At 39.6% G+C, this 258973-nt stretch overlaps 2 protein-coding genes and 2 long non-coding RNA genes across 9 annotated transcripts; 2 read left to right on the forward strand and 2 right to left on the reverse strand.

The window, feature by feature from the left end:
- Positions 1 to 77788: 77788 nt before the first annotated feature.
- On the forward strand, positions 77789 to 108902 carry SERPINE3 (serpin family E member 3). The gene is made up of 8 exons (XM_059143990.1): positions 77789 to 78131; positions 80176 to 80454; positions 85948 to 86181; positions 87815 to 88015; positions 89528 to 89726; positions 97260 to 97360; positions 108027 to 108113; positions 108664 to 108902. The coding sequence occupies exons 2-8, from the start codon at positions 80199 to 80201 to the stop codon at positions 108900 to 108902; spliced, it is 1317 nt and encodes a 438-aa protein (XP_058999973.1). The 5' UTR covers positions 77789 to 78131; positions 80176 to 80198.
- INTS6 (integrator complex subunit 6) lies at positions 90303 to 199560 on the reverse strand. Of its 6 annotated transcripts, XR_009346836.1 has the most exons (21): positions 198916 to 199560; positions 198450 to 198527; positions 197491 to 197640; positions 177101 to 177190; positions 144186 to 144369; positions 138415 to 138540; positions 136871 to 137025; positions 130750 to 130902; positions 130491 to 130623; positions 129256 to 129350; positions 126462 to 126572; positions 125246 to 125461; positions 123024 to 123150; positions 122046 to 122188; positions 121620 to 121851; positions 115540 to 115908; positions 114374 to 114467; positions 112655 to 112797; positions 106824 to 106902; positions 96530 to 96687; positions 90303 to 90594 (listed from the first exon to the last, which is right to left on the reverse strand). XR_009346836.1 is itself a non-coding variant. In XM_059143767.1 (18 exons), exons 1-18 carry the CDS (start codon positions 199024 to 199026, stop codon positions 112704 to 112706), a joined length of 2661 nt encoding a protein of 886 aa, XP_058999750.1. In that variant the 5' UTR covers positions 199027 to 199560; the 3' UTR covers positions 109543 to 112703. The 6 variants fall into 6 exon arrangements, 3 of the variants coding, with proteins under 3 accessions (XP_058999750.1, XP_058999751.1, XP_058999752.1); XR_009346835.1 differs by lacking the exon at positions 106824 to 106902; XR_009346837.1 differs by lacking the exon at positions 106824 to 106902 and having other exon boundaries at positions 96526 to 96687.
- A 975-nt stretch (positions 199561 to 200535) lies between these two features.
- Positions 200536 to 234880, forward strand: LOC131813483 (uncharacterized). Its single transcript, XR_009346842.1, has 2 exons — positions 200536 to 200629; positions 234395 to 234880. It is a non-coding gene; the product is annotated as an uncharacterized LOC131813483 (long non-coding RNA).
- On the reverse strand, positions 212152 to 225854 carry LOC131813485 (uncharacterized). Its single transcript, XR_009346843.1, has 3 exons — positions 225744 to 225854; positions 215617 to 215686; positions 212152 to 212722 (listed from the first exon to the last, which is right to left on the reverse strand). It is a non-coding gene; the product is annotated as an uncharacterized LOC131813485 (long non-coding RNA).
- Positions 234881 to 258973: the final 24093 nt, after the last annotated feature.

The raw sequence follows: 258973 nt of genomic DNA on the forward strand, positions 1-258973 counted from the left end.
AGGCCCCTTCTCTGTGCCCTTATGACATGCTCCCTAATCTCTCCATCTGTAATGAGGGTCCCACCTCCTGTTGCCTAAGATGTCATAGAAAAAAATGTTTCTACACATGGGGAACAGCCCCTAACTGGCGTGGTCTGGGTTAGAATCACCGCAACCACCCCATCTGACACATTTGTCTTATAAGTCGAATGTCTGAACGAAGCCAGCCAGGCTTCCTTAGGTCAGCCCTGCCCAATTTCCAGAACAAAACCCAGAGCCTTTTGGACAGGAACAGCTCTACATGTTCGTGGCACTGTCCAAAAAGGGGCCTGATGAATAGAATACTTCGGGGCCAAGTCACGCGCAGGCCTGCTGTGGGGAAGCTTTGGTGCCACCTGGTGGCCGCCCTAGCCAGGAGGGTCAAGCAGCCCCCCCTTTTCCCGAAGAGGGCTCCACCCAGAAGAACAAAAAGGAACCATTTCTCTTCCATTTATTACTCTGCATTTAAATATTTCTACAAGGTACTGAGGCAACTGAAATCACAAGGACTTAAGACAATGCAGATAGAAGCAGAAAATCTGGGCTAGGGAGAAAAGAGTCCATAAATACACCAACGATAAAGAAAAACATAACTGCTGGGGAAGACCTTCCCAAGAGCCAAAGCAAAAAGGGAAACATGAATAACGCAGTTCCCCGGTGGGATTTGAAGATCTAGCGATATTGTCTTATCCTCATTGTTAACGTTGTCTCAAGGTTATTTCTCAATGGGAACCACATTTTTCTTAGCACAGTTTCTAAAATTACTTTCTCAGAAGGGGATTTCCATGAGGGATTTTGTCTCAAAGGTTACTGGGTTTGGTCCAAGAGGATAGCTTTCTTGATGGAAGGCTGGAATTTATAAGACCTAGAGGAGCGGGCACGGCTCAGGCTTCAGGTGAACCTCCCTAGACACCTCCAGCCACATTGTGGGGAGACAGAAATTTGGCCCTCGTTGGAAAGTCTAAAGGCTGTCTTCCTCCAGTCTCTTGAGACCCAATCTGTAGTTTAGCAAGTGGAGGGCGGGGGTGAGGCCAACGTCCTCCTGAGAGACCAGAGGCCCCCACCCCCAGTTTCAGCCTACAAGCCTAGAGTCTCCCCATCTCCTGAGCCCCTCTACAACCTCACCCTTGCCCTGTGGTCCCAAAATCCACTCCATTCCCTAACCACCCCCTGTTAAGAAAGGCTTCCAGTACAGAGAAGCCCTTCCACATAACTTAGAAATCCCCTCAGCACCCCTTCCTGAGCTTCTGGAGAACCCATAGGGATTCAGGTCCCCGCACCTCCTTCGTTGCTCTGCGCAGTTCGGCTTGTCATGCAGTAAGCACTTACTGAGTTCCACGGCGCGTCAGGCTGGTGCTGGAGACCCAGGACTGAATGGCTTCACTCTCTCTGTGAACCAAGGGCAAGTTATTTCACTTCCCTGGGCCCCCATTAGATCATCTGTAAGACACGGACAAGAATATCTACCTTGGAAGATAATGAGACTTAAACTGTGTCATTTGCATGAAAGCCTCCTGGGCTACCTACGAAATAGCCACGCACAAGGGCCGCCTTCCAGGTGCTTCTCACAACACAGGTTCTCCTTGTGCCTCTGGACACCACGTCTCTGGACAGAATTCCACCCGATGGGAAACCGTCTTTCTATCATCACATGCTCAGCCTCCTGGCTCTTCTCCTTCCTCCATTTCAAGCCACTGCCACAAAGCCAGACCTTGTGCCTTTACCACCCAACTCCCTTCCCTAAACCCCTGTCCCTCAAGCCTGTGATACCCATTCTGCCTTCCCGCCTCCTCTCTGCTTGGGGTTCCAGACTGGCTGGTCCACAGCTGACCACTGCACCCTGGGCCTGTGTGGTATCTACACACTCCACTGTCCCCTCGCCGCAGTCCTAGCCACCCCGTGGTTGCTGCCTCACCCCTCTATGGAGGCTCACCCCTTTCACTCCACCATCCTTGCCACTTGGCCAACCTCCATGCAACTTACACACCTGCTCTGACTTCCCAAATGCCCTTACCCCACCTGAGTCTGCACTACTTTCAGCAGCGAGCTCACCCCCGCCATCCAGCCGGGACCAGAGCCACCCGCCACCCCCTCAGACTCCCTCCGTATCCCATAAGATGTGTCCAACTCCAAGGAGGGAAGACACAAGACGACACTAACAGGTAGAATGGATCGACTGTCAGGTCCTCTGCCCTTGGAAGTTGTCTGAGGGCTGAAACGCAGCCCAGCACAACGGAGGAAGTTGATCTGTACAGCGGGGACTGTCCTCATCTTATTTCCACTCCAAGAGTTATGTTCCACTTCCTGCAAAATGAGCCTCCTGTGCCCAATACAAGTAAATCACCCCACACCGGCGGTTCTGGAATCCTCCTTGGCCATAAAGCTCAGCAGCAGTCTGGGCCCTAGGATTATCACCTGAGCTGGCTAAGCAGACCTGCAGGGACCCCTCTGCTCCTTTGGTCCATGTCCGAGCTCACAGCCCTGCTGCAGACCTCCTGGGAGTGATCCCCTGTCTAGCTTTGCCTTCGTGCTTCTGCTAGACACAGTGAAATGGCTGTAGCAACGGAGGGGGGCACTCGGGGCACCTGGCAGCAAGCTCAGGAGTGTGACCCAAGCACATGCGGTCATCCCGGGGAACCCTGCCTGGTCCAAGTCCTGCTCTGCCAAACCTTGCCTCTCTCGATCATTCAGTCACACGCTTCCCTAGGGGCCGGACTTAACCTTCAGCTACCTGCATACCCCACACGCACGCATCTGGTTCCCAAATCAGTGTGACCCACGCCAAACTGGCACACCCAATGGACACACCAGGCAAGACCAGCTCCCTCTGCCCCGCGGTTCTTCAGTTCTGTGAATGGTTTTTTCTCTCTCCTCATCATTCACATCCAAAAACCCAGATTTGAAAGTCATCCCTGAGACTTACTGGCTGTGTGACCCTGATCAAAATACTTCATTTCTCACCCTTGGTTTCTTTAATTGGCAAAGTGGAGCAGATCAGAGATGGCTGCAGGGCGCTCGCCTCAGAGGCAAAATGAAGAGGATATGGAAATAGTGAGCAAGGTTAATGATATTTTAAGAAAGGGGACCTTGTTCATAGGGCCGTTCTAAGGAACAAATGACTTCAAGAGGCAAAGTGTGGCACGGCAAGAGGTCATTTCCGCCTTTCACGTTAGCAAAGGTCTTAAAATAATACTCGGTTTAAGTTATATGTGGCTCTTAGCAGTCATTGGTACAACCTTTTTAGAGAGAAGTGTGGCAATAGATCTATCAAATACTTATACCCTGTCATTCAACTTCCAGGCTCTATCCCTGGAGAGATGAGGAAATTATCCGAAACAGAGGTAAAGCCTTATGCATCTGTTTGCCACAGTACACTTTTGAATAGTAAACCACTAGGAAGCAGAACACGCCAGAATACGTGTACATACTGCCCTTGACCACACGAAACAGCGCAGGGAAAAACAGACTGTAAAGGAGTAGGTCAAAATATTACAGCTTTTGCCTCCAGGTAGTGCAATCATGGGTGGTATTTTTTTTCTACTTCATTTTCCTTTTGGTACTTGACATATTTTCTTTGATAAGCACTTACTAACTATATAATTAAAAAAACAGGGATAATAATAAAACTAGGAAAACCCCGCCACCGTTGAATGTTCTCAATGTTCCCATCAAATCTCTCCCCATGCCTGCTTATTCATCCTCCGCGGGCCGGACAGACTTCTGCTCCTTTCCCTGCAGCCCCAGCTGCACAGGTGGAGGTAGTCTAGTGATTACAACAAGGGTCTTCTAATGCTGGCCCCTTCCTCACAAGCTGTGAAATCTTGGACAAGGTCTATGATCTTCTGTGACTCCATTTCCCCATCTGTGAAGCGAGTGCATTCAAATACTTCCTCTCTCAAAAAATTAGTCTTATGATACCGAAATCGGCTTCATGGACCCCCCGGCCAGGATGGCAAGGTTCCTAGTAGGACCACAAGAGACAAGAAGCCCTTCCCCCATTTCACCTACCATGTAACCCTCTTGGAATCTGATATGTCCCCATTTGGGGGGAGGGGAGCCCTCAATTATAACTATAATGGAATTTCCCTAGGACATACAGTATGATGGCTTTAAGTCAGAATGAATTTGATTTAAGGAAGTAGTATTTCTGCATCCCTGATTTTGTTGTCTGAGAGCCACGCCCACTATCCAGTGTCTTTATAACCATGTTATCCCCTTCCTAGGCTATGGCCATAGACTCCCAACTTGTTTCTGTGGTTCTAACATCTGCCCGCTCTTACCATTTTTTTTTTTTTTAAATGCTTTGCACACACTCCGGCTCAAGGCCCTGCCATGGCTCCCTTTGCCCACCGAGCAAAAGTACTCTCTCCCCAGAGACCCCCCTCAAGACTTTCAGCACTTGCTATTCTATGCTCCAGCCAAACAGGCTTTTGGGTCTCCGCCAAATATATCCTGTGCTTTCCCATCCACAGGCCAAAGCTCAGGTTATTCCTCTAACTCGGCCCCTCCAAATCCTACCACCCACCAAAGCCCAGTGCAAAGGGCTCCTCCTTCAGGAAGGCTGTCTGGATCTCACTGCCAGAGCACATTGCCTGGTGCCAGGATGGGCAAGTTCTCAGTTGTCCCTAACTTGGGACAAATCACAGGGTGCTCCGTCTTGCGGTTGTTGAGCCACAAAGCTGATTACCCAGGCGAATGATATATGAGTCCTTGGTCCAAAGCAGTACCTCAGAAAATAAGATTCAACCGAGCGAGCATGTGAGTGAGGTCTTCACGTTGGACACAGTTCCGCAGTGCGCCCAGCTGGTGTTCCTTTCATGATAAACCCCCATGCTCACACTCCCAAGTCAGGGACCCTGACCCTGATCATGATTAGTCAATCCAAATGCCCTACAGGGTCGAGAGGGAGAAACTGTATGCAGCGAGCAAACTCAGGACGACGTGCTGAGCAGGTCCAGATTTACCCAAACCTCAGCCATTGACTCTGGCTTTTGTTTTCAACCCCATCAGCCTTTATGCCTCCGGACTAAAAGCTCCTGAATTGTCCATCTGTTGTATGGACTTCTCCCCATCCCCCCTCACCTCTTTTTCTATTTTAATTATTTTTTTCTGGGCCCTTCCTTCTCCCCATTACGTATTTCTGAGTCATTCTATGCACACCCACGTTTAGATCCAGACACACCCTGATTTGGACCAAGAGTACGAGTTGTTACTCTGACCTCTAAAATGTTTCTTGTCTTTACAAACATTGAGGGCTAAACCCTGAGGGCACTTGCTCAGAGAACCTTTTTCCAACCTAGCATTTACCCACCATTTCCCTACAGACGTCCTATGTGTACATAGTTATTTTTAAACTCTACGCCCACTAAACTCTTGGCAAAAACACAAACTGAACGGATTTCAAACCCAACTGGCTTAAACCCACATGTTTGAAGAAGAACATTGAAATGGCACGAACGCACTTTCTTGCTCTCTTTGATGTTTGTCAGGTTAGAATTAGAGCCTTTCAAGGGAAGGCCGGGGGTTATGTATTTGACCTATTTCTTTGCCTCAGACTGAAAATCATTTCCATTGTCGCCTTCCAAGATTTCCCTCAGGGTAGACCAACCAAGGCCCCTGGAGGCTTTGTACCTTCAAAGCCGCATATGTAACATACAACAGCTCATGGGGTGCCCTTGGATGGGACGGTGCATCGAGAACCTCATTCAGAGCCACGGCCGCTCCCTGGAGCTGCGGGTCCCATTTGCTTTGCTTTGTCACCACACCATCTACTTACTACGCAATGATTCACTTATTTCTGAAATCTGGCGGACAGCCAGCGGACTCTCCAACGCTAGGTTACTGGGCACTGTGGTACCACAACCCAGCAGTGGGAGACCAACAATGATCATAGGGAAGGGAGCCACTAATCTCTTTCAAGCAGTGTGGCTCAGAGCATTGGTCTTCCACATAGCGCATGAGCAGCTTGGAAGCCACCTTTCTCAGAGATGGGTCAGACCTCAGAAGCACTGCCATGTCCCAACCAATCCTGGGAGAAAAGGCAGCAGAGAACACCTGAGAGCCTGCAGTCAAGAACGTCTCTGCATAAGCCCCTGCAGGAGCTGGTGGTACATTCGCAGCCCAGGAGAAGGAGAGAGGAGAAAGGGATAGAATCTGCGTGCTGGACCACATCACTGTCCTATTCCAAGTCCTTCAGTGGCTTTTCCTTGCCTTCGGACTAAAAATCCAAGGGCCTGTCCCCAGGCCACAAACGCCTACCTGATCTGGCCCCTCATCTCTCTCTCTCAGCCTTCACTCCCAGCCCTCTCCCTGTCCAGCTCCCACTCTGCTGACCGGACATGCTTCCTGCAGTTCACCACCCAACACTCACATGACCTGCACATGCGGTCTCCTCTGCCCGGGACGCCCCTCCCCTTCCACGTTGCTCCCTGATTGCCTTACTCTTTCGGGCTCAATTTAAATGCCCTCTCTTCTACATGAACAGACATTTCTGCAAAGACATCCAGATGGCCAACAGATACATGAAAAAGTGCTCCACGTCACTCAGCATCAAAGAAATACAAATCAAAACCACAATGAGATACCATCTCACACCAGTCAGAATGACTAAATTTAACAAGTCAGGAAACGATAGATATTGGTGAGGATGTGGAGCAAGGGGAAGCCTCCTACACTGTTGGTGGGAATGCAAGCTGGTGCAGCCACTCTGGAAAACAGCATGGAGGTTCCTCAAAAAGTTTAAAATAGAGCTACCCTATGACCCAGCAATCACACTACTGGGTATTTACCCCAAAGATACAAATGTAGTGATCTGAAGGGGCATGTGTACCCTAATGTTTATAGCAGCAATGTCCACAATAGCCAAACTATGGAAAGAACCTAGCTTTCCATGAATAGAATGGATCAAGAAGATGTGGTATACATATACAATGGAATACTGTGCAGCCATAAAAAGAAAAACCACGAAATCTTGCCATTTGTAACGACGTGAATGGAACTAAAGGGTATTACACTAAGCAAAAGAAGTCAATCAGAGAAACAATTATCATATGATCTCTCTCACAGGAGGAATTTGAGAATCAAGGTGAGGGGGTGTGGGGGGAAGGGAGGGAAAAAATGAAACAAGAGGGGACTGGGGAGGGAGACAAACCATAAGAGACTCTTAATCTCAGGAAACAAACAGGGTTGCTGGGGGATGGGGGAGGAAGGATAGGGTGGTTTGGTTATGGACACTGGGGAGGGTATATGCTATGGTGAGTGCTGTGAAGTGTGTAAGCCTGATGATTCAACAGACCTGTACCCTTGAAGCAAATAATACATTATGTGTTAATAAAAATTAAAAATTAAATAAATAAAATAAAAATAAAAATAATGCCCTCTCCTCTAAAAGGGCTTCCTTGACCATTTGTCTCTGTCTCCCTGTCACCTCATTATCAACACACACACACATTCCCTTCCCCTCCATTCCTTTTCTTCTCCAATCAGCCTCTGGTCTTTTTTTCTGATAGGGATCACAATGTTTAAGTGTCTTTTTCTGTATATGGCATTATTTTTCATTTGGCACCCTGACTAGAATACCCTCCATGATGGCAAAAGCGACCCCTAACTTCTATATCATTGTCCTTCAAGGTCTAGCATCGGGCAGGCGCTCAATAAATATTTGTCAAAAGGATAAATGAGTGATTTCCACATGAAGGATGGGCATTGCCGTGTATTTGCATGATTTTAGTCCACAAGCCTAGAGTATGCGATCTATCAGTTTCCCTTGTTTGTATACATCAAATGTTATCTCCTGAAGCCCTGACCTACTGTCCCCATGTCACCACAGGAAATGTGATCATTGCCTTCGCTGGGGCTCCCAGCCCCTGTCCAGGAATGATGTAATAATGTGGGCTTCTCCAGTGCTGGGAAGTCAGGGGAGGGACTGGGGCTTGTCCCTGGTAGTGGCCATCGTGACCACTAGAGTAGCACTCTGGTCTCAAGTATGACAGGAACTTTGCACCAGGCAGGCTCGAAGGAAACCTCATAACTGTCTATCTCACTGTCCCCAAACCATCCTGTTATAATGTAGAGATAGAAACAAACCCATACTTTTTAGGGGCTCATAGTCTACCAGTAGAAGCAAACATTTAAATACACACTGGTCCTACAGTGAGATCATGGCAATGACACAAGAAAGAACCACTGTGCTGCCCAGAGGCAGGATGAATAACTCTTCCTGGGGAACAAGGAATGCTTCCTGGAGGAGGTAAATGTTTGCATTCGGTCTGGGAAGATGAGTGAAAGCCCATGGTGCCAGAGAAAAGGCATGCAGAGTAGCTGTGCTGTAATTGGGAAAGTTGGAGAACATGAAGGAAAGGAATGCTGGATCTAGCTCCTCATTGAAAAACAGAAGCTTGTGAAAAACTGCCTCAACCTCATCGTCCAGGGATATTGGCCAAACCTAGCCTGGCTGTTGAGCTGATGGGCACAGACAGCAAAGGTCTCTGCTTGCCATAGAAAAATGAATGCAGAGAGAAATAAAGCATTAATTTAACCTTCCTTGGAGAGTCCTGTTAAAAGGGCAGGGGACTCAAAATACCACCAAAGGTACAGGCATCACAGGGAGACCAGCATTATATGCACTCACCTGATAATGGATATGATTATCTTGGCTGTAGATCAAATTTATGATGAGATTGAGTTGTATTTTTATGTGCTCAATGCTTGAGGGTGCATTGGGCCCTTCTGGAAACCTGCCCATTACTGTATAGAGAATTTGGAGCATCATCTTACCGGTTGAAATTACTCGAGTCTATTACTGTTGCTTTGCTTTTATGAGCTACTGCTGATCATATCTAGCCTTCATTTAGCACTGCGCCCTTGGTCAGCCAAGAAACCACCTTATCTCAAGGTGCCCACTGAAGAATACGTTCTATGCTAATGATGCTAAAACAAACAGCTGACATGTATTGAGAATTCAGTGTCTTGTGCTAAGTCCTTTCTACACATGATCTCGTTCACTCTTAGATAGATGAGGTCATGGTTTCCACCATTTTCCTCATGAGGAAACAAGCACAGAGATGACAGGAAATTGCCTTTGATCACACAACGAGCCAGTAATGCATTCTCACCATTCACTCATTCACTCATTCTGCTGAAGAGAGACACTGAGCGTTGTTAAGTTACACCAGCACATGTAAAGCCAAATGTAATATGAGCTCTCCCTGTACAGCGTTGTTAAGTTACACCAGCACATGTAAAGCCAAATGTAATGTGAGCTCTCCCTGTACAGCAGGGAAAGGCAAACAACACAGACAACCTAGAAGGAAGAGGGAGGTGCCTAGAAAGTGACAGGAGCATTCTGTTCTCGTAACGAAAGGAGGAAACACTCCTGTGAAAGCAAGTAGCAACTCTACTGGGGTTTGACGAAGGGTAAAATCTTAGGGATAAGATGGGAGAACGTCCTTCAAAGCAGAAGCATTTAAGCTGAGATTCCCCAAAACGAGAGTAATTAAGCCAGAAACATCTAATGTAGCATACGTTATCATTACTTTATAAACAAAATATTGATGCATTCCATCTGCTTATTCGGGTATTTAATTGTAAGCAGAATTCACAGTGTGGTTCTTCGACATGACTCCTGATGGTAAAAACCTGGCAGGAGTAGCACATGGTTGTCCGAGGCTAAATTCAAGGTTTCAAAGGTTCTAAACAGATTCTATTAAAATTCTATCCCCAAGACCTAATGATGGTCATTAACACATTAACTCTAGAGAAAAATCATCTCCTTTTAAATGGGAAGGCCATGCTTATCCTGGATAAAAGTAGAATGTGCCTGGTTTAGAGTCTGACCCTGCCTCTGGAAAGGCCCTCAGGACTATCCAGGTATAATACATGAAAGATCTGGTTCAATGAAAGTCGAATATACAAAATTTCAGGCCCATCTACAGTCAGTGCATGGAGGACCACACAGTCACATTGAACTGTCTGCAACATTTGTGATTTGACAGGAAGACCAGCTTTCCCCTCTGAAATTGGGGGTGGGGGTGCAGGGGTGGGGCCTGGGAAGGGGGATGTGTCTCTGCCTTCCCTCCACCAAGCAAAGCCAAATCCTTCCCGCGACTTTGATGCTTGGTACAGAAGAGAAGAGAGGGAAGTAACTCGAGAGTAAGAAGAACAAGAAGGAAGGAAGAAATGAAAGCTTACTTACTGCCGTGGTCTTGGGTGTCAGGGAGGTGGGGAGGCCTTAGAAGGTGCCCGGGTGTTCCTAGGAGGCCCTGACTCAACCCTGTCCACCAGCACCATTAAAGCTGTTGGCACCCTCTTCCCTTCAAAGGGTGGGGAGCAAAAATTTGCCTCTCTCCAGTGCCCTGTGGCAGCCATGGAGGAGAGGTGTTTTAAGAGGTTATCCCAAATGAGGACAATCAGGCACAGAAAGGCATAATAATGTATGCAAGATCACATAGTTTATAAAACTCAGATCTGTGATATTTTCCATTAGGTCAATAGAGGCCACAAAATTTTCAAAACAAACTTCATGTTAATTCACTCTACTTTGGGAAGTTGTGATAACACCTCTAGAATTAGGAGGGGAGTAGAGGGCCGGGAGGGCGCCTTTGGGCCCAGGGGGCATCAGAACAAATGAAGCCACAAGGTGGCGGTGTCTGGAGCTGGTAAATGTAGCCCACGATCCCACGCCCAGTTTTCATTCTTGAACGAGGGCCATTTGCACAGTCAAAGCCTGTCACAGGTTCCCTCAAATCATCAGAGTTTATCCCTCAAATCATCAGAGTTTCCCCAGCGAAGTACAATCAATTCGGGATGTATTTGATTTTCATATAACAAATATAGGGTCTTCAAAGCAACCATCCTGCCTGTCTCGATTTTTGTCTGTTCATTTAATTACGCTGTCTAAAATTCCTGCAGCAGAAAGATGGCACCGTAGTTAAGACCATTCTGCTGAATTGCAAATGTCTTCCATTGCATTTGGCAGCTTCCACCCCTACCACATATCTTTAGCAAGGCACCATAAATCAGCATGTTCTAAACAACTGAACCAGAAATAACCGAAGAGGATGTTTGGACCAAATGGAGAGGGAGGCCAGGATGAAAGATTTAAACACTAAGGGAAAAAATGCACGATGAAGGAACAAAGAGATAGGAATTAAGCAGAAGCTGTTTTTACAGTACATGAATAAAATGATATCTTTGCAAAAAGCTTGATGAAGTCATGACTGATACTAATTTGTTTGTTCTCCCCCCTCTGACTCACCCAAATTACTATCCTCAGGGTCGCTGTAGCATTAGCCTAATTAGAGTCAGTGACAAAACCGATGTCTAGTGTAGAAAGGCCAGGCCACATTCTAGAGACCTAGTGCCTGATTCCATTGCTGGCTTCAAGAGGACTCTAAATGTCCCATGGAACAGAATGGGGGGAAATTGCCTCTGCAGGGGACAAAAGGAAGAGCTCTTGCTTCTAGCCATTTCCAACCTTTTGCTTTTCATTGTTATGACTAAAAAAATTCTAAAAGCATCTAATAGGTTTAAAGAGAAAATATATGCATCGTTCACTTGAACAGCTACCCTTTCATTCACTGAGCATCAACTACCTGCCGGGCACTGGGCTAAAAGCTTTGTAACCATTCTGTTTTTAATCCTCAGAACAACCTGGTGTGGTAGGTTTTATTTTATCTGTGAGAGGACAGAGATTCAGTGAGATCTGGTCAGCTGTCCAATGGCCTACAGTTAACCACTGGGTCAAGTCTCAGACCCAGGTCAGTCTGATCCCAAAGACCAGGCTTTTCATCACTACCTTGTGCTTCCTCCTCACCACGTGGTTAGAAGTAGTTCTTAGCTGTACACAACAGAATCCAGCCTCCCAGTTGAATCTGGAAAGAAATGTCTTGAAGGATGCCCAGCGGAACTGAAAGTCTCTGGAAGGGGCAGAGCCCCAGGTTTGAATGCCACACAGTCAGGAATAATGCAGCCGGGATGGATGCCGTGCTGAGCTCTGTGGAATTCTTCCAGCAGAAACACCACTGCTGCTCTGACCCGTGACTGACACAGATCATACCTGGGACTGGACACCAGATTCTCAACTAAAACTGCCCCAGAAGAGACAGAGGCCTCTGCCACCAAGCTTGCCAAGAGATCAGTCTCCTGTGTTGCCTGCCATCACCCACTTCCCATTCATGTCTTCTGTGAGCACTTCTAACTAACAGACTTTGAATCATGTGGCCACACCAACGTGGAAAAGGGGAGTCTGAGAGATGTAGTCTGGGGGTGTTTTTCTGGGAAGGAGAGACTCACAATATGGAAACTAGGAAAATAAGAGGGTAAACTAAAAGATACAGGTCCACTAAAAATAACCTTAAATAAACAGTTACTGAGGGCCTACTATGTGCAGAACAGGACACTAGACTCAAGGCTTTCAAGGATGAAGAAATCTGGTCCAAAATCTGGTCCTTGGAGGAATAGAATCTGTTCGGTTAATGTAAGTGACCAACCACCCAAGGCAGCCACCCATGGAAGAGCCAAATAGGCAGAGAGCTGTGTGCAATTTCTGTGAGCTGGGGCATTAAGATGTAATGGATGAAAAGAAATCTCCAGAGGATTTTAATTTGAAAGGACAGATGTCATCCACAAAGAGGAGGAATGGGTACAGATACTGGCCCTCTTCTCCATGCTAGGCTCAAGGTGTATGGGGCCGGGAAGAATGACCACAACCCCTGTAAGGGTAGGGGGATCTAAGGTCTCACTTTGGTTAGACAGGGGTGGATCCACGAGTGCAGGAGCTCACTTATCGTGGCATAGTGTTTCTTTAGGGATCACTGAGCTGGGTGGTGAGGGGAGAAGGAGACCACCAATGGGGAGAAAACACACAGGACACTGTGATCATGCAAGCATGGAAGAGGACAGAGGTCCAAAGGGTCCTGCATTTTGGACAGTCACTTAAGGATGGTAGACTGTAAATCTACACCAGGCAGGGTTATGAATGACAAACAACAGTGCCCACTCCGGCTTGTTTAAATGGCCAGGATTTGTGCAAGAAATTAGTTTGCTCACCGAATCTCTGGGAATACGGAAGGGTCAGGTTGGAGGTTATGCAGCCAGGAGCCAAGCCCAGACTCCAAACCTGAGACAATTTCAGCAAAGACTCTCTGTTGCTGAGAGATAGCCTCATAGCCCCTCAATGTTTACAGTGCTATCTTCACAGCCAGACCACCTTTCTTTCCAGAAAATGGATTCCACAAGTACCATCTTCCTCACATGCTCTGATATTGGCACATCTCTCTGTGGGTGCCATTTTCACATTCCTACGCCCGCATTTTCAGGCTGGGGAAAGGAATTCACCCTTCTCCCTTGGAGAAGAATATTATTCAAGGATATGGGAGGCCACATTTATAACAAATGTTTGTGGCAGAGGCACAGTGTGAGCTGACCTCTTGTGTCAGCTGAGGACCTCACTAGAGGTTTGCATCTCCTGACCAGAAGGGAGTATCTCCTGCAGCCACAGAGAGAGTTCAAGGGTCTTGGGCTCTACATGGGGTACTTCTGGGCAACCAGACATTGAGGGAAACTAAAAATCTATAAGTTTTCTCACCCTGAAATATAAATGTCCAAGAACACTTATATGCTACCTTCCCAAGGATTCTGTTTTTTTTTTTTAACAGAAAATAATACTTTAAGTAAAAAGGACAATATAATAATTGGGCCAATTTTTGAGAGCAGGCAGCCAGTGGAGCAACTATTTTCTAGTTAGCAAGAGAGGAGGTCGTGGTGAACAGTTGCATTAGGCGATAGACATTGGATTGTCTATCTAATATCCAATCTCATTTTTTTCTTGTTAACAGCATTGCAGTTTTGGGAGAAGGGGCTCTTTAAAATTAGTCACCACCACTAACAAATCATCTAACAAGGAAATCAGTAAAACAATCCCATTTACAATAGCATCAAAAATAATAAAATGCTTAGGAACAAATTTGGCCAAAGAGTTAAAAAATCTCTCTACTGAAAACCATTAGATACTGATGAAAAAAACTGAAGACACAAATAAATGGAAAGATATCCCATGTTCATGAATTGGAAGAAATAGTATTGTTTAAATGTCCATGTGTTCCAAAGCCATCTATAGATTCAATGTAATCCCAGCAAGAGTCCAATGTCATTTTTACAGAAGTAGTATAAACAGTCCAAAAAGGTGGGGGGCACAAAAGACCTTGAATAGCCAAAGAAATCCTGAAAAAGAAGAAGAAATGGTGGCATCACACATCTGTTTTCAAATGATAACAGTGCATTTATCAAAACAGTATGTTCCTGGCATAAAAACAAACATACCAACTGAACAGACTCAAGAGCTTAGAAATAAATCCATGCATATATGGTCAACTAATATTTGACAAGGGAGCCATGCATACACAAATGGAGAAAAGATAGTCTCTTCAATAAATGATGCTGGGGGAAAAATGATTATTTAAATGTAAAAAAATAAAGCTAGATCCAGATCCCTATTTTAAACCACTCACAAAAATTAACTTGGAATGGATTAAAGACTTAAATATAAGACCTGAAACCATTAAAACCCCTAGAAGAAAACATAGGGGAAAAGCTTCTTGACATGAGTTTTGGCAATGATTTTTTTTTTCAGCTAGAATACCTAAATCATGAGCAACAAAATCAAAAATAAGCAAGTGAGACCCCAGAACTTCTACACAGCAAAAGAAATGATAACAAAATGAAAAGACAACCTTGAATGAAATAAAATATTTGCAAATCATATATCTGGTAAAGGGTTACTATCTAAAATATATAAGGAACTTCTACAACTCAGTAGCAAACAAACAAACAAAAAATGAAACAAATAACTCAATTTAAAAATGGGCAAAAGATCTGAAAAGACATTTTTCCAAAGAAGACATTCAAATGTCCAAAAGGTACATGAAAAGGAGCTCAACATTGCTAATCAAGGAAATGAAAATCAAAAATCACAATGAGATCACCTCATACATGTTAGAGTGACTATTATCAAAAAGACAAGAAATAACAAATACTGGTAAGGATGCAGAGAAATGAACTCTTGTACCCTACTGATGGGAATGTAAATCAGTCCAACCACTATGGAAAACAGAATGAAGGTTCCACAGAAATAAAAAATGAAACTACCATATGATCTAGAAATTCTACTTCTGGTTATATATCCAAAGGAAATGAGATCACTATGCCAAAGAGATATCTGAATCCCTAGGTTTATATAGCCAATACATGGAAACATCCAAAGTATCCATTACCTGATGAATGGATGAAGATATTATATATATATGTATATATATACACATATATATGTATATATACATACACATACATATATATTATATAAAAATCTACAGTGGAATATTAGTCAGCCATAAAAAGGAAGGAAATTCTGCTATTAGCCACAACACTGACAGACCTCAAGGATATTATGCTAAGTGAAATAAGTGAGAGAAAGAAATACTGTAGGATCTCACTTATATGTGAAATCTTTTAAAAATTTTTATTTATTTTTGAACCATTTTTAATTTTTAAATTCTTTTTAAAAATTTTTTATTATTAACATATGCCATTCATTTCAGAGGTACAGGTCTGTGATTCATCAGCCTTACACAACTCCATGCACACCACAACACATACCCTTCCCAAGGTCCATTACCCTGCCTCCCCATCCCCCCACTCACTCCCTTCCCCTCCAGCAACCCTCAGTTTGGTTCCTGAGATTAAGTGAAATCTTAAAAACAAAAACAAAAGGAAGTCAGAAAAAGAGGTCAGATTTATGGTTACCAGAGGTGGTGGGGAAAGGGGTGGGGGTAGAAAGTTGAAAGAAAGTGATCCAAAGGTACAAATTTCTAGTAAATATGTACTGGGAATATAATATACATGAAGACTATAATTAACACTGCTGTATGGCATGTGTGAAAGCTGTTAAGAGTGTAAATACCAAAGTTTCTCATCACTAGGAAAAAAATTACCCCATGAGGAGATGAGTGTTAACTGAACATAATGTATTCATTTATAACATTTATATTAAGTCATTATGCAGTATACCTTGAACTCATACAGAATTGTAGGTCAATTACATCTCAATAAAACTGGAAGGAGAAAAACGTACACTAACGAATTAACTAATTATAAAATAGTCGCTCCCTGGCAACCTGGGGTAGTCATGTGACCCAGTCTGGGCCAATGAGAGACAAACAGAAGTCTCCTAGGTGGGGTTTCTAAAGAAGTTATTACTTTGCTGATGTGAAGGGACAGACTCAACTGGCCTTTTTTTTTTTTTTTTTCAAGTAGATTTTTAGAGCAATTTTAGCTTCACAGCAAATTGAGCAGAAAGTACAGAGTTGCCACACACCCCCGGCCCTTGCTCATGAACGTGTGCCAGAATATGGTACATTTCTTACGACTGGTGAAGGTACACAGATACATCATTAGCATCTGAAGTCTGTAGTTTAAACATCCTGTAGATTTTGGCAAATATACAATGACACGTATTCACCATTATCGGATCACACGGCATAGTTTCACTGCCCTAAAACTCCTATCATCTGCCTATACATCCTTCTCGCCCCTCTGTCCTCTGGCAACCTCTGACCTTCTTACTGTCTCCATAGTCTTGCCTCTTCCAGAATATCATATAGCAGAATCATACAGTATATGTAGCCTTCTCAGACCAACATCTTTCACTTGGCAATATGCATTTAAAGTTCCTCCGTGTCTTTTCATGTCTTGATGGCTCACTTCTTATCACTGAATAATATTTCATCCTCTGGATGTATCACCGTCCGTTTACCCAATCACCTGCTAAAGGGCATCTTGGTTGCTTCCAGTGGCAACTATGAATAAAGCTGCCACAAAAATCTGGGTGCAGGTTTTTGTGTGAATGTAACTTTGTAACTCATCTGTGTAAATAGCAAGAAACATAAAACCTGGATCATGACCCGTCACTTTTGGACTTTGCCTGTTGCCCTTCTTCTGGTCTGCAACTCGAAGGCAATGCCCAGAGGAAGGGCAGCCATTTGGCTACACATGTTCCAAGTAGAGTAGAGGCAGGCCATGCTAAAGAAGGAGCTGGAAACTAGATGGGATCTGGGTCCACGGTAGCTTTGCTGAGTAGCTAGATCAGCCCTGGAATGTCTACACCATAAATTTCTTTACTTGAGGAAAAACAGATCCCATTTGGTTATGCTACTGTATCAGCCAAGCTCAGTCCTCACCAGTACAGAAGACTTCCCGGTGTTCCTGAAATCACCTGGAATTGGCAGCTTACAGACAATAGGCTTGGTTATTAAAATATTGTCAGCTGGGAAACAACTATGCAGCTTCCTTCCCAGCCAGCACCCCCCCATCTAAATTCCATCTAAATCTCGAATCTTTTACCTTTGTTTAAAATAGAGTTTTCTCCTTCCAGTGAATCTCCAAGAACAGAGGAAGTGCATTGCCAGTGTCAATGGCAGGGAGAGGGGAGGAAAGCTAGACCCCTTTCCTTCTTCATTAAATACCCAGTTGGGAATGTAAAACACCATCTGCAAGTCAGTCCCTGCTGGGCAGAAGATGTGCATTCTGAGCAGAGAATCCATTTGCTTTTATGAGAGGGTTTCTTCTTCTCCTGTGAAAGTCCTATTATAAAAACAATTAGTCTCGTTAAAGGATTCTGTTCTGCAAAAGAACTAATTCTCTGCACAGCTGCTCATCCTTAGAAACGGCCAAGCCTAAGTACTAGAGGGAGGGGGATCCTGACACTGCGGTAGAATCTGCTTCTGGAGCCAGAACCAGCTTAGTCAAGCAGGAGTCTGCCCCCGGCCCGAGTCCAGCCAAGGCCTCTAAGCCCATCAGCACAGCTTCGTGGTCGAGAGGCCACAGCAGCTAAATCTAAGGGGTGAAAAGGACTTGAGGCCAACTAGATCATGCTGGGGAACAATTCTCGAAGACCTTAACACTTTATCATGTTCAACAGCTCTTGATTTAAAGGGTCCTTTTTAAAACCTATCATTGTGCTGAGATCTACAACTTGATGGTGGGGCTTCAATTTATGAAATGCAGACATGACACACATTGTTTTTCTAATATACCATTATTCTTTGCCAAAATCTACTCTTCTACTGGGTAGTTGTCTCTCTGAGGACCTTTCAGACCCATTCACAGCTGTTCAATCACTTTCTGTTATTAACATAGTCTCATTTGGGTCACTCCACCTTAGCCTGGTCCATTTTTAAATCAGAATTTCATTTTTGCCTTACCTGCTTCCCTGCCACCCCATGTAAGGTTCCTGGTCCCAGAGACTTGGTGTTGGTAATATGCTGCTTGGTATTAGATACCCTAACACCCATCTCAACTTGGAAGAAAGGGAAGAATCATTGATTCTTTGCTTTTGCTGTTCTGGTGGTGTAAACAGTTCCACCAGGTAGGCAGATGTGAAATTACCAAGGTGAGATCACTGAACACACAGTCATTACAAGTTAAACAGCCCTGTGTAGAGTTAACAAAGGGATTTATGTGGCCCCCATGCCATTCCCCTTTGCTGGGCCTGCTTTCTTGGTGTTGGAGTAGGAAGGAGCGTAAGAGGTCCAAAGGACATTGCCAACCTTAGCAATTGCTGGTGGTAGGACTGAAGTCACTCTCCACCTTTTATTGGTCATTATCACCCATCTAATTTGTGGTCTCCAAACCTTGCTGGCCAGGGACACATCCCCGGGCAGCTCCGCACAACTATACACAGCAACATGACCCAGGAGCCTGGTTGCCCCTAGTTCGTGACTACATACCATCAGGTGAGCCTCTTTGCCCCACGCTGCTGCCTGGCAAACATACAGACCCCAGTTTTGTCTGGCTTCCTAGGTCAGAACACCGGGGCAGGTGACATCTTCTATATGCCCAAGAACGGGGACATCAAGAGGGTACCAGTGGCGCCCTCCAAGCCTCCTCCCTCTGTCACATAGACTGGACCTAGTCAGCAGGTGACATGGAAGAGCAGATACCCAACCAGGCAACAAGGGGATACCTTCTCCCATGCACCTCCCTCATCCTCCCCCACCTGCTCCAACCACACTCAGCAGCCCCAGAAAAGGTGATCTCTCACTCCCTTCTTCCAAGCTTTTTCTATCCTGGGGGTTGTTCTGGGTGGTTCTTTGCAATCCCAGTGGGGGAGCTGGCTTGCCTGATGGTGGGAGGCTTTCGAGACTTAGAACATAAGGTACTCAGAGCCTTTTTTCCTTTGTGGGTTGTAGCCACAATTTTGGAATAACAAAGCATACAAGAGGGAATATCTTATTATTAATGTCACCTGTAACACTCTTTATAGCACATAAGGCTTTCATGTGCATTATCTCACTTGAAACTAGAGTACATGTATCACTGGGGGATCTCCAAGGACTTTCCAAGAGGAACACTGAGCACAGATGATTTTAAGAGACTCAATTTTTAGCTCTCAACTTTCTCTGACCTCTTCCAATAACTGATCTGCTGATCTTTGATCTCCCTTTTGTGGTGGTGTTAGGAGGAACCACTTGCCACCTATCTTTCTTCTGTGTGCCTCGCAGCCATCTGGAACCTTGTGTTTAATTTTTATTATAAATCTCCAAGTGGATTTTTAGCACAGAACTCAGAAAGGTCCAAAGAACCACTTGAGCTTGCAGTTATAAAATGCTTTCCATTTCCATCAACTTATTTAATGAGCGAGGTTACTCAACACCTAAATCCACAAAAACACGAAAATTAGAAAGCAGTTGGATCTAAACTCTCTCTCATTCCAGAAATAAAAGACACTCTTCTGCTCTGTGTGTTTTAATAGCATTAAAAAATACATTGCCGATAAAACGAAATCTATTTATCTCATTATTTACCAAACTTTGTACTATATGTTGTTTTGGTCAGTTGTGTTCTGGCCAGTAAATCTTTACAATTCAAAAGAAATGTTTGTAACCAGACTTATGCTAAAAGAAATAAATTTTTTATATTTCAAGTTACAGTCATATTTTTGCTTCAAGAAAGTACATGAGGCTCTTGGATCAAACATTCAACTGCCTGCCTCCAGTCATGCCTGCTCCCCACTTTGGTAGCATAGAGTTTCTCTTCCACAACAGAGTCTCATGTTCCCAGACAACTTACAGCTAAGGCATAGGCATGTAATTCAGTCAGGCCAAAGAGACATGAGGAAAGTCTGCCAAGAGGTTCTAAGAAAGATTTTCCTTCTTGGTTTAAAAAAAAAAAAGATACCTCTTCCCTTCTCACATTTGGATAGATGAGAGGATATGAAGACTATAACTATAGGGGACAAGCCAAGAATTAAAGCAAAGGCAAGCCAGAATCTTGACACTGTTGAACTGCTAAACTCACCTGGAAACACCTTCCTCCAGATTTCCTGTTATGAGAGAATACCAAAGGCCTAAATTTACTTTTTTTAATTTTTAAATTATTTTAAATTATTTTTAGTCAGGAATTCGATTTTCAGCCAAAACAAATACTGATATAACTTCTACCCTATGCTAAGGGTTTGGGATTTTTAAGTGTCTAGAAGCTAGCAGATTTTAAGATTTGAAACAGCAGAATGACCTTTCAATGACAGCCATTTGAAGAATGGATTGGTAAAAAGAGAGAATGAAGACAAGGGACCATTTACAATCACTTGTCACTGTAATTTAATCCTGGTCCTCATTTTTAACATTTTTATTAAAGATCAGTCCAAGCTTCATAGGAAACACTACAGTCCACTGGTGAGTGGTCTGGGGGAATTAGAAAGGGGCATATGGAGTAGTTCACAGCCCTTGGTATATGGCTTACAAGGTTACTCCTATCTTTGCCCTTTCTCGAGTGGTAGGAAGAGGAAAGAGAAGCTAGAGCAGACTTTTTAAATAGAAACCCGGAAGCCGTATACATTATTCCCAGTCATATCCCTATGGCCTATCACTGCAAAGAGGCTGACAATTACAGTTTAGAGCTGGAGGGTATCTAGTGTAGGACCTGCACCAAAATTCACCTAGCTCCATTACCAAAAGAAGGCAGCAAAATGGATATCAAAGGACGTTTTATTTTAAGACTATCCACAAGTATAATTTAAAGTGTTTCTTGAGATTGGGCATCAGATTTCCTTAAAGCTAATCGATCTTTTAAGAACAGGTGAACTAAGCCTTTAAGTACTTATTTGAAGTAATTCTCAATTCATTGAATAATTACTAGTATCACTAATTCAACAACATATCGCTTGAATTGGCCTCTGAATGTAAGGCCAGGGGTCAAGAATAGAAACAAAGTGTGGTTCAGGGTCAGGACCCAAAATAAGAGACAAGAAACATGAGCAGACCCAGCAACTGATGGTGCTTTCAATCTCTACTAAACCATGAGGACATTTAAAAAAAAAAAAAAAAAAAAGTCAGAAAAAGATGTAACTTAACAGTAAGGAAAACAGAGTTCCCCAAATGCAATGAAATTCAGAAATGGTGGCTGTGAAAGTCGGATATCCTATGGCAGGCACATCCTTCCAGCAGGCATTTGACTTACTATGCTCTCATATGTATCTGAAGTGAAAAGCCATTTACCTGAGGCTTCAAAATGAAAAAAAGAATAAGAAATTGAGGCAGGAAATCCCAAAGACAGAGAAAGGGCAGCTTGTGAAAGAGCTATCGCTTTAAGCTCTGTTCTTCTAGCTGCAAGAAATCATGAGCATATCAAGGGAAAACTTTGAAAGAGCCCATGAGTTGTCTTCTATTAGCAAAATAATGCTGTGCTTCCCAGCATGAATCAGTGGTCCTCCTTGAAGCTAAAAGTCTGCTGGTGTCCAGGTTTAAAGTAAAGGATCCAATTTAACAGAGGAAGCAATCCTGGTGCTATTAAACCCAATTTAATATTTATTTATACCCCCCAGGGAGCACTAAGTAGTTTCCTCTCCTTGAGAGGATATATTTGTAAGAGTGTTTTGTAAATTATAAATCATTCAAATGCTATAGAGAAGTATGCATACATACCACATACATATTAATGTGTATTAATACTCCCCAGGAGCACTGAGTAGTTTCCTCTACTTAAAGGGTCTCTTGGAGATATTATATATAATGGTGCTTTGTAAATGCTAAAACCCAACATACATGTAACCAACTGGTAGTCTTCTTTTTGATTTTTTTTTTTTTAATCAAGAAAGACAGTATATCCTACCTCTGGTCTCTGCACCCAGACCTGCCAATCAGAGGCACCATGCAAGAAAGGGACAAACCAATGGAAACCAATGTCCACATACCAAGGACTCTGAGATCCTGATGAAAACCAGGATCTTTAACTATTTGATAAATAAGACTCTTATATATCCTAAGAAGCTATGATTTGCTCGTTTTTGTGCTCTGACAGGCACATGGATAGTAAGGCTTTCTTCTCTGTTTAATGAGGTATTACATTTACCTCCAAATTTAAGTGAACAATTAAAGCATTTAGCATCTTAGACTCCTGGAGATCAATGGTGAATTAAATAATCCAAGATAATCACACTTGATTAAACTGACTTACTGTTTCTAAGTCCAGGGGCATCCTACCCTGCTACCAAAGCTGTGAAATATAAGAGAAGGGAAAAAGCTAGGAGACACATAATGAAGCACTCAAAGCACACTGTCACTAGACTGTCTCAGAAGTGACAGATACTGCAATGAAAAAAGGAGTATAGGTTCAAAGCATCCTTGTAAACAGTCTTTCCCATAAAAATAATTACAGTGAAAATTTATGAGTAGCCAAAAATGTCAACACCAGCCAGCAGTCCACTCATGTCAATCAATATTAAATGCAACCTGGTTCAGGTGTAACCAAAAGTACAAACCACCCATTGATATTTGCTGGGATAGCCCTTGACCCTGAACTCTATCACACTTCACAGTGGCAGGCCTTATTTTTAAGGGCTGCACAAGGGCAGCTCCCTTGGGCGGCTCACTGAAGCCAGCTGTCCCTTCGGGTTATGAGAGTATATGTGGCCAAGTCACCATATAAAGGGTCTGGCCCCTCAGCCATCCCTCCGGGATCACTGAGGCCCTGCCAGGCCCTCAAATTCTATATGTTTAACTCTTATCCAAGTCAAACTTTTTCACACTCTAATCTGAGACTCCTAAGCCCAATTCCTAGGCCTGATTTGGCCTTTGAGTCATTCTTGGAGCTTGTACCAGCAGTTCTAAGCCACAACCATTCAATCCAGCCAAACATCACCTTGGAACTCAAAAGATTGCGTAATTATTGGACATGTCATTGCATTCTGCTTTTATCTTATATAAGTTACTGGAACGTAAGAATTTAAATGTTGATATTGGTGCCATAGGAATGACCTTCACCAATATTGATGCTGGGGACTTTTCCTTTAACACTGCTTCCTCTGCTCCCCCTCCCCATGTCATTTCTTTTATTGAGGGGTCCTGACAGTATCCTGGGTCATTAGAAAAGCTGTGGCCACATATGGAAGTCAAAATAGAATATGGCTCTCAGGGCCAGAGCAGATGTAACTTAACAGCAAAGGAATCACATCTACCTCATCACTAATGGGAAGGACAATCATTACCTCTCCCTCAGCACAGGAGCCATGTCTCCCTCAAAAGTTGGTGGAGACCTACATGTATGGGAATAAATGTGAATTCTCTGTACTTTCTGTCCAGAGTTTTGCATAAATCTAAGATGCTTCAAGGAAATAAAGTTGGTTAATTTTTTTAAATGTCACCAGAGGTTCTATAGGCACTGGCTTGGCTCATATGGCTTCCCAGTGTGCACATTGTGCCAGCCTGGGATCATCCCTCAATGCTAGCCACCTTCTCTGCTCCTCACATGGCTCCCTCAGTTTTGGTTCTCTCCATTTAGACTCCATAGACCTGTAAAATTATGCCACTGATGTTAGGCTGAAAAATGATCCCCAAAGATGCCCTAATCTCTGGACCCACTGAATATGCTGGTTACATGCAAAAGGGAATTAAGGTTGCAGCTGGAGGTAAGGTTGAAAACCAAATGATTTTAATACTGGGATGGGCCCAATGTAGTCATGATAGGCCTTAAAAGTGGAAGAAGGAGGCAGAGAACCAGAGGAAAAGTTGATGGCAGAAACAAGGTCAGAGATATGCTATGTTACTGGCATTGAAGATGAAGGAAGAGGACCCATGAGTCAAAAAGGGGCAAAGAGACAGCTGGAAAGAAAACAGATTCTCTCCTAGAGCGTTCAGAGAGGAATACGGTCCTGACAACACAACACCTTGACTTTAGCCCAGTGAGACCTATGTCAGACTCCTGAATTACAAAACTGTAAGAAAATAAGTTTATTGTTTCAAGCTGCTAAGTCTGTGATGTTACAGCAACAATAGGACACTAACACGCCATCATTCAATCATTCCTCTGCTCCTTTGCAACCATCACTTTCACTTTGATAATAATCCTTCTGAGTAATATGCATGCTTCTGACCAACTGGTTGGGAGAGGCAGGTGGGTCACAGTGAGTAATACATAAAGGGATTCTCTTGGTTCTCTAGCAATATAAAGTAGAGGCATCATAAGTTTAATACACCTGGAAGGTTTGCCATGTCAAAACTGGTAAATGAAGAATTGATTCAAATCATATGTCTCAGTCAAATGTTTAGTCACTCTAATACACAGCCAGGCTGTATATTTTGTCAGTGCTTACTATTGATATAAAACCTTCATTACTTAAAGAAATAGATATACACTTCTTTAAGGTAATAAAAGAACCCCTTCTTCTCTTTCCCTTTCCACTTTCTCCCTCCCTCCCTGGGTCTAAAAGCCAGCTTAATTAGTAAATACTAGAAGAATGCTCATAAAGATCAGAAACAAAACAACAAGATTATCCACTATAAACTTAATTATTTATCTAACATTATTCTGGCGCACTAGCTAATACAATCAACTAGTAGAAGAAAAATTAGAGGTATTAAAATTGAAATGGAGAAAATAACTATTGACGGATTATAAGATTGTTCACATGAGAAAAACTAAAAGAACCAAAACTGTTATAAACAAAAAGATTTCAGAGGTTCCAGTCCAAGATGGCAACAGAGAAAGCTCCTGAACTCACCTCTTCCCATGGACACATCAAATCTACAGCTACACATTGAACAATTCCATCTGTAAGAATCCAGAATAAAGAAACTAGCTGAGTGACTCCTACACATTCAGTGAACAAGAAAAACCCAGACTGTCAGGAGTAGGGAACACGGAGACACACTTTCACCATAAATCCCACTCTTGGCACAACAACATATAATTAGGAGGAAACCCACAACTCCAAACTTCTTCCTGAGCAAAGGATTTGGACTCACATTTAGTCCCTTAGTCTTAAAAAGACTTCTACCTGAGGGATGGAGCCCCAAAACCTCTAGTCCTGAAAACCAACACAATTTGCATCCATAGACTGCAGCAAACAAACAGTTAATAAGCTTGAAAGAACTTGCCATGCTTATCCCACACCCCAGGGCTCAGGGCAGTGACAGTAGACAGAAATGCCCATCTCTCAGTATTGCCCTGAAATAAGACTACTTTTTTACTTTAAAAGCTGCTGACTGAGGGTCAGGCATATATCCAGTGACAGTCTGCAATTCTCTCTGGAAATTGAGGAGGCTGGCAGAAACCATCTTCATATACTCTCTCTGCCCAGTTCTAGATTGCTGGTGTCATCCTGAAAGGAACTTGTAAAAACACTTGCTAGCCCTTTTGTGGCCACTGCCCAGAAAATGCATCTCTTTATAGCTTGGCTCTGGTGGCCAGTGGGACCAGAGTTCCAGGTCCAACAAAATAGTAACACGCAAACAAAGAAATAATTTTTAATCAGCTACACAATGCTCAGTACAGAGGGAACAGACAGATATACCCAACCTGCCTTTCCCTAAAAGAGGTCTATTTGCACACCTTAAAAGTTGCTGCCTGGAGGTCTGGCTTCCAATCAAACTGCCTCTAACTGTTAAGTGAGATCCTCCTCTTGGAATACCAGCCAACCTTGGAATAGCCTCAACTATTGGGAACCACTATGAACAAAGAGGCAGCTTGGATAATCACAAAGTTTTGAGGGGAAAAAAAAGACAAGACATAAATCCAGTTCATCTCCCACACAAGACATAGTTCATCTTGGTCTTCCCCCTTGGAGGAAGGGAATGAAACTTTTAAGACATCAAGACACCATCAATTGAAAGCATCCCTAATGTCTTATTTTTCCACTTCCCTTTATTCCTCATATAACCCGAAGAGCATTGTGTTAATCTGATTTTTAAGGATTTTTTTATGTGTTATATGTTAAGAGTTTGTTTAGTATCTCACTGAAATGTACAATGCAGACGAAACTCTGCTTATGTCAGGAGGATGGGAACATTGCATCATTAGCCATTGTCAAAAAATACGTGGAGTGGTAATTTAAAATGTAAAGTTGTAACATATGTATATTTAAAATAAATGCAAACCGAAAAGCTGTGAAATGTCTTGTGTCTTTCGTTCTCTGTATTTATGCAGTTGTTTTATCAGTCTGTTACTGAAGCGTGGGTTCAAGGACTCATCTCCAGCCTATTGGCATCTGTAATCCACCAAGACTCTGTATCTGCCACCTCCCTCTTCTCTGTATTATCAGTTTGGTTTCAATAAACTATCCAGTAACAATGAAGACCAAAAAAAAAAAAAAAAAGTCTCAAGACTGAGAAAAGTGACTGTTTTATGTAATGCACAGAAGCCAAGAGTGAGAGTTAAGAAAAATGAAGAAACAGAAGAATAGGTTACAAACAAACAAACAAACAAAACCCTCAATAAACAGACTTTAATGAAATGGAGACAAGTGATTTACCTGATGAAGAATTCAAAATAATGATAAGAGTGAGCTCAAGAGAACAATGAGCAAAGTGAAAATTTCAACAAAGAAATAGAAAAGGTAAGTAATATCAATATCAATGGAAAATAAGGAGATGAAGAGTATAACAGCTGAACTGAAAAATTCAATGGAGAGGTTCAACAGCAGACTAGATCAAGTAGAAAAAAGAATCAGTAAACTCGAAGATAGGATGTGTAATCCATCCAATCAGAGGAGCAAAAAGAAAAAAGAATGAAAAAGAATGAAGATATGTTAAGAGACTAGGGACACCATCAAGCAGACCAATATTCTCATTACAGGGATCCCAAAAAGAGGGAGAAAGGAAAGAGCAAAAACATTATCTGAAGAAATAATGGCTACATCATTCCTGACCTGGGGAAAGAAAGAGACACCAGATATGAGAAAGCTCTAAATAAGAGGAAGCTTAAAACATCCACAAGAAACATTATAATTCAACTGTCAAAAGTTAAAGACAAAGAATCTTAAAAGGTGTGAGAGAAAAACAATTTGTTACCTACAATGGAACCCCATAAAATTATCAGCAGCAGATTTTTCAGCAGAAACTTTGCATGCCAGAAGAGAGTGGTACAATGTGTTCAAAATGTTGAAAGAAAAACCCTGTCAATCAGCAATACTCCACCCAGCCGAACTATTCACCAGAATTGAAGGAGAGTTTCAAGACAAGCAGAAGTTGAAGGAGTTTGTCACCACTATGCCAGTCTTGCTAGAAATGTTAAAGGGACTTCAAGCAAATACAAAAGAATGCTATATTAGTAACCAAAAAAAAATATGAAAGTATAAATCTCACCAGCAAAGGTAAATATATAGTTAAATTCATAATACCCTAAGGTTGTAATGGTGGTGGGTAAATCTCTTATAAAACTAGTTTGAAGGATAAAAGACAAGAGTAGTTAAAGAAGTATAATTACAATATTGAAAGTATACACAAGATAAAACAATATAAATTGTGACAATAACATAAGACATGAGGGGAGAGTGAATATATATGCTTTAGTATGCATTTGAACTTAAGTTGTTAATCACCTTAACATACACCATTATAAATATGCTAAATGTAAGCTTTATGACAACCACAAAGCAAAATCCTATGATAGATACACAAAAGAGAAAGAGAAAAGAAGTTAAGCACACCACTACAGAAAATAATAAAATCACAAAAGAAGATACAAAAGAATAGAGGAGAAATGAAGAAATTATAAAATGGCCAGAAAGCAATTAACAAAATGGCAAGAGTAAATCCATACCTATCAATAATTACTTTAATTGTAAAATAAACTAAATTCTCCAGCCAAAAGATGCAGATTGGCTGACCTAATCTTTAAGAAAACAAAAACAAAAACAAAAAAATCAAACAAACAAAACAACAACAAAAACCAAACAGGTAACCATACATTGCTTATAAGAGACTCACTTCAGTTTTAAGGTCACATATAGACTGAAAGTGAAGGGATGGAAAAAGATATTCCATGCATATAGAAACCAAAAGAAAGCAGGGTTGGGCATACTTATATCAGACAAAATAGACTTTAAGACAGAGTATAATAAGAGACAAAGGTCATTATACAATGATATTATATATCATTATACAATTATACAATGATATAATTATACAATTATAAAATGATATACAATATATATATCCTTATACAATGATAAAGAGGTCAAAACAATGGGAGGACAACATTAGTAAATATTTAACATTCAAAAGAAGAACACCTAAATACAAAAAGCCAATAGTAACAGACCAGAAGGGAGAAATAAACAGCTGTACAATAATAGAGGACTTTGATACCTCATTTTCGACAATAGACAAATCATCCAGACAAAGAAATTAATAAGTAAACATAGGAATTAAACTATACTTTAGACCAGATGGACCTAACAAATGTTTATGAAACATTCCATCCAATAGCAACAGAGTAATTCATTCTTCTCAAGCGCACATGAAATATTCTCTAGGATAGATCATATGTTAGGCCACAAAACAAGTCCCAATAAATTTAGAAGACTGAAATCATTTTAAGCATTTTTCTCCAACCACAATGGTATGAAACTAGAAATCAATTACAAGAAGATTGAAAAATTCACAAATTAGTGAAGATTAAAAAGCATGCTACTGAACAACCAATAAATCAAAGAAGTATTCAAACAGATAATTTAAAAAAATACCTTGAGACAAATGAAAATGGAAATATAACAAATCAAAACTATGGAAGACTGCAAAAGCAGTTCTAAGAGGAAAGTTCATAGCAATAAATACCTACCTTAAGTTAAAAAAAAAAAAAGCTCAGGACACCTGGGTGGCTCAGTCAGTTAAGCATCTGCCTTAGGCTCAGGTCATGATCCCAGAGTCCTGGGATCAAGTCCCCCATCAGGCTCCCTGCTTGGCAGGTGGGCTGCTTCTCCCTCTACCTGCTGCTCCTCCTGCTTCTGCACTCTCTCTCTCTCTGGCAAATAAATAAATAAATAAAATCTTGAAAGTAAATAAAAGGAAAGGGAAGAAAAGAAAAGAGGAAGAGCAAGCTCAAACAAGAAACTGAATTTTATAACTTTACACCTAACTTTATACCTAGTCACACCTTTACAAGGACAAACTAACAACAAAATTAGAAGGAAGGAAATAACAAAAATCAGAGCACAAATAAATAAGATATAGACTGAAAGACAAAAAACAAATCACTGAAACTAAGAGCTTGTTTTTTAAAAGATAAGAAAAGGGACAAATCTTTAAATAAATTTAAAAAATGAAAAGACTAAAACTCAAATTAGAGAAGAAACATTACAACTGATACATAGATACAAAGGATGCAAAGTTACATAAGAGACAAGGAAAAAAGTATATGCCAACAATTAGTACAACCTAGAAGAAAGGGATAAATTCCAAGAAATATAAAGTCTACCAAGACTGTACCAGAAAGAAACAGAAAATATAAACAGACTGATTACTAGTAAAGTGATTGAATCAGTCATCAAAAACCTCCCAACAAATAAAAGTCCAGGACAAGGTCGTTTTTGTTAAAATGTCAATACTACCAAAAGTCATCTACAGATTTAGATGAAATCCTTATTAGGTTTCCAAAGGCATTATTTATAGAAGTAGAAAAAAAATCATAAAATTTGCTTGGAACCACAAAATAACCCAAACAGCCAAAACAATCCTGAGAAACAAGAACAAACCCAGAGGCACCACACTTCATTTCAAGCTAAACTATAAAGCTACAGTAATCAAAACAGTACTCTCTTGGCATAAAACATATACCCAATACACGTAGACCAGTAGAAGAAAACAGAGAGCCCAGAAATTAGTTCAAGCATATATAGTTAACTAGCATTTGCCAAGGAAGCCAAGAATACTTTATGAATAAAGGACAGTCTCTTCTTCATGGTGCTGGAAAAAACTGGATAACCACATATAAAAGAATGATACTAGACTCCTACCTTACACTGCTCAAAAAAAAAAAAAAAAAAAAAAAAAAAGACTCAAATTGTATTAAATTAAATAACTTAAGTGGTAAGACCTAAAATCATGAAACTCCTAAAAGAAAACATAAGGGAAAAAAGCTACTTGACATGGCTGTTGGCACTGATTTTTTTTTTCTGGATATGAAAATTAAACTACAAGCAACAGAAACAAAAATAAAGGAGTAGTGGGGTGCCTGGGTGGCTCAGTTGGTTAAAGGTCTGTCTTTAGCTTAGGTCATGATCACAGCATTCATGGATTGAGCCCTGCATTAGGAATCCCTGCTCACCAGGGAGTCTGTTTCTCCCTCTGCCTCTCTCCCTGGCTTGTGTTCCCTCCCTGTCAAATAAATAAATAATTTTTTAAAAAATAAAATAAAATAAACAAGTGGGGCCACATCACACTAAAAAGCTTCTGTGCAACAAAAGAAATGGCCAATAAAAATGAAAGACAACCTATAGAATGGGAAAAAAAAAAAATACTTGGAAGCCATTTATCTGATAAGGGGTTAGTATCCAAAGTACACAGAAAACTCCTACAATTCAATGACAAAAAAAAAAAAAGGGACAAAAAACTCAAATAATGCAATTTTAAAACAGGCAAAGGGCCTAAATTGATTATCTGTCCAAAGAGGATAGATGAATAGCTAACAGGCACATGAAAAGATGCTCAAAATCACTGTTCACACAAATGCAAGTCAAAACCACAATAAGACACCATCTCTCACCTGTTAGTATGGCCGTCATCAAAAAAACAAGAGATAACAAATCCTGGTGTGGATGTGGAGGAAAGAGAACCCATGTGCACCACTGGTTGGATTTTAAATTTGTACAGTCACTATGGAAAACCATATTGAGATTACTCAAAAAATTAAAGAAAACTACCATATGATCCAACAATCCCACTTAAAAGAATATATTCAAAGGAAATGAAAGCACTCTATCAGAGATAACTGTACCTCCATGTTCACAGCAGCATTATTTACAATAGTCAAGGCATGTAAGCAAACAAAGGGCTCATCAACAGAAGGGACCACAAAGTTGTGGTATATACTAATACATACACACAATGGACTATTATTTCACCATTTCAAAAAAAGGAAATTCTGCCTTGGCGACAATATAGATGGATCCTAAGGGTAATATGCTTAATGAAATAAGCCATACAGAGAAGCCAAAAACTATATGATCTCATTTATACATGGAATCTGAATTAAAAATATAACAAAGCAAAATCCATAGAGATGAGACTTTTGGTTACCAGAGGCAGAGGGTGTAGGGAGGGAAAAGTGAGTGAAGGTGGTCAAAATTTGCATAGTTACAGTTATAAGTACTTGGGATGTAATATACAACGTGATGGCTATATTAATGCTGTTTGTAGTATATGTGAAAGTTAAGAGAGTGGATCCTAAAAAATATAAAATAAAAAAATAAAAATAAACAAATAAAATTTAAAAAAGAGAGTGGATCCTAAGAGTTCTATCATAAGGTTTTTTTTCTTTTTCTTTAATTCATATCTGAATAAGATAGAGGTTAATTAAACTTATTATGATAATCATTTCAGGATATATGTAAATCAAATCAGTATTCAGTATTCCTGTATTCCTTAAACTTCTGCTATATGTCAATTATATCTCATTAAAACTGGGGGGGGAGGGAACCACAGTGAGATATCACCTTATACCTGTTAGAATAACTATCTTCAAAAAAGACAGTAGATAACAAGTGCCAGCAAGGACATGGAGAAATGGGAACCATTGTGCATTATCAGTAGGAATATAAATTGATGCAGCTACTATGAGAATTATTTGATGGCTGCTTAAAAAATTAAAAATGGGTTCTGGGTTGAGATGGTGAGGTAGGAAGACTGTAAATGCACTAGCTCCACAGACACACCATATCTATAACTATTCATAGAGTAATTCCTTCTGAAAAACTGAAGGCTGACTGAACAGCTTCTACACACCAATAGACTACATAGAGAGCAGTAAGAGAGTCAGAGACACAGTAATGAAGGGAACCTCTGCCCCAAGGCTGGATACTGAGGGACCATAAACAGATTATCTGCTTGGGGCACAGAATCTGCCATGGGGCACAGAAGAAAAGCTACAGTTTAAAAGAGCAAATATAGAGGCACCTGGGTGGCTCAGTGGATTAAGCCACTGCCTTTGGCTCAGGTCATGATCTCAGAGTCCTGGGATCAAGCCCCATGTCAGGCTCTCTGCTTGCCAGAGAGCCTGCTTCCCCTTCTGTCTCTACCTGCCTCTCTGCCTACTTGTGATCTCCGTCAAATAAATAAAATCTTTAAAAGAGCAAATATAGGGCACCTGGGTGGCTAAGTCAGTTAAGGTCCAACTCTTGATTTTGGCTCAGGTCATGATCTCAGTGTTGTGAGATCAAGCTCTGGGCTGGGCCCCGCACTCAGCAGGGAATCTGCTCGAGATTCTCTCTCCCCCTCTGCCCCTCCTTTCTCTTATGCACTCATGCATTCTCTCTCTCTCTAATAAATTATATATTATATCTACATATATGGACAATTAGACTATAAAAGATTCAGCCTAAGAACCCAGTCAAATGGAGGGGAGCTGTTTGTGCTCTCTCCAGATGTGAGGAGCTGGTGAATGTCATAATTTATGTCTTCCCTCCACCTTGATAAAATTCACAGGAGGAGGGTCTGGGTGCCCTAGAGGGTCAAACACCTCAGTGAGCCCCAGACCCATAGCCCAAACCAATTCCAGACATCCTACCAGGGTGGCCCCAGTATAGTGCACACCAGGGCACCCTTGGTCAGCACTAATTACAGCTCCAGCCGTCTTGCCAACATGATACAGGTGCAAAGCAGCTTGCAACACTCCAAGCCCATACATTTCAGCTTCAGATGACTTGTCAGGGCACCCCCAGTAGAGAATGCCCAAGACCTCATGGCTCCCATCTTGGCTCCAGGTGCCCCACCAAGGTGCCCTCTGCATGGAGTCCCCTGGGACCTCCGGGCCTGCACCCACTTCAGCTTCAGCTGTCCAGCCAGGGTGTCCTCTATATGGCTAATCCCAGGAACTCCTCAGTCTATCCCACTTCAGCTTCAGCAGCCTGCTAGGCCACCCTCTGCATAGAGAGCCCGAGGATTCCCTGGCTTGCAGCTACTTCAGCTTCAGCTGTCCTGCCAGGGTACTCTCTGTGCAGAGAGCTCTGAGACCACCCTGGGCCACACCTACTTCCCCTCCAGCCATTCCACCAGGGCAGCCCCAGCACACAATACCCCAAAGCCCCCAGTCCACATCACCCACAGCTCCAACTCCCCAATCAAAGCAACCAGATACACATAGCTTACATAGGAGATGATTATAGACAAGACTATTTCTTCCAGTTTAGGAGAAGTAGTTGTTCTCCTTAATTCATAGGAACAAACACAAAAATCAAGCAAAATGAGACACAGGAATATAGTCCAAATGAAGGAATAAGAAAAGAACCTCACAAAAAGAACAAAATGTGGAGTGCCTGGGTGGCTCAGTGGATTAAGTCGCTGCCTTTGGCTCAGGGCATGATCTCAGTGTCCTGGGATTGAGCCCCGCATCGGGCTCTCTGCTCAGCAAGGAGCCTGCTTCCCCTTCTCTCTCTGCCTGACTCTCCGCCTACTTGTGATCTCTTTCTCTGTCAAATAAATAAATAAAACCTAAAAAAAAAAAAAAGAACAAAATGAAACAGATAAGCAATATATCTGATAAAGAACTCAATGTAATGGTCATAAAGATGCTTACTAGCCTGTAGAGAACAGTGGATGAATCCCATGAGAATTTTAATAATGAGATAGAATATATAGAAAGGAACAAAATGAAGTTGAAGAATATAATAATTGAAATGAAAATACACTAGAAGGAATCATAGTAGATTAGAAGCCACAGAACAGATTAGCAATTTATAAGATAGGAAAATGGAAAGTACCCAGTCTGAACAACAAAAATAAAAGACCTTTAAAAATTAGGAGGGACACCTGGGTGGTTCAATGGGTAAAGCCTCTGCCTCTGGCTCAGGTCATGATCTCAGGGTCCTGGGATCAAGCCCCACATCTGGCTTTCTGCTCAGCAGGGCGCCTTCCGCCTCTCTCTCCCTGCCTGCTTCTCTGCCTCCTTGTGATCTCTCTCTCTCATTCTCTCTCTGTCAAATAAATAAATAAAATCTTTTTAAAAATTTATGAGTAAGGGTAAGTTAAGGGATCTTTGAACATCAAGCAGACATTCACATTATAGGGGGTCCCAAAAGGAGAAGAGAGAAAGAAGAGGGCAGAAAACTTATATGAAGAAATAATACCTGAAAACTTTCCTAACCTGGGAAAGGAATCAGACATGTAGGTTCAAAACACCAAGTTTCAAACAAGATAAACCCAAGGAGGTCCACACCATAACACACAATAAGTAAAATATCAAAAACTTAAAGATAGAGAATTTTGAAAGCAACAGGAGAGAAGCAATTAGTTACATACAAGGGAAACCCATAAGGCTCTCAGCTACTTTCAGCAGAAAATTTGTAAGCCAGAAGACAGTGGTATGCTACACTCAAAGTGCTGAAAGGAAAAAGCCTACAACCAAGAACAATTTATCCAGCAAGAGCATCATTCAGAATTGAAGATAAAGAATCTCCCAGACAAACAGAAGTTAAAGGAGTTCATCACCACCAAACAGGCCTTATGAAAAATCATAAAAGGACTCCTTTAAGTGCAAAAGAAATAGCCATACTTAGAAGAAAATTATGAAAAGAAAAAAATTACATGAGTAAAAGCAAATAGATAAAAAAACAAAAAGGTAGTAGAGAAATCACTTATTAAGCTAGTGTGAAAGTTAAAGACCAAAGTAGTAAAATCAATTATATATAAAAAAAATTATTAAGCAACTCACAAAATAAAAGATGTAAAATATGATGGCATACACACAAAATGTAGAGTGGGGAGTAAAATGAAGTGGTTTCAAAATGTATTAGAACCTAATACCATCACCTTATTTTGACCATCAACTTATTTTAGACTGCTATATACTTAAAATGTTATATATGAATCTCATAGCCATACACATACTACACAAAAAAATGTATAGCAGATACACAAAAATAAAGAGAAAGGCAAGCATAACACTACAGAAATGCAAGCGTAAGGAAAGAGACCAAGAAGAAAAAACAAAAACAGAGAACTATATAAACAATTAGCAAATTAGCAATAAGTACATACCTTCAATAATCACTTCGTATGTAAATGGTCTAAAGGCTCCAATTAAAATCACAAGGTGGCAGAATGGATTAAAAAAAAAAAAGACCCATATATATATTGTCTATATATTGCCTACAACAGACCCACTTCAGACTTAAAGACATACATAGACTGAAAGTGAGAGGATGGAAAAAGATATTCCATGCATATGTAAGTGGGAAAAAAAAGCCAATACTTATATCAGACAAAAAAGGAGTTTAAAACAAAAACTAAAATAAGAGACAAAGTAGGACATTACATAATGATAAAGGAATCAATCCAACAAGAGGATATAAGAATTATAAATATCTATGCACCCAAAGTGGAAACACTTAAATAAATAATGCAAATATTAACAGACATAAATGGATGAATTGATAGTAGCAGATTAATAGCAAGGAACTTTAACACCCCACTTATATCAATAAATAGATCATCCAGGCAGAAAATCCATAACAAAACAGTGTGTTTGAATGACATGTTAGACCAGATGCTCTTAATAGATACACACAGAACAAAAAAATCAAAGGGAATTTTTTCAAAAATATAAGGAGACAAATGAAAATGAAAACCCAGTGGTACAAAATATTTGCGACACAGCAAAAGCCATTCTAAGAGGGAAGCTCACAGCAATACAGGCTTATCTCAAGAAACAAAGAACCCAATCTAAGTTTATACCTAAATGAACTAGATAAAGAACAAAACCCAAAGTTAGAAAGAAATAAGATCAGAGCAGAAATTTAAAAAAGAGTCTTTAAAAAAATAGAAAAGTTAAATAAATGTAAGATCTGGTTCTTTGAAAAGATAAAGAAAATTGTTAAACTTTTACCAAACTCTTCAAGAAAAAAAGAGAAAGGACTCAAATAATAGCAGAAATGAAAGACAAGAGGCAACAACAAATACCACAGAAATACAAAGCATATGAACAAATGATATGTCAACAAGTTGGACAACCTAGAAGAAATGAATAAATTCCTAAAAACATATAACCTTCCAAAACTGAATCAGGAAGAAACAGAAAACCTGAACAGACCAATTAGTAACAAAAGGGAAACTGTAATCAAAACTCACAACAAGCAAAAATCCAGGACAGGGTCTATCAAACATTAAAGGAAAAGTTAATACCCGTCTTCTCAAACTATTCCCAAAAAATAGAAGAGGAAAAAAACCTTCCAAATACATTCTACAAGGCAGCATTACCCTGATATCAACACCAAAAACTACAAAAAAGAAAACAAAAGACGAATATCCCTGATGAACAGAATATAAAAATCCTCAACAAAGTATTAGCAAACTGCATTCAGCAATATATTAAAAGGATTATTTGCCATGATCAAGTGGGATTTACTCCAGGGATGCAAGGACAGCTCAGTATCCACAAACTCAATTGGCATGATTTACTACATTAACAAAACTAAGGATAAAAATAATGATTATCTCAATAGATGCAGAAAAAACATTTGACAAAGAACATCCATTCATGACAACAACTCTCAACACAATAGCTTAGAAAGAATATACCACAATATAATAACGGCCATATATGACAAACCCACAGCTAACATCATACTTAATGGTGAAAAACTATGTGCTTTACCCTGGAGATCAGGAACAAGATAAGGATGTCAAACTCTATGACTTTTATTCAACATAATACTGGAAGTCCCAGCCATAGCAGTCAGATTTTTTTTTTTTTAAGTGTATCCACATTGGTAAGGAAGAAGTAAAACTGTCACTATTTATAGATGACCTGATACTATCCATAGAAAACTCTAAAGGTTTCAAAAAAAAAAAAAGAAAAAAGAAAAGAAAAGAAAGAAAGGAATAACAAATGGAGTGCCTGTGTGGCTCAGTCAGCTAACTGTCTGACTTCAGCTCAGGTCATGGTCTCTGGGTCCTGGGATCAAGACGGTAGAGGTTCCAGGTCAGCAGGGAGTCTGCTTCTTTCTCTCCCTCTGCCCCTTCCCCCATTCGTGCACACACTCTCACTCTTGCTCTCTCAAATAAAATCTTCCCAAAAAAGAATAAATGAATTCAGTAAAGTTGCAGAATAAAAAATTAATATACAGAAGTTGGTTGTGTTTCTGTACGCTAATAACAAAACAGCAGAAAGAGATTAAGGTGAAAACTGTACCAAAATGAATAAAATACGTAGGAATAACCTTAACCAAGGAGGTAAAGGATGTTACTCTGAAAACTATAAAATACTGATGAAAGAAATTGACGAGGACACAAAACAAATAGAAGGCCATTCCATGCTCATGGAATAGAAGGTTAAAATTTCTAAAATGTCCATACTGGGACACCTGGGTGGCTCAGTCAGTTAAGCTTCTGCCTTCAGCTCAGTTCACGATCCCAGGATCCTGGGATCCCCACATCAGGCTCCCTGCTTAGCCAGGGAGCCTGCTTCTCCCTCTCCCTCTGTCCCTGCTTGTGCTCGCTCATGGGCTCAAATAAATAAATAAAATCTTTTTTTATTTATTTAAGAGAGAGAAAGAATGAGAGAAAGTGAGCATGATTGGGGAAGGTAAGAGGGAGAAGCAGACCCCCTGCTGAGCAGGGAGCTCAATGCCGGACTCAGTCCCAGGACTCCAGACCATGACCTGAGCCAAAGGCAGTCACTCTAAAATCTTTTAAATCTTTAAAATCTTTAAAAACAAAGATTTAAAATCACCCTAAAATCTTTAAAAATGAATAAATAAAATGTCCATACTACCCATTTCAATCTACAGATTCAACGTAATCCCTGTCAAAATAACAACAGCATTATTCACAGAACTAGAATACTAAAATTTGTATGGAACCACAAAAGACCCTGAGTAGCCAAAGCAACTTGAGAAAGAGCAACAAAGCTGGAGGTATCACAATTTCAGATTTCAAGATATATGACAAAGCTGTGGTAATCAAAACAGTTTGGTTCTGGCACAAAAACAGACACACAGATCAGTGGAACTGAATAGCCAATGCAGAAATAAACCCATGCCTATCTGGTCAATTAATCTATGACAAAGAAAAAAACAAGACTCTATAATGGGGAAAAGACCATCTTTTCAACAAATGATGCTTGGACAGCTACAGGCAAAAGAATGAAACAGGACCACTTCTTACACCATATGCAAAAATAAACTCAAAATGGGTTAAGAACCTAAATGTGAGACCTGAAACCATAAAACTCCTAGAAGAAAATTTAGGCAGTAATATCCTGGGCATGGGCCTCAGCAACATTTTTCTAGAAATGTCTTCTCAGGCAAGGGAAACATAAGCTAAGCAAAGCAAAACAAAACAAACAAACAAACAAAAAACTATTGGGACTACACCAAAATACCAAATACAAAGCTTTTGCACAAGGAAATCATCAACAAAATGAAGGAGCAACACACCAAATGGGAGAAGACATCTGCAAATGATAAATCCAATAAGGAGATAATAACCACAATATATAAAAAGAACTGAATATACACACAGACACACACACACACACACCCCAAATTATCTGCTTAAAATAGGGGCAGAGAACCTGAATAGACAAAGACGACATCCAGATGGCCAACAGACACAGGAAAAAATGTTCAACATGACTAGTCGTCAGGGACATGCAAATCAAAGCTATGGGAGATACCACCTCACACCTGACACACCGAATCGCTACTATCAAAAAGGTCAGAGGGGCGCCTGGGTGGCTCAGTGGGTTAAGCCTCTGCCTTTGGCTCAGGTCATGATCTTGGGGTCCTAGCATCGAGCCACGAGTCGGGCTCTCTGCTCTGAAGGAGCCTGCTTCCACCTCTCTCTCTGCCTGCCTCTCTGCCTGCTTGTGATCTCTGTCAAATAGATAAATAAAATCTTTAAAAAAAAAAAAAAAGTCAGAAATAACAAGTGTGAGCAAGAATGTGGAGAAAAATGAACCCTTGTGCGCTGTCGATAAATGTAAACTTGTGTAGCCACAATGGAAAACAGTATTGAAGTGCCTCAAAAAATTAAAAATGGAAATAGCACATGATCTAGAAATTGCACTACTGGGTATTTCTCTAAGGAAAACAAAAACACTAATTCAAAAAGAAATATGCACCCTTATGTTTAATGTACCACTATTTAGCCAAGGTATGAAAGCCAAGTGAATGTGCAAAAAAGAAATGGATAAGAGGTCTTTCTCATGCTCCATCCTCTCTCCCTCCCTGCCTCTCTCTCTCTCTTTCTTTCTCTTTCTCTCACACACACACACACAAACACACACACGAATATTACTCAGCCATAAAAATGAAAGAGATCTTGTCATTTACAACAACAGGGATGGACCCAGCATAAGAAAATTATGCTAAAAATATAGCATAAAAATATTATGCTAAATGAAATAAGACAGAAAGACAAATACCATATAATTTCATTTATATATGGAATCTACAAAACAAATCAACACACAGGCCAAAAAAAAAAAAAAAGCAGAAACAGGCCCATAACTACAGAGAATAAACTTGCAGTTGTGGGGGCAGGGTGGGGTGATGGGCAAAAGAGGTGAAAGGAAGTGGGAGATACAGGCTTCCAGTTATGGAACGAATAAGTCATGGAGATCAAAGGTAGAGCATAGGGAATGTAGTCAATGGTCCTGGAATAGCCTTGTATGGTGATGGGGGGGGAGGTACACCTATGGTGAGCATAACATACAGAGGTGTCAGATCACTACACTGTACACCTGAAACTAATGTAACACTGTACATCAACTATACTGCAATAAAGTGAAAACTTGAACTACCGTGTGGTCCAGCCATACCATTTCTGGAGATTCGTGTGTATATATGGAAATGAAATTACTATCTCAAAGAGTTATCTATACCCCCAAGTTCAGTAGAGCATTATTTAAAATAGCCAAGACAGGGGCGCCTGGGTGGCTCAGTCTGTTAAGTGACTGCCTTCGGCTTGGGTCATGATCCCAGGGTCCTGGGATCGAGCCCCACATCAGACTCCCTGCTCAGCGGGGAGTCTGCTTCTCCCTCTGCCTACTGCTCTGCCTACTTGTACTATGTGTCAAATAAATAAATAAATTTAAAAAAAAATAAAATAGCCAAGACACTAAAAAATCCTCAGCTTCCAAACTCACAGAAACTAAGACTAGTTCAGTGGCTGCCATAGTGGCTGGAAGTGCAGGCGGGGGGTTAGGGGACAACAGGTAGAGGGCTAGGTGAAGGTGGTCAAAGGTACAAACTAGGGGCACCTGTGTGGCTCAGTTGGTTAAGTATCTGCTGCCTTCAGCCCAGGTCATAATCCCAGAGTCCTGGGATTGAGCTCCATGTAGGTCTCCCCACTCAGCAAATAGCCTGCTTCCCCCTCCCCTTCTGACCCACACCCTACCTACACCACCACCACCCCACCCCCTCTCTTGCTGTCTCAAATGAATAAATGCAAAAAAAAAAAAAAAAAAAAAAAAACTTTTAAAAAATAATTAAAAAGGTACAAACTTCTAGTTATTAGAGAAATAATTTCCTGGGACATCATGTAAAGCATGGTAATAATAGTTAAAAATACTGTACTGTATATTGAAAGTTGCTAAGAAGAATAGATCTTAAAAGTTAATACATGAAAAAATTTTAACTACGTGAGGTGATAATCTTATTCTGGTGATCATTTCACAATATATACATATATCAAATCATCATGCTCTATACCTTAATACAATGTTTTATGTCAATCATAGCTCAATAAAACCAGAAAAAAAGAATTCAGTAATGTGACTGGCTTAATATTTATATATAGGAATTTCTATCTATAATGTAGATACAGTAATCAGCAATATTTATAGGTAGGCTTCATGTATACAACCAACAATGAGAAGGTAAAAATGGAAGAAAAATCCTATCTCCAACAGCAACAAAAATTCCTAGAAATAAGTTTAACAGAATTGTAAGATATAAAAAAAAAAAACTTTAAATCACAGAAAAGACTTGAACAGATGGAAAAGCCTAATATGTTCTTGGAGAGGAAATCTCTATATCATAAGGATATCATAAGTAAGTTCTCCTGGTGTTAGTCCATAAATTTAACATGATTTCAGTTAAATTAGCAGTAGTATTTTTTAAGTGAACAGCCAATTCTAAAATTTATATGGAAAAGCAAACAAGAATGACCAGGAAAATAATGAGGGGAAGTCATCCCTATTAGATATTTGAACGTAAGGCTACTAAATAGTGTGATATTAGTGCATAAACAACCAACAGATCAAGACACTAAACTGAAATTAACCCATATACATAGAATTATTTTATAACAACAAAAATGAATCTCAAATCAATGTGGAAAAGATAATGGCAAATTAACTGCGTGGTCATCTGGGGAAAAAAAAAAGTTGGAGCCATTTATTCTTTTTACACCAAAAAAATTCTAGGTGGTTAAAGTACTTCAATGTAGAAATAAAATAAACTATCATAAAAGCAGAAGAAATCACAGGAGAATTCTTTTGTAACCTCAGAACAAGGACAGACGGAGTATGGCCAAACAACAACAACAACAACAACAAAAACCCAGAGCCAAAAAGAAAAAGCAAATAAATCCTATCATCTAAATTTAAGAGTTTCCAAGACAAGAGTAAGGGAAGTCAAATGACAAGCTATGGGAAGGGCAAGAACCATCGGTAATTCATACCTCAAACAAAGGGCTGATTTTCCTAATACACAAAGAACTCCTACATGTCAATAACAAAAAATCACTAGAGCAAATGTAACAATGTAACATATGAGAAGGAGCCCAAATCACAACAGAACTGAAGTTGCTTATCAGCTGACCTTAAAATTCGGGTGGGCCCAGCCAATCACAAGGATCTTTAAAGGTGGAAGGAGGAGGCAGAAGAGAAAGTGACAATAAAAAACAGGGTCAAAAGGATACATTCATAATAAAATAGCTGCAGTCATAATAAAAGAAATGCATACCAAAAACCACACTCCTAAATTATTTTTATCAGATTGGTAAAGATCAAAAAGTTTTAAGACGGTTTTTGCTGGCAAGGAAGGGAGCAAAGAGGCTTCATCGTATCCAGAAGGCAAGGGGACTAGTACAACTTCTGGGAATGACAGCTTGGGGATGACATTTCATAAAGTCTTCCTGTATTTAATGCTATTAAATAGCAATTCTGATTCAAAGAAGTTATCCTATAGGCATTTTTGCACATAGGAGAAATAATGTATGCATTGAAACATTGTTTATAACAGAAAAAAAACGAATCGAGCGTCCATTAATTGGGTAGGAGTTAAATGAATTCTGACAGTGTAATATTCTGCAGCTGTAAAAAGGTATAAGGAAGATTTTACTGATATGGAACAATTTGTGAGATACTGTCTTAAATGAAAAAGCATGGGACAAAATAGGGCCAGTGGTAGGTTTGCATTTATTTTTTTTAAAGGGGGAAGGGGCACCTGGGTGGCTCAGTCTGTTACTAGTCTTGCCTTTAGCCCAGGTCAAGATCCTGGGGTCCTGGGATCCCTCACGGTGGGCTCCCTGCTCAGTAGGGAGCCTGCTTCTCCCTCTTCCTCTGCCCTTCCCCCCACTCATGCTCTTCCAGAAAATAAAATCTTTTTTAAAAAGGGGCAGGGGAGATGACTATAATATACATACATGTAAAGTAAAAAATTTAAAAATATGAGTATGATTACATATACATATAATTGTTGGCTAACTAGAACTGAAACACTAGAGACCAGTACTATCTTGCCTCAGGAAAAATCTACCTCAGGAAAGCAGATTTGGGTGTTGGGGACACAGGAATGGGACTGTATTTTGCATATATTAACTTTTGTGATTTTGCAACCTTATAATACCTTTTCTAAAAATAAAATATAAAATTAAATATTGTGCCTAAAAAGAGAATATATCACTCAAGATTTTATTATTCTTGAGTCTAAAATCAGAATACCTCCTCTGCCCTTAGATCTCCAAGGACTGCCGTTAATTTTCTCACATTCAATATTTTAGCAAGATTAACAAAGGAACATCTTCTATGAATGGGGCATAGCCCACGCATTAGTTTCTCAGATTTGAGTCTCATTTCAAAAACACAGGCATTTCCCCTTTGACAGAGAAATTTCCCTAAGCCCTTCCCAAAGACAGATTGACGGAAAAGCACTCCTCATTTATATGGGCCCTTTGCCAGCAACATGGGCACCGGTCAGAAACTTGGATATATTTGTCAAAATAAGTGATTTTAACCACAAGTTGTTAATTAACATGAATGTCTCCTTCAACAGCAATTTCCCCCTCATTCATTCCCCTGACTGGGCAACTGAAAAGGCTATAAGCATTTCTGGGGATAACTCTCCTGGGGAGTTAAACTGAGGGCACATTTCATTTGGGATTCATAGGATGGACTCCAGTGGTGTTTCTCCATCCCTTCCGTGTCTAGTTAGGTCCTGGTTGCTGGTAACAGTGGGGAGAATGGCTTCCAGAAAGGCCCCCATCAACCCACAGGGCCAGGGGTCATATTGGCATTGGAATTTTCTTTGGTACCCAATACCACAAACATTTGTGGGGTGGGGAGGAAACAAGATTTGAAAGGTTTCCTAGCCAGAAGCTTGTCAGGGGGGAAATTCTTCCAATCCCCAGACATGGAAATTCTCTGGAAGCAGAGAATTCTGTTCGCAGATGCTTCATCAATAGAGAAGTTCTCTCATAAGGCTTATACTCAATAACACTATATATGTGTATATATATGTAAAATTATGACTATACCACACTCTTCTTACCTATGGGAATTCTAGGAAAAAGAATTCATTAGAATGTCTGTCTGTAACACACACACTTATAGAAATAACACAAATACTTCGTACTTTAATATAGGAGGCCACGTTTTATACATCCCAATCATCAATTAAAATTGAATTTTATAGGTCGACATCAATAAAACTGCGGGAAAAATGTTTTGATCAAGCATGCTAGGGGAAAGTCTAAATTATCTTTTTTAAGTATAAAGGATAATATGATTTAGCAAGATCTTACAAAATCACTGTTATAAGAGCTGGACTAAAGTATGCAACCAAAAAACATGGGATAAATTATTACAGAAAAAAATGTAGAATAAAGTCTTCTAGAGGGTGCGTCAAGTACTTAGCTCATTAAAACATTACTTTTCTGGATTTTGTAATTTGTCCAATATTTCCCTTTTAGAATTTGTTGTCATTCCTTTATCCTAAGTATTCATTTGCTCACCTCATTTCTTTCCAATATTTTCTATCCTTTTTCTAAAAGGGGTCCCTACAGATTATGTAAGCTTCAGGCCCCAGAAAACCTGGACTCACACCTGGTATTCACAGTAATTTAAAATTTTAATTTGCCCATCTGCCGCTGAATGGTTAGAATAGCGGGACGGCTCCCGTTTTTATCCCAGAGACTCTCACATCCAGATCAGAAAATACTGGAAACAAATCCCAGGTCTTTAAATCCTCCATTAACTCCCTTCTCCGCCTTTGTCTCTTTGGGGCATAGGAAACAAAATAGGTTTCCCCCCAAATCGGCATCCCCCTCCCTGTTAATCGTCGAGTGCGATCATTCTCCCAACATGCCCGAGGCCTCCCTGCACTCCTCATTGCATATCTTAAAAGTGGAGAATTAATTATAAGACTTAATTCTCTCAGTGATAGAACTTCAGCAAAGTGACACACTTTGCAGTCTCAACTGTAGGACTTGACATTAACCCAGCTTCTGCCAGGCAGCCTCCTATTCCCAGGCCGCTGTGCTGCCTTAAATGTTTTCACACGAGAGGCTTTTTCTACCTACTGGCTAGTATGCAAAATCTAATCTTTCTTAGCAGGACGTTCCATCGGTTTGTCCTATTCAGCTACTGAAGGTTTGGTTCTAGCGATAACCTGAAATCTGTGAGAGGCCCTCAACAAATTTGTTTTTTTGTTTTTTTCCCTGTGCATTTGGAGGGAATGGGGATTCTCTATATGGCTGACAATTACGGGAATGCACCATTCAGTTCCCCCTTCCAGAGAGCTGCTGCCACAGCAGGCAACATAGTTGGCTGTCAGCTGCTGGTTCAGGATACAAAGCAGTTCACATGAAGCTAGGCTGCTCTCAGACAAAGCCCGGGACCCCCCCCTCCCCATCACAGGATCTTCTATTGGGCAATCACTGCTCTGGGGCTCCCTGTTGACTGGCAAAGACTTTCTTAGAGCTGCTGCAAACTGTAAAGCTCTCATCTGCTCTGTTCTTCTCGCAGGTGTCAGACCAGCATCCCAGTCCCACGAGAGCTCCCCAACTTCCACTTCCTTTCCCCTTTATCTTTCATGGGTACTTTCTCCCAATGAGTCTTCTACAAATCCAACTCATCTTAGCATCTCCTTCTCAAGGATTGATACACTACCCTAGAACACTTACATCATGTAAGTAAGAAGGAAAGAAATTAATGCCATTTTGTTTTTGCAAACAAAGAAGGAAAATAATATTTATGGGGCATCAACTAAGTATCAGATACTGCAAGGCATTTTAAAATACATTGTCTCATTAGTTTATAAACTAAGTATCATTATTCTCAGGTCTTAAAAAAAATCTAAGTGAAATTCTGGTTGGTAAAGTGCTTACTCATATGCTCAGTATTTACAGCCAGCTCTGCTTCGGTTTCTAGAATTCTAGATTTGGAAGATGCATATAGGTCACATATAATTTTCATTAGCCTAGGGTAAGGGGTAATAAATGCCTTATGTCCTAGGTTGAATGGGATGAGCACTATTACCTGCAGTGATCTCACATGCTTCCATCATCAAAAGGCCCAGCTGGGCTTTTCCTCATTGATCCAGCCACACTCTTGTTCTAAGAGTTCTCTGCCAAAGTTCAGACTGCATCTGAATCCACATGAGGGAGTTTCAATTTTTGTATCAGGCAGCAAAAGTCCTATCCAATGGTAACTATAGAATATCATGAATGTCTCTCAAAAATTATTAAAGCTCCCTAGACTTTTCATTTAAAAAGAATATACAGAAAAAATCTAAAACTCTGAACAAAATCAATTAGAAGGAACATACCTAGACATAAAAAAGACCGTATACAACAAGCCAACAGCTGACATCACTCTCAGTGGTGAAAAGTTGAAAGCTTTTCCTCTAAGATCCAAAATGAGACAAGGATTCTCACTATAACCACTTTTATTTATTTATTTATTTATTTATTTATTTATTTAGAGGGGGAGGTAGGAGGAACAGAGAGAGAATCTTAAACAGGATCCATGCCCAGTGTGGAGACCAACTTGGGGATTGATCCCACAACCCCAAGATTATGACCTGAGTGGAAGTCAAAAGTCAGATGCTCAAATGACCGCTGCCCAAGCGACCCATGATTCCCACTATTGCCACTTTAATTCAACACAGTACTGGAAGTCCCAGCCAGAGCAATTAAGCAAGAAAAAGATAAAAGTCACCAAATTGGAAAGAAAGAAGTAAAATTGTCACTGTTTACAGAAGACATATTACATGTAGAAAACCTTATTAGGACTAATAAATTCAGTAAATTTGCAGGATACAAAATATGCAAAAAGTCTGTTGCATTTTTATACACCAATAATGAACTATCAGAAAGAGAGATTAATAGTCTCATTTTGTGATTGCATCAAAAGGAATGAAATACCTAGGAATAAATTTAACCAAGAAGATGAAAGAATTATATATTGAAATCTATAAAACATTAATGAAAGAACTTGAAGAAGACACAAATAAATGGAAGATATCTGTACTCATGGATTAGAATAATTGTTCAAATGTCCATATCACTCAAAGCAATCTACAGATTCAATATTCTATGAAAATCCCAGTGGCATTTTTAACAGAAATATAACTCACAATCTTAAAATTTGTATGGAACCATAAAAGACCCTGAATAGCCAAAGCAATCTTGAAAGAAGAACAAAGCTGATGACGACATGCTCCCTGATTTCAAACCATATTACAAGTCTATAGAAATTAAAACAGTATTGTACTGGCATAAAAACAAACACATTAATGGCACAGAACTGAGAGCCCAGAAACAAACCCATGCATATATGGTCAATTAATTATCAAGAGTGGAGCCAAGAATATACAATGGGGAAAAGACAGTCTCTTTAATAAATTGTGCTGGGAGAGACACAAACCAAGAAACAGACTCTTAGCATAGAGAACTGATGGTTCTCACCACCAGAGGGGAGGTGGGTGGAGGAATGGGTGAAACAGGTGAAGGGGATTAAGAGTACACTTGCCATAATGCGCACTGAGAAATATATTGAATTGTTGAATCATCATATTGCAATATTGAAACTAATATAACAGTAGGGAATTTAAATAAAATTTAAATAAAAACTGAAATTTAAATTAAAAGCTTAAAAATAATAAATTTTATTGGGAGAATTGGACAGCCACACATAAATGAATGAAACTGGATGGCTATCTTTCACCATACACAAAGATAAGCTCAAAATGGATTAAAGACAGGAGCAGAAGTCCTGAAACCATAAAACCCCTAGAAGAAAGCACAGACAGTAAGCTTCTTGACATAGGTCTAGGCAACGATTTTTTTTAATCCGACACCAAAAGCAGTAAAAACAAAAATAAGAAATGGGACTACATCAAACCAAAAGACTTCTGCACAGTGAAGGAATCCCATTTAAATGGGAGAAAATATTTGCAAATCACCTATCTGATAAGGGTCAAATATCCAAAGTATGTAGAACTCATAAAACTCAATGGAAAAAAATCTGATTAAAAAATGGAGAGGGGCACCTGGGTGGCTCAGTGGGTTAAAGCCTCTGTCTTCAGCTCAGGGTCCTGGGATCTAGCCCTGCATTGGGCTCTCTGCTCAGCAAGGAGCCTTCCTTCCTCCTCTCTCTCTGCCTGCCTCTCTGCCTATCTGTGATCTCTAACAAATAAATAAAATCTTTTTTTAAAAAAATAATAAATAAACAAATAAATAAAGGGCAGAAGATTTAAAGAGACATTTTTCCAAAGAAGACGTCTGGCCAAAAGGCCAATAGACACATGAAAAGATGCTCAACATTAATCATCAAGGAAATGCAAATCAAAACCACCATCACCTCACACCTGTCAGAATGACTATTATCAAAAAGACTAGAAATAACAAGTATTGATGAGGATGTGGAAGAAAGGGAACTCTCACAGTGTTGGTAGAATGAAAATCGATGCAGCTACTATGGAAAAGAGTATGGAGTTTCCTCAAAAAATTAAAAAATAGAACCACCGTATGATCCAGCATTTCCTCTAGGTATTTATCCAAAACAAAACAAAACAAAACCCTTATGAAACTCAGCAAGGTATATAGAACCCCATGTTTACTGAAGTATTATTTATAGTGGCCAAGATACAGAAATAACCTAAGTGTTCATCAATGAGTGGATGGATAAACTGTGGTATTAATACATCCAGTGGGGAGGTGCCTGGGTGGCTCAGTCATTAAGCAGCTGCCTTTGGCAGGGTCCTGGGATCAAGCCCCACATTGGGCTCCCTGCTTCTGCCTCTCCTGCTCTCCCTGCTTGTGTTCTCTGTGTCCCTCTCTGTGTCTCTGTCAAATAAAGATTTTATTTAAAATCTTTTAAAAAAAAATACATCCAGTGGAATATTAAGCCATAAAAGAATGAAATCTTGCCCTTTGTAACAACATGTATGGACCTCAAGGGCATTACACTAAGTGAAATAAGTCCAACAGGGAAAAATAAATACTATATGATCTCACTAATATGTGGTATGGAAATAAATAGCCAAGCTCACTGATAGAGATAACAAGTTGGAGATTGCCAGAGGCAGGAGGTGGGGGATGGGAGAATGGGTAAACTTTTTTTTAGTGGGGAAGGGGGTTAAAGTCCTTTATAAAATGAATACATAAGTAAAATGGCTATATATATATGTGTGTGTGTATATATATATATATATACACACACATACATACACACACACACACACATCTTAAAATGTGGGATGAATATATAAATTATGATAGCACCAATGCTGGAACCATGAAACCTCACTAGCTTAACCCAATAGAAGCTTGGGTCCTGCTTATATAAAGCTCCCCCGCAGGGGTGACAAAGTGGGTGTGAGGGGTGTTAGCCACATGTAGTCGATCACTAACCCAGGTCCAGTGGCCGCGCCATCTTCAATACATGGCATCTCCAAGGTTGCCTTGGGTATCATCAGCCAGGTAATATAAGAAAAGAAGGTAGAGAAACCTTTGCTTCAGCGTCAGTCCTGCTCACATTACAGTCATTGACGAGCAGGAATCCTGGGGCTGCCCCTGAACGCAAGGGAGGCTGGGGATGCGTCCCCGGCTGGGCAATAATGTGATACTGTGGAAGGAATGTGTGGGAGCAAGCCGGCCATCTCTGCCCCAGCCAGTGTCACTAGCTAGGGTGACTACCACCCATTAGTCTGGGACTCTCCCAGGTTTAGCACAAAGAGTCCCATGTCCCGGAAAAACGCTCACTCCCACACAACCTGGGACGGCTATCACCTTATTAAAAATTCATTAACCATTTAAAATAGTATCAGCTTAGAAAATGGTAAACAATTGTTTTTATATCCATTCAAAAGTTTTATGGATGGAACAGAAACCTGAGCAGGTGATCAGAAGCAGTTTTTAGCTAGTTTTAGCTGTTAGAATTCACTAACAGCAAAAACACAGAATTGTATGAATTTGTGATAACACTGGCTAGTAATTAAGAGTCATAATTGCCTGAAAAGTTCACTGGAAATAAAATACCACAAAAACAAAATCCAAAGCAATTGAAAAATCTTTAACATTCTATGAGTGGAATGCTTAGTAACACATAAAATATTGCCCCTTTGGTGAAATAAAATTATCAAGGTCAAGGGAGGAAAAAAAGGGGGGGCAATATTTATTTTTATTAATTCACCATTTTCACCAACGTGTCGTTCTAAACAAGTTTCAGCCGCTGTTGCCACATGTAGGTCTCACACCACATCAGGAGTCTCTGCAGAGAAGCCTTCTCAAACCAACCTGCCACAGGTGATCCGTGCCTTAGCTCATCCCCAGCTCCTTTTTGTTTTTTTGTTTTTTTTTTTTTAAGATTTTATTTATTTATTTGACAGAGATCAGAAGTAGGCAGAGAGAGAGAGAGGAGGAAGCAGGCTCTCCGCAGAGCGGACAGCCCGATGCGGGGCTCGATCCCAGGACCCTGGGATCATGACCTGAGCCGAAGGCAGAGGCTTTAACCCACTGAGCCACTCAGGCGCCCCAACTCCTTTTTGTTTTAACATCTGACCAGGTTTTGTTCTGGTCTGCATTATCATTTCCCTCGAGTTCGGAGGCAAGGGGTTTTCCTTCGGCCACACTTAGCTCTCCTGTCCTCCCTAATCTCTCCATCCAAAGGGCAACTCAAAGCAATGAAAGACAAAGTCTGAGAAGACCCACTTCCCCATCCTCCCCAGAAGAAAATGATGCTTCAAATTATTACCCCCACGGACGTATCCCCAGAAGAAATGATGGGGGATATTACCCCCATGGACGTATCAGTGCATCGCTCCCTCCCACACACTTGGATCCTATTTCATTCAGCTGCTCCTGGGAGAGCCTTTCACGGCCACTCTGACTCCCTTAAGGAACTCCTTAGGAAGTCCACATTGCATCTTACTCTTCTTTAGGAGCACAAAAAGTGTATAGCACCAATGTTTAATGTGAAATATTACAGGAAGAGGGAGGCCTGACTGGCTCAGGTGGTAGAGCGTGTGACTCTTGATCTCGGGGTCATGAGTTGGAGACCCACATTGGGTATAGAGAGTACTTAAAGTTTTTGAAAAAATATTACAGGAAGAATAGATCTGCAAAGTTAGTCTCTTGATAAAGGTGGAATTCTCTAATGAGATGAACACAATAGAATTCCCATTTAAACAATTTTGAATAGCCATTTCCGTGAGCAGTTTGAGCCCTGGAGGGCTAGACAGACAAAAAAAATCAAGAGATTCCGGCTTCCAGCTTTAGCTTTTGGGAACCATCCACTTTTCAATTTTGTCCAATGCCTGTCAGTTTTCAGAGCACTGACTCCAGCTAAATTTCCTGGGCGTTTGGGGTTAGTTTGTTGAGGTCATTGCTGATTTAAAGAAAGTGAATGGGGCTGAAGCAGCTTTTCACAGCTGTGAGTCCCAGCTGTGAATCCCCAGGGGCCTGAGAGAACAGTACTATGAGCTAATCCAATCTGCGCTTTCCCCTGGGTCTATCATTACTGCAAAATGAGGTGAACTTGGAGGATGAAAGGCACCAAGGCGGCTCCAAGGCAGTGGAGTGAGCAGTGATGCAAAAATCACATCCAGGGCATAATGAGGGGTTGTGATCTGACAAGAGGGTAACTACGGGGGCCTGGTGGCCATTCTAGGTCCACAAACATCCGTCACCCCTGCTCATCTTAGGGCCCCAGCTCAAATGTGACTTCCGTGGAGAAGGCTGACCTCTCAGATTAGTTCAAGTCCCCATCCTAAGCTATACTCTCCCTGTACAGCAGGCTTCACTGTTTATTCTGTACTGGGTTATTATTTTGAAATCATATAGGTCCTCCCCAATAGACTGAATTCCACAAGGTGATTTGCTCACCTTTGCATCTCTGAAGCCTGCCTATGGCCAGGTAGGTGAACATACCTAACCATACCAAGCCATAGTAAAAGCCCGATTAAGATTGATTGCATGGATGCATCTGGGTTTCATAATAAACCCAGGAAGACACGATGTTGGTGGAGGAAAGGAGCGGACTCCTGCAGTGCAGAATTCTTCCAGGTGCCATGGATGGACCTCTTGTCCTCAAGCCTGCAAGGAATCCCCTGGAGAACTTTTGACAATGCAGATTGCTGGGTGCCAGCCCCAGAGCTTCTACTCCCATCAGTCTGGACTGGAAATTTCCATTTCCAACAGGTTTCCAGGTGATGTTGAGACTCCTGGTTCTGGGACTGCATTTTAAGAACCACTGTTCTAAGACACTGGGCAATTTCCATATACACAGCCTGCTAGAAGCAACCTGACCACTCCCACGCTCTTCTAGAAGGTGCTCCTGGAGTAACCAGCACAACAGCTCTTGGCAATCTCACTCTTGTTAGATCAGTGGTTCTCGACCTTTAGTGGGCTGCAGAATTAGCTGCGGAGATCCCCCAAGCTCAAAGCTCAAAGATTAAGTGTCCATTGATTTGTGTGGAAACCCAACACCAAGAGTTACACATTTTCCTCAGGTGGTTTTAAAGTATAGCCAGGACTGAGAACCACTGATTGAGATCATGGCTGGTAAATTCAACCAAAAATTACAATCGTTACAGATGTCTAATAACCACTGAGGTTTTCCCAAGAACTAGATTGTGCCCCCTCACTAGACTAGAGCCTAGCACCAGTCAACATTACTATGAGTAAAAGAGAAGCCTATCTCTTACTCCAAAAACAGTGAAGGAAACTGTGCTTGGAGACAGGAGAGGGTAAGAGATCACTCATTGCTTCAATTCTATACCAGGGGATGACTATGCCAAGTAACATATTAGGTGCTGGGAACATAATGATGGATGGAACTTATAGTATCAGGCTAAGTTGCTGGAAAATTTCCAGGGAAGGATCCAGAAGACAGAGGCTGAGGACTGTGAACATCAGAAGGACACCGAGATGAATGAGAACAGGAGCCCATTTGATTCAGAGAGGCAGTCAGAATGGAGAGCACCTGCCTGGTGGTCTCCAGGGCTTGGGGTATCCACTATGGTCGCAGGAAAGCCTAGATGCTGACTACAGAACAGACACATCAGAGGCCTGAACACAAACCTGGGAACAGAAAAGACTCGATTGAGCGTGCCTGAGCGACCCCGCTTGTAAGTCTGAGATACTGCGTTTCTAGGGTTAGAAGTGAAGTTTTGATCTATTACCACTGGATTGCATCTTGGTGGAGCATCACCTATGCCCTGGGATTTCCCCTCAACTAGGAGATTCCACCCATTAGAGAAAATGCACATACACGAACATCATGCTAGCAAAACTGGAACAAAAAATGTCACTAGTGTGTGGGCAAGCCCCCATACCTTTAACATGCAGGGCCCTCCAGAAGAAGCTGGTTGACGGACTTCAGGCCAAATTGGAGCCTCCCCTGTGAAGTTCTACCTTCGGTAGCTCTAGATCCTGGACACCTGGAGGTCTGAGAGCAGGCCAGCATTCCCCAGGAGCTCAGTCCAGTGCTGCTGAGTGGGAATCTGGTGGCCAAGAACAGCCCAGGGGATTCACAAGCTGCTGAAGTGTGAGGAGCCTGATCTCTCCCACTGAGAATCACCTGAGAATCACCCGAGGACTGGGGAAGCCCAGGTCCCACCTGAGACCCCTTTACCCAAAGCGGTCAGGGTAGGGCCTCACGTGGGTTTTCTGAGCCTGCGGAATTTTCCCAGGCTGGTGCCTCACTCCTTGGGAGAGGGGGTGCGGGAGAGCCAGCCTTTCCTATTGTCCCAGGAGGCAGGCAGGTGTACATCTTGGCTCTTAAAGTCAACTTATTCATTCCTATTCCTGCCGAGTGGAGAAAGACAGGAGTGTTGGGTCCCCTACCTTGCCTTAGGACAGGCAAAGCCCCTCCCCTTCTCTCCAGTAAATGCTGCCCTTCATATATTTATCCAGCAAACATTTGTGGGAGAAGAACGCTAACATTTACTGAGCACTTACCTGGTCAGGCCAAGATGTGGGGCTGAGACAGCAGGGAACAAGTGGGTGTACCCATAGAAAACTTATTCTAGAGCTGAGAAACACACACAAATGTATAAGCGAATAAACACACATTTCGGAGAAGTGCCCCAGGGACGCGGGGCGTTACTGTAGTGACTGGAATCATTTGAAGGGAAGAGTTTCTCCGGGTTGGGTGGTCAGTAAAGGCCTTTTTTCTCACAACATGACATTTGAAGAGAAACCGGAATTGTAAGACACTGGCCACCTTGAAGCCGAGAGTCCCAGGCAGGGGAAATAGCAGGACACAGGAAGCCGCCAAGGTGGAAATAGCTTGTATCCATGGAGCACAAAGAAGGCAAGGTCAAGGAGAAGGTAGGGGTCTGATCATCCACCGGTAGTCGGAAGCCACAGAAGAATGGACGGCATAGGATTTGTACCTTTTAAAGGTCACCCTGGCTGCTGTGCCAAGAACGGAATACAAAGGACCAAGGGAGGAAGCAAAGGGACCTGCACAACTGTCTGGTCCAGGGGTAGCGGGCAGTGGCCCGTGTGTGTGTGTGTGGTGTCAGCAGCCTGCTGCTGTGTGCACCCACGGAGGCCTTCATCAGACACCATGCAGAGATCTGGGACCTTATTCCTGGCTCCATACCCAGCCTGGTTCTCTGGCCCTCCTGGGGATTTTGCAAGCTACCAATATCCTTTATATAAATTCTATCTCTGCTCAAAGGAGCCAGGATTAATTTCTGTTGCTTGCAACAAAGGACTCCAATATGGCTAAGCATATAATTTTTTTCTTCTTTTATTAACATATAATGTATTATTTGCTTCAGAGGTGCAGGTCTGTGAATCAACAGTCTTAACAATTCACAGCACTCACCACAGCACAGACCCTCCCCAATGTCCATCACCTAGATACTCTATCTAAGCATATCTTGAGGTCAGTAGGAAATCAGAAGTTCTTGTGTGTTAAATGTCAAGTGACACACGGACATAACTCAATGCAGGATTTTGGAGAGCAGAAATGTATGGTAACAGGACTTTTTAATAAGTTTGCCGGACAATACTGGTCTATGCTTGTTGATACCATAAGATTATTAAGCTCTCTTTCAGTCTCAAAGCGGTCTGATTTGGACGATAAGAATCCTCTTACTTATTAAGTCCTGGGGCATAACTTTGGTTCTAGGCCACCCCCAAATCAAAGTTTATTGAGAGGCCTCTATCTTAGATCCCACCCATGAGAAACAATCTCCTTTTAAAAGCAAATGTCACAGCGGTAACTACTGTGGGGTGGGAGGGGTACATCTGTGATAAGCCCTTTTTGGTAACCATTCCAATGATTTCATTGTTGTGGGGCTGAAGTACGTCCCTCCAAAATTCATATGCCAAAGTCCTAACCCCAGGACCTTAGAACATGTTGGAGGTAATGAAGTTAAAATGAGGTCATTAGGGTACTGTCAAATAAATAAATACATAAATTTTTTTAATTAAAAAAAGTAAAATGAGGTGATTAGGGTAGACCCTAATCCAGCCTGACTGGTGCCCTCATTAGAAGAGATCAGACACACAGAGATACACACAGAGGAGAGACCATTTGAAGACTCGGAAAACAACCATCTGCAAGCCAAAGAGAAAGGCCTCAGGAGAAATCAACCAAGACCTTGATCTCAGACTTCAGGCCTCCACAACTGGGGGAAAAGTAAATTGTTGTTGTTCATGTAGGACTTTCATTATGGCTGTCAGGACACATGAATACACTCATGTAACACAACACGGAGCAGAATCCTCTCCAGACCTCGACCTTGCACAAGACTTTCCACTGCCCTGACCTACAGTTAGCTCCACTCAGCTGAGGGACCCTCAGCTGCTCCAACTTGGGTCAGTTAATCTGCCCAGGCAGATAATCCAGACCAGTTAATCTTCAGTACCTGGCAGCCCACTTCTGTGCAATGACCAAGTAGGAAGAGTGAGGGGTTAATTGGGCTCCTTTAATCCATGCTGACTGCCTGTCTGTGTGTACGGGGCATAGGAAGGTTAAAAAGTATTAAGAACCTTAGCCATGAACTTGACTCATGCTCACTGTTACTGGAAAAGCAGGTTTCCAGGGCTACAGACTTGATGCCCAATCCTGTCCTCAAACATAATACTTGCTTTCATCTCCGTGTCCTGGAGCCAACTCGTGGATATGAAGTTTCTCAAAGAGAAAGGCTGGTCATGAGACTGGTCAGCTGTCTGATATCAATCAACAGTCATTTATCAGTGACTCCTGGCACTGTGGGAATTTCAAAGAAAATTAAATATTACATTTAGTTCCTGCCCTCAAAACAGTGACTGTATCGTTGGGATGGATGTGGCTTAAGAAGTTCAAAAGTTAAGTAAACAAGAAAGAACTGAGGAAGCAGAGACCAGAACATATTCCTGAGTCTGTCCCCAGCTAGCTGCCAGACTGAGGCAAACTCTTCAACCGGAGTCTCGGGGGTCTTCTTTGCCAAATGGGAAGAAGAGTCCCTTCTTCACAGGGTTCTTGGAGAAGGACACTGAACAGGATATGTGGAAAGCTTCCAAACAAGTACCCAGTACCCAGTAGGAGCTCCTTTTTAAAGGGGAAATCGATAAGTGTTGGCCATACTTGCTAGGATAGCAAGAGTATACTCACAGGGAGCTAACATGATAAGACCTATGTTCTTACATTTGCACAGTATTTACTGAGCACCTACTAGGTGCCGGAAACCCCACTGTATGTTGGGAACACAAGACCAGGTCACAGGATGCCCCCAGCCAGCTGAACAAGCTATAAGCCGACACATGTGCGAGGGTAAGGGGTATGGGAGGGTAAACTCACCTGAGCTCCTGGGATGCCGACTGATCAGACCGTGAGCTGAAGAGAACCATCAGGCCCCATGTCCCTTCAACGCACACACCCTGCAAAGATTTTTTTGAAGTTCTTGCTTCATTTTGAAATTCACCGTTTTGCCTGTAATGGCGCCAAGAGGCCCACGTAGATTTATATCCACTTTTCAGTTTCTGTAACAAGATGGGTTTTTTCCTTCGCTCTCCTGCTCTACCAAAAATGAGAAGAGGGAGGTCAAGGAGGAGTCAGCACGTGAAACGGTTACAGGTGGGTCGTCTGTCTTTTCCTGAATACCAGCGTCCTAAAGCAGCGAGTAAGGGGTCACAGGGTCTGTTGAGGTCCCAGGGCTGACCAGGGTTGGGGGGCGAGGAGGACAGTAGGTCTCAACCAGATCCAGCTGGAGTCTGAGTGGACATCTGCCCGCACTAACCAAAGTGGGGAGAGAATTCAGTTCCATCACCAGTCCTGCTTCTGAGCTGTCCAGTCTGGACAGGTGAAATACCTCAAGTCACATGGGGGTGACACAGTAGCTCTCTGGAGCCTCCCCAAGTTCAGGAAAGGCCCAGGCAGATACGAAGTGAAGGGTCATCACTCAGCCCAGGCAGAGGCAAGATTCAGATATAGCACTGGCTGGGGGGGGGATGGGGGCACCTGGACCAGAAGTTGTTAGCACAGGGGGGCACATCACAAGAAGTGGGTGTGTTAAAGGTGACAGTAGCCCCGATTAGTCTGGGGTTTATTTTGTGCCAAGTGCTTGCGGCAAAGCATCTCACGTGAGCCTCGCAGCAACCTCGAGGGGTAGCTCTTCCTTAACCTTTGTTTTGTGGGCGAGACACTGGAGGCTTGCAGGTCAAGAAGCAGCCCAAGATCTCAGTCAAGGGGTAGAAAACAGCAATCCAGACCAGGACTGACTCCAAGGGTCCACAGTCCAACCCCTAGAAGCCAAGCCCCTGGCTTTCAGAAAACGAGGGGTCATAGAAGCAACAGCGTCAAGCTCCAGGGAGTAAGCTGAACTCCAGGCCACACCCACTTGGGGGGAGGGGGCAGGAGAGAGAGAGAGATTCTTCCTATTTATTGGCCCGGCCAACATCGGCTTAACAACCAGGTGGGGCTACGTCCACCTGTGCCTCACCTCAATGACTGATGAGGGTTGGGGGATGAGGGTTGGGGGAAGCAGGGGTGAGGCGCTAAGAGCAAAATTATGTAAAAAGTGAAAAATTCAGGGCCTTTACGTTTCTTCTACCCCAAATATATAAAATAAACATTAGGATGGCAGGCCAAATTTTCTACTATCTCCCTGGGTGTCCGGCAAACAGATCACAGACGATCTCATTTTTGTGGAGACTGCTTCTGTGAGGGTTGTCACCTGGTTCAGGTGCATCTGAATGTGATTCCAAAGCACCTCCAGCAGTGGGCACCCCCAGACCTAAGGTGCTGCTGCCGTGTCTTAGAGTCCTGGGACCGCCAGAGCAAAGCACAAATGGGTGGATCAGGACAGCAGAAATGCGTGGTCTCACGGTCGTGGAGACCAGGAGGCCCAGTGTGGATTCCGTCAGAGAGCTGAGAGGGAGCTGGTCTGCTTCTGTTGGTCAACCCGCAATCCCTGGCGTTCTGTGGCTTGTGGAAGCATCAGCCCCATCTCTGCTTCATTTTCATGTGGCATTCTCCCTGGGCATGCTGTCCCTAAATACCCCCCCCTTTTATAAGGATACCAGTCAGATTAGATTAGGGAGCACCATAATGACCTCGTTTTTGCTTCACGACATCTGCCAAGACCTTCACATTCGAGTTCAAATTCTGAGACAACAGAGGTTAGGACTTCAATGTATCTCTTGGGAGGGACACCGTTCAACCTCTGACACCACTTTTTCCCAGAATTTTGAGAAGTCCATGCTCCTTGGACTCAGTTGCCCATTAGGTATTAAAGAATATCAACTACATCCCTTGGCTAATTGAATTTCAATTTAAAAAATTAAACAAAAAAACAAAACCAGCATCTGGGGGCACCCAAGTGCCTCAGTCAGTTGAGCATCCGACTCTTGGTTTCAGCTCAGGTCGTGATCTCAGGATCTCGAGATCCAGCCCCACGTGGGGCTCCCTGCTCAGCGGGGTATCTGCTTGAGATTCTTTCTCCCTCCCCCTCTGCCCCTCCCCCTGCTCATGTGCTCACCCCCACTCTCTCTCTCTAAAATAAATAAATAAAATCTTAAAAAAAAAAAAAAAAAAAAACCTACCCCCTAGACTCCACCCCGAGGGAGTCTGATTCACGTGGGCTGATACGGAGCCCAGGCCTCTACTTTCCATGAGCACTTCCAGGTGGGCTGAAAGCATGGCCAGCTTAGAGCACTTCTCTCCTGGGGGTAAAACCAGGCAAGGAGCCCGAGACACGAGGGCCCTCCTGCGCCTGGGTGAGGCCTGCAGCTGTCTCTCTGGCGGGAGCACCGTACCCACGATGGTCGTGCTGGGGAGCGGCGAGCAGCACAAGGAGAGCCCTGCGTTGAAAACATCAGCATGCTTTCCAACGACCAGAAAAGGCATCACTTAAATCTTTCTTCTATTTGCCTCGGCCTCCCCAAAGGACAGTCCACTGCTGGGTATTCACCCAAAGGATACAAAAATAATGATGATTTTTAGAGCAAGAAGATTGCCTGGCTGGCCAAAAAGCTGGGGGGTTTCAGTGAAACGAATATGATAGAGAACATTAAGGCTGACTCACCTTTGCTGCAGGGCAAAACGGGAGATCACAGCCACGTTTCCAGGACAGAGAAAAGCAATGAAATCTAGATTACTGTGACAAGCTGCTTAAACACCTTCAGGCCTGATTGTATGCTAGTCAAAGTAATTTTGCTCTATTTTTAAACACCGGTGACATCAAAACTAAATTAATATGGACTCAAATTTGAAGGGGGAAAAGGCACCAACAACCATAATGAACTGACAAGCTAATTAATGTATCCGAATAGAGTAAGGAAACCATAGAAACAGATTGAAAATCATGAGGATTTCATTCATATGAGGGACAAGGCAGTGAAATATTCTCAGGAAAATTAATTAAATTTATAATGTGTCCAGCATGCACGTTGTTCTGGCTTCCTACTGAGTTCTATGGTAAAGGCTTACGTTGCCTTCTGACCAATACAAATTTCTAAAATGCATTAAGAATTTCTAAAATGCTGCAAATGTGTTTTAGAAGCAAGGCAAGAAGACAAGCGCACAACTGAATCTTTGTTACCTGGCCTGAGTATATACAAGATCTTCAAATTCAGGTCCTGGCAGGGTCTAGGTCACACTCATGGAGAGCTGGTCCACCTGATGAGGAGCAGACCCACCCTGGCTGCTGCTTTCTCCTTATGCCCTCCACCAACCACTGGCCGTGCAGGCTCACACCGGACCCTGGGAGTAACCAGGCCCCACTGATGCTGAGGCCAGGACACCTGGCTCCTGGCAAAGCAGGGAGTTTTGAAAGTTTGCCCATGTCCAAGCTGAGGTTAGCAGGTGATCTTGGAAGAACGGCAGATTTTGTAAGACCAGGGAGTTAGACAGAATTTGGCTAAACCAACTTTTAGACAAAGGCGTCTGAAATTGACTTTGGAAAGTCTATTATTTTTGCTTTGCAAATTCACCTTGGCCAGTGAGTACTAATTAATGTTATTTTGGTTATAAATAACAAAAACCTGCTTTAGGGGGAAAAAGGAATTTCTTGGAAGAATAATCTCAGAGAATTCTAAGGGGAGTTGAATAACAGGGATTTTAAAAAGAGAGCCATGACCACTCCAGACCCAGAGCAGGACATTGGGAATCTTCACTTCGAAGTTCTGCCCCACATGGGGCTCAGCTCCCACCCCCAGCCTTTGAGTCTCTGGGTCCGCATCACAGAGAGACAAACGGACAGGCCAGGTGGGTCAGATGTGCGCCCTTGGCTCTCACATGGTTCAAACCTGGCTCCCAGGGTCCTGTCCCCATGAAGCTGGCCAGGCTGTGGAGGGGGCTCCCTGACCATCCCAGCCGCTGTCTGCTGGCGGGCAGGGCTGCGGGAAGTCAAAGCAGAGTGCACCAAAGGTGTTCACGCAGAGGGTCATACGTGACTGGCCCCCTGTCTGGTGTGTGCGTGCCCAGCCTTCCCAGCAGCTTGGGGTGGCGGGGGGGGGGGGGCGCCTGGACCCATCCCTCTGAGGCAGAACCAAGTGCTCCTCCCGCTGGCTCCCCCACGGCCTCGCGCCTGTCCCAGTTATCACTGTGTTCAGCCCCCAGCTGGCCTCCTAGGGAGTCACCCTCAGCCCAGCTTCACAGTAGCCTACTCCAGGTCTGATCAAGCTGCTCCTCCCCTCTGCCCAAAACGCGCCGGGCCTTGTCTACCACCGCTTTCCTGCCCAGTGCCCTGGCCACAGCCTAAAAATGGGGCACGGGCACTGCCTCCCTCCCCCTCCAGCTCCACCAGACAGACCAGATTTGCATTCCTCTCCAACACCTAACCTGGTGCCTTAGCCTCAAACTGATGCTCAAAAGATCGTATCTGGAGAATAGGTAAGTGAGTGGAAGCTTTGTTACAGTCAACAGATTCCAGGTCTTTCTTTTGCACATGCTAGGCTTTTGTGATAGGAGAGGGTGTCCTGGTCAATTCATTTTCAGCATACGGGCACAGAGGAGTGTGGTGTGGAGGCCTGCGGCTCTCAGGACACACTGAGAGAAAGGACACACTCGGAGCAGGTGCAGGCATGGCTGTGTCCCTGAGGTTCTGTCCTGGGAGCCCCTCTGCTAAGGCCCACTAGCAGCAACCTACACTCTGGTATTAAATTGCTCCTGCTGTTCAGCTGGTGATTGTCCTACAGTCACAGCCCTGGCTCTGGGACACGGTGGCCTCCGCAAGTACCTGGTTACAACTGAGGGCGGTGGCGGGGTGGGGGGGCGGGAGGGGGATAGTTACTGTCTCCTTTCTCCCTGCCTAGATGGCAAGACCCAAGACTCACCAGTCAGACAAGGGCTTTGATCCTCCCCAGCTGGGTGACCTTGGTCAACACCCCATACTGGGCGAGAGCCCCCCTCCCAGTTAATGCTCTCATTGTGCCCTCTACTTTACCTACCATAATTAGTAATTATATTAGTTTTGATGCTGTTTGTGTTCTGAGTGTCCCCTCACTGGGCTGTAAATCCCTCAGCGGACGAGGGCTCACTGCTAACTCCTAGCACCCAGTAGGGTGCCTGGCCTGTGGGAGGCGCTCAGTAAATATTTGTTTACTGTAAGAACTAAAAAGAGGAAGGAAAGAAAGAAAGGCCCATGGCGGGGGTGGGGGGGGGTGGGGGGGTGGGGGGGTGGGGGGGGGAGACAGAGACAGAAAGCAGGTTAGAAGGGAGGAAGCTGGAGAGGAAGGAAATTTCTCTAACTTCTGTCTCCTCGTCTGTAAAAATGGGCCAGTAATTCCTATCTCCCAACGTTGTTGCAGGGATCAGTAACTATTTGTTCTCTCATTTGTCTTCCAGTGGTTTTTGTACACAGTCCTATTCTAGAACTTACCATGCGTATGTATTTGCATGTCTGTTTCCCCTTAACCCATGTACCTCCCTGGGACATAAGCTGTTCCCTTCCCCATGTGATCCCGCACCAGGCCTGTTGGGGTCTGGCAGGCGGCCAGTGTTTCACACCGGCCCGCAGCATCCCGCCCTGTCCAGGCAGGCAGAGGCCCGTTGCACCCTAACGGGCAGGAGACCCTTGCAGGGGTGACAGCCCACGTGTCCACACCCATCATCACCCAGTTCTGCAGTCACTTCTGGGCAGCCCTAGCTGCCTCCCTGAACAAGACTAAATGAATGCTCTGCTCAGTCCACAGAGGGAAGCGCACAGGGAGAAGCAGAAGCAGAGACTAGTGAGGAACCAGAACACTGTTGCTCTGGTGGTAGGAGGAAAAGGCCAGGACTCAAGGGCCCACCTGTTAGTTTGCATAAATTTGCATCCCAGACTGAGCTGGTCCTCCCCCTCAAGGGCATTGCGCGGTCTATGCAGCTCTCCTATCTGTTGAGCTTGGTTGGCCTCACTCTTCTAAGAGCTGGGGGCCTAGCTGCCACCCCTGGAGCTCACCCCACTCAGCCCAAGAGCTGTGGATACCATTGTCCCTAATGAATGGAGAGATTACCTGTACTTCCCTATCTATGGCAGGTTTTGCCCTTGTCCAAAATAGCTTACTTTCTCAGCTTCTATAGTGGCTAACAGAGGGTCAGCGGGTCCCCTCACAGACATGGGTTAAGATCTGGATGTTTCAGAAATTGAGATTCGTTGCCTGTGCCATTTCCTGCAGGGGTGTTCATTTTGTGTATCAACGTGACTGGGCTGTGGGACACGCAAATATTCGGTCAAACTTTGCAGGTGTCTGTTTTGGATAAGATTAGCATGTGAATGGGTAGACTGAGTAAGGCCATTTGCCCTCCCCAACGTGGGTGGGCCTCCTCCAAACTCTGAAGGCCTGAATAGAAAAAAAAGGCTGAAAAAGCAGGATCTCCTCCTGCCTGGCTGCTTGAGGTGGTCTTTCCTAGCCTTTGGACTAACCCTGAAGCATCGGGAGTTTTGGGGTCTCAGGCCTGCCAGGCCTCAGACAGGAATCTACCTTATCAGCTCTCCTTGTTCTCAGGCCTCCAGACTAAGACTAGAACCACACATTGGCCCTCCTGGGCTTCCCACTTTCCAATTGCAGATCTGGGGACTTGCCAGCCCCCATAAGTGTGTGAGCCAATTTCTCAGAATGATTTTACACACATATACACACATCCTGTTGGTTCTGTTTCTCTGGGAACCCAGGCTAGTGCACCTACCTAGGACAACAGAGTGGAGAATGTAGACAGCAGACTCAAGCCCTCCATCCTGCCTTTCTGCAGGACAGCCTCCCGTCCTGGAGGCTGCTTGCACCCTCCTGAGTCCCAGTGTCCACATCCCCATGCTTCTCCCCTCCTCACCCAACCTGCTCTCTGGAAACAGCCTCATACTCTCTACTTTTGCAGATTTCCTCCTGCCTCTTCTCACTCCAGATGTGCACATTTTACCATCCTCTGCCATGTCGGGCACCCTGCCAGGAATGTCCTTCTCTTTTCCTTTGAGCCTTGCAGAAGCGGCCTTTTTCAGGCCACCCTTCATTCCCCCAGCAGGGTATGTTCCTCCCATGGGGACCTTTGGCCTCTCTGGTCTCCCAGTTTCCTGCACAGGCCATGCAGTATCACATTATTTAAAATCTGATTTTTCAGGGGTGCCTGGGGGGGCTCAGTCAATTAAGCACCTGCCTTCAGCTCGGGTCATGATCTCAAGGTCCTGAGATCGAGTTCTACATCTGGCTCCCTGCTCAGCAGGGGTCTGCTTCTCCCTCTCTGTCTGAGCTCGCTCTTCTCTCTCTCAAATAAATTAACAAAATATTTTAAAAAATAAAGTCTAGGTCTTCACCTGGCTCCCCGCCACCAGGCCCAGCTGCAAGGCAAAGATGGGCCTTATTTAACTCTGTATCCCATGTCCAACCATGGTGACTTGCACAAAGTAGACTTCAATGTCTACTCAGTCATTGAAACAATGACTGAACTCTTTAACAATGAAGTGAGAACCACGGATAATATAGCACACCCCTTCTACCCAGAACATTTCTATCTTGACTAAAGATAAAGCAGTATAGCCAAAGAAATTAAGTCACCTGAGCTTTGGGGGGATTCCGTAACCAACTCTTAGAAAAAAATGGCAAAAAAGAATGAACTGAAAAATGCAGGTTCTCTAACATAAATGAGGTACATGGATATTGTGCGTTGAACTGCAGGCCCCCAAAAAGATATGTCGGAGCTCTAATCTCCAGTACCTGTTGAGTGTGACCTTGCTTGGAAGTAGGGTCATTGCAGATGTAATCAAGGTCAAATGAGATTATACTTGATCAGGATGAGCCCTAAATCCAAATGACTGGTGTCTTTATAAGTAGACCATGTGATGACAGAGGCAGAAACTGGAGTGATATGTCTATAAGCATAGGGGTGACAAGGGAGGCTGCCAACCACCAGAATTGAGGAGAGAGGGTGTGGGACAGATTCTCCCCCAGAGACTTTACAAGGAACCAAGCTTACCAAATGCTTGATTTCTGACTTCCAGCCTCCAAAACTGCGAGACAATAAATTTCTGTTATTCTAAGCCACAGAATGTGTGGCATTTTCTTACACCAGCCCTAGGAAGTGAATACTGTGTGGGTAGTAATTTTATAAGTGTGTACATGGAGGGAGGGTAGGTTAATGATTTGTCCACGTCTCAAAATAATAGCAATTATTATAATAACTAACCCTTATTGAGCACATTCTGTGTATTAAGCACTAGACGTACCTGACCTCATATAATGCTTCTATTAATTCTTCTCACCTGACTGGGAGGTGGACACCATTATAAGCTCCATCTTCCAGATTGAGGAAACTAAGGCCTAGCAAGGTGAGTAATTCGCCCGAGCCTGGAGATCAGGTTTGCTGACTCCAGCACCTAATTCCCCCACCTCCTCTTCCCAATTTGCCAAAATATCCATGCAGTTGGTGACTGCCTTCCCCAGCAGCCAGCCCTGGAATGCATCCTGTGGGACTGTTATATTTCGGCTGGAATGAAATGGAAGAAAGAGCATGTGCTGGCTGCCACCGGCCACATCACCCAGGGCCCTGGAGTTCGTCCATTCAGCACTCAAAGGAGCTGACTTCTAAAATGTACCCTCTTTGGACAAAAGTACTTGAAACCACACAACCCAACATAAGTCCCTGCTGGCAAGTAGCAAATGTACACGATTTCTCATTTCTGTGTTCAGGGGCCTCTGGCTGCCCAGGAAACAGTGATCTACCAGTGGTGTTAGACACACCTTTTTCCTTCTGGCTGCGAACAATCCCCTCCAGGCACAGACCCCTCGCGAAGAGAGATATCCCAGTAGACTGGTGGCAAATGCAGATTTTAATGGGCCACTCTTCTTGAGAGACATAAAGGTTGTCAGGGTCTTTCTGTCAGTCTGGTGAGGTTTAAACCTGGGTACTGATACTTTACAGAAGGCTCTGAGGGCAAATAACCTCTCTATGCCTCCATCTCTAGTCTGCAAAGTGGGCATCAGAGCTGACATCTGCCTTCTAGATATTGTGAGGATTCATGATATACAGGCAAGGCTCTCCCCCAGGGCCTGGAACATGGTAGGAGCTAAATAATGGGATCTCCTTTTCTTTTTTTGAATACTCCCCCTCTCCTGGGCTTGGAGGACGCCAAGTCTTGCTTGATCTTTTTCCTGTTTTGATGGCCAGAGCCTGGAAAATTTCAGGGTACAGGACACGATAGCTCCTCATCCCTGCCACCCACCCTCTCAATTGCCACTAGAGTCCGTGGCCAGTGTGCAGACCTTGAGCACACAGGCCTTTCCCGAGCCCTTCTTCCTGACCTCCCCAGCATCAGCATTCCAGAGGAAGGAAGGAAAATTGAAACATCACTGGGTCAGGGGAATCACAAGTATTTTTAGTTCCCTTCTTGACATTTTTCTGTTTTATTAAAATATTCCACCGTGACCAAGCAGCTGACAAGATGATCATAAAGATTAGATGAGATGATGCTTGTAAAAGGCTCAGCACAGCACCTGTCTATAAAAGCTGGTTCTCATTTTTAAAAAGTCTTAGCTAAAAGCAATAGTATATTTGTATAGGACTTCATGATTTACAGACTCCTTTCATATACTTTATTTCACTTAGAAAATCACACCTCACTTGATTTATTACTTCTGCCTTACCGATTGGGAAACTGAGGTTCAACCACATTAGAAAGCTGGGCCCCAAGTGACCTACTGAGTAGCAGCGTGGCAGAGTCATGGCATGCTGCCGTGCTGTGGGACCACGGCAGTTATCCTGCTCATGGACTCAGTATGGTGGGCCATAGTGCAAAACTCCTGCTCTTGGGGTCATGGCTCCTGTCCGTTTGGCTCACAGATAGCTCCCTGGGTCTCTCGGAGAAAGAAGTCCAGCATTGCTTGGCCCTGATTCCTGATGCTGGGCTCCCTGTTTGTTCCCGAGTCTATAAACCAGACGTCAGTCCCTGATCCCAGCAAGCCCCTCTCCACCTGCGGAATCAGGACAAGCCACAGGCCTGAGGGGAACAGGAGGACCTGGTTTCCCCGACATGGTTGGCAGAACACTGAACCCTAAAGCTGGCCTGCTAGGAGAGACTGCCTCTGGCAGGCAGGCTGCAGCTCACAGCTTCCCTCCCAGGCTGTGTGGGCCAGCAACGTGGAGCATGGGAGGAGGAGCCAGGAGATCCCACGTGACCACCAATCCACCTGGGAAACCAAAGGCAGATTTTTTTTTTTTTTTAAGATTTTATTTATCGGGCGCCTGAGTGGCTCAGTGGGTTAAGCCTCTGCCTTCGGCTCAGGTCATGATCCCAGGGCCCTGGAATCGAGCCCCACATCGGGCTCTCTGCTCTGCGGGGAGCCTGCTTCCTCCTCTCTCTGCCTACTTAATAAATAAATAAAATCTTAAAAAAAAAAAAAAAAAGCTACATATTAAAAAAAAAAAGATTTTATTTACTCATTTGACAGAGAGAGAGATCACAAGTAGGCAGAGAGAGAGGGGGAAGCAGGCTCCCCGCTGAGCAGAGAGCCAGATGCGGGGCTTGATCCCAGGACCCTGAGATCCTGACCTGAGCTGAAGGCAGAGGCTTAACCCACTGAGCCACCCAGGCACCCCCAAAGGCAGATTTTTAAAATATTTCTTTCTTCTTATTTGTATAATGCCTAAAACACGTGTTCTTCCTATCTCATGAAAAAGAAGTTTTTGAGTAAAAGGTGAGATTTATGTAGTATTTGGAACTCCTGAGCAGTTGGGGGGGGGGGGGAATGGGCAAGGTGTCTGTTCAAAGAGTCGTTCTTCCAGCCATTCATCCATCTGACCATCCATTCATTCATTCATTCAACAAATATGTACTGAGCACTTTCAAGATGCCGGAGGCTAGTCTCCAAATCAGGAATATAGTGTGGAAAAAAAAAAAAAAAAAAACTTCTCCCATCCCCACGGAACACAGTGTTCAGAAAACCCACACCCAAACCACTAGTACCCAGAACAGTCAGGTCACCATTATTCTCGTAAGTATTTTTGGTACCATGTCCCATGACATGTTCCCAAATGAAAGTGGCATCGTGCTGCTTCTAGGATGAGAAGGTGGGTGTACTGGAAAATGCAAATGAATACATATAAAGGCAAATAATAGGCAGTGAGGATAATCCACTGCCTGGTCTGGGAAATGGGAAAGGATGTCTCGTCCTATATTTTAGCAGGCCTAGACCAAAACCTGTTTGCTGTGTTTAATACTGATAAACAAGCTTTTCTACCAAAACATGATTCCTTTGCTTGTAAACATGCTTATCTCAAAAACAGAGTTGTGAACATCCCTACTCCATTACAAATAAGCATATGGCTACCTCCTTCCAGGGAGATAAACATCTGTTGTACCCCAAAGTCATAAACGTGGATCAGATAGTACAGAAAAGTTATGGAATATACTAGGAAGTTGAATCAACTTGGAAAGAACGTATAGAGCCAACGATGTCCTGGCTTATGTCATTTGGGGTACGACCAATACAGTCGACGTAACTGCAATCTAACAGACCACAAAGTGAGCCCATTGTCTCCAGTCTCCCCAGCTGGCATACAGTCCCGGCCACCAAACCATGTGAGTGCCAACAACTCCCTGCCTCTCCTTGGCATGATCTGAGATGGTGGACCGTAGGGGACCATGAAGGACTTCTGCTTCAGGGGAAGATGGAGACCAAAACCTCTGATGGAGACCACCAGATGTGCTGGCTGAGATTCAATGGTGGCCAAAGAAGAGAGTAAGACGGGCCAATCCAGGAAATGCCCTCCACCCCAAGCTCTCTTGCTGGTCCACAGGGTCCGCTGAGCTTATGGAAGAAAATCAATGCATGAGCCCTATTGAGGCTACATGGTATATGTTTAGGATGGCTCCTTCTCCTTGACCTCAAGAACCTAGGTTCTTGCTTTGACTTGAGGTATAATTCCTCAGAATAAATCACCAGCCACATTATTGTATATATCTTCAAACCCAACAAAGAAGTTGTAGGGAGCCTACTGGGTGTAAAATTCCCCCTTCTTCATCAACAACCGGCTTTGAGCGCTGATGGAGTGAGGGCATTCCCGGGGACGATGCACTGGGCTTTTAAGGAGCTTTATTGTTTCCAAGGTGTGTGACCTTCTGATCCACCTGACTTGGCCACTGACACCCCGACGCCTCACACCCTCAGCTAAGGGGTCATCATCCAAAAGACTAGCCCATCAGTCTCCCACAAAGGCCACCACCAGGTCCGCCTTGTGTCCAAAGCCCACCACCACTGCCAGCCCCATGTGCTGACCATAAGGCTTCCCTGCCAGTTGGCTGTCTAGCATCAGAGCACTGGGGGCTGAATCTGAGCTTTTTTTGTCATTGCTATTCATACAAACATTACATCTCTGGCTTGTGTGTCCAGAAACATTCCAGAACGGTGCCAGCATTTGAAGTTTCTTCGCTCTGCCTCCCCGCCTCGCCCCCCCCAGCACTCACAGGCTCTCCCGTCCTCTGCTCTGCTGCCAACCAAACCACATCACCGCTACCGCCGTGATCACTGTTGTGTTGGAAATAGAAATAATGCTTTCAAATCTCACTCCCACATCCCCACCTCTTCTCACCTCCTGATCCCCTGAAGGGGCGCATTAACTGAATGTGTGTGCTGGGAATTCTGCCTCTGCTTTTAAAACCCGCTCCTCGCACTGCCACTTCAGGGCCTCCGCAGCATCTCGGCAGCAGGCTGGAAGGAGGAGGGTGGCCTCCTGGGTACCCACAGAGGGGGCGGTTCTGAGAGCTGAACCCCTGAGTGTAGGACACAGACCCCCACATGCCACTGTGCCAAGGGCTGCTTTTGATGGTAGAGCTTTGACAAAATGCTTGAAAACTGTATCATTGTTGTTCTCTCCACCCTTCACCCCTACATCTTCTTTCTTCTCTCCCCACCGCCCCAAAAGCTGATAATTTGCTTTAATGTGCAATTTGAACATCAAATGATAATTGATTATATTGATGTATCCCTGTGGCATTCTGATCCCAGGCTCTTCCCTGGAATCCTCAGGGTTTGCCCAGGAACCCCACCACCCTCTCCTTCAGCCCCAACTCCTGGCCCCCCCTTCAGGCAGAATTTGTCTAAAGCCACAACTTAGAAGACTTACGCAACTCCCCCAGCCTGGCTGTTCTCGCTCCTGGCACAACGTTTCAGGGGCTCATGATTTTTTTTCTCAGATGGCAGCTTCCGTGTGAGCAGCAGGGGACATTTCTGCTGTGCTTGGCTCAGGCCTCGAGGTCGATGAGCAGGGAACAATGAGATCAGGACGGCGCAGCCTCCCCAGGAATCCCAGCCCCTGCAGTGGCCAGCGAGGGCCAGGGCTCCCTCTCCGGAGCTCCCTCTCCTGGTCACGGGTTTCAGGGCCACCCAAGGGTGCCTGCGACCCACCGGAGTGTCTCCGGTGTATAGTGATTGTGCGTAGGCAGCTTGCCCACACCCCTGTCTGGCCACATCATCTAGTGGCCAGCAGAGTCCTGAGCTGCGTGGGCAGGTTGACAGGAGATCATCGGGTTCTCAGAGCAAGTCCTTTTGAGACCCTTCAGAGGTGACCAATATGTTTCTTCTCGTCCTCTATCAGGGACTGAATGTTTATCCCGTTCAAATGCATTCGCCGCAGCCTTGATTCCCACTCTGATGGTACTGGAGGTGGGGCTCTGGGGAGGTAATTAGGTCACAAGGGGGGTGCCTTCGAGAATGGGCTGTAAGAAGAGAAACTACAGAGATGATCTCTCTCTGCTGTGTGAGGGTCCAAGAAGAAGGCGGCCACCTGCAAACTAGAATATAACCTCTCACCAGACACCAGATCTGCTGGTACCTTGATCTGGAACTTCACAGCCTCCAGAACTATGAGAAATAGATGTCTGCTGTTTGTTTAAGCCACTCGGTGTGTGGTATTCCGTCACAGTGGCCCACGCTAAGACATGGACCAACGACAATAAATTAGAAGTGGCTCCGTCAAGTCCTACTCTGAGAAGCCTTGTAGGTCAAGGCCAAGTGCATGGAAGACTGCTGTAATAAGTCAGTGACGCCCACGGCTCCCTGGGTGAAGGAGGAGAGGTTAATTTTTCCTACTCACTACACCTACCAATTCCCCAGCAGTCAATCAAGCTGACTCCATGAGAAACAGCTTCACCTGTCTAGTGATCCTAGCCTGAGTGCTAGAAAGGAAGACCTGGACGGATCCCAGCTCTCCCTTCCTTCCCCTAATTTCTAAATCCAACCATACAAAAATTGCCAAAATTTTAATTATACTGAAATGTATGAGAAAGTAACACTGAAAGCAAGATATAAAGAAGCAGAACAGCCACAGTTTGATGTGGTTTTTTTTTTTCTATTCTCAACCTTAGTTACTCTCAGCTTAATTTGCTCTGTTTCTAGGGTTTTTATTCAAGCTAAGTAATAATTGCTCTTAGCTCATCCTAAAATCTTATTTGGAACCAGTTTTTGAAGCAGAATTACGATTCACTCTGGTTCTGCTATCAAACTGAACTACACAGCAGCTGGGCTGGGCATTCGTGCTCGTCGGTATGCACAAACCCACAACAGGCTCTGAGCGTATAGCCCCAGCATCGCTTATGTCCCCAAACCCCTGCCACCCCCTTGTCCTATCACTTAGTCCCTTACTTCCAGTATACAGCCCATGGCTTCCTGTACCATATCTACACTTTGAACTTCTTATAACCACAAATGTCATTCTTTCCAATCAGAACCAAAGTTCTGGTTCTGGCAAGAAAAACTCACCAGGAATCCCTCCAACACGTGCCCGGCTCAGTGCTGCCTCTTATTCAGTGACATCCATCTTCCATTACAACGGGCAAGACCGTACCAACCATGCATTGATCACATCATCTGCTTCTTTTTGACCCTTGAACACATTTACCATTTGCATTCTATAGATTTTTTCAAGGAGAAAAATTTGAAAAGCAAGCCATAAATGGGGAGAAAATATTGAAGAACATAGCCAAGTAAAGGACTTGTACACAAGAGATACAAAGAAAGCTTAACACTCAACAGTAAGAAAACAAACAGACACACTGACAACACCAAATGCTGGCAAGGTTGTGGAGCAACCAGAACGCTCACGCATTGCTGGCAGGGAGACTGGGGGTTCAAGTGGTGCAGTCACTTTCGAAGACAGCTTGGTGGTTTCTTACAAAACTAGATAGGCTCTTTCCATATAATCCAGTGTTCATGCTCTCAAGCATTTACTCAGCTGAGTTGAAAAATTATGTCCATACCAATACCCACACACGAATGTTTATAGCAAATTTGACACAACTGTCAAAAATTGGGAGCAATGAATACATAAGTGAATGGATACATAACTGTGGTACAACCATTCAGTGGGAGATTATTCATCAATAAAAGGAAAAGAGCTATGAAGCCTCAAAAAGACATGGGAGGAATCTTAAATGCATACTGCTAAGTGAAAGAAGTAGTCTGAAAAGGGTATGAACTATCTGATTCTACCTCCACGACCTTCTGGAAAAGGCAAAACAATAGAGACGGTGAAAAGATCAGTGGCTATCAGGGGTTGGAGGTGGGAGATGCAGAGGAAAGGACACATAGGCAGAGTGCAGGGGGGTTTTAGGGCAATGAAACTATTCTGGGGGCAGGTGGCTGGCTAGTCAGTACAGCATGCCACTCTTGATCTCCAGGTCGCGAACTGGAGACCTAGCATAAGTTTAGTTTAAAAAAAAAAAATAAAAGGAAAATTATTCTGCATGTTACTATAATAGCAGACATCCAACATTATACATTTGACAAAAGTCCTAGAACTATACAACACAAAGAGGAAATCTTGACATAAACCATGGACTTTAGTTCATGTATCACACCTATGTAGTATATTAGTAAGTAAAGAAGCTGGGACGGGGGCAGGAAGTCAATAGTGGTGGGGAAGGGGGGAGGAAGAGTGGTGTGTGTGGGGGGAAGGCTGTGGGGGGGGGGGTGTTTGGTAAAGGACTTTATGAGAACTCTTTTGCACTTCCCATTCAATTTTTCTGGAAACCTAAACCTGATTTAAAAATAGCCTGTTTTTTTTTTTTTTTAATGGCAGTAAAGTATAACCTGGGAATTTAATCAAGAATTATATACAAGATCTCTATTTTTGAAACTTTAAGGTTTTGTTAAAACAGTCTATTATAGAAGATAATTTTAACAAATGAAAAGACCACAGTCTTGGATGGGATGATTTAATATTGTTAAGACATTTATTCTTTCCAGATTAATCTAAAGACTCAGTGCCATCATGATCAAATTTTAGTTGGTTTTTTTGAGGTAGTTAATAAACTTACTTTAATATTGATTTGGAGGAATAAATATGGAAAGTTGACTCAACCCTTAAAAAGAATAATGAGAAGAACGACCTTTCCCTATCACATAATAGATGTATTTTAAAGCCATATCATTGAGAACAGTTTGATAAAGACAAATATACCAAAAAGAAAGGAGTAGGAAGCTCAGAGATACACCCAAGTTATATGGGGATCTAATATGTGAGAAAATGGGCACAAAAAGCGAGTGGGGGAAATGATTTGAACCCATCAAAATTAAGGATTTTGTTTCAACAAAAGACATCCAGGAGATAGTTAATGCTTGGCAGAAAGGGAGAAGTTATTTATAATACTAATATTAACAAGGGATTTATACTATCTATGTAAACTGCAAATCAACAAGAAAAAAACCCACTACATAGAAAAAAAAATGGATAAAGGTTACAAGTAGATAATTCTGGAAGAGAAAACAGATAAAAGTAACAAGCATACAGCAAGGTACTCGAACCGCCGGTGATCGCCCTAATGCAAATTAACAAAATGAGATACAATTTTGCACCTATTACACTAGGAAATAAGGGGAGCTGGGAAGTATCAAGGTATTGGCAGGGATGTAGGGTGCTGGGGTATGCAGGGGTGCTACCTCCCAGAGCTTGGCCGGGAACTGTGTTGCCAAAGGAGAGGCATGCGCATCTTAAGGCACGGAAATTCGCTTTCCGCGCAGTCCACAAGAGCGCATGCGCAGGCCGTCAAGGGCTGTCGGTGCGGAGGAGGACGGGAGATGGCCTGAACCTCATCTCCAAGAGGTGGGTAAACCAAATGCGGTAGTTGCTCATGGGGTGTTACCAGCAGCTGGAAGCAAGGTTCAGATCTATGCTTAGAACCGCGTGGACAGATCTTAAAAAGATAGTGTCGGTTGAAATACATTAGGAAACATGAAATATGGAACGTATAACCTTGTGTGTAAATCTAAAATGCATGTACACAAAACGACAATACATAATTTTCAAGAGCACATTCCTAAAAGGAGACAAAATAACAAAGGGAGACCTTACATGGACAGGCATGATGATGTAGCAGGAAGGAAGGACTAGCCAGCCTTCCCCCTCTGAGGTCACGACCCCGAATGACTTCGTTTTTACAAGTTGGATAAAAATGAGCTTGGAATTTAAGTTCATTGTCCCTTGTTAAAGTCTCCAAACTTTTTCTTACAAGACATCAAAAAAGATATTTTGGGATTAAACAGCATAGATTCACCCCTAGCCAATTACATGGTGATTCTCAAAGCCCCTTCCTGTGTGAGCACGAATGTCACTTCAATGATCCTTTCTTTAGATAAGGGAGGGGGGGCGGTGGTTAGATACATAATCCAAAGAACCTGGTTTTTTCTGCTTATCAGGGACCATGCTGGGTGCTTTATAGACTCTCTCATTTAATGTTCACAGCGAGAGGTTGGTATTATAATGCCATTTTGCAGAATCCGTAACTAAAGTTCAGGGCAGTTCAGTAACGTGCTGAATGTCTATACTTAGTAAGAAGCAATTTTTTTTTTTTAAAGTAGGCTCCACACCCAGTGTGGGGTTTGAACTCACAACCCCAAGATCAAGAGTCACAGGCTCTGCTGGCTGAGCCAGCCAGGTGCCCCAGGGAGCAATTACTTGCCGTCAGGCCTTTGTGCTGTCCGCACCACTCCCATACTGAAAGGTGCTGGAAGGAGGGAAGGTCCAGTGGCTCATTTTGAGTCCATGCACTAGGTACCTGTGAAGAACTTGAGGGCTGGGTGTCCACTGTCACCTGTGACTGGGGGAGCCAACACAGCGCCCTGCACTGTCTCCTTCCTGGAGGGGACAGGCAGGGTCACCTGCCCAGTTTCCCAGGAAAGACTTGCCGGTTTTGTCCAAGTCTGTGGCAGCGGGTGCTGGGTTACCTCGAGTTCCCCGGGTTGACTCTAGCATTGTCTGAGATTTCATTACTGTGCCCCTGGGTCTCAATTTGGTCACAGTGTTCTCTCGCCTTGGCAAAGTCCTCAAGGACAGAGGAGTACAAATGGGACTGCCTCTGTACAACCCCAGACAAGCAGCCCAACCACCAGGAGGAGATGTCCTTGTATTAATTATGTTCTCACAGGATTAAAATGCAGTGCTCCTCTCCATCACATTAGTTTGGTAGACCCCTGGGTTCAGAAGGAATTTGTTGATGTCTGTAAGAAATCAGGTTGGGAAAGTATAAAAATTATAATCAAAGGCGCTGCCCCTCATGCAGTCTCTCTACAGGCAATTCACTGTAGCCTTCCCAGTGAATGTGAGCAGAGTGCCTGAGCCATTGGAGTCGGGGCTGGCCACCCAATGTCCTGGAATTCCCTAGCCAAGAGGGATTTCAAGAGCCCTGGCAGACACCAACGAGACTGTGGCAAAGAGCACAAGCCTTGGAGTCAAGGATCCCTGGTTCAAACCCAGCTTGGCCTCTGACTGCAGGAACTTGGGCAAATGTCTTGAATTCTTGAAGCCTTATTTTGCTATCTGCAGAAGGGTATAATAATACATTCCTCCTAGCACTGTTATAAGGACTCACTGCAACTGTAGATGTAAGGCATATAACAAAATATCTGGAACACAGCAAGTGCTCAACAATGCTCACTATTTTTGCTGTTATAATGAATAAATATCTCCAAGGATGGAGGCTCCCTTAGCAGGGTCACCAATATCCTGCAAGGTAGAAATGAGCATGATTACCTTTGCTACAGTGGGCAGGAAACACTGCGGCTGACCCAGGTGCACAGCTGAGCCCACAAAAGAAAGATCAGTTGCAGTTCATCTTTTGTTCATCCCCACTTTAAAATGTTTAACACATATAGGAGATATACTTGTATGCTAAGTTTCCCTAGCATTTTGCCCTGAGAACATTTTTTAAAAGCAATTTAGAATGATACACTGTTAGAGTTAGGAAGGGAAATGTTCATAGAAGTCACGTGGCTGGACATTTTTGCAATTTGGGAAATCTTATCATCAACTCTTTTCTCCTTGATTCTTTTTAACTCTTAAGTTCTTCTTAATTTAGCCTAGAGCCAAGCATCTGGGTCCCCTGAGAGCTGAGCCCGGGTTGCTGGTTCACTGCTTCACCCACAGGAACTAACACAGTGCCTTGAAATCTCGCAGGTAAGCAAGAGATAGCTGTTGGATGTATGGAGGGAAGGAAGCAAGCAAGCCAGCCAGCCAGCCCTCTCTGAGTGCTATAGAATGAGATATATCTATATCTATATCTATATCTATATATATATTCCAATATATATATATATGTATATATATATTCCACTATTGTTCTATGGCTTAGAGTCCAAACATGCAAACAATACACTTCAACTCAATCCAAAATTTGGGAAGATTTCTAGTAGAGCAATTATAGAACTGTAACTACCCTAAGACCTAAAAATTACCCCAGGCTTGAGTGTCAGCAATAAAACTGCTTTGAAGTGAATTGCCAACTACAGGCACCAGAGTGGCTCAGTTGGTTAAGCGTCTGACTCATAATTCCAGCTCAGGTCCTGATCTCAGGGTTGTGGGATTGAACCCCACATCGGCCTCTGCCCTGGACATGGAGCCTGCTTGGAATTCTCTCTCTCCCTCTTCCTCTGCCCCTATGACCCCACTAAAAAAAAGAAAGAAAGAAAAGAAAGAAACCATTTAAAAAAATTAAAGTGAATTGCCCACTAAAACAAATAAACAAATAATAAACAAATTGGCCACTGATTATGAAGGTATGAGTAGTGGTCAGATGGAAAACAGCCTCATGGGTTTTCAAATAGGAATGCTTAATGCATGCCTGAGAGAAAATTACAAAGAATTTCATTCATTTCCGAAGGTCTTTTTCTTTCCTTTACATTGTAATAATTTAAAACCTATCATCTATTTTGAACTTAATACAGTGCTGAAGACCTTAATAGAAATGTATGGAATTCTGAATTGGTCACAAGGACAGACTTCTGACAGAATCTGCTTACACTTTTCCCAAAGGCGCATTTACTCATGGGTAACATAGTCTCTTTCTCAAATTAAGTCATCAGATTTATTAACTATTGTATCTAAGAAAAACAAGATGGTTATTAGTGCCTGTATTACATATAAATATATGCATTCACTTTTATTAGTAATAAACAAGGCAAGTGGCCCTGTCTCAATCTTATTATGCTCTATCTTGGGTTGTTTTTCCTTTCTCTTCTGCAGAATCTCCAAGTTTCAAGTGCCCAATGACTGATTTATTGTTTCCTTCACAGGAGGAGGGGAGTAGCATTAGGTACCTGGTACCCAGCAGAAGCCGGGTAGGCAGAGTTATCAGTGGAATTCCTCAAAGTGACAAAGGGCTGGATGAGGGGTTCCTTGCTGGTACAACCAGGTCACAAGCCTAAGAAGGCTTGACGGGTGTGGCTGGCTCCCTCCCCACGACCTGCTCTGTTTCGGATCTGGGCTTTGCTGCCCCCGGCAGTGCTCCTGCCCCTGGCTTTCTGCAGGACCTCAGGCTCCAGGAATTTGGACCGAGTGGTAGAGACATCGCCGGCAGAGACGGCCACTGCCAGGTTCCTCCCTGCGCTGTCTTGTGATTCAAAGCAGACTCTGCTCCACTTTTTAAAAAGGGGAGCACGTTAATGCTGGAGACACACAAGAACAGAATCAAGCAAGGAGACACCACAGTCTGAGGCAAGAGTCCGTGAGTAAGCAGCTCATCTGTGGTGAACCGTGGTGGGGATGTGGCCACAGGGAGCCCCAGGGCACTGGAGACTGTTTACTGAGGGTCCTTATGGGAGGTCGCAGGAGCTTCAAGAACACTGGGACTTGGTCATTGCACAGATGACCCGGGGCTGGGAGCTGCTCCCTCCAAACACACAGAAAGACCCCCCCACACACACACATACACACACCATCCACCCCTCCAGTATGAAGCCATCCAGACCCTGCATTTGTGTCTGGCTGAGAAAAGGTGTTTTTCCATCTTGCACCTTCATCTGAAGTAAACACCGTTGAGCCTGGTGGCATTATTTGCCAACTCCTCATAGGACGTGACTTTGGACTGGGCCTCTCTCACGGCCGTCCTGTCTGACACCAAAGTTAGATAAGGGAGCAGAGACTGCTGTGGGCTCTCTGTGAGGCAGAGTCATTGACTACACCTTGACCTTTCTGTTCTCTGCATTAATTTCCAGCTAGAGCTCTCTCTTCCTTGGAGGGGTACCATTCTTTTGTAGGAGCGATACTGGTCTAAGTCTACTGTCTATGGGGTGCCTGGGTGGCTCAGTGGGTTAAAGCCTCTGCCTTTGGCTCAGGTCATGATCTCAGGGTCCTGGGATCGAGCCCCACATTGGGCTCTCTGCTCAGCAGGGAGCCTGCTTACTCCCTGCCTACCTGTGATCTCTGTCTGTCAAATAAATAAATACAATCTTAAAAAAAAAAAAAGTCTACTGTCTGTGACAGTGCTTTTTTTATGAGAATAGTTCACATCACAAGAATTCTGGTATTCTAGTTATAATTAGCTCATTTATCAATATTCTCAGGTATATTTCTATCTTTAGTGTTTTATATTCCACTCATGGAAGACCAGGGCTTGCGTCACATGTCTTCTTTCCTTTATCTACATGTATACTGATTCAGCACTTCCATCCATCCCCCGGTGCCCATCGCAAGTGCCCTCCTTAATCCCCATCACCTGTTTCACTCATTCCCCCAACCACCTCCCCCCTGGTAACCGTCAGTTGTCTGTAAAAAAAAAGCCTGTTTCTTGATTTGTCTTTCTCTCTCTTCTTTTCCCCTTTTTGTTTTGTTTCTGAAATTCCACATATGAGTGAACTTGTATGATATTTGTCTTTCTCTGACCGACTTATTTTGCTTAGTGTCATACCCTCTAGTTCCATCCTCTTCATTGCCAATGGAAAAAATCTCATTCTTTGTATCGCTGAATAATGTTCCATTGTATAAATATACCACCTCTTCCTTATCCATTCATCAATTGATGGACACTAGCCCCTGTATTTTCTTTTTAAGATTATTTATCTATTTATTTGAGAGAGATAGTGCACATGAGCAGGGGGACATGCAGAGGGAGAGAGAGAATCAACTCCCCACTGGAAAGAGAGGCTGCCCGACCAACCATGGGGTTTGATCTCAGGACCCTGGGATCATGATCTGAGCCCAAGGCAGACACTTAACCAACTGATCCACTCAGGTGCCCCAAGCCCATGTATTTTCTTAAATGATTCACCAAGTACCCTAAATCTCATTCTCTTTGTATTGGAAATACAGGTACCTTGTAAGACTGCTGCAATGATTAACTGAGAAAATACAAAGTCTTCTGTAATGTACTATATAATGTATTCTTCTTATTATTATTATTATTATTATCATGACAGACGTAGCACAGCTACAAGCTAGGTAAATACCAAGAAATATGAGTAGAAGGTACTTCTTACATTTCTTTTCCAACCCTATGGTTTACTTCTGACCAGACCAGAGCCTTGGCCAAGGTCATACATTTAGTAAGTGACAAAGCAGCCTAAAAACCTTCCAGCCCACAGTGTGGCTTCATGGTACGTGTTTCTAATGCAGAGACAACAGAGTGCAGCAGAGCAGCGGGTGTGGGATGAGGCTGGGGACAGGGGAGGAGCAGGCCCCCGGGAACACCTCCCTCGGCCATTGTCAGCCCTGAACACAGACCAGTTCTCTGCAGAAGGGAACTGTCTGCCTCACCCTGCATCTCCTCCTTCCCAGCTGCAGGCAGCCTCCCAGCCTCCATGTGGCTGGCCCTGGTTACGCTCCTCCTGCTTCACTCCTGCCTCCATGGAGGACAGGGCGACCTCCGCGAGGACCTGACCTTGCTGAAGACCGAGTTTGCGCTTCGCCTTTACCGGGACGCTGCAGCCCCTAGAAATGGAACCAATGTTGTCATTTCTCCTGCCGGTGTGTCCCTCCCTCTGGAGATCCTGCAGTTTGGAGCCCAAGGGAACACTGGCCAGCAGCTGGCACAGGTGCTGGGCTACACCGTCCATGGTAAGAGGGCTGCTCACGCTCCCGTTCACTCTGCTGCTCCCACTCCCCCTCCTGCTCAGGCTGCCTCAGGAGGTGGGGTATCTCTGAATCCAGCGGCTGGCACCAGATGACCAGACTTCAAACTTTGAATCACGATCCCCTTGATGATCTTTGAGTTTCCCTTCTAACCTCAGGTTTCATGGCGATTTTTCAATTTCATTTTACTGGCCCTTCTGCAGAGCCTACCAGGTGCCAGGAAGTGTCCAATCACCTTGTAATTTAATGTGATTTAATTAATTGTCACAACAACATAATTATCGTCATGGGTTCTGATGCTCAGAGTAGCCATATACAATTGCTAAGACTTGAGAGAAATTATAAATCATCCCTATTTGAGAGTTGAGCAAACAGACACCAAGAGCTTCAGCCACTTGCCCAAGGTCACACATCTAGTAAGTAGCACACTTGAGACTCAAGCCCAAGTTGTCTGGTTCCAGAGCCCCTGCCCTTGACCCGGCTGCTTTCATAAACCTGTGATTTCTAGCCAGTGCCACCGCTGCCAACATACCTCTGTGATTACATAGTTTGGAGCAGCTCTGTCGGCAGTGACCCAAGGCTTGTGAATGTCTGGTCAACCACAGCTAGCCTACACTCAGCGCCTCTGGCTGCATGGCTGGCCCCAGGGCCCAGCCAGCAGCCCCATGCTAAACACAGACACCCGTGCACATAGCTTTGGTTTCCCCATCTTGCAATAAGGTAGCAATAAAAAAGGATGGGGGTTGCAACTGCATAAATTAACATGTTCCAGAGAGTATAAGAACAAATACCCACACAGCCTGGGTGAGAGCTTCCCTGGAGCTCGAATCTCGAGGTGGCAAGTGAAGTTTAACCCTGAAGATATCAGGCACAAGGCACCAGCTGTACATCCTGTCCCCCTTCATCCATGCCCTGTCCCCTGCCAAAACCACTCTCACGATGCTGCTGGCCAGCTTCATTTTTCTCAGCGAGAATATCACAGAAATGTACGTCCCCACGGACCATTCTTCAACCACATTAGATTCAGTACAAGGCAATCCCTGAGCGCCTGTTGCGGGTGCTGTGCTAGGATCTCAGCATCCAGAAACACAAGGAAAACTCTGAACACAAGTGGCTCAGTCTCATAGGAAGGATGCACACAGAAACACTGCTCTATGCGGTGCAGTGAATGTATTTATCTGAAGTAAGTTAGTACAGGGGAGGATGCTTTTATCCCACTGGCAGGTCAGGAAGCCCCCCCCCACCCGGGAAGACATGGGGTCTGAGCGGAGTTATGCAGAATAAATAGGCATGTGTAAGAGAGACAGCCATTTCAGCCTTAAAACAGAGCCTCACGGGGTGCCTGGGTGGCTCAGAGGGTTAAGCCTCTGCTTTCAGCTCAGGTCATGATCTCAGGGTCCTGGGATCAAGCCCCACATCGGGCTCTCTGCTCAGCGGGGAGCCTGCATCTCCCTTTCTCTCTGACTGCCTCTCAGCCTACATGTGATCTCTGTCTGTCAAATAAATAAATAAATAATCTGGGAAAAAAAAAACAAAAAAACAAAAAAAAAAACCAGAGCCTCACAAAAGTCAGGATTCAGGGACAGAGAGAAGTGTAAGTGTTCTCCTGCAGGGAAAGGGAACTGATTACAGTTCTTTCTCTGTTATCAGGTACAGTCAGGGTCCCTGGCTAATCAAATATGATGATTAACAGGGTTTCCATAGACCCCATTCGAGAATTATCAAATGTCAGGAACACTTAATGGTCAAACCCTGTGGACCATAAATGCACCCTTTTTCTTACTCATAAACTCCTTTATTATCTTAGAGATTCATGGTTAATTATGAACAGGGATGTGCCACTTCTAGGGTTGCAGTTAATCGAATACCCCTGTGCTTTGGTTTGTCCCAACCTAGCTCAAAGAACTGCTTAAAATAACCTGTCAGTGCCCGGACCCAGGTTTCCTTTTAAAAGTCAAGGCAGACCCAAAAAAATGTATAAAAAGCAGTATCAAGCACATTCCAGGGTCTTGGGGCATTGTTCCTGTTTAATCAACAGAAATACCTCTCCACCTTTGCAGTGGAGCACGTCAGCATTGTCTTGTTCTCACTGCATTTCTAGCCAATACGTGACCACCAGGAGCTTTGCTAGGATTCCTACCTGCTGGTCAGACAGCACAGCGTGAGACTCAGAATGGACACCAGCGGTATCCCTAAAGACCACCTTTGTTTCTGCTACACAAAACACACAATTTCCTAGTGTTCCAAGTTCGAGGGAGTTCTGGTGCTTTTCTAGGTAAATTGATAAAGGATACTTTACAGCTTTCTATTAAGCACAAGAATAATGCCCAGAACAGAAGCCTCAGAAATGAAGGTGGCCTGGCTCTTGGGAAAAAATTCTGTGTGATGATGGTATGGATTTCACTTTTCCAGTCATTATACCGTTTGATCCCCATAGAAACCGCAAAGATTAATAATCCCCTTCTTACAAATGAAACAGGGGTTAACGATCTGGCAAGCCTCGGCAGGTGGCAGAGCCAGAATTCAACTCCCAGTGTCTCGGACCCCAAATCCTATGTTCTTGCCACAGATGCATGAAGACATAAGTGCCTGGCCTTTTCTATTTTTAACCAGCGATATCCCCATTATTCTCTCAACCCAACCAAACCTTTTGACTCCACTCTTAACTTAGCCCTCTTGTAATTCTCTAGCACATAAAACATTAGCATCACTAAGTTTGTAGTTTGAGAATTTTATATTCATTAACCTTACAGAGTCAGGTCCCACCAGATTCCGTGTCAACTTCGGGAAGTTCAGTTCAGCAAATTGACTCAAAAGGAAGGCATTCTCCACCCTGGTCTCGCAAATGAGCTAAAATGCTCATCCGTAGCAAGAGAAATTCATGAGAACATACCATGTGTTCTTCTAGCATGTTCCTCCCACTCTGTGGCCGTCTGAGAGCCCCTCTCTTCAATCGCACCACCCTCACTCCATTCCTGATCTAAGGCTGTGCCCAAAGCTTTCCTTCTTTCAGCCCTCTCCTCTCCCACATCCTTCTGTGGGATCTACCTAGCCAGCTCTCCGGCAAGAAGGATGCTCTCGGGAGGGAAAGGGAGAGGGAGAGGGATTAAGCCAGCAGTAACACAATCTTCTCTCAAAGGCTACCAGGGAGGAGCAGCTCCTCATGGCTCACATCTTTAGTCCTACAGGCCCTGTCATGGCCAAGGACGTGGGAAACTCACAGTAACACAGCCAACCAGGAGTCTCTGTGCTGCAGAGCGCCATAGAGAAAGGGGCTCTCAGGAGCAGAGCAGAGGGTACTGTCTCTCACCGACGGGCAGCGGGGCGGTGAAGGGCCCCCTCCGACCACACAGTGACACTGAGCAAGCTTATCTGTTTGTCTGGACCCAGCTCCTTCGTCTAGAAATGGGGGTCACAATAGCAGTAAAGTCACAGACTTGCTAAGAGGATTCAGTGGGATGGTGGACGTAGCCCCGAGTCTGTGAACACCGTCAGCAGTTCTCACACTGGAGACGTATATTCCAGCAACATCTAGAAAAGCCCTCCTCGCGTGCAAACGGGCAGGCTCAGGTGGAGAAAAGCTTTTTCCAGCCAACTTACACTGCTCCCTTAACGTTTCTGGATGAAAGAACAGCTGGTCCCCAGACCCAGATTGGGAGAAAGGACAGAGAGGAGGTCCCACTACTCTGTGGACCAGGGAAGTGTCCCACACTGTCTCACATTGTCCCTGCAGAACAACGTTTTACAGGGACATGGTTTTATAAATACACATGACCTCCTTCAGTGAGGAAAATCTGGTCAGAAGTAATTTTTCCATTCATTTCTTTATTAATTAAAATAAGGATCCTGGGCTCCTGGGTGGCTTCGTTGGTTAAGCGACTGCCTTCAGCTCAGGTCATGATCCTGGAGTCTCAGGATCAAGTCCCGCATCAGGCTCCCTGCTCGGCAGGGAGTCTGCTTCTCCCTCTGACCCTCCCCCTTCTCATGTGTTCTCTCTCTCTCTCTCTCTCTCTCTCTCCTTCTCTGTCTCTCAAATAAATAAATAAAATATTTTTAAAAATAAAATAAAATAAGAGCCCTGGAGTTAGGCTGCAATTCACAAGATATATAAGCCAAATCAAGTCACAGTTGCAGATTCTGAGAAGTAGCTTTGCTCATGAAAGTTTTCTGGGTGAGATCTGTCCCCAGCTGTGATCTGTAGACCTGTGGCAGAGGCTCTGGCTAGAGTGTATTCTGGGTGCCTGTGCCCCTCCAGAGAACTTTGGCTGAGCAACTTGAGGAGTTTGCTGCCCTCCCCTGGCCTGGCCTCTGACACATAGCAGGTGTTGGAGTGGAAGGACCCCAAGCCACGTCAGAGACTCCTTCCAACACATGCCCTAGGGGAGCCAGGACAGGGCAGTGCAGAAGGAAGCAGCAAAGCGTGTGTCTCCCAGGGCCAGTTTGTGGATAGCCACAGGGCTGTGCCTAAGAAGAAGGGGAGGAAAATGGGACAAGGAAAGGGCTTTGTTCCAAAATCAGCCTCAGGTGGAGACCTGACTGCTGGCAAAGCCCAGCTTCCATGTGTCTGGGACAGCCCCGGATACTCAGCTGTGCCCTGACTCACCAGTGGGTGAGATGCCCTGCTCCAGCTCCGGAGTCTCTCTTAGGGGAGACTAAAAGCCACAGCCAGGGAATAACATCGCAAAAAAGAAATCCGCTATTGGTTATGGAGAGAAGGAAGCAATCTCCTGTGTAAATCATAAATAAATAGAAGTCCAGCCACCATCCAAGAGGGTGGAAACTACCGACTCTTGCAAATGCTTATCATTTCCTAAATGTTCTTGGAGGTTCTTGCTGACATTAATAGCTCCAGCTATCCGCTGGCTCTTAGGGAGATGGGGGATGGGAGGCATTCTTACCTTTCCGCTGTGTTTCTCACATCAAAAACATCGTTCTAAAAGAGGCCACTTCTAAACATCCCTCAGACTTATGACATGCAGTCGTGAGAATGGATGTAAGGCCCTGTACAAGGTACATGAACAATTTGACACCGTGGCCACCGTCTGTCATTGTTATTTATGACACTCCTCGTTAATCGACTGACTTCTTAAATATTTGAAGCCCCATCGCCCTGCACATCAGACCAGCAGCTTTCCCAGCCCTCTGGACTCTCATGATGTCTGCTCAACATGTCTGACTCAAAAAGTTAGGGAGGGAGAGTCTCTGGGGTGTTGGTAGTGATTTTCTGTTTGACTTAATCCCGGTTTGATTTCTCACACATCTTGCATGGCTTCCCCCCCAGCTTTTCATCTGCGGATCCAGGCCAATTCCTGGGCAATTTAGTCATGACTTATGCAAATAGACTGTAATTGGTAGATGAGCCTGTGAGACGAGAGTGGAGTTGCTGAGGCCCCACTTCCGTGCACTGCATAAAGACAGATGGTGTAACTCCTTACCTACACTCACCGCTGTCCATTTATCCCAACACCTTTTTCCCAGACCGAAGGGTGAAAGAGATCTTACGCACTGCTTACACCACGTTGCCCAACTCCGGTCAAGGCACCAGGATGGAGCTGGCCTGCACCCTTTTTGTGCAAGCTGGAATGCCACTCTCCCCCTGCTTTGTGGAGCAGATCTCCCGGTGGGCCCACAGCAGCGTGGAGCCAGCCAACCTCAGTGAACCCAGCGGCACCAGCATGCAGGCCAAGGAATGGGCCTCCTGGAAGATCGCAGGTAAAAGAAACCATTCACCTCGGTGAGGCTGATGTCAGAGGGCTATGAACACAGGTACCAGGCCTTGCTGGTCAGAAGCCACATGGATGGATACTCAGGTCACCCTCGATTGCAACAGAAGTTTGTTCTCCTGGGAGACTCTACCCTTAAATGACATGCTCTATGAAGCAAGCAAGCTGACATTTGGCCTCCTTCTGCCCATCTTCCCACACGCACACACAGAAGGGAGCTCTTCAGAGCCTCCTACCTCCAGGGGAGCCCTGCAGGCTTTGCTGTATGCACCTTTTCCCCTAAGGTGAATCCTTGACCATCTCCGCCTCCCTAGCTCTGCTGTCATCTACAATTTCTGTGACAGCAAAATAAAGTAGGAGCCAAAAAAGTTCTTGGAATTCAAGCAGAGAAAAAGTTAATAAGACATTGGGCCCCAATGTCTTTGATAAATGTTATCGAAGAAAAACACTTAGAAATAACCTAACTGCCCAGATTTCCATGAATTATAGGACCTACATATCATGCAATTGGAATTAGTAAAGATGGTAAAAATTAGTACACTTACTGAGGATCCGTTTACTGATTTAATTCTTTTCTAAGTGCACTGTTTTCGTTATCTCTGTTTATCCTCATAGCAATCCCAGGAGATAGGTGCTGTTCTTGCCCCCAGTTTACAGGTAGAGGAACTGAGGCACAGAGTCAGGATCCCAGCCCAGGCAGTCTGCCTCTAGCATTCCTGATAATTACAAGGGTTACACAAAAATAGGGAGAATGTTCAAGATATATCAATTTATCAACCACCCCCCCCGTCTGTTTTCTTCAACGCTTCCCAACGTCTTTTCAGTGTACTTAAAAGTGTTTAATTCACTATGCTGTGGGGTGGGGGTGGCACAAGGCCACACAGCTGCGGTCAGCCCCACCCGCGGTGATCGTCCTCCATGGAAGAGGGGCGGCCAGGGAAGAGCCTGGAGTCTGGGGCCGGGCTACTTGTGTTCAAATCCATGGTCTCTGTCTTGAGCAGCTGGATGGTCTGTGGCTTGACCACTCACACATACGTGACCTGGGACAACTTCTCCAGGCTTTGGTGCCCTCTCTGTAAAACTGGGAATAACAATTGAACTGATGGGAGGTGTCGGTGAGGGTTTGTTAAAGCATTTCAAACAGAGCACAATATCTGTTTTTATTAATAAAGGGCCGAGGCAACAACCATCGCAGAGCCTGCTGTCTTCTCTCCAGTAATGCATGGAGTTTGAAGACTGTGCCCTGGATGTTACTGTCTAAGCAAAGACTCTGCCATGGATGAGTCCCAACAGCGGGGGGTTGGGGGGGCGGTGAGGTGGGCGGGAAGAGGAGGGGGTACACCATGCAACAGCCCAGCCACAACACCCAGTGCGCCTCCCAGGCCCACCGGACAGTACGTACCTAAGGCCCCTGGGAAACACCCAGCCAGGACCAACGGGAGCCTCCCAACCTGTTTTGCAAAGGATGAAAGCATGGCCTTCAGCAAAGCTAGTTACACCTCCTGTTATTCCCCAACTAATGATACTGACAAGCAGGCCACAAACCCAAGCTCAGGGATGCCCTGGAACCCTCCAGGACAGGTACGCCGATCTCAGCAACCCCATCGTTCTCTCACTTGCAGGTGATGACCCAGGTGGTCCAACGTGGGAGCATGGTGGCGGGGCAGGCCTGGCCCAGCTGGCACTAGTGAGCACCATGTCCTTCCAAAGCACCTGGCGGCAGAAATTCTCCTCTAGGGACACCCAGCTCCTGCCTTTCACCGGCGCCCAGGGCCTCGTCCTCCAGGTCCCCATGATGTACCAAATGGCCGAGGTCAACTACGGTAAGCTCCTTCCCCACCAGCAGGGCCGTCTTTCATGGGAGGAACACAGGAGTGATATGGGCAGGGAGAGGAGAGCAGTGGGCGATCTAGAAGGAGCCACAGTGTTTCTCTGCCTTCCCTCCGCTGTGAGGTGTGTGAGGAGTGAGGAGAGCCCAGGGTGCCAGAAAACCCAGAGAGGACAGTGAGGAGAGGGGGTGGTGGGGGAGAAACCTAATTTCGCGCTTGACATTTCCCTCTGCACCTACTAAGAGGCGTTAGTGTAAAACCAAAAATGTTTGGACCAAACCACCCCCACCCCGGCAGGCACCCCCATAAAATGAACAGCTGCTTCATGGTTTGGTGCTGACATAGCACAAAAGATTGAGAGTCCAGTCTAGAAAGCTCTCGAGAGCGCCCCGCCGTGGACCTGACATCCGTCATCCCGCCCTGCCAGGGTGGTCACTCATCCCAGCCCACGGGGGTGCAGGTGCCGGGTCAGTGCCAGGAGACCCTGCCCTGCAGGCTGGCTCGTGGTGTGGACACCTCCGTGGAGTCCCAGCAAGGCAAGAGCAGAAGAGAAGGGACCCAGCTGCCTGTGCCCACACCTCCCTCTCCCAGCCCTCGTTTGCAGGCTCAGCCCTTCCAGCTCTGGGACTAATTCTGTTCCCATTCAGGGAAAAGCCAGTGAGAGTGTTTTAGGAACTCTGGCATTTAGAAAACTTGCTGTCGTCCTGCTTCGATTCCATGCAGAACGCATTGTGAGTGCTCGTCACAATTTAATCATTTGTTTATTCATCCAGTAATTATTAACTGAGGTCAAGTAAGGTGAGAGTGGGAAGAACGTCAACCAGATAAGTGAATATGTATTTATGACTTTTATAGTTCTTGTTCCCAAAGTTTTCCCCATTGCTGCTGTGACCCATGTTGGTTGATCTGATTGTCTGCTGCATAAAATTTCCCAATTTTATGGGTTTAGAACTTTTGTTGAAAGAACGATCTAGCACGAAGAGCCTGGGTCCCCACATGGCCACAAATGGCCAGGATTGGAATGGCTTCCCCTTTAAGACAGGGCACCTGGGTGGCTCAGTTGGTTAAGCATCTGCCTTCAACTCAGGTCATGATCCCCGGGTTCTGGGATCAACCCCCACATCAGGCTCCCTGCTGGGGAGTGTTTCTCCCTCTCTCTTCCCCCGTTCATGCTCTCTCTCATTTGTTCTCTCCCTCAAATAAATAAAGTCTTAAAAAATAATAATAATTTAAAAAACAAACAAACAAAAAAGACAGTAGATGGCTCTCCCATGTGCCATCATCCTCACTGTACCCAGACACTGAAGACCCTGTGACTCAAGACCTACAAGGATATCTTAGAAATTCTAAGTCTTAAGATCAGAAAGGGTGACAGTCTTTGGCCTCAACAGCTTTCAAAGGGTGAGACAGACACCTATTAGTAAAATGTATTGTTTCCCGTTCTGCGAGATGGCCCTTCCCCAGCTCCTGGGACAGAACTAATCCCCCCCTCTACTGAATCCCTAGGTCAGTTCCAGGACCCTGCAGGCCATCAGGTGAGGGTACTAGAGCTGCCTTACCTGGGAAGTACAGTGAGTCTGCTCCTGGTTCTGCCACGTGACAAAGACACCCCACTGAGCCTCATTGAGTCACAGCTCACAGCCAGCATTCTCCACGTCTGGACCTCCAGCCTCAGGAGAGCCAGAATGGATGTGTTCCTGCCCAGGTGAGTGGCCGTCTCCTCCTTACAGGGTGCTCTGCATTAGAGAACCCAGGTGGTCTGACTCTAGAGTCTGTCCTTAACCACTGGGCCCACTTGTCTAATGTACCCCTAGAGGTTAGGAACAAGGAGGAGCGACCCTAGAGTTGGGGTCCAGGTCAGAGTTTCTGCTGACTAGCTCATGATGCGGATAGAACAGACTTAATTTCCTGGAGTCTTCTCAAGAGAAGATACTCTGCCTTCACTGGGCCAGACTGGAGGCCCCGGGTTTCACGCTACAACCAGTTCTCTGAGCAGGGAAAGAAGAACAGTATAGTTACCTTGGAGGAATGTGCCCCAGATCTTACCACATCCTAAGAGTATACAACTGTCATTTTTTTCCAAAACCAAAGACACAAGATAATTTATGTCATTGAGCAAATGCCAATATAATTCTGATCAGAAGGCAAATTAAGGTGTAAAAAATTCAAGACTTGTAGTCTCTGTGCTGAAGGTTCTCCTTCTCTCTCAATAGAGTTGAGCTTTTCTTTAAGAAAACCCAGTAGGTACAAATACAAATTGTTAAAAAGTAAAGGTTCTAGATTTTGCTTTTCCAAAGCGAAATTTATTTGCAAAGCTCATTACTTGACAAAGAATTCCGTATTGAAATTCTTTAAATGATAAGCTTCTCTCGTACATTTGAAATCAAAGTGAACTTGTAATTAGTTTGTAGACCAGTATCAAACAAGGACTGTTGTCCGAGGGCTTGGGATACGGATTCCTCATGCTCCTTCCTGCTGGCCACTTTGGCTTTCTCTGCTGTCCAGGCCCTCAGCACCACTGGGCCAGTGGTCTTGGCAGTGCTCCTTCGAGGAGTTAAAAATAAGCCCAGACTCTGAAATAAAAACACACAAAGAGAGATCCAGTGAGTTAAGGCCAAGGTCTAAAGTGGGATATGGCATAACCAGGGCAGAAGGTGAACATAAATCTAAGAGAAAGCCTGTGTCTCCCCAAACCAAATATCTGGACCCCAAATAAAAGTGGAAAGTCAGGATGCCAGCAGATCTCTAGCAGGGAACAGAAGCAACCCTAGCCTTTCTGTTCTGTTTGAGAGAAGCCCAGAGAAGGAAGAGGCACTTTTGATGTGGAAAGTAGACAGAGAGTGCAACCCGGTGCAGGAATCTGTCAGTCTCTTCAGAATGAGGGGACAGATGGTTGTCCTCATCCTGGAGCAGCTGCTGTGAGGAAGAAGCCCCAGCAAGATGCCCAGCTTCTTCGAGAGGTCTCCACTGTCTAATTCCACCTTCAGAATGATCTGAAACACCCCAAAGACAGGGACAGGATGGGGCTGCAGAGATCATAACAACACACAGTATGAATTAACACTTGACCTTGTCCCGATATATTTCTTTTTTATCTCCCTTAGAGTATGGAGTCTACCATCCAGAAGGTTTTATGAAAATGAGGCTCTTTCACAAGCAAAATTCACCAAGTAAAGAAACAACTTCAAACCCTTGAAGGAATACATAGAGAAAGAATTAAAATGAGGTTTTAGGTCTAAATTTGGGTACAAAATGTTGGACCATGGTAGACACAAGTCATGTTTTGGAAAAGAACTTACCTCTAGTTCTGCAGATCATTGATTCATCATTTAACATGATCTGCTTTATAGCCAGCATTTTTCATGTAGCAAGAGCAAAAACTTCTGCACCCTGTGGGTAGCAATACAAACATTGTGTGGCACTGAGGTGTGCCTTGGGGTTAAACATCCCCAAACAGTGTATTAGTAGATTCTGGATGAATGATGATGTCTAGCTTCCAAAGTAATATTTTATTTATGAAGACATAAAATAAAATGTATAGGGACAATTAGTCTTCATTAGGGATATTAGTTAACCAAAAGAATAATCAAGAAAGCCAACAAGTGCTAACAAAGGTCATTTATATCCATAATAATGTAATACCCCACAAAAAAGACTAATAATGTCAAATATATATTTGTTTAATGAGTAAGACATTTGGTTATTAGATCGACATAGTAGGAAGCTAAACATGAGCATTTCTTTTCTGACAATAGAAGTGACATAGTGGTTTTTTATTGAATATAATTAACAGTGCTACAGTTTCAGGTGTACAGTGTAATGAATCACAAATTCTATACATTATTCAGTGTTCATCATACTAAATGTACTTTTTTTTAAAAGATTTTATTTATTTATTTGACAGACAGAGAGAGAGATCACAAGTAGGCAGAGAGGCAGGCAGAGAGAAAGGAAGAAGCAGGCTCCCTGCTGAGCAGAGTGCCCGATGCGGGGATTGATCCCAGGATCCTGAGATCATGACCTGAGCTAAAGGCAGAGGCTTAACCCACTGAGCCAACCAGGTGCCCCAATAAATGTACTTTTAATCCCCATCACCTATTTCACCCACCCTCCACCCACCTCCCCTCTGGCAACCACCAGTTTTTTCTCTGTATTTAAGAGTCTGGGTTTTTCTGTATGTGTCTCTTTTTATCTTTGTTTCTTATAAGTATTTTAAAAATCCACCAGATCTTATATATTCGGAAGTTTTGGCCTTCCTTTTAAAGGGCTGCTAATCATTGTCATGTGTGGATTATTTTTTTTTTTTTATGGGCATTTTCTTTTTTTGTTTTTTTTTTTTTCTTTTAAGGTTTATTTATTTATTTATTTGACACAGAGAGAGAGAGAGAGATCATAAGCAGGCAGAGAGGCAGGCATAGGGGGAAAGGGAGAAGCAGGCTCCCCGCTGAGCAGAGAGCCCGATGAGGGGCTCGATTCCAGGACCCAGGCTCATGACCTGAGCCGAAGGCAGAGGCTTAACCCACTAAGCCATGCAGGTGCCCTCTTTCTTTTTTAAAAAATTAAGATATAATTCACCTAACCATAAAATTCATTCTTTTAAAGCATACAATTTAGAGGTTTTTAGTATATTGGCAAAGTTGTGCAACCATCAGCACTATTTAATTTCAGAACATTTTCATCACCTCTAAAGGAAACTCTGTGCCCATTAGTAGTCCCTCCACATTCCTTCTCCTCACTAGTGTCCTAGGCAACCACTAATCTACTTCCGTTCTCAATGGACTTGTCTGTACCATACATTTCATATAAATGAAATTGTACAACATGTAGCCTTCTACATCTGGCTGCTCTCACTGAGTATACCGTTTTCAAGGTTCATTCTTGTCGCAGTGGTACATCAGTACTTCATTTTTTTTTATGGTGGAATAATTTCCTATCATATGGATATTCTACATTTTGCTTTATCCATTCATTGGTCTATAGACATGTAGTGCCAGGAAACTTTTTGCATGTTTTTACATTTTGGCTTCTGAAATACATTGATGTGCACATTTTTGTGTGGGTATGTTTCTTGGTTACCTAGGAATGGAAATACTGAGTCTTGTGTTAACTCTACATTTTATACCTTGAGGACCTACCAGTTTTCCAAGGAGCTATACCACTTTACATTCCCACCAGCAATCTATGAGGTTCCAGTTTCTCCATACTCTTGTCAATACTTGTTATCATCCATCTTTTTTGATAAGTCCCTCTTCATGTGGGATGTGTGGTGGTACAGAGGTTTCATTTTGGTTTGATGAAAGTTTCCAGAGTGGATAGTGGTGGTTGGATAGCAATGTGAATATACTTCATGCTACTGAATAATGTCCTTAAAATGGTAAAATTCTATGTGGTGTATATTTTACTACCATTTTTTTTTAAGTCCCTCTGAATGGAGGGAAGGATAAAAAAGTAGGGATTTTATAGTGTTTACATTCAGAAACTACATAGTTTTCCTTAGTTACATTGGTAGGATTCACCAATCCCCTTGCCTTCCAGCAATACCCTTCTCTGTGTTTTGGCTTCTCCCTCAGGTTGAAGGCAAGATGGCTGCAACCTGTCTAACCTCACAACAGTGTGTGACAACAGCTTTGGAGAAGAAAACCCCCATTTTTTCTTGTAGCCATCCTAGTTGGTGTGAGGTGGTTTCTATGGTGACTTTCATTTGCATTTCCCTAATAACCGATGATGTCAAGCATATTTTCATGTGCTTTCTGGCCATTTACACATCTTTTTTGAAGAAATAGCTATTTGAATTTCCTCTCCACTTCTAAATTGGTTGTCTTTACTGCTGACTTGTGATAGTGCTTTATATATTCTGGATGCTAGTCCCTTATTAGATTTATAATTTGCAAATATTTACTCCCATTTTGTGGATTGTCTTTTCACTTTCTTGACGGTGTCATTTGAAGCATTTTAATGAGGTTCAGTTAATTTATTTTTTCTTTTATTTCTTGTGCTTCTTTGATGTCATTTCTAAGAAACCATTGCCTAACCCAGGTTACAAAACCTATGTCTATGTTTTTCTAGTAATTTTTAGTTTTAGCTCTTATATTTTAAATTAATTTTTGTATTATGAGGTAGAGGTCCAATTTCATTCTTTGCATGTGGTTATCCAGTTGTCCCAGCAGCATTAATTGAGAAGACTATTCTTTCTCCCATTGAATTTTCTGGGTACCTTTGTTTAAATTAATTGACTGTAAGTTAATGGGTTTATTTCAATGGATTTAGTTTCAGTTCTAGTCTATAGGCACAAATGTCTATACTTTAGCCAGTATGACACCATCTTGATTACTATAATGTTTAGAAGCAGGAAGTGTTAGCCTTTTGACTTAGTTCTTCTTTTTTCAAGATTGTTTTGGCTAGTCTGAGTCCCATACATTTTCATATGAATTTTAGGATCAGCTCATTGGTTTCTGCAAAAAAGGCAGTTGAAATTTTGATGATGATTGTGTTTAATGTGTATATCTATTTGGGAATACTGCTAACAATATTAACTATTCCAATCTGTGAACACAGGACTGTTTTCATTTTATTTATGTGCTCCTTAGGTTCCTTCTATTATGTTTTTTTAGTTTTCAGTTTACAAGTTTTGTATTTTTTTTGTTAAAATTATTTCTAAGTATTTTATTCCTTTTGATGCTATTATAAATGGAATTTTATTTGCAGATTATTCATTGATAGTATAAAAAGGTTGACTTTTGTACCCTGGTCTCATATCCTGCCACCCTGATTAACTCATTTATTCTAAGAATTTTTTCACTCTGTGTATGTATTCCTTAAGATTATATATATACAAGATCAAGTCATTTGTGAGTAGAGATAGGTGTACTTCTTTCTTTCTAATCTGGATGCATTTTATTTCTTTTTCTTGCATAATTGCCCTCCATGCCCTTCAGGACAATGTTAAATAGAAATAGTGGACATCTTTCTCTTATATCTGATCTTAGGCAGAAAGCATTCAGTCTTCACCAGTAAGTATGATGTTAGCTGTAGGTTTTCTGTAGAGGCCCTTTTAGAGACTGAAAATTTTCCCTTCTGTCCCAAGTTTATTGAGTAATTTTTGTTTTCATGAAAGGGTATTGGATTTTTTCCCCACATGCTTTTCTACATTTATTGAGATGATCATGTGGCCTTTGTCCTTTATTCTGTTAATCTGGTCTTTTACACTGATTTTCATATGTTGAACACACCTTGCATTCCTGGGATAAATCCCACTTGGTCATGGTGGGATTTATATTTTGCTGCATTCAATTCACTAATATTTGGTTGAGGATTTTGTGTCTATATTCATAAGAGGTATTAGTTTGTAGTTTTCTTTTCTCGTGATATCATTGTCTGGATTTGGTAAAGGGCAATTTTTTTTACTCAAGATATTTTTGTAGCATTTCTTCTGGGCTGGCCTTCATAGCCATACAAGGAAAAAAAATCACTCTCACCTTTTATGGTCATGCCTCACTTTTACTATTATCTTTAGTTACTAAAAAATATTACCCAGTTTTATCACCTACCATAATCACTGTATTTGGCTTCAAACATCCCCGAGCTTTTTCTCAATATCCCTGAGAAACACTAAAACCGAATTGAGAACAATAAAGTGCATGAGTTATGTTGGGCATTGTTGAGCACTTTACAAGAATTATTTCACTTAATCTTCACAAATCTAATAACTAAACACTATTATTATGCTCATTTCACAAATAAGGAATTGGAGGCAAAGAGAAGTAAAGTAACTTGCTCCAGTTCCCTCGGCCAGTAAGAGGCTGTGCCAAGATTCAAACCCTGGCATTGGACTCCCAAATTCATGCTCTTAACCAATATGTTTCAGCATTGAGAGTTTTCAAAATGGATGTGTTTTAAGTATTTAAGAAAATTTCAGAAGAGGTGATCAAAATTTTTTGAGAATGTCAGCATAGTTGGAGGAATCCTGTGTACCTTTTTGGAAAACTATTCTAAAGATCCCAAACATATATTTATGAGAAAATACGATACTTCTGTTTAAAATATTGGTCACCTTGTCTTGTATGGCAATGAAGATCTTTGATATTAAATGGTCTTGTCCAGTATTTTTACTTTTCTACAAGTTCTGCATAGTTTATAGAAAAAGATCATCTAAATTCTTTTTTTTTCTAGTTTATAGTATTTTTTTCATAGTTTATAGAAAAAGATCATCTAAATTCTAATTTTTTTTTTATTTTTAAAGAAAAATAACATGAGCAATCCTTTCAAAGGATCCTTCAACAGTAAAATTTTCAATGCTTTGCCCTTGGAGAAATATTACAAAGTTGGTGTGTAGATTCTTCCTGCTCTCAGGACTTAATAGGAAAACCAAAATTTTTACTTGCATTTCTTCCCTCCTGTGCATCAAAGACACACAATGAACACAGCAAACACAAAAATATGGCTTATCAAATATGAACATATTCAATGACACACTCTATTGTTAATCAACAGCTGCTTTTCTGCACCTACTATGTGAGATGTCTCACGACATGGGAGGTAGCAAAGGGTAGACGCCAAGAGCACAGGCTCTGCATGCAGACAGCCTTGCTTTGAGTTGAGTTCCATCACGTATTCATTACATCATCTTGGGCAAGTGTCCTAATCTCTTTAGGCTTCAGTTTTCTCATCTGTAAAATGAGGATAATAATAACATAGTTATGTGAAGATGAAATTAGATAATCTACATAAAACACTTGTCAGAGTATCTAGTACATTGTAAGCAGTCATTAATTAGTTACTGTTAGGAAGTAAAGAATTAACTGAGATATCCTCTCTTCCCAAGTAGTTCATAATATCATAAATAACAGTAATAGGAAGGAGAATAGTACATACACCAAAAGAGCAGAACAAATGAAGTGTCACTGGGGACTTAGCAACCAAAGGACACAAAACAGCTGGAGAAGAGAGGAGGGGATAACAACTGAATGGAGCTTAGAGGACATGGAGGTAACTCAAAAGCCATCAAAGGAGATGGGGTGGAAAGAACAGCAAAAACAAAGGTATAGAGGTGGAAGAGAGCCCTGTGTGGTCAGAGTAGTCAGTGGGTAGGGTTTAGAAGGAGCAGTGAAAAATAAAGCTGAAAATGAGGCTGGAGATCCCTGACTTCCAAGTTAGGGAGTTTGGCAGTCATGTGGTGTGTATGAAAATATTTTGAATGAGATTTTTAAATGAAAGTTGATGGTTTGTTTTTGTTTTTTAGATTCAGGATCCAAAATCATTTCAATTTAAAAAGCATTTTAAATTCTTGGGGAGTCACCGATCTTTTTGATCCACTCAAAGCTAACTTGAAAGGAATTTCAGGTAACATTTCTTCTTTCAAAATTTTTGGCATTGTGCTTGGGGGCAGCTTTGTCATACTTTGATTAAGGGATTTTCATCTACCAAGGCTTCAATGGTACAGTCAGAGTTAACATTATTTAAAAGAGGAAAGAAAGCTTTGCTTTATATAAATTCTTATATAAACATATAAGATGTATAAGCATATTCTATTGCTCCAGATAAAAGCCAAACTTGGGTTGGACTCTGTGGGAGAGGAGTGTTTCTTGAGACCTCTAAGCCCTGTTTTGGAGACCACCTTCAGAGTGAGGTCAATGGCCAGAGAACACAATACAACTCAGCCTCCCTCTGCCTGTCATGACTGAGAGCATGCCAGAGACAGCAGTGCAGCAACAGAACTCTTCATTCTGCCCTCCCACTGTCATGCTAGCCTCACAGTTGCCCTTTGTTTCTACCTCTTCCCTCTCCTGCCCTCCTCGTGCCATTTCTGTTCTCTTCCCATAAACTAACCTTGAAACTCTGTCATCCAACCAAGTTCCTTTCTTCAAATTACTCACGTCCCTGTAATCTTGCCCTAAAGTTGTTCTCCTTTCCCAAGTCCATATTAAAATTCTTTGCCCCTAGTAAATGCGCTGCTACTAATCAATAGGAGCTGTATTTGCTTATGATCTGACAGGGAACTTACACCAAATATTAAAAAAAGAATGGAATGCCAAAACCTTATGTTCCAGATTCTTCTATTAGATTAGCCTTCTAATTAATCTTCTATTAGCCTTCCATTAGATAAACTATTGCTAACTCCAAAGGCTCAGGTTTGTTTCTGCTCTGGATAGTAATAAGTTATTTGTATGAAGATGATGCTGTAGCAAGTATTTTCATTGCCTGATAAGTATTTCTTTGCCTGATAAGCTTCAGAATCTCCATTTTAAATGCTAGAACCTCATCACACAGAGTTTTCTAAAGCTTGCTCAAAATCTTATTAAGCAATCACACACATAAACACACACAAACACACATAGGAATTTGGTCCATAAAAGCAATCTTGGATTGTGTGTTAAATGTAACTAGACAAGCTAAATGGCAGTTACTTATCAAATAAAGCATAGGAGGAAAGATCTATTCTAGATTTTTTAAAACCCACCAGCACTGTTCTCATTACCTAAACATGCAAAGAGATAAGCATAAGCAAAGCAATAGTCAAGTTTGGGCATAGTGCCCCCAACAATGCTTGATGCACAATGGATAGCCAATAAATACTGTTGACTTGGTTGAATGACGCAACCAGGAATTTTCCCTGGTGACACAGGCATAATCTGATACTGTAGGGAAAAGAGAAAGCCTAGAGTGAAAGAATCAGAGGTCAAGGAAAGGGGAAGGGATAATGAACTTGACTGTACTCTATCTTTAATAATGTGCAAAATCCAATCACAGTGTCTGTGACTCCAGAACTAGCTAGGGAATTCCTTTTGTTGATGATGATACCATTCTTCCTTTGATCATTCTAGTTCAAAACTTTGGGACCATTCTTAACCTTTTCTTCCACACCAATACACTCAATTGATCACTGTGACTCACTGATTGTTTCTTCATAGTTCTTAATCTCTTTGCCTTTATGTCCTAGAAGTACATCTCCAAGTACCATTAATCCTATGTTCTCAAATAGGACTGTGCTTAACCCACCCACAGCATCATGCAGCTCCCCTACTGATAAAGACTTCCAAGGCCCATAAGCTCTCTGGACAAGATATAACAAGCACCCTCGTTTAGAAAGAACAATTTTTCATGCCTTTTTTATGATGTAGTTAAAGTCTATGTAGATTTGTTCAAACCAGCAGAAATACAGGCCCATGGATCTAACTTGTTAAATAATTACCGAGCAGTTAGCATGTGCCAAGTGTGAAGCTTAAATTAATGTCTGTTACTGATAAAACACATCAGCCTTATCTTCTCCCATAAAGTTTTGTTCCCAACACGGGCTCACCAAAAAATGATCCAATCCCTGTTTTTATAAATAAAGTTTTAATGAAACAGCCAACTCCCATTTATGTACAGATCATCTGTGGCTGCTTTCCTGCTACAATGGCAGAATTAGGCAGTTGCAACAGACTGCATATGAACAGCAATTGCTAAAATATTTAATATCTTGGCCTTTACAGATAAAGTTTGCCAACTACAGTATTGCTTTCCAATACCCTTCTTTAAACACAATCAAGAGACTAGTCACTTCATTGCCTAAGTGAGCTATTGACTTAGTTATAGAGACATGGTGACTGAATCTTTCTAACAAATAGTTTCATCATTCCTAAAATGAGGTGGCTACCACCCACTTCACATCTTACTTATGGAAATAAAATTATTTAACATACAGCAAAGCATCAGCAGAGAGCTTTCCAGAAAATAAGTCATCAGAAAATGCTGGTCTCCCTTCTTATAACTAATGAGGCTATGAAGCAGTTTTGTGCTTTTGGTAGAAGCTCAAACCACAGGGAATATTTGGCCTTTTCTTTCTATTTCGTTCCAGTGCCCAGAATCATTTTACTTAAGTTCTCCTTCCCCATTTAAGTTCTCCTTCCCATTTAAAAGTGACTTGTCTCTTCCTTTATGGCATCAAATCCCTTCCTGTTGCCTAAAAAAAAAAAAAAAAAAAAAAAAAAAAAAAAAAAAAAAAAACAAACTTGTTCAGTATGATCTCAAGGCCTAGCTGAGCCCAGGTTATAATTTTTCTCCCTAGACATCCTTGACACTACATGTTATAAAGCTTTTAAGAGTAATTCCAGTTTCACTTACACAAAAGGTACCAGCTGGATATATACTTCTCAAGCAATCAAAAGGATCAGCAGGCTTTGATACAAACCCATGCTTCCTAATCCAAGAAATACTACTTTTGCATAAAGTTAAAACTTCAAAGAAACATCTTTTTCTTGACTTTTATAAGTGAATAATTAGTTTCCAATGTCTGCTCAGTGAGAACTACAAGCTCCATGTTACTACAACTCAAATGAGAAAAACACTCATAGTTGTTTGGATACATACTGAAGTTAACTTATAGCACACCAGATGACTGATCAGAACTGCAATAGAGCATCAAGATGGTGAGATAGATCATTTCCAACTTCAGTCCCCCTCCTAAGAAGACCAACTAGCCGCTGTCCATAGACAAGTCACCACTGTGTAAATCCCAACACCCTTATGTGAAACTGAAGCACCACTCTGAACCACAGAGACTGAGAAGACCACATTATATTGGTAAATGGAGCAGCTACACTTGGTCTGTATCACTCCTCCTCCAGGCAGGCACAGCACTCACCAAGAGTGCCCTCTCAGGCCTAATATAATTTCTCCAGTGAGAAAAGAAAACCAAGGTGGACATCCAACTCTTCCAGTGTTGCAGGACACTTTCTGGAAAATCCATTCAAGTCTTGCCTCCTGGGGAAGACTTAGGAATCAGATAGAGAAGGAGAATGTGGGAGGCAAGACTTATACTAGTCAGCATTCAATCCTTGGCAGACCATATTCCTGCCTGTAGCAGTACCCAAGCAAAGACTCCAGCCATCAAGAATGCCCATCTGCAAGGCCAGGCTGGTAGCCCCAACCGGCCAGAAAGCATGGCTGGCAATTCTGCCTGATTTGGATCCCTAGTCAATGGACCATACTACCACTCTACCTTGCAGGAAAGCAAATTCACAGCCCTACTCAACTGCTAGGCACAGTCTCAAGTCCCATCCATCAAGGAAGCCTGACAAGAGAACCAGTTAGTTGAGAGCCCATCCTACAGCTCTGCTTGGGCAGAGAGCCTGGCCAGCAGTCCTTCCCAACTGTTGAGCATATCCCCTACCTCCACATAACCAGGGAGTTTGAAGAATGACCTTGGGGAGCCTTGTAGCCCAATCCACAGTGCTACTAAGTCACAGAGCCCAGCTTGTAGCCCCACCCAACTTCAGGGCACAGAAGGCAGCCCCACCTGAACATGGAGCCCAACCAGCAGCACCATCCAGTTGGGAAGCACAGCATAAGACTACCTGACCAGGAAAGATTGTAGAGTCCCTCTCAGAGTTACCCAATTATGGTGTCCAACCAGTGGCACTACCCTGTCAGGGAACACAGCTACAACTTCATTGACTAAGAGTTGATTGTAGTCTTAGGGACTCAACCTCACTGTGAAAGGATTGAGCCACTAACTCTGACATAGCCAGAAGTGCCACCGGAACAGCAAGCCCACCCAGCAGCACTGCTTGAATACAAACCCAACCAGCAGCCCCACCCAGCCACAGAATTAAGGCAGCAGCAGCCCCCTGCAAACTCAAAGCATATGGAGAGGTTTTGCCCACACAGGGATGATGATAGTAAGCCCTAACCTGCCCACAAATTCTACCAGCTGATTGGTAAATATCTTTCCTTACCAAAGCAATCCTGTAAAGCCTGGAAAAGGAGACCCCTTACTGAAATGCACAGATACCAATACAAAGAAGCAAGGACCATGAAAAATGAGAAAAATATACCATTCAAAGAAATTAATAAAGCTCCAATAGCTACCCTAAAAATGTGGAGATGTTTGAACTGTCTGACAAAGAATTCAGAACAATCCTCTTGAAGAAATTCAGCAGACTACAAGAACACAGAGACAACTAACAATATTAGGAAAACAATGCACAAAATAAAAAGTTCAAGAAAGAAATAGAAACCATCAAACAAAACCAAACCAAGAAACCCAAACAAACGGAGATCCTAAAGCTAAAGAATAAAATGACTGCACTGAAGAATTCAATAGAGAGCCTCAACAAGACTCAGCCAAACAGAGTAAACCATCAACTGGAAGATAAATCATTTGAAATTACCTAGTCAGAGGAACAAAAAGAAAAAAAGAATGAAAGGGTGAAGAAAGCCAATGGAAATTGGGGACATCACAAAAGAAAAAATATGCTCATATGGGAATCCCAAAAGATGAAAGGAAAAAAAGGGAAAGTCTACTTAAAGCAATAATGGCCAAAAATGGGGAGAGAAATGGGCTTGCATATTCACAAGGCCCAATGAATCCTAATAGGTTGAACCCAAAAAGGGCTACACCAAGACACATTACAATTAAATTGTCAGAAGTCAAAGACAAAGAATTTTAAAAGCAGCAAGAAAGAAGAAACAAGCTACCTAACAAGGGAACCCACATAAGATGATCAATGGATTTCTCAACAGAAATTATAGGTCAGGATAGAGTGGAATGACATATACAAAATTTTGAAAGAAAAAAAAAATTGTCAATCAGGAATACTATACCTGGCAAAGTTGTTCCTCAAGTGAAGCAGAGATAAATCTTTTCCAAACAAAAAAGAAGATAAGGAAATTTATCACCACTAAACCTGCCTTACAAGATATGCTAAAGGACATTTTTAAAGCTGGAAGGTGCTAATTAACACTATAAAAATGTATGAAAATGTAAAAATCACTAATAATGGTAAGTATATAGTCAAAATTAGATTCTCTAATATTGTAATAGTGGTACAACTAGTCAACTAGTCAACGAATTCAGTAAAGTTGTAGGATAAAAAATGAAATACAAATATGCATTGTGTTTCTTTACACTAACAACAAACTACCTGAAAAAGAAATAAAGAAAATAATTCCACTTACAATTGCATCAGAAACAATAAAATGCTTAGGAGTAAATTCAACCAAGTGAGGTGAAGTATCTCTACATTGAAAACTATAACACACTCATGAAAGAAACTGAAAAGGACACACATAAATGGGAAAACATCCTCTGTTCATGGATTGGGAGAACTAATATTGTTGAAGTATCTGTACTACCGAAACCAATCTTCAAATTCAATGCACTCCCTATCAAAATTCCAATGGCATTTTCCACAGAAATAGAAAAAAAAATTCTAAAATTAGTGTGAAACCACAAAAGATCCCAAATAGCCAAAGCAACCCTGAGAAAGAAAAAAGCTGGAGGCATCACACTTCCTGAGCTCAAACTCTATTATAAATCTATAGTAATCAAAACAGTATGGTACTGGCACAAAAAGAGACATGTAGACAAATGGGGTAGAATCAAGACCCCAGAACTAAATCTGTGCATATAGTCAACTAATATTCAACAAAGAAGCCCATAATACCCCATAAGGAAAAGATAGTCTTTTCAATGAATGGTGCTGGGAAAACTGGATATTCACATGCAAAAGAATGAAACTGGACCCATATCTTACAACACTCACAAAAATCAACTCAAAATGGATTAAAGACTTAAAATATCTGAAGCCATAAACTCTTAGAAGAAAGCATAGGGGGAAAACTCCTTGAAATTAGTCTTGGTGATGATTTTTTGGATCTGACACCAAAAGTATTAGCAACAAAAGTAAAAAGAAACAAGTGGGACTACATCAAACTTAAACATGTATTCATATCAAAAGAAATAACAAAATGGGAAGGAAATTCTGCAGAATGGGAGAAAAGTTTTGTAAAACCACATACCTAAGGGATTAATATCCAAAATATATAAGGAACTCATATAACCTAATGGCAAATAATAATAACAATCTGATTTTTAAATGGAAAAAGGATCTGAATAAACATTTTTCCAAATAAGATATTCAAATAACTAACAGGTACATGAAAATGTGCTGATTATCACTAATCATCAGGGAAACGCAAATCAAAACCACAGTGAGCTATTACCTCATATCTCTTAGAATGGCTATTATCAAAAAAATAAGAGATAACAAATGCTGGCAAGGATATGGAGAAAAGGAACTTTGTACACTGTTCACAGGAATTTAAATCATTCCAACCATATGGAAAGTCCTATGGAGGTTTCTCAAAAAATAAAAGTAGAACTACCACATTATTCAGCAATTCTACTTCTGAATATGTGCCCAATGGAACTTAAATCACTAGCAAAGAAATAACTCCACCTCATGTTGATAGCAGCATTATGTACAATAGCCAAGATAAGGAAAAAAAAAAATCTAAGTGTCCATCAGCAGATGAATGGATAAAGCTTTGGTATATATATTTTGATGGAATATTATTAGCCATAAAAAAGAAGGAAATCTGCTATTTGCAACAACCTAGAAAAACCTTGAGAGCATTATGCTAAATCAGAGAGAAAGACACTGTATGATCTCACATGTGGATTCTAAAAAAAAATCAAAGTCACAGAAACACGGAGTAGAGTGAAGGTTGCCCAGGGCAGGGATAGGTAGGAGTTGGGGGGTTGGGTGAAGGTGGTCAAAGGGTACAAACTTCCAGTTATAATTCTAGGGATGTAAAGTACAGCATGGTGACTATAGTTAACAATGCTGTATTATATATTTGAAAGTTGTGAAGACAATAGATCTTACAATACACACAAAAATTGTAATTATGTGAGGTGATGGAGGTGTTAACTAATTTTACTGTGATGATCATTTTGCAATAGATATATGAAATCATCACATTATATACCTTAAACTTACACAATGTTATATCAATTATATCTCAAAAAGCTGGGTGGCAGGGAGAAGTGGGCTTGAGGAGAATAGAGAAACAACTGACCATAGCCTGGCTTCAGAGGCCATTTCAAATTCTTTTTAGCACTCTCTATATATATCCGGGGCTGGGAGCTATATGACACATTCCACCTGTTACAACTAAGTGATAAGAAGATGAGAAAGATAAACTAGCAGCAAATTCTGGCAATAAATGTTTCAATGCCACGAAATTTGCCAATAGTAAATAGTAATAATTGGAAGGACAAATGACACAGACAAATGACACATTTTGAGAACCTGAGGTTCCAATGTTGGGACATCGATTTACATTTTGCAATTCTTGTGTTTACACAGTGTCATTATGAAGACTCACAAAAAAATGATGGTCCCCACTAACAAAGGGGAAAGAGGCACCGAAACAATCATTTGGATGAAACTTGCCTAAGACCCATTCTGTGGTTTACCCCTATGATTCTATAGATACCAACCAACACTTCCTTACAAGTGACATCCAATTAGAGAACATTAAGACAGCTGTTTTTATGGGGAAATGAAACAAATGTACGTGAGGAGTGTCTATCATTCATTCATCCAACAATTACTGAACACAATTATGTACCAAGCATTATTATGTTAGTTAGGTGAATTTAAAAATATTTAAAATTAATGAAACAGCTTCTGCCTTCTAGGAGCTAACAATCCAAAAAGAAAGGTTGACATGAATACTTGTAGATAGTATAGAAGAGTGGAGAGTATGCCAGGAAGGAGGGTAAGAAGAATCTTAAAACACTTGGCTTTGGATATTGAAATGTAATATAGGAGTAAATGGGTTTAGGATGGACGACAGTTTTCCAGAACACTAATCTAGTAAATCTAGAGACAGGAGATGATGCGGGTCATTCCGTGGCTAAACATTACATATTATAGTTCTCCTGCAGAGATTCACTACAAACATCAGCAAATAAGCAGCTCTAAGAAGTTCACTACTAAAAACAAAAACACAAAACTATTCAACCTGCATTCCCTGTTTTAATTAATCATGGATCCCTTTTAATAGCATAGCATCTATAAAAAATCTTGGGAACAAATTTGGGGATAACATGTTGCATGAAAACATGGCACTAAATAGCCATGAGCACTCGAGAAGATGAACACAAAGCGGGAGAATGCCTTTGTGTCTGGATTCTTCTGCATTGCTTTCATTAGTTGCATAAAATAGTTACTTGACAGAAATAAGCAAATAGAGATCTGTCATACAAGATCAAGCAAGAAGAGAAACACAAACCTACAATGACTCCTGAATTCTTATTTTGATCACAAATGTTTATGATCTGAAATGTTTAATGCTTACTAGAGATAAAATTTAAGAGAGGTGTGGATGCTGGGGCAAGACAGGCCATGGGTCTTGGCTCAGTGTCTGTGCAAACATGTAACTGTCAACTATTGGACCACTCCTAGTGTGATGGAGAGAAGCTATGCTATTTAATTGAAACTTAAAAAATTCTAATAGCCAAGCCTATCTAACTAAAGACTCATTCATACCAATTGGTCCTATTTTTCACATTGTGTCAAGGTGCCTGGACTCTATCACAACCACATTTACTGTATCTTAGTTGGTAGAGTTTCATAGTGAACCTCTGTTGACTTCATGGACACTGATGAAATGTTCAGGTACCACAACTCTATAATGAGGTCACAGGTAAGTAAAACCTCATGAGCATCAAAGAACCATTATTTAGCCAAAAAAATCCAATTTTGACACTGCATTTCAGTTTACTCAATGAGCAAGTGAAAGAAACTATGAATTAGAGAGAAATTTCTTTTCTAAAAGATCTTACAGAAAAAGACCAACTGCTAAAATCAATCAGATTCTTCACTGGTTTTAGGACAAATGAAATGATACCAGTGAATGCTTCCATTGATTTTTTCCCTTCCTCTGACTTTTGTCTGGTCCCCTTCAATGATGCTGGAAAATAACTGTTTCTTACAACAAATATAGCCAACTCACAATTTCCTGTGTATACCTTATTTAGAAGATGGATGAATTGCTGCATATCCTATACTCGGCTGGTTTTATTCTCTCACGACATTCATTTGCATCTCCTTGTATGTGCATGAAAAATGCAAAACAATTTAATTAGTCTAAGATGAAACAAAGAAGCTCTCTCAAAATACAATATGTAGATTGAAATGATTATTTTAAGACTCATGCCACAGATCCCTTTCCAGTGGCACGCTGGAGTTGACTAGAATACTTCTTGCAAGGTGCTATTTTTTTGTGGAGGGGTGGGGTGGAAATGGGCTCTGCACGGTCAGAAAACCTGCCCAATTTCTACTTCTTACCAAGTGTGTGACCTCAGTTCACTTAACAGCGCATTCTCAAATCAAAGTGTAGGGAATAACCACAGAGTTTCTGCTAGTTCTAAACATTCTTATATACCTTCGTTATGTCAAGTACAACATCACTGCAGGGAGTTGTTTAAAATGCTTAATGGTTAACTTACAAAAAGCTATCAATTTCTCTAACTTAATCATTCATAACTTAATCATTCATATCCCTGTTTGCGAAGCTTCTTCGAAACTGTTAGCACACAACTATTACAGTTCTAACCACTTATTACCTTTGCAGATTCTAGACCATGGGGCAAATTATTGCATGACTGCATTCAGTATACTGAATGTATTCTGTACACTTAGTATACTGAATGTAGTCATGCAGCTTTTAGATATTTTTTAATACATTGAGTTATGACTTTTAAGATCCACTGAACAAACCTGTGACTGTCATTTAAAGGTGGCTCTTAAAACGCAGTCCAAGAAAACATTCAAGGGAAATCATCTCAGAGGTTGGCTGAAAATGCAGATTCTTGGACGCCAGAATCCATTTTAACACGTACTCTGGCAATTCTTATATGAAGTTTAAGAAGTACTGGCTGAAGTAAAGATTTCAGTATTAACTAGAAATTATTTTTGAAAACTTTTTAAAACAGGGCACAGCTCTATATATTAATTTGGGAGGGATTATTTATTAAATTCACCAAATCTGAGGTCTTAGAAGTCACAAAAAATATTGCAGCTTAAGAATTTTCCAGACAAATCTCTCCCTAGCTATAGTAAGCAGCAGGACACTGTAATTAAGTACATTCTTTAAAAATACACTCAAATCCTTAAGCTAAATGCATTAAAGATGGAAATAAGCAATTCACATTTTTATTTCCCGGGATTAGGCCAAGATGACTTTTATGTTTCTGAAGCAATCCACAAAGCCAAGATTGAGGTTTCAGAGGAAGGCACCGAGGCATCAACAGTCGCAGGTATGTTCAGAAAGGGGTTGGCAGCACTCAGTCACACTGCTTGCCCTTATCTGCCTTAGTCACATTTATCCAGTTCAATCTTCACATTTCTAAACCTTCCCACTGAAAAATCCCAAGTCCAGATGTGGTAGCATTTTCAAAAAAAAAAAAAAAAAAAGAAATTTAATACAGAGCAAGGGCTTGAAAAATGATGGAAGAAATCCATTTTGAAAAGGATTTGTCCCATCATCCCCATCAATAAGGAATGAAGTCATTCTGAAAATTTAACTTTAGTAAGGAATTTATTCCAAGGAGTACTTTGAAAATGGGACACAGGGTTGGCTAAATGTCTTAATTTTCCCATTAATTTCCCTTAATTTTCTGACACCTTCTTAACTTTCCCATTTGTACCCCCAGCATAAGACTAAACAATGAAATGTTATCATTAGGATGTTTTTATTTCTTCAAAAATCAAGGGATATAACTGACTTCATATCCAATTTTCATAGCGACTTTCCTCAAATGAATAGAAAATGCATTGGGATTCTTCTATTCTTTCTCTCTCCTGCAGCTCTGTTGTTACTGAAAAGGTCTCGGATTCCTTTTTTTAAAGCAGATCGGCCATTCTTCTTTTTCCTGAGAGAACCCACCACAGGTAGGACAGTATTTTTTGACAGAATTCAGATCAATATATATCAACATCTCTCTAGCAACAAGCACCCATTTGTCCGCTGTGGCCTAGAACAAGCATTCCTTCTAGCTAGTTTCTATGGTTTCACAATCTTCCCAGTTTCTTGTCGTGTATCCTGAGAAAGGGGAGTGTTCCGTAACTACAAAGGAAAATTAATATCCTCCATGTTGTTTTTTACTTCTCCTTCAGCTCATTTTTAGTTGACGTGGGTTTTTTAAAAATTCAGGTTTCTGCTGCTGGGGAGACTTAGAAAGATCATCAAAGTAAAATAAATGTAAATCTTGATTCCCCCCCCCCTCAGTTGTTGCCTTGCTTTCTCATCTCTGTAGGACAAAATAGTTCCTTCAGGGGACTAGCATCTCCAAGTAGCCTTCTGACTCAGCAACCCCAGTATTCTAGTGAATGCACCAGGATTTCTAGTTTTTGTTGATCTTTCTCATGCTTGCTGAAATGCCACAAAAATCAAGTGTTTGCCCTAGTACTTCTAAGTCCCACTATACAATCTTGTCTTAAGCCAAAGATGGTATGGTATCGGCAAAGCCTTAGCACATCAGAAGGACAAGCAGAGGTCCTTTCAACTTCAACAATGAACAAAGTACTCAAATTATTCCTCTCAATGTTCCCCCTCCCCCGACAATCATTTATCAGCCTGGGAAGGAAAAGAGATTCTCAGTAAAGAGTTGTTGGCAAGTTGAAACAATGTGTTAAAAAGAAATAGGATGGAACAAGACTAACAAAATCAAGCAAAAGTGGATCTACTTTAACTAAACATCAGGCATTATTTTTATTTATGGAGAGAAAAAAGTCAAAAGTTAGAATGAGAATTACGCATAGGTTTTACACAAATTGTTAAGGAAATACTGTCAACATCATTTTATCTGAGAATCATTTGCATACTGCTGTAACTTGTGCTAGAAATCAAAGGAACACTTTTGTGACAAAAAGGATGAAGATAATCATTCACTAGGAAATAATCTATTTGGGGAGAAAAAGTCCATCAACAGAATATAATCCTCCTAGGATTTCACCATGATCATTCCAACCCCATATTTATTAGATGAAATCGTCTCTTATCACTCAGAACAGGCAACAGAGAGCCCTCTCTTAAGAAAGGATACATGTCAAAAAAATGAAAGATGAAAAAAAATGACAGGTTCTACTTCCTCAAGAAACAGAGACAGGACTAAATGTGAACAGAAAGATCATTGTCAAAAGCTGATCGCCAATAAAAGTTGATGACAGTTAAAAGAGAACAATTTCTCTTGGAATTCAACTGCATAAAAATGACGTAAAACCTTTGAACTAGTGAAAGGACACACCACTATTTCAATGATAGGAGTTTTCACAACTGCCTCAATAAACAATGGAAATAAAAGCCTAATCCAAAACCAATTCCATAATCCGCCGCACATCTACATATAGTCCTTTTGAGTTTATTTACTCTTTCTGGGAGGTATCTGCCCACATGATTCAAGGCAAAGTGACTATTCTTCTGGTGAGAGGGGGGTATTAGAGAGATAGGAATCAGTCTCAACACTCCTGTACACCAAACTGATAAATCTTACTGATTAGGGCAAATAATATCATTGACAATACCCATATGGGAACATTAAGAAGAATGATCTTAATCTCAAGATTAAACTGTGGAGAATATCCTTTGTCCAGCCTAAAGCCAACTGGTGATCTATAGGGCCTAAGAGGCATGATATTCCCCTGAAATATACTTCCTCCCTCCCCTTTGCTCACAATTCTATAGTATTTTACTAATTTAACTAATATGCCCAGTTTCTTAAAATTTAAAAAACCTTCAAGATGGGATATTAAGCTTGAGTTTCTCGAATGGTTTCAAATCTTGTGACTAGGTTTTGGATGAGGCAGGCTATAGAGTATGATGGCAGAGAGATTAAGGACCGAAAGAGGAGACTGAAGAAAACTTTTTCTTCCCAACTCCCTCTAGGGTTCATCCCAAAAAATGTATAAGGTGAAGGGTTTAGAGGATTATTACTTCATGAGCAATCTCTAAAAATGGAAGTAAGAACTTCCTGATAAGGAAAGCTGCTAAACATTGGGAAAGACTGAATCCCTTTCCTAAATATTCTCAAGTATGAACTTTTATCTGAATGACTTATAATCCCTTCTATTAATCACAGAATCAAAATATACATAAAGACAATTTAAGACCACACAGTGTATTCTGGATTTTGTGTAGCTCCTGAATTTAGCAGTGACTCAGGTAATTACCTTAACAATTCCATCTATTAAATGATATCCTGCTTTAAAGGTGTTTGTAGAGGTAAAAAAAGGTTTAAAGAATTGCATATGAAAATACTATGTAACATTACATTAAATGCCTCTTTTTCTTGACAGGATTTGTCTTCAGCATTGGGAGAGTTTCAAATCCCCTAAATTAAAGAGATCTCAAGCATATTCTCCACTTTCATCTATGCTTTTCTTCATAAAAAGTTACAATTGCATTCTGCTATACCCTTGAAATCTTAAAAATGTTCTGCTAAAGTGTAAAAAGATAAGGGTATGTGATTTTCAAATATTATGAAACTAAAATTCCATCAATTTTACTATAATTTTATAAATTCATTTTGCCCTCTTTTAATCTAAATGTATTTTAACCTTCCTTTCTATTGGTTACCCCAAAAGCACTACAAGGCACAGCAGTGATCTATGAAAGGGGAACGAGTGAGGCTGGTCATAGGGTCACATCCTCAGTGAAGACACATGAGGTCATGTTGGACTGAGCGTGGACAGTGAACAGTGTTGGTTTTTCCTTATCCTGGGTAATTCAGGGGGAATGCACAATGAGCAAAGTCATCTGAAATGTTTGCTTTCTATTTAGCCTCTAAACAAAATGGAGAGTTTATATATAAGAATAGCAGAGGAGAACAAAGAGATCCTCTTTGAACGCCCAATTTGTTGTGGGACTTTTGTAAGCATGGCATCAAGCTGCTAAAGACTAGACATTTCAGAGTATGTGATGTACCTCAAACTTACAACTCCCTAACTAACAGCTTCAACTTATTGCCATCCATAATCCTAGTGAGAAAGGAAAAAGGTGTTGGGACTAAAGAAACCAATATTAAAGATGTCTGCTTTTAAACAGCTTTTAAAGTGTCTGCCTATTTGCCCCAGATACCATCATTTCTATTACCTAGGCAGAAATGGGAGTATGTTGGTGTGGCCAACAAAATCTAAGAACACAGAGTAAAAAGACAATGCAGGTTATGTAACAGGTAATTACAGTTAACTTTAACAAATATGAACTTCAAGTGGTGTATTTTTCCAATGCTTAAAAAGCAAGGCCTTTAAAATTCCATTATCCTTAAGATGGTTTTAAATGATTACTTTAAATGTGATTATTTCCTAAACCACACAAGAGTAAAATAGAGCATTTATTGATGGAATAACAAAAGTGCTTTTCTTAAATATTCTTCAAAATACATTTGTACAACTTACAATAATATATCCAAAATAACTGTATATACAAAAACATTACCTAGTTTTAATGTATGTGCTTTTTTCCCCAAAAATTACAAAGTAACTTCTTTTTTATTTTTTTGGCAAAGTTCAACCTTAACAGAGGTGACAATTTTAAAGGTTGGTTTAAGAAAATAGAACCTGAGGGAAATTGACACGCAAGAGTCAATGACAAGCAAGAGATTTGGAGGAATATTTTTAGTTTGTTAAATAAAAATGTGTTTTAGAGTGATATTTTTCACATTACAAAAATAAACCAAAATGAAGAAAAGGTCACTGTAAAATGATGGAAAAAGGATCTGTAGACTTGCTCTTAGTATTTCAAATAGCCAACAATGCATGTCAAAAAATGAATGCAAGATCACAACAGTCTTGTATTTACTTTGTATTTGGAGAAGATAGTGAAACAAGTGGCCACATTCTGTTTTCTTTTAATTGCTATTAATATGGTTGATCTGATTGGCTCTTCGATGAATTTCATCCAAGAAGTTCTCCAGTTGTTCTATTAGCATTCGTTTTTTAAACCTGTATAAAAAAAAATAAGTAATAGCACTCTCAATTTCTTTTTAATGGATATAGATCAGTATAATTTGTTTTGTTTTGTTTTTAAGAGAGCAACTGTCTTGGGAAGATTTTTCAAAGGAAAATGAAAATGGAAAAAAACAACTTAATGATATATAAAATTCACTTGAAGATAAGCAAATTATTTTATCAGTGCAGAATTACAGTTTGTTCCTGAAACAAATAATCTAGGCCCAGGTATAATGGAAGCAGGCTATTTTTTCTACATCCAAAAAGAAAAACAAAAAACCCCTAACATTTACAGGGTTATAAATATTCCAACAAAATTTGGACTCCCAAAGCAACGACTCCCATAGCTTCTGATGCTCTTTAAAGTTGAATGTCTTGAAAGGAATGTGAAAAAAGTAGGAGTATAACCCCCACAAAACCAAAGAAGAAATTAATAGTTGGATGGTAACATTAAAAAACCCTTGGGTTCCACTATTAAATTTGAGAGCTAACAAATCAAGAATAATTAGGTATCTGTGGCTACAGGATATAGCAAACATTTAACATTCAAGGGGCAATTTGAAATTTTTTTCACTAATACAGTAGACTAAAATTGCATTCTCCCACATAAGTACTAATACTGCTGCTGCTCACTGTCCAATCTATACCCACTTCCTTTCTATTTGTAAATTCATATGCATAGCCACCAGAATATTACCAATCTCTCTAAAAGGGGGCAGAAGTAGAGGGCAAGCATTAGGAATATAGCTAGATCCATGATGAAGTCTGAGTTGATAAAACGTTACATAAAGAAAAGAATAGGTTAAATATTCAAAATAAATAACATGAAAAGTTATGGCCTTATCTTGAACCTTCAAAGTGGCCTATGCTCTAGCCACTCCAAAAAAAGAAAAAAATTTACTGCTCTATCTAAAAATACCTTTATGTGTACCATGGAAGAAACTGGGCAACCATTAGAAGGTCAGATAACACTAAGTTTTCTTAAAATACTAAAGAAGTATTAAAAGAAAAAAAATGTTTTTTGTACTCACTAAACTCACAACTACGATTTCTAGTTAATTGCACTTCATAGTTACCATTTATAATCTTGATCCACATTCTTTGTATTAAAGTACATAATCCGGGCTACTGAAGCAATTAGAATAAGGCCCATTTGTCCAACTCTGCTCCCCTTAATTACACATTTTCCCGTGTACAAATGAACTGCATCCAAATATTGTCTTTCAAGGTTATTTCTAATCACTGATTAATATTAACTATAATCCAAATATACAAAGGAGAAAAAAAGGCTAAAAAATACAGAGACCCCAAAAAGTCAGAGTAGGATAAATGAGAATTATGCAAGTATCTGTAATCTATAGGGAGAAAAAGTCCAAAATTGGCAAAGAATTTTGTGGCTGTTTTTAGTTTATTGAACTTCTTTCAATAAACTAAAAAAGAACTTCTATACACATGGGTGTGTCATATATATGCATAATTCCACAAGTACAGAATAGGTATTATTAAAATATTGACTGTAAGCTGGAGACTCATTTCATAATCATTTCAAAATGTGCAATAAATTCTTTACCTTGATGCTTCTTTAATGACATTTTGTAAAAATATTAGTCTTGTTTGTAAACTGCCTTGCACATGCTTCAGTAACGTGAAGATTCTTTCATACTCTTAAAATGAGAAGCAAAAAGAAAAATTTAAGTGGCTTTTCTACACACTCTTATTCAATATTTTTCTACTGCAGTTTCTATATCAAGATATACTACACGAAACCAAGACATTCCACATAAAATTTTCACCACTAAGAATCGTGTGTGTGTGTGTGTGTGTGTGTGTATTTCCATCATATATCAGCAAAGATAAAATAACTTGTTAAGCTGTGTTCTTGGTAAAAGTTCCCATGAAGATATCAAACACAAAGCTTAGAAAAATAAGTGAAGAGCTTCCTGATAGTGCCACTGAAAAAGAAGCAAGGTACCTCCATCCTTGTAATTCAAATTCTAAAGTACAGTTCCATGGTAGGGAGGGGCAAATAGAGAGGTGGGAGAAACAGGTAAAAGTGCTATTTCAGTTTCCAATTTTCAAAATTTCAATAACTCTGCCAAGGACTATAAGCAAGGATTGTCTTACCCACTTCTGAACCACCCGTGGGTCACTGTATCATCATAGCAGGTGATCTGTCAACATCTTTTGAATGAATGCCAGTAATATTGAAATTTTATCCCACAAAGTTCTTTAAAATTCATGTAACAGACAGCTTTTATAACTTCTGTTTTTTTTGTTTGTTTGTTTTTGCTTAAACATATCCCTGGTCACTCTCATAGTTTAAACCTTAAAGGCAGTAGTAGATACTATGCCAGGAACTTCACAGTCCTGAAGTCATCTAATATTCACTCCATCTTTTTGGGTTTGCTGTTACATTTAATTGCAGCTGCTATGTAGAAAAATACTCAGGACTCCAGGTCCCTGTCATGGTAGGAACTGTGTGCAATTTATCTGTGTGTTCTTTAAGCTCTGCTCTCAGTCCCTCCTGCTTACCATATCTACACCATAATACTTTGGATATAGCAAATATTTAGTGTTTGTAGGTTGAATAAAGAACTAAATCTTTTATATCTCTATATCTATATCTCATATGTTGTTCGTCACTGATCTAGAATCAATCTTTTTTTTTATTTAATCTGACTCTTCTCTGAGCACAAACAGAAATCAAATATGAGGTTTGCCTCTAATTATACATACTTCTTCCTGGCTTTCGGATCTCTTTCATTATTTGTGCTTTTAGCTCAGTGTTGACCTCTTCATGGCTTCTGCAATGCATCAATTTCTTTCCTTTGTTGAGTGAAGATGCTGGTATATTCTCTTCAGGACACTGTTCCTTATCTCTTGGTTCCTCATGATTTTCTAAAAATCCACCAATGGTGAGGTCATTAGTTCCTAAATGGTCATGACCAAGAGCCTCTGTATGATTGGTTGGTCGTTCCAGTAAATTGGCTGGAGAAGGTGAAAATTCAGCATCCATAGCATTTGGTGTAATATCTGATGAAAGTTGGTCTGCAACATGATTTTCAACCACATCATCTATTGTCGAATCATTAGTGGCCTCTGAAACTAAAAACAAAGGTAAGGAAAAAAATGATATGAGCCAACTGCAAAGAACACAGTAAAAAAAGCTACAAATAATATTACAGCAAATCACAACTAATCTCCTTGATGGATGCAAATTAACAAATATTACATGTTCTTAATAAGCTTTGCCAAAGAGATGGCAGAATTTAACACGAAACATTTATACTAGTTACAAATTCTGTATAACTTTTGCCCTTAGGAAAAAAAATAAAAGACAACTTCAAGCCAACTTTTAGTTCTCTGCTTTATTCTATGGTGATTTTACTGACCAAGTAGATTTCTAATGCTTTAGAGAAATATACAGAGAGCCTTAGCTCATTCCAACCAACCTCTGCCTTATACACATACTATTATTCAGAGGCAAAAGTAAACACAGCAAGTCCAAACCTTTCAATACTCTGTAGGGAACATACCACCAAACAGGTCACTTCACAGTATACTCTTCTTATAACCACCCATCCAGTCTTTGTTACTCGAGCAACACAGAAGAGGCTGGTGTCCACAGCAGCCCATCAGATTAAAAAAAAAACAAAGCTTGCAAATTCTGCTCCCCGCTCCAGAAAGCTGCTGAATTAGAAGTTCTCTAACTACTCACCAAACTTCCAGGACACTAGCTAAAGTCACCTCTACTTCCCTCATTTACTGTCCAGAAGGTAAACTCATTCCCACAAAAATCCCTTAAGACTTCTGACTCCCTCTCTAAATCCCCTCCCATGATTTGCATATTTTCCTGAATATTTTCTATAACTACTGCTTTAACTGAAACCCAGCTCTCTGGCCAAGACACTGCTCTTCTTTTCAGACCTGAAATAGAAATTACTTTCTCTCAAACACTCTCCACAGACTTAAAATAAAGATGTGGAGTCACCTACTCCTTCACCTTCTAGGGCCACTTCAAGATCCCTTCTCCATGCACTCTTACAACACTCTGGCTCTTTCGAGGCTCAACTATGCCACTCATCCTCTCTCTTCTTATCACTAGCTTCATTGACCTCCAAGGCACACCTCTGTGGTCAACTTGGCTCAGGCTTCCTTCTACCCACCATCCCTTGGGCATTCTCCTAGATCATTACTACACAAAGTATGGTCTAATACAAGCAGTATTAGCACCAGAGGGTTTGCTAGAAATGCTCATCTTGAACCCTACTCTAAACAAGGAATTAGAATCTGCAGTTTAACTAGATCCCCCTAGTGATTCAATTACACACTAAAGTTTGGGAAGTACTGTAATATATGACTTCAGCGTCTATGCAGATCACCTGCCAAGAACATGGCCTCTCAATTCTTTAATTTCTCATCTCGTTTGCCTCACAAATCAGACACAAATCCATGGATAGAGGAATATAAGCCATCTCTTAGCAGGACTCCTGCTATTTTACTATAACTCAGCCAGACTTACTCCAACAACTCCTCCACTTTCTCCCTCCTATTCATCACATCCTACCTTCTAAATGCCTTTTTCTAATCTATTCAACTTACACCCCATTATGTATTACTTTTTATCAGCATCCTAAATTCTCTCATTCTGTTGTTCTCCCATGATACCTGCCAGGCAAAACTCCAAACCTGATGACTCTATCTGCTTGCCCTAGTCCTGCATTTGGAATGATGAGCACCACTGGAGAAATACGATCCAGCTCTGCAGAGTGATCACCATACCCAGCCAAGTGTCCCTGGATTTTAGCACTACCTAGCAGTCTTATTACCACCTTTTCTCCCTCTCCCACAAAAGACCATTCTAACCTTCTCCACTCTCTTAACATCTCTGACTTCCCCAATCTCTCCTCTCCATAGTATATGTCACCTTCAACTTCACAGAGGAAAGAAAAGGAGAGCCGTGAAATAGGAACTTCTCTACTTCCCACTTGTGCCCACACTCATCTGCTTCAGTGGAAGCAACATTCTTTCATATGGGCCTTGAACCATTCCCTTCTGCCTTCCTAATGATTTTATGCTGATTATGCTTTCTCTCGTCCTCATTTTCAACCCCTACCTCCTGGTTCCATCATACCAGCATTTAAACAAGCTCAACTCTGTCATTTTTAAGACAAAGCAAAGTCACCATTTTTAACCTGACTTCTTCCAGCTATCATTCTTTTCCCATCTCCCCCATGCTGCATTTTAAACTTCTTTGTTTTTTTGCAACTATATATACGTAAAATTTTTATTTTTTTTTTTTACGTTATGTTAGTCACCAATACAGTCATCATTAGTTTTTGATGTAGTGTTCCATGATTCATTATTTGCATATGACACCCAGTGCTCATTAGAACACCTGCCCTCCTTAATACTCATCACTAGGCTAACCCATCCCCCAATTCCTCTCCCCTCTGAAACCCTCAGATTGTTTCCTGGAGTCTCTAGTTTCTCATGGTTCGTCTCTTCCTCTGATTCCCTCCCTTCAGCAGCCCTTCCTTCTCCTAATGTCATGGATCTAGAATCAAGATGGTTTCATCTGATTCAACTCATACATGGAATATGAGGAACATATGAGTGAAATCACCTGAGAACTCTTTCTTTGTTTGACTTATTTCATTTAGCATAATCCCCTCCAGTTCCAAGCATGTTGAGGCACATGGTGGGTATTCATCCTTTCTGTTGGCTGAGTAATATTCCATTGTATAGATGAACCATATCTTCTTTATCCATTCATCTATCGAAGGGCATCTGGCTCCTTTCACAGTTTCGCTATTGTGGATATTGCCACTATGAACACTGGAGTGCATGTTCCCCTTCTTTTCACTACATCTGTATCTTTGGGTAAAATACCCAGTTGTGCTATTGCTGGGTCATAGGGTAGCTCTATTTCTCAACTTTTTAAGGAACCTCCATACTGTTTTCCAGAGTGGCTGCACCAACTTGCATTCCCACCAACAGTGTTAAGAGGATTCCCTTTCTCTGCATCCTCACCAACATTTGTTGTTTCCTGTCTCGTTAATTTTTGCCATGCTAACTCGTGGTATCTCAATGTGGCTTTGATGTATCTGTTAGCCATTTGTATATCTTCTTTGGAGAAGTGTCTGTTTGTATCTTCTGCCCATTTGTTGACTCAATTGTTTTTTGGATGTTGAGTTTGAGAATTCTTTATAGATCCTGGATACCAGTCCTTTATTTGTAATGTCATTTGCAAATATCTTCTCCAATTCTGTGGGTTGCCTCTTAGTTTTGTTGACTGTTTCCTTTGCTGTGCAGAAGATTTTTACCTTGATAAAGTCCCAAAAGTTCATTTTTGCTTTTGCTTCCCTTGCCCTTGGAAACATGTCATAAAAGAAGTTGCTGTGGCCGATGCCAAAGAGGTTACTGCCTTTATTCTCCTCTAGGATTTTGATAGATTCCTCCCTCACATTGAGATTTTTTATCCATTTAGAGTTTATCTTTGTATATGGTGTTAAGAGAATGGTCAAGTTTCCTTTTTCTATATATAGCTGTCCAATTTTCCCCGCAGCTAAACTTCTTAAATGGGTTGTCTTACATTCATTGTCTCCATTTTCTCATCTTTCACTCCTCAAACCACTTCGTCAGTGTTTTGTCCTCTTTACTCCATCAGAATTGCTCGTGCTAAGGTGGACAAAGGCCATCAGAGCCTTTCCAATCCTCTGGACCAATCCATGTTAAGTATTTGAGACTGCTAACCACCCAATTCTCTTTCCCTTTACCTCTCATGATGCCACATTCTTCTCATCTCCTTATTTCTTGGATTCTTCCCTCTTAATCTCCTTTTTTGAACCTTATTTCTCTCCTTAACTTTGGCATTTTCAAAGTTCTGCTCTAGGCTGCTGCTTCTCATTGTTGCCCTTGCTGTGATTTAATTCACTCCAAGGAGGTTAAGACTGCCTCCTGCACCTCTCTCTTTTTCCCTGTCTCTTCTTCTGAGGTCTAAACTAAAATACCATCTTCTACCTAAGGATCTCCACATGGCTGTTTAGTGGGTGCCTCTAAACTCACTCATCCTCTCTCCTTCCACTCCATTCTTTCATCCTTATCTACCCAGCATCTCTCAACTCCTCTCTTGCCCTGGCTCCAATATCCGGTCCATCACCACATAGTCTTTACTGGTACATCCAAGTATTTCTCAAATACATGTTCTTCTTGAAACTCCACTGCCAAGTCATTAGCTCTTCCCTGGGTTTCCTAACTAGTTTCTGTGAATCCATAATAATTATTTAACAACATCAAATATCCTATCAATGTCCCTAATCTAATTACCTTGCACATTTTCTATTTGTAGGGAAACTTTGACTTTATTTGTTTCAGGGTCCAAATCAGGCCCTGTCCATTGTAACTAGTTTATATGTCTTCTAACTACCATTTAATCTGTAAGATCCTTCTGTAACCTCTCTTTTTGCTATGCATTTTTTTCTGGAAACATACAGACCCCATATTCTTTGTCCTATAGTTTTCCACAATCCAGATTATGCTAATTATATCCCTGTTTTGTCATTTGTTTCTCTATCCTTTGTATTTCCTATAAATTGGTAATTAGATCTAGAAGTTTGATCAGATTAATAAGGTTCAGGGTCTTTCTCCCTTTTTTTCTTTTTTTTGGTAAGAGTACTTCAAAAGTAGTACTGTATAATTCCATCAGGAGGTATAGAATATTTGGTTTCTCTTCAGTTAAGATGTTATAAACTACAAATGATCACTACCAATAATTAATGCAATCATTAATTCATTAAGAGTTCCCCTAAATCCACTCGTGTTCTTCCCTAACAATATTTCACACAGTACAGTTGGCCTGCTCTTTGTAAAATGCTAATCAGATCAGGTCACTAGCTCTTCAAAACCTTTCAAAGATTCTCATTGTCCTTAAAGTCTACAATCTTTACAATGGCCTCCAGGGCCCTCCATGCTCTGGCCTAAGCCTATCTTTAATTTCTTACCTTATCTCATTCCCAATATTTTTGTTATACTAAGATTCTTTCAGTTCCCTTAATCCCTTCTCTTTAGTGTATACATTTGCACATATTCTTCTTACACTACTACTGTAGCATATAGTAGCACGTAGCAAAACTGCTTAGCACTACTACTAAAAATGCACGGCTTTTGCAAAACAATTCCCATTCACCCTTCAAATGTTGGCTTAAACCTAACTTCCTCAGTAAAGGGTCTTGAACCCACAAACTAAGATAAATCCTTTTACCACATGCTTCCAAAACATACCTGACTTCCCTTTTATAACATGCATCACACTTCTAATGAAACCTTCAATGACTGTCTTTCCTTACTCATTATCAATGAAGGCAGAGATCACTACTATCTCACTGCTATACCTCAATGCCTAGCACTGTTTACAATTGTGTGTGTGTGTGTGTGTGTGTGTGTATGTGTGTGTGTGTGTGTGTGTGTGTGTGTGTGTATATATATATATATATATATATATATATATATCATAATTAGTGGCTGAATTAACCTGAAACTGGAAACTATCTTTCTATGGGTATTGATAATCTCCCTTTAATACTGTTATTCTGAAATACTTCAGACTTATGATATTTAGATCATGCTACCTATAATCAAGCATAATAAATATACAAAATATCCAACAACTGTTCTTTAAAAAGACATAAAATGATTACATGCTAATTAGAAGAAACAAGTATCTTTTCTAGACACTCAGTATTTTCTATAATTAAAAAATCCCTCCCCACGAAGAGACAAAAAGCAGCACTAATGTTTTTTGTTAAAGCTCTTACTTTTATGAAGAGGAAGGGGTTTTATAAGATCTGGCTGTGCTTGAGTCATAGGTACAGGTGGTCCTTTCCCTCCAATATGATTATTCACAACTGGATTCTGTTGTCTGCCTCTTAGTAATGGAGACATACAGCGACGTCTTTTAGGGATCCCTTGCATATTTGGTTCTCCAGGTCGTTTATGTTTATTTTGAGGTCCAGCCACAAATTCATCTGCTTCATCTATCATCATACCCTATAACAAAAAAGAATATAATTTCCCTTGGTTTACATACAGTCCTTAAATGGCATAACTAATTCCAATCCCCATTAGAGCAACCAGAATTATGTTGATATTTATTAGTCTACCAAGAAAAGTAGCTTACTTTAGTTAAATTAAGAACTGTTAAATCCACAAATGAATTAAACAGTGGAACATTTCAAGTTTACCTTTTTATCTAGCTTAAAGGGGTTGCCAAATGTATGCAACCTTCGAGGCTGATCAGGATCAAGTTCTCTTAGTGGAGAAGGTACTTGCTTGAGGTATTCCTGGTAATTCCCCATTTGTGCTATAGGAACACTGTGCACTTGATCTTTTCAAATAGGAGAGAGCAACAATGAAAGTTAGCCTCACTAAAACAACACCGTTTAATTATCAAATAATATCCTCTTATATATGAATCGCTACCTGGTGTTATTCTAGGAAGTCTTCCCTTACCATATATGTTAAATTAGTGTGTTGTCCTTACAAATATTGTGACAAAAATGAAGTCTTTTTAAAATTCTTAAAATAAAATTTTAAAGAATTGATTTTATCTTCTAAACAAAGCAAAAATATTGCAGTTAACTTGAGTGTGCAAAATAAGCAATACGTGTTAACATTGCCATGAAAAGGAATTCTTCTTCTCTATTCCAATTAAGAATTTAAATATAGGAAAATTTACAAAGAAGATGTATCACACATAACCTTTTTATATAAAGCTATAGTTGGAATGCTTACATCAGAGATGGCCAAGAGTTAAATTCTCACCTGACTTGATTTGTAGTACATGCCATGGAAACAGCTAAAGGAACAGGACGTGTATGGACCAACTGAGTCAAACCACCAGATACCAGTGTATCACAAGAAAATGATTCTGTGTGTGTGTTAATGCATGAACAAAAAGTCTTTAAAGAGAAACGAAGCTGCTAACAAAGGTTTTCAACTCCGGGAGAAAGAATTTGGGACAACAGTGATGATAGAAATGTCAAGAATCAGGGATGACTTAGTTCTTATTTCATTTGTTTGAATTTACAAAGAAAATAATATATATATAATATAATACTACTACAGAAATTCTTTAAAAGCTAGATTAATATACCATGTTTTTTCAACATAAAGAAAGAAATTCACAAAAGAAATACCATTATTTAAAACCATGATCTAACCTTCATCCTGTCCTTTAAGAAATCTGCGGGTGCTCTTCAAAAGATTAGATCTCATTCTTGTTAAGTGATCTAAAAGATTCCGCCTTGGTATGTCATATGCATTTCTAAATGTCTGCGGTTTCAAATCCTGTTGAAAAACAAAGACAAATTTATTTTTATTTTTAAATATAAAATTAAAAGAGACTAAAGTCTCTAGCCTGCAGTATAGGTTTGGAAATAAGATATACAAGTCTCATTAGTTTTAAATATAATAAAGAATTATGATGCGATCTTAATGTATTATTTTGGGAACGAGAAGATCCAAACTGGTAGTTAAGTTCAATCAAATAAATTCACATCTTTCAAGATTTTGCTATATATTCTGGCTAAGGGAAGTAAAAAACATAAAACGGATTTCCAAGAAATGTATAATTCACATAAAATTAATTTACCCATTTTAGGTATACAGTTTGACGAGTGTCAGTAAACTTAAAATTGTGAAACCATCACCACAATCCAGTTTAAGAATGCTTCCATCACCCCAGAAAAGTTGTTCGTGTCCATTTGTTATCAGTCAATTTTCCTATCCCCAGGCATCCACTGATCTGCTTCCTGCCACCCTACATTCCATTTTACAAATGGATTTGCTGTATCAAATCTTTTCTATCTGGCTTTTTTCACTAAGGATGATGCTTTGAGATTCATCTATGGTTATTAATGTATAAGTAGTCTGTTCTTTTTTACTGCAGAGTAGTAATCCATTCTGTAGATATAGTCTATCTTTATCCATTTTCCAATGGATGAACAGTTTCCTTTTCAGTTTTTGTTGATTATGAATGATGCTGTTATGAACATTTGCATATGAAGCCTTTATATGGACAAGTATCTTCACTTCTTTCATACAGATAGATACCTTTGAGTAGAACTGCTGGTTATATATCAAATATAGCCATTCTAGTGGGTGGGATCTCATCGTAATTTTAATTTGCATTTCCCTAATGGCCATTAAGGTACAGCAACATTTTACGTGTGTTTGAATTCATGTATCTTGTTTGGTGAAGTAACTGCTCAAAGATTTTGCCCACTTTTTATTAGATGTTTATTTTTTTATCACTAAGTTGTAGTTCTTTACATATTGTGCTACAAATACTTTGTTCTATATATACTCTTCTCCCAGGCTGTAGCTTGCCTGTTCATTTTACAAAGTTTCTTTTGTAGACAAAAATTTAAATTTTAATGAACTTTATCAAGTTTTTTTGTGTGCTTTTGTGCTATATTTGAGAAATCTTTGATGACTCCTGACCCAATGTCATAAAGATTTTCTCCTGTTTTCTTCTAGAAGTTTAGTTTTAGTTTTTACATTTAAGACCATAAGCACTTCAAGTAATGTGAGATAATGGTCAAATTTATTATTTTGAATATGGGTATCCAACTGTTCCAGCACTATTTCTGAAGAGATTATCTTCTGACCCACTGAATTGTTTTGGCACCTCTGTTAAAAATTAATTGACTACATATGTGAGTGTCTACTTCAAGACTCTCTTCTGTTCCACTGATCTATATGTTTACCCATATACCAACAATACAACATGCTGATGATTACTACAACTTTATAGTAAGTTTCAAAATTAGACTGTACAAGTATTCTAAATTCATTATTTTGCAAAACTGTTTTAAGCTATTCTAGGAGCTTTAAAATTTCCATATAATTTTAGATCAGCTTATCTCTTTCTTCCAAAAAGGCTACTGGGATGAAGATCTTTTTAATAATGAATATTCATAAAGCATTTTAGGACCATGCTATGTACCCAAGGTCATCAGCATAAGTACCAAACTTCAGCAAACTGTAAGACTAGCTAAGTAACTTCAGGCAATCTTTAAGCCTCTGTTTTCTTTCTTGCCTTTTTTTTTTTTTTTTTTTTTTTGCTTAAGTAATCTTTATACTCCAAATGGGGCATGCTCTACCAACTGAGTGAGCCAGGCACCCCATTTGTTTTCTCATCTATAAAATGAATGTGTTGGTTTACTCATCAGTCCACCTATTCATCCACTCAGCATGCACAATGTCTTAATTCTAAAACTCTATGATTCAGTAATAGTATTAATGATCATTATTCTTCAGAGGTACAGAAGTACTTCTGAAGTTTGGACAAACTAAGTTATCAATTAATGGATAATCTGATTTATTTAACAATACCACAGAATATAACTACAGCAGTGCTAAAAATTCATATAACTATTACCTTATTGAGCAAAGCAACCTGGAAGCCAGTGTATTCTTTCATGTTAAGGTCTAGCAGTCTGTGAGGAACATCTTCTGAAATCCCCTGGAGCAACTGTTGAAAATCTTTCCTATAAGCCATTGATAAGCCATGTGATCGGCTTCGGACTTTAATTCCAGTTTCCTGTACTACTTTTTTGCCTACAGATCCGATGACTCGATCAGATTCTATTTTGGCCTGAAGTAAAAATAGTAAGATTTAGTTTTGACATAATGTAAATTAGTAAATTAAATACTAATAGTTTTGGTCTTCTATAAATTAAGTATTTATGTTATAAAAAGTATGTATGTAATTATAAACTCAAGTAGCATAGGTCATGTCAAGTTCTTGGTAAACTAAAGAAAGTGTAAATAAATATGTCTTACAGTTTTAAATCATTACAATTATAACCTTTTGGAGAAGGGCAAACAAAAACAACTTCAATTTATTTTTATGTACTAGTACCCACTACACTTAAACCATGAAATGTAAGTGAACCCTAAATAAAAATATGGATTTCCAATTCAGAGGTCATATAAAATCAGAAAAAATAACTCATCAGTATTTATTTAAAGACACTATTATTAGCACGTAACTAAATGTTCACAGGTATAACAAACATGATATAGCTTTTCACTGGAAAGCAAGTAGCAATATTTTGACTCTATCCAACCTACATCTCCATGAGCAGTTAAAGTACAGGTGGTAGAAGTACTAGAAAAATAATGTACTTTATATGATCTTAATATCTTGGCAGTCTAACTGTATACTGCTTGACTACCAGAGTATCTATTAATGTGATTTATATACAAAATGACTATAAAATACAATGCTTTTTACAAATACTTCAAAAGAAACTTCCATTTTTGAAAGAAAAAGAACTAGAGGTTTTAAAACATAAAGCAAAAGAAACTGATTTTTGTCTAAGAAAAACAACTTTCTAACACAATTTTCTCAAAAGAAAACATGAATTTTCAGTGGAAGAAAATCCAGGACCACATAAATTAGGAATTATTATTTCAAATTAACCTTCCAAAACACAGCACACCATGTACTTGAGACTGAATTATGTTAATATATGATATATGTGGCTTTAAAACATAATATATTAATACAACCTAATTCCATTAGGACCACCTGTTAAGCATCTTAGCCAAAACCATTCAAAATACTTAATAGCTCTACTTCTTAACATTACCTGTTGACTCAATTTTTTGAGGTATGAAATGACACTGTAACTAAGTCCATATTCCATACTGTCTGCTATGAGGTTAGGTGCTCCCATCATTCTAACAGCTTTCTTCAAAGGCTATAGGAAAAGAGAAAACATCACTCAATCCTAAACTTGTCAAAAAGGTTACGACTACATGTATTGTCAGTTTTGAAGATTTCTTCAAAAAAAATTCTTTTTTTCAATAAGAGAGTAACATAATCATATTTGTATTTCAGTAAAATGTTTGCCAGTGGTACAAAAGGTAGCTTGAAATACTTAAAAAGGATTAGAGGCTATATTTTAACAAAACCTGGGACAGGAAAGGTAAAGTCCTAGACTCCTTAGTATCACTGGAGATACTAAGTTTTTAAGAAATGGGCAGGAGACTCATCACAGAGGGAGATTAAGACATGAAAAGGACACAAGAAAAATGGAAGATTTCTACCTTAGGTAACTGTGTGGGTTATGGCTCAACCATTCACTAGCTCTGTGACCCCAGACCAGGTTATATAGCCTCTCTGGGTCTAAACTATCTCATTTGAAAAGGACCATAGTATTTACTTCATAGGGTTGTCATGGGATTAAATGAATTAATACATGTAAAGCAACATACAGAAGCATCTGGTACACAGCAGGTATTCAGTAAGTGTTAATCACTATTAGCTGAACTGAAAAAATAGAAACAAGCTCTGAAGGAAAAAACAGTCTAATATTTACTACTGTGGATGTGGTATAGTAAAATAATTTTCAACTGTAAGGACAGCCTACCACTTTTGCTAAGAAAAATGTCACTAGCAGGACAGTCTAGTATGTGTGAGTGGGATGCAGTCAGAAAAGGATGATAGCTGGGTCGCTTGGGTGGCTCAGTCGTTAAATATCTCTCTTCGGCTCAGGTCATGACCCCAAGGTCCTAGGATGGAGCCCTGCATCAGGCTGCCTGCTTAGCAGGAAACCTGCTTCTCCCTCTCCCACTAAATCCTGCTTGTATTCCCTCTCTCACTATGTCTCTCTTTGTCAAATAAATAAATAAACATTTTTTTAATAAAAAAAGTAATCTTTTTTATGTTAAATTTTTTTTTTAATTTTTTAATTAAAAAGAAGAAAAAGAAAAGGATGAGAGCCATTCACGGACGTCAGAAAGTTTAGAAGCACTGGTATCAAACCGCAATCAAATCCCAGCTCTGATATTTAAAATCCACGTAGCTTTGCCTAAATCCTGCAGGTTGCTATGAAACGTAAATGAGTCAACATATGTAAGAGTTCATATTCTGTGTTCCTTCCTTTTCACTCTTACATGGCAGGCACTATGTGCTAGACACAAAACTTATCTCTTACAACTCTAAAATATGATTTTCAAAGCTTAAGAGGCACTTTGGGCGCCTGGGTGGTTCAGTGGGTTAAGCCGCTGCCTTCAGCTCAGGTCATGATCTCAGGGTCCTGGGATGGTGTCCCGCATCGGGCTCTCTGCTCAGCAGGGAGCCTGCTTCCCTTCCTTTCTCTCTGCCTGCCTCTCTGCCTACTTGTAATCTCTCTCTGTCAAATAAATAAATAAAATCTTTAAAAAAAAAAAAAAAAAGAAATTAATGCTTTTAGTAGAAACTATTTAGAAAGATTAGTTATTGTCAAATGTTATAGTATTCCTGCATTAAAAGTAAAAATAATGGTTAAAAGTGCTTTTAACACTGGTCTCCTTAAGAAGTTACTTTTCATACAACAGATAATGCATTTAATAATATATACATTATTGGTCTTAGCTACTATGATACATGAGGTGTTAAGTACAGGTGATCTCTGAACCACAGGAGGGCTAGAAGTGCCGACCCCACACAATTGAACATCCATGTACAACTTTTGACTCCCCCAAAACTTGACTAATAGCCTGCTATTGACTGAAAGCCTAGTAACATCATTCATTTTTGTACGTAATATGTATTTTATGTATACTCTATTCTCACAATAACCTAGGTTTTTCTTGATAATTTTTTTTTTAGTATTTATAAGCTATATGGTTCATCTGCGACTTCTCCAAATTGCTAAAAATCTCAAAAAAAACCTTCCTTTATATCTACCTGAAAAAATTCACATATAAGTGAACCCGTGCACTTCAAACCTTTGTTGTTCAAGGGTCAACTGTAATCACAAAGTTATGGTTCTAAAAATGTATGATTCTCTGAAAATATATACTTATCTACCTAAAAACACATTTCTGGAGACGTAGGGAATAAAGCAAGAAAAATTACTCTGTACCCTTAAAGAAAAATAGTTATAAAACTGCAATTTAACAAGGGAGTACAACAATTGGAGCTATTCTAAAAGCCAAGCTGCTTGGGATTAAATTCTAGTCTCCCACACATTAGCTATGTAGCCTTGGACAAATTATTTAATCAGTTAGTACCTTAGTTTCCTCATCTGTGAAACAGAAATAATGATTTCTACCTCATAGGGTTACTATATAAATTAAATGAGATTAATAGAACATTGTATCAAAAACTAATGAGGTTAATAAATGTAAAATGCTTAGCATAATATCAGGCCTAATGTACGCATTATATATACATTATCATGATCATTATCATTGTCGTCATTATTATGCAAATCACTGAAACCTTTCTTTTCCATTACATCTGCATTGGTCATTGACATTGGTCAATGTTCAAAACATTTGTATATTCTGTACATTCTATAATAGCAACAAATAAGTATTTTAATATCTACAGTAAACCATAACCATAATGTAAAATTTTGTAACAAGTTCTATTTTTAACAATAACATTCTTACCCCAAGATAGTAGGGAGGCATTGTCTTCAAATAACTTTCAAACGACTGTCTCCATTTCAATGTTGGTTTTGCTTTATGTACTTTAAACAAGTCATCTATAAATGTATAATGTGAACAAACTATCATCATCAATTGTTTTCACACATGAAAATCAAGTTAAATACATTTCATTTTTAAAGTCCACTTTCGTATTTGTAAGGCAGTAACATCAGATATCAAGTTTTTAACAAAATTAAAAGGGGCACAATTTTTAGTTCTGCCACTTTGAGTAGTAATACCATTTTAAACATAAAAAGATGCCAGTCGGGCGCCTGGGTGGCTCAGTGGGTTAAAGCCTCTGCCTTTGGCTCAGGTCATGATCCCAGGGTTCTGGGATTAAGCCCCACATCAGGCTCTCTGCTCAGCAGCGAGCCTGCTTCCCTCATCTCACTCTGCCTGCCTCTCTGCCTACTTGTGATCTCTATCAAATAGATAAATAAAATCTTAACAACAACAACAACAAAAAATAGATACCAATCATGTATTTCATGTAACAATATTTCATGTAACAATAAAGGCAGAATCAGAAAATACACAAGAAAATCTATACACCATCTACACTTAGACACAAAATAGATTTGAGGACAGAAGCAAAGTATGCACAAAATTTTCTATAAAATATACCTAATATTTTGACTATAACTTAAATCTGATGTGGTTCCATGGAGGAAAATTAGTCTTCTCCAATAGTACTGCTCAAAAATTATAGCCAGAGGATCCCCAGAAACTAACTTTAGGCTTTTATTACAATGTTTTAGAATAAATTCATTCATTTAGAAAAATATTTGCCAAATGAAAATTAAAGTACAGGTAAATTCTTAGAAAGAAAATACACTCAGATTTATAAATATATGCTTCTACAAAATGTCTTGTTCACCAAATATAAAGCCTGTATTACCAATTCTAACCATGTAAGAAATTAACTTGCAGAAAACTTAGAATATTTAAAATTTAAAACATAGTATCTTCAACAATTTATAGAACCAAAGGTGTTTGACAATGACTTTTAATTTACCATAGACAGACACAGATTGCTTTAAAACCACCTTGGATAGTAGGTTCAATATTTCAGAGTTAAAAGCGGTTCCATTAATTTTCACAAGACAGGAGAACTTACAAAGAGATATTCCCAAACTCTGTTTTGAGGAAAGTTTGTATGTATGCTGAGCCATAGAAAACAGAACAAGAATACTTACCTAAAAGAGGAAGGAGGACTGGGTAATTGTAAGGCATCACAAATAAGTTGACACAGTTCAGTGCTGTACTGGCTTTCAAGTAACCAAAGGGATGACCAAGTTCACTATATTTTGCACTATTGCTCACATATACCTGTTAAAAGGGGTGGTAAAGACAACATATTTAACGACCTTTACAAAATGTTTTATAAATCACTGATTCAATTTAACTTTTTAAAAGAACATTCAACTTTTAAGTCACTATAGATTTTTGGCTCACCTGCCAACATGTTTGAGGAGATTTCCTTTCCAAGATAAATTGAGTCAGTGGTGAAGGTTCCAACTCGTATTTGTCAAAAGGCAATTTGTCAATAACCATCGGTTCACAGTCCGTACAGGAAAACTTCACTACCGGGTGAGACGTGCGAGGTGGCTGGAGGGGAAAGTCTTATTATTACTATTCACACAAAATTCAAGAAACAAACTAATTTTCAGTACCACTCACTATCAGAATTTACTCATTTCCTCGATTTTGCTAGGTAACGAGTTTAATTTACTACTGAAAGCACTATTAAAGCTGAAAGAAAATACTTAAAAATGTAATGCTTAAATTTTATATTCACAAGAAAAAGCCAAAGCATTTTTAAAATGTACATAGAATAAAAATCTTTTTAGATCTTAAAATTTATAGATCTTTAAGATCTTAAGATTTTAGATCTTAAAATTTGCACTTTAAAGTGCAAAATTTTGGGCGCCTGGGTGGCTCAGTAGGTTAAGCCGCTGCCTTCGGCTCAGGTCATGATCTCGGAGTCCTGCGATCGAGTCCCACATCGGGCTCTCTGCTCAGCAGGGAGCCTGCTTCCTCCTCTCTGCCTGCCTCTCTGCCTGCTTGTGATCTCTCTCTGTCAAATAAATAAATAAAATCTTTAAAAAAAAATAAAAATAAAGTGCAAAATTTTGAAATTAAGTAAGTAATCATTAATTGTTACATCTAAGAAATAACTAATACAGAAACCTTCCTAACTTCTCATTTGTGGCAATTAAATTTCTTATAATGGAGTAGTAACTTCCAAACTGATTACATACCTTATTTAGTAAAAGTTTTTGAATACACAATATATTAGGACTAAGTTAATTTATAGGTATATAATAAAATATAAAATAAAATAATATTAAAAATAGGAGAAAAAAATAAACATAAATAGAAATTCTAATGTTTTCCTTCAGTTATTTCTGTGATATATACATACTACTTTGGACAACCTGATCTAAAGATAGAAAAAACACAGTAATGTAAGGGGGAGAAAAAAGGCATGTTAATCTAGTCCCAGCTCTCCCCTCCCAATAGCCTCCTTCCTAAAAATCTCATGATTGAAGACTGATGAAGGAAATAAGAGCTATGAAGAAATAATTTGAAATTTTGCTGCTATAAAAGGCTCTTATTACTTTATTACTACCTATATACTCTAGTGGCTCTCAAATCCAGTGTTGAGACCAAATCTCCCTCACTTCTTTTATGTTTCATCTGTCTACTAGATAGAACCAGAATCTTTTATAAATCCCTCCAACACGTTATTATACAATTCATTATTTCTCCCCCAAACTACAAAACCTGTTTTTTTTTTAAAGATTTTTATTTATTTATTTGATAGACAGAGAGAGATCACAAGTAGGCAGAGAGGCAGGCAGAGAGAGGGGGGAAGCAGGCTCCCCGCTGAGCAGAGAGCCCAATGTGGGGCTCGATCCCAGGACCCTGAGATCATGACCTAAGCTGAAGGCAGAGGCTTAAACCACTGAGCCTGAGCCACACACGCGCCCCCAAAACCTGGTTTTTTGTTTTTTGTTTTTTTTTTTAAAGATTTGTTGATTTGACAGACAGAGATCACAAGCAGACAGAGAGGCAGGCAGAGAGAGACAGAGGGAAGCAGGCTCCCTGCTGAGCAGAGAGCCCGATGGGGGACTCCATCCCAGGACCCTGAGATCATGACCTGAGCTGAAGGCAGCGGCTTAACCCACTGAGCCACCCAGGCGCCCCCCCAAAACCTGTTTTAAAAACCTAGGTGTTGGGGGACCTGGGTGGCTCTGTTAAGCATCTGCCTTCAGCTCAGGTCATGATCTCAGAGTCCTGGAATGGGGCCCCACATCGGGCCCTCTGCTCAGGGAGTCTGCTTCTCCCTCTGCCCTTCATCCTGCTCCTACACGCTCACTTGCACGTGCTCCCTCCCTCTCTCTCTCGCTCTCTCAAATAAATAAATAAAATCTTTAAAAATAAAAACAACCTACGTGTTATCCTCACTATCTCCTCCTTATCCTCATTATTTAACTGTCACAAAGAGCCAAATAAAATCCCACAAATTCTAAGCTAGTAGGCAGAACACAAAAACTTGGCAGGTGCTCAGTATTTAGTTACTGCCTTCTGTCAATAAATTCTCATCTCTCTAAAAATTTATATCTTCTCTTTCTTAGTACTCTAATTTATGCCTTCATCATTTCTCAGACTAGACTAGTACAACTGCTTATTTTTAATTAACCTCTCTAATTAGCTCCCTCCAATCAATCCCATAGCCACAAAATATAAATATGATCATGTAATTTCCCTACCTAAAATTATTTGGTAAAAGTAGCAACCAATCACCTAAAAATAGGACCCAGACTCTTTTCTTTAAATATATACAAAGATCCTTAATGATCTGGTCCCTATCTCTTTCAACCACCACATCATGTATACCCTGTGCTCCAGCCATGCCTAACCACTTGTAGTTATCCAAGCAGATCAGCATCTTTTCATGCCCCTGGTTTCGCATTATTCCTGGCTGCTCTATCATTTTCTCCCTTGCATATTACAAACAAAGTTTTAAAGTCTGAATTGGCAAGTAAGACATCTGACACCCTTTCTTGCCCTGTCCTCCAAATACATACAGGCAGTTAGGCACCACATCCTCTGGGCTCTGCTCCATGCACCTCGTACAGTCAGCACACTGTTTTGTATTATGTTCACTAGTCTGACCTTCCTGTAGAATGGTAAGATTTCAGAAGGGAAGCACCATGTTTTACTTCATATTGTGCTCCTTCATTTCTTATGTACCTAACACCTATCTTATTAAAACAGTCCATGAAACTCAATTTTATTTTTGAATGAAAATACTGAGATCCAAGGGGGAAAATGTGTACTAGCAAGAGAGGATGTCTTCTATAACTTGGCAAAGAAAATTTTGCATTTATGACTTCATTTAATCCCCCAATCTCATGAGATAGCAGTTATCTCCATTTAACTGATGGGAAATTGAGTGGAGAAGATAGCTGACCAAAACACAGCTAATAACTGGTGGAGCCATGATCTAATAAATTCAGAACCAGTCTCTTAACAAATCACATTTAATTTCAGTATCAATACATCTGATTTGAATACTATTATTTATAAAAAACTTCATTTCCCCTCTAATATCCTTCAGTTAACTCTGCCAGTTCTTTCCAATATTGTCTCTTTCTTATGATTCTCTCCTCAATCATCGTAATTCATTCTCTTAAAATCTCTTACATGAATCCTAGCAATAGCCATCTAGATAACCTGCTTACCATCCAACTCATCTCCTAATTCTGCTGCAGATGAAAACAACTGGATTAAATTTCCTAAAGCAGCACGCTTTTAAAAACATCTTCACTTATTCTGTGAACCCCACTGAAGTGAGAAAAGCTCAAATCCTCTAACCTTGCATTTAAAGTCATGAGCCAACTGGTTTATGTAATACTCTCAATGCCCCCCACACATGTTATGATCCACCTATACTCAGCTATTTCTCCTTCCTCTAAATACACTTTACTCTTTTTGACTTCCATACTTGTTTTTTTAGGATTTTATTTATTTACTTGACAGAGAAACAGAGAGCACAAGCAGGAAGAGCAGCAGGGAGAGGAAGAAGCAGGTTTCTCACTAAGCAGGAAGCCCAGTGCGGGGCTCGATGCTAGGATCCCAGGACCACCACCCAAGCCAAAAGCTGAAATCAAACTGACTGAGCCACCCAGAAGCCTTCATACTCTTTCCTCCCCCAACTGAAATCCCACACTTCAAAATCTAACGATTTGCAAAAGACCACTAGGGCAATATTAACAGATAATGCTTGTGACACTGGTTTTAGATTTCCTTCTATTACTACACATACTCCTAGAGGTGTTAAAATACAACAGAATGAACAACCAACAAGACAATATTTCATATAAATAAGGTATCTCTTCTATAAAAGGTGAAAGGGCTCCAGAAAAGAAAGTAAAATGACTAAAGAAATTAATAGCTTCTCTAGAAAGGCCAGATTTTAAAACTATGATGATTCAATCAGAAAACAAAGAAAAGGAATAAAAGAACACTTCTTATAAAGCCTTAATTTCATGTACCACTTCACTAAATCCCTAATAAATAGAGGAAATATGTATAGAATACAAATAAATAAATATTGCCCTGAAGAGTTGATATAGGTTTAAAGGTTTCAACTCATGCGCTACAGGTGGGAATGTAAACTGGTATAGCCACTGTGGAAAATGGTATGGAGGTTCCTCAAAAAGTTAAAGATAGAACTCCTCTACCATGCAGCAATCACATGGGTATTTAAAAGAATACAAAAACACTAATTCTAAGGGATACATGATACTCCTATGTTTACAGCAGCATTATTTATAATAGCCAAGATACAGAAGTAGCCCCAGTGCCCGTTAATTAATGAATGGATAAAGAAGATAAGGTATATGTATATTATAACGGAATATTATTCAGTTATAAAGAAAATGAAATCTTGCCATATGAATAACATGGATGTAGCTAAGAGTGAATGCTGAGCAAAGTAAGTCATTCAGAGAAAGACAAATACCACGATTTCACCCGTATGTGGAATTTAAGAAACAAAACAAATGAACAAAGGGGAAAATGAGAGAGAGAATACAAGAAACACTCTTTAACTACAGAGAACACACTGATGGCCAGAGGGGAGGTGGGTGAGGGGATGGGTGAAATAGGTGATGGGGATTAAAGAGTGCAGTTTTGTGATCAGCACTGGATGTTGTATGGACGTGTTAAATCACTATATCCTATACCTGAAATTAATATAATACCATATGTTTACTGGAATTAAAATAAAAACTTAACAAAAATAATAATGAAAAAGTTTCAGAAAGGTTTCAGTTTAATTAAAAAATAGTATCTGCATGAAACTTTATTAAAACTTCTTCATGGGGGGGCGCCTGGGTGGCTCAGTGGGTTAAAGCCTCTGCTTTCGGCTCGGGTCTTGGTCCCAGGGTCCTGAGATGGAACCCCGCATCAAGCTCTCCGATCAGCAGGGAGCCTGCTTCCCTTCCTCTCTCTGCCTGCCTCTCTGCCTACTTGTAATCTCTCTCTGTCAAATAAATAAATAAAATCTTAAAAAAAAAAAAAAACTGCTTCATGGATCTCTGAAATATCATTATTATCTTCTAAGGGTAATAGCAAAAGAACTACTAACATGTTCTGCCACAAAGTATGCCTAGATACTAGAAACTAGAAAAAAAGCTCAGATACTACGAAAAAAGCTATCCTGAAAAAGGCATATTAATATCACTGGCTAGATATTAATTTGTATGAATTTTTCCTTTAGTGTAAGGACCATAGAGTGAATACTGTTAATTCACAATGATCATTCAATAAACCTCACAATTTCTAAAAATAATTCATATAAACAAGACCAGAAAGTCATTTCTATTTAAAAGCTTCCAGAATGAAAACACTGGACATAACCTAAAACCATGGAAGTCAACATAGATTTCTAAGACTACATCCTAAAAGATTATAAACAATTGGAATTATTTTCTAACCTTTTATTTAAATTCTAAATTGTATCCTAGAGACAAATCCTTATGTTACATTAATATTTAGAGACCAAAGAGAAACTCTTCTCACATTATGTTTCTGCACCCAAATGCCAATAATAAAAACATAAACATAACAGATTCTAAAGGAGGGGGCACCTGGGTGGCTCAGTGGGTTAAGCCTCTGCCTTAGGCTCAGGTCATGATCCCAGGTGAGATCGAGCCCTGCAGGGGGCTCTCTGCTCAGCAGGGAACCTGCTACCCCTCTCTTTCTCTCTCTCTCTCTCTCTCTCTCCCTGACTCTGCCTACTTGTGATCTCTCTCTCTGTCAGATAAAGATATAAATTCTTAAAAAACAAAAATAGATTCTAAAGGAAACCAACACCTTTTTTCTACTACTTTATAATGAATGATACAGTATACTAAATCACGTAATAATAGCTTACCAGAGCACTTTGAACATCTGTCTAATTCCTGTAAATTAGCCACATCCTTGGTAACAGTACTTCAAACTACTATGAAAAGCAGTTAAATGGTGACTAATACAAAGTCATAGTCATTTTGGTACTTACTAGTGTTGGAGAATTCTGATCTGGCCAAAAAGATTCTGGAACAGGCCAATGACCTATAGGAACCCCAGTTTTAGGATTTGGTCTGACATATATGAGTTTGTGACAGCTATGCCAAGGCTGTGATCCAAAAGGTCTTGATATATCTGGCTGACCATCTGTAGCAAAGAAATTAAGACAAAGAAAGTAAGTATCATTAAGGAAAAAAAGCCATAAAAAGTTAAATTATATCCATTGTTACTTAACCTAGTAAAAATGTCTGAATCTTGCTCAATTCTGAATTTTCCTGTTTCTTTTGAATGGTTCTAATATGACAACACCTAGATTAAAATTCACAAAACGGTAAAGGCTATAAATTCCAACTATGAATTCAACAGTTGAAAGGAGGTCCCACAGTATCCTTTACTTGCCAGTTCAGAATAAGTAAAAACCTACTTTATGGCAGATACTTGTTTAATGAATGGTATGTTTTCCCTATTATTAAATGATAGGGAAGAAAATCTCTTCGTCATCCATTGGCTAAGTAAATACTAGGTAAGTATTGCTACATTAAGATTTCTTTAAAATCATTTTTAAACTAAAGCCTAAATATCAAAAAATTTTTATATGCAAATCAAACTCGAGGTATCTACCTTCAATCTAAAATAATTCTAGCAAAATAGCAATGGTCTTCAACAGTTTATTTAACATTTACTTGGTGCCTAACTCTAAGCCAAATATTAAAATAATTTAAAAATAAATACATTCTGTGTCTAAGAGTCAATTAAAGAAGGTTATTTTTTTTAAAGACACAGTGACACAATTTATATAACTTTGCCATTTTCTGTTCCTTCCCTATTACACCCCTCTGAAAGTAACCAGTTTTTTTTTTCCTTATGACCTTTCTATTCTCCCAATTTACCCACTCAATGGATCACTTCTGCCAAGTGTCATTAATGATTCTGTAATTTTGTTATAAGCTATGCCATACTACACAGAGGATCACAGATATATAAGCTGTCCATTGGTTCTAGTGTAACTCCTCTAACTAATATAAATAGTTCATGATCACAGAATATTAAAATAAAGTCAGATGGAACTTAACTAGAATAGAATCCAGCTTAATGGCAAAGGCTGGTGGTTCCTTTTTTTGTAACCACACAAACCATTTGTTTTTGACCAGACTGATCCTTAGAAAAAATGTAGCTAAGGAATTAAACACCTAGGATTAAACATTCTTGTTCAATTAAGGGACACAGGATACACACATATACTGGAGAGAGGAAAGTGGCCTTTTATTTTTTTAAAAGGAAGTATGAGGCTGCTAATTAATAAATGCCTAATAAGGTTTTGACTCCTATATTATGAACAATCCGTATAAAAAAGTGATGCTAGTGAATCACTATCAGTTTATCTTCACTTTCCTGTTTAATCTTCCCTCTTTACCAATAGCCATTTTGTCATCTTAATAATTTGACCTTGTCAATCTTAAAGCCAAATCATAGTAATTTTTCAGTTCTAGTTCAACAATAAAGTTTAGAATGTCTATAAGAAAAGTACAATAATACCTTCTACAGGTGAAGGATCTGGTCCTGCTTTTTCAAAGTTTATTACCACCCCACTTTGCACTTTCTGCACCAAAGACTCCAGACACTGATTAAGCATTCTTGGAGAACATACAGAGTATGAGCGACCTGAGATAAAAAGAATAAAGTTAGTTGCAGAAATTTCTACCTTTAGCAAGCCAGAACCCAAGCCAGTTGGGTTTCTGACACTATTAACGAAAGTTCAATGGCAAAGTTTGACTTTATTTCATTATCTTATGGAAAAATGAAAAAAAAAAAAGTCATTTTCAATCAACTAAAAATTCCATCTTATGACAATATGTACAATTTTTCTTCTAAATGTAGATACACAGAAAACAGAAATTTGATCTGAAAAAACAATAATGAAAAAAATCACATTATACATATACTTATATATGTATATTATGTAAAATATAAATTAAAATACATACATAAAATTATCTTCAACTATTACCCAGTATAGTTTATCTTTAATACATATACCTAACATCTAATAACTAACCTTCAAGATCTTACTCCTAATAAATGAAAGTATTAGCACTATGAGTAATGCTAAGCACATACTAATGCTAATGCTAAGCAGATACTCAATTATTTAACTGGAAATTAATTAATTAATTAGAAATTACTGCATATTTGACATATTGCACTTTAAGATAGATGGTAGCATGTGCTTTTCATGAATTTCCTTTGGCTTATGTATTTGGGAATTAAACCTATCTTAAATGAATTTTCCTTTTGTATATTTTAACCTATAGAATTTTTAGTACACAGCAATAAAATGTTAGTGGTCAAAAAAACACAAGATCTCTTAAACAGGGATTTTCCATAAATGTATCTAGACCTGTGCTGTCCCATACTGTAATCACTGACCACATATGGATACTGAGATAGCCAGTCCATCTAATGGCTAGTCCAAATTGATATGTATAATAACTATAAAATATATAACTTATTTTGTAACATTAATACAAAAAATATAAACTATTTCAATAATTTTTAAATGTCAGTTTCATGTTGAAATACTTTGTACTTACTGACTTAAAAGATACTGAGGTTAGTTTCACCTTTTTAATGTGACTACTATGATAATTATCATTATGTATGTAACTTGTGTCATATTTCTATCACATGTGCTGATCCAAACCAATGCTGAGAACTAAAACAGTCTAATCAAACATCTTAACAATGTTATTTGCAATAAGCTCAATATGGAAAAGTCCTACCTTGTTTTTTCTGATTTTACCAATTATTTCCAAACACAGATATGTATCATTATATTTGACATATCAAATTATTCATATCAGTTTATACCTGACATGTGATTTGTTAAAGGCTATTCAGAACAGAAAACATTAGGCAGTAGTGTGATTCAAATTGACCATCAGCTATACTTAGAAAAACAAGTATCAGATAACCTACCTACCTACCTGTATACAATAACAGTAGTCATAATCATAAAAATACCTACCAATTATTGAATGTCTACATGCCTGGCACTATTCCAACCACTTTATTATATTAATTTATTTAATCCTAGCAACAACTGTATGGCTTACTTTCTCCAAGTTATAAATAAGAAAACTAAAACATGGAGAGGTTAATTTATCCAAGTTAATACGCCCAAGATTCAAACCTTTACAGGACATTAGAAAACTTTAATCTGGGTATACTTTGTTCCCTGGAAATTATGATGTTAATTTGAAATCAGTATTTAAAACAGAATGCCTATATGGAATCATACTTATTTGAAAGAACTGATAAATTAAAATATTTTTTCTGAGTCACAATACATATAAAGATTGATCATCTTGATATACAAAGTATCTAGAAGATTATATAAAGGTTGAATTATCTTATTTCTTGAAATTAAAGCATATTCCCAAGAAGTCATTAAAAACCAAAAAATTTTAAAGTATAAAATTGTAGCAATTCTCTCTGCTCCTCTATCCTTGTGTCATCATCAATGATTAGGAAATCAATCATCAATTGATTAGGAAAATAGGAGTATAGGAGTTATAATCTTAGTAAAAAAAAGAATTACAAAGATGCTTTATAAAAACTAAAGAAAAAGTTAATAACTTGAGTCACTTAAATAATAAATATCCATTCTTTTGAAGGTAAAGAGGAAATAGCAAATTTTGCCATCTTTACAAAGTAAACCTATACCCTATGTAATATTTCTTCTATTCTCTCAATCAAAACTCATCACTTACAATGTACAACTCCCTGTACTGAAGCACAGTTTCTACAATCATGGCTTACAAGCACACACTTTCAAGTCAAGGAGCTGGCTTACTTACTATTATGCAGAGTCCACAAAAAAATCAAACTAAATACAGTGAATCTAAAGGCAGAAGTGGAAAAAAAAAAAATTCCCACAGAAGTCTACTACACCAGCATTTTAGTAAAATGGAGAAGCAGCAAAAAGAATATTTGTAATAAACTGGGCAGCAATCCTTATAGAGGCTAAGAAAGTTAAATTTATTTACTCTAGATGTCTTACAATTCTCATAAAGTGCTTTTTATCTTCAGGACTTCCACCATCATATCAATTGGGCATTTTTTGCTTTGATATCCCTGCACCTCCTTCAAACCTGCTTCTCCCCAGTGTCCCCATCTCAGTCCATGTCACAGCCATTCATCTCCAGTATTCAGGCCAAGTGAGTCATCTAAGAATCATTCTTGATTCATTCTGCTCTCATTGCCCTCATCCTTAAGTTCTACCTTACATCAGACCACCTCTCACCATCCCCCCAAATCCAACACTTTAAACCAAAGTGCTATCATCGCTTACTAGCCTTTCTGCCTCTATTCTTGCTACTTTACAGTATAGTCTATCCAGCACCTGAAGTGATCGTTCAGAAAAAGAAACAGATGTCACCCCCTAGAAAAAGCCCTCCAATGGTTCCTCATTGCACTTGGAAAATAAAAAATATTTATTATAGCCTAAAAGGCTATTCAATATTCAACCTTCCCCTACTGCTCTAAACCTATTACCTTCTACTCCTCCCTTATGTAAGCCCCAGCCATATTAGCCTTCCTGTTGCTCACAAAAATATATACTGTGTTCCTTCCCTTACTATTTTCTTTGTATAGATCTTCCTATAGTTTACTCCATTATTCAGATCTCTGCTTGTATGTTAAGAAGACTTATTGTGGTGATCATGTCACAATATGCACAAATACCAAATCATTATGATATACACCTGCAACTAATATGTTTTATGTCAGTTCCACCACAATAAAGACTCAGTAAACACAATGTAAAATTAGTTTAGAGGGATTAATATTTTTAAGACACAACTAAAAATGATTAAGCCCTATTAAAACAAGAGGCCTTAACTTCAATATTAGAGGTATAGAATTTATAAAAGAATAAATGTTTTATTTCTTTAAACAAATATGATAATCTCCAAGGATAAGGAGCACATTGATTCGAACCAGTATAGTTCAAACTTTTAGGTTCATGGTTTTAAAAAAAGTCACCTCCTCAAACACCTTCCAAGAATATTCATTCTCTGCTTCAAGTTACTCTCTATATCCTTAACCTGCTTCTTCCTTAGAGTAAGTAGCACTCTCTAAAATACTACTACTTATTCATTTTATGATTTTATCTGTCACATAGTCCAAAAAGTGATCTTTGTTTATTGTTCCTGCTGTTATTTCCAGCATTAGAAATAGTTACATAGAATGGACACTGACTAATTACCTAATAAAAGAAAAATGCTTACAATGACAATTTTACAATATTTTTAGAGTATTACCTAGAAAATATAACAACTTATTAATGATTGTGACACCATAGGCACATTTCTTTCCAACTTTTCCTTAATGACATAAATTACTCTATAATGGGAAAAATAAATGTACACACACATTAAGTTAAAAAATGCACATGAATTGTTAGTAGAAATTACTTATTTGGAAAGTGCAATGCCAGTGGTATTAGCTTTCCGGGTTTTTTTCTATTTTTTCTAGTGTTTTATCCTCAAAACTTTCTTTAGGAAATAGTCTTAAAATAATAAAAAAAAGAAAATATTATTCAGATCTATGAAAAGGTGAGTGGCATTTGAACAGCTTCTTAATATTCTTACACCAAGAGCAAGAGAGTCAAATAAACCACTACATCAAGGAGAGATTCAGGATGTGTATTCGGGGGAGCTTCCTAATTTCTTGACCAAAGTTTCTGGGTGATTGAAAGATACTACCAACGGTCACTTCAGAATCTTCTCCTCTGGAGATGTTCCTTTCCAAGAATAAACAAAATAGCTTTAGTACATTCCTGCCCAAAGACAAGGATATTAACCACTACATGATGTCTCAGGTTCACTGCAGACCCTCTCTGATTATACCACTCACTTCATTTCCCACTCGGAATATTCTTGATCCTAGAAGCAAAAGTTATAGCACATATAGTCCCATAACTTTATCATAATTCTAGTTCAAACTAAGCATATATAATAAAAAAATTTCCAAGGCAAGAGTGTAAATAAATTACAATTTTAAGGCCTTCCATCTGTTAATAAAAACACTAGAGCTTAAAAAAAAAAAAAAATCAGGATTTTAGCAAGTGAGTCTGTCCAAGTTTGAAAACTAAAATTTTCTGAATACAAATGTGAATCTACCCACAGAAACAATGACGACTGTCACTGAAAAATACCATTCATGCACAAGGAAACAAGGCATTGTTAACAGTGGATTTTCAAATTTAGATAGATAGCTTTTCCCTTTAAAAATATATGTACATACCTTTTTAAGTAAACTGTGAAGGAATTACAAGAGTTACCAGAAAGTACTTCTATAAATACAAACATTTAATAATGTGAAGAATAACCTCTTAATTTATTTACTTCATATACCTGTGTAGGGTACCCTTTCTGTCTGAGAATTTTAGAAGAAAGGCAACTAAAATATTAATTGAACCTTGGGATTCTCCTTTAACCTATGAGCCTGTCTATCATGGAATCTCAATAAGGAGCACTGCCTGTGTCTAGAGACTAAGGCCACCGGCCCCTGACACAGGTGAAACAGTGGTATGTCAGATTTGGACATTGAGTGAGTACTAAATTAAATTCATTAGGTGAAAACTAAAATGCTCCGTGAAAGCAAGAATAACCACTGCCTGTCATATCCACTACTGCAGTCTTAAAGCATAGAACAGTGCTTGGTACACACAGACACTCAATACATTCAATACATAGCCGTATGAATTAAACACATCTGCTGACCAATTCCAGATTACAGAAGTTCTGAGTCTATTCACATATTATTTTTCCAGAGTATCCTTATTGTTCACTTAACATAGTGACTACCTGATCTAGCTGCATAAGACCTCACTACCTGTTCCTCTGACCTACTACCTAGCTTCCTCTTTGCCTCTAGGGAAAATTGTACTTAACCAAGGAAATCAACATTACATGGTTAATGGGATGATTTTCAAAATTCTGTTAATTTTTCAGAGAAAATAGTTTTACTGCATTCATGAACCAATGGTAATCTTTATAGGTAAGACAGAAGTTTAACAACTTCAAATACCAGCACTTTCTATATGGGTAGAAAGAAATACCATTCATTTCAGATCCAATCGTATTAAATCCCATTCAAATCAGATCACAGAAGTTGTAATAGTTGTAATTCCTAACATTAACTCGTTGAACAAAAACAAACATGGAGTTTTTGAAATGTACATTTAAAACATTCAGATAAACTCTGCCTTAAGTCACTGGATTACTGCCAGCAAAGAAACTTACCGCCTGTTACTTCACACATTGGTGTGATCGCAGAGTCATCTAAAGGCACACCTGTCAACTGTTCTGTTTCTACTGACATGGTGCCAGGCAACCGCAACACTAGTGCAAAGAGTCTCTGATCCCAACGAAAAGGTTCCTTGGTCAATTCACTTCCAGGCAAAGGAGAATTAAGAGGTAAATGGAGCTGAAAATAAGGGGGGAAAAAATAAGATTCCACAGGCTGTTTTTCCCAAAAGGCCACATTAATTACACATATATTAAAACTAAATACATCAGTCTCCTATCACTCAAAAAACAAATGCTTATAAAGAAAAGATACGGCGAAAATAAGCACGTGAGAGGCTGTTACATCAATTTTCTTCAGCTTTTACTCTAAAGACCTCAATCGAAAAACATCTATTATTGTAATGCTTTTTAGGTTTCCATTCAACTAACCACCAGGTGCTAGACTGCTTCCAAATAAATTATTTCATTTAATCATTAAAACAAGCCTCTAATAAATATCTTACTATTCCTATTTTCTAGATTAAAAAATGTCTCAGAAAGAATAAGTGATCTGGCCTCCTAGGATCAAGTCAGTACTTTTTCTAGTATACCACGGCAGCCACAAACGTTTCTAGTTAATAATTTTAATTAGGCTTAATTTTTTGACAAAACATATATTCCCAAAGCATCTGCATAAAAGAAAATTTTGTCACTCTAATTACATATTAATTGTATTAAAAATAATGATTCTTACCACATCTGAGTAAAGGAAGAGGGCTTTTATTTTTCCATGTGTTTTTTAAGAGCTATCTTTCCCCAATCCCAACAGACCTGCTAAATTAGGATCTTGGATTCTTAAGAATCTTAGAAGAGTTTGAAATGATTCTAATGGGTATCTCTGTACCAAGTAAGTAACAGAGGACCAAGAGAATCCACACACAAATCTTAGCGTAACTAAATGGGGATAACCAGAAAGAATGTATATCAAGAAGTGATGCAACAGCAGATGCGGAGCACTGAAAGGAAAAAAGGGGAAAGGGAAGTAAAGGTTGAACTAAACCTCACCACGCCTTTTATTCTAGCTGCCAGTTTACAGGGACTGCTAGAGACATGGAATCAAGTTAAATACCACCACAAGAGGCAACAAGTCAAATCCAGCAAGTGGGACATCCTATAGGACAGATGATCTGCCTTCTCCAATAAATCAATAGCATGAAAAAGCAAAGACTGGGGAGTGAGGAGGGTGGTGGAACATTACAGAAGAAAAGACAAAGAAATCAAAAGCCAAGATTTTTTGAGAAAATATGGAATATACATTACTGCAATTATTAATATTTTATGTGTGATAATGACATGGTGCCCAAGAAAACAAAAAACTTCATCGCATATATAATTCTTAAAACTAAAAATAAAGCCCAGGATTACCATACTTGGGGATTTATTTAGAGTTTTCTCTAAAATACAGAAAATACTTTAAAAAATCACCTCCAAATTAATTGCCAAAGTTCAGACTGCTTTGGTCATTCAGCAAACATAACTATTGTTTATGGCCTTTCTATTTCTCACCTCAAAGATTTCTGCACTTGACAAATTAGGGATTGAAGTCATTCTACACTGACTTAAGACTCAATTTTTTTTACGAGTTACCTTAAACCATTAAAAAAAAATCAAATTCTATTCTCAGAAGAGAATTCCTAGTGAAGCTCTTGCTAAGCTGGCAGCTCTCTGAAAGCTTCATGCCAAGAGAATATGCTGCAAGATCCAAATCAGTCAAGGTTTTGTGACCATGGCCAGGAGTCTTGAGCCTTTCCTCTGGCACTGATCCTACTTAAGGCAGAAGTCAGAGGCAGTAGAACAGAATGTTGAAGAAATCTGGGCCAGGATGTTCTGTGAGAAAGGTTTTCTCTAACCTCTCTCTGTGACACTTGGAAAACAGCTGAGGAACTCCAAGCTCTTGCTAATATTACCACACCTTGCCAGAAGAGAAAGAGGAAAACAATGTTTCCATCATCTCCTTTACTCCAGACCAGTCACCTCTGCATCTGGGAAGCACAACCACCGAGTGTTCGGTCATTTTCTAAGATCACAATAACATCAGGGCACAAGGAGCAATGGAGGAAGGAGGAGCAATAGTTACTCTGGGATATAATCAATACATGGAACTGTCTCAAGAATCCACAGGATAACAGCACTGCAAAGACCTCAGATATAAGCAGTGCATAGGACAATGACAGTTTCCGAACTGTATACACATACACACACAGCTAATCAGATAATTCTCTCTCTCTCTTGCTTCTCCACACTCACAGACAGAAAGGTATATACATACACATGCACACACACAAATCAAATAATTTAATGATAAGCATCCACAAGGGAGACAATATAAAACAAAATAACTGGCCTTTGTGGAATGCCAGATCTGGAAAATATTTCAACCAAAATAAACAAAACAACCAAGAATGGTCACAAGCATATTTCATACACAGTTATATCACTTTTATAAAACTTGTCAAATTTTTATTTAGTTTTCTATCATTTCCCCTTCCCCATATCCCCTCTCACCAACAAAAGAGGGGGAAAAAAAAACCTATAGTTGAAATGTGCCAGTAATAATGGAAGGAGCAATGAAAGGCAAACAGAGACAGGAAAAACACAAAGAGCCTGCAAGAAAAATATTCTTAAGAAGGTTCAATTATTCCAAATCTAAAGTCTACAACTGAAATTCTAGCAGCATGTTAAAATCAGAAATGGAGGCCTTTCTGAATATATGGACTCTGAGAATCAAGGCAAATTGCACATAAATCAAGAAATAAATATAAAATTAATCATAAGAAAAATGTACAAAAATACAAATGGGTAATTCTTAATAGTGAAAAATGGGAGAAAAAAATACCTAAGGAAATCCATATGGCCAGACAATACAAATTAAAAATATGAGGGAGGGCATCTGGGTGGCTCAGTCATTAAGCATCTGCCTTTGGCTCAGGTCATGATCCCAGGGTCCCAGGATCAAGCCCCGCATCAAACTCCCTGCTCAGCAGGAAGCCTGCTTCTCCCTCTCCCACTCCCCCTGCTTATGTTCCCTCTCTTGCTGTGTCTCTATCAAATACGTAGATAAAATCTTAAAAAAATATATGAGGGATATATCATTTTGCACCCATCACGGGAGCAAAATTTTAAGGGTTGACAAAAGTGATGAGAAGTGTGTGTGTGTATCTCAATGGAAACTTTCCATCACTCATATATAACCATTTTAAAAAACAATTTGATAAGATCTGATAAGCTGAAGATTAGCATACATCAGGAACCAGCAATGCCATCTCTAGTTATACATCTTAAAGAAACTCTCATATATGTTTACAGGAAGCCAGGTAAAATACTGTCTACAGCATTATTTGAAACAGGAACACAGGAAACAACCTAGAAGTCCAATAAGGGAATCAATAAACAAACTGTGGTCTGTTTATAAATCAGAGTTGAAATGAATAAACTCAACCTCTAAGATCCAACACGGATACATCTCAAAACAGTATTTTTTTAATATAACATACATACAATTCATGCATCCATACATAAAAGAACATAAATCATGAGTGTACAGCTTGGTGAACTTTCACAAGATGAATGTCCTCATGTAATGAGCATTTTTATCAAGAAACAGAAACTTACTAATTTATGCCCCTCCAGTCATTCTCTCTCTCCAACTGACGTTTTCCTTGATTTTGAACTTTATATAAATGGAATTACAGAATATGGTCTCCTTGGCTTATGGCTTCTTCCATTTAATATTATGGGATTGAGATTTATACTGTTGCATATTTAAGTGTAGGTCATTCATTCCCATTGCCACATAGCATGTGAGTATAAAAGACAGAGAGAGGGAAAGAGAGAGAGAGACCACAAAGGAATAGAGAGAGAACATGTACTAGAGTTTATCTATTTTTTTTGTTGATAAGCATCTGGGTTGTTTCCAGTTTCTAGTATGAATAGTACAACTCTGAAATTATAGCATATCTTTTTTTTTTTTTTTTAAGATTTTATTTATTTATTTGACAGAGAGAAATCACAAGCAGGCAGAGAGGCAGGCAGAGAGAGAGAGAGGAGGAAGCAGGCTCCCCGCTGAGCAGAGAGCCCGATGCGGGACTCGATCCCAGGACCCTGAGATCATGACCTGAGCCGAAGGCAGCGGCTTAACCCACCGAGCCACCCCGGTGCCCCAAATTATAGCATATCTTTTTATGAAAAACCTAGACACGTGCTTCTGTTGATATACACTGAGGAGCAAAAATGCTCAGGTCAAGTGCCTGCTAAAGGCTTCTGCCTGCTTTTTAAAAAACTAAGTTAACATTTTTTATTGATTTGAAAAATTAGTAATATATTCTGGATGAGTCCCTTGTTAGATATACATACTGTAAATATCTTCTCCCATTTTGTGACTTCTTCTACTATTTTAGTGGTATCTTTTGATAAACTGAATTTCTTATCTTAATACATTTTTTCTTCCGTGGTTAGTACTTTCTGTGCCCTCAAAGGTCATGACAATTCTTCTATATTCTCCTAAAAGTTTTACTATTTTACCACTTACATTTAAATCTGAAATTTAGTTCTGTGAGTAGAAGTAGAGGTAGATTTTTTCTCAAACATACTGACATACTATTAAAAAAACATCCTTTCTCCACTGTTCTAGAATACCACCTTTTTTTCTTATATTGGGGGACAACTATAAGTGTGAGTCTATTTGTGAATCAAAACAGTATCAGATGAAAAGAAAGCAAGATGAAAAATGACACAGATAAGCATCTGTGTTCACTGTTAAATTATTACTTAATCTAGTTTTATATATGTATAACATGTACATGTAGTAGAAGTGAGAAAGGTAAACTAAAAAGCTACATACCAAATTCATGATGGGGTGAGGTGGGGAAGAGGGAAGAAAGTTAACACTGAGTAGGGGAACAAAGGAAACTACAGCTTAACAATCTGCAGTATTCTGTTTCATTTACTAAATTTTTAAAAATCTACAACAAAAAAGAACAAAATTTCACAAATATGCTGAAATTTTGTATCATTTATCCTTATCTATCCAGAATACCTGAATATGTTAATATGAAGATAAGTGTCAAAAGCAGATAAAGTGTTCATTCAAGCAGTCAACTATTGTGTTTTATACAAAATCAAAGACAAGAAAAGTTCATACATGCCTCAACTTAAAGTAGATTACATTATAATCACAAACCCAAAGATCCCACATTTTTAAGGACTTCAACAAAGAGTTCTCCTTGATCAGTTATTTAAGTATACTGCAAGAGGGCAAAATACTCCCTGAAAATTATGCATGCTTCTTTCAGTCATCATTTTTTATTCACCTACCAAATATTAAGCATCTTTTAGGTTCTGGGTATTTAAAGATGCATAATAAAATGTGGTCCCATCACTCAAAGAGTTCAGAGGAAAGGGATCATCATGTTCCTAAAGGAATTTTTTAAGAGGTGTGTTGGGAGGATAAGCTAACCAGAAAACTACAATACTGGTTAGGAAGATATTTATTAGCTTACTTCTGAACACTTGGCAGGAAAAGAGTTTCATAAAACTTAATTGCACGAAACTTTAGTGTAAGAGTTTTTAAAGTTAAGTGTCTACACTGAGGATGCTAAAAAAAATTGGTCATTAACAACACTTATAGAGTAGTTATTACTATACGGCAAACATCGTTCTAAACCATATATATGGCTCATATATATATAAAATATATATACATATATTAATTCATTATATATTATAATCTATATACATTAATTCATTGAATCCACAAAAATAAACAAATAAGATAAGCGCCATACAATTCCTATTTACAAATGACAAAAACGCCTGCTTTTGCACAAAGAATTCCAATAACTTTTGGGAAAGTACACAGTAAATAGTAAGGAGACAGAGTTCAAACCCAGCCGGTCTGGCCCTTGATTCTGTGCTCTTAACCACTTCATTATACTGCCTAACCACTAGTGAAACCATTACCTATATTTTTAAAAAAATCAGGTGGTAAGATAACCACATTAAAAAAAATAACTTATTAAATAGAAAAAAGGAAAGTTTAATTATGAAAAATTACTACTTTTAGAAGCAAATTTTAAATCATCCCTTTAAAAATCTAGTGATTTTAAGTCACTAATTAGTAATATTTTATAAATAATTTAGATTGTTTTATGAAATGTCCTATGTTTTCCCCCCAAGTTACTCCTTTATCCAATGTAAAGATGCAGTAATATATTTTCTCCCTCCTACTGCTCTCTCCCAATTCCTAAGTACATGACTAATAACAATAATAAAAGCAAGCAAGAATAATAGCTAGGATATTGAGCACTTATTATGGGCCAAGCAAAATTCTAGGAGTTTTTCATATATTTAATAACAAACCAGTACAGGTACTATTATTATCCCCATTTTAGAGATAAGTTGTAATGTAAGATTCCATGTCAGAAGATACATATTTGGAGGATATATACTCAAATAATCCCTGCTATATAATCAAGTTTAGACCATGTAAGGACTGCAAATTTTAAGAATTGGCTTTCATATGCAATTCAAGAATAAACTCCCCGTAATCATGACATTACTGGTCTTTATTAGAGTCTTCATAAGACTATATTTGGCAAAACCTCAGTCTAACGGACTTATTAATAAGCAAAGAAAATTATTGTTTATAATAACAAAGTTTTATTTTTACTTGTATACAATTGAAGTTTTCTATATTATTTAATTTTTTTAAGGTTTTATTTATTTTAGAGAGATGAGTGCAAACAGGGTGAGGAGCAGAGGGAGCGAATCTCCAGCAGACTCCACACTCCACACTGAGCACAAACAAGGTCTGAATCAGGGTTTGATCCCACCACCCTAAGATTCATGACCTAAGCTGAAACCGAGTTGGATGCTCAACAAGCTGAGCCACCCAGGCGCCCCTCTATATTATTTTAAATGATTCATTTCACTGATACCACCATTCCAGATAACTTATGTAATTATCCTGGTAGTTGACAGAAAAGAAAATGTAACTCCCACTTAAATTTAGGAAAACTGTCCTATTTCTCCTTCTTTCCTTTGGAGATCTATCTTACTGACTTTTCACCTTTGAGTCTTTCCTGAACTTCTTATTAAAAAGGAATAAAATTTATTTCTCCACAGATATCAAAAGTAAAGGGCAGATTAGGTAGGTCTGATGACAGTTTATCATTAGGCTTGCTCAACCTTTGTTATAAAAGTGCAATCTCTCCTTCACTCAACCTTTTTGTTTTTGATTACAGTTCAAATCCTAATTATTTGTGACTGTGCTAAGAACGGACTAAGGCTCAACTTAAATTTTAATTATTCTTTGTTATTCATTGAGCACCTACTAAAGCATGGCATTGTGTTAAGATTTAATAAGGACTATACCAAGCCAAATAATATGAGATGTTTTAGCTAGCTCACTTTAAGAGAAACTATTATAAAACCTTAGATAACCAGAATTCTTACACATTAACTATTTATTTTTTAGACCCACAGAATATAAAAAATAAAAGCCAGCAAATAGTAAAAAAAAAAAATAAAAAAAGAAAGATATTTATTTTTAAAACATCTTTAATTTAGAAATCAAGCAGATTTCTCCTCGTATACAACCACCTAACTGGCTCCTCGATAATGTCCACACCAGAGCCAACCATGAGAGTCAAAACTGACTGATCTGTACCAACACTTAGGAGGTTTCCCTTGCACTTAGATGTTCTGCCAACTGGTTCTATTACAGAAGTAACTCAAATAGTAAGTCCTTTAATAATCATACTTCCTACCTTATGTTTTAATGACCCATTTACCTGGCACCTATTTACCTATCCCACTAGTTTGAGGGAGGGCAAAGAGAAGGATCTTACTCTTTTCTGTGCCCCAACCCCCATCACAGTATTTGTCAAATGAAATAAATGAGGTCTTCCCCATTCCCACAGCAGAAGAAAAGTACCAGAGTAAGAGGGGTAGAGTGAGAGCTGTAGTCAGAACACAAGCACCTCTCAGTCCTGCCAATAAGACCTGTGCTCTCCGCATCCCAAAACACACACAAATGTGGATGCAAACACACAAACACAGAATCTGTGGTAATGTTTATGGTAGGTCACAAAACCAGGTAGTCTTATCTTCAAGAGCTGGGAGGATTACTCTCTTACTATGTATGTACTTGATCTCTATGCCCCTTTTATGTACCCACATAGGACACAAAAACATGAGCTGCAAAAACCTGACACCTAGAACAAGGGGTGGAGAAACAGTCATTCCATATGTTGAAGCCCTAACAAGTCCTTGGCCTTATCTATGGTAACTTCAATTTTACTTTGATCTACGTGACATTTTTATTAATGTTTGTCTTCTCAACTAGATCAATGGTGGTAGAGCTCTTATTTGTTTTTACTCACCTTTTGAGACTCAGAGCCTAGCACAGTGTCTGATTCACAGAAGAAACTCAATAAATATGGCTGAATGAATAAATGATGTATGGATAAATAAGGTGACTGACTAAGTTGTGAAGGCCACTAAGGAATCTAGTGAACAATGGAAAGCAATCAAACATTTTTAACAGCAGAATAACAAGTGGTGTGCTTTAGAATCATTATTGCCGTGATATGACAGGCTGAGAGTACTTGATGATATAACATGTGTGAGTACAGGAGTAAGTGATTATCTGGTGGATGAACCAGGGAAGGCTCAAAGAAAAGCAGCATCTGAGTAAGTTAGGAAAATGAAAAGGTGACTAAAAATCTAGAACCTTTTGTAGATTGGGCGATGGCATGTGCAGGGTGAAGATCATCATCAAAAATATAGGAGGCAAGAAATAAAAAAAATACTAGGATGAAAAACAAATTAAAATTCAAAGGTGCTGGACAGTAAAATAGAAAGGAGAAACTGAAGATTTTAAGAAGGCCTTTAAGTATGGTAACGTTTTAAGGGCACCTGGGTAGCTCAGTTGCTTAAGCATTGGACTCTTCATTTTGGCTCAGGTCATGATCTCCGGGTCATGAGAGACTGAGCCCCACTCTGGACTCTGCGCTCAGCAGGGAGTCTGACTCTCCTCTTCTTTTCCCTCTGCCCCCTGCTCATGTACTCTGTCACACAAATAAATAAATAAATCTTAAAAAAAAAAAAAAAAGGAATGGGAAAGGTTTTAAATGGGGGAGATAGAGGAACAACATTCAGAGAAAGGGAATATATGAAGGAAAAAAGCAGAAGTTTTCAGGCAGTTAGTAGCCTATTGAGTCAAGTTTAGAGAAAATAAAAAAGAATGACGAGAATTTTTTTCTTCATCTACTAGTCATTCCCTAGTCTTTTCAGTCCACTAAAACAATTCCCACACAAAGTCACCCATGATTTTTTTTTTGGTCATTGTGATGACAATTATGGAAAGTGTTCCAGGCCTAAGTCTTAACAGGCCTCACAACTTCATTATCACCCCCTCGGGAGCCAGCTCCCTCGTAAGGAAGATTGAACTTGGCCACTGACTGATCAGACATCATATGGAGACAGAAGCCACAGGAACGAGCAGCAAAGTGCCCAGGCAACAAGTACCAAAGCCCCAGATTATAAAAAAGGCCATCTTCAATGTTCCAGCCCCAGTTAAGCAGCCAGCTGAATGACCTTCAACCCACAGAATCTTGAGAAATAATACACTGGTTTCAAGCCTCTAAGATTTATGATGATGTATTACACAGAAACAGATAATGGTGCCATTAAATCTAGTGGAGATTTTTCATAGTTAGCTTCCCAGCAGTATTCAAACTACCACTCTTTAGACACTTCTCCTTTAGCTTTCACATTGGAATATTCTCATGGTTTTCCCTCCTCTTCTCTGGCTGTTCTGTCTTCTACCCTCAACACTCAAACCAGACTCAACCTTCAATACCATTAAATGCTACAGATCCTCAAGGCTTAGTTTTAAGTCTTGGCCAATCTACATTTTAAACCCTCAACCCCTGCCCACAGCTTCATATACTCAGATAAAATTAGATAAAAAAAATTAGATAAAATTGGATAAAATTCTATACTCAGATAAAATTAAACATTTTTATATATCCAGCCTAGATCTTTCTTCTGAGCATTCTTCTGCCTACTTGATATTTCCCTTGAATGGCTCAATGTACCTTAAACTTAACCTTCAAAACTGAAGTCATGATTTTCCTCCACCCAAAATGATACTCTTTCAACATTTCCTAGCTCAGTGAATGGGATCATAATCTCTCCAGCATTGCAAGAAGCCATCTCCCTCTTCCTACCTCTTCCTTATTATACTCCAAATGTAATATAATGTATGTCACCAAATTTGGTTGATTTGACCTTACAAATATCTCTTAGGGCGCCTGAGTGGTTCAGTGGGTTAAGCCTCTGCTTTTGGCTAAGGTCATGATCTCAGGGTCCTGGGATTGAGTCCCACATAAGGCTCTCTGTTCATCAGGGAGCCTGCTTCCCTCTCTCTCTCTGCCTGCCTCTCTGCCTACTTGTGATCTCTCTCTGTCAAATAAACAAATAAAATCTTAAAAAATATATATATATATATCTTAAAATGACTACTTCTCTACCATCACCAAACTCCTCAGCCAATCCATTAGCAGAACTAATCCAACAATGCCTAACTGGTCTTCCGACATCCATTTGTCTCCCTCCTCCACCCAGTATCTCCAAATAAAACCCTTGGATGGCCTCCTATTGCTTTTATTTTAATAACAACATGACTTGGCATTGCTTCGAGTCCCTTATGTGGTCAAGCCAACCTTCCATTTTATACAATGATCCCTTTTCTTTTATGCACTAAGTCACATGAGCTTGTTTCTAGTCTTGTTCTCAAAACAAACTCGTTTTGGTGGGGGTGGGGGCACCTGGATGGCTTAGTCGGTTAAATGTCTGCTTTCTGCTCAGGTCATGATCTCAGGGTCCTGGAACTGAGCCCCACCTTGGGCTCCCCACTCAACAGGACGCCTGCTTCTCCCTCTCCCCCTGCTTGTGCACTTTCTCTGTGCCAAATAAATAAATAAATAAATCTTTAAAAAAAAAATACTCCCAATGGGAAGATTCTTTGCACAGTCTGATATGATCATATTTCCCACTTTCTGTGTAGTAAATCTTACTCATTTCTTCAGATCTTAGCTTACTCTGAGCTCCCCGATTAGATCTAGTGTGCCCTTATTGTAAGCTCTTATAGCACATATTCCTCCTTCTGCAGGATATATGGTAATTGCAATTTTACTTTGATCTATGTAACTTTTTATTTTTTTTTAAGATTTTATTTGTTTATTTGAAAGAGAGATCACAAATAGGCAGAGAGGCAGACAGAGAGAGAGGGGGAAGCAGGCTCCCCGCTGAGCAGAGAGCCCGATGTGGGGCTCGATCCCAGGACCCTGAGATCATGACCCAAGCCGAAGGCAGAGGCTTAACCCACTGAGCCACCCAGGCGCCCTATGTGACGTTTTTATTTAATGTTTGTCTTCTCAACTAAACCAATGGTGGTAGAGCTCCTGTTTGTTTTTACTCACAATTTGAGACTCAGAGCCTAGCACAGCGTCTGATTCACAAAAGAAACTCAATAAATATGGCTGAATGAATAAATGATGTATGGATGATATATGGATAAATAAGGTGACTGGCTAAGTTGTGAAGGCCGCTAAGGAATCTAGTGAATGATGGAAAGCAATCAAACATTTTTAACAGCAGAATAACACTCAAGTGGTGTGCTTTAGGATCATTATTGCCATAATATGACAGGCTGAAAAAAAAAAAACAAGGCAAGTTAAGGAGTTAATGTAATAGTTAAGAAAAGGAGCAGGGTGACTGATGGCCAAAGGAATAGGAATGAGAGGAAGAAACAGGTTAATGAGAGCAAAAAGCAAAGGACTAATACCAAAAACAATTATAGACAAAAAAAAAAAATGTAGAATATGCTATGTCCAAGGCCCTAACACTTTCTCTACCTCTACTATTAAAGTGATGATATAACATGCTCAAAATGGTAGCAGAGTACTTTTTATATGAAACATAATTTTTTGTAAAAGCTACAAAACTTAAGTTTTAAATACACACACACAACCAAAAAAGATGTATTTTTCTCAAAAGATGTACAATAACATGTAACTACTCACAATTATTAATATTAAAAATATCTCAAAAAAAATTAAAAAATCTCAAATATAAAGAATACAACATTAAAACTATAATAAATTATAAAGTATTAGGTCAGAAGTTTAGTTTAAAGCATGTTGATAAAAAAACTTTAGAAATGAATAGCAGGATGCCTGAGTGGCTCAGCTGGTTAACCGTCTGCGTTTGGCTCATGTCATGATCTCAGGGTCCTGGAATCAAATGCCACATTAGGCTCCTCACTCAGTAGGGAGTCTGCTTCTCCCTCTGCCTGCAGCTTCCCCTGCTTATGCTTTCTTTCTGACAAATAAATAAATAAAAACAAAACAAAATAAAAACTAAAAAATAGTAAGAGCTTTCTGAGTCATTTTGAGAGCTACTATTTTCTAGGTAACTGACAACACGTTAACACTTCAAGTATGAAAACTTACCAAAAAACTTCCCACAGCATGTTTTATGTGTCCCTATCCTCTGGCAACAGACTGTACCCCCTAAAATAATAAGCTTTTCTTGGTAATTCCAAGAAGCAGAGAAAGACAAAGCTTAAAGATCTCTTGTTCATACCAAATATTGCCCCAAATCACAAAGCAAGTTAACAAGCTGACAATTCATTATTTGTTGAACTTTGTACTAGGGTTTCAATTAAACATCCTGCTTGAATCATCATTTAATCTTCCTACATACCTATTACTTATAACTTATGGTTCTAAAGCATATTATCAATTTAACATATTTCTTTGGTTCCCCAAAATTTAACATTAAATGTATATAAAAAGTTCTCCAACAACAGCACACAATTATCCATGCAGCTTCAGATCCTTCTTTCTCTCCTACCACCGAGTTTGAATTTGAGTATCATAGACTTTTAAGTGTTCTCCACACTGGGTCTAGAGGTTCTTCTGAATCCCTTTTGGCCTTCAGAAGTTAAGAACATCAGAGTTGTAATTTATAACTTGTGCTTATGAACTTTACCTCACTAGCACCCTCAGTTTGAAAAGTGTAATTTCAAGGTATATTAAAGACTAGCAGTGTTGCATTTGCATTTCCAATTAATTAACCTTAGAATATTTTTGTATTATTTTTATTTCAATTACAAATTACTAGATGATACAATGCTTCACTTTCAAAGGTTGCCTTTGGCCAGATGTTTGATTTCTCAGTAACAATTCTTCATAATCACAGAGAGTTTTACTTCTCAGAAATTTGGCAATTTCTCAACTGCCTTTATTTGCACTGCCTATCGTTCAGTAGGTAATCTATTGCATTATCATATTATTAAAATTTCATTATTAATTCACTATACATTAATAAGATCTTTAAAAATTTTCAAGCAAGAATTAGGAATCCAAATTTCTGTTAAACTTCTATGAAACTTCTAGTTAAAAATACATAGCAATTGGATGATCAGATGTAATGTATGAAACATGTTTAGATTCTGGTTCAAATAACTGTCAACATTTCTGAGACAATTAGGGAAACTGGAATAAAGATCAGATATTAGACCACTATTTATTTAACCCCTTAAAAATTCTGTGAAGCTATAACGATAAATTAAAAATAAAATTAACTTATTTAAAAATTAAATTTAGCGGCAGCTGGTTGGCCCAGTGGATAAAGCATGTGACTATTGTTCTCAGGGTTGTTGAGTTCAAGCCCCACATGGGGCAAAGAATTTATTTTTAAAAAATTAAATTTAGGGGTGCCTGGGTGGCTCTGTCACTTAGCGTCTGCCTTTGGCTCAGATCACGATCCCAGGGTCCTGGAATTGAGCCCCGCACTGGGATCCCTGCTCAGAAGGAAGCCTGCGTCTCCCTCTACCACTCCCTCTGCTTGTGTTCCCTCTCTCTTGCTATCTCTGTCAAATAAATAAATAAATAAATCTTTATAAAAATTTTTAATTTAAATTTAACAAAATGTTAAAATATATTAAAGTTTCATTAGGCTATAGAACACTGCTGATGTAGACAGATAGATATAGATGTCCTTAAATGTCAAAGACACATACGGAAGTGGAAATGATACAGTGTTTGTAATTTGCTATTAAAATATTCCCAGGGCACCTGGGTGGCTCAGTCAGTTAAGCGTCCAAATCTTGGCTTCAGCTCAGGTCATGATCTCAGGGTTGTGAGATCAAGCACCATATGCATGCAACTCTGTATTCCATGAGAGGTCTACTTGAGATTCTTTTCTCCTCCTTCTCCCTCCCGTTATGCTCCTTCATCTGCTCACACATGTGGGGTCTCTTTCTCTCTCTGTAGGACAAATAAAATCCTTCAAAATAAATAAATATAATAAAATGTTCCTGCTAAAAATGGCAGTAGGGACAGAACAGATAAAAACAAGATCAACAAAATGTGTGTAAGAGTTGAAGCTGAATAAGGGTTCTTGAGGTTTATTAATTTACTTTCCCTACTTCTGTATATATTTGAAAGCTCCATAATATATGTTTTTAAAAACTGGATATATGTGAGTAGACACAATTAAAAATGCAAGTAATTAAAAGCCTTTGTGAAAAGAAAATGAGAATGGGAAGGAAATCTTGCCTTTATTACTAGCTTTTCTGTAAATGCAGTTATTAGCCAAATGTTCACATTACACTGAAACATTTTAGCTCTATAAAATAGAATATAAAAATTTCACCTGACATGAGGTGCTAGCAAAGCAAACAGTTCAGCCTGAGTGAGAGCTTAATGACTCACGCCCCTGCCTAAAATCTGCACTGACATAGACACTACCAGATACAAGTCCATCACAGGTTACCTCCCTGCTGAGAGCTAATATAACTCTCCTGATTTCAGAAAAGTTGAGGAGGGTAGAGAATGGGCAAACTTTCTTAGAATCAAATAAACAGAATCATTTGTGGGTAGAAGGAGGGTAAAGAAACCTTTACACAAAGAACTGATATATTAGTCCAAATTACTGCAGGTTTAGGAAAAAACAAGATTTAAACCTCCCATTTTGCTACATTCTGTTACTTATCTGGATTCCTGTCTAATGTTTACACTGTGCCATATAAAGTCACCTTACTAAAATCTATTTTTCTGCTTGACTTTATAGCAAATAATTCAGACTACTGCTTTCTGGGTTCCTATTGTTTGCTTTCTTACATCACAACTTTTGTGTATCACCTTCCTCATCTACAGAATATGTAACAAGGATATACACACAACTACACACACACACATATATATATACATGCGCGTGTGTGTGTAAACACAGTTGGTCTACACCAAAAATCAATGTAATTCACTATATCAACAAGATTAAAAAAGAAAAGTCATGATGATCTGAACATATGCATTAAAAACATCTGACATTTCACTAGCCATTCATGATTTAAAAAAAAAAAAAGCCTCAGCAAACTGGGAACAAAAGAGAATTTTCACAATCCAATAAAAAAAGTATACAGAAAACCTACAGTTAACATCACACTTACATGGTTAAAGTTTTCACTCCCAATCCCATTCCCCAAGATTAGGAACAAGGCAAAGATGTCCATTCTAACCACTTTTCCAAGCCCATTAAGGCAAGAAAAGGAGGGGTGCCTGGGTGGCTCAGTCGTTAAGGGTCTGCCTTTGGCTTAGATCATGATCCCAGGGTCCTGGGATCAAGCCCCACACTGGGCTTCCTGCTCAGAAGGAGCTTGCTTCTCCCTCTCCCACTCCCCCTACTTGTGTTCCCTCTCTCGCTGTCTCTGTCAAATAAATAAGTAAAACCTTAAAAAAAAAAAAGGCAAGAAAAGGAAATAAAAAGCAGACAGATACTGAAAACGTGTAAGTGAAACTCTCTACATTTACAAACACGATCCTGTATGCAAAAAATTCCCAAAAATCTATAAAAAGCTACTACAGGATAAAGTGAATTTAAGAAGATCAGAGATTATGAGGTCAAAATACAGAAATCAACTCTATTTCTATGTGCAAGCAAAAATCAGAAATTGAAAGTAAAAAGACCAATTTATGATAGCATCAAAATACATGTGCAAAACATACAGTAAAAACTACAAACACCACTGAGAAAAGCTAAACAAAAAATCTGAGACTACCATCTCCATGGGATTAGAATAACTAATAATGTGAGGTGTTGACTTTTCCCAAATTAACTTATAGATTCAATGTAATTCCAATTAAAATTGCAGTAGGTGGGGCGCCTTGGCTAGCTTAGTCAGGAGAGTATGCGAATCTTGATCTTGGGGTCATATATTCAAACCCCTTGTGGGCTTAGAGCTTACTTAAACAAAACTGTAGTGGGCTCACTTGCAAAAAATTATCAAGCTAATTCTAAAATATTATGGCTAAACAAACTCAAAAGACGTAGGAGAGACAAAACAATTTTGGAGAACAAGTTGGAAACTTTAACTGACTTCAAGACATATTAAATTAATAGGACTAGATACTGCTGTCTTGGCAAAAGACAGCCATAGAAATCAACAAAACAGAATAGAAAGCCCAGGAATAGACACAAGTGGCCAACTGACTTTCAACAAAGATGCCACAGCAATGCAATGGGGAAAGGATTATCTTTTTAACAATAGCACTGATAAGATTAGTTAATGATGTTTCAAAAAATGAATCTCAATACTTTCCTCCCATGAGACATAAAAATTCTAACGAGGGGAGCCTGGGTGGCTCAGTGGGTTAATGGTCTCAGAGTCCTGGGATTGAGCCCCACATCAGGCTCTCTGCTCAGCAGGGAGCCTGCTTTCCCCCTCTCTCTGCCTGCCTCTCTGCCTACTTGTGATCTCCGTCTGTCAAATAAATAAATAAATCTTTAAAAAAAAATTCTAACGAATCATGATCCTAAGAGAGCTCACACTATATAAAACTCCCTGAAGAAAATATAGGAGAAAAATCTTAGTAACATTAGGCTAGGCAAAAATTTCTGAAATAGGAATACAGAAAGCACAAATCATAAAAGAAGAAAATTAATTTAAAGCGTTTGCTCTTCAAAAGACACTGTAAAGAAGGAAAAGGCAAATCATAGACTGAGAGAAAATATCTGAAAAACATGTATCCAATAAAGGACTTGTATCCAGAATATGTAAAAGATTCTTAAAACCCAGTAATAACAAGACAATCCAATAAAAAATGGGCAACATATAAGAACACTCCCTTCACCAAAGAGGACATACAGATGGCATATAAATACATGAAAAGATGTTCAACACTATTAGTCATTAGGAATGCAAACTAAAACCAAAAGATACCACCACACACCCACTATGTTGTCTAAACTTTAAAAGACTGAAAAAACTCAAGTGTTGGAAGGATGTAGAGAACTAGAACTCTCACATATACCTGGTGGGAATGCAAAACTAGTAGAGCCACCCTAATGAACAGTTTGGCTGTTTCTTATGAAGTTAGATACTCACTTACCATACCACCAACTGCGCTCCTATGCATATGCTGCCCAAGAGAAATGAAAACTTATGTCCACAAAAGGACCTGTTTGCCAATGTACACAGTGACGTTTTTCATAATGGTTAAAAAAAAAAAAAAAAAAGGAAGGGCGCCTGGGTGGCTCAGTCGTTAAGCTTCTGCCTTCAGCTCAGGTCATGATCTGAGTCATGGGATCAAGTCCTGCATCAGGCTCTCTGCTCAGTGGGAAGCCTGCTTCCCTCGCTCTCTCTGCCTGCCTCTCTGGCTGCCTCTCTGCCTACTTGTGATCTCTGTCTGTCAAATAAATAAAATCTTTTAAAATAAAAAAAACTTACTGGTTTTAAAGAAACTAGGTCAGTTGGTAATTCCTAAGCTATAGCAGAACGAGGGATAAGGTAACACTTAGGAAGTAACTTCAGAAAAATAATATATGTATATAATCAAATGCTAAATTTTTTGTTATTTATAAATGCTGTAAAAATTCATTCATAGTATGAGTATCAGCTGAGCGACTATTCTCTGCCAGGCACTGAGGTTACAGTGCATAAACCAGATAGGTACAAAGATTACTATGCAATAGACATTATGCTAAATGCTATGAAGGAAAAGGGCTTTTTTTCTTTTCTTTCTTTTTTTAAAGGTCAAAACAAAATCCTATGCTCCAGTTTTAACCAATGGAGATCACACTCCCTGGCTAGTCTCTGGTTGTCCTGATACTTCCACAAAAACTTGTATATCCTATCTTTCCTGAAAGAAGAAAATATAACTATCGGGATAAGAGTGATAAGAATTAAGCCCTAAAAATACAGAGAAGAAAATATAACTAAATGCCTAAAAGCTTTACAGGAGGTAGTCTTAACAATACTGAGGTTCTAGGAAGAGCAAGGTGGGAGGAGAAGCATCCCAGAATTATGCAACAGGTGCCAGTAAGTAAGACTGTGGATGGACTCAATGAACAACAGGGACACTCTGCTGTTGGTGAAGCACTCAGTTGCAATGTAAACCAAATAAACCATGGGAAAGGGGCCTTTTATGCCTACTAAGGGGAGTATAGATACCCTGAGGTAGGAAATAAAGGCAAAAGGGAGAATGCCTAAGTAGCATCAAAACTCTAAGAAAGATAAAGGCAAGTGGGAATAAGTAAAATGAGAGAAGGGGGTCAACAGGTACAAACTTCCAGTATAAAACAAAGAAGTCATGGGGATGTCATGGACAGCACGGTGACTGCTGTAAATACCATATTGTGTATTTGAGAGTTGCTAAGAGAAAAGATCTTAAAAGTTCTCATCACAGGAAGAAAAGTTTTCTGTGTAGTAATCAATGTTAACTAGACTTCACTGCAGGCATCATTTCATAATGTATACAAAATATCAAATCATTATGTTGTACATCCCAAACTAGTATGTTATATGTCAATTATATCTCAATAAAATATATACATGCCCCCCAAGCAGTGCTCTAACATTTTATACAATAATATCATTTGCATGCCTAACAATTACTGAGGACCCTAAAGAGCTTTTGTTTATGAGGGTTTTGTCTATCTACTGACGCTTACCGTATCAAAATTAAAAGAAAGTTAAAAGATAATGACTAACAAAACAAATTTTAGAAATCTGTTTATAGATGGAAATCTGTATTTACTGAGGGATGAAACTGTGGGAATAAATGAAATTGCCTAAAAGGAGCATAACAAATATAAAGGCAAAATAAAATAAAATCTAAGATTAAAGCAGGTTAAAGAAAGATCAAGGATTAAATGAAAGCAAAAGCCAAATGAAAACCAGGAGAGTGTAAGCCCAGAAGCCACTTTTAAGAAAGTGTTCAATAATGTTGGCAAAGGCTCAAAGAAGAGAAAAATTAAAAACCAATGACTGAATCTGATGATTAAGTCATTAGTGACCTTATTAAGAATGGCACAATCAGAAGCTAGACTGTAATAGATTAAGGAACAAAAAAAGAGGTGGGGAAGTCAAGGAGAATCAGAAATAATTTCTAAATTTGCCAAGAAAGGGATAAGGAAATTTAAGAAAGTCAGTAGAGAGGGAAATAATAGGTGAGGGTAAAGATATGAGTTTCTCCATTTCATTTTTTTGGAATGGCTGAACTAGGAAGGCAGAGTTACACAACCACCACCGCTAATTTCAGAACATTTCCATCACCCAAAAGAGAAACCCCATTCGCATTAGCATCAACTCTTACCCTCAAGCCCTAGCAACCACTTTATTTTTCTGTTTCCATGGATTTGCCTATTCTGAGGATTTCCTATGAAGGGAATCATGCAGTGAGTGGCCTTTTGTATCTGGCTTATTTCATTAAGCGTGTTTTTCAAGCTTCAGCCATGTTGTAGTGTCAGAATTTCATTCCCTTTTAAGCGAAGTAACATTCCAGTGTGTGATATACCACATTTTCTTCATCCATTCACCAGTTTCTACTTTTAGTTATTATAAATAATGCTGATAAAGACATTTTATATGCATATATTATAATTACTGTTGGGTACATACCAAGAAGTAGAATTTAGGTGTCATTGGATAACTCTTGTGTTCAACTTCTTGAGGAACTGCCAAACTATCTCCATAGTTGCTGCATCACTTTACATTACCACTGGTATGAGGGTTCTAGTTTCCCTACATTCTCACCAACATTTGTTATTAACCATCTTTTTTATTATAACCATTACAATAGTTATAAAGTAGTATCCCATTATGGTTTTGATTTGCATTTCCCTAATGACTCATGATGGTAAACACCTTTTCGTGTGTTTACAGGTCATTTGCATATCTTTAGAGAAATATTTCAAATCCACTACATATATTTTAATTGGGCTGTCTTTTTGTGTTTTAACAATTCTTTTTATAATCTGGATAGTAGACCCTTATGAGATATATGATTTACAAATATTTTCTCCTATTCTGTTACAATCTTTTTCTTGATATCACAAATGATATCTTAAATAACAAATATTTTTAATTTTGATGAAGTCAAATTTTTCTAATTTTTTTTTGAATGTGCTTCTGTCAAATCTAAGGAACTACTGCCTAATCCAAAGCTATGAGGATTTAGTCTGTATGTTTTCTTCCAAAAGTTTCAGCTCTCACGTTTACATTGCCCATCCATTTTTATTTCATTTTTGTATATGGTGTCAGGTAAGAGTCTAACTTCACTCTCCTGCATAAGGATATTTAGTTGTCCAGTACCACTTGTTGAAAACATTATTCTTTCCCCCATTAAATTCTTGGTTCTCTTGTTGAAGAGCAAATGACCATAAATGTATAAATGACCATAATTTCTGAACTCTCAATTTATCCACTGATCTAGAGGTCTATCCTTATGCAGTACTATATGGTTTTTTGTTGTTTTTAAATTCCATATTACAGCGTGAGAAGCAGTAAACCTGAAGTTAAAAAACAAAATACAAAAAACCAACAGACTAGTCTTAGCCATGCTCTCAATTGAGAATCAGCTATCCCAGGACTCATTTTCCTCACTCTGACAGAATTGGGAATTAAGTGAGATGTGAAATTAAGCAACAAAAAGCAAGAAAATTAAGTCTTACTTATTACTTTTTAATGTTTACTTTCAACCTCACAAATTATTTTGGCAGCCAAGAATAAAAGAAACAGAAAAAATCTGCTTCTAAGAAACAGTGCCTAGCATATAGTAAGCACTCAATAAATTACTGTAATTAATCATTTTCCAATTGCTTTGTATTCTTTTCATTCATTTTCAATGACTGTTAATATCATGGAAAAGTAACTGATTTTTAGAATCATCATACTTCAAGTTCTTTTTTTAGCAATTATTTCTTTGAAAAAAAAAATCAAGTACATATCCCTTAAGATATTTCTAGTTTTTTAATATTATTATCCAATACAAGCAGCATTTAAGAGGGTCTCTTCATGATACTGAATAAGGAACGGAAAATTAAAAAATTATTAAACTCAAGCAAATTCTCTAAAATTTGGTAATAATCTGCTTTATTTAGTTGGTAGTTCTTACAGTTCCGTAGTTACAGTGTATATCCTTTAAATTAAGAAAAAAAAAAGGTTTTTTGGTTCTAGTAGTTTAACAGCAAAATCTGTTCAGAGAAAAGAGCAACTACATTACTTAGCAGTCAATGATACGAAAATAATTTCTTTCACAAAGTTTTACTCCAGTAAATTTTAATGGTGAGGTCTAATTTTTTAACTACTATATTGAAAAATACACCGATTTTAAAAGTGCCCGATTTAATTATTTTTAGTAAATTTAGAGAGTTGCACAACAATCACCACCATTCAGTTTTAGAACATTTCCAAACCTCAGAAAGATCCCTTCTGCCCATCTGTAATCAGTCCCCCATTGGCCCCCCGCAACTAGTAATCTACTTTATGGACGATGCATAAAAATGAAACCAAACAATATGTGGTCTTTTGTACCTAGCATGATGTTTTGAAGACTCATTCATGTCGGTAGTCCATTTCCTTTTCTTGTTATATAGTATTTCAAGTTTCTTTATTTTGTATCTGGTGTTAAACGACCCACAAACAATTTTATCCTCTTTTATGAGGTTAAAAAAAAAAAAAGTTGCCAAAATTACCTAACTCCTCGCATATTCCACACTGTCACTACTATCTTTCTAAAATCCAAATCTGATCACTTTCTCCCATACTACAATCTCTTCAATGGTTATTACCATCAACCTCTAAGACACCTTACATCCCCTGGCAGGGCATATACAGGGGTCCAGGTTGTCCGCCCAGTCTTACTTCCTCGCTCTGTACTAATAAACACTGCCAACTATCAGTACTGAGGTATATATAGTTCCCCCACTCTCTCTTCTATGACTTTTAAACCTTTGCACTCATCTACTTCCCAAACTAATCTTTCAAAGTCCAACTTCTGTCTGAACATCACTGGTTTTCAGTATTTGTTCAATTAAACTGAATACATGCTGACCACTAACAATTCTTCTGCTCACTTCATTAAGGAAGAACAACTGCACTCTAAAATTCATAGCGAAAAGGACCTGAAAACAGTCTAATACAACTCAAGTTCTAGGGTACTGGTCTCCAAATAGGGTATACTTCAGAGGTCAGCAAGCCCAGCAGCCAAATCCAGCCTCTGGCTTATTTTGATAAATAAAATTTTATTGACAACAGCCACACTCATTCATTTAACACATTGTCCATGGCTGCTTCTGCCCTACAGCAGTAGAACGGAGCAGTTCTTATCTGACCAGGTGAGCTGAAAAGCCTACAATATTTACTACCTGGTCCTTTAAGTCTGCCTACTCCTGGTATACATCATGATGTGAGGGAAGAAAGTTAACAGACTTTCCTTTAAGTTTTTCATCTCATCTTTTAAAATTTCTATTTTTGTAGATGTTTTCTAATATTAATATACAGATATGTGCATGTACATAATTATATATACATAATATCTAAACATAAAAATGGACAAAAATTGGGGATAGTGCATGCCCATATTATATTTTTTTTCCTAACACAGGAGCCTCAACAACAGCAACAAAATAAATAAATAAATAAATAAATAAAACCCATGATGTTTTCAAGTAAATTTTAGAACTTACTTGAAAATTTGGCAACCAAGATTATATGAACAGTCCTATAAATGCTTCAAAGCACAGAGAAAAAAGCCTAGAATTAAGCTTTTTCCAAAGCAAAATTCTCAAAACATCTCTAAAAAAGTCTTTTTATGGAGCTAAAAATGTTATTCAAATAATGAAACAGTCCTAATATTAAGTTGAATGTAATAAAATATGAGCTACATAAATAAACTGCTTCACAGGTAGTTATGTTTTTTTAAAAATTACTGTAACTGACAAATCAAATGCAAATTTGTCCTTCAGAATCCTGAAGCCCAATTGGCTGATAAACAATCAATACATGATAAATATATAAACTAAGAGAATACCTCACTAATTTTTTTTTAACCCATCTGTACTTATAATGCAATTCTATAACCAAAATGTTCCTTGGCTATGAAAGTAGGTTGTTTCCCTTTAAGACAAAAGATCCTAGTCTAAGGTTTGAAGGGCCCAGGAAATACTAAATTCCCCCCCTTACACATCTTAAGGTTAAGAGGTTATTAGTTTCTATTAACTCAAAAGTTGGGGTCTGATCATCATCATCAACAAATTTATGAACTAATTTACCAAACTGAACCTGGGATTTGTCAGGTTAGGGTTATCATTCTACGTTGAATCATATTCTCCAACAAATAGTCACAGCCCCCAGAGAGAACTACACTCTACTCTGCTCACCTTTAAGGCTTTTTCTGAGGCCTTCCGAGATGACTAGCATCAGACTTTTGAGGAAGGCTAGCCATTAGACAAGGCTTTTCCCCACGATCTGACTGCTTGAAGTGACATCCAGGATCAGGTCGATCCTGTATCCAGGAATCATGACCCTCCCTGAGGCACCAGTCATCATGAGACAGTCAGTGCACTTTGGCACTTCTTGAAAACCACTGGGCTGCTCCTTTAGCTGAAAGGAAAAAAAACATCAAAACCACAACAAACAAAACAAAGGGGGAAAAATCAGTAATTCAACCTGAAAAGACAGAGCGTGGGGAAAAATAAACCAAAACAGCCTTGTCTAGAACAAAATGTAGCCTTGCCTTGATGTAAAGATCATAGTTCCAGTCACTGCACAAAGTTTATTCCTATTATGCAAATCTAAAAATTTTTAAATCTATTTTATTACATCAAAAGAACAACTGAGAATGGAAGTTTATATTAAAAAACTTATTTATGGAATACAGCTAACTAAGTATAATGAGTGAAAAACTAGTCACCTACAGCTTACATGAGTGCACCTCACCAGGAGTGCAAGTACCCCACTTTCCATGCTCTCAAACTATAATCTGACCTAGAGAGACATAAAATATACCTGACGGGCTGACTTTCACTAAGTTTAACTGGCAGAAAACTGCTAGTGCAGTTAAAGCTGATCTACAACTGTTCTTAAATTACATACAGATGAACAGAAAAGAAACTGGGCTGGCATCCTCCTTAACTGACTTATCGCTAGCACCAAGAGTCCCCCCACACACAATGCTCTTGTCCCAGCATTCTGAATTTCAATGATCATGCTTACTTGAGAGGAACAATTTTAAATGTTCACATCACTATGGCTTTAAATTTAAAAGCTTAAAGACCTGATAAATAAGTAGTAAGATGACTTAAGGCTTATTTATTTAATGTGCTTCAAAATAAACACTTTTAACTATCAATATCCAGAGATAAAATTCTGCTTATTTCTGTTTTTAAGTACAAAATACTTTTCCTAGGACATAATTCTAAAAGGCAAGAAAAAGTTTTTGAGCTATTATTTTAAAAATTTGGCTCATAATTCCTTTAAAACACTGGTACCCTAAAGATGATACTTTATCAAAGAATTATTTTATATTCCTTTCTACTATGTATCCAATATCCCCATTTCAGATATCAGGTTGGAATCTTCAAAATATTACTAATCTGTCCTTCTCTTTTTTACTTGCTTGAGAATATGATTAAAGCGACAGACCTCCGTCCCCCAGATAAGTGTGCATAACTGCACAAATGGGCAATGTCTAGATTAAATTTTCAGGGAATTCACAAAACCCTCTGAAACTCAAGCCTGGACCCTGGTGCAGAACCCCAAACACTGCCTTCCCCCATTTCCACCTTACCATCTCTAAAGACCTGATTAGTTAGCATACCTATGAAATCTCTCACATTTCTCCATCTCTGTCCAGCACTGGCTGATTTAGACATCCCTGGATTATTCCATGTTGTTTGTGAATTCTTCCCAGTTAACCATCCTTCAACCTGTTTTCTTTTACCCTTGGTTGCAGAGTAAGCTTACTAATGCATATCTGATCATGTGACTTGCCTGATTACCAAGCATCTTCAGTATCTCCTTTGCAAATGTTAACAGAATGATATCCATTCTGTTTAGGGTGATTATCTTCCGGCTTCTAGCTAAATTTCAAGCACTCACTCCCCCTGCCTATGCTTTCTATACTCCACTCATATAATTTATAGTCTCCCCATACACTGCTTTTATGACTTCATACTTTTGTATGCTATTCCCTTCTCTCTGAAATGTCATGGCTCAATTTCTTATTCATCTCTCAAAACTTATCTCCCCTGGTTATGCTCTCTCAAGAGCTTCTATTTCTGGCATGAGATTTATCTCATGTATACAAATGCTTATTAAAACTGGCCTGTCTTCAAGTACATTTTCTAGGGTCAAGAGCCTTACTTGATTTCACCACTGGTGTCCCCAGCACCTAGAACATAGTAGTACTAATATAAATGTATGGTGTGCCACTATTCTTGTACACAACCAAAGTTACTATGCCTCACAAAAAAAAAAAGACTGATGAATTAATCTAAAATATACATTAAGAATTCAAAATCAAAACAGTTCATTACAGAAGGGTATTTCAGCAGGAACTCTCTAGAAAGCGAAAATTAAGTATAACGATCACAAATTCTTTATAAATTGCCATCATCTGAGTCAAGTATGTTGTATGTATATATATGAGTATGTGTATATTTGTAAATATATATAAAAAAAAAGTCTGTTTAAGTAAGACTAGTTATGGACATCCAAACCAGGAATTAAGCACAATAAGGGAATGCCTGGATGGCTCAGTCAGTTAAACGTTCGACTTTTGATTTCAGCTCAGATCGTGATCTCAGGCTTGTGAAATTCAGCCCCACATCTCAGGCCCCATGCCCAGCCTTAGATTCTTTCTCCCTCCCACTACCCTCCCCTCTACCCACTCTCTCAATCCCTCTCTTTAGAAAAAAAAAAAAAAAAAAGGCACAATAAGGTTAACAGAATACTATGCCATCCTTTGAATAAAAACTCCTTAAGCCAGGGACAGCAAGCACATGACAAATAATTTGAATTAATTACTCCCCTTTTCTTACCCTTTCCTCTACCTCATCTCATACTCAGGGCCAAAGAGTCCTCCATAAAAGCAATAAATACAAACTAACTGCAGTTGGCACAGAAGTTAGTATTTCAGGGCTATCCAATAATCTCAATCCTAAACCAAATCAAACACAATATTCACAGAAGACTTACTCCATGTACCTTGGAAACCCATTCCCAAGTTTAACAATTCCAAAGATTGTTTTATCTTATATAAAATATTTTGCTAGCATTGAAAGTCAAAATGATTGTTTTGCTACAGTTGTTCATTTTCAAATGCATATTTTATTGTTTAAAAATACATACATTTACAGTTACATTGTATTCAAATCTGTATATCAGAATCAACTGGGACATTTTCAAAAATACAGATTCCTGGTCCTTGTCCAGATCAACTGAATTTCGGAATTAGAACTGAATTCCGGAATTAGAACTGGGCCATATATATTTTATAAAGCACACAAGATGATTTTGATGCAACCATTTGAAAACTAATGTTCTAAACATCATAGTAGTCTACATATGGAAGAGCTACAATAAGAAGATAAAAGAAACAACTCTAAATAAAATTTTCCATACATGTATAGTGTCTCTGATTACTTATTGGTTCTGACAGGCTAATAAAGGAAGGGTGAAATTCCTTCAGCCTCTAAATAAAAACTGCTTCAATATCTCTTACCACAGAATTCTAGATAATAGATTAGTTATAGCAGACATACAGTTTCACTAAAGAGTGGTCACCTAGCATTTTAAAAATATTACTCTATTGCAGTACTTGGCTAGAGGCAATCCTTAAAGAGTTTTTCTTTCCACATGACCTTGAAAAAAGATATATTCAATAAGAGTATTGCAAATGTGTTGCTGAAATTCACTATAGTTATTAAATTTGAAACATTTATCATCTTTATTATAATTTACAAATTTTCAATATCTAATAATTGTAGATGTATACATTTCTATAAAACACCAGGAATAATAAATCCAGGTGTTGAAAGAACAGGGCCCATCAGAATGGGTATAAAATAGAAAATGCAATCAAGAAATTCTTACTAAGTGTTCTGGAAAGTTGAACGGACAGAAACTGACATATACAGTAATGCTGTACGTACATATAGAACATTTTAACCACAAATTAGTAAGAGAGGAGCTATTGTTACTGAGCCCCTAGTAATATTAATATGAAAAGGCACCAGTGCTAAGGGATAAATATGACAACTCAAAAATGCATTTACACACATATCTGTTTGATACATTCTATCATACTACAATGACATTCCTCAAGATTTCTCAGAGGTCTTTTTAAAAAAGAGAAAAAGTCGCTCCAAAATTCTAAGTGTACTGGGAAAAAAAACAACTATTTTAAACATGTATTTAAAAGTCTTAAGTTCATACACGTATTTTTGGTGACTTTACTAAAACAAAATCATTTTCTGGAGGGAGAGATGACGTTCTGAATTATTTCAGGTACTGGAAACCAACTCAAAAAAACCTGGACTACATGATCATACAGATCACAACGATTAAATATAAACTATAATTATAGGTCTTACAGATTATCCTTATAAAAGGTAAAATCATTTACATTACAAAGAATGATCCAGAAAAATCATTAATACCAATCCACATCTCAAAGACTGATGAGACTTCTACATCAACTTTAAGAGCTCACAAATTGAAATAAAAGACCCTAATCTGTAGCCACTTGAACACATAGCTGAGATTACTCTGACATTTTGTTTCTACAAACACATGCCCTTTCTGAACATTTGCCAAGACGTTATAAACGTAGTTGTCCTAATTTGTCTTAAAAGGCTGGGCAAGTCCATAGGAAGGCAAAACTTTTAATGTCAAAAGCCAACATTTTATTTTTTATTGAAAGTATCTTCTCTAAAATGTTAGCCTCCAGGGCAATCATAACATTGATAGAGAGACACAGAAACATTCTTCAGCATATAGAAATCTCAATATTAGAAAGCTAATACTACTATTAGCACTTTCAAGGAAGAGAAAAATAACTGCTACACTATCCTGGAATGTCATTCATAGCCAAGAAGGTACTGGCAGGATATCTTCTGGCTACTTTATTGAGTAATATAGTTAGCTATGTGTTCCTGGAATCACATTAAGATAGTTTTCCATTGCAAAACAGTGCTAGAAAGGAACTTTGCAGAGAATTAAAACCAGAAAAATTTTTTTCAGTAACTCTAATTACAATTTTGTGATTCTACCAAAACATCTGATATGTCAGTACCATGAGTAATTGGCCACAGCGTGCTTATCAACATTAAGGACTACTACTATGAGGGTAAGCAATGTAATTTTCTAGTGTATCAGAATTCAAAGTCCCATGTAACTCACTCCTCAAACATGAAAATATTGCAAAAAATCGGTGTTATCAAATAGCTACATTTAAAAAGAAAAAAAGAAAGAGGCAAAAAATACACACATACTCTTCCAACACAGCAGTTACCAAAAGTCCTAGAGAGTTGTCCAAAAATACAACACTAGAAACAAACTCATGACACCTCAGACAGTTTCCTTGACTTTCATTAAATGAAGCCAAAAAGATAATTAAAGTCATGAAATAAGGTAAAAAGATGATATACAGCTTAAGATTTTTGCCTACACTACAAAGCTATTACTCTCATATCTCCTAACACACTGCTAAGTGATGAGCTGTCAGGGAGGAAATGGTATCCCCATCTTATTTTAACAAATAAGTTATAAGAAACTGGGTCATTCTGTCCTGAAAAGACTTAGCCAGGTCAAGAGACAATATGGCAAAGTTTTTCCATGAACTATTTTCTAGGCTCGAAACAATTTTACACGAGGCTTCTTTATAAATTTCACAGATACAGGCTAAGAGCCACATCCCAATACTAAATCATCCACAAGTCCTTGAATGTAATCAAAATTAAAAGGACCATAAAAATTCACATTACACAGGATCTCACACAGACACAGAACAGGTAATAGCCCCTCCCTCTTCAGTGCTCCCATACACTTAGTCTATATCTCTATTTTATCATTTATAAAACCATTTAATAGGCAATCTCCCCATAAAGACTGTGAACTTAAGAACAAGAAATCTACTCTATTCATCTTTGTTACCCTCATTGACTAGAGATGAATGCCCTGGTCATAATAGTCATTCAATGAACACTGAGTGAACAAGAACGGAACACCTACATCACAAATGTATAGAAAGCTGAAGGAGATAAAAAGGGAATCAGGTAAACAGAGGATAAACATAAGACAACAAAAAAAACAGAATCTAATATAGAGGCATGAGATACAACAGGAAAAAAAAAACACAGGTCTGGAGGTGCTGGATGTCTTTTGGATTTTACATCAATTCTAATCCAGATTTTGGCAATAAAAAAATGCTATAACCTTGAGCAAATCACTTTCCTCCCTGGGTCTCGATATCTTCATTTGTAAAAATAAAAAGTAAGACTACATGAGTTCTATGTTGCCTTATGCACCATAAGGATGATTTTAAAGCAGCAGAAACACATATTCCTGAAAAACAGCACTAACAGATCAGATATAATACCCCATGTGAAATAGTGTAACTCTTAAGCAAAGGTTATCGTTCAGGTAGGATGTACAATTCCATAAATATTAGTAACAGGTCACATCAATAGCAGCCAGGGCCAATGAAAAATTATATACATACAAACCTAATGTGGAAATTACTGATACATTCACTCATTCAATAAATCTAAAAAAGAATAAAGTTTTGCCAAAGGCAGGGTTAAGAGATTTGAAGAAAAAGAGACAAAATGCAAAATTCTGTTATTCCCTAGAAATTATAACAACACAGATCATAGGTAGCATGCATGTGCACACACACACATACATACAAGAGCAAAACAAAAAGCATCTTTACATTTGTTATGTTTGAAAGACTCCTTAAAATGAATCACATAACTTAATTATTTGGACTAGAACAGTCCAACATTTCCCAGTATTTTAGCAAAAAGTAAGCTTCCAACTATATGTACATCTGGGGTACATTCTCTACCCCACAAGAGAAGTCTGGTTGGGACATTAAGAACCAAATATTCAAAGGATCAAAGACATTCTTAACCTTGAAAAACAAAACAGCTCACAGACCTTCCAACTACATTACCATATCAAAGCTTTACCTTAAAACAAATCAATCTTCTACCACAGATAAGTAACAGTAATCAATTTTCATCTTGATGACTACCAAACTCAATACAATAGTATCTATAATCAAGATTTTTATTATAAGCTCTGTTCTCAGTACTAGGCTAACTATCACAGAAGACAAAAGAGAACTAAAAGGTAAAGATGCTTTCCCCAAGAAAATCCCAACCTTGCTTGCAAGGTAGTTATAGATTACTGTAAGCACACAGTCCCCCTTCTCCAATATCCCTCCCAAAAACCTGGGAAGAAAGGTGAACAATTCCAATATCCATTTATATTTCAAAATATGTTTAAAAGTTAAAGAAATTCCTACAAGCCAAATATTACCAACAAAACAGATCCAGATATATGGGAACAAAATATATTGTACCCCAAAGGGAGTTTCTATAAAGGCAGTAAGACAAAGCACCCTGAATAATCTCACAAGTAGGAATACTTTACAACAAAAAATAGAATACTTTTTCAGTCATAATAACTACAAATCAGAATCATTAAGGATAGAAAAAAAATCAAAAAGACTTCATTTATATAAAAAAAGGTTAAAGTAATTAGTATGTGTTCTATTAATAATACTTTATCAATACCCCAATTTTCCTGTCAAATTTTTCAAAAAGGAAGGTAAAGTGGGAAAAATCAACTTCAAAATTTCAAATTTAAACTGAAGCAACATTTCTACTGCTTGTTCATATATATAATTAATATCTATCTGTTCCTAATAGCAGCAGGACATAACTGGCTATACATGCCAAGAAAGTCCAGAAATCCCTCAGGTTTAGCTATGTAGCATTCCAATGCTACTAATTACATATAGACTATAAATTAATTATGAATTTTAATCTGCCTAAATTTTTCAGTTCTATCTCCATGAACCAAACTCTAAATTCCCTTTAATAACAACTGATCAAATAAAAACAATTCTGGTTCTTTTCCAACAAATCAAGATCAGGTGATGACAACTCTACTGCTTCCACTGCTTCATGATAGAACAATACTATGCTCATTTCTTTACAGCCTAGCAAGCACTTTGACACACATTACTTCATTTCAGTCTTCCAACAACGCTATGAGGAAAGGCCAGAATTACCATTTTATCTCAAGGATAAGGAAAGAAATTTGGAGAAGTTAGGTAACTGGTACAAAGTTCACTGCTGGAAAGGAGGTGAACAAAGACCAGAACCCACATGTCCAAGTGACTTTCCACACCATACAAATGAAAGTCTTTCTAAAAATCACTGAACTTAGAAACTATACTTCTCCTACTTAATCAAACCCTTTGTAAATATAAGAATTAAGATTCTAAAGCAAATGCAAACAGTAAAAAGGGTAGTCTAAACCACCTCCTATTTATATAAACACATTTTGAAAAACAAATACAGTTGATCCTTCAACACCCTGAGTTTGAACTGCACAGGTCCACTTACATGAGAATTATTTTCAATAAATAGAATATAGTACTATAAACTGTTATTTTTCCTTTCCTTATGATTTTCCCAACAGCTTTTCTCTAGCTTACTTTATATAATGCATGTAACATACAAATATGTATTAATTGACTGTTTATGCTACTGGTAAAGCTTCCCATCAACAGCAGACTACTGAGTAGCTAAGTCTGGGGACAGTCAAAAGCTACACACAAAGTTTAAACTGCAACAGCACCCCTACCCCCCCAGAGTTCAAGGGTCAACTGTATGAGGCTCAAAAGCAGTTCAAATATTACAGTAAAAAGAGCATAAAGTTAAAATAAATCTACTATATTTACCCTATCACACCACATGCAACAAACTCTGCAACTGCATGCTAGCAAAGAATAGGTGAGGTTGGCTAGATATTATTTACTATAAAGACTTACATAAAAATGTCTAAAAACCTTCACTTTTCCTATTAACCTTCTCTTGGCTTTGCTCTAGTCTAGTCCAGTCGTCTCTACAGCAGACTGACAATCCACTGAAATATGGGAATTATTAAGAGCACTGTGCCCATTTTTTCAACCTGAAAATAAATTTCCTTTTCACTAAATAATGTACTATATGAACTGACACTATCACCCTCACATGAACTCAAAAATACACATACAACTGGAAACTGGAGGTAGGCTCAAAAGTTTTTCACAGAAGGGATTCCTATTCAAGAAAATCTGGCGACCAGTGCTACAAACAGAGAAGTCAGTAAGATAGGTGACTCTCAACTGCATCAAATAATCAAATCTACTGAAGGTGTTCAATATCCTACAATATACACAAATAACGAATTTTTCACCTGCTACTGCATAATCTATGCTAATAGGAATATAACTTACCTCATCCTGGACTCCACTCGTAGTAGTCAGCTTGCTCCCATCAGTAATTGTAATAATTATTGCTGGCTCCAAGAAAAAAGGGTTTCGTCCCTAAAGTCAAAAAACACATCAATCATATTAAGGTCTGGACATCAGCTCAATTTTTCTGAGTAAAAAACCAATTCTTAGAACACTGTATAAATTTATCTTTCTTGTCAAGTTTTATGTATAGTATATACTTTTGTACATTAAAAAAATATTCCAAGAGAAACATACACATAACAGAAGTTAAAGGAATAGGATTAGGTAGAGGAAAAGACAGTATTTTCACACTTTATACACTTTTGTATTGTTCTAATTTTTACAGTGAGCATTTACATTTATGTAACTAAAAGTACTTAATTTGTTAACAGGGACCTTACATTCAATTCTAATAATTTGACAAACTGAGATATTAAAAATTAAAATAGTATTTTTATGAGAAACTTTTTAGAAAGGCCAAAATAGTAGGTGAACATTACAAGGAAATATAATTTATGCTTGTAATCGAAGTGTCTAACCAAGTGACTGGATATATGGATGAAGAGCTCTAAAATCAGTTCCATGGGAACAGTATGGCTCTTCTAAGCTTAGGAAAAAGTAATGAGAGGCCAACTTGAAAAATTAAAAAGGATGGTTACTTAAACTGCTCAGCAAGAGAAGGTACAAAAACAAAAGCAGAGGCAATCGAAGACAGTAGCACAAAACTCTAACCGCTCTACACGCAGGGTGAAATAGCCTCAGTAACTCCCATTCAAATCTCTGGCCACATTACTCTCAGTACTATGGTCAATTCTAGGGGATGCATTTTGTGAAGGAACCAAATAAACATAAGCTTATCTCTTACATACAAATGGCTCTCATTTATGATATGAAGCATTAAGCAACGGCACCCCTACCCCCATGGAGTTCAAGGGTCAACTGTATAAACAAGCACATTTAAGACAAACAAGGAGCAAAACAATACCCCATTTAAGCACATTTAAGACAAAATTATGACCAGAGGAAAGAAGTTCAAGAGGGTCAACCTTGTGTTTGAAATCTAAGGTATCAAAAACTCTTTTCTACTAACTCTGTTCAAGAAAGGAAAAAATGAAGTTTTGCTGGATACAATGTAGAACAGCATATGACAAATTTTAATGTGCACACAGATCACTTGGAAATCTTGATAAAATAAAGGTTCTGATTCAGCAGATCTGGAATGAACACTAAGGTTCCATATTTCTAACACGATTGCAGCCTAGGAGATGCTAATATCCACAGACCATTTTTGGAATAGCAAGGATATGAAAGGGTTATATGCATGTAATACTCTATGGTTCAATAAACTTCCCTTACATTTATACAACTCTCAATCACTAGCTTATCACAGCACATACCTACTCATGGACCTAAAGATAGGCAATGTTCATTCTCACCTCTGAGCGTCGACTGGCTCCCTCAAAGAGAATGTCTTTCCTTTTCTCTGCCCACTACCCATCCAATTCCTAAGCACGGAAGGCCCAATTTAAGTCCCTTTCCATGAAGCCTTCCCTAGCCTGCCCTTAATTAGTTCTTCCTCATCAAATTCTAATAGTGACAATTTTCAGACTCAGTAAAAATACAGATACAATAGAATATTTCTTCAAATAAAGTTGGATTTGAAGTGGTTTCATGGAGTACATTTTTTTTTGGTAAAGATTTTCTTTGACAGAGAGAGATCATAAGTAGGCACAGAGGCAGGCAGAGAGAGAGAGGGGAAGCAGGCTCCCTAGCAAGCAGAGAGCCCAATGAGGGGCCCAATCCCAGGACCCTGAGACCATGACCCGAGCCAAAGGCAGAGGCTCAACCCACTGAGCCACACAGGTGTCCCACATGGAGTACATTTTGAATATTACTCCCTACAGCATTTATCTTCTCTCCTTCTCAAATTATTTTTAATATATAACACCTTGCACAACAATGTGAATACACTCAACACTACTGAATACTCTCAAAAGCGGTTAAGATGGTTGAGCTGCTATGTGTTTTTTACCACAAAAAAAAACTGCTATGCACTTTTTAAAAATACACTAACTTGTATTATTTGCTATGGTTTCATGTGTTTAAATCAACTGAAGGCAAGGATCATGTTATATTTCTTCCTCAGCACCGAGCATAAAATATTTGCACACTGAGCACTTAAATAATCACCGATTCACCAACCATAGTTTAATACAAACCTACTCAAGTTCGCAGAACCATTTAGAATTACTCAAACTACAACAAGCTTCGAAAAAATATATAGATATGTTACTTTACCTCAATATAAATACCTTCTCTAACTTATGAATTTGCTAGGATGCCTTCTCTATCTGTCTTGTCATCCACTGTCCATTTATTCATGTTGGTCATTCAAGTATTTACTGAATGGCAATCATGTATCAGGCATTGTGTTAGGTGTATGATACATAATCTCAAATCTCACAAATGATAAGTGTACATTTAACAAAAACTCTCTTCTGATCTCTACAAATATGACTTGATCAAAAATAGGCAAAGGGAGATAAAAAAGATCAAGACGTCCTCCTACCTTCAGTATTATTTTATCTTGCTTCCACCCTTAAGCTAAAACTAGTTTGTATGACTTGCTGCCTTTCAAAAACAAATCAGTAAAATCTCTTAAAGCCACCACAACATGGACCAAATACTTGCAACAGTGTTTCTGTATCACCTCTACATTTTAACCTAACTCAAAATTTTCTTCCATATTTTCTGAATAAAAGTATAACATCCATCAATTCTTATTCCTATGTAAGTACATTGAGAATTATTCTCCAGAGGCCAGAAAGTTAGTTATATCTATAAGTAAAGAACAATGATCTACGACATATTAAGAACTTTATGGATGCGGGCGCCTGGCTGGCTTAGTAGGTTAAGCATCTGCCTTCGGCTCTGGTCATGATCCCAGGGCCCCAGGATGGAGCCCAACTTTGGGCTCCCTGCTCAGCCGGGAATCTACTTCTCCCTCTCTCTTCCTGCCACTTCCCCTGCCTGTGTGCAGATGCACTCTCATCTCTCTGTGATAAATAAATTAAATTAAATTAGGAGGAAAAAAAAAAAGAACTTTATGGATGATGATGTCCATCCAAAAACTAATACACACTTTCTTAAGGACTGTAATATCTAAAAATCAAGTTAAAATGAATTAAAATTTAGTCAAGTCTTTAAGGTATTAAAATTTAAGCTAAATTCAAACATCAAAATAAAAGTTATTTTCTTGATAGTAAGCTTTTAGCTGAAACTCTACTAGAGTCATCCACATAATACTTTCCACAGAGGCCAGGCCTGAAATTACTAGAATAATCAGGTACTTGATAACAATAATAAAACAAATGTATCATCTCATTTAACCCTAAAAACTTGGTGAGGTAAAATATTCACTGAGATTAAATAACATAATCCAAAGTCACCCAACCGGTAATTGGCACAGCCAAAATCTTAATCCAACTCTAAATACGATCATCTAAAAGTCCTGTTGGTGACCAATAAATTCCCTTGAATACAATTCTATACCAACCTGGATTGTGGCCTATTTACCCAGCAGTGAATGGTGTTACAATTAGTTTGCTTTTATTTAATATATTCTATCTGCAGCAAAATTAACTACAGAAGAATTATTCCTTTCCTTAGTGTCCTGTTGTTCTGTGATTTGTTACCCAATTTTTCTATATATAAATCAATACACCTCCACTCCAAAAAAACACACTGAAACAGAATACAATATATATAATAAACATCTACTTTTGAAAACTTAATAATTTCAGCCTATTTTTAAAAAGCATATACAAAAGCAAGATAAAACAACATTCAGTTCTTTAAGGCTTTAAATTTTGAAAAATTCAGATAGAGATCAAAAGTAGAGAAAAGTAAAGAAAAAAATGACCACCCTTATTTCACCTGTTATTTAACCCTACCATGCTTAAGGTCTCTTCCTCTCTGAAATGAGTTTAGTCAAGAACCACACAAAGAAAAGCAACAGGATTAGTCCCATAAAAATTAGAATAATGACTTAATGAATATATATACAAAAGGACTTTTTTTATTTCTTCAGGAATAAATTATCCCTACCTTTGAGTGTTAGAATTAATCAATTTAAGCCTAAGTTTCTGAATCAACTGCAGAAAAAGATCAGATGATGTTGCTGCAGCAAAGTCTTTTTAGATTCAGTTTTATGCTAGTCCTCCCCTGCCTTTGGTAGTGCACTTACTCTCGGCAGAAGCACAAAAAATAATTGGCATCTTTCTCTCACAACAGTTTTACCCAGCAAGTTAAAACACATTTCTGGTTGACTACCAGTATCACAAGATTGGGGTTTTTTTCATGTTTTATAAGAAATTATTTAACATTTCAAAGGTCTGAAAGTTGTGATTTAATCATTGCAATATAATGTCATTAGCCATTTGGTGCCAAATCAACACAGTTTAATGATTCCCAAATCTTTATATTTAAGAATAACTACTTTACATTTTTATTCCCGGCAAGTATGTTTATGAAGTCACTCAATTTGGGGATGACTGTCCATATTAGAATATCCGCAAAATTCACTTTGATCATAAAGTTATAAACAGCCTCTTAGTTATAAAATCTCCCCCAAAAAATAATATTAAGCTCTGCTACGACAAAGGCAACCAGTAGAGGGACTAAAAGTTTACTTTTGCCATTAGCAGAATTAAAATTAAGATAGTTCTCTCAGAGCTGTGGCTCTTCGGCATAAAGAAATCTAAACATGTCCCTTGAGAATATAGTGCAGGGTATAATATTCTACCTCTAGAGCTATTTACTAATGGAAATCTTTTCATTTAGAAAACTGATTTTAAAAAAAGAAAATTGATGTTAATATTGGCCAAAAACCTCACGTAAAATTTTTTCTAAAGATAACATAAAGCAAAATACGTTCAATAATACTCAATACTCAATAATTTAGTATTATCATGGTGTTGGAACAATTAAGGTATAAAATATCAATAAGAAAATTTAATGAATTAAAGTAGATCTTATCTACTGCAATCTATTATTGCATTCTTGCAAAAAAGAATACTTTTTGAAAATTTTTAAATTTTCCAAAGTTTTGAAAATATAAAAATAATGTTAATTTTCCCCTAAATACAAACTAACCTGGTTTTCAGAATCAGCATTTTTACTTTTGCCCAATTAATCTAAAATGTAGTAGGGAATGGGGTATAGGAATTTTACTGTACCCTTAAACAGGTCTTAACTATTATCTTCTGAAGCAAAAGCAAGGCATCCCTGAGCATTCAGTAAAACCTTCCGTGTCTACCTCTGCTGTAGTACAAATGGGCTCGTCTTCCTTTGGTGCCACCATGTTACCAGTCCTTTGAACAACCTCATAAAGATAGCCAAGTGCCAGTCAAAGCTACTTTTCCAATGAGCTAAAGGGTCTACTGAAGGGAACATGTGTACCCACGATCAGCCCTCCAGCTCTCCTCCTGTCTAGTTACTCTGCCATATTCCAGGAAAGGTACAGGCAAAGAAGTCAACAAAAATGTTAAGATGTATAACATCTTATGCAACTAGGCTAAAAGCTATAACCTAGCAAGAAAATAAAAAACTTCCAGAAATAGCCTGTGCTTTTTTTTACAACCTAAAACTTCCTTTCAAGTTAAATAACAGCAACAACAAGCAAATACGTTAAAAGGAAAGAGTTCCCCTGAGAAATAATTACTACATTAGTAAAAGTTCTCATGCATACACTGGACAAATACTAACTAGGACTTTCGTTAAAAATTTTGTAATGATACTTAAAAGTTGCTAAACTAGACCTTTAGGTCTCCTATTTACATCTTTGTAAAATCTACATAAATAAAAACAAGAAGCTGACATCATCTATCCTATTTTCCTCTATTAACATATCTAATAAACAGTAACAATGCATGTACCTCTGAAATATAACAAACCACTTTCATTTAGAAATTTTGAAACTCCCTATATAATGACAGAATTCAGATTCTACAGAGAAAATACAAAATACAGAAACAACATTAAGGATAATATTCACCTACTTTAAGCTTCTTTCTAAAAGAAAAATAGCTTAGGATGCAATTCACATCCAAAGACTTCTTAGTCATAAGACTGATAAACTGATAATAAACACAATTACAACTATATACAACTGAGAAAAGCTTTTAATACATACTTCATAACACAAGCCAACTACTATAAATTACATTCTTTAGTTCAACTTCAGGCAACTGCATAACACAATCAGAATTTTTTCAGTATCTGCTTATTACCTGTACTAATATTTATATACTTAATATTTTTCCTTAAGTCAATTCCATTTTTTTTTTACTTTTGCCTCGAACTATAGCAATAAGATCTATGAAATCAGTTTTGATATCCTAAAGCTATCTTCTATTTAATAATTTATTGTCATTAATATGATTTAGCTTTTTTAAAGGGTGGGGAGGTTCATTATAGGGATGAATACTCAACTGGTTATTTAAACATTCCAAACAAAATATAATAATTATTTAAGTCAATAAAGGCCTAACAGGCTTACATTTAAATCAATATTCCAAGGACAGAATTATAAGTTTTATGTTTGTTTTAGAATTCATTAAGATTATTACTTTTATAGTTACTATCTCAAGTGGAATGGCATAAATGAATCTTTGATGAAAAAAGTCTAAAATATTCATCTTAGGAAATTAGTGCTTATAAAATAGTACCTTCGAATATACAGGAAAGATCTCTCAAAGATTCAAAATAAACTGATTAACCATGGTTGCCTCTGAAGAATGGAAGTGAGCAACTGTATAACATCTAATACTTGAACTTTTTAACCATGTGCATTTATTACATATTTAAAACAAGTACTCTTCAAAATTAAAATGTGTATATCCAAAAATAAAACTTTAAAAATATGTGAGTATATAAAAACCTAGCATTTGAGAATACATTAAGGTCTAGAACTACAGAAAAACATGTTAAAATTCCACATTAAAAGATATATATATTTTTAGTTTCAAGTAATTCTATTATACAATTGTGTACAGATATAGTTCTTTAATCTAACCATATAATTCCTTCTGTTAAAAATATTAACAGCATTAAAAACAGATGGAATAAGACTTAAGCAAAAGTAGATAATTTGTTTTAATAAAACGACTAAGGAGCAATATCCTGTTATTTGATTTAAATAATAAGCCAAACAGTAATCATGTAAGAAATACTGTAAGAACTGAAGAATAACATGACTTAATGAAAAAAATTAATGTTAAGGAAACTCAGTAACATATAGGGCTAAGAATTACTGCATCAAAAGTAACAAATTCAATATATTCAAATAGTAAATATTTAGTAATTTCACAGATTTTGAGTTTTACATTTGAACGGGAGCCTAAGTTTGAATAGAGTATCCTAACAAATAAATAGTTTTGGCAATATTTAAAAAGTAATAGCAGTAGTGTTTATACTGGCATAAACAGAGTAATGACAGTATATCAGAAATATCATCTTACTTAAGAAATACTAACATTCAGGATAACGAACCTAACATACCCATTATGTTGAAATGGACTGGATAATAATAATTTGGGAAAAATTATTCCAGCAAATTATGTAATAGTAAACATGTTGCAAACATGGCAGTAAAAGTAAAAAATAAAGGCCAAGATGAAAACATATTTTCAAAGACAGATTAAGTTTTGACCTCATTAAATCACACAAATCTACCTACCTATACCTATACCATTTAAACTAATCATCTTCTTAGGGTATTGATTACCACCAAATCTATAGATATTACCTTTGCAAAGTCTAGTTAAATCATATCTTTGACCATTAGGGCTAATTCCTTCTAAACAGCTACATATATGGTCTAAAAAGAATCATTCACACATACAACAGCCCTCCTACAAACCAGATGTACTTCAACCATAGTGTGGCACGTATCTTCACAACTACAACTGAAAATGAAGAGGAACAGCCTAATAAATGTTTCATGTCAGTAAAGTTAGCAATAGAGCATTAAAGTTAATAAAGGAAAAAAATATTGTGATAAGCGCTAAGAAAAACTGACTATTTTTTCCCATGTGCTATAGCTGAAGGGCAACTTGAAAATAATTGGATAAATCGTAATTCAAGACTAGTTTTAAGGGGTCCTGCTTTGTAAAAAATATGATTTTTCATTTTCTATGAAAGAACTGATGGTACCCCAATTTCAGGTTTTTTAGAAGGAAACATTAAAATTTCTCAAAACCCATTACATAGGTATTTGTACTTGAGTAAAAACAGCTTCTAAAAATCTATTCTTCCTAGATTGTGACTCACTTATTGATGCTTGTGCTAAGTCCCTTCCCAAATGTTTACAAGTTTTAAATTATCAAAATAAATGACATTTTTAGGAAACAAAAAACTAACCCCATAATATTTGGGCCTCCTGCCAAAAAGTTTTTTATCAGCCCCTCTAACTATACATACAAACCCACCAAGCTTTTCTTAGCAATGAACCTCATAAAAAAGCAGATGTCATGTATGGATGACTGACAGTTGTTACATATTTTTGATAGTTGCTATAAGCTCACTAAAATGGAAGCTCTATGAATAACTCTTCCTTTATTATATTAAAGATTTACATTCAGGGCGCCTGGGTGGCTCAGCTATTAAGCGTCTGCTTAGGTCATGACCCAAGGGTCCTAGGATAGAGCCCCACATCAGGCTCCCTGCTCATCGGGAAGCGTACTTCTCCCACTCCCTCTGCTTGTGTTTCCTCTCTCTGTGTGTCAAATAAATAAATAAAATCTTAAAAAAAAAAAAAAAGATTTACATTCAGTATAATGTTGTGTGGGGATTAGACACTGTCTGTTCTGGGTTAACAATAAAGTTTACATATAAAGACCTTTTACTCATTCTATTACCTGATTTAGGCCCTGTTTTCTGGAGACAATGTTGGTTGTTCTTTCTAACTTACTGCTTAGAGAAACAGACTGACAAAACTGTGCAACAAAAATTCAAAATTTTACATTAGTTGTTACCTGATGAAGTACATAAATGACCAGGAACTATTACAATTCGGACACTATCAGAGGCCACAAAGACATTGTTTTGTTTATTCCTGATAATCCAAAAGTACTGTATAGCCTATCATCGTCTTGTAGATGGAGCCTTTGTAACATCACTTACTAGGATCTGCAGCCTAACCTTTCACAGAACACTACATACTCAATCATCTTCAATTCCTATGACTAAAAATAATCTGTTCTTTATAATAATATAATAATCTATTTCAGAATTGTTGGGATACTCCTAGTGTTCAAACTCCAAAATAATTGGAAGACTTTGTTGATCTTTCCTAATACCTAACTAGGTTCACTAGTTTTAAGGCAAAGGAAAGGTTTTCCTTTAACATGACAGCATCAACACTGCCATTTACTAGTTAAAAAGTACATTACTAATAGCTAATGCTACAATTTCTTTTTCTCACATACTCAGAACTGTTTTCATTTCTGTAACGGGTTTTAGATGACATAAACCTTCCAAGGACCTTTGCCATGAGCCCTCAGCTTATCTAGGCAAAACTAAGGATAGGAAAATGTTTAAATGCCATACCCGGTTTTTGTTTTTTTTTCAAGATTTTATTTATTTTGTTTGTTTATTTGAGAGAGAAAGAGAATGAGAGCAAGTGAGCAAGACAGGGGGAAGGTCTGAGGGAGAAGCAGATCTCCTGCTATGCAGGGACTCCAGGATCATGACCTGAGCCGAAGGCAGTCACTTCAACAACTGAGCCACCCAGACGCCCATGCCATACCCTTTTAAGGCACAGATTAAAAAAGCAAGAGTGTGTAGGGACTAAAATAAATCTTGATAAGAAATTATAAGGCTGATGTAAATTTGTCCTTTGGTTATAACTAATCCTCTTTATTATAAGATTCTTAAGTTATTTTTTTATGTGCAACTACCTCTCACTATACCAATAACTGAATTTCAAATTGCACATGCTCTAAAAAAGAACTATTATCACATTAAAAAAACCCTTCCTAAGCTTTTCCTGCTTTTCCCCACATAAATCTACATTACAAATAGTAAAAGGGATCATACATTTCACATTTGACCTTTCTTCTCCACAAGAACATCCTCCAACCTCTATCCCAAACATCACCAACTTGAACACTAAAATATACAAAGCCCTAGAAATGGACTCAGATCTGTATGTCCTCAAAGATTAAAAACTTGCTTTGAAAATCAAAACATGTCTGGTTTATTAAACTACTCATGTTACCATACTACTTTTGAATAATAGACAGATTTTGGGGGGCCCCTGTGTGGCACAGTTGGTAAAGCGTCCAACTCTTGGTTTCAGCTCAGGTCCTATCTCAGGGTCATGAGATCGAGCCCCACATCAGCTTGAAGTCTGCTGGAGAGTCTCTCCATCTCCCTCTGGCCTTCCCCCTCACGCTCTCCCTCTAAATAAACAAATGTTAAGAAAGAAAGAAAGATAGACAGATAGACACATAGATTTTGGAGAAAAGACTTTTTAACACCAGGGGGAAATATTTCTGGAGCCATCTATAGAGCTTCAATTCAAAGTCAAAAAACCATTACGTTCCTTGTGGCACAAAATTTTACTTTCACTAGAATGACTAGATAGCTAATTCTAGCTTCTTATATTGGATGTATGTTGGCTTACAGAACTTTTCTCAAAGGTTTCAGATTAGAAAGCTTTTATCCTGTTATGTGTTTAACATAACATTGGGGATGACAATCATCATCATCTGAGTTTTTACCATGAGCCAAACAGGCATTTTGCTAGCTGATTAACAAATATTTCTAGTTCTTTTTTTTTTTTGTTTTTAAAGATTTTATTTATTTATTTGACAGAGATAAGTAGGCAGAGAGGCAGGCAGAGAGAGGGGGAAGCAGGCTCCCTGCCAAGCAGAGAGCCCGATGCGGGGTTCGATCCCAGGACTCTGGGATCATGACCTGAGCCAAAGGCAGAGGCTTTAACCCACTGAGCCACCCATGTGCCCCCACAAATATTTCTAGTTCTTATAAAAATTCTTTAGATTGCTACTATCATCATTTTGAGGATAAGAAATCTGAAGCTCAGTGAGATTAAGGGGACTTGTCAATACAACCTAAGCTAGTAAGCAGCAGAGCCAGGCACAGCCAGTTCTAATAAAGCAGTTCTTTCCATATCATGACACTGCTTGTTCTGAAAAACGCTAGATAAAATACTCTTACAGGCGGGGCGCCTGAGTGGCTCAGTGGGTTAAAGCCTCTGCTTTCGGCTCAGGTCATGATCCCAGAGTCCTGGGATCGAACCCCACATTGGGCTCTCTGCTCAGCAGGGAGCCTGCTTCCTCCTCTCTCTGCCTGCCTCTCTGCCTACTTGTGATCTCTGTCAAATAAATAAAATCTTAAAAAAAAAAATACTCTTATGGGCCCACAATACCCATTTTTAAAATTCAAAACAAGGAAATTCACAAAAATGGTAATAGGTGTTATAGTAAATTACGCTGTGTGTCACTTAATCTTCACCATAATCCTGCAGCACAGATCCTTTCATCTCATTTTCTTAATGGGGAAACTGACGCAGAAGTATTCCATGGAACTCATAGGTAGAGTGGGAACCAACAGAACCAAAGAGTTTTCTGAATCTTGAAACACAAAGCTTAGAGGTTTTCAAAATTATCTTACATCAAAGGAAACATGATGGTTAACTTATTACAAACCTTATAAACCAGATAAAAAATTATAATTGTAACACACATACTGGCTGGCATACTACACTGGAAAAGCCAACTAATCAACTGACTAGGTTTTAACTCTATATGAACAAACTGTATCAGAAACTTAATAAACTAGGAAATACAAAATCAAGAAGTACCATTAAGTATATACATCTATTAGTATCTAGGCCTTAAAATAATAGTGGTGTAAAATCCTGTCAACTAATCCCCCACATTCATATTCTTATTTTTTTCCAAACAGGTGAGTAGGAAGAAAATCCAACTGCATGTAACAGTATTTCCATACAGTGTGACAAGAAAGGCTAAACATAACACACTGACAAAATGAAATACCTGGTTTTCACAGAGAATTGAAAGAAACTATATTCCATTAAAGAACTACAGACATACCCCCAAAAGGGATTCAGATATACTGGTTATATTTTTAAATAAAACTGATTCTTAAATAACATACAAGTTACTAATAAAATATGCATAATTGTTCCACAACCAATTTCAATCTTTTAAAATACTTTGTAAGTGTGAAGAAATTAAACATTTTAAACCTTTCTGGCCTTTATGTATAAAATGAGGAAGATGGAGTAAACTTCTAACATGACTTTCAATTCTAAAGTCCCATAAAATAAGTCACAGTAAAAGATATATAAATAAAGGCTCAATGAAAACTTCTGTCAGCAGATGCAAAAGTTCAATTTTATTCTCAAGAGTGTATATAAAGGGACGCCTGGGTGGCTCAGTGGGTTAAGGCCTCTGCTTTCGGGAACCAAAGAGTGGGAACCAACAGAACCAACTGTTGCAACCAACTATCAGGTCATGATCCCAGGGTCCTGGGATCGAGCCCCACATCGGGCTCTCTGCTCAGCAGGGAGCCTGCTTCCTCCTCTCTCTCTGTCTGCCTTTCTGCCTACTTGTGATCTCTGTCAAATAAATAAATAAATCTTTAAAAAAAAAAAGAAGTGTATATAAAACTTCACTAAGCTTTGCATTTAGAATTTATGCATGTAAGTTATACCTCAATAAAAAGGCTGGAGGACAAAGAACCAGGGAATAAAGACAAATTTAAAAAGAAACAAACAAACAAACAAACAAAAAAAAAACTTTAGGGATGCCTGGGTGGCTCAGTGGGTAAAGCCTCTGCCTTGGCTCAGGTCTTGATCCCAGGATCCTGGGATCGAGGGTAAACCCTCTGCCTTGGCTCAGGTCTTGATTCCAGGGTCCTGGAATCGAGCCCCGCATCCGGCTCTCTTCTCAGCGGGGAACCTGCTTCCTCCTCTCTCTCTGACTCTCTGCCTACTTGTGATCTCTGTCAAATAAATAAATAAAATCTTTAAAAAAAAAAAAAGGTATTTCATTTATGGTCTGGGACCATGCTTAAATTAAGAAAATTAATAATATGGCTAAACAAAAATTAATTTATATAAGAACAATACTTTTTTAATTTTTTTTTTAAAGATTTTATTTATTTATTTGACAGAGAGAGATCACAAGTAGGCAGAGAGGCAGGCAGAGAGAGAGAAAGAGGAGGAAAAAGGCTCCCTGCTGAGCAGAGAGCCTGATGCGGAACTCGATCCCAGGACCCTGAGATCATGACCTGAGCCGAAGGCAGTGGCTTAACCCACTGAGCCACCCAGGCGCCCAAGAACAATACTTTTTTTAAATGAAAGAAAACAGGATTGGTATATATAGGCACTGATCAACCAAACAAACAATGAAAGCCCACCAATATGATTTTATATAGATTAAAAACTTAAGCGAAAGGTTAATATTGGCTAAAAATAATTTTTAAATATCTAAGAAAATTTCAAGTTATAAAATATTGTACAATGTCTCCATAGAAATCCATGAAATGATTATGGCTAAACAACCCTTTCACCAATTTAACCACAAACGACCTTAAACCAACTAAAAATACTTGAATAAGTGAATTTCTTTCATTCAAATATTACATTTGTTCCTGGCCTTTTAATTTTCAGTTGTACATAATTAATATATACCATTCTCTTGCATGAAGGCAAAATAAAATTCTCTTTGAAGAAGTAAAACCTTTTATTTTTTGCCTTTTATGCTTATGACTTCTTTTCAATAATTTGTAATTAAGAATGCAATAATGTCCTTTGGATATTCTTTTTCATTTTCTTTTGAAAAATCATGGCAGAGTAGTTTTTTGATCCTTTAGAAAACAGAGACTTAGAGTATAAAACTATGAAGAAAAAATGACAGCAAGTGTTTTCAAAGAAAGTAAAATGTGGGTCTTCAAATTTTTCATTTACACTCCCAACTTTAAAACTAATGCTCAATAGGAAATGAATCATACCCATCTTTATCTACTTTGAGCTCAGTCAAATCTTATTAAAACATCCCTTGATATACCCAACAGATGCACTCCTCAAAGGTCCCTTGCAAACAAACTTGTGTAAATCTCATCTTAAACACACTAGGGGGAGCTCCCCATTTAAAAGAATCCTAAAACATGTGCTTTTTGTCCTCTGTGAAGGTTCCTTCTCTAACTTGTACTCCTGCAAAAAAAATGACTTTCTGACTTATCTGAAACTTACATCTAGTTTTCATTTAATGCAGTTTTAAAAAACACCATCCCTATACTTTGTCATATTTACCGACTGCCATTAAGACAACTCTGGCCAAGTTATAGTATTTACTTTTCACACTGCATCCTCAGGAAGCAATACAAAGCCCAAGGGAAAAAAATATATACGGAATATGCTGTAAGATTTCAAAGCCTATGATAAAAATCTGCTTTAAGGATCTCTAAATTCTTATAACTTCACATTTAAAGCTGAAAAATAATAACTAGAGATAAATAAAAACTAATCTACTGAGGGGGAAAAGTATGCTTTGTGTCTCCTGGGTACGTCACAATTTTGAAAGTAATTTTAATATATCATCCCATTTAAACCTCCAATCAATTCTATAATAAGAGTACAATGTCTTCATTATTAGCAATCCAGAATATGAAGAAGCAGAGGTACAGGATGGTCAAGTGACTACACTACATTACATAGTAATTTAATATCAAAGTTAGGACTGGGATTCCAATTTTCACATTTCTGGCTATTGCACTGCTTTTACACAGTTAAAGATGGGAAAAAAAAACTCTTCATCAAGTTTGACTATAGAGTCTTCTATCTACCAATAAGAATTATTGGCCAATAAAAATTATGGAAGATAATTTTAACAGGTTTTTAAGTTCAAGGACTGGCCAAGGCCTTGCAATGGGGAAAGGACATTCTTTTCAACAAAAGGTGTTATAAATACTAGACATTCACAGGCAAAAGAATGAAGGTGGACCCTTACTATACACCACATACAAAAATTAATTCAAAATGGATTAAAGACTTAAATGCAAGACTAAACTAAAACTCTTTTAAAAAATGTATAGGGGGAAGGCTTCAGAGACAATGGGTATGGCAATCTCTTGCATATGACACCAAAAGCACAGGCAATAAAAGAAAAAAATAAAACTGGACTACATCAGTAATTAAAACTTCTGTCATCAAAGGACATTAAGAGGGGCGCCTGGGTGGCTCAGTGGGTTAAAGCCTCTGCTTTCGGCTCAGGTCATGATCCTAGGGTCCTGGGATCGAGCCCCGCATCGGGCTCTCTGCTCGGTGGGGAGCCTGCTTCCTCCTCTCTCTCTGCCTGCCTCTCTGCCTACTTGTGATCTCTCTCTGTCGAATAAATAAAATCTTTAAAAAAAAAAAAAATTTAAAAAAAAAAAAAAGGACATTAAGAGTGAAAAGGCAACCCACAAACTGGGAGAAAATTTGCAAATCATGTATCTGGTAAGGGGTTAATATCCAAAATACTTAAACCAAATAACTCAATTTAAAAATGAGCAAAGGACTTAAACAGACATTTTGCCAAAGCCAATATATAAAAGGGCAACCAGCATATAAAAGATGCTCAATATAAGTAACTAGGCAAATGTAAATAAACCAGTGAGGTATCACCTCACACCTATTATGATGGCGAAAAAAAGAAAATAGCACTGACAAGGACGTAGAGAAATTGGAATTCTTGTTCACTGTTAGTGGGAATATAAAACAGTCCAACTACTATGGAAAATAGGAATTTTTCAAAAATTTAAAAATAAAATTACATGATCCAGCAATCCCACTATATACCCTTAGGGTATATAGTCAAAAGAAATGACAGCAGGATCTCAAAGAGACATTGCACACCATGTACATAGCAGCGTTATTCATTCACAACAGCCAAGAGGTAGAGGCAACCCAAGTGACCATCATGGATGAATGGATATGCAAAATGTGGTATATACACAGAAGGGAATATTATTCAGTCTTAAAAAGGAATGAAATCCTGGCATAAATTAACATAGGAATGAAAGGTGAGGACATTTATGTTACATGAAATAAGCCAGTCACAAAAAGACAAACACTGTAGGATTTCATTTATGTGTGGCTATCTCTAGAACATTCAAATTCATAGAGATAAAAAATACAGTAGTGGTTGTCAAGGGCTAGGGAAAGGAAAAATGAGTTATGTTTAACAGGTTAAAGTTGCAGATATGAAAAAGTTCTGGTGATTGGTTGCAAAAAAAATGTGAATATACTGAATACTATCAAATCATACACTTAAAAATGGCTAAAATGGAGGTCACGTGACTGGCTCAGTCAGAAGACCATGCAACTCTTGATCACTCTGGGTTGTGAGTTCAAGCCCCACGCTCGTTGTAGAGATTACTTAAATAATTTTTTTTAAAAAAAGGATTAGGTGGTAAATTTGGTATTATGTATTCTTTAGCACAATCTAAAAATCCGGAAAAAAAAGTTCAGGGACTTAAAATTTACAAAATACCGTTCACCACTGTTTCCAGTTAATACTCTGCACAATAGTATGTTCAAGTATAATAAGCTACTTTCTTCTGAAAAGATGTGTGTAGGTCAATAAATATAAAACTATTGTTAATACATTTGTTGACAGCCTAAGGGATACAAAAAACCCAAACAGGAGTCAAGTTTTCATTACTTCACCTACCAACATTAAAAGAAAGCCTATATTCTGTACTACTTGAGTATTAAATAGATACTGCTTGGGTAATAGGAACAAACTAGCTCTATTAAAACTCTACCTGAGTTTGCTAAATTCACAAATACTTCTTTATACTGAAGAATAAAGTTGGTTAAAATTATTCTCCCTAAGATTCATTCAACTTGATCCTGTCTTAAAAGCCACTATTTTTTTTTTTTTAAAGATTTTATTTATTTATTTGACAGAGAGAGATCACAAGTAGGCATAGAGGCAGGCAGAAAGAGAGAGAGAGGAGGAAGCAGGCTCCCTGCTGAGCAGAGAGCCCGATGCGGGACTCGATCCCAGGACCCTGAGATATTGACCTGAGCCGAAGGCAGTGGCTTAACCCACTGAGCCACCCAGACGCCCCAAAAGCCACTATTTTTTAATGAAGTAAAATTTGGCACTGAAAATCCTTAAAAAATTAAGCACATAATGTATGTCCTTTTAGGTACTACTCAAGGATTATCTTCATCAAGGGCTCAGGGTAGTAGGCTAGTTACAGTTCTAAGTCCTATACAATTTAATCAGTCGTATATTGGGTAGGAGGAATACAGAAATCAGCCAGTGACAAAAAACAAAAAACAAAAAACAAAGAATTGTAGGCTGGAGTAATACTTAGCAGCTACATCTAACCAGAACCTAACTTAAAAAGAAAAAAAAAAAAAAAAAAAGATGTTGAAAACATCCACAGAAAATAAAACAATTTGGAAAAATAAGAAAAAAATAAATCTAACTAAATATATGACTTTAATCAGACCTCCAAAACCTTATACATGTCCTAATTTTAGATATTAAGGCTGGTTCAGATTTTCAGTGGTTCTCAAAAGATCAGCATTACTTGAAACCCTGTTGAACACATGTGAAAAACACATGTGTCACATTTTGATGCAATGATATGCAATTTAATGAGGTATTGCTATAATTTCTAAGGAAATAATTAACTAGAAGCTTATGTTATTCCATGATTGTAGAAATACCAGCAAACGGTACTGATTATCAAAATTAAATATTTAGAAGGATTTCTATATGCAACGGCAAGGAAGTTTTTACTGGGATGTCCAAAGTGCTTGAAGAAAATGTTCACCAACAGTCATCTTTTCTCAGCTACTTTCACCTTACGGACACCCTGCAAATTCTGATAGTAACCTAATTACTAATACCTCAAAGATGTTTTATTTGTAGGTATACCAACTAAATTAACACATGCAACACAGACATTAAAAATACTCGGTATTAGTTATGGAAAATCACACATGTGTATGTACGTGCAAAGAGTAGGTATGGAGGTATCTAAACAAATACATATGTACCCACATTTAGAGATTCAAGAAAATTATTTGGAAACTTACATGTTTTAGATGCCCTATAAAAATATCCTCTGTCCCTTTCATCTAGCTCATCTATCTCCTTTCTATCAGTAATAAGATTATAATACAAGTATTTAATATTCTGGGTTCTCTACAGGTCCTTGTATAGAGTATGTAAGGAGAAGTATCTATGTAAAAACAATGATGTTACAGAATAAAGGTATTTCACAGAAAACAGGCAAACACAAAGTACTCTCAGAAAGAAAATACATGAACTATATTTAGTATTAAATATTTCAGGCATTCGAAATCCTTAATAATCTATCCTTTTTTGAACAGGAAACATATATTTAAATAAGCAAGATAAAGCCCTATGATGAAAAATATCTGTGGGCAAATGTTTTCTTCTAATTAAACACTTTACTCAATTATTTTCATTTGAAAATAGTGGCTTCCTCAATTATTTTAATGCTAGTGTCATTTTTATGTGCCAATTCAGGACATAAACATGCATCCTTGCTTATTCATCAAAAAAACTGAGAAGCATTATCCCTCCCCCTTCTTGAATTAATAAATCCTAACATGCAAAACAGCCTAATCCCCAGGCTCTTCTCTTGGTCAATGTGGTAACAGCACAGCAGGACCACCTTTAACCTCAACCATTTTGTAAAAAAAAACTTAAGTATTCTCTGGTGGAAGATGGCAACTGGGAAAAGGGAAATACAGGTTTAAATTACAAACGTCCTTAGTCTCTCCATGAAAATCAGCTTTTCTAAGGAAGCATGCTAAGAAATATTTTTGATAGGTGGTAAGACGTAAATGTGTGTAAATGCCTCGCCCACTCATGAAATGTGATGCAGAGAAACAGGAAATTAGTAGTTCTTCTATACACTGACAACCTGGCAACCAAATAATAACCAAATAATGCAAGTTTCAAATTTGTCTTGGAACTCAAAGATGATTAGATCAAAACCTTACCAATAAGCCTATATAGCACTACATATAACAAAGGAACATAAAAGGAAAAGAAATCCATTTTGTAGGAACAAACTGAAAAGTTCCTGGCAAACCTACCTAAATAACCAATGTTGCAAAATTATTAAACAGAGAAAACAAAAATTTATGTAGTAAGAAAATACATACTTCTGAATTAAGCAATGGAGGTACAATTCAGTAGAAACAGAACAAAGTGAATCTGAATTGCACATATACTTTAAGAGCCATGGGATTATATTTAACAACTTTCAAAAATGTGTAGGTGCCAAATAGCACTAAGTAAAGCATAAACATTTCTAAAAGAAGCGAACAATTCTTCTTTCTATATAGTGCAACCGAAAGTTGTAGACACAGGAAGGATTTCCCTGAAATTTGTCAAACTCATGAAAATTGTGACTCATGGAGCTTGGGAAAAGCACAAAATGTATTCCTAAATGTATCCTTATGGCAATAATGTTTCTGAACTACAACCAAAATTGAACCTAGGTTTAATACTCCTTTGTTATGTGTAACATTACACATTTATCAGTATCTTTTATTTTCCTGGCCAGCAATCTTGAAAGTTATAATGGACTACCTTGCATTATTTCATAGTGAACCATAATGGGGGGGGGGGGGGGAACAGAATGATAAAGAGAATTCTTCTCCAAAAGTCTGGAGTTAAAAAATAATAACCTCTGGACCTTCAATTTAATTCAGAAATGAATTCAGAATTCTTTCTGCATAGTTGCTTTCTGTAGATGCTTCAACAGCTGAGAAGTCTTAATGTACTCAGGTATTTGCACTCCAGTGAAAATCTTACCTTCCAGAATAGCTATAAAATATGGTTAAAATAAACCCTGATAAAACAAATGGAAAAATTTCTTTTGACGTTTTTAGTAATATAGGAATGAAGATCACTAATCAACTAGTGTCTGTAAGTCACTGCAGTAGTTGCACAATTGCCTGTGGGTAGAGTATCACAGAAACTGAGTGTGGTGAAGCAGGATGTTTTCCCCTTTTATAACATGAGGGAACTTCAAGGGATTAAAACCAAATTCATGTCAATCCTATAGCACAAAATTCAGACTCTTAATTCTGAGTACATATATATTTTAAGGAGAAAAAAAGAGGGCATTAAAACCATATACCGTATGGTCAGTTTCACTTTTGTATTATGTGCATATTGTACTTGAATCTGAAATGTTTCATACTTGTTATTTCATGTTATATAGCTTTTGGCCTTGATTGTGTTTTTTCACAGAAAGAAAAATCAACTGTTTTTCCACCTTAATATTCAACCTACCTGCCCATAGTTGTCTATGCCAGTTACTAATCTATTTAAATTTAATAAATCAAAAGCTGTCCTTAAGGATTGGCCAAGAGTCGTAAGTCCTTCAGCCTGAAGGTTTTTCAGTTCATTCATAAACGTCGCATGGTTTTCTTTCCATCCGGCCTGAAAAGAAAAACGTGAGAGTTTTTCATCCTTTAAAGCCATGTACACATGGACAGCCGTTACAATCTGCTGTTCACCAAGGAGCTGCTTCACTTTACAGTATGGTTTGCTTAACGTGTTAATACCGTATCACTGCCAAGAAAAACTCTCTTCAAAGGTGGCCAAGAAAAAAAACCTGCTTGCTTACAGCTTTTGGTGGCTAACAGCCTTAATACTTTATAACTTCCACGGGAAATGTACTCCCTAACTTACTACCCAAAATTCGGGCATGCAAAGGTACTAGTGGAAAGCAGAAGTGAGCAGGACTTCTGAAGTTAACCTACGGCTGTCCCACTGCCCCCCGGCCCAGTGAGGAAGAATCCCGAGCGCCTAACCCACCCCGCAGCCGCCCACCCGGTCACTCGCCACCCAGGGCGAGCGCGGCCGAGCCCCGGGCCGAGTCCCCTTTAATGCAAAGCCGGGCTCGGCGCGGCCGGGCCCGGCTGTCACTCGGGCTAACTTGAATAAATATCCCCCACAGTTCATTGCTGCCGCTCACGCCGCGGAGGGGAAATGTCGGCCATGTTGATCGCAGCGCTGCCGCCGCCGCCGGGCCGGGCTGGGGAGGGGACGGCGGTGACCCAGCGACTCCGCGCCGCGCCAGGACGCTCCGGAGCGGGGGAGGGGGTGGGAGCCCGCAGGGGAAAAGACCTCAGCGCCTGGAGCACAGCGGGTGGGGGAGGGGAGCATAATGAAGGGTGAATGGGGGGGGCGGGGAGGGCGAGCGAGGAAGGAACAGGGAAGGGAAGGGGGAGGGCGAGGGCTGTTACCTTGATAGCATAGGGTGGCTCTTCGAAAGTGACCAGCATATACCTGTCTCCTCTGCTGGCAGGGTCCCGGGCACGGAGCTGTGGGAGAGCGGGTGGGGGACGGGAGGAGGAACAGGGCGGGCGAAAGGGAAGCACAGAGGCGAGGTTACGAGGCAAAGGGGCGCCCAGCAGCCCCGCCGCCCCCCCCCACAGTACCGCACACGCAGCGGCCACCCCTCCACACCGCCCCCCACACACAGATCGGCCCCCACACACCGCCTGGAGCCCGGGCCCGGGCCGAGCCCGGCTTGCAGCGCCTGCCCGCCCGCCCGCCCGCGCGGTGGGGGAGGGGGTCCCCGAGCCCGGCAGCTCCCGCAGTCAGGTCCCCGACACCTCCGCCTCGCCGCCCCCGGCCGCCCTCCCCCCCACCCCTGCCGCCCGCGGGCCGCCGGCCCCCGGTCTCCGCCCGGGCTCGGTCAATCGGTACCTTCATGAAGGTCTCTACCGCGCCTTTGGCCGTGTCCAGGTAGGTGGTGCCCAGATGGCTGCGCTGGTTCATAGAGGCAGACGTGTCTATCAGGAACAGTAAGATGGGCATAGTGCTGGCCGGGGACACCGGGGCCCGAGGTGGTGGAGAAAGAGGAGATGGTAGAGGTGGAGGCGCCGGTGGCGGCGGCGGCTACCGCCGCTACGCGGGGCGGGGGAGCGCGGCCCCGGGGAGGAAAACACCGTCTGGGTCTTTCCTCCGGCTGCGGGGAGTTTCTCCCCCGATAGTTGAGAGGAAACTCCCCAGACCCAGTCCTCCCCGTCGTACCCCCGCCTCCGCCTCCTCCTGCCTGCCTGCCCGCTGGGGCGGGCGCCCGGCCGTCTGTCGGTCGGTCGGTCCGTCCCCCCCGCCTCGGGGGTCCCGTCCCCGCTCCCGGCCCCTGTGTGTGTCCCAGCGGGAGACGGGCCCGGCTCCCCACCCCACCCCCGGTGCAGGGAGTGGGGACCTGGGAGCTGGCGAAGAGGGGAGTGGGCTGAGGGGAGATTGGCCCTGGGGCTGTTGGGAGAAGTTTCAGGGACTCCCTCCGCACCCCGGCGGTGTCACCACTTTCTCAGCCCCTCTCGCTACTGAAGCGCTTTTCTCTCTCACACTCCGGTTTTAACTCGGGCAGGGTCTGCAGAGGCTCCGCCCCCTGACACGTCCTCGAGCCACGTGATGCACAGCCCCGCTGTTCTATTGGCTAAACCCAAGCCTCTTATTAGCATATTCAAACAGCTCAGGGGAGGGGGAAGCTTGTAGGCCAGCTCCGGGAACAGTTATTGAGCACGCGCGGAGGCGGGGCGTCGGGTGCGCGCGCGAGCGAGCGCCTGGGACGAGCAGGCGGGCCAGCAGACGCGGAGGCGGGCTCCGGGAAGGGGCGGGGACCGACCGCGGAAAGACCGCGGGGTGGGGGCGGGGGACGCGGCGGCGCGCGCAGGACGGCCGCGGCTGTGAGTCTGCGCGTCAGTGCCGCTGGCGTCTCCTTGGCTGTTGGAGGTGATAGGGGTCGGGGGAAGGGAAATGGAGGCTGGTCTCAGCTCCCCTCGTGAGGTCGCTTTCTCGAACTGCCTCCCCGATGGACGAGTGAGGAGGGGATGAGTAAAGTAGTCAAACACCCGATCACAAGGGGTCAGGCCCCGCGGTCTTGTTTCCGCGGAGAGCTCCGAGCCCGCGGTCGCCGGAGGAGGTTCCTTGAACCTGGGAGGGCCGGTCCCACCACGGGCGGGCCCGCGGCGGGGGGAGGGGAAGTGAGAGGTTGTTTATGACCAGGGACTAATCTCCACCAGTCCCACCGCTCCCGGTGGGGAGTGAGGTCGGGTCAGAGCTTCGCCTGCAGTCTCGGTTTTGGGGAGCAACCAAGGGTGAGGGCTCGCCCCAGAGCCGACCAAGAGTTCTCCGGGTGAAAGACCCAACAAAAAGAAAACTAACCCTGTTTTCCTAACTCAGCCGTAAGAGCGCATGGGGGAAGACTCCCAATATGGATAACAGTTTGTTGTCCTTGTTATTCTCAGGGAAAAAGAACCGATCATATCCAAAGAAATACCTCTCTTAAGCCTTTTTTTTTTTTTTTTTTTTTTTTTGGCCAAAGAATGTCAATTTCAGAGCTAAAAGGGATCTTAGAAAACGGTAGAACACTAACTTGTTATTATATGGAAAAACTGATCAGCTTGCCCAGGTGAGACACACGGAGGGGTTCCCCGTAAACCCTGCCAGTGCTCGCTCTTTCACTATATGCTGTTTCCAAATACTGTATGAGAGAAGACGTTCTTGGTTAAAAGAAGTCCCTGTCACCATGCCCGAAGTAATGAGTCCTCTCCTAAAGGTCCAAGGAAAACTGTCCACTCAAACATAACTAGTTGAAAAACTGAAGACAGTACCTGAGCTACAAGTTGTATTAAGAGACATACAACCCTTATAAAGAGTATGGAGATAGCCATAGGGCCTCTCCTGCTAGCCTTGCATTTCGATTTTATTTTTTTATCCTGAAATTCTTAATTATTTACTGCCTGATCATTTAATGAAATTGTTCCTACTAACCTTAACACCAAAGCGACATGTTTTGTGGCACTTTTTTAAAATCTTGAGTTTATATTTCATAACATGTATGTTTCCTAATACTTAGGACAACCTCTGAACTTCTTGTTAATTTATAATGGGGCTATTTCAGTAATATGCTGTTCTGTTAGTATGAACCATAGAAGAAAGATATTTTTAAGAGAGCTGGACTACAAAATAAGATGGAATACAGGTCTTATATCCAATATTTGCTGAGAACTGGTGGAATTAAATGATTAAAATGTGTATCCTGCCTTCAAAGAGCTTATGGTTTTTTTAGAAGAATATTACATGCATATTATTAGCTACTACAAGGCAGAGAGTGATTAGATACTAAATAATTCAGAAAAGAGAAAAATGCATTACCCTTGGGTTATGGACATTCTCCAGGGACAATATATTCATATATTCCTTAATGCTGAGTTTCTGAAACTGAGCTTCTAGATCTGGAGATAAGATCAGAGTTCTTTGATATTTGAAAATTTGTGTTTTCATTTTAATGACTATACCAGTTGTCATAGATAAAGACAAAATTTTTCTTTCAAAATTATAATTTGCAACTGAAAGATTTTCATGGAATTGGTCTTCAGTTTTCTGTATCCATGCTTTTCAGACCGGTTCACAGACCCCTGCCTATCCAAACATGTATTCTCTAGAATGACAAGAATTTCCTTTGCATTACTCAGGTTTGAGAAACACTGCTTCAAAGGACTAGTAGGGTTTGGATATGTGAGTAAAGGAAGAGGAAGCTGCTGGTGAAAAATTCCTTTTAAGACATTGAAAATATAGTGAAGAAAGGAAGTTAGCATTGCCAATGGCTTCCTGGGGAACAGTGAAGTTCGGCTAGGCTAGAGCACTAGGAACGTGAAGAATAGAGTAAGATCCTTCAGAAAGGTAAGTCAGATCTAGACAGTAGAGGGCCTTTATTCCAGACTTAAGAATTTTTTCCCGTATAAATTAGTTTTTAGCTAGGGTTTTAAGTACAAAGCAGTGTTTGAAGGAATCAAACTTGACTACTGAATGACTACTACCATGCATGAATTATGACCTTCCTTGTTACAGTTATTTGAAATAATTTCCAGTGGAGATGACATGGCTCTTCCCTGACTCAGTGGAGTTGGCAGATTGTCATAAGTGAAGGTGTATGGTAGAGAAAGGGCTAGATGCAAAAAACCAGGGGAGCCAAGTCCAGTGAGCCAACCTGGAGTATATAACCAGAACCTGTGCTTATTACGGCACCTGAGATCAAAGGCCAGGTTTCCAGTTCAGGAGCCCGGAAATACTCGAAGGTATCGCCCTGAGGCAGAAGAGGAAAGAAATCAGGACATACAAAGGCAGCAAATCAAGAGGCAATCAGAAACCAGGAAGAATTGACGAGTGGTCCCTAGACAAAATTGTGAAATAGGCCAAGTTTATTCTTAGTGACTCTGGTTGACAATGAAGCTATTGGTTGATGATGGCTTAAAGCAGTAGTTCTGGACCAGGAGATGCATATCCGCATTGCCCACAGAGTTTGAAAAATAATAGTAAATGTACCAAGTCCTCATAGCCAGAGGAAAGGGATTCAGTCGAATTGGGATGGGCCCTGGTCATCTCATTTTTTAAAAAAGCTCTTCAGGTAAATCTTAGAAATTTATGTGATTCAGAACTATATGCTTAAAGTATAAAACTAATGTTTTATATCTGCATCTAGTAGTACTCAATAAATAACTTTAAAAATTCACATAGCCTAAGAGATACTACATTTCTTAAAAGAGCTTCTAAAATAAATCTGCAAACTAAAGCAGAAGAAAACTATATATGTGACACCACTGTAGATATTAGTGGATTTGTATCATATGCTTATTTAAATTGCTTGAATTCAACCATGTTTGACAAAAAGAAAACTAAAGAGGGTGAGAGATTTCCACTGTTCTTCTGTGAGTTTAGGCCTCAGAATAAGCATGAGATGGGAAATAAGAATCTCCATTCAATCTCTGTTGATTCTAGAAAGATTCTGGTTATAGGCAGGCTTATTTTTCTGAAACATGGCCCCTAAATGCAGGCCAACTATTTCATCAGACTCAACTGAAAAAACAGCGAGCCCTTGCAATGCTAGAGGGAAAATGAGTTGAAGTAGTGTGGGCTAAACCCTGGGCTGCTGCAGTCCAGGGGATTAGGGAAGATTTTGCTGGGAGGACATTGGTCAGAAGAGGTATGTGGGAGAAAATTTGCTCTTTGTTGCTGGATTTAAAGGAGCTCTGCCTTAATGCTATGACTCCAATCTAAAAGGGAATGAATAAATTCTATGAAAGCCTCTGAAGGAGTAGTGACTCTGGCTTAAACAATAGCCTAAATTGTGGAAATGAGGCTATTTTAACAATTAAGAACTGATGAATTAGATTCATTGTAGGAGCCAACCAGAGTCCTTTTAAATTATTTTAAACCAATTAAGCAGGATAACACGGTTTAAAAATAATTATGTGCCAAGGACTTGGCTTATGGTATCTGGATGTGCCATCTGAACAGAGTAATCAGATGAACCCAATGTTCCTCATATGTAACCTAACAAAGTTTTTTTGGCTGTCATACTATTTCCTCAGCTCTCTGCTTTACTTTCTGAGATCACAGTAGCCAATGATGCTGACAGGTTGCCAACATTTAAAAAAAAAAAAAAAGGCAGCATAAAAATTTAGATGTGAAATTATGTACCAGAATGTATTTGGATATAACATATATAAAGAGATTGAATTTTGGTCATCATATTGTATCTCATTAGTCCTCAGGAAAAAATGCTACTAAGGGAGTACTATGAAAAGGATATTAGATCTCTCTCCCACAAGCATTATTTCACAGTAATAGTTGAAGTCTCAGATGATTCAAGATCAGTCCTGAAAATGGACGCATACAAATTGAGAATTAGAATCACAGTGGAACAGTTTCTCCAGCTAAAGAACATGAACATTAACATTGCAGTAATTCGATAAATGTTCATTGCATACCTACTACGTGACAGGCACTAGCGTAGGTCATAGAGAGTTTGTAATCTAATGGAAACACAGGTAAACATGATGAGACTGTGTAATTATGATAAGTCAGCAAACACCAGGCATGATAAGACCAGGATGGCTTTGAAAATGCAAGGTTATATACGTTATTTCATCAATTCTGAGACACCATGGGTTCTAAGAAATGCCATTATTTCTGGACCACTGAAATGAAAAAAGTGCTAATTAAACTATGACAATGATTTTGTCAATTAGAATTTTTCCACAATGTATTAAATTCTACCAACCAGGGGATTTAATAATGGAACACATTTTAAAAGAATATTCCACTATTAGAAAAGTAATGTCAAATGTAAATAAGTTATTGAAACAGTTAAAAAAAAAAGTACTCCACTACAGAATTTTCTTCCAAACTACCAACTTTTAATCTACAAGTGGTTTTTTTAAGCAGGGGTGGGGGGGCTAAGAGAGAGGGAGTGAATCCCAAGCAAGCTCCACGCCCAGCGATTGTTCAGTCTCACAACCCCGATATCAAGACCTGAGCCAAACATTTAACCAACTGAGCCACCCAGGCATCCTAATATACAAATTTTGATGCTCATGCTTTCTTGATCCAACTAGAAGATGTCAGGGAAAAAGTTTTCAGACCACAACCAGGATTTACATCCTCTCTTTAAATGGCTGGTTGCCTGAAATGTCTAGGGTTTGCAATTTTCTAGGCATGCTACCAGGAATAACCATGAAGTTTGCACAAGTACAGCTACATCACAACTGCCTTCTGGTGACAGCATTGTAAGATCCCATTATTGCAAGTTGAATTCCAATTTTAGAGATGTTAAAGTAGAAAGAAATGCACATTTTAGAATCAGGAAGATGCCCATTTAGTGCCGGTAGCTCTTAAAATAAGTATCATTAGAATATACAAAGAGCTTTGTGAGCACAGAAGATAGACCAGCTAATCTCACAAAGTAAGTAATACTTGAGCAAACAGAACTCATATGGGGTTAGGATATGTGTGTGGAAGAGTGGTGTGAGGCTGGGCCACATCAGGGAGGGTTTCACATGTCCAACTAAGAAATTTTGAATTCTATCTTTGGTTGATAGGGAAACAGTTTGGGATAAGGGAGCAAGATACTCAAATTCTCATTTCAGGAAGATAATTCCAGTAACAATTGGAAAGAACGATTAGAATGGGAAGACAGTGGGGAAGGAGACCAATTGGGCAATTTCTGCATTAACTGAGGGAAGAAATAGGAAGTACTACAGAAGTGGTGCCAAGAAAGTAAGAAGAGGGTCCGAAAGACACTGAGGGGCTATTACTAGGTATTTACCCCAAATATACAAATGTAGTGATCCTAAGGGGCACCTGCACCCCAATGTTTATAGCAGCAATGTCCACAATAGTCAAACTATGGAAAGAACCCAGATGTCCATCAACAGATGAATAGATAAAGATGTGGTGTGTGTGTATATATATACACACATATATATGTATAAAGATGTGGTGTGTGTATACATATATATATATATGTATACACACACACAAGGGAACTACTCAGCCATCAAAACAATGAAAGTTTGCCATTTGCAATGACATGGATGGAACTAGAGGGTGTTATACTAAGGGAAATAATCAGAGAAAGTCAATTAGCGTATGGTCTCACTCATACGTGGAATTTAAGAAAACAGGATCATCGGGGAAGGGAGGGAAAAATAGGACAAAATCAGGGAGACAAACCACAAGACACTCTTAACCATAGAAAACAAACTAAGGGTTGCTGGAGAGGAGAGAGTTGCTGGAGGGGAGAGGAATGGAGTGATGGAGTAACTGGGTGATGGACATTAAGAAGGGCTCGTGATGTAATGAGCACTGGGTGTTATATAAGACTGATGAATCACTGAACTCAACCTCTGAAACTAATAATATACTATATGTTAATTAATTGAATTTAAATTTTAAAAAAAAGACATTGAGGTGCTAGAATTGACAGAACTTGGTGAACTGGAGTAGATATAGGCAGCAACATCCTTTGTGAGATTAAATCCACCTTGTGTCATGGAAACTGAATATTCTCAAACTACTGGTGTCTGTAGATTCCAATAAGAACCAACTGTGCTTTTTCAGTCATTTGTCCAGCAAATATTTCTTCACTCTCTAGGATGTGCAGGAGCTGGGAATTTAGCAGTAAATAAGCGGGGGAAATGCTTGTCCTTATGAAGTTCACATTCTAGTGGGAGAGGTAGACAATAAACAAGGTAAATAATCATATGCTATGTTCACTGAAAGTGCTAAGGAGGAAGAATAAAGCAGAGAAAGGAACAAAGTGTTACAGAGGGAAGAGGGTTGCAGTTTTAGATATGGACAGCAGGAAAGACTTCATTGAGGGAATGACTTTTGAGTAGAAACCTGAAAGGAAAGGGAGACAGAGCTGATTGGATCTCTAGGGGATGACAGATTTTCCCATTTACTGAAGTCTAGGGAAACATTTGTGGTTTGAAATGCTGATGCATACTAAAGTCTTACCTGTTCATAAGTATTCTTTGCTGATGCTTAGTATTGTTATTCATAACAAGTGTTAAAATAATTTGCTGACTTAATATATATTCTTATTAATAGCAGTATTCTAATGAGTATTCTTCACCAATATAGTTTCAGTTATTCATGAAATATGAAGAAACCTATTTATCTTTTTTTTTAAGATTTTATTTATTTGAGAGAGAGAGAGAGCATGAGAAGGGGTAGGGTCAGAGGGAGAAGCAGACTCCCTGCATAGCAGGGAGCCCGATGTGGGACTCAATTCCAGGATTCCAGGATCATGACCTGAGCTGAAGGCAGTCGCTTAACCAACTAAGCCACCCATGCACCTGAGACTTATTTATCTTAAAGTCAATAGGTACTGTTTTAGATTCTTGGGATTCAGTGTTAAATGAGATAGACCTAATCCCTATCCCCACAGTTTTGCCAGATAATACATAGGACTCACAATTAGTTCAGAATCACAGATAATGCATAACTGTTTAATAATATCACAAAGATTATTACAAATTAGATGGAACACGTAATTACAAATATTACATAGAACATGTATTGAAAAGTTATGTGCTATCTACCTGAAGTTCAAATTGAGCTGGTATCCTGTATTTTTATTTGCTGAATCTGACAATTCTGTGACCTCACTGAACTTAAAACCTAAGTACCAGAGGCAGAGATTAGTAAATATAATTAGCATCCAGTAGACATGTAGAACCTAGGATGCCATAAAATGGAAGACACTGTAACTCTAAATATGTGGAGAAAAACCTGACTGTGAACCGATTGCCCACCCTTAAGAGCAAGAAATAAACTTGTATTTGAACCATGTGCTTGGATCCTTTTGTATCATTCTGTCTTTATTATACCAACCTAGCCTAACTGAATTAATGTGGCAGTCTCTGATATCTATGATCATGCCCACATTTACTCCAGAATCAAAAGTTTTCATGTAAAGTACAACAACAACAAAGAATACGTAAATAAAAGCAAGGCGCTTGGATGGCTCAGTTGTTAAGCGTCTGCCTTCAGGTCAGGTCATGATCCCAGGTCCTGGGATCAGGCTCCCTGCTTAGCAGGAAGCCTGCTTCTCCTTCTCCTCCCACTCCCCTTGTTCGTGTTCCCTCTCTCTCTGTCAAATAAATAAAATCTTTTTAAAAATAGATAAATAAAAGCAACAGAGGTAGACCAAACCCTAAAATTGCTTGTACTATATATAGTCCTCATTCTAACATAGATTTAAACCTGAGTGTTTGGGGCACCTGGGTGGCTCAGTCGGTTAAATGTCTGCCTTCAGCTCAGGTCATGATCTCAGAGTTCTGGGATCGAGTCCAGCATTGGGCTCCCTGCTTGGCAGGGAGCCTGCTTCTCCCTCTCTCTGCCTGCTGCTCCCCCTGCTTGTGTGCTCGCGCACTCTTTCTCTGTCAGATAAGTAAATAAAATTTTTAAAAAGAAAAAAAAAAACCTGAGTGTTTTGAAGGCAGACATGAAGGACATCAGAGCATTATTTAAAAATTATGTAATTTGATGGTTTCCCTAAGCAACTAACACTACATATTATTTCTGGCTATTAAAACACTTTAAATTATTTTCTTATTTCAGTTATTGAATGTAGACAGGTGTTGTAGGCATTGAAAATTATAAATAAGACATGTTTTTCACTTTAGAAAGTTTAGGGCCTAGTAGAGGACATAAAGATATATAATAGTAGGGAAAATATAATCAGTGCCAAAAGATAAATGCATATTGTATCTCTAATTGAAGTGAGAAGTTCAGACTAGAGAAGAATAGAATATAGCAACTGAATGAGGAAGCATATTTTCTTCAAAGCTTTCCTGCTTTCTATCTTCAAATTTTATTTAAAAGAATGTGTCAAAAATGTATGAAATACAAAAATAACAGAGAAAAAAATCACTTTAATCTCACTACCCAGACATAGTCACTGATAACACTTTAGTATCTATCTCCTCCTTTATATTTTATTTTATTTTTTAAATATTTTATTTATTTATTTGACAGAGCGAGAGAGCACCAGCAGGCAGAACAGCAGAGGGAGAGGGAGAAGCAGGCTTCCCACTGAGCAGGGAGCCTGATGCAGGGCTTGATCCCAGGACCTTGGGATCATGACCTGAGCCAAAGGCAGCTGCTTAACCAACTGAGCCACCCAGGTGCCCCTTTCCTTTATATTTTAAATAAAATTGAGGTCTTTTTATACATGCTTTTCTGTCCTTTTTTTCTACTTAATATAATGTGAGCATTTTTCATTAAATAAATTTTAAATATGACTTTTAACAAATGTACGATATTGATGCCATGGATGGACTTGTCTTGACTTATTTTCCTCTTATTAGTAGATACTTTATTTCCAGGATGTTTTACTTTTGTCAATAATGATGCATTGAATATCCTTATATCTGAATCTTTATAATAATTCAACAACAATTGTTCAAACACTCCCTACTTCTCTGGATGTTGGGAGATACATTAGTGAACAAATAGTCCCAAATCCCTGCCCTCACAGGGAAGGAGAGAGAAATGATAAATGTGTAAATATGTAAACTTTAGGTTATATCAGATAGTGATAAATGCTCTGAAGAGAAATAAAGCAGGGAAGAGGAGTAAGTGGTAGGACTAGATGTTTCCTTTTAAACCTATGCTATAGAAAATAATTAAAACAGGGAGTGAAATTTGATAAATGCCCCAAATAGAAGTTCAGAATGCTATGAGGGATCCTTGGGGTGGCTTAGTCCGTTGAGTCCCAAGATCAAGTCCTACATCGGGCTCCCGGTTCAGCGGGGAGTCTGTTTCTCCCTCTGGCCCTCCCTGCTCTCGTGCTTTCTCTCTCTCACATAAAATGCTTTTTAAAAAAAAAAAAATGCTATGAGGAGCATTTACCTGAGAGGATAGGTCAAAAAAGAGAAACAAACACTTAGCAGGAAAAAAGGTAGACAACCAGGAACTCGACTTGACCAAAGTAAAGAGAACAGAATTTCAGAAAGGAGAGTATGTTTCTTTAAAAGTTACTAAAACATCAGATAAAGTGGAGACTGAAGAGAAACCATTAGACTTGAGAAAGTCATTGTTGACTTTTATAGGTTCTTATTAAAGGAATATTAGAGACAGAGAAATAAGGTAAATTAGATCATCAGGGATTTTAGTCAATTGAAGGCAGAAAATATAAACTTCACTGTTGCACTAAAAAAGGGGATGGGATGGTAGCTCAAAGGACCAAAGAGAACCTTTATTTTAAGGTAAAGGAAAAACCCAAAATGTTTTTAAGTAAAGAGCAGAGAAAAACTGAAGGCATGAGAGACATAGGGTGGGTCTTAGGATCAGGACAGACAGGGTCAAGAGCATAGCTGGGACATTGGGATGTATAAGAAAGGGCACTGACTTCTTCAAGATCAGAAATAATGACAAGAATATGAACAATGCCTAGCACAGTGCCCAGTGCAATTATTAATTTTATGTGTCAACTTGACTGGGTCCTGGGGTGCCCAGATACTTGGTCAAAGGTTATTCTGGGTATATCTGTGAGGGTGTTTTTGGATGATACTAACATTCAAATGGGGAGACTAAGTAAAGCAGATGGCCCTCCCTAAAGTAGGTGGGCCTCTTCCAGTGGAAGACATGACTAGAACAGACTTACCCTCCCATGACTAAAAGGGCACTCTTCCTGCCTGACTGTCCAACTGAGACTTTGGTCCTTTCCCACTGAAACATTTGCTCTTCTTGGGTCTTGAGCTTGCCATCTTCTGGACTAGAACTATACCAGCAGCTCTCTCAAGGTCTCCAGTTTGGTGGCTGAAGATTTCAGGACTTCTCAGCCTCCATAATTATGTGAGCCAATTCTTTATTCTGTCTCTGTCTTTGTCTCTCCATTTCTCCCCACACCCCGTCCTGCTTTTGTTGGTCCTTTTTCTCTGGAGAACCCTAACATGCATAGTACTAAATGTTTAGTGTGTATATGCTGGAAGACAGAATCAATTATAGAGAAATGTAGAGGTGAAGAGGATGGATGGTGAGGGAGTTATGGGAAGTGGATGGTCACCAAATCTGACCAGTGAGACCCAGAGCTAAGCTGAATGCCCCAGAGAAATCCCTTTGGTGTTAATAGGGAACAGTATGGACAAGCAAGCAGGTCATCTGGGCTCTTAACGGGCAAAGATCCTGGCTGGCAAGTGAGAGACCTCTTACAGATTGAAGAAGCATTCCTGTACATGGTCAGAACTCACAGTCAGGAAGGTGATGTGAATAGGCAAAGAACAAATGTTCTTGGGATCAAGGAAATGGGAAGAAAACAAAAGTTTCATTGCCTACCTGCACCAGCCACTCTGCTAGAGCTCCCCATGATCATTTAACCTCTAAACAAACCTGCCAGCTAAGTGTTCTTACTTTTTCAGAGAAGGAATTAGGAGACCAAGAAATATTAATGAACCAAGTACAAAGTCACAAAGCAGGAGAAAACGAGAACCTGGATCTGAATTCGGAGGCGTAATTTTGGGCAAGTCTGGCGGGAGTTTTCGTTGACCCATCCGTGGGAAATGGTACTTAGGGACAGAGCTCCAATCCCTGTGAAGACCAGAGGAACTGGGTTAACCAGCAGGAAACCAGGATGGAGACTCAGGCACAGGGGGAAATGACAAGGAGATAATCAACCAAATCTCTTAAGAGGGAGGAATTTGCTCATAAGAACAAGGAGGTTGGGGTGCCTGGGGGGCTCAGTCAGTTAAGTGTCTGCCTTTGGCTTAGGTCATGATCCCAGAGTTGGGCTCCCTGATCAGTGGGGAGTCTGCTTCTTCCTCTGCCTTTGCTCTTCCTACCACTTGTCCTCTCTCTTAATCTCTATCAAATAAATAAAATCTTAAAAAAAAAAAAAAGAACAAGATGGAAAGGATAAAGGGGTGAGAGCTTCTAAGATATTAGTGAGAATGTCATTTTAATATTCAGTTCACTGGTCTCCAAAGACCCATGTTCTAAAACAGTGAATAAAATATCTTAACATCTTATTATGCAATATCTATCATTGATGATGGGCACATAGGAAGTCTCATGACATCTACTTAATTTGCAGATTAAATGATGCTCCTTGTTCCGTCTTTAAAACATGCCCACAGCATGGTATATGCTCAGAAGTAGTAGAATTCCCTTTAATATAATTGTGAACTTCTGCTCTCCCTGCAAGTTCCACACTTGGGTAGTTGCCTTCTTCCCTCAAACCCCTCTACACCAGTTGAACTTGTCATTGTAGTCACATTAATTAATTAAATATTATGTAAGCCAGGGGAATATAAACAAGTCACTGACGAAATGGCCGTCAAATTAGATGTAAGCAAGAAAACTTGCAAAAGCACAGAAAAAAGTAAAAATTTATAAGTATTGTCACTTCAAAAGATCGACAAAGGAAATGTAGTTCAGGTTAAAATAAAAAGGTTAAGGTATGTAGCATCATTTCTTCTTTTCTGTGCTTCCATTGACTCTTGCAGTGCACCAGCATGTTGGATGTTGGATGAGAATGCTTTTACTCTACTCTGTTTTGTATTTATATAGCACCTTTGTTCATTTTTTCTAAAAAAGCACAGCTCTAGAAAAGCAAAATAACTGTGTTCTTTCAGTGACCATTCAGCACTTTGACGTGAAACCTCAGTACAAAGTATAATACTACCTATCATGCGGGTAGTCCTCTAAGTCTTGGTGATTATATGACTCCTACATGTTCTATTTTGCACTGTGAACCCTTATGCCTCGCTACTATTCAGAAGATTACTGGGAATTATGCATTTGGGGGCCAGATCGTTTTTGTTGCTTTACTATAGGCCAACATGTACAGCATCTTAATAGTTCTGCCCATAAAGAATCTTAGAAATAATCTAGCACAATTCTGTTGTACTAAAGACAAGTAAACCAAGGACTAGGGTTAAAGACACTTGCCCAGGGTAAAACAATTATTAAAATAAAATTACAGGACATGTTTAAATAGCCCCTTACTTTGTATCTTCCCCATGATATACAGCACTTTTAATCTGAAGCTCTAAAAGCACCTTCAGAAGAGATCATTAATGATTCTGATACCTATGCATCCAATTATTATCCTATTTTCCACCAACTGGGTTACCTCCTCTCAGACACTGGAAGGTCAGCATTTTCTTTGCAGATGAAATCAGTTGAGGGTTGCATTCACCCATAAATAAGAAACCTGAAACACAAAGGTTATTTTTAACACATATACCAATGGTAGACTGCTCAGGCCGGCCTCATTTGTCCACTCTGAGGTTTATAATGTCATTAAGAACATGAGGCTTTCTGTGTGTTCTTGCTCAGCCAATCTTAATGTGTGCTTGTCAACTGGTAATTAGCTATTTCACCTCAAGTATTGTAGGTTTGCATTGGCAGAAGTAATGGGAAGAAGAAAAGAAAGCACGTCCGCTAAGCTGGACTTGCTTTAAAAAGAGATTTTCTGGCACCACTCCTAATAATTTCCTCTTAGATCTGATTGGTCAGCTGTGTTACTTGGCCCCTCTTATCTGCATAGCAGGCTGCCCTTCGTGTTGGGAGGGCAACCAGCAGTCCTATCACTGCAGGACCATTGCCAAAATTAAGAAGAAGGTATGTGTGGTACTTAGCATGTGCCTGGCATCTAGTAGATGCTGGAAAACTGGTGGCTCTTATTTTGTTAGAAAAAAATGAAACTAGAGGGGACATCTCCAAATTTTCTCCATTGTAATTATGAAGAAGTGCTTTTAGACTTGTAAAGAATCTAGTATGGTAATAAAATAATTTTTAGTAGAAAAACAAGTTTTTTACTAAGCTTCCATTGGACACTAAAATAGTGGTTAAATAAATAAATTAAGAGAAATATTGGTATGGCAACTTTTAAAAACTCATTTGATTGGGGTGCCTGGATGGCTCAGTGGGTTAACCCTCTGCCTTCGGCTCAGGTCATGATCTCAGGGTCATGGGCCCGAGCCCCACATCAGGCTCTCTGCTCAGCAGGGAGCTTGTTTCCCCCTCTCTCTCTGCCTGCCTCTCTGCCTCTTGTGACACCTCTCTTTCTCTCTCTCTCTCTCTGTTAAATAGATAAATAAAATCTTTAAAAAAAAACTCATTTGATTAACCAGATCATCATTTTAGACGGGGTCAACAGTTTTTAATGTTCACTGTGGTCTCAAAAATTTAAATATAAATGACACTATTTCTCTTTGCATTTTATGAGTTAGAAAACATTACTATGCTTAATTATCACTAAAAGTAGTTTTTATCACAACTGAAGCATGCTCAAATTAGTGACATGTTGAGAAAATCTCTGTGAAACCATTTAAACTTGACAACGAATACCCATTTGTATTTTTCATGAACTGGTTAGTAAAGACATTGACCTTCAAAAGATGCAACTGTGGGGATCACTGGGTTTCTGATTTCAGTTGCAAAATATCTAGTTTGCAATGAACATTGCCATTAGAATGGTAACACCAGAAGTTTTAAGTGAGGTACTTGATTGTGAAGCAACAATAAGAAAAAAAAAAAAAAAGACAAATACATAGTTTATAAGAAAACTAACCATTTTAACATAAAAAATAAAAAATATTAGCAGACTTTCATAGATATAAAAATACCTAGAACTAACATCTGCCTCACAAATATGATACATCATGTAGGCACCAGTCAATCCCATGATAAAACAAAAAGCTCAAACACAATCCATTATTGTGTTATACTGAACTATGACTATTACGATGTAAATTGTTTTGAAATGAGTAGGCAAAAAAAAAAAAATAGTTCATATAAACCTCTGTCTAAATTTTTTTTTAAATGAACTAAACATAAAAAGGGTTTGTGGGGGTGTATAATAAAAGGAAAGCAATCCACCCTTTTTAAAAGTCTATATAGGGATCATTATGCTTAGGGCTTTCCAAATACTTGTATTTCATAATCTTCTTTTTTTTTTTTTTTAAAGATTTTATTTATTTATTTGACAGAGAGAAATCACAAGTAGATGGAGAGGCAGGCAGAGAGAGAGACGGAAGCAGGCTCTCTGCTGAGCAGAGAGCCCGATGCGGGACTCAATCCCAGGACTCTGAGATCATGACCTGAGCCGAAGGCAGCGGCTTAACCCACTGAGCCACCCAGGCGCCCCATTGTATTTCATAATCTTTACAACAACTTTGAGTAGTTAATACTCCAGGAAGGGGAATCCTGTGGGAAGGAGGCATCAGAGAGACCCTTAGTGTCCCAAACAGGGACTGAAGAGCTACAGTTCAAAGGTGGAGCGGGGCGCCTGGGTGGCTCAGTGGGTTAAGCCGCTGCCTTTAGCTCAGGTCATGATCTCAGGGTCCTGGGATCGAGTCCCACGTCGGGCTCTCTGCTCAGCAGGGAGCCTGCTTCCTCCTCTCTCTCTCTGCCTGCCTCTCTGCCTACTTGTGATCTCTCTCTGTCAAATAAATAAATAAAAAATCTTTAAAAAAAAAAAAAAAAAGGTGGAGCCAACTCCACAGCTGTATTGATTCCTCTATTCCATGCCCTGACCACTCAGTTGTCCCCTGCATATGACTTGGCCTCTCTGTCGTCTATGGACCAATTTTGTGACTCTTGATGTCAATGGACATATGATGATTTTAATTTTCAAACCTGTGAAATGTAATTTTGGTTCAGGAGTCTTCCTCAAAATATAACCCAAGACAATACAAAAATGTAGTATAAAGAAATGAATAATTAAATGAATTCAGCCAATTTATGCAGTTTAAGCCCAAACTGCCCTTGATTATAAGGTTTGTCTTTTTTCCTCTATTATTACCCAAATACTTGACTTGGTTATCCAGTTAACTTTATGTACACATTCATGTACATATATCTGCAAATTGTAGTTTTTAACTACCATAATTCTCCCAGGGAGCATGTTACCTACTTCAAAAGAAATTTTGACCTTTTTCTTGCATATTTTCCCCTTTGCTTGGATCTGTCCATCATCTGTAGTTAAGCCTGTAGTATATAAGTCTTTCTCTCTCCTTATTTCATGTAACCTAACTCCCCCTCTCCCAACTGCATGCCAGAACCCTCATCCCCAGTCCAAGCTAGCATATATCCTACTCTTACCTGTACTGCTGACTGACTACAGCATCCTCTTTTCATTAGCAATATTCTCACTGTTGGAAGTCAGTCTCAGCTGCAAAAGAGAATTTGTTTAGGCGTAACGGCATCAATATTGAAAAGATATTTTCAATATCTTTTGAAAAGAACCAAAATCAAATGCAAGTCTCTCTTTAATCCGTCAGATCTTTAAAGATTAAAAAATGAAGTTCAAGTGTACTTCATTTTTCTCACTAATGCATCCAACAAGATCCTTTTATGCTTTAAGGAGTACCATTTTCCCTTTCATAAAGAATTCTCAAATCTATTAGCTGCTCAGATCTGATAGTTTGCTCCTTTCTGCAGATCAGGCTAAGCAAACTCCCATGGCAGCAAGCCACCAGGAATTCCAGTTACACAAGATTGCCATATTGCTTCACAAAAAGGGCCTATTCCTTTTAACCATCCCTAACCCTCATTCGAGGAAAGGGCAAAAGTTAAGTAAAAATGTCTAGCATGGTAGATTTAAAAAAAAAAAAAACATTTTTATTTATTTTTGTATTTGATAGAGATTACAAGTAGGCAGAGAGTCAGGCAGAGAGAGAGGCGGAAGCAGGCTCCCTGCTGAGTAGAGAGCCCCATGCCGGATAGATCCTAGGACTCTGAGATCTTGACCTGAGCCAAAAGCAGAGGCTTTAACCCACTAAGCCAACCAGGCACCCCTGGCATGGTAGATTTTTTTAATGAAATAAAAAGTGTATACTCATATTATGTATAAGCTACATTTTAAAGTATGTCCTGCCTTCGTTTCTTGGGTATAAAACTATTTCAAGGCAATTTCAATAAACCAGATTTCAAGAAACTCCTAAAACATTTTTTGGGAGTTGCTTTCATTTTGCCTGAATTTTAATGTGTATTTCAACCACATTGCTATACCAGAGAATATAGGTTTGGCTGTCATTTCATTGCTGTCAAAGGGAAATTCTTATTTTAAACCTCTACATCATCATTAAATCATTCTAATAATAAAAGGCCTAAATTTTAAGTCCTGGGGGACATCAAAGTATCTCATTTACTATGTTGTTGAAGCTCATGCAGCAATTTGCAAAACTGATATGTAATAGACAAGGAGGGAAGAACAAAACTGGACACAGTTACCTGGTTGTTGACAGTACAAGATTATAAAATATTTTGTTTAAAGCTGGTGGACCATTTTAATAAGTGAACCAAGAAAGGGTGGGGGAGCTCCTGGATGTATCTATTTTAGGACACATCTTACCATTGACCCCTTTTCCTCCTTAAATAAATGTATTCCTCCTCATACATAGCTCAGAGCATTGTTACAATACCTTGGGAAAGCAGTCATTTTAAAATGGAGTTAGAAGTCCACATTGCAGCCTTGAAATGTGGTTGAGTTGTATGATGACCTTGGAGACTTAGCACCAATTGTGCGAAGTGTCGTAAGGTGGACCTAGCATAGCTTAGAAAATACAAAACCCCAGAATTCTTTTTTATTCTGCTAAGTATTTTTACTTGTTATGGTCTCCTTGAGCAAGTGCTGGCATTGGTAAAAGGGCAATGGGCATTTGCCTAATGGTCTGAAGTTTGATAGCCAAAAATAAACATAAGGGGAAAAAAATCATGACTTTCAGATGCATGACCTTGAGACTTGGCCCAGGCTGAATTTAAGTTTACCTTTGCACTATTAAAAAAAAAAGTTTGCTAGGCAAATGAGTAAACGGTAGACCTTATCTTACTTAATAATGAATGTCAAAGTAGCCAAGATCATTGGGGCTCAAACTTGTTTATTCACAAATAATGAGAACATTGCAAACACATATAAAAATTACCTAATTTTCATAACCTGATGCTTTTCTTTTACCTATGATTTGTGTTCGTGTATTTTCAAGGTTACAAAAGTTTTTAAAAGTTACAAACTTACAAAAACCTTGTGACACTTTTAGAAAAGTTGTGATTATATAGGTGAAAGAGAGAGAGGAGGTATGTGTCTATTTATTTTGATAATTAAAATCAGTTGACAATTCTCAACTGGAGATTGTTAACTGGGAAATATTAGGAAATGTATGAGAGCACTTTTGGTTTCTCAGTGACGGAAGGGCAATGCCCAGCAGAGAGATACCAGCATTCAGTGCCAGGAGCTAATACAAAACATCCTGCTAAGTGTGGGACTGCCTGAACCACCAAGAAATGTCAGTGGCACTGTCACCCTTGAGAAACACAAGGGACCAAGCCATTACAAGTAAATGAAGTGTTTGTTGCGAGGAAGTTCAGAGGCAGAAGAGTCTATGGGGCTCTGTGTGGACTGTGGAACCTCATATCTAGGGCTCAAATCCAATTTTCAACTGTATGACCATGGCCATGTTAATTAAATGGTGGAAGACTCAATTGCCCCACCTGTAAAATGGGCATATTAGTAATAACTGCCTCACAGAATGTCATTGTAAGGATTAAGCAAGTAAAAATTTATAAAGTGCTTGGCATATGGTAAATTCTCAATATTGGCTACTGCTATTGCAAATTTTACATTAACTGGAGTGGATGAGAGAATGCATAAATATATTCTTTAAAACCTGAGGCTTCTAAATTTAAAAATCCCAGTCTGGAATCCATTACGTGTCCGAAGATATTTCTTGATGATGACAGCCATCATGTAAGCATGCTTTAAGTCATTAAATATATTCAGCTGAAGCAGGAGAAGAAGGTTGAGTGGGAGCAGGAAGCTTTCCTTGGTTAAAGAAAATTTGTGTGGGCTGCGAAAAAGGAAAATGTAACATGGACCCTTTATAGGGTGAAGGGATGCAGAGGAGATCTGAGCAAATTATAATAGCAAGTTTGCACAGTGGTGAGCACAGCCTACGAGATGCAACCGAGGAGAGATTATTGCTAACCCAAGACGGTGAGGAAAAACCAAGTCCAGATGACAATCAAGTTGGAGAACATTTGCGGAACACTCTGCACTTGCAAGGGGTATGTAAGCCTTGAGCCTATCAGTGCCTACTGGGAACATTCTGAATAGTTAAATGCTTCTTTCTCTAAGAGAGGAGGCTCCCCACTCTGCAGTGAAATCGTGGATTTGTTGTTTGCACACAGACGGCCTTGTTTGTGTAACACTTGTTTCTAACTATAATTCAGTCTTTGGAAACCCGTAAGGGATAAGCCAATGAAAACCAGTTTTACTTCTATTAAGAATTTAAAAAAAAAAAAAAGAAAGAAAGAATTTAAAAACCCAAAAGTAAATCTTGAATTAATCTTAGCGTTTTATATATTTAAAAAAAAAACAACTGAATCCAAACAAGAATGCGGTTAGCGCCTGTGGGAAGAATTGGATTGCTCATCACAGGTGGCTGGGACGCATTTTTCGTAAGTACAAATTAAGCTGCCTGAAGTAAAAGGAACGGAAAAGACAAAAGCCTACCAGTCGCCCTTCCAATTTTTTAAAGTTCTGTCAACTGTCAGATGTCTTACGTGATGATTCAAATGATCAAATGCTTTCATCACAAATAGATTTTAATAATATCACCATTAGTAGACATCCAAAGATAGCAGTGAGAGTACTATGTTGATTCATTCTCCTTCAAAGACTGAGTCAGAAAGGACAAAATCTAGTGAACTGAATATGACGACAGCTATCCTATTCCGCCAGCTGTCTCTCTTGGCCCCTCTCACCCACCAAACCTTTGCATCGCTCACGATTCAATATCTTCCATTATATTCTTTAGCTATACACTTGCATCGGGCACACACAATTTCTGGACACGTTCTTAAAGTCATCTTACTGGCTCTGTGGGGAATGTTTCTCAAACCTCTGTCTCCAGCATTGGCCTCTTTTTCACACACCAGTCATCGTGTTTCCAAGAACTCTGAGAAATACCACTTAAGTACAAAAACTCTATCCTAACACATACATGTTTCCTTCTTACACCCCACATCCAATCAACAAATCTGGTCTATTTTCAAAATATATCCAGAGTCTGATTCCTTCTCTTTGCCTCTGACCTGGCCCACACTGCCATCAACTCTCCCCGGATTATTGTAGCCTCCTCTCTGGTATCCAGGCTTCCACCTGTCTCCCTGATACACCTTACGGTTCTGAACACAGCAGCCACAGTGGTGCTTTTAAAATGAAAGCCGTGGGCGCCTGGGTGGCTCAGTGGGTTAAGCCGCTGCCTTCGGCTCAGGTCATGATCTCAGGGTCCTGGGATCGAGTCCCGCATCGGGCTCTCTGCTCAGTGGGGAGCCTGCTTCCTCCTCTCTCTCTGCCTGCCTCTCTGCCTACTTGTGATCTCTCTCGGTCAAATAAATAAATAAAATCTTAAAAAAAAAAAAATGAAAGCCGCATCCTAACTCAGCTCTGCACAAAACCCTCCAGGGGCATCCCATTTCCTGCAGCATTAAAGCTATAAATTTCTTAGATCTGTAAGGTCTTACCTACCCGATGAGACCTTGACCTTGTCTCTTCCTCTGGCTAGAATGCTCACCCCCATACACCTGCATGACGCATCTCCTCTCCTTGAGGTCTTTACCTAAATACTTCTCGGTGACAACTTTTCTGATGCCTTGAGTGCCCCTTCCTCACTTTACTGTTCTCAGCAACATTTATCATTGGCATGAACAGCAGTTTATTTATTTAGTTTATTTTATGTCCCTCCACACTGGAAACTGTGATGACAAGGACCTTTGTTTTGTTCATTGATGAGTCCCCAGTGTTCGTTGATGGGTCCCCAGAACAAGGCCTAGCACACAAACATTATTAAATGAGTATTTCTTGAATGAATCAAAAAATCTCCAACTCTTTTAAAACCAGCTTCTAATAAGGACTACCCTGTTTTTCCTAAAAGTCCACAGTTTTCTCCTGCTAAAAATCCATCTGGACTCAAAATTCTGCAATTATCTTTGTCATCTGACTAGTTGCTAAATTCTTTCGATCCCACAATGTTATTGGACTCTGTCCCCTCCTTTTCATTTCTGCCACTACCACTCTCATTAATGACAGTAGCAGTTGGAATTAGAGGACTTGGATTTGAATTCCATCTCCATCAGTCCCCAGTTATAAGATTTGGGCACGTTCATTTGGGGTGGGGTGGGGTGGGAGAGAACGTCTCAGCTCTTCATTGGTCAAGTCATACCTACTTTATAGGGTGCTTATGAGTATTAAAGAAGATAATGTATCTAAAGCATGTATTTGTACCATATGATCTCACTTATCTGCGGAATTCAGGAACCAAAACTGATGAACATATGGGAAGGGGAGAAAAGAGAGAGAGTTGGAAGCAAACCATAAGAGACTCTTAACGACAGGGGATGGGCTAGATGGGGGATGGGAATTAAGAAGGTACTTGTCGTGATGAGTCCTGGGTGATGTACGTAAGTGATGAATCACTGACTTCTACTCATGAAACCAATATTACACTGTATGTTAACTGATTAGAATCTAAATAAAAATTTGGCTGAAAAGAAAGAAAGCAAGCATATATTTGTGCCTGACCCATAGTAAGGAATTCATCTATTCCCTTGTGCCTCATCCACGGCAATAGACTTCTAACTCATATCCCTTCTCCTTGTCTGATTCCTTTTTAATATTTCATATCATTACTACCAAAAATATTTCCTGTAAGTATTGCTTTGATCATGCTACTCAACATGTTACTTGACAACTTTCAGAATCTTCTTATGGATAAAGGAAATTATAATTTGAGTGCCTACTGTGCCTCAGATACCATTATACATGTTTCATAATTTGATAATTTAATAAAGCCAAAGCAATTCATCCACCATTCAAAGCTTACCCACATCTGCCTCTCTTCTTAGCCATTGCTGTTAATTTTATGTGTCAGCTTGGCTAGCACAGTACCCAGATATTTGGTAAGTACCAGTCTAGATGGCTCTCCCTCTTCCTCCTCCTCCCTCCCTCCCTCCACACACACATCCTATTGGTTCTCTTCTCTGGGAAATCTCAGTACACTAGCCATATGAAGACCTATCAAGACTTGTCCTATATGGTCAATTTCCTCCCTAATATGTCACGACTCTAGTCAGAAATAGCTAATTTTTTAACTATAGGTTCCTTGAATTTTTCAAAACCCCTTCTTATTGCAGCTATCTTTTTTTGTAACAATTTCCTTACAAGGAAGCATGCTAGTCCACTTCCGCCACTGGGTTACCTAGTGAAAGTTACTTAACATCTCTGAGCCTCTATTACTTCATGGTAAAAATAAGGATAGTAATTTTCTTACTGAATTGCTGTATAGGAAATGCATTGCTCATTGTGAAATACATAGCATAGAGTGAAAATTGTATTTAATTCACTAATCTCCAGAAGCTTGTGTGGAAATGAGCCATATTATATGTCCTGGCAGGCTCAGGAATGAAGACAGAACTGATCATCTCAGAGTATAACTAATCTGTGGTTCTGAGATTAAGCACACAAGGTGGTAAGTGTGTAACGCAGACCTACAGCCAAAAGATCAATTCAAGACAAAGATGACTGACAAGGCTGAGTACTCAAGTTCTGGGGCACCCACCCACTCTGGAAAGTGTAAGCAATCACCAGTATTTCAAATAGAGAAATGCTCAGCTCGGGGAGTTCCAACTATTTTCCTTTAGCAAGTAAACCCCAGAATTTTAGCAGGGCCTTATACAGGCCCTTGGAATTGCTTCCATCGTGTAGATTCCCTTACATGTGAGTGTTCTGGAGTCTTGGGGTGGGGACAGAGCAATGTATGCAACTTGCGGGTTGTAACTTTAAAGGGAAAGAGTATGTTTTGCTCCCCTTTTTTTCTATGTTTTTGCTAATTGGAGTTAAACATCTTGGGTCGTAATGACAAGGACCATATTCTAGGATTGCAGAGCGATAAGAGTAAAAGTCTGGGGGGTGGGTCTTGGGTGGCTCAGTTGGTTAAGCATCTGCCTTCCACTCAGGTCATAATCCCAGGGTCCCGGGACCCAACCCCATGTCAGGCTCCCTGCTTAGCGGGGCATCTGCTTTCTCTCTCTGCCTACTACCCCCACACACACAACCCAGCTCATGCTCTTGTTCTCTCTCTCTCTCTCTCTTTCTCTCAAATAAATAAAATCTTTTAAGAAAAAGAGAGAGTAAAATCCTGGGTCTTGGTCATTGTAAAGCTACCACAGTGACCTTGAACTGCCTGAACTTATACTTTAATATTGTTTGGTGTTGGGATAGCCAAACTAATATATAGCAGATTATAGGAAATTTTGTTAATCAAACAGTAAGATTTTTCAGATATAGCTTAGGTACAAAGGACATATTAAACCTATACACCCTATCTGTGCTTTCCCTGGGAGCTGCCAGTCTTGGCTCCAAGTTGTGGCCTGAACACTACTCCCTTACCTGATGGCCACAACTGCTGAGCACTGCCGCAGTCCAAGCTGTCGGGACTGAACACCCTTCTGTGTTTTGCTACAGGGCTGTGAGAGCCACTTCCAGACTTCTTGACCCTCTCTTAGGTAACTTGATTATGTGTTGGCCTGTAGTCACAGTCCTTAGCTTCGTTCCTAAAATTCCCTTCTGGATTCCAATGGAAAATAAGAACTGGAGACTTAGACTTCAGAGACCAGTGTAATGAACGAGGAACAACCTGTCTAGCCCTAGAAGCCATTAAGATCATCACTGAGCACTTTGCAGGTCTTTGTCCAGTGAGTATGACCTTTAGCCTGAGACCAGCACTAAAGAAATTCGCTATACAAAAATGGAGAACTCCTTAATCATTATATATCTTCAAACTCATTCTGGGTTCTAAATACACTTTGCAGATTTTCTCCATACTGTAATAACTCCAAAACTGATAAATATATTCTATTTTTGAATCTCATTTTTTGAATTTTTTCCTATGATAAAATATCCACACCATAAATATACTATTTTGGCCATTTTAAAGTGTACAGTTCAGTGGCATTAACTACGTTGTCACCACTGTGCCACTATCACCACTCTCCTTCATCACAAACTCACATGCTGTCAGTAGTAGACTCTAATTTCCCATTACTCCCTCCTCCCAACCCTTGGTAACCACTCTTCTACTTTCTGTCTCTATGAATTTGCCTATTCCAGGTACTACATATAAATATGAGGCACAGAGGCATACAATACTTGTCCTTTAGTGACTGGTTTTATTTCACTTAGTGTAATGTCTTCTAGGTTTACCCATACTGTAGCATGTGCCAGAATTTCATTCCCTTGTAATGCTGAATAATAGTCCATTGCACGTATATACCACATTTTGTCCATTCATTGATCCGTTGATGGATACTTGGATTCCTTCCATATTTTGGCTGCATAGAAACCTTGTAGCCATGAACATGGGTGTAAGAACATCTATTCAAATCTCTACTTTCAATTTTTTTAGGTATATACCCAAAAGTGGATTATATGATAATTCTATATTTGATTTTTTTAAGAACTTTGTGCTATTTTCCACAGTGTCTGCACCATTTACCTTCCCAACAACAATAAATAAAGATTTTAATATCTCTACAACCATGCCAATATTTATTATCTTCTGCTTTTATTTCCCTTTATGATAGCTCTCCTAACAGGTGTGAAGTGGCAACTGTCTCTCATTTTTAATGGTCTCAATTAATTACAATTTTAGAAGCTCCTACCAGTCAGTGCTAGTGTGAATCTTCTAGCATTGACTATATTCTTTGCTAAAGTGCTTAATGGAGGAACTAGATATGGAATGGACTTGTCTGCTAGTTGTCACACCTCATTCCTCAAAAGCTCTTTCCCCAATTTTCAACCAAACTACTTCTGCCTCTCATTTCTTCAGTTTCACATAGTGCATGCCTGAGTAAGACTTTGCTTAATAAGAGCTCCTCAGCTTAAAAGAAAAGTTTGAAAACTTTTGGCCTGCTCCATATTTTCTAAGGTTCAAAGAGCTTAAGTGACTTTTCCAAGGTCTTTCAGCCAGGTATTGCCGGAGGGAAGATTTGAACAGAAATGTATCCAATGAGACAGAGAATATGCCTGGTAACCATCATGGTAGATAGGCATCCTTTTTTTTTTTTTTTTTTTTTCAAATTAACATATAATGTATTACTTGTTTCAGGGATACAGGTCTGTGAATCATAAGTCTTACACAATTCACAGCACTCACCACAGCACATAACCTCCCCAATGTCCATAACCCAGCCGCCTCACCCCTCCCACCCCACACCCCAGCAACCCTCAGTTTCTTTCCTAAGAATAAGAGTCGCTTATGGTTTTTCTCCCTCCCTGGTCCCATCTTGTTTCATTTTCTCCTTCCCTTCCCCCCACAACCCCCCACTCTGCCTTTCGAATTCCTCATATCAGAGAGATCATATGATAATTGTCTTTCTCTAATTGACTGACTTTGCTCAGCGTAATACCATCTAGTTCCATCCACGTCATTGAAAATGGCAGGATTTTGTGGGGGGTTTTTTATGGCTGCATAGTATTCCATTGTATATATACACACCACATCTTCTTTTTTTTTTTAAGATTTTTATTTATTTATTTGAGAGACAGTGAGAGAGAGTATGAGAGGCGAGAAGTTCAGAGGGAGAAGCAGACTCCCCATGGAGCTGGGAGCCTAATGTGGGACTCGATCCTGGGACTCTGGGACCGTGACCTGAGCCAAAGGCGGTTGCTTAACCAACTGAGCCACCCAGGTGCCCCACACCACATCTTCTTTATCCATTCATCTGTTGATGGACATCTAAGTTTTTTTCATAGTTTGGCTATTGTGGACATCACTGCTAAAAACATTTGGGTGCACATGCCCCTTCAGATCACCACTTTTGTATCTTTAGGACAAATACCCAGTAGTGTGACTGCTGGATCATAGGGTAGCTCTAGAGACGCTTTTCAACTTTTTGAGGAACCTCCATACTGTTTTCCAGAGTGGCTGCACCAGCTTGCATTCCCTACCAACAGTGTAGGAGGGTTCCTCTTTCTCCGCATCCTTGCCAACATCTGTCGTTTGTAGGCATCTTTTCAATTATGCATTCACTTCTTCAACATACATTACACACACAATTTAACTGCAAAACAGAATTCACTTACAAAATAGACCAGCCTTTCTCTCCCATGCATCTGACAAGAAGAGTGGTAGGGGAGCAGGGGAATGAAACATGCTCTGCTGAATACTCACATCATCTTAGTAGACAAGAGACCAGTGACAGCAGCAAAACTTCATCCCTTCTAAGAGGATGACATGTGAGACACAGTTATGTTGGAGAAGTAGGGGCATAGTCACCTGTTTCTAAAGAAGAAATGGATCACAGTTAAAATTTAAAAATAGTTACAGAATTAAAAATATTTCTGTGGGGGCGCCTGGGTGGCTCAGTGGGTTGGGCCGCGGCCTTCAGCTCAGGTCATGGTCTCGGGGTCCTGGGATCGAGTCCCGCATCGGGCTCTCTGCTTGGCAGGGAGCCTGCTTCCTCCTCTCTCTCTCTGCCTGCCTCTCTGCCTGCTTGTGATCTCTGTCTGTCAAATAAATAAATAAAATCTTTAAAAAAAATATTTCTGTGAAATATACTGCATTAACATCATAGTGATATAAAGTGAAAGAAGGTGGCATTGCCCATGCTTAGAAGAAGCTCATGATATAAGGGGCTAAGATAAGTGTCCACATTCCACCAGCAGGGTAATACAAATACTTGAAGGACCTGGGTCAGATAACAGTGCTGAAAGTCTTTTCAGAGATTTACAAAACAGAAAGATCATATTTGGCTGGGGCCAATCCAGAACGGCTTTGTAAAGAACTTTGTAAAGAAGTAAAGGATGTAAAGGAAGAAGGCCGTGGCATGTGTTCTGAAAGATGCGGGGGTGTTCAGTAGGTAAAAGGGGACTCGACGGAGGGAAGGTCAATTCAAGCAGGAGAAAGGATGTGCAAGGACACTTACGAGGACAATTGCAAATCATATTCTAGGACGTTGACTTAAGGTGGAGCGTGGGCTCTCTGTAGGGTAGTTGCAGGTAGCGCCATCTAAAAAGATGTGTTGGGAACATGTTGAAGAAATCACCTGTATAGCAGGCTGCAGAACTTATGGTCTACTAACCAGAAAGGTAAGAAGTCATCAAAAACTTATCAGAACACTGGGATTTAGGGACAAGTTATACAGACTAGCGGTTTCTCCGTGCCTCAGGCTGTCACAAGCAAAATGAAGGGGATGTGCTACAGGCACTGCTTTTGGAAGATTTCCCTCCCTTCAGATGTCCTATTTCAGAAAGGATAAGGGCAAAAATTATGGCTGAATCAATGAGGCAACTTGGAGCAAGAAGCTTTAATATTTGTGCATTGGAATGGGTACAGAATGGATTGGAGCTAAGGTTACATTTAGGAATTTATTACAACAGCTTAAGCAAAAAGTAAAGGCCCAGGACTGGGACAATCATGAGACTGCCCACATACTAGAAAAGCACACTGGCAGAAGGTATAGGACTTTGCAACCAATAGAAGGGAGGAAGAAGGAGGAGGAGGAGGAGCTGGAAGAGGAAAAGGAGGAGGCAACGAAGAGGAGGAAGAAGGAGAAGGAGGAGGAGGAGGAGGAGAAGAAGAAGAAGAAGAAGGGAAAGAAGAAAGAAGAAGAAGAAGAGAAAGAAGAGGAGAAAGAAGCAGAGAAGGGGGAAGATGAGAAAGGCAGTGAGGAGGAGGAGAAGGACCAGGACGAGGAAGAGAGGGGCGAAGGGAGGGGGAGGAGGAGAAAAGAACAGCACAGAAAAGCATGACTGAGGATAAGATAAGTAAGCACAACTGAGCTTGGAGTAATTGGAAATTGGGAGGGTGATGGTCCTATTAACAGAAATACTGTAAGTTAGGAGGAGGAACCAGTTTGGAGCTGTGTAGTGAGCCTATTGATTTTATAGTATCGTGGCCATCTGGGTCAAGTTATCCATCAGGCAGTTGAATTAGCTTGAAGCTGGGGCTACATTCCTAGGAACTCTGTCCAGTGGTGAGAATTAAATTCAGAGGTAAAAGACAGAGGCAGCAGGAACTCCAGAGGGAGTCGTAGGGTAAAGCCTTGGGAGATAGTCATGCTTCAGAAAAACCTAGAGAAGAGGAGGCATGATTAGGTTGATTAGAAGGGTCAGCAGAAGAAGATCCTATAGTGCTTTGGAAATCCAGGGGTGCAGATAATATATATTGGCTCCTCCAGGTACACTCCCCATCCCTCTCCATTCTGCTTTCAGCCCCAGGCTGTCCCTGTATGGCTCCATGTCTTCGGCTTCAGGATGAGTTTAGTCAAAGGGGAGTCTGGGAGGAGAACCAACGGAGGGGGAACAGGGAGAAGTTGCGTTGGGGTGGCTCTGACCCTTATCCAAAGGTCACTCTTGGCTCCTTTCAAGCACCTGCTATGCATGATTCTTTCTCCTTACAGGTTCCATAACTTTCCCCCTTTAGGACCAAGAACGGTAACAGCCCAGCTTCTGCCATATTTGAATTAATACTATTTATATGATTCTCTTAACTCTGCCTGCACTTTTATAATAGTTCCTTATAAATTTTCCTAAGTTATCTTAATTTGAGTGTTCTGCATTTCTCTTGTTGGGACCCTGATTGATGTATCTGCTGAACCCTAATTCAAACAGTAAGTATTGACTAGCAGTATGCCTGGGAACACCAAGGTTGTCCTAGCCTCAGTCAATCGCTCTTTTTATTTATACTGGAATCAACAGCAAAACTTAATTTCAGCCATAATTCTACCTCGTTCTTGGACTCCTACCCACACCCTGCTTGCAATTGAGTAAAAGGAACCTTTGGTAATCAAACTAAGCTAGGCCTAAAACCAACACCATGCTTTTTGACAAAGATGCTGATCTATGCATGAAGAAATTGAGCACACCCATAGATAAGAGAATAGCATCCCTGATTCTTGATCCTTTTCAGATGGGCACAACCAGCAGTCTTGGCCGAATGCTGTAAGTTACAGAAGAATCCCTTCTCCTTGGCCATGTGAAAGAAATCCTTAGTGCTGCCCAGAGGTCACTGGACATCCATGTTGGTGGTCCAGCTTCTCGGGTGCCTCTCAACTTTCAGAACCATACCTTACTCTGGTTTTCGAGCTTAAAGAAGACTTCCAGGACAAAAATACCCAACCCCAGATATCTAACCAAACCAAGCCTGGGAGCCCATGGAGCCAAAGACAAGATGAGTGATCTTTTTCAGTGAAAATACTTTAGTGACGGGAATTATAGAGGGAAACTCCTGTAATCCTGGGACAAGGAGGGGCATGGTGAGATTGCTTATGTTTCTGATCCTTGGCCCTTCCCTGCAGAATCTCTAAGGACAGGGTTCTGTGGCCTTGGCAAGGATAAGCTTTAGGTTTCAGGAGAGAAAGAAGTAGTCTTTGATAGTCAAGGAAGCATGTCTAAGTGGTGAGTAAGTACAGGGGCTGAGGTTTCAAGAGCAGCTGGGCTGGGAATATGGAGCTGTTCCTCATCTTATTATCACATAGAGACAGACTTCTGAGTATTTCTTTGGTCACTGGTCAGACCTGTAGTACGGCTTTCCGGATGGCGAGAAAACGCTAAGAATGAGCCATCTCAGAGACGGCCAAGCTCTTGAGCATGGCAGGGCCTGGGGGAAAGGGGGAGCAGATTTCTGATGAATGACAGGTCCTGCTGTCAGGATTCTGCAGCTAGAGTCATAAGGCTGGCAGATGCTGCTAAAAAAGCAAGTACCTTCCATTCAAGGCAGTGCTCCTAGCATTTCACAGCCAAAGGAAGGATATACTCTGGGGAGAGCCGTCCGTGTGGCTTAGTGCTGGAGATGGGAGCGGCTTGGCACGTAAACCTTGACCCCTCATCTTAAAGAGGAAGCTATGGGGAAGGAATTCTGCACTGTGAAATAGATTTCTGGGGTTGCTTATATCATCTTTAGGCTTGGGGTTCCCATAATTACTGGTAATCCAAGTCTCACCTTGAGGTTTTAGGAGTGAGAATGTTATCCTAGCCATTGGCAGTTTGATGGTGATTTTTAAGTTAATTCTTCTATGCATTTAGTACCTTCAACAGAAATGCACGCCACGACTTGCTATAAATAATCCTGATCAGGATAATCAAAAGCTGTAACCACGTGACTTCCTATTTCCCTTTCGCTTTGATGTATATCTACTATGTTCTCTGAGATACAGCTACTCCTATTTTTTACTCCTAATTCCTTGACACCGAATCTTCCTAAACTGTATGCATCATTTTCCCTTTTTCCTGAACTACACGCATGTTAAAAATCTTTCTTATAAGTGGAGAAATTTATAGCAAACAGCAAATGCTGCATCTATTCAAGGTATTGGAGAAATCCTGAAGGATTCGAAGCAAGTGCGTTTAGCTACATTGAGCAGCAAAAACACAATGATAATCCCGAGGAAGAAGAGGGAAAAGCATGACTGGGAAAATATAGAGTGCAATAACAGGACGGTCTCGAAATGATAGCTCTGTGATATGAATGTGATATAAAATTCATTTTTAATAATCAAAGGTCTCATTTGCATAAGTACTTATTAAGTATCAGACACTGTTCTGAGCGCATCGCATAAACCATCTGATTTAATTCTCACATCAGCACTCCGAGGTAGGCACAGCCATTATTCAGATTTGCTGCATGGTGACACCGTGCCCAAGTCAAGTAGATCAAGTATTCAAATTTAGGGGCCACCTTGGAGGCTGATTACTCTTATGCCCACATGAAAAAGATGGCACTTTCAAATTAGAGAAGGGGTGTGTGTGTGTGTGTGTGTGTGTGTGTGTGTATAGTTGGCTTTCTTAGAAATGGACACTTTACAAAGATGTGTGTAGAGCTTAGGGAAAATGCCCAGAGCTAGAAGCCGGGGAGTGATCACCCCTACACCCAAAATGACAGGAGGAGAAGTTGGTGAAACTCTAAAGCAGAGAGAATCATGTTATTCTGTAGGGAGACATCGTCAGCCACATGCTAGGACATGCAGGAGCTAATTGTTAGCATCTCTTCCCCACTCTTTATTATATGGTATCACATTGGCAGCCATCGAGGTTGTGGTGATAATCCTACACCACAGAAATCAGCAAATACTAGGAACAAGAACTCTCCCTCCTCCTCCTCCTTCTTTTCAGAGAGCCTGTTGTTAAACATTTATAAGCACACTGTTGGATACAGAGAACCTGAGGCAATCTCTTAATGTGGGAGCTGAGAAAACTCACACATAGACCTTGCTTTCAAGGTGGAAAGAAGACCCAACTCAGTAGGAAGCCAGAGAACACTGGAGCCTCTTGATCCATCCTGTTCAAAGCATCCTCTGGGGGAGACAGCAGGTGGAGGAGGGGGGAGAGGGAATACCTTCCTGTCCATCCTTATCACCCCTGATTTCTCACAGCAATGGAGGTAACGCTGGCTGACAACTGGAAAGAGTGAGTTTTCCAGTAGGGCTAGGATATTCGTTCATTTTTCAGTTTGTTTTTATTTCTTATTCCTTTAAACAATAGAAACTGAATAAGTTGTTTTTTATGTATCTTTATTTTTATTTACGTATCATATACATATATGATATATAATATATAATGATAAATATGATCTTCATTATTATATTATTTAATTTTTTAAAAGATTTTATTTATTTATTTGACAGAGATCACAAGTAGGCAGAGAAGCAGGCAGAGAGAGAGGGGGAAGCAGGCTCCCTGCTGAGCAGAGAGCCTGATGTGGGCTCCATCCCAGGACCCTGGGACTATGACCTGAGCCGAAGGCAGAGGCTTTAACCCACTGAGCCACCCAGGCGCCCCCATATATTATTTAATTTATTAGAAATTTATAAGATTTATCAGAAAATCAAGAAAGAACCTAAAGAATGAGGCTCACAAAGGGCAGAACCAGGCAGGTCTGGATAATCTAAGTGGTAGGAAGTAATCAATGATCCCTTCAAAGCATCTCTGTTTAAATAAAACCCATTCCATTTAACAGTCCTTAAGTGACCTTGCTCAAGATGAACTGTCTCAGAATAAAATTTGATTGGCTAACTTCAGTCAGTGATTACTCTTGGCAAAAAGAAGACGGGGTTCCTTGACTGACAGTCTCACAGAGACTCTCAAAATAAGGAGCCAGTAATCTCCAATAAGGAATTCAGAGTGCTCTTGAGAACAGGAGGGTGAATGGGTGCTGGAAGCCAAGAAACAGCAAATGTCTACTACCATCTGGGACATGACCTTGCTGCAGGGCCCTTTTTGACTTGGGGGGGGGGGGGACAGGGACCATTAATATGGAAGTAATTGAGAATTAATTGTTCTTTAAAAGTCTCCGGGCATAATGTCAATAGTTCAGAAGGTAACGCTATTTGACATTAACAGAGCTCACACTGAAAAAATCACAGGTATGTAAATAAATGTTGGAATGAAAATAAATAGGAAATTGAAAGAAAAGCTGAGATGTGCTGATGCTTAAAGAAGATCACATGTTACTGTTTTGCCAAATCTGATGAACAGATAAGTGTGTTCCAGCAGCATACAGAATAAGTGGAAATTTACATTACAGCTAATCATGGAGCCAGGTGGTGAGAAGAATGTGTCTGTAGGGGACTTTGTGGTCCACTTCAGCTGTAAATGAGTGAAGAGAAAATGCTTGACCTTCCTGTCTGTGGCCCCTGACCTACATGGTCCTTTTACTCTTCTCTCTACTTCTCTAAACTCCGAGGCCCTTCAGGACCCAACCATACACGTCCTTTCTCTCAGAGCCCTTCGCGGACCAGCTCAATCCAGCCCAATCCATAAAGAAATACCGCTTCTTGTCCCATGCACGTGGCACTTCCCAAATGTCCCCTTAGGTTGTCACACAGCTCCTGACATGCGTACCCTGACCTTCACCTGGGGTCCAGGAATAATGAAGGCAGGATCTGTGTGATGACAAGAGGTTGGCTGTTGGAGGTTTAATGTGACCTTTATAAAACTCAGTCTTTCTTCCTTTTTCTAGTTCCTCATCCACCTAAACCTTGAAAATAGGGACTGTAACCAGGATTTGTCCCTCCTCTCTCTTTTTTTTTTTTCTATACTACAATGTTCTGGAGTGAATTAATGAAAGGATACATGTAAAAGCCAACACAAGACTTACACCTGGATGTTTTCATTTTGTCTGATGTTCATTGCCCTATCAGTCAAGATGTCCCAAGCACATAGGAAGATTCTTTCAATGGTTACTAATGTTGGTAGTATTGTCTCATCCTGCCTGTTTTCCCTCAATGATCTCATCTATTTGGGCAGTTTCAGCTGTGGTCTTTAAAGGGATGACTCTCCATCTGCCTCCAGCCAGCTCACCTCCCAAACCCAGGCCCATATTTCCAACTGGATGTTCTTTTTTTTTTTTTCTATTTGTCAGATAGAGATTACAACCAGGCAGAGAGGCAAGCAGGGGCGGGGAGTGGGGAGAGGAGCAGGCTCTCTGCGGAGCAGAGAGCCCGATGTGGGGCTTGATCCCAAGGCCCTGGGATCATGATCATGACCTGAGCAAAAGGCAGAGGCTTTAACCCACTGAGCCACCCAGGTGCCCCCCCACCAACTGGATGTTCTGTAGACATCAGACTCAATAGGTCCTGAATTTAACCCTACCTTCCATACAGACCTCTTGTTACTGAAGCCATTGACCACAGTCCGAACTGGGAGAGATACCACTTATGCCTGAAATCCCAGAAACGTTTAGGTTCCAGCATCTCCCTGTCACTGTCTCCCACCCAGGATTCTGTTTGAGTCTACCAGTGTGTTCGTAAGATTCCATTTTTTTCTGCAGCCCCATGTCGGACCTTCATTAAGTCTCAACTTAAATCTTGCAAGAACATCCCGACTAGTCCCTCTATCTCCACCCACCACCCCAGCCCACGCTCTATGCTGTCACTAGAGTTCTGTTCTTAAAGATACTGGTAAGGTTGTATCAAACCCCAGAACCCTCTACACACACCAAAGCTTCTAATCCCTTGCTCTTGCATATGAACAATTCAAGCTGCCCACAATATATATCCTCATCTCCTTTACAATCCCCAAACCTGAAGCCTCCCCCTCACGCCATTTCCCATTCCCAGAATATGCCCTCCACTGTCACACAATGAACCTTGCTAAGCTGTTTCCTTTGTCTCAAATAGTCTTGCTACTCAGCCCAGGGTCTTCTTAATCTAGCATCTTCCAAGACACTTAACCAATTTTAATAGTTAAAATTAATCTTTTCTTCAAGTAATAGCTACTATTATGGAGAGCTGAATATGTGCTGGGGATTTAAGTCCATTATCATGTTTAATCCTCACCACTCTCAAGCAAGTTAGGGATTATGGGCCCATGATTCCTTATCCAAAGCCTTGAGGCCCACTATGCTTCCAAGTTCAGAATGTCTTGTTTTTTGGAAAGCTGTTGGTGGTTGGGTCTATTTACTTGACTGTTATAAATAATATATAATAGCTTATGAACAAGACCTTACTAAGAAAATAAATGGCTCAAACTAATTTGGATCAGGAAAGTAATTTGGATAAGGATAAGAGCCCTCATTTTGCTGGATGTTGTGCTTTCTTTTTCTTTCTTTACTTTCACTTCCTTCTGCGACTTACCACAACCTTTACTCAGCACTTCCTATCAAAATCACAGGCCTCCTGCTATTGCAGTGAAAAGCCTTTCTTCATTTTTCCAGCCTATTTTACAATTAATTCATCATTTTCTCCAGCAAAACAAAAATCATCTAGCATATAGATGCTAGATAATTATTCCCTTCTTCTCTCACAAAAATAGTTTATGACAATTAATCCTAGTCTTTAGAAATTCAATGCAAACATCACAAATTCATTTGCTTTACTCTTTTAGGGGTCTGGATACAGAAGAGACCAAGAATGTAGAGCCTGGCAAGGGACCCCGAAGACCAGCCAGTATGTATGCCCTGGCTCTACCCAGGTATCTGTTGTCCTTGAAGAGACTAAGGAGTCAAGTTCACACAGCTGGTTAGTGACACAATACTAGCTAGATCCCAACTGTCCCCACTCTCACCTCTCCACCTCCATCCCCAAGCAACCACTGATCCACTTTCTGTCACTATAGATTATTTTCCTAGAATTTGATAAAAATGGAATCACATGGTATTTTTTGAATCTGGTTTCTTCCACTCAACATGAATTTTGAGATTCATGAATCTACATTGTTGTATGTACTGGAAGAGTGTTCTTTCTTATTGTTGAGTAGTATTTTATTTTAAAGATATATTGCAATATATTTATCTGTTCTTCTGCGGATGGATGTTTGGATTATTTCCAGGTTTTGACTATTATGAATAAAACTGCTATGAACATCCTTGTATATGGCTGTTTGGGAATATATATTTTTCATTTCCCTTGGGTAGATACTTATGAGTAGGTTTGATGGGTCATAGGATAGGTATATATTTTATTTTGTGAGAAATCACATTTGCCTCACATCTCTACCTAAAATTGGGGTTGTCAGCTGTATTACCCAGGGTTCTTCAGAGAAACAGAACCAATAGTCTATAAAAAGAGATTTATTATAAGGAATTGGCTTATGTGATTATGGAAGCTGAGAAGTCCCATGATCTGCCATCTGCAAGCGGGAGACCCAGGAAAGCTGATGGTGTAATTCAATCTGAGTCTGAAGGCCTGAGAATCAAGAGAGCTGATGACATAAATACTAGTACAGGGCGGGAGAAGATGAGATGAGATGTCGCAGCAGAAAAAAAGAGGCAGAAAAATGGGGGGGTGGTATTCCTCCTTCCCCCACCTTTTGTTCTACTTAAGCCTTTAACAGATTAGATGATGGCCACCCACTCTGAGGAGAGCCTTATACTTCACAGAATCCATCAGTTTCAAATATTAATCTCATCTGGAAACATCCTTACAATCATACTCAGAAATAATGGCTAGTCAAATACCTGGTGAATTCCCTCATCCAGTCAAGTTGCCATATAAAATTAATTCTCCCATTAGGCTTCTAAATTTTAGTCTTTCTAGTGAGTGTGAAATTGTATTTATTGTGGTGTGAATTTGTGTTTCCTGATGACTAATCTTTATTTCCCTGATGAATTTTCATGTGATTATCGGCTATTCCTTATACCTTCTTTTATGAGGGGGTCTATTCAAATCTTTTGCCCATTTTTAATTGAGTTATGTTTGTCCTTTTAATATTGAGTTATAAAAGCTCTTTTTAAAAAAGATTTTATTTATTTGTTCATGAGAGACGGAGAGAGAAAGAAGCATAGCCAGAGGGAGAAGCAGGCTCCCGATGGGGCACGAATGCCAATGCAGGTCTCGATCCCAGGACCCTGGGATCATGACCTGAGCTGAAGGCACATGCTTAACTGACTGAGCCACCCAGGTGTTCTGAGTTATAGAAGTTCTTTATGTATTCTGAATACAAGTCCTTTGTCAGATATGCGTGTTACAAATAAATTTTTCCAATAGGTGGCTTGCATTTTCATATTATTAAAGATGTCATTAGGGGAGCTCATTTCAAAAATTGATATGAGCTCTAACCTCTAAATCTAGTAAGTTCTTTCATGGGTTGTAACCTTTTGTATCCCATCAAAAACATCTTTTTTTTTTTTAATGTACTCCAGTGTCACAGAGGTTTTTCTCTTTTTTTTCCCTGGAATCTTGTTTTAAATTTTGTATTTATGTCTATGACCCATTTCGATTTATTTTTGTGTATGGTGTAAGGTGAGTTGAGGTTTGTTTTTTTCCCGTATAGATTTCTAGTTGTTTCAGCACTGTTTGTTGAAAAGATTATATGTTCTCACTGAATTATCTTTGTATAATTGTTGAAAATCAATGGGCCACGAATGTCTATCTCTATTTCTGTACTCTGTTCTACTTTGTTGAGCTATATATCTATTGTTAGGACAAGTCACAATGTCTTTATTACTGTAGCTTTATAGTAAGGCTTTAAATAGGGTAATTTCTCCCTCCTTTTTTTTTTTTTTTTCTCAAATTATTTTGGCCATTCGTGGTCATTTTGCAATCAGCTTGCCAATTTTCACAAAAAAGCCTGTTGGAATTTTTATTGGATTTGCATTCAATCTACAGATCAATTTTGGGAGAACTGACAGACATTCATACTGATAATATGAAGTCTTCTAATCTATGAATGTGGCATATTTCACCGTTTATTTGAATCTTTAAATTCTCTTGGTAGTATTTTGTATTCTTCAGTGTTTAGGCTTTGCACGTGCTTAATTTCCGTAATATTACATTTTTATGTTATAAGAAGAATTTTAATTTATTTTTTCCTAATTTTATTTTTTAATTGTTTGTTCCACTATATAGAAATACAATTGATTTGTATATATTAACCTTATATCTTGAGCACTTATGAATGCTAAGAGCTTTTTTTTTGGTTCTTCAAAACTTTCTATGAATAAAATAACTTCATTTATGAATAAAGCCAACTTTATGTCTTCATTTTCAGTTTGTATGCCTTCTGCTTCTCCCTTTCTTTTCTTTTTTGTTTTGTTTGTTTATTTTATTGTCCTGCCAGAATCTCTAGCACAATATTGAACAGAAATGGTGAGAATGGACAAGCTTGCCATATTGTCAATTCTATGACAAAAACATCCAGTCTTTCAACACAAAGGATGACCTTGTCTTAAGATTTTTTGGTTTTGTTTCATAGATGTTCTTTATTAGGTTGAGAAAGTTACTTCCTATTCCAAGTTTATTGAGAGACTTTATTAAAATTCCCTCTCAATGTAGTGAGTTACATTGATCGATGTTCAAGGGCTAACCAAGTTTGTATTCCTGGAATAAATGTGCTATTATTTTTATATCTTGTTTGTGATGTATTATCCTTGTTTTATCTTGCTGAATTGGATCTGCCAAACTTTTGTTAAAGATTTTTTATCCATGCTTATGAGGAATATTGGCCTATAGTTTCATTCTCTTGTAACATTTATGCTTAGTTTTGGTGTCAGGTTAATCTTGGCCTTATACAATAATTTGGAAATTATTCCTTTATCCTGTGCTTTCTGAAATGGTTTTTGAAGGATTTGTATTATTTCTTCCTTAAACATCTGATAGAATTTACAGGGAAGCCATCTGAGCAAGGTTTTAAGTTACTAATTCAATTTCTTTAGTAGGTATGAGATTATTTGAATTTTCTATTTCCTCTTATGTCATTTTCATAAATTCTGTCTTCCAAAGAAGTTGTCTATTTCATCTAAGTTGTCCAATTCATTTACATAACATGTTCATAATGTCTCTTTATTAACCTTTAATGCCAATAGGCTCTATATATTTTTTTATTCCTGATATTATTAGTTTGTACCTTCTCTGTTTTTTCATTGATCTTTTGAAAGATCTGAGTTTGGTTCCATTAATCTTCTCTGTTTTTATTTGCTTTTTGTTTAATTGACTCTTACTCTTTATTTCTAACTGGTTACTTTGAGTTTAATTGGCTCTTCTTTTTCTAATTTCTTAGGGTCAAAACTTATATCGTTGACATTAGACCTTTTCTCCTTTCCTTTTTATTTTTTTTTTAAAGATTTTATTTATTTATTTGACAGGCAGAGATTACTGCTGAGAGGCAGGCAGAGAGAGAGAAGGAGGAAGCAGGCTCCCTGCCAAGCAGAGAGCCCGATGTGGGGCTCGATCCCAGGACCCTGGGATCATGACCTGAGCCGAAGGCAGAGGCTTTAACCCACTGAGCCACCCAGGCACCCCTTTTCTCCTTTCCTAATATAAACATTTAAAACTGTAAGTTTCTCTCTAAGCACTGCTTCAGCAAAACAAATGTTGAAATACTGTGTTTTCATTATCATTCATTTCAAAATATTTTATTTCCCTTGCAATTTCTTTGACTCATGGGTTATTCCGATGCATGCTATTTCATTTCTAAGTATTTGGCACTTTCTTTTTTTATTGTTTTATTTCTCATTTAATTCTATTGCAAACAATATGCTATATAAGATTTCAGTCTTTTGAAAGAGATTTATTTTATGGCCCAGGATATGGTCTGTTTTGATGAACATTTCATATGTGTAGCCTGAAATTGTTGGGTGTATTGTTCTATTGATGTCAATTATGTTACAGCAGTTGATAATGTTGCTCAGATCTTCTTATATTCTTACTGATTTTTTGGCTTTTTGTTCTATTAATTACTGAGAGAAACATATTAAAATCTCTAACTATGTTTATGCATTTGCCTATTTTTCTTTAGTGCTACCAGTTTTTGCTTCATGTATTTTGAAGCTCTATGCTTATTTTGTGTTATGATAGTAGATAAAACGCTAATGTATTGTAACAATAGATAATATATCATCATAAAATGTCTCTCTCTGCTGCTTATTAAACTTTTCTTAAATTCTATTTATCTTTTATTAATATAGACATTCTAACTTTCTTATGTTTACAGTTTGCCATATATATCTTTTTTGAAACTTTGACCCTATTTATGTCTCCATAGTTAAAGTAAGGCTTTTATAGACAGCAAACGATTGGGTCTTGGTTTTTTATTTTTATTTTTTAAGATTTTTATTTATTTATTTGACAGAGATTACAAGTAGGCAGAGAGGCAGGTGGAGAGAGGGTAGGGAAGCAGGCTCCCTGCTGAGCAGAGAGGCTGATTCGGGGCTTGATCCCAGGACCCTGGGATCATGACCTGAGCTGAAGGCAGAGACTTTAACCCACCGAGCCACCCAGGTGCCCCTGGGTCTTGCTTTTTTGTCCAGTCTTTTTTGTCCATAGTCTCACAATCTCTGCTTTTGGATTGGAGTGCTTAGTCAAGGACTGCCTGGGTGGCTCAGCTGGTTAAGTGCCTATCTTGGGCTCAGGTCATGATCTCAAGAGTCCTGGGATCCACTCCCACATGGACTTCCTCAACAGGGAGCCTTCTTCTCCCTCTCACTCTCCCTCTGTGCTCTCCCTCCCTCTCTGTCTCAAATAAATAAATAAATAAAATCTTTTTTAAAAAATGGAGTGCTTAGTTAACTTAATTTTTGATCTAATTGGATTTTGATCTACCATTTTGTTATTTACTTTCTATTTGTCTTACCCGTTTTTGTTCCTCTGTTCCTCTTTTCTTACCTTCTTTTTTTTGTGTTAATCAGTTATTGGTAGATTGAATTTTAATTCCTGAATTTTAATTCCTCTTTTCTTACCTTCTTTTTTGTGTGTGTTAATCAGCTAATGGTAGATTGAATTTTAATTCCTGTATTTACTTTTTAGCTGTATCCTGGTATTATTTATTTAGGGATTGTCCTAGGGATTACAGTCTCTATCACAATTAACTTAAAGTTAATGTTGAATTAATGGTAAATTTGAAATACAGGAACTCTGTGACAATATGGTTCTGCTTAACATTTACTCATTGTGCTAGTGTTATATATATATTACATCTGTATGTATTACAAACCAACTAATACTAGTTTCCAAGTTTCTGGTCTTTTATGCCTGATTCATGATGAGATTTTGAATTTCAAACAACATTCTCAACAGTTATAATCTGACCCAACAAGGTCAAAATGAATTTCTCATTGCACTAAAAAAATTCCAAAAAACATTTCACGTCTTTATGCCACTATAAAAGCTAGTGATGGGGAAACCTGAGCAGCTCATTGAGGTTTATTCCTTGCCTCTGAAACAAACGTTTGGAATATTTAAATTTCAAAGTTTAAAGAGAATTTAAAATCTTGTCAGCACTCTTGCTTTATACTCAAAAAGTGGCATCCAGACATGTAAAGGGATGATCTGAGATCACATGCATTCATTTATTTAGCAATTCACTGAAAAAAGCCACCATTCATTGTGAAAGCATTTATTTCGTGCTTACCCTGTGCCTATTAATGAAGATACAAAAATGACTAAGAACTACAAGGCGTTGAATTGTACACTTAAAACTGGTGAGTGTTATGGTAGGTAAATTATTCTTCAGATAAATCTGTTAAAAAATGAGTAAGAGCCAATCCTTTCCATCAAGGAGATTAGAGTGTAATGGAGGTCTAAGACACACATAGACTATTACAATAAGATGTGAACATGCTATAACAGACCTGTATGCTTCGCTACTTAATGTTGGAGCACCCTGGGGCTCAGGCTTGGGCCTCTGATATTTTCTTTCCACAACCACTCCCTTTATGATCTCATTCAGTATCATGGCTTTAAATACCAATTATATGCTGGTGACCCCAAAATTTATATATCTAGCAGATGTCTCTCCCAATTCCAGACTCATATATCCAACTGACAACTAGATATCTCTCCTTTTAATGCTAATTAGAATCTCAAATTCAATGACCAAAACCAAATTCCTTATTTTCCCCTCCAAATCTGCTCCTTCCAAAACCTCCATCATCCCAATTCATCAACAGCTCCATCTTTCTAGTTGCTTGGGCCAAAAAACCTTGGAGTCATCTTTGACTTGTCTCCTTCTTTCATTTAATCCATCATGAAGTCCTACTGGCTCTACAGTCGACATATATCCAGAATCTGACTACTTCCTACCACCTCCCCTGCTGCAATTCTGGTCCAAACCACCATCTTCTCTTGTCTGGATTATTTCCTTGTGCCCCAACAGTCCATATTGTATAAAGCAGAAAAACCTTTAAATATGTAACTCAAGATAAGTCATTTCTCTGATCAAGTCTTCCAATAGTTTCCCATCTCCCTACTACTGAAAGCCAAAGTCCTCAGAGGGGCTTCAAAGACCCCATAAAAGTCTGGGCCACCATCTCCATTCTATTTTCTTTCTTATCTAGTCTCCATTACTGGTTTTTCTGCTCATTCTTTTCCATGCACATGAGCTTCTTTACTGTTTCTCAAATATTACTCGCAAGCTCTTCCTTCAGGGCCTCTGAACTTACCATTCCCTCTCTCTAGAGCTCTCTTCATCAGATATACCCATTGCTCAATCCCTCACCTGCTTTAAGTCTTTGCTCAGAAGTCAACTTCTTGCAGAAGTCTCCCCTAATTTTTCAATTTCAATCTGTAAGCATCTCACTGGTACCCTGACACTTCCTACTACTCTTCCGACTCTATTTTCTCCATAAGCACTTATTTCCTTAAATAAACCTCATAAACAGTTTATTTATTTGGCTCATTTTCTGTTTATTCTCAATAGGCCAAGAGCCCTATGAAGGCTCATCTGTGTTCATCATTGTTTTGCAGCATCTAGAACAGTTGAGGTATTCAAGAAAATGCTTGCATGAGTGTATCAATGTGCCTCATGATGTTAGAGAAGAAAATGGGTGTATTCAGACCAGGTTTGTTTGCATGTTTGTTCGTTTATTTGTTTGTGGGAGGGCTACGATGGAGGAAAGGTTGCTAAATGTCACGGGAATGTTAACTGTGCAAATGATAGTTGAACTTAGCCTTGAAGGATGATCAGGAATTTTCTAGACAGAGAAGATAGTGAAGGGCCTTCCAGGTAGATGTGTAAAAGCAATATTTTACAAAAGCATGGCAGGAGCATAAAATGCCAATGAGTATGACCTAAGGGCAGAGTGGAGCAGAAAAAATGAATTGATGGGTCCAGAGAGGTGGCCTGGAGGGCTGATCAGAGCCAGCCGTGAAAGATGGAGCCAGATTAGACCTGGGTCTTTCAACTCCCTCTCTGGTGTCTTGACCACTGCTTTGGAAAGACGCTTTTCAGCATACAACTGATTTTTCCTTTGGGTATTATAGGTTAATACCTTTACCACTCGTGTTTCTGTTTATAAATAAATTGATACTAGAGAGTGAGATTTAAGATGGTGATTCTAAAAGTATGTACATTTTAAAAAACAAAAAGCTTGAAAGTGTTTGTATTCTTGAGGTAGATTATAGGTTTTTAATTATTCAAATCCAAAAGACTGAAATAATCAAAGTTTCTAAAGAAGTGACAGCTGGTGCCTGGTGCAAACCTATTTTCACCATCAATTTAGAGTTCAAACTCTGTAGGAAAAAAATGCCAATGATCTCACACAGAGAGGACTTGGAAATGGATATAAATTTGAGGGGGGATTGAAAAATGTCCTCCGCATATTTTTGGCAGTTGACAACTGACACTGGTATTACGTTAACTATTATATATTTGAATTATTAAATTAAGCAATGAGGAGTAGGAATTGTAGGTAGTGAATTGATCACAGGCTATCATTTTTATTGGCTTAGGTGGCTTATTGGTTTTATTGTCAAAAGTGATATTTCTTATACTTCAATTTTTCTTAATTCCACTTGTAAGGCTGATGATCTTGCACCTTTTTGTTAACTTGGTTAGGCTGAAATACTAAACATTAAAGAGAGGCAATAAGTAGAACAATTATGTTAATTCATTCAAAAATTTCTGACAGCCTATTATAAAAAAGGAATGTACCTTGGTTTTGGATTCCACACAACACAAAAGCAAGTAGTTATTTCTTTTTTCTTAAAATAACCGTGAGGAACACATCGATCTGTAGTGTGGAGATTAACCATTCAAATTAACTTGTAAATTTATAGTCTTATGTGATTAAGATGAAACAGTTGTGAGAATGCCCCAGAAGTCCTATGGAAAGCATATCATTTCCACTGACTTGTATGCACAACTGACTAAAATTTTGTTGGAAGTCCTATTGGCCTATGCTTAGTTTCAGACAACAAAAATATTTCTAAGATTCCTTACATCTGAGTGAACTCAGCTCACATCTAGCCCTTGAGTGCCTGATACCACAACAACAAGGCCCATTTTCTCTTTATCAACATATATCCTCATAGCATTTTTAAATTGCATTCCTTGCAATATGTAGCAAGATCTACACAGATGTTCTGTCACTCTGACCTAGCAGTTCTACTCCTGGGAACGTATCCAAAGGAACTAATTCCACAGAAGCAAAAATCTAGATGCACAAAGATTTTTTATTACAGGGCCATCTATAACGGCCCAAATCGGGAAGCAATCCAAGTTTCCACAAAAGGAAAATGATGTTAGAAGGTGTAGTCCATCAACAAGATGTCCTATTACCTGATCATTTCAAGTCAGAACCATGAAGAGACTGCAGAAATGACAAAAATATATTTGATAAACCTTGAATTCAAAGGTAGCATTTTAAAAACAACATTCATGTTGTGATGGATGATAAATATGTAAAAAGAGATGGATGTGCGGAGGACCTGGAGATAAAATACACAAAGGAAAATAAGTATATTAAGATAGAGGAATTAGGAGTTTGTTTTACTTCTTATAAACATTTTTCAAGTTTCGTTTTACATCAACTTTTCTCTTTTTTAAGATTTTAGTTTTAAGTCATCTCTACAGCAAGGTGGGGTTTGAACTCACCACCCCGAGATCAACAGTTACTTGCTGTACTGATGACTAAGCCAGCCAGGCGTCCCTGCATCAACTTTTCAACTGAGGATTATATTATGAAGAATCAACTCATACCATAAGGATACGTGCACATAGATCATAAATAAAAGTGGCGTGTTTACAGTAGGACCCACTTGTGTTCTCTTTGAGCTCCCTACTATCACCACCTCTGGAACTATTGTTATCTCCAACCCTTTGTGACTGTATGGGAGATAGGGCCCTGGAGGAGGTGATTAAGATGAAATGAGATTCTGAGGATGGAGCCTGGATCCCATAGAACTGGCTTCTGAGAAGAAGAGACACCAGAGGTCTCTCTCTCTCTCCCAGACACGTGAAGACACGGGAAGAAGGCAGCCCTCTGCAGGCCAGGAAGAGGGCTCTCACTGGATCTCAGACCCAGCCTCCAGAACTGTGATAAATAAATGTCTGTGCTTGAAGCCACCTGGTCTGTGGTATCTTGTTATGGTGGCCCAAGTAGACTAGGACACCCAACCTCCAAGAACCATGTAGGTTGTAGGCACAGCATTCCGGACAGACTGCATGGGCCCCAGGAACACAATGTGCCCCTGCTCTGACTGCCAGAAGTCCAGCTTTGGGGGCAGGTCCAGAATCAGTAATGGAAATATAAGTTCTGTCAGCTGTGGCAGCTCTTCACACTGAAAGTATGTTCAAAAATCAGGTGCTTTCATACAGAAACCTGACAGCCCACTGGATACCAATGGACGCAAGCACTCATCCAAGAAATAGTTCTCGAACACCACCTGTGTGTCTGTTGAGCGCATCCATGCGGGAGATACAGCAATAATCAGAATAGACAAAACTCCTTGTCCTCAGAGAGCTGATCTTCTATGGGGGAACACAGGCGATCAACAAAATGAGTAAGCGAAAGGTATGATATGCTAGATGGTGGTAAGTGCTAAGGAGGAAAATAAGGCAGCAAGGGGGCTAGGAAATAAAGGGTGATTTTCAACAGAGAGGTTAGGGGAAGTCTTGTGAAGAAGGAATAAAGAGTGGAAGGAGGAGAGGAGGGAACCATGTATATCAGCAAAAGATCATTCCAGAATGACAGAAAGGCAAAGGGCCTGAGATGTGCTGGAAAATCGCCAAGAAGGGCGGTATGGCAAAGAAGAGAAGAAATGAGAAAAGAGAGATGAGGGGCTGTAAGATCACCATCATGCAGAGCTCCTGGAACATTCTATTGACTTCATCTTCTCCACTTAGCAGAGGCAGGGGCTTTTTACATTGTTACCAAGTCTCTCTGGCTGCTGTGTGGGCAGCGCTGCTGCGGAGTAAGCGTTGGAATACATGCTCTATAGTATAGGCTTCCCGGGGCTTCCTTCACGGATTACCACAAACTGGTGGCTGAAAACAAGAGAAATTGATTCTTCCATGTTTCTAGAGGCTGGAAGTCTGAAATCAAGGTATCTGCAGGGTTGGTTTTTCTTCTGGAGCCTCTGAGAGAGAATCTGCCCCATGCTTCTCTCAGCTTCCAGTGGCTACAGCAATCCTTGGCATTCCTTGACTTGGCGCTACAAAACTCTACTCTCTGTTTCTGGCTTCACGCGGTCATTTTCTGTGTTTTGTGTGTGTGTGTGTGTGTTTGTCTGAAACTCTCCTTTTTCTTATGAAGATGCCAATTGTTGGATTTAGGGCCTACCTTAAGCCAGTAGGAGCTCATCTTAACTAATTACATTTATCAAAAACCCTATTTCCAACTAACTCACATTGGCAAGTTCCAGATGAACATGAATTTGGGAGATAGTTATCCCGTTCAGTATACATATCTAGCACTAAAATACTATGCTTACACATACGATCTGAAAAATGAGGCTTTTTTTTTTTAAGGTCTGTTCCTACAGTTTATAGGAAGGAAAACCTCATGTGAAGTGCGAGTTGATCCCTCAGCAAGATGGAATTAGCTATAAACAAAGTATACATAAGAAGGCCAAAGTTCACAGCTCCTGGGTGGCTCAGTCTGCTTAAGGTCTGTCTTGGGCTCAGGTCATGATCCCAGGGTCCTGGGATCGAGGTCAGCATCAGGCTTTTTGCTCAACAGTGAGCTCTCTCCCTCTGCCCCTCTACGTGTTCTTTCTCTCTCTCTCTCTCTCTCTCAAATAAACAAATAAAGTCTTAAAAAAGAAGAAGAAGTAAAAGAGGGAGGAGGGGGAGGAGGCCAAAGTCTAAGTCTGAGGGACTAATTTGCTGGGTTGTTGTTTTTTTTCTCCCCCAGAGCAGCAATAAACTTACCTGAACACATAGATTTGAAAAGAAAACAAAAAAGACCTTTCCACAAACCTGCCTTCAGTAATGATGGTTTTAGCCCTGGCTCTGGGAAGTGAGTGGCCAGCAGGTCTGGGCTTGATATCTCCAGTAGAAAGACAGGGTAAGGGCCACAAAGATTTGCCCGGTGACTTTTTTTTTTTTTTTTTTTTTTAAGATTTTTATTTATTTATTTATTTGTCAGAGACACGAGAGAAAGAGAGCAAGCACAACCAGGAGGAGTGGCAGGCAGAGGGAGAAGCAGGCTTCCCATTTTTATATAGCTGTGTCTACCTCAGAATGAAGTCATGGAACCTTTCTGGGGAAGATTTTGAGCACGTGAGTCTATTTCATAATCATGAGCTAGCGCTGTCTGGTGATCACAGGGATGCTCTCCATCCTTCTCTTTCAGTCTGTCTCTCTTTCTCTGGTGTCTCTCTGTCCCTTCTTACATACACACACACACACACACACACAACACACACACACTCTTTAGTGCCTTGCCTCTTCAAAACGCCACCCCTATACTTCTGTCCTAGCTGTTCCTTTTCTCCAGACCTTCTCCCCACACATGCATATTTTACTGCTCAGTGCCTGGCCTTCTGGAGGGCCTGCGGCTCTCTCTTCTACCCAATTGTTGCCCAACCGTCTCCCTGACCCTCTCCTCTTCACTGTGGCATATAGAGCATTAGCTGTGTCACACACAAAATCAAATTGCCCACCTGCAACATGGCTCTGTACTCAATCCAAGACACGTTGAGAGAGTCACCCCAGGAAGCCTCTATGAGCAGCATCAGCAGAGAACCGTAGTGCAGAAACCTTTGCTTCTTCTTTCCCTAGATGATCCCTGTTCCCATGCCCATAGGTTGGGCATTCCAAGACTAAGGCTTGACTAAATGCAGAATAAGTGTGAAAGCCCAAATATAAAGAAAGGGAGCCCCTTTCACTGAAAAAAGATTTTTGTGTGGCATTTCATTATGATTCAGCCTCTTTTGCCATTCTTTCTGGTTTCCTGCTTTTTCATTTAAATGGTAGCATTTAAAAACAGTGTTGTATCCAAAGAAAACAAAACACTAATTAAAAAAAAAATACACGTGACCCTATGTTTGTTGCTGATTTACAATAGCTAAGGTATGAAAGGAACCTAAGTGTTCATCCATAGATAAAAGGATAAGGAAGATGTGGTATATGAGCACAATGGAATATTATACAGCCATAAGAAAGGATGAGATCTTGCCATTTGCAACAACATAGTTGTTATATACTAAATGAAATAAGTCAGACTGAGAAAGACAATATCATATTATTTCACTTGTATGATTTCACTCATATGCGGAATCAAAAAACAAAACAAATGAATAAGCAAACAAAATGTGGAATCAGACTGATAAATACAGAGAACAAACTGATGGTTGCCAGAGGGCAGCTGGGTTGGGATGGGCAAGATGGGTTAGGGGACTGGGAGATACAGGCTTCTAGTTACGGAATGAATAAGTCCAGGAATAAAAGGCACAACACAGTCAATAGTATTATAACAGCATTGCATGGTGACAGATGGTAGCCACACTTGTGGCGAGCACAGCATGACAAATACAGAAGGGGAATCACTATGTTATGCACCTGAAACTAATGTAACATTGTGTGTCAGCTATACTCAAATAAAAAAAAAAAGAAGAAAGGCCATAAAAAAGAAACACTGTTGCATACCTTGCTCTTTAATCTCTCTTTACTGATATATATTTTACATATCATATAATTCATCCACTTCTAGTGTACAATTCAATAATTTTTGGCAAGTTACCAAACTGAGCAGCCATAACTATAAATCAGTTTTTGAATGTTTCTATCACCCCAATACGATTCCTCCTGCCCGTTTACAGTTAACTCTTTCCATTTTGGCACCCAACCTCTGGCAACCGCTCTTGCCTCCTGATTGGCAACTAATGATAAAGTAAATCTTGGATTGTTACCATAGGCTAAACAGACTTGGGCAGTTTCCTTCCCATGTGAAGTAGCTGGCATTTTTACAGTGGCTGCCTTTGAGGTCTAAGCCCAGGGGCAGGTGAAACTCAAGGTGGGGGAAGGGGAGAAAGAAGCTATGGCTGGCACATTGATCTTGCTGGAATAGTTAACCCCTTGCCCCCAAACTACAGCACATTGACAGCCTCCTAAAGTAGGTCGTCCAAGAACAACTTTTTTAAAAACCTAAAAACGAAATTCACAGGAAAAATGACTACGTATCTCAGTCTTAAATTTATTGTAACTTTTAAAAAGTAAATTATATTTGTAAATCCTAGGTTCTTCTGACCTGAGAAGTTTTTTGTAACTAAAAAACAAAAGTTGTGATAAAATAAGACATCACCATGTGCAGGTATACAGGGAGATGCCAGTTGCTAACAATCTGGAGGTTTTGTTTTAAAGAAAGAAATGTTAGAATAAACACAAGAAGCAAAACCCATGGGGGTGCCTGGCAGTTTCAGTCACTAGAGCATTCAACTCTTGATCTTGAGGTCTTGAGTTCGAGTCCCATGTCAGGGGGCAAGGTAGAATTTACAAAAAAAAAATTATTTTTTTGAACCATAAAGGTGTATTTCTGCCTCCACTGTCTTCTGTGCTCCATGAGAGGAGGAGCATAATAGATCCTCAATTGATATTTGCTTAAAGAATAAATCAAAGAATGAGGGCTATAATGTTCTAAGCTCTATGTTAGAAACAGGGGATCAAAAATGACAAAGGCCTTGATGTCAAGAAATCTAAGTACAATGGAGAGGCGGGCATACAAACAAATAATTTCTATGTGGTGTGATAACCAATAGAAATAACTTCAAAATGTAGAGATAGCTCAGAGTGGGCAATACATAGGGGGAAATAACTAGGGAAACTTGACATTTGCTCATATTCTTCAGGTTAGCAATGGCAAAGGAGGGTATTCTAGGCAGAGGAAACAGGGTATACAAAGGAAAGAAGTAGTTCAGTCTGAGTAGAGCAGAAAATGTATCAAGATGGGTTTTCCGCTGCAGCCATTGTACACAGTGCAAAGATGAACAAAGTCTTGGATGAAGTCAGATATGGGAAGCAAGAAACAGGTTTGATGGTCAAGTTCAAGAGGGTTGGTGGGAAGCAAGCACTGGGCAACATGCAAATGGTCTTCCACAGAGGACAGACTAGATGATGTGAACAGCAATATGCAGAACAATGGGGCAGATTTCTTGTACTGGTTTATGTGTAGGATCTCAGTGCTGAGAATGTAGGAAAGCAGGGGTGGTAGAAGTCATAGTCCGTTGTTTGTTTTTAAAGATTTATTTATTTATTTTAGGGAGGGTGTGGGGGTTGGGGGAGAAGAGAAGCAGAGGGAGAGAGAGAGAATCCCAACCAGACTCCCTGCCTAGCTCAAAGCCTGAGGTGGGGCTTGATATCATCACCCTGAGATCATAACCAGAGTCAAAATCAAGAATCAGAGGCTTCACTGACTGAGCCACCCAGGGTCCTTAGAAGTCATAGTTTTGATGGAACAAGGTGGTACATGAAATTGTTTGTTAATTCTGCAGTGGGTAGGAAGAGGCACCAGAAAGAAGTAGAAGAATGTAAATGCTCTTCAAATAGTCAATATTCTGTGGAGAGGAGAGGGTAGATGGGTAAATGTGGACTTGGATGAATTGAGACAGAGTCCCCCAAGCCAGAAGGAAAAAAAAAAAAAGTACTTGGATTGTAAATCAAGCATCTGGACTGTTAGGGTGGGGTGGGCCAGGATAAATTGGCAAGCTGTCAGATGTACATAGAGTAAACTTTGTGTCTCCTCTCCCTCTTGCAGAAGTCACTACCACGGTAAAAAGAGTAGAAAGCACTGCCTCCTGCCACACCCCGGACAATCTTTAATTGACTCTGAATAGGGAGAGAGCAGCTTCTATTTCTAAGCTGCTGAGACCTTACTCAGCACCACATGTGGATCCTTTGATTAGGAGGGAAGTGGTCCATACACATACCAGTCTCTGTATGTCTAAAATCTCTGTGTGTATATATACAGAGTACTTGACAACCGTTTCTCAGTATTGGCCAGGACTCAATATCATACACCGTGACCGGGAACTTCCCAGACCAGAGCACCATGTGTATGGGAATCATTGCTTTCCGCTATCAAGAGTTATGTAAAATGCTGGACATTAACCCATAACAGAAGGAAATACCTTTCTTGAAAGTGGAGAAATCAGTATAACTTGGGTTAGGGTGCAGAGATTCAGAACTGGATGCGGGAACATGACCCTTAGCAGTGGGGTACCAGAAAAGGGGGAACAAAAATCTCAGACCCTGGCAATAGTGAACCTGGGGAGAAGGGGACAGTCTGAGGTATCAAGTTCAAAGTGGTGCATGGAGAGCTAGAACCAGATTAGAATGGAAGTGGGGACCAGGAAGATTCCCTGAGACCATGGTATACAGAGAAAGGAGCTTATTATTCAGACCTGTGGGCTGGTCCAAGCACAGCATCGAGACATGTTTAGAAAGAATGCCACTGACTGAAGTCCTTACCCAAGCCCTCCAAATCAAAAAAAGCTTTGAGGCTTGGAAAGCAAACCTTTATATATATATATATATATATATATATATATATATATATATATATACAGAGATTTTATTTATTTATTTGAGAGAGAGAGAACGTGTGCACAAGCAGGGGGAGGATCAGAAGGACGTACTCCCTGCTAAGCAGGGAGGCCAAGGTGGGGCTCGATCCCAGGACACTGAGGTCATGACCTGAGCCAAAGTTGGACACTTAAATGACCTCACCACCCAGACGCCCTCAAAAACTTTTTAAGAAACCATTCTAAGGGCGCCAGGGTGGCTCAGTTGGTCGGGCATCTGCCTTGGGCTCAGATCATGATCCCGGAATCCCGGGATCAAGTCCCACATAGTGGTCCCTCTTTGATGGGGATCCTGCTTCTACCTCTTCCTCTGCCTGCTGCTCTCCCTGCTTATGCTCCCTCGCTGTTAAATAAATAAATAAAATCTTTAAAAAACCCCAAACCATAAAACAAACAAAAAAACCATCCTGAGAGATCTCATTAGAAAGATATGGAGAATCATATCAGAAACATTTTAATTTATTTTAGGAAAAAACAGGACAAATTGTATGTTTCTGTACAATGTAGTTCTAATTCCAGAACGTAACTTCACCAACAGCAAATCTTTGTGTGCTGTTTATAAGGTTCCAAGTAAATAAATCCCTCCAGAATGATCATTATAATACAGACCTGGCCAAGATATCTGAGTCAAAATCCAGGTTTCCAGAGTAGTCAAATCAAATAAACAGTCCCCTTGCAGATTCTTTCAAAAAGGTTTTTTAAAAGTTATTTTAAAGAGTTTTTGTTTCATTTTGTTTTGTTTTTGGAGGGGTATGCCCCTCTCCACCTATGTAACACCAAAATAACATGCAAGCAAGATAATCCCTTGGTTCCTTGTATGTAGGAGAATTAATCATGAGCGGTTCTGCTTTTGTGTGGACATACACCCGAGGAAGGAAAGCCATCAAGGACCAGGAGGAAGGCAGCTAAGTGGATATATCAATGTCTCCCTGATGAGAAGAGAAACAGGACTGCACTAGGAGAGGGAGGTGCAGTGGTTCTGAGCAATTTCAACATTGCTAGAGCACACACTAGCAATGGTATTTCTTTTCTTTTTTAATATTTTATTTATTTATTTGACAGACAGAGATCACAAGTAGGCAGAGAGAGAGGAAGGGAAACAGGCTCCCCGCTGAGCAGAGAGCCCAATGTGGGGATCGATCCCAGGACCCTGAGATCATGACCTGAGCCGAAGGCAGAGGCTTTAACCCATTGAGCCACCCAGACAACCCCAGCAACAGTATTTCATTTCTGAAGTTCTACCCGTTCTGGAATTCCAGCAAAGTTTCCCTGCAGATCACTGGGCGTTCCTGGACTCCACAGGGCTGACTAGAGAGGCACACTGGACCGGCATGCTGGACCCCAGCCTGTTGTTTGCCTCATAGATAATTTAGCAAACTACTTAAAAATGTAAGAAATTATAAAATTTTATGAAAATTATTTTGAGTTCTGATTTAATGTATTCAAATATATACTTTTTTTTTTTTTCTTTTGGCCTTACATACTAGTCTTAGAAATGAAAACTCAGCTGAAGCTTCAACTAGTTGATTCTTTGGCGTTTGGAGAAGTCATGATTCAGGGGCTCCTGGGTGGCTCGTTTGGTTGAGCATCTGATTTCCGCTTGGGTCATGGTTCCAGGGTCCCGGGATGGAGCCCCGAATTGGGCTCCCTGCTCAGTGGGGAGCCTGCTTCTCCCTCTCCCTCTGCCCTCCGCCCATCACCCCTTTACCCCTGGCTCGTGGTCTCTCTCTCATCTCAGTCATCATTCAGACAGAAGAGAAAGGCCCTTGCTCCACACCACTCACCCCAACACAGCCAAGGCTGCTCCCAGGCTGAGGGCTCCTGCGGTCACTTTTCTAGGCTCTAACTGAAGACAAGATGTGCTGCCCGGTGGAAAAGGGGCAACACCATACTTTGGCACATCTGCCCTTTTAGAATGTTCCCCAAACGTTAACAACTGCAGCTGGGCCTGCCAAGGGATGCTTTAGAGACACAAAAAGCCTTTCATTACAGTCCTCAATGCGATCTGTGATGTTCGGGTTCTTCTGTTGCTACTGTTATTCTTGAAGGTTGCTTTTTGTTTGGAGCGCCAGTGAAAACGTGGGGATATCTTTTCTTTAGTTCAAAGTTATTTTGTGCACATGGACAGTGGTACATAAGTACACTAAGCCTAGCTTTGGCACACACCACCTTCCAGATGGGATGAGAACACCTGGGCTATTCAATACAGCCCCACATTTTTAATAAGTGACATACACTGTCTTATATTTTAGCGTTATACCCTTCCGACTTCAAATCTTCCTCCTTCTTTAAATGTGAAGATTTTCTTTAATTCTATTTCTTAATGAAAAAAAAAGAGAAACTATTAGGGAGATAAAAAGTTTAGCGTTTTTGAGTGCATGCTTCGGGGATATTGACTTATTCACTTTGGACCCCTTGGTGATAAAAATGAAAAAGGATATCAAGCCAACTTGGAAGTTAGCAGGGTTTTTTCCCTCTTAGGCTTCTGTGCAATTAATTAGGACAACAGGGAAGCCTTTCATGAAAGTGGTATCTTCAGGCTTACCTTCATGTTCTTTTATCTTAACATAACACGTTGGTTTGTAATTTCTTTATTCCCCCCTTTTAGTCGTGTAAGTTAGCAGCCAATCAAAAGGCAAAGAGAATTTCTAATATTAAGATTATAATGATTTTCACATGATAAATCACATTCCTAATTTCAAAGTATAGCTTTATTCAGGAAAAAAAAAAAGTCACTGTATAAGCTTCCCTCTTCAAACCACAGTTAGTATTATAATTAATCTCTCTGACTTTAATCTATCATTAAATAGTATTGAGTCCCCAATGGGGTCTTAGCAGTGTGCTACGTGTGATTCTTCTTTGGAGCCTGATAGAAATCAAGGATCTGTCAACAAGGGTCTTGTTAACTAGTGGGAGAAAGCAAGTGGACGTGTGTGAAAGCATCTATTTTTTTTTTTTTTAAGATTTTATTTATTTATTTGAGAGACAGCGAGCGAGCATGAGAAGGGAGAAGGTCAGAGGGAGAAGCAGACTACCCATGGAGCTTGGAGCCCAATGTGGGACTGGATCCCTGGATTCTGGGATCATGACCTAAACCGAAGGCAGTTGCCCAATCAGCTGAGCCACCCAGGCACCCCAGTGTGAAAGCATCCATTACCAAGCTGGCATTCAGGACTGTAGTGGAGGCTGTGTATGTCCTTCTTCAGCCTTACGGCTCTCATTTCCCCCCAAGCCTCGGAACACCAGTGACCCACAGCCTTCAGCAAGGTCTTCTCACAGAACTGCCCTCAGCTGAACACCACCAACACCTCCAAGGTCATTCTCCCTCCCTGAAAGCAGGCTTCATCCAGACTGATTAATTAGGGAGAGGGTTCTAGAGGCCCCAGTCCCTTGGCTTGAGTCAGGATCACTCAGAAGGACCATCCCTACTCCTCAGCATCCTGTAGGATCACCTGAACATGTTGCCATTACGTCATTCCTTCCTCTGGCCAACACTATGTCCTTCACCCCGTAGATACTGACCCTCCCACCATGGCACTTGCCACGACATCTCCCAATATCCTTTCTGCAGGCAATCTGTCTCAGTCTGATTTCTGGGGGGACCAGTCACAAGCAGCTTCAAAAGCTGATATAATAAAATCAGGAGGCTCAGGTTTTGGTCTTGTGCCCATCACGGAGAGGAGTCACCTCTCTGAGCTTCCTTTGAAAGGAAGGGTTGCACTGTGTCTCCAAATTAACATATCTCTAGAAGTCCAAGATTACTGTCACAGTAAGCGCTCAATCTTGACTGTTCTAAAAATTATAATATCAGTTGAAAATGTAGAATTAAAAATCAATAGCTAAGAATCACTTTCCTAATCCACTTGCTAATTGGTTTGGCAATACAAAATAGATGTTCCCCCCAGTATTCATTTGTCACCAGATGATACTCTAATAAATAATTTTTTTAAAAAGATTTATTTATTTATTTGAGAGAGAGAGCACCAACTGGAGGAGGGGCATTAGGAGAGAGAAGATCTCAAGCAGCTCACGCTGAGCAGAGACTGCTGGGGGTTCTCCATCTCAGGACCCTGTGATCATGACCCAAGCTGAAACCAAGAGTCGGACATTCCACTGCCTGAGCCATCCGGGTGCCCCCCCTTGTCAACCATTTCTTTCTTTCTTTTTTAAAGATTTTATTTATTTGTCAGAGAGAGAGAAGAAGCACGGAGAGCTGCAGGCAGAGCAGGCAGAGGCAGAGAGAGTGAAGCAGGCTCCCCGCTGAGCAAGAAGCTGGACGTGGGACTCGGTCCCAGAACCCTGGGATCATGACCTGAGCCGAAGGCAGATACTTAACCGACTGAGCCACCCAGGCATCCCTTGTCAACCATTTCTATGCCGAGTTTCATTCCACAGTTTTCATCTCCTTTCTTCTCTGCCCAGGTTTGCTGGAGTAGAGATACATCCATTCAAATATCTCCTCTCCTTCTAGAACCAGACCAATGAGTGCAGAGAACCTTGGCAGAATCCGTCTATAGCCGTCATGTATTTCAGAAGCAAGCAATGTTGTGTTAGTATTCTTAAATGGTCAATTTAAGGAATTTTAAGGAAAAGGGACTCCTTTAAAACAATTTAATAAAGATAATGGGGAAAGAATTAGCATGAATTTATTCAATTAAATGTATCTACCTCATTAAGGTATGTGACTTCGCTACTTAGAGTCCCATGTCCTCTGTGTGTTGTTTAATCCTCTCAGGTTGCTGTTTTGATGTAGATATTCAAGTCATTGCAGTCCCTGTACTTACATTAACGGTCCTTCTTGGTAGGTGCCTTGGGAGAACTTACACTCTCTCTGAAGGAGGCACAGCGTCCGTTCCTGCCACTAGCTTCAGGACATTCTCCACCTTAGGATAAATGGTTTTTTTAAATGAGTTCACTTTGGCTCTCTGTTTTCCCCTTCCTTTCTTGGCCCTTCCCTCCCGCGTACACTTTGCCCTGCATCTCCTATGTAAAGACAGTCTCTGTGCCTGCAGTTGACTGTGTCACTGTCACAGCCTCCAGCTCTCTTCCTGTCTGCTGGATTCACACCTTGCTTGCCCCAGTGCTGCCCAACTCACTCTCCCCAGTGCCCGTCTAGGCATTCAAGCTGCTGCCTCCTGGCGGTGGGGTGGGGGGTTGCATGTGGAGGTGTTCCGAGATGGGGCGTCGTCCGGTGAGTGTGGTGCAGTGGGGAGGTGAGGTAAGATGTGGGATGGGGAAGGGTGGGGAGGTGTGAGGAGATGTTTTAAGATGGGGTGTGGTGGGGAGGTGAGGTAAGACGAGAGATGGGGAGGTGTGAGCAGGTATGCCGAAGTGTGGGGAGGTGTTATGAGTTGAGGTGTGGTATGGTGAGATATGGGGACGTAAGCTGAGGTGTGCCAGGGTGTGGTGAGCTGTGTTTCTATTTTTTTCTAAACTGACTCCGTGCACAGTCAGAGGAATGATAACCTGCACAGAAAAATTTATCACTGGCCAAAAAAGGCCTAGCTTTCTGGCAATACTGTCTGGTTATTGGTTGACCCTGGAAAGCAAACACATTCTGTATGTAATCTATGTCCCTAACATAGGAAAGCAGCCTGGATCACTTGCCACCTGATGTGTAGACCGCCAGGAGCACTCTACTTTTCATCTATTCCTACCCAGGAGGGGTGTGCAGACTTTTCTTAAAAGCTTTTAGAGGGAATCTTTGGAAAAGGTTTTCTAAAATGGCTACATGAAGAGAAAGTAAAGACACTTAAAAACTGACATCAAGGGGCGCCTGGGTGGTTCAGTGGGTTAAGCCTCTGCCTTCAGCTCAGGTCATGATCCTGGGGTCCTGGGATCAAGCCCCGCATCAGGCTCTCTGCTCAGCGGGGAGCCTGCTTCCCCATATCTCTCTGCTTCCCTCTCTGCCTACTTGTGATCTCTCCCTCTCTGTCAAATAAATAAAATCTTAAAAAAAAAACAAAAAACAAACCCAAAACTGACATCAAGCTCTACCTAGCTCCTAAGCTTGTTTCCACCTCAGGTTTCCTCATTCATGGTCACTATCTACCTTACTCACTTCCCACCGCCTGACTCCCAATCCTACACTGCTTTATGATTTGTATGTCAAAAGACCAAAATGAGTTTTTAAATTTTTAAACATTTTGAAAAGACTTGAGCTTTTTAGAGCAGTTTTAGGTTCACAGGGAAATGGGGGGGGGGTACAGAGATTTCCCATATATCCCATATACACCCAGGTTCCCCCATCATCAACATCCCTCACTAGAGTAGTACATTTGTTACAACTGATGAACCTACATTAAGTCATCATTTTCACCGAAAATCCTTAGTTTCCCTAAAGGTTCACTCTTGGTTTTGCATATTATGTATTGTATGGGTTTGGACAAATGTAGACAACATTACAGTATCATTCAGAGTCTTCCCTGGCTTAAAAATCCTCTGTATTCTGCCTGTTCATCCTTCCCTTCTCTCCTTCCCTCAGCCACCAGCAACCACTGATCATTTTACTACTGTCTCCACAGTTTTGCCTTTTCCACAATGTCAGAGAGTTGGAATCACACAGAACGTAGCCTTCTCAGACTGGCTTCTTTCACTTGGTGATGTGCACTTAAGATCCCTCCACATCTTTTCATGACTTCACAGCTCATTTCTTTTTAGTGCTGAAAAATAGTCCATTCTCCAGCTGTAACACAGTTAATTTATTCGCCCACTTCCTGAAGGCCGTCCTGGCTACTTCCAAGTTTGGGCAATTATAAACAAAGCCATTGTCAATAGCCATGTTCAGGTTTTTGCATGGACTTAAGTCTGCAACTCCTTTGAATAAGAGACCAATATGCCAAATTGCTGGATTGTATGGCAAGAGTATGTTTATTTTTGTAAGAAAGCGCCAAACTGTCTTCCAAAGTAATTAGACCATTTTGCGTTCCTGCCTGTAATGAATAAAAGCCACTGTTGTTCCACATCTTTGCCCACATTTGGTGTTAGCGGTTTAGACTGTGACCATTCTAATAGCTGTGTGGTGGTGTCTCATTGTTTTACTTTGCATTACATTTAATTTTTAAATCATTTCTCTTCCTAGTTTCTCCATAAATACGTTTTATTTTGCAAAACAAAAAGACTTTGAAAGAATCTTTAAGATGATTGAATAAAAGGTGATGTTTGATTGTTGAAAGCCTGACTCAACACTGGAACAGTACGTATTTATTAACTGTTGAACCACGTAACATCCATCAAGTACTTTGGTATCTGGACCTTAGGCTTTGTCTTCATGCCAAGGCCTGACATTGACCTAGGTAGCCTCCCTCTCAATATAGTCGACCTACTAGCACCCTAAGCTCACAGTTCAGATAAGGTTATCAAGCTAGTCAATTTTATGCTCAAATCTAGCTCTGTTCCTGTTGGCTGTATGACCTTAGGCAATTGTCTCCCCTAGAGCCTTCAAAGTCTTACCGCTTCACTAAAAGAAAAAAAAAAAAAAAAAGCATTGTGGGTCCACTGCCTGGACCAGTCCGGTCATAACTCCAGTCTGATCTTTGCCCTCGGGACCAGCTGATCAGCATATATGGTGCAGATTAGCAGAGCTACAGATTTATGACCTCCAACCACAGACAGATCCTCCACAATGCTGTGCAGTCATCCTATGGGTCTTTCAATCACCCCCTCCACCCTAACTTTCTCAGTGATGCTTCCAAACCTTTACCACTCTCTTCATGACCCCTTCCCACAAACCATCATTAGATGGGGACTCTCTCAATCTTTCACCCTCCCCTCCACCCAACTAGAGACCTATTTTCACTTACACTGATCATTTCCTCCTTCCATCTCACTTGAGACATATTTCGATACCTAATCAAAGCTACCAGCCTGGATGCCATCCTTTCTTATTTTCTTTGATGCTTTCATCTTCTCACTTACACGTTCTGTATTGTAACCTCAACCCTCCTCTCTCTACTGTTCTCTTCTCTTCGTCTATGAATGTGCTCAAGCTTTTTGTCTTTAAAGAGAAAGAAAGGCCTCTATCTTCTACACCAATACTTCTCTTTTCATTCACAGACAACCTTCTTCAAGGATCACTCTGTGAAGCCATCATGCCTTCTTTACTACCCTCCCCATCCACTACTTTACCCATTTGCATCTGGCTTCCATTCCCACTTGAAGAGTGAAGCTACCTCAACAGAAGGCAAGGGTGACCTCCATATACCACCCCATCCATTATGGAATTCTTAGA

This window comes from Mustela lutreola, chromosome 13, assembly GCF_030435805.1.
Source record: "Mustela lutreola isolate mMusLut2 chromosome 13, mMusLut2.pri, whole genome shotgun sequence".
NCBI classification, from domain to species: domain Eukaryota; kingdom Metazoa; phylum Chordata; class Mammalia; order Carnivora; family Mustelidae; genus Mustela; species Mustela lutreola.

Bases quoted from the DNA above. Each gene is read 5' to 3' on its own strand.
- SERPINE3 (XM_059143990.1), top strand. From the start codon at position 80,199: ATGTGGCTGGCCCTGGTTACGCTCCTCCTGCTTCACTCCTGCCTCCAT. The intron at 80,455-85,947 runs GTAAGAGGGCTG...CCTTTTTCCCAG, and splicing joins GCTGGGCTACACCGTCCATG to ACCGAAGGGTGAAAGAGATC. The intron at 88,016-89,527 runs GTAAGCTCCTTC...CTGAATCCCTAG, and splicing joins AATGGCCGAGGTCAACTACG to GTCAGTTCCAGGACCCTGCA.
- INTS6 (XM_059143767.1), bottom strand. From the start codon at position 199,026: ATGCCCATCTTACTGTTCCTGATAGACACGTCTGCCTCTATGAACCAG. The intron at 137,026-138,414 runs GTATTATTGTAC...TCTTTGCTACAG, and splicing joins AGATCCTTCACCTGTAGAAG to ATGGTCAGCCAGATATATCA. The intron at 114,468-115,539 runs GTATGTATAATT...TCTCATTTTAAG, and splicing joins GATCCGAAAGCCAGGAAGAA to AGTATGAAAGAATCTTCACG.